Source organism: Mirounga angustirostris, unplaced genomic scaffold (genome assembly GCF_029215605.1).
Source record: "Mirounga angustirostris isolate CCGP_5_RB_7025 unplaced genomic scaffold, mMirAng1.0.hap1 SCAF_4, whole genome shotgun sequence".
Classification (NCBI taxonomy): Eukaryota; Metazoa; Chordata; class Mammalia; order Carnivora; family Phocidae; genus Mirounga; species Mirounga angustirostris.
Genome location: NW_026991712.1, coordinates 158,399,111 through 158,687,468, shown reverse-complemented (window position 1 = coordinate 158,687,468; position 288,358 = coordinate 158,399,111). Strand labels below are relative to the sequence as shown.

The 288,358-nt window shown below is 44.1% G+C and overlaps 3 protein-coding genes, 1 long non-coding RNA gene and 2 pseudogenes across 34 annotated transcripts; 4 read left to right on the top strand and 2 right to left on the bottom strand.

Annotated features, from left to right (window-relative positions):
- The first annotated feature begins 8,887 nt into the window (after window positions 1–8,887).
- On the top strand, window positions 8,888–13,779 carry LOC135364009 (uncharacterized). The gene is made up of 3 exons (XR_010410436.1): window positions 8,888–9,087; window positions 10,061–10,104; window positions 11,653–13,779. It is a non-coding gene; the product is annotated as an uncharacterized LOC135364009 (long non-coding RNA).
- Window positions 13,780–63,141: 49,362 nt separating this feature from the next.
- Window positions 63,142–94,605, top strand: CTPS1 (CTP synthase 1). Of its 3 annotated transcripts, none has more exons than XM_045897960.2 (19): window positions 63,142–63,290; window positions 67,583–67,761; window positions 68,633–68,803; window positions 71,548–71,648; window positions 72,415–72,531; window positions 74,913–74,996; window positions 75,847–75,927; window positions 79,474–79,625; window positions 80,690–80,822; window positions 83,550–83,638; window positions 85,069–85,163; window positions 86,562–86,624; window positions 88,545–88,588; window positions 89,844–89,940; window positions 90,980–91,035; window positions 91,139–91,235; window positions 91,730–91,874; window positions 92,341–92,432; window positions 93,702–94,605. In XM_045897960.2, exons 2-18 carry the CDS (start codon window positions 67,596–67,598, stop codon window positions 92,423–92,425), a joined length of 1,776 nt encoding a protein of 591 aa, XP_045753916.1. In that variant the 5' UTR covers window positions 63,142–63,290; window positions 67,583–67,595; the 3' UTR covers window positions 92,426–92,432; window positions 93,702–94,605. The 3 variants fall into 3 exon arrangements, with proteins under 3 accessions (XP_045753916.1, XP_064445426.1, XP_045753915.1); XM_045897959.2 differs by having other exon boundaries at window positions 63,162–63,411; XM_064589356.1 differs by lacking the exons at window positions 90,980–91,035; window positions 91,139–91,235; window positions 91,730–91,874; window positions 92,341–92,432; window positions 93,702–94,605 and adding an exon at window positions 90,448–90,956 and having other exon boundaries at window positions 63,161–63,411.
- LOC135364194 (large ribosomal subunit protein uL22-like) lies at window positions 63,497–67,574 on the top strand (annotated as a pseudogene).
- On the bottom strand, window positions 86,561–106,655 carry SLFNL1 (schlafen like 1). Of its 5 annotated transcripts, XR_010410964.1 has the most exons (6): window positions 103,553–106,655; window positions 100,972–103,049; window positions 98,900–99,370; window positions 98,500–98,643; window positions 87,953–88,219; window positions 86,561–87,618 (listed from the first exon to the last, which is right to left on the bottom strand). XR_010410964.1 is itself a non-coding variant. In XM_064589357.1 (5 exons), exons 2-5 carry the CDS (start codon window positions 101,356–101,358, stop codon window positions 88,061–88,063), a joined length of 1,161 nt encoding a protein of 386 aa, XP_064445427.1. In that variant the 5' UTR covers window positions 101,359–103,049; window positions 103,553–106,655; the 3' UTR covers window positions 86,561–88,060. The 5 variants fall into 5 exon arrangements, 4 of the variants coding, with proteins under 4 accessions (XP_064445427.1, XP_064445429.1, XP_064445430.1 ...); XM_064589357.1 differs by having other exon boundaries at window positions 86,561–88,219; XM_064589359.1 differs by having other exon boundaries at window positions 86,561–88,219; window positions 98,500–98,614.
- A 141-nt stretch (window positions 106,656–106,796) lies between these two features.
- SCMH1 (Scm polycomb group protein homolog 1) lies at window positions 106,797–283,182 on the bottom strand. Of its 25 annotated transcripts, XM_064589337.1 has the most exons (19): window positions 282,984–283,181; window positions 263,705–263,775; window positions 245,926–246,006; window positions 239,322–239,432; window positions 237,730–237,859; window positions 228,684–228,752; window positions 228,189–228,212; window positions 218,321–218,391; window positions 209,411–209,645; window positions 193,905–193,919; window positions 191,559–191,647; window positions 186,909–187,152; window positions 150,149–150,381; window positions 146,267–146,393; window positions 128,778–128,978; window positions 126,813–127,004; window positions 115,923–116,117; window positions 108,981–109,123; window positions 106,797–107,980 (listed from the first exon to the last, which is right to left on the bottom strand). In XM_064589337.1, the coding sequence occupies exons 5-19, from the start codon at window positions 237,740–237,742 to the stop codon at window positions 107,855–107,857; spliced, it is 1,977 nt and encodes a 658-aa protein (XP_064445407.1). In that variant the 5' UTR covers window positions 237,743–237,859; window positions 239,322–239,432; window positions 245,926–246,006; window positions 263,705–263,775; window positions 282,984–283,181; the 3' UTR covers window positions 106,797–107,854. The 25 variants fall into 25 exon arrangements, with proteins under 25 accessions (XP_064445407.1, XP_064445412.1, XP_064445410.1 ...); XM_064589342.1 differs by lacking the exons at window positions 237,730–237,859; window positions 239,322–239,432 and adding an exon at window positions 219,273–219,415 and having other exon boundaries at window positions 282,984–283,182; XM_064589340.1 differs by lacking the exons at window positions 239,322–239,432; window positions 263,705–263,775 and adding an exon at window positions 219,273–219,415 and having other exon boundaries at window positions 282,984–283,182.
- On the top strand, window positions 132,961–145,229 carry LOC135363946 (protein-associating with the carboxyl-terminal domain of ezrin-like; annotated as a pseudogene).
- Window positions 283,183–288,358: the final 5,176 nt, after the last annotated feature.

Genomic DNA, 288,358 nt, shown 5'->3' with positions numbered 1-288,358 from the left:
CAGAATCCAGAATTTCAGAATTTAAAGACCTACACCCTTGGGAGGGATAAAGCGTTTTTCTGAATGCTCCCCCACCCCAACTTCCTTTTTTATGTTAAGACCTGGAGTCTGGCCACATGGAGCGGGGACTTTTCACTCCGAGCCCCGGAAGAAGGGACGGTATGAGATGTGGCTGTGATTCTCAAATTTGAGTGTGCATCAGAATCACCTATGGGCTTAGTCCAACGTGGACGGATGGTCCCAACCCCAGAGTTTCTGATTCAGTAACTCCCACATTGGTCAGGCCTGAGAATCTGCATTTCTTCTTTTTTTTTTTTTTTTAAGATTTTTTATTTATTCGGGGCGCCTGTGTGGCTCAGTCGTTAAGCGTCTGCCTTCGGCTCAGGTCATGATCCCAGGGTGCTGGGATCGAGTTCCACATCGGGCTCCCTGCTCAGCGGGAAGCCTGCTTCTCCCTCTCCCACTCCCCCTGCTTGTGTTCCCTCTCTCACTGTCTCTCTCTGTCAAATAAATAAATAAAATCTTAAAAAAAAAAGATTTTTTATTTATTCATGAGAGACAGAGAGAAAGAGAGAGAGGCAGAGGGAAAAGCAGGCTCCCCGCAGAGCAGGGAGCCCGATGCGGGACTCGATCCCGGGATCCTGGGATCATGAGCTGAGCAGAAGGCAGATACTTAACCAACTGAGCCCCCCAGGCGCCCTGAGAATCTGCATTTCTAACAAGTTCCAGGTGACGTTGACCACACTTTTTTAAAAAAAGATTTTATATATTTGAGAGAGAGAGAGAGAGAACGAGCAGTGGGGAGGGACAGGGGGAGAGGGAGAAGCAGACTCCCCGCTGAGCAGGGAGCCCAATGTAGGACTTGATCCCAGGACCCTGAGATCATGACCTGAGCCGAAGGCAGACGCTTAACCGACTGAGCCACCCAGCCGCCCCAACCACACTTTGAATAGCCCTGACGTCAGGGCTACTCTTAGTCACCTCACACAGCAGCCTTGTGGAGCCCATCCCCTCCAGGATGGAGGTATGGAGAGGGGAGGACAACATAGGGTCTCTAGGACCCCAGGAGAAAAGGGTGTAGAAATGCTCAGGAGAACTGTGGGCCAGAGAGAGCTGGGGTCAAAGGGGAGGGTGTGGGAGCTGTGGCCAGGAGCAGTTATGGGGCAATGGGTGCCTGGGGACCTGCCCAGAAGACAGGTGGGTTGTATACCTCAGCACGGCTGTAGAGGGGGGACACCCAAGGGAAGAGATGAGACTGGAGGCAACACTGGGACCACAGACCCACAGACCCTTCCCCACCCTGAGGTTCCTCAGGCCCTCCCCCTCCATATCCCTTCTCTGATGTTACCCAAGGGAAGGAAAAAAGGGGATGAAAAATCCTGAAAAATGGAGCATTTTACCCTATAGAACCCAAATGAACCCAGAATAGCACAGTTAGAATTTCTTGCCAAAACTCTATTGATTAATCTTTCTGCTCCTACGAGAGCACAGGGACGTGGCCCCACAGTGGCAGCGTGGAGATTAAGAACACAGATTGTGGAGTCATTTACTGGCGACGCAACCCTGGGCGGAAGACCCTCTCCAAATGCAAATTGAAGATGAATCTTTCCCCTACTTCATGGGATTGAGAGGTTTCAGAGAAATCGTGATTGCGGTTAGAATGTGCAGAGCCAGTGCCTGGCACCGAGGAAACATGCAATAAACGGTACTTATTTTTATTATGGGTTTAAGCAATTCTTTCCCTCCAGTTTTTCCTTCTTTCTTCCTCCTTCCTCAAACGCTTACTGGCAGCTACTCTGCTCTGAGGTGGCTAGATTTTGCCCTCCGGGGAGGAACTGGACAGCTCAGGCAGTCACTAACAGTGGGCTGGTGCTGTGTGGGAGTACTCCCAGGGGATGGGGGGGTGGGAATCAGAGAGGGCTTCCTGGAGGGTGGGATGGATTGCTTATTTAGCTGGCTTTGTAGAAGCTGGTGACAAATCGAAAGAAGGTATTTTAAAGAATAATAATACTTGGGAAGGAAGAGTAAAAATGGTAAAATTCCTCCCTTGGTCAGGGTTCAGAACCATCATTCTAATGTACAACAGTTTATAATGGGAGGCAGGAGAGCACGGTCGCCTTTGGAATCAGACAGAAATGACTCGGAATCCAGATTCTGAGGTTTAACAAAGTGTGTGACCTTGGGCTAGTTACTTAACCTCTCTGATCCTCAGTTTTCCTTATCTGTAAAATGAGACTAAAAATACCTACTGGATGTATGGGTCTGTTGTCAGAGTTACGGGAAGCGGTCTAAGCAAGGCACCTGGGATGTATTCATTTGCTCATTAACTCCAAGTTTCCAGGCAGGAAGTTGGATCGGGGCTGTTTCCTCTTTGCCCTGCACCCAAAGCAAGGCTGTCACCTGGCACTCTGGATCTTGATGGACTGACGATCATCTGTCTTCCCCACCAGCCTGGGTGCTGCTGGGGGACAAGGTCTGATTCCAGCTGTTGGGTGCATCCACCTTGGAAAACAGTTTGGCATCCTAAGTAGAGCTGAAGACCGCCTGCCTTTTAACACAGGTGCTCCCTTCCTCGATGTTTAGAGAAACCCTCACAGTGGGAGGTATGTACGGAAATGTTCATAGCAGCGTGTTCGTCATAGCAAAAAACTGGAGCATCCCAAATATCCACCAAGAGCAGAATGTATAAGCGATTGTGGTATGTTCTCCAATGGAATGGTACACAGCAATGAAAACAAAAGCCTGGCAGTTCCTGATGTCCAGGAACCTCAGGATGATAATGTTGAACACATAAAGCAAGTCACGGCAGAGCACATTCTCTATGATTTCTATACACGGTTCACAAATATGCAAAACTAAGTGGTATTTTTTTAGCGATAGAAACACATATGGGAAAATAATTTTTAGAATAAGGGAATGGTGGACACACAATTCAGAAGAGTGGTTTCCTCTGTCCTGAAGGCGGGAAGGCCCCAGGGCAGGAAGGACACATGGGTGGCACAAAGGGGTCACTTCTGCTCCCTCACCTTTATAACCTACATGTGTATTCTAAAAAAATTTTCTGTACTGACCCAATACTTAACAGGGCAAAATCTCAACTAAGAAGCTTTCTAGGGAGGGGCCCGTGGGGGCAGGGTGTATACAGATGGCTCAGGAGGGAAGGAGCCCCTGGGGCTGCCGGGTTGTGGCCCTGTTGCACCTGCCTCATGAGGAAGAGTGGAGCGTATCTCCCTCGCGATGACCCTTCCCATCGCTGTGATCCCGTGATCCGTTATCCTCACAGGACTCTCAGATTTCCCTTCCCCAGTCCCTCCATCCAGGAAACAAAGGGCCCCAGGTTAGGGAGAGAAGAAAACAGGTGTTCACCCTGATGAGTTGGCTTCTGAGTTTTACAGAAGGGTCCTGTGGATTTTCCTGCTTTCTGGGCATCACAGAACCATTGGGAAGAGTTAATGAGAGGAGGCCTGGAGAGCCCCAGATGGAGCTCCGGAGCACAATGAGCGCTCGGTACATTTCAGTTCAGAAAAAGGAAATGTGCCTTTAGCACAATTCCCTGCTCCGCACAGCAGGACCTCAGGGGCAGGGTCAGAAGAAGCCTTGCGGCTTCTGCCTCCTCCTCTCTTGGAGTGCTGGCTCCTCTGGATGTGAAACCCAAGTTTCCCACAAGTTCAAGTCCCCAGATTTCATTTACAAAGCTTTTCAAGAGCTTGGTAGCTTGGCAAACTTAACATAGGGGCATATTCTATAGGGGAGTGCCCTTGTGGTTGAGGAACTTCTCTGGTGGGAGGTTTCCAGTGGCACCCAGCCTTGGCATTCCCGGGACAGCTCCCCTCTGGGAGCTGTAGCCTTTCTGAAGCCAGGATCCTGGTTCTGGATTCTGGACAGGGTGGGAGGGTGGAATCAGGGAGCAGCTGGAAGCACTGGGGGCTGTCACAGAGGAAACCCCCACTCTCCCCAGCCGTGGGACCTAGGCAGGTCTCCTTCCTTCTGCGAGCCTCAGATTCCTCAATGGTAAAATGGGAGAGCCATCCCTGCTCCTCAGGGGCAGCTGTGGGGGATGAGAATGTCCACAAAGTGCTGAGGACAGTGGCCCCCAATCCCTGGGCTGGAGGGGAGGGAGCCCAGAGGTTTCTTAATCAGAGCCAATGAGGGGGCTCAAACACTGGCCCTTGAACCTCCCTCCCTCCCCGTCCTCCATTATCTGTCCTGCTCCCCCCTACCACCCCCCCGCCCCCAGCCCTCATCTTCTGTCTCTCCTTCCCTCATTCTATTGCTTCTCTCTCTCTTTCCTCCATTTTCTCCAGTTTGGTGGCCTTCAGGGACATACCTTTGTCCTCCTAGGGGCCCCACCCTGCCACCAGGAGGTTTTGGGACTGAATGTTCCTGGAGCTGGGTGCAGTGAGATGAGGCTTCGCTACCACTGGCTTGATGCCCATGCCCTGCCCATGCCACTCCTGGTCAAGGTTACCTTCACTCCACTTAACAGTGGCTTGGCCAAGGCCTGTACCTGGGCAGACTTTGAAGCGTATAGACTTGAGCTATTTCTAATGGGTGCCAGCCAATTCTATTCTGCAAATTGCTTCTGCTGCGGCCCAGTCCATGCCTCTCTGTGCCAATCCATTCCGTTTCCTCATCCCTAGGAAAACATCAGGATATAAGCACTCCTACATCGAGGCGTGTGAGGCCCAAATGAACTAATGCACGTGAAGGGCTTAGAACCAAGCAGGTGCCGTGTACGTGAAGGCTGTGAAGCAGATTCCACCATGTTCTGTTTATCAAGCTGTATGTAATTCTGAGTCACCTGAATAAGCATCAAAGCTCCTCAGTCCATTTCGGGAATTGAATCAATCACAGATGGAGAATTCCTTAGATTCAAAGGAGGCCCGATGCCAAGATTGGACCCTCCAAGCACATCACAAACACCTACTACATGTCTTTTTCCCCCAAGGAAACTGTGACAATTTACCAGGGTGAACGTACCTGGGGGGGGAGGGAAAAATCCAGATCTTTGGGATATCTGAACCCTGAGTTTAATATAGTCCCTAGAGACACAGTGCCACTGAGGTCTACGACTCCGTGGGGGGGAGCCTGGTCTTCTCACCACCCCACCATCTTGCTGGTCCACTACCTTGATGACATCATGCTGATGAGACTTGATGAGCAGGAAGTAGCTGGCACCCTAAGTCCCCTGGTAAGATACATGCATCTCCTGGTAGGAGATCCAGACCATAGGAATTCAGGGACTGGTACCTTGTGATGCCTCTGGAGGTCTAGAGGTCTGGGCATGTCATGTTTGCTCCTCCAAAGTGAAAGGCAAGTTTGCTGCGTTGTGACCACCCCACCTCCCCTGCCAAAAAAGCAGCATTGCATTTGGTGGGCCTGTAGAATGTGGGGGCATGGTGTTCAATACGTGGGTAAATTATTCCTACCCATTTGCCAAGTTATCCACAAGCCTCCCCCTTGGAAGAGAGCCCAGAGGAAGAGAAGTTTCCAGGTGGTGTAGGCTGCGGTGCAGGCAGCTGAGGCAGATGGGCCAACTGACTCAGCACACACAATGGTGCTCAATGAGGATGAGCGTGTCAGGATGTTGTACGGACCCTATGGCAAGCCCTGGATGGAAGAATCACAGGGAAGGCCCTTGTTTGTTGTGTTGTTGTTTTGAACAGTGTTATTGGGGTATTATATCCACATTGACGAAACTGCGTGTATTTAATGTGTGGAATTAGTTAAGTTTTGGCTCATGTATATACTGTGAAACCATCACCATAATCAAGGTAATGAACAAATTCATTACCCCCCAAAGATCCCTCGTGCCCTTCTCTAATCCGTCCCTCCAGCCTTTTCCCCTGTCCCCAGGCAACCACCAATCCATTTTCCAATTTTGAGACTTTCATAAAAACGGGATCACACAGTAAAGAAAGAGTCCTCTTTCTTTATGTCTGGCTTTTTTCACTCAGCACAATTATGTGTAGATTTCTCCATCTTGTGGCACCTATCACTAGTTCATTCTTTTTTTTTTTTTTCTGCGTAGTATCCTTTGTATGGATATACCACCGTTTCTTTACCCACTCATCTATCGATGGACAGTTGGGTTTCCAGCTTTTGGCTATTGCATATAAGGCCGCTTGTGAACATTCATGTATAAGTCCCATATGGACATATTCCTTAGAACTGGAATGACCAGGTCATAGGGTAGGTATATATTTATGTTTTTAAGAAACTGCCGAACTGTTTTCCAAAGTGGTTATACCATTTTATATCCCCACCAGCAGTGTAGGAGAGTTCCAGGCCCTCCTCATCCTTACTAACACTTGCTATAGGTCAGTCTCTTTAGCTTTACCCTCTCTGATTAACATGTCCTGGCATCTCATTGTGGCTTTAATTTGCATTTCCCTAATGACTAGTAATGTTGGGTATCTTTTATGTGCTTGTTTGTGATCCATATATCTTATTTGGTGAAGTGTCTGCTCAAATAGTTTGCCCATTTTTTTTTTTTAAATAGGCTGTATGCCCAGTGTGAAGCCCAACACAGGGATTGAACTCACGACCCTGAGATCAACACCTGAACTGAGATCAGGAGTCGGATGCTTGACTGACTGAGCCACCCAGGCGTCCCCAGCTTGCCTATTTTTAAATTGAGTTATGTGCTTTCTAATAAGTTTTGAATCCTTTATATATTTTGAATATGAGTTCCTTATTGACTGTTATCATTAGCAAATATTTTTCTCCCAGGCTGTAGACTGTCTTTTTCATTCTCCTAACAGTGTATTTCAAAGAGCAGACACTTTTATTGTTTATGAAGTCCAATTTATTGATTTTTTTCTTTCATGGATTATGCTTTTTGTGTTGTAGCTATGAAATCTTTGCCTAAGCCAGGACCACAGAAATTTTCTCCTATGTTTCTTCTATACGTTTTATATACATTTATACATTTATATACTTATATACATTTATATAATTTAGGTGTATGAATCTACTCTGAGTTACTTCTTACTTATGATGCAAATAGTAGATTGGAGGATGTGTGTGTGTGTGTGTGAGTGTGTGTGTGTGTGTTTTAACATATGGAAGAGCGCTTGTTCTAGCACCATTTGTGGAGATGACTATCTTTTCTCCGTGGGTGTGCTTGTGAACCTTTCTCAAAAATCAGTTGTATTTGTATGTGTATTTTTTGGACTCTAAGTTCTGCTCTAATAGTGTATTTGTCTGGCTTTATACCAATACCACACTATCTTGATTACTGTGGCTTACTCCAAAACAAAGACATAATTGATAAGGGGGAAAAAGGGGAAATTTTTGTGTGTGTGTGCGCATGTGTGTGCGTGTGTGTGTGTGTATATATATTTAACTCATTTTTTCAAATAGGCACACTTGCCAAGAAAAAACTTTTATTTTCCTTGGAAAGTGAGAGCTTCTAAGACCCTTTCCCAGGCTCCACCCCCTTCCCATCTCTAGGTGCTGTCTGATCAGGGCAAGGGAGATAGAACTAATACTTCCCACCTCCTAGGGACATATATACTTTTTAAAATATGACTCAAGATCACATTTAGCTTTGTAGTGAGATTATTGTTGATTCACTTAGAGCTTACTATCAACTAAGACTTCTTTTTCTGTTAAAAGTGATCCTGCTAAGCCAGGTCAAGTCAAACCCTCTGTACTGAGCAATGTGCACTTGATAATACATGATTTTTGATGAATAATTATATGTCAAGCCTCATGCTAGGTATTTTACATAGTAAATTATTGTTATGGCTACCACATACTGAACATTTTTAGTATGTGCCAGATATTGTGCCAGACATTTGTTTTTAATGCTATGGGAATTTATTGGCCGATGTAACTCAAGGGTCTAGGGATTGTAAGGCTTCAGACACAGTGTGATCAGGCTTCATGTGCTAAGCATTTGCATACTTCGTTCAAGCCTTACAACACCACTTTATTACTTTTTTGTTGAAGACACTGAGGCTTTGAGAAATGACATCACTGGGGTGCCTGGGTGGCTCAGTTGGTTGAGCATCCGACTCTTGATTTCAGCTCAGGTCATGATCCCAGGGTTGTGAGATCAAGCCACACGTCAAGCTCTGTACTCAGCATGGAGTCTGCTTATCTCTCTCCCTCTGCTCCTCCCTGCTGCTCTCTGTCTCTCTTTATCTTCTCCCTCTCTCTCTCAAATAAATAAATAAAATCTAAAAAAAAAAAAAAGAAATGACATCACTTTCTCAAGGTCATCAGCCAATAGATGCAGAGCCAGGAGGAGGTGACTCCGGGGTCCACACTGTTCTGCTTTCCAGTTTGTAGAAATGAGGAAGTGAGGCTCAGAGAGGTTCAATAGGTCATATAGGTAGTAAGTGGATGGATAAGTGAGGACTGGGACCTAGGTCTGCCTGGCTCCAAAGCTGGGCTATTCTGAACCCTGTGCTCTTGGGAGAAAAGTCTTGTGCATGAGTAGTCTGGGGCCAGTCCTCCCAGGCTGGAAGGGATGAACCCTATGTTAGAGACTTTTAAAGTTATAGTGTAACAATCAAATGTAAGGGCGGGCATCATCAAGATCATGATTGCTAGTGCCTGTCTTGCCGAGTCTAATTTGGGAGGCTGAAAGACTGGCTTCACTGTATCCGTGATTGATTTGGTTACATGAAACAGAAGCCCACTCCAGCTCTCTTAAGCACACAGTGTAATTCAATCTGAGGAGTCAGGGCTATATCACAGATCTCAAGGGCAGGCGAGTCACACAAGGACCTCGCTCCCGGACTGGCAAGCCATCAGGACGGAAGGCTCTCTGGGAGTGCCCAGCTTCCCCCTCCCACCCCATGCTTCTCTCAGAACACTGGTTTCCTTCCTTTCTCTCAGTGAACATTCTAAGCAGGTCTCCTCTGCACCTAACTGTCTGGGCTCTCCTCGTCCTAATTCTGAAGTCTGGGAATCTGATTGGCCCAGCCTGGCCTCTGCAGTGGTTCCCTCCAAGGCAGGTGCCCACCTCTGGCCAGTCAGCTGGACGAGGAGGGGCTGGATGTATACAACAAAGATGGGCCTCGTTCTCCTTCACTGCCCACGTTGGGGTCAAATCGACACTAATGGACTAAGCAGGTACCCAAAAAGACATTTACTTCCCTTTGGCCTGTCCTGGGGACTAGGAGGAGGCCAGAGCTGGTTCATTTTTCTGCCTAGTCATTTCTCAGCGCCAAGCATCTTCAGGGGTAAGGTTTCTCTATCAGGGATCCCAGTGCCTCCAGAAACTCCAGAAGATTCTGGGAGAGTCTAGTGAAGTGTGTGTAGCTTGTGCTTTTGGGGCTGTTTAAGGCTCCTGGGGACCTGCCTACTTGTTTTTCTTAGTCCCTGAAGGATGGTTTACAGACCAATCCTGAGGGATTTCCTGTCTGGCCTCCTGAGTCATGTTCAGAAACATGACAGATAAACCTGTGGCTTTTGACCAGTTACTTCTCCCACAGATTCCATCTGGTGTCCGTGTTTTTCTTTACTGGGTGTGACTCCTTGAACCATAGACTTCTAGAAGTTCAGAACTGGAAGATCACTGCATCCAAATGCCATCCACCTCTCAAATGGGGAAACTGAGACACAGAGAGGAGAGATGGATGAATGCAGAGACGCCCAAAGGTGGTCCGGAAGGGGATTTTGGGGCATATGTGGACAAACAGGATGTTCTCACAGTTGTGCTTAGATAAACTACACTATTGCCCAGACTGTGGCTAAATTCACTGAAGCAAAATAATCAAAGACAAACATCAAGTAAAAATAAGTGTATTTACTTTATACTGGAGAAGGCAAAGTGATGACAGGAATATGGCATGGGTGAAGTTTAGGAAACACGACACTGATGAAAAGTGAGTGAATGAACAGATGAATGAATGAATGCATAGATAATGGGCAACAGTGGAATCTTTGGGTTTCATTTCCTTATAGACTCAGAATTACTTCCCAGTTCTTGCCTTTCAAGTCAGAGGATCACCATGGCCCACAAGACACCAGCCTAGCCTCACAGGCACTCTGCCTCTTACTCTGTGAAACAGAAACTGTTTACCATGCTGTTCTTCTTTTTCAGGTCAGCAAATTTGAACTTCAGGGGCAACTGGTCTCCCTTCCAAGGTGGGTGTCTTAGGGTCTGGTTGCCCAGCTCCCTTTGGGACTTGTCCCTAATCTTATAGCAGGGAGGGTCTTGAGGAACCAGGTGGGGTCTTTCGCTTCCCTTGGGGATCCCTAAATGCCAGCTCTCTTTCTTGGCAAAACCCTGAGCCTGAGCCAGGACTGAGTAATAGAGGGGAAACCACCCTGGATAGAAGGGGGACAGGCCTTAGTGACCTTGGGCAAGTCCCTGCCAGCCTGCACTGGTCTCAGATGCTTCCTCTGATAAACAGAGAGTTTAAACTCCACCTCTGTGCACCCAATAAACATTTACTGAACTCCTACTTCATTCCTGGCATTTGCTTGGCACATGGGCAGATAAATAGAGGAATTAGACTCAGTGCCTGGAATAACCCAGTCAGGTGGGGTGGGGGAGAAGGCACATATGACATGTAATTACAGATACTTTCGGCCAGTGCTAGGTGACACAGACAGTCCCCACCAGATCTGGGATTCCCAGAATGTGTCGGTCCAGGGAAAAGGACTATGTGATTGACTTGGCAAGATTACAGGGCTGCACCCAGAAAGGTGTTGGCCCTTGAAGGTAAGGGCAGCCCTGGCCCAGCTCCAGATTGCAAACCTGGGGAACATGGGCTTTGGAATCAACCAGATCCAGGTTTCAATCCCGAGCAGGGCCAGTAGTTTCATTCTCTAGGCCTCAAGTCTCTCCTGTTATCAAAGGAGGAAGATGCCCCCAAGCTCCTTAGGACTTAGGAGGCTCCATAAGATGATAGAAGTATAAGGTCAAGAAGTGTGGCACATAAGGCTGGTATGTGGCCTGTGGTTTCACCATCGAGGCAGTTGGTGGGGGAGCTGGACCCCTGCCCCTTCTCTGGGACAGGACACCCTTAGCTGGCTTCCCCAGGGGCAAGGTTTCTTGCTAAAGGCCTCCAACCGCAAGAGGACTTGCCCAGCTCTTTCTGGAACCCATAAATGCTAGGGTGGGCTTTCCTCCTCCCAGGCTAGAGTCCTTTCCACAATGCCTCTCTGCTTTCCTGATCTGACTGTGAACTTGATATGTGCCTGAGCCAGGGAGGAGACCGGCAGGGCTGGAGCCATGGGTGGGACTCCTCTGGGGGAAGCCTAGCAGGCTGCAGATTCCTTCGTCTCTCCCCAGCAGTGGGGGATGCCTCTGGAGCTGCCTTCTGTTGCCCAACAATTTGCCGAGGACAGGGTGACATCCTTCCTCCCTTCTCGGAGGCAGGGCTGGCTGGCTTCCTAGAAGCAGGCTCCAGGACGCGTCAGATGCACCCAGGGGAGTCAGGAGGAACCTGCTGGTGGGGGGAGCATGGGGCGTCCTAGAGCCCCAGGGCAGCAGTGGAAGGACAGGTTTGCCCACATTCTTGGCAGGCCCCAGGATTGCAAAGCACTTTCTGTTTTTGTCACCATCTGCCAGTCACTTACTCGGCCAAGGCCACAGTGCATCAGGCTTTTCAGAGCACTAAGCCCTTCCAACAGCAATTTTCGTTCTTCACAGCACAAGAGATGGGCATCCCTGGCTCTGTTTTACAGATGCGGATATTGAGGTCCCCAGAGGAAGAATCACATGTCCAAACTCAGATGGGCTGATGGAAGGGAATTAATGTTTCCCCGAGAACCTGCTACGAGCCAGGCCCGTTCCATACAAGAACCTCCTTTCCACAGCCCAGCAAGACGCCTTGTTCATGTTTTCCCCATTTTACAGAGGAGCCGACCAAAACCCAAACCGGTGAAGGCACATGCCTGGCGTCCCAGGACTAGTAAGCCCCGAACCAAGATGTGAGCGTGGATTTGCCGGGCTCCAGGTCCTGCTATGCCCCCCTCCCCTCCGTGGTAAAGGCAAGGAAGCAGAGACTCAGAAAGGTTCAAGCTGGGCCAGGGTCAAGTGGCAACGCTTGCTTTCCACCTGGGCCTAACTCCAGAAGTCTTGCCTTTCCTGTGAAACTACATCATCTCAATAAGTTTTGTCGTGAGTAACTGACTGATACCAAATGACCACAAATATGACTCAAAGACATACAGACCCAGGACCGAAAGGGACATGAATTTTATTACTGCCACTGTTGACCCTCTTCTTCATCGCGAATGTAGGACGGCCGGCATGGACATTGTATGGCTCAGACATGCCGAAATAAGACTTGATTGCTTCTACAACTGAGCCCGACTTGATCACAGCAACCTTCCCCCCAGTTTTCTTTTTGGGTGAAAGTGGATTCTCTGCACAACAATACAATGCATGATCCTGCATTTTCTTTTGTTACAAAGGACGTTTGCGGGCAACCAGTAAAATCGGAAGTCAGCCTGTAGCTTAGATAATAGTACTGTAGAATAGTGATTCCCCAATTTTAGTAATTGTTCTGTGGGCATGTAAGAGGCTGTCCTTGTTTTTAAGAAATACACGTTGAAGTAGTTAGGAGTAAAGAGGTATCGTGTCTGTAACTTTTAAATATTTCAGAAAAAAACTATATATGCACCCCAGAAAAATACGCAGAAGGGTAAAACAAATGTGGTAACATGTTATCATTTGGGGAATTGGGGTGAAGAAGGGTATCTTGGAATTCTTTGCACTATTTTTGTAACTTTTCTATAAACCTGAAATGGTGTCAAAAGCAAAAAATTTAAATAAAAAAATGTATTCTTGTTCAGTGCGGGGGCCGGGGAGGGGGAGTTGAATTAGGATCCAAACTCTGTATTAGAATTGCTCCATCTCTTGGTGGTGCCCACTCCCCACCCCTCAGGATGACATCTGGTAGCAGAGCCTTCTGTGACATCGGGGGCCTGGGCTTCTGGGCTTGCTGGCCCTGCTGGCTGCCTTGCCCTTTTGGGTCTCTGGGGTCAGCCTCACTCCCCATCACTTCTCTGCTGGCATAGCTGGTCCAGCCTGGCTCTGGGCCCTGAGCGTGACTTTGCAGTCATGACCTCTTGGTGTCAAGGCTGTGCCCTCTGAGCCCTTCTCATCCTGACCCCAAGGCTCTCACAATCCATGTCTTATCAGTGTTCGGATACGCCCCACTGGAAACTTCTGATGCTTACCATGACCCACAAAGGGCTTAGGGGAGTCAGGCCCCCTGTGAGTCAGTCCCATCAGGAAAACGGAAATCACATTGGCTGTTTTCTTAATATAAGGAATTGGCTAAACGGTATTGGACAAGTGGAAAACCAAACAGTGAGATATCAGAGGTATAACTGCAGGAAACAGATACCGCCCCTCAGGATGGGAAGACAGAAGAAGAAGCTGAGATTATTAGAACGTAGAAACTGGAGCCCCGACCCCTGACGAGGGCACGCCTCTGGACGGTGCTGATACTTCCAACAGGCCTCAGTGAGGCTGGTTCTGGGAATGTGTAAACCAGTTGTTACTGGAACCAGTTGCCACTGCCAGGGTGAAGGGCTGCTGGGAGGTGACGCTGCCACAAGGAAGAGCGAGCAAAAAGCCTCCAATCCTCTGCCCTGCATCCAGTCTTGAGCTCTCTAGTGCCCCCTATGGACACAGTCTGCCATGGCAACAAATGTCTCGGGACAGAAGAGAGATGTGGGTTTGGGGTTAAGAGCTCACAGTTTATGGGACGCCTGGGTGGCTCAGTGGGTTAAGCGTCTGCCTTCGGCTCAGGTCATGATCCCAGGGTCTTCGGATGGAGCCCCGCTTCAGGCTCTCTGCAGCTTGTGCTTTCAAATAAATAAATAAAATCTTAAGAAAAGAAGAGCTCACAGCTTAATAATCAGCATTGACTGGGAAGGGGTGGGACGTGGGGTGGAGCTTGGCAGAGTGAATGTGAGGTCCTCTCCCTATATAAGATTTACTGCCATTGCACAAGCATGACTTCCATGGGGGCCCAGGGCCCTCTGTGAGGCCATGTGCTCTTCAGCACCAGGGGAAGCCTCTGGGCTCTGGGCTCTTCTATCTGCAGCAGATTCGAGAGGCAGGCTCCAGGCTCGAATCCCATGCTCTTGCTCTCCTTCGTCTCAGTTTCTCCACCCAGATAGGAAGAGCTCCCTGTCTGACTCGAGAAACTGCCTGCTCTCTGACTTCAGCAAAACTTGTATTCTCTGGGTCGTCCGAGTTTGATTGAAAGTTTTCTATGAACGTTTATTTAAAGAGAAGATTCTAGAATTCTGGAAAAAAAAATTTTTTTTTCCTCTCCTATATATGTTGACTCTTACAATTGAATGCCTGGCTTTCAAAGCAATTTTCCTTCGGCCTCTTTCAAAAGTCCAATTTGACATTCAGCAGCGAACAATGACTTCTTTCTCCAAGGCTGTTCTCTGCCGCCCCCTCAGACAATGAGTGAAGGACCATTAAACAGCAAGAACATTTGGGCGAAGAAAAAAACTCAATTTAAAAATTCCCAATATTATCCTACTCAAATAACGCGGATTGAGTACTAACTCTGCACTTGGCGCCACGGCAGACGGCATCCTGCTTGTCCTCTCAACAGCCCTGGGAGCAAAGTACAAAGGTTTCTGTGACTTCACAGCCTGAGCTTCCCCGCCCCCCCCCCCCCCCCCCCCCCCCCCCCCGTGCTACACTGCCCTTTGGGGCCAGTTCTATCCTCTCACCTTATGGAAAATGGAGACTCAGAGACTCAGAGGGGGCTGAGCAGACCAGGAAAGAACACAAGTTCTGGAGCAGCCTAGCCTTGGGCAAGTCACAGAACGTCTCTTTATATAAAGTGGGGATGTTGTCAGGATTTAAGATAATGCACGGCAAGTTTTGGGCACAGGGTTTACAAAACAACAGGTATTTGATGAATGGTAATACCATTACAACTGCTACTAATAAAAACAATAATAAACAGAGTTGACTGACACAGGGCTGAGCACTTTACATGTGTTAATTATTTCAATGCCCATGATCTCCCTCCATTCATGCTGGGAGACTCTCCCACCTCCCACCCAGCCCTATTGGGAAACCTCCCAGTTTCCGTGCTGTTCGTGCTAGGCTGCACGCTGAGGTCACCGCTCGGAGCAGGGAATGAGACCAGCCACAAGGAGGACATCGTCCATTGCCCTGGACTGTGCATCCATTGGGATGACTGGAAACATCGATGCAGCCCATGGTGTTTCGTTAGTGGTTTTTCTTTCATTCAGCGCTCTGAGTGTTGCATAACTGCAGTTCCCAATCTTCGTGAGGATGAACACTTTTGTGTGTAATTGTGATTTTTGTTATTCTTTATACTATTATTTTAGATTTACCCAAGAGTTACAAAAATGGTACAGAGAGTTCACCAGCTTCCCTTAATGTGACATCATGTTTCATAACCATGGCACATTCATCAAAACTAAGAAATTGACGTTGGACAACACTATTAACTACAGCTTTTATTCGGATTTCACCAGTTTTTCCACTCATGTCCCTTCTGGGTTCCAGGACCCCATTGAGGGTCCCACACTACATTTGGTCATCATGTCTCCTTAGGCTCTTTCAGTCTGTGACTGTTTCTCAGTCTTTCCTTGTTTTTTTATGATGTTGGCTTTTGAAGAGCACTGGTCAGGTCTGCTGTGGGATGGCCCTGACGCTTTGTTCCAGGTTTCTCATGATTAGACCAGGGTTGTGGACTGGGGTGGGGAGAATATCACGGAGGAGAGGTGGCCTTCTCCTTGCATGCTCTCTGCGGCTCTGTCATAGCAATGTGTCTTGTTATTGGTGATGTTAACCTTAATCACTTGGCTAATGTAATGTCTGCCAGGTTTCTCCCCTGTAAAACTTTCTATTTTTTTTTCTTTTCCATACTTTAGAAGTGAGTCACTAAGTCCAGTCCTAGGGGGAGGGAATTAAGCTCTGCTTCCCAGAGGGAGAAGTATCAAAGAACCTGTGGACATCTTTTAAAGCCATGATGGAAATTAATATTTTGAAGAAGATACTTTGAGGCTAAGCAGATGTTTTATTTCTCCTTAAAATTTCCCTTCCTGTTTCGCATGCATCAGTAATCTTGCCTGCAGCAGTTAGTAACGTGCTCTGAAGAATACTTTTAACATAAAAAAAAAAATACCATGGTATCCATTGTTTGTGAAAATTTATAATGTCAATAAGCTATTGTGAAATCAGTTTTTATATTGTATAAACCACAAGAAAATCTACACGGTCTAGCTGGATTTAAAACATATTGCATTCAGGGCTGACTCAGAGCTGGGACCCACCACTGAGGGCACATAGGCTTGGGATTATTGAAATACTTCTGCCCTCATTGGTAACTAGTGACTGCCTCCACCCCACTCCAAGTCCCACCCTCCCCAAGTCTTTGGAAATTTCTCCTCATGTCTCCGCAGTTAAAAGGAAAAAAAATAAAATAAAACACCAAACTCTAGGCATTTCAGTTATGATGAGAACATATCGAAGTCTGTTATAATCTCACTCTGCAAGGGGAAAAGTCTCCAGCAGGGCGATTCAAAGATTCACCCTTGGGAGAGACATTTTATGGGAAAAGAGAAGGACTAGAATAATTTTTGTTAGATTAGCAAGAAAAAGAGAATATTGTCTGATTGTCAGTAAAGCAGGAGCATGGGATTTGCCAATGGGTTTGGGGAGGATTTTGCAGATTTGACATCATTCAGCAAATAAAGCATTCATTTTTGCCACAGGACTGGAGCCCTCCTCATCCTTCATGCCCAGCTCGGGGCTCGGGACCTTCCACTCTGTGCTGGGCTGGCTATGAAATCCTTTGAAGAGAATGCCAGTTTTGCATATATACACAAGACATGTTAAATAATCAGCCTGCAGTTCGCTTCATGTACAGTTTGATCCAACTCAGAGAAAGCAGGCTTTTGAGCCAAAAAGAGCTAGTTTTGGAAACTGGTATAAAATAAAAGTCTTGGAACAGTCTAGCATCGGGCAGCTTATCACTTTTTATAAATGAGGGGTGTTTTGAGGATTTGAGATAATGGACGGGAAGTTTTTAGCGCTGTGCCTGGGAAATAGTTTGATAAATGGGAAGGCTATTCTTAAAACGATAAACATTTATTGACCAGTCAGTTACTATGTCAGGCACAGGGCTCAACACTTTACATGTATTATTTGTTTTAATCCCCATAATAACTCTATGAGTTATGTGCTTTTAGTATCACTCCCACTTCACAGATGAGGAAATCCTGCCTCAGAGAATTCAAGTAACACATCTTAAGTTCACACAGGACGTTGGTAGAGCTGATTCAAGCCCAGGCAGCCTGACATCAATGCCTCTGTGATAAACACACAGCACGCATGGGTGCTCACTAATCCCTGGCAATAACCTGAAAGCCTTCCAGAATTCTATAGCCCTCAGGTTGGGAGCTCCTGCTATAGGCTACACAGAGGCCTTTGGCTTCTTACGAAATATTTCTGACATCAGCGGGCTTTGGTACTTATTTTTATAACTTTATAGCAAGAGCAAGACAGATTAAAAAGGCACAGAAATTCACGCAGTTACCCAGAAACAAACATGAAATAAGATACTTAGCTGGCAGAGTGTAACTGTCTAGAAACGCGGTCTCTGGGTGTCCATTGGAGAATAACTGTCCAGTCATCCATTTCTTAGATCTTACAAACCTTCCTAAAAGTCTGAAGGTAACAAACCATGTGCAAACCGCCCCCCCCCCCCAAAAAAACCACCACCACCACCACCAACAACAACAACAAACACAGGGCTTCTCTTTAATAAAAATAAAAGTGGGAGTGATCGGCTGAAAACCTTTTTTCTGCTTTAGCATAAAAGATGCCAAAGTTTCCTTCTTCTCTCTACTCCAAAGGGTAAGGAGGGATGGAAGGGGTTTCCTCCAGGATCCACCCCTTGTCTACCTCCACAGGTGAACTGTTCTGAGTTTCTAAGTTTGGTTAGGGGCAATTCAAAATCTCTTTTAAAATTAGTTCCCCGAATATTTGGAGGCTGGGACTGAGAACAAAGTGTCGGCTCCGACGCGGATGACCTGGGACACTAACAGGCAAGCCCAACAGGCGACCGGGCCCTGCCTGGTGTAGGGGGCGTTGTGCCCACAGACTCTCACTGCCTGGAGCAGGGGCAGGAGAGCCCCCTCGGGGAGGGAGCTCAGCTGGAGTGCAACATCCCTCCCGCGGGGACAGAGCCCTCACGTGACTGCCTCTGGACTTCGAGACTCTTGTCCCCATCTTGGGAGTGAAAGTCAACTAGTTTCACTTCTCTTGGATTTTAGAATCCTTGGCTATTCTTGAATGACCCAAAGTGGTCAGAGTGGCAGGGGAAGGAAGGCACTGACCAGAAAAGGTGATCCTGGACTCCCTGCTAATCCGGCAGCAGGTGCTCAAGACCATTTTAATTCAATTTGGATAGAAAATGGTAACACCCTGCAAGGTTTTTCCCAGTTACAGAAGTATAAAAATGGCCTCTTGCCACATCCCCCCCCTCCAGGGGAGGATGACTGCTGGAAGGGGGACTTGGCAAGACTCAGCACTCCTGGTCACCAACTTTGTTTCGTCCCCATCACCCATCCGTGCTTAATTCACGGGAACCCACAAAGCCCCTTTGTGTGTGGCCAGCCGGAGCCTGGGCAGTTGGAAGGGCCTGGGCTGGCACTGTCCTTGGAGTTAGCAGAAAGAAGTACCTATACTGATGAGGCTGAAGCCAGGAAAAACAGGTCTAGGAGGAAAAATAACCTGCCACCAAAAAGCTCCAGTCTTATGGAAGAGGAGTATCACATTTGACGATCACTCATGCAACACAATGTGACTTTCATTATTCATTGTGTGTCAAGACAAAAGATCATTCTGTTCTGCTTTGTACTGAACCATTTTTAAATTACCTGGAGATGGAAATTAGTTTTGAGAGCCCTAGAAACAATCTCTGTTGGCAGCTTGCGCCCACCCGTAATGAGGGCCTGGCTCTTTAGCCAAGACCCCCAAAGCCAATCCAAGTGCCTCATAAAGGTGGAGCGGGTAAAGCCAATTTTACTGAAGATTTCATCAGAAGACAGAAGACAGGATGATGTTGCATACCCTAGAGCACAATTTATACAAATGCTGATCAGACGCCTCCATTCTCTCTTTCTACCCCAGAAATTTCCTTCTTGGCCGCTGGCTTCCCATTTCCAGTTGCCCCCTCGTCCCTGCCTGCACCCAACTCCCTGGTCCTTGTCTTCCCAGCGCCCCCCTCTCCTGAGCAGAGCCATGTGGAGACAGCCTGGCCCCTCCCACTGTGCCAACCTCACCCCTCCCAGCAAACAGAAGCTCCTCTTTCAGAGCTTGAGCATCTACTCTCCCTGGTTTTGGTTGTGGGGGATGTAGAGAAATAATTTTCCCCCCTTCATGGAGATTTTTTTTTATTCCCTTGCCATCAGTAAACACAAATGCCATTTTCCCCTTCCCCAAATCCTCGAACATGAACTCAGTCTCTAGAATGCCAAGGCAGAAGACAACGGTGAGAGAGGCCAGGCTGGAGAATTAAGCAACAATCTGCTTCTGTGGGGTGGGCTCCCGGCTTTGTTCTGGTTCAGCCTCGGCCTGGGTCTCATTCAGCTGTGCCCCAGGACTGGCACCTGGTCCGGTGTCAACAAATGTTTGACGGACAAGTGCTCGGGGGCAGGCCACCTCACTTCTGGGCCTCAGCTTCGTCATTTGTGAAAGGAGAGCACTAATCCCTTTCCTGTCTACTTCTCAAGGTAGCGAGGAGCAGACAGGAATTAAAGTGGGGCGTGTTGGCCTGGGTGACTCCAGCCTCTCGTCGTCCTTCTGTCCCCTTTTTGGCTTCCTCAGGAGGGCGCCATCCTCCGGCGAGGCAGAACTGGAAACCACTTGGGCAGGTGCATTGTAGCAAGTAGGGGGTCTGGGTAAAGGTCACCCTGGGCCACCTTCAGCTCACCCTCCCTGCACCTTCCCTGGGCCTTGCTGGCTTGTGCCAAAGACCTCCCCCCTCTTCCTGTCACCTCATCCATCCCGTGTCACACCCCAAGTCTGAGCCAAGTCTACTCTCCAGGGGTGGATTTGGGTGCCCCAACAGTGAAACAGATTGCTGCAGGGAGGTAGCCTGCCCCCCCTCCCTGGAAGTGGCAGCTGGGAGGCGGACAAATTTTGGATGAGGGGGAGGGAGCTGCATTAGTTGGCCTTGGACTCTGAAGATGTGTGTTTTGCTCCAGGTTTGCACGCTCTCTAGCTGGATGTCAGCCAAGTCTGTTCACGACTCTGAGCCTCAGTTTCCTCCTCTGTATAATGGGGACGGTCACTGGATCCAGCTCATGAGGCTGCCATGGGGATTCTGTGAGCTCTGCCTCTTGGCCCTTGCAAGAGTCTGCTCTCCGTGGCGGTAGCTGCTGCTTTTCTTTCCGATCCCGTGAAATTTCAGGCTGATATAAACGGCCGGTGTAAGAGAGAAGGAATACTTAGGAGAGATGGGACGCGTGCTGGGGGCACAAGGAGAGAAGACAGGGCCAGAGAGGTGGGTTGTCTGCGGCTGCCTTTCCCCGAAGCAGCGAGCTTCGGCCGGACAGGTCCGCGTCGACCCCTCTCTGCGACTCCGCTGCGGCTCACGCCCTCTCTGCCGAGTCCTCCACCGGCCACCACCCTCCCAGCATCCTCACGCGCGCAGACACCATGCAGTTTCAAAGCACTCTGAACACGCTGTCTCTTTGGATCCACCCAGTAATTCCTACCTGTGATGCGGGTATCATTAGTCCCATCTTTCAGATAAGGAAACTGAGGCTGGGAGAGATCACAGAGCTGGGAGTTGGGCTCCGGCCTTCCGCTTCATGAAGCCCAGTGGCTGCTGCTCTGGGTAAACGAGACCCTTGGGCAAATTGGACCCACGACCGTGGGAAAGTCGCAATCTCGGAGCCCAAGGCCTCCCCCTGCAGGTGAAGATGGGCCTGGGTGTTCTCTGGAAGCACCCTCCCCCACTCCCCCACACCCGTGTGTTTTTTTTTTGTTTTTGTTTTTTGGAAGCTCTGGAAGACAAGGGTGTGGCTACTCTGGGGCCAGAACAATGCTCCAGGCGCAGCCCAGAACTCGGTGTTCCCACCCTGCTGTCCAGGTCCCCTAGCCAGCATGCCGGGCTACTCCCCAGGCAGCAGGGCAAACAAGCCTCCATTGATTCTGGGTCGTGGCTAGAAGAATGCCCCTTTGTTGAGCACTTTCCCCTCCTCCTCTGTGTCCTTGCCCACAGGAGAGGCATTCAGGTAGGAAGCAGCCCCACCATGGCTCCTCTTGCAGGGACCCCAAAGGGAAGTAAGGGAAAGAATACCACCCCAGCTCCCAGAGGAAGCCTCCATGTCCTGCCGTCTCTTCTCTCTCCTCTCTGTCATTTCCTGGTCTCTCTCCACCCTTCCCTGTCACCCTGTCACCCTGTCGTGGCTCGGTGCTGCTGGGGGTGGGGGTGGGCGGGGTCCAGTTCCAGATCTCTCAGTGTTCAAATCCTCCCTACCTTTCAAGGTCCTGCTCAGATGCTTGCTGGTCATGAATCCCTCCTAGAATAGGAAGCTTGCTGAGAGGAGGAAGCATGGCTTGTTCCTATCCGTACCCCTGTGCCCACCCCAGAGCTGGGTCCAGACGAGACACATCAGAGTCTCAAGGAACACGGGAACTGATTCCTGTCGGTGGCACTGGCCGCCTCCCAGCCACCCAGGCTGGAAACCTGACCAACCCCATATCTGGTTCGTCACAAGCTCTGCTGATTCTCCTTGAAGAGTTACCCTGACTTCTTAGCCTGGGCTTCCCAACCCTCCCCAGGTTGGCATCAACCTACCCACCTGCGTCGTGGTCCCTTTCCTTCTGCTGGCCTGGACTCTCCTCTGCTTATTCATCCCCCGACCTCAGCTCTGTTTTTCTGAGCCTGTCCTGACTGAGCAGTGGCTCTAGGGGCTGGGGGTGCTCCAGGGAACAGGCAGACTGAGTCATCTCCCTCAAAACTCCTACAGTCTCTTTGGGGACGACAGACAGTAAATATGTTGGCAAATTATACCGCATGGGAGAGTGGGGTCCGTGCTCTGAGGAAGAGCATGCAGGCTAAGAGGATGGGGAGCGAGGACAGACTGTGTGCAGCCAGCAGGCAGCTGCTGAGGTGGGGCAGGGTGGGGACCGAGGGAGGGTGGCCACAGGGAAGAGTTTAAATCTTCCTCCGAGTGCCATGGGGAGCTGTTGTTCTGTCATCGGGTCCTGTCCATGCCTACCTCCGGGCTTCGTCCCACTGGTCTTCGGCCTGACATGCCCTCTCCAAGCCTCTCCATCTGCCTCTATCCTGCTTGGATTCCAGGACCCAGTGTGAGACTAGCCATCATCCGGAAGCCTTCCTCATTTCCTCCAGAGTGCAACCATCTCTCCTTCCAAAATCCTAGGATGGTACCTCTGGTCTTGGGACTTAATTACCTAGACTTGTAAGTTCAGATTCTCGAACTTGTGGGTGACTCATCCAATCCTTGCCGCCTCCCCATCCCTGTGAGGTTCATAGAATGCCCAATTTTTACAGATGGGTAAAATGAGGCTTGGAGAGGTTCAGCAACTCATCTGTGGCCTCCCATTTAAGGAGCGGGGGGAGGATTTGAAGGGACAGCATCTGACCCCACAACCCAGCTCCAGTCCTATAGCCGCTTCTCCTCTGAGGTAATTTGGTTAGGTATTCAGGGCCCTTCAGGCCTGCCCCTGATCTCCTTCCCCAGCTTCTCTGCCCCAGGGACCCTGTGTTCCCGGGACCACTGGGGCACGCACCCTGCCCTTCTCTGCGTGCCTTGCTGGGGTGAGGGGCAGAGTAGCGAGCACACACGCAGGTGGCTGCCTGGGATGGGGGTATCCAAGGAGGGGCCCCCCCCACCACTTCTCTCTCCCCTCCTTCGGTGGGTTTCTACCATGAGAGTCCGGGACAGACCTCACTCTAACCAACACCCTTGCCCAAGGGCCACTCAAGTCGTCCGGAGAGCCAGGGCCCAAGGCTTTGGAAAAGTTGCCATATCCTAGGGTCGTATTATTGGAAATACAAATGTTTCTCCCAGGCCTGAGGCAGGAGGGCTTGGGAAAAGCCATAAAGTCCTTCACTATAGTAACTCTTCACTGGCACTAACCAATCTTCAACTTTTCCTTTTTCGGTTAAATTCAAGATGTCAGGGGTAATAGAGAGTAACAAGAATAGCTTCTTTATCAAGACCATGCAGAATACAAGGAGCCTGCTGGGCACTTTACATAGACTATCTCACTGAATCTTTGTAACAATCCCAGCATGCAGGCGTGATATTTGTTCCCATCTTACAGATTGAGAAGCTGAGTCTCAGAGAGGTAAAGCAACTTGCCTGAGGTTACAGTGCTGCTAAATTCTGAAATGCCACCCCCGGCCCCACCCCTGGTCTGGTGGACCTCCGAGTCTTTGGTCTCAACTGCTGCAGCCCACTCTGCCACAGGTGTTCGGAGACCCATCCCAGGAGGCAGCTGGGGTGGGGGGCAGGTGCAGTTACCAGGGCTCCTCAGAGAGGAGACTGCAACCGGGGACGCTCAGGATACTGCAAGAACACTGGTCTTGGTGTCAGGCAGATCCTGGCTTTGCCTCCTCCCAGCTGTGTGTCCTTGCTCATGTTATCTTCTCTGTGCCTTCATTTCCTCCCCCGTGACATGGGATGATAATAAGTCCCCCCTCTCTGTCTGCTATGCAAAGGAAGCATGATGATGTTTGTGAACATGTTTTGAGGCCTCGCAGCCCCATGCCCTGTGTATTATTACGCACTCCCAGACTTCCAGGATGGGGAGGGGGAGAGGCGCGGAGCAGCCCTGGGGGGAAGGGGGAGAGGAAAGTGCTGGGTTGGGCCTTCTCCGTGTCGAGAGAGGCAGGTGAATGTCTCACTCAGCCAGCCTCACGTGACAAGAGGCGCCTGCTAACTAGGTCACCTTGCAGTAGGAAAGAGCTATTCCGGGAGCTGCCTGCCGCCTCCCAGACCAGGAGCTGCAGAGCTGGGCTATTTCAGGGCTGGCGCCCAAAGCTCGTCCAACAACTCTGTCTTGGATCCCGTCCCTGCTTTGTGCCTCAGGCCTTGAGAGGCCAGGGGCGCCCCGGTGGGCACTGGGCTACCGCCCTCTGCATGGCTGCTCTGGGGTAGGCAGTGACAACACGGGATCATCGCACCTTCCCCGTCCCATGGAAACCACTGTCCCAGGCGAGGCTGGTGCGTGAGGACAGCAAGATGCCAGGTTCACATTTCCCTGCCTGGCTGCGACCCTCAGCTCTTAAATGCAATAGCCCTGGGACACCAGGCAATTTGCTTTACCAGCCTGGGCCTGGGTGATAAAGTAGGGATGACAGCGCCTATGTCCTAGGATTGTTTTGAGGATTAAATGAGATAATGGCATAAAGCACCAAGCACAGGGGCTGGCCAGAGGGAGGGCTTGATAAGCAGTTACAGCTCCTAACTGAGCCTCTGGGGCATCCCGTGCTTCAACGGCAACTGTGGGAAGGACAATGGATGGCTCAGCAGGTCTGAGAAGAAGGCTGTGTGTTGTGGGATGCGGTGGGGAAAGGTGGAGGACTGTGCTGCAGAAGTCGGGCTTTGGGGGGCTTTGGCTCTGGCTCCATGGGCACAGGAAAGAGAAGAATCCTTTCAGAAAGAACTCGGGGCTTTGAGGCCAAAGACTGACCATGTGAGTCGCTCAGCTCCGTGCGGTGTGTCTGCGCTCTGAGCTTCAGGTGCCTCGTCTGCAAAATGGGGGTGGAGACATGTCCCTCCTGCACTCTGGCAAGGAACTGATGGGGTCATCCCCGCAAAGCCTTTAGCACCGCGCTGTCACCTAGGAAGCACTCAAGAAACGCTGGCTGTTACTGTTCGCTCACCTGATGGTCGCAGCAACCCCCGGTTGCTATGTCTATTTTATAGATGAGGAGATGGAGGCACAGAGAGGTTAGGTGGTTTCCCTGAGGTCTCACAGGAAGCAGTGTTGTCGAGATTTGAATCCAGTCTAACTCTGGGATTTGTGCTTTTTGCCACCTTGCCTGGCAGGTGGCAAGTACGAGATAAAGTCTATACGGACATGCGGATACAGACACAGGACCGGGGGCCGGCATGGCGCAGTTACGTAATCCGGGGGTCAGCAATGCACCTGTTGCTATTACAGTTATTAGCCTCATGGTGACCATCATTCAGAAGTGAACTGGAAATTATAAAGCTCGAGAGTGGCTGGTGAAGGTCGAGGGTGTCCTAAGATATTAGAAAAGGCAACAAGAAATCTGTCGAAAATAATGGGCAAAAACGAGAGTCATAAGCAACTTCCTTGCAGCATTATCAGTTATTACAAAAAAAAGAAATGAAAAAATGTATGTATCAAGCAATAAGGGAGTGATTTAGTTAATTATGGTTGATCTCTTTAAAACGACGATAATCTGACAGTTACTGTTGAGGGGAAAAGGCTGGGTATAAAATTCTATTTCTGCTCTAAGTATACCTCTATTAAAACTATCACCTATGTGTAGAGAAGAGTTGAAAGAGAACATGCAAACAGTTGATGTGTTAAATACTGGAATCAAGGGTTTCTTATCTTTTGCAATGGATTTAATGAATCAACCATAGTTTATTGAGCACTTGCTAAATGTCAGTCGCCGTGTTAAGCATGGCTATGTGGATGATATTAGGATTATGTCAGCAGGAAGGCCTACAGAGAAAAGAAGTTATTGCCTTTCAGAATATTCTTGGAGCAAGCAGTTTAAAGCTGATATGGTCCCTGATGTCCCCGGATCTCTCTGTCTGATAACGCTGTCATTCCTAGGAAGTAGTCCCTTTCCAGGTGGTCCCATAGGACACGCCACCCCGTTCACCTGCCGCCCGCAGGATGAGGATGGGCAGGGGAGAGCAAGAAAGGGATGCCTGGCAGTTGCTCATACAACCTCCATCCTTATGCATTGGTCAAAACTTTGTCACGTGGTCACCCCAAGCTGCAAAGCAGACTGGGACATGGCATTACTTTGGGAGACCATGAGCCTAGCTAAAAATTCAAGATAATGTAGAAGCAGGGAGGATGGCAAAGGAGGGACCTCTGTTGCAGCATGCCAAGCTAAGTTGAGGCCACGTCCTTGAAGAGCCCACTGTCCAGTGAAAGGGAGACGCATGTCAAGAAATTGTGGAAAGAGAGAAGTGCTGTGATTGAGTTATGGGATTACTGGGGACAGATGGCCAATACTACCCGGCAGGGCATCAGCACCTCCCAAGAAATCCATCAACCCCCCTTCCTCCACTTTTTAAAAAATTTTTTTGGACTTAAGGTAGCTACTTGAAACTAAAATAAGCTGAAGTAATTCAGGGGTCAGGATAAGTTAACAAGCAGTTTTGCTGAGATTCAATTCCAAGTGGGTATTTTCCCCCCAGGTGCAATGAGAAGCCAAGAGGGTTTTAAGGAGGGCCAAGGGGAAGGTTTTCCAGGCAGGGACTCAGCAGTGTATAAATCTGGAAGCCTTTTACTTCTGTTAGCGGTTTATCGATTATGTAACAAAACGACCACCAGAGAAGAGCAAATACTTAATGAAGGCACTAGAGGGACCGGGAGCTGGCAGCCGGCAGCCGATGGCGGAGCTCTGGAGGAAGAGGCTGGAGGGCTGCCATCCACGGGAGACCTGCTTTCGTGTGATCCTAAGCACACCCGGAGAGCTCTCTGGACCTGCTTCTTCAATTCTAAGAGAAAAATCCTTATTTACTTATGTAAATAAAAACCCCACAGCTGTATCTACGAAAACTTTTTTACCACCGCTGTCTCTCGGACCCTGTCTAACCCTGCGGTGGAGCCATCCGCCTGTTCTCCCCCGACCTCCCTCTGCAGCCAGTCTGCCTGCAGATCCGACAGCACAGGACAGGTGTCTGAGGCCGTCCACTTCGCCCCACCAGCCTGGGCACCCGCTCTTCTGAGCCCCGACAACTGCTTTGTCTCCTGACCAGCCTGCTTGCTGTTCTTTTGTCCCCTTCCAATCTGTTCTCTACAAACCAGCCAATGGGATCTTTTAAATAAAAGTCAGACCAATGGGCGCCTGGGTGGCTCAGTTGGTTAAGCCTCTGGCTCTTGATTTTGGCTGAGGGAGTATCTCAGGGTTGTGAGATTGAGCCCTGCGTGGGGCTCTGCGCTGGCCAGGAGTCTGCTTAAGATTCTCTCTCTCCCTCTGCCCCCTCCCCTGACCCACTTGGGTGCGCACGTGCTTTCTCTCTCTCTCTCTCTCAAAAAAGGAAAAAAGTAAAAAGTCAGATCAAGCAAAAGAAACCAGAGACTGCATACTGTATGATTCCAACTACATGATGTTCTGGAAAAGGCAGAACTATGGAGACAATAAGAAGCTCAGTGGTTTCCAGGGATTTCACGGGGAGGGAAGGAGGAATGTGGAGAGTGCAGGTGATTTTTCGGGCAGTGAAATTATTCTATAGAATACTGTAATGGTGGATACATGTTGTTCATCACACATTTGTGCCACACAGAGCGAGCCTTAATGTAAACTGTGGATTTACGGCTTAATATTGGCTCACTAATTGCATCAAATGTATCACACCAATGCATGATGTTAATAATAGGGGAAATTGTGTGTGTGTGTGTGTGTGTGTGTGTGTGTGTGTTGGGGGCGAGAGGGTATATGGGAATTCTCTGTACTTTCCCCTTAATTTTTCTAAAACTACTCTAAACCTAAAACCTAGAACTACTTTAAAAAATAAAGCCTATTGGGGTGCCTAGGTGGCTCAGTGGTTAAGCGTCTGCCTTCAACTCAGGTCATGATCCCAGGGTCCTGGGATCGAGCCCCACGTTGGAGGCCCTGCTCAGCAGGAGACCTGCTTCTCCCTCTCCCTCTGTCTGCCCCTCCCCCTGCTTGTGCTTGTGCTCTCTCTCTCTCTGTCATATAAATAAATAAATAAAATCTTAAAAAAAATAAAGCCTATTAATTTTAAAAAGTCAGAATGTGTCATTTTCCTGTTTAAAACTCCCCAGCTGCTTTTACCCCATTTTGAAAAAACAATAAATTATAAAAAATAATAAACCCTCTCCCTCCAGCTGAGGAAGCTTCCATGATGTGGTCTGGTCTCCCTTCACCGACTCCAGCTACAGCAGGTCCCCTCTGTCCCCCAAACACGCCCAGCTTGTTCCCACACCAGGGCCTCTGTCTGGATGCTCTTCCCCTGATGTTCAGGTGGCTGGTTTCCTCTTAGGATTCCGGTCTTAGTTCATAGGTCAACTCCTTACAGAGGTCTTGCCTGATCACCCAGCAAAGCAGTCACCCTGTCACTGGGCGCCATGTAACCCGAGTCACTGGCTGATATTCTTCCTGTGTGTGCATTTGTTTCTTTCTTTAGTGCCTGGATCCCCACTAGGATGTCGTTGCCATGGGAACAGGGGGCTTTTCTACCTTCTTCATTGCTTTATTCCCAGCTCCTAGAACAGCGCCTGGCCTATCAAAGGTGCTCAATAGATACTTGTTGAATGAATGAATATGTGAGTCAATGAATGAATTTATTGAAACTCACGCAGGGCTGGGCCTGAGCTGGCTCCTGGATCCTGCAGAAGCCAGGTTCGTGACCCCTGGAGGCTCACAGTCTAATCCACAAAGATTTATACCGAACAAAATATGGAGTGGTTGGCCTGGCCTCGGAGTCAGATAGTCTGGGTTCAAGTCCTGGCTCTGGTCCATAATAGCTGTGGTCTATAAACCACTCAGAAATGTTCCTAGAGCGTATGATATACTTAACAAATGCTAGTCATTGCCATTATCACGAAGCCCATATAAAGACACACGAAACATCACACTGCTAACACCAGAGTTCAGGGACTGTAGGAAATCACTCCATTCCTTGTTTCTGGATTGGGAGTGAGCATAAGTGAGCATGAGAAGGGGCAGGTTTTGAGGGGAATGTTCATGCTCCCAGCAGCTCCACGGGATGAATGCTACTAGGGCAGGTGACAGGGCCGAGGTTCAGGGTGGTGTAACACGGCCAGCAGGTGGCAGAACCAGGAATGCCACCATCCCCCACCCCCCACTGTCCCCGCTCTGGAGGCCCCGGGCCCAGCCCCGAGCCTGTGGGCTTATATGGGTGGCAGCAAAACCAGAGTGGGCAGGTGCTGGGCTGTGGGTGGAGATGGACCTTCACATCCCAGCCAGGGCGGGACCTGGGGCAAGGCTCCATACTGGAAACATGGGCCCACGGTAGATTCTGCCTCGCAGAGAACACGTGGCAACTCTAAGGACAGCGCTTGGTAACAGTGTGGAGTTGTTGTGAGGCTGGTTCATCGGGTATATGATAGCCGGTTCCCAAATTCCGTGACCGAGGGCCAGAGCCGGGGTCCTGCAAGGCAGCACCCTGGGAGGGCATTCAGGGCTGAGGGGAAGGGCAGCAATCATTGTGCTGACGCCTGAGGTAAGGGAGGCCCAGAGAGGGGCTGTGAGCTGGCCTGGCCACCCGCAGGTTGGTGGCACATAGCTCCGGTGTGGGTCCTGGGAGAGGCCGTAGTGCTGGAGGCCTCAGCCGCACCCCAGGGATTCCCGCCGCAGCTCAGGCTCCCCCTTGTGCTCCCTGGCTCACTAGGTGTGGGCAGAGGGTTCGATGACCTCTCTGAGACTCAGTTCCCTCAATTTCAAAGTAGGGCAAACAGCACGTAGCTTCGCAGAGTTGGAAAGATTAGATGCACGTGTATGTGGCAAGCGTGAGCACAGGGGCTGGAATGTGGTGAGTGGACAAGGAATGTTCGTTTCCCTCTTTCCTTAGATCCATTCCCCACGCGAGCATCAGAGACAGCCTCCCACCCCTCAGCCATGGTTGGAGGACAGCCCTGATACACAATCTTCCACTCTTCTCATGGCCTCTCATTTAGGGTCAAAACTCCCCAGCTTGGCATCTGGGATACCCCAGGCTATTCTACCTGCCCCCTTTTCTGCCATCTCTTTATTTTATTTTTTTAAATTTTATTTTAATTCAATTAATTAACATACAGTGTATTATTAGTTTCAGAGGTAGAGGTCAGTGATTCATCGGTTGCATAGAACACCCAGTGCCCATCCCATCACGTGCCCTCTTTAATGCCCATCCCCCAGTTACCCCATCCCCCCACCCACCTCTGCCATCTCTTTATAACTAATGTGGTGTCAAGTTCATAAGCGAGTCTACAGCCATTTTCAGAGCTGTTGCACGTGCATCCCTGTCTTGCAGACCCGATTCACTTTAATATATTAAGGGTTCTGAGAAAGCTTTCAGGAAAAAAATCTGTTTAACCTTGTTCAATCCAGAATTTTCCAAGTGAGTTTGACTGTGAAACCCTATTAATATCTCACAGAACATGCTTGTATTTCCTGAACACCCTTTGCGATTTCCTGCCTGCATGCTCTGCGTAGGTGGGTCTCTCTTCCCACAAAGGCTTCCTCCCCAGCACACAGTTACTAATCCTTGGAGGCCCAGATTGGAGACCTCTCCTTGGTCTGGTAGGGTAAGCCCCTCCTTGGGGCGCCCGTAGCTCTGTGCACAGGCCCCTTCCCTTGCCCTCCTACCCCAGCACGTGGGTGCCCCTACCAGGCTGCTCGCTCCCACCCCCAACTCCCCAGTGTCTGCCTGCCTGCTCCCCCTTCCCCTGCCCACCAGCCTGCTTGCATCCTGTTATCTGTCCTCTGTTCTCTGAGGAACTCAAAAACATCTCCTCTAAGAACTTCTTCTACATGCTCCTGTCGAGAAAAATCTCTCTTTTCCTTACACTTTTAGAGCTAAAGCTCAGCGAGGGTGGGATCCATATTTTTAATTTCTCCACAGTGTTTTGCACTTAGTAGGTGCTCGGCGAATGCATGTTTATTCATAAATTTGGCCAATATTTACGAAACTTCTATTATGTGTCCCATGCTGAGTGCTGGGGATATAATGGGAAACAAAGCAGATGTGGAAGGCAGCAAGGGAAGTGGGAAAAAGCATACAGCTTGGGTTTAAATCCTGATTCCACCATTTACTAATGGTGCATCTCTGAGCCGGTTTCATTCCTAAACCCGGGAAAGATATAGATCTATGTTAAGGGGTTACTGTGAGGATTAAATGAGATGATAAATGCAAAATACTTAGAATATCACCCAGCATAGAGTAAGGCCTGTATATATGTTAGCTATTGTTATCGTAATACATGTTTTTTGCCTCACAGAGCTTGCTGAATATAGGGAAGACAGACATTGAAAAACGAATTGTACAAATAACTGTTTTTGAGATTTATCGAGAAAGAAAAGAACAGTGCACAATGGGGGTATAAAACAGATGGCCCGGACTTGTCCAGAGGGTCAGGGAAGGCTTCCAGAGGACATGACATTTAAGCCAAGACTGGGGATGGGCAGGAGATGTCAGGCCAAGTGGGAACTAATGGGCGTTCCATGCAGAGGGAACAGCATGTGCAGAGACGCAGAGTCAGGAGGAAGCTTAGCATTTTGGTGGGACTCCGAGAAGGCCAGGGAAATGGAAGCACAGAGAGCAGGGGGCAGAGATAGAGATGAGTTTGCGGAGTTGGGGGTGGGTCACGTCTGGCCCTGGGGCTCCATCCCAGGAGCTTTGGGAAATCTTTGGAGGCTTTGATTAGGGCAGTGATGGCACTGACATCTCAACAGACCATTCCAGAGTGTGGTGGAGGACCTCAGCGGGACACTTGTCTCTGGCACTTAGACTGGGGTGCAGGCTGTGGGGAAGGAGAGGTGCATGCGTCAGGGAGCGGCTCAGAGATCAAAGAGTGGACAGGAAGGGGCGCCTAAGTGGGAGCAAGGGGAAGAGACAAGGGGCAGAGATGCCTCTAGATTCTCGGTCTGACCAACCGGGGAACGGAAGACCAACCTGCTCACACACAGATGGACATGATGAGCCCAGACTGAGTTTGATGGTGCAAAGGGGTTAGCAGTTTAAGGGGAGTAAAATTAATACATTATGCCAAATCAAAGAATATAAAGGCAGGTAATTATTAGTCGAACAGAGACTTTGGGTTGAGGGGACCTTTTTTTTTTTTTTATGGAAAAGAGGCTGCAGATGGAGATGTTTGAGTACAGAGATGTGCATGGGGAGGGGTTTAGACGAAAGCAGGCTCCCAGCGGGTGGGGGCTTTGACCAACCCTGGAAGTGAGTGAAGTATCTAGACAGAAGCCACAGGGCAGACACGCTCTGGCGTCACTTAGGAGATTCACTCACTCACTCAATCATTCAACAAATATTTACTTGTTTATTTATTTACCAATGTTCTAGAGATTAGGGGTATAATGAATCTAAAAATCCCTTAGCTTCTGTCGGGGGGGGACACAGAAAACAAACATCAGCATATAAGTAATCTCAGGTCAACAGCTATAAAGACAAGGGAGGATCGCAGACTGGAAAGGGACAAGGAAAGCTCTCTGAGCTGAGTGGAGATGCATTTGAGTCTGTCTGAGGGAGAGGCAATTGGGTGTCAATAAAACCATTGAGAAATCACAGATTTCTGATTTGAAAATATATGGAAGGCTACCTTCATATTTTTTGTCATCTTTAAATGTATATTATTAAGTAACTGACATAAATATTTAAAATGTATGAAATTAAAGCCATAAAGATGAACCACGAAATCAATGAAGAAAACTGTAACCAAAAAATTTCCTTAGGTGCCTGGGTGGCTCAGTTGGTTAAGCGTCTGCCTTGGGCTCAGGTCATGATCCTGGGGTCCTGAGATTGAGCCCAGCTCAGGGGGGAGTCTGCTTCTCCCTCCCTCTCTGCCCCTCCCCCCCAAATGAATAAATAAAATCTTTAAAAAAATTTTAAAAAATTTCCAATCATTCCAAAAGCAGTACCTCCCTAGGAAGGGTGGGTAAATGTGAAAAGCAGGTGCACAGAGGCTCATGGAGTCTTTCATGATCCACTTCATACAAAGGAGTGGATCACGTGGACGCATTAGAAAAAATATTGACATTTTTTTGTGGACTCGACACAAATTACTGAACTGACTAGGAGAACGTAAAAGGTATAATGCACCCTGATAAGAGGACGTGGATGACAAACTGACTGATGAGTTTCATCAATTAATGGAAGATTTAGGATTAGTCATTGCACAAGAAGACGTAAGGGGTTCTGAAAGAAACCTGACAGAGGTTTTCCTGAGTTTGAGAACAATCCTGAAAATGTACACAATGTGACTAATAGCAAGTTGTGAAATGGGAAGAAAGTTTTCTGAATTATCAATAGATTTTTTTCCATGCTGGAAAAGAAACCATGCTGGAGGGAAAGCTGAATTGTCCCTTTCTTCCCTGTATAGAAACACAAACTTACAAAATTGTTGTCCTGAGCCTGAAGAGGCAACCAAAGAAAATGTGGCCCCAGAAGTAGAAAACCAGAAAGGGATGTCAGATGGGCAATTAAAAAAAATGTTATGTACTTTTCTGGATTCTGTGACTTTTGAGCTATTTGTCAGCTGCTAAAATCTTATAATCTGTTGTGGTTTATTCTCTCATTACAAATAAATCTTCTTGCACCTAAAGTCATTAGCTATGGTTGTGATACTGTTAATAGTACCCCCAAACTCAGTGGCTTACAATAGTAATTATTAATTTGCATAGTTCTGCAGATCCGTTGGGGCCCCCCACCTTTAGGCTAGAGCAGCTGGGAGTCAGATGATCTGGGACAGGCTCAGGGGGATGGCTCTGCTCCAAGGGTCTCCTATTCCACCTGGGACTAGTGTGCTAATCAGGGAATATCCTTTTTTTTTTTTTTTAGAGATTTTATTTATTTCAGAGAGAGAGAAAAAGAGAGTGAGAGAAAGAGCATGAGCTGGGGAAGGGGTAGAGGGAGAAGCAGACTCCCTGCTGAGCGGGGAGCCCGAACCCTGGACCCAGGGATCATGACCTGAGCCAAAGGCAGATGCTTAACCAGCTGAGCCACCCAGGTGCCCCAGGGAATGTCCTTGTGATGGCAAGCAAGGCAGCAAGCCCCAGCCTCAGAAATGGCATACTGTCATTTCCACTCCATTGGTTAAAACAGGTCATGTGACCAAGCCCAACCTCAAGAACCCTGGAAATACACTCTGCTCTTTGGTGACCAGACCTGCAAGGTCTCATGGCAGAAATGTATACACAAGGAGGGGTGAAGAATTGGGCCCAATCACGCAATCCCCTGTTCAGACCTAATTTTACACCTCTAATTTCATAATCTTTACCTTAAAGAGCTCCTCTCCCCAAATTGTGTAGAGCTCAGGCTTCCGCACTATCTGGATCTATCCCCGGTGGCTGAGTTCTCCGGATGGTGTCCAGGGAAGCTTCAGGGTGGGGGCTCTAACGAGGAACATTCTGCAGATGAGAGCCTCATTAGTAGTTTGAAATGCTTGATACTGCAAAATCCTGTTGAATGCAAAGCCCATTTACACCATTTCAAGCCATTTTGTTCATCAATGACGGAAAAGAAGGGCTGTTAAATCCTTTAAATAAAATTTCAGTTATGGTTGCAAAAAAGCAGTGCTAGTAATTTGTAGAGGTAATTATTTGAAAGTGTTGATCGGGAATTTTGTGTAGTTGTTGCAAATACAAAATCTGATCTAAAAATTCATGGTCACAGAAGCAAGCTCAAATCTCTAAGTAAAAATTTTGAAAAAAATTGTGTGTGAAAGTGTTTACAAATTCAACATTTAGTGTCTTTGCTGTTTTTCGAAGGGGTCCTAGGTGTACAGAAATAAATGATCATAATCTTTGGTTTATGTTACACTCTTTTCAAAAATTTTTAAATTTTTATTTATTTATGTATTTATTTATTTTTAAAGATTTTATTTATTTATTTGAGAAAGAGAGAGAGGGAACAAGCAGGGGGGAGCAGTGGAGGGGGAAGCAGACCCCCCACTGAGCAGGGAGCCCGATGCGGGGCTTGATCCCAGGACCCTGAGATCATAACCTGAGCCGAAGGCAGACGCCTAACCGAATGAGCCACCCAGGCGCCTCTATGGTACACTCTTAATATTGGTCCATGTATATTACATGTGGTTTAGTTATTTATAATAACGTAACATGTTACCCAAAACCAAAGCTAGCACATTGGCTATCATCTACAAGTAACTTAAATTTCCCCATCCCATCCTTTGTCTGACCCAGTATCACATTTTGACTTTCATGGATCTGGATGTTTCTGCCTTTGTGCACATCTTCTTACACACACACACACGCAAATACTTATGTTTATAATATATTGCATTGATATAAAGAACATATTAATATTATACTTTAAAACATTTCCTTTGACCTCTGCTTCTGATTTAAAAGAAATTAAAACATTCTGATGGGCCCTACAAATACTATGGACCTAAGGCACTGAGTCTGCTCTGCTGGGATAAGCTAGCTCTACCCCCCACAGTGAGGGACCAATCTCCCTGGATCCTGTGCTCATCAATCCCATTTTCCTTTTTTTATATAATTGATTGCACCTGTATGTATTCCTTTAAAGAATCCTTTTAATGTTAGTCATTTTTAACTTTATGAAAGGATATCATCTTGTATGTAATCCTTGGAGATTTACTTTTCCTGCTTAGTGTTAGATTGGTAAAATTAATTGATATTTGAGGCATGTCCCTGGAGCTGATTCACTTTGCCTGCTGCCTTTTGTAGACCACGTGTGAGCATATCACAGTCTATTCATCACTCTCCCGTTGATGGGCATTTGAAATGGACATTTTTCATCATTTCCTGCAGGAACAAATAACTCCACTATTTCAATGGTTTCTAGCACCCAGTTATTTCTAGTCCTCATTCTGGGAGGCTGAGGGTCGGCTGCAGCTCTGCTGGGAAAGAATCTGCCAACAGGGAGACTTGGCAAGGGTGAAAAGGAATGAACAATTATGAATAAGGAATGCAATGGATCCCAGCTGGTTTCCAGCTTTTACTACATGGGCAGCCCTGCTATTACAGGGGTAACGGCGCAGCTGCCGGGTCAGAAGCTACGTGGATGCTCGGCTTCAGAAGATAATGCCAGACTTTCCCCGGAGTGGTTTCGCCCATATACACGCCTGCCAATGATGTACCAAAGATCCTAGGGATCCACACCCTTTCTGACACTTGGTATTATCAGACTCTTTTTTTTTTAAGAATTTATTTATTTATTTGACAGAGAGATAGACAGAAAAGCACAAGCAGAGGGAATGCCAGAGGGAGAGGGAGAAGCAGGCTCTGCACTGAGCAGGGAGCCTGATGTGGGACTCGATCCCAGGACCCTGGGATCATGACCTGAGCTGAAGGCAGACGCTTAACCATCTGAGCCACGCAGGCGCCCTGTCAGACTATTTTTTTAAAAGATTTATTTTTATTTATTTGAGAGAGAGAGAGCGAGACAGCATGAGTAGGGGGAGGGGGAGAGGAACAAGCTGACTCCCTGCTGAGCAAGGAGCCTGATGCGGGACTCGATCCCAGGACTCCGGGGATCATGACCTGAGCCGAAGACAGACGCTTAACCAACTGAGCCACCCAGGTGCCCTTGGTATTATTGGACTCTTAACTATTGCAAACTGAATGGATGTAGAATGGTGTTTTGCTGAGGCTTCGATTTGCATTTTCCTGATCACTAACAACATTTGTCCCTTCATACTGTCTCTCTGTGTTTCTTCCTCTCTGAAATATTGTGCTCAGAGTCTTTTTCTGTTTTTCTGCTTTGTTGTTGTTTTTGTTCTTACTTATTTGTAGTTCTTTATATATTCTTCATATTATTCCCTTGTTGCTTCTGTGTATTGAGATTTTCTCCTCCTGCCTCATCATTTGTTTTTCCACTTCCTGTAAGGTGGCTTTTGTTGAACACAAATTCTTCATTTTATTTTTTTATTTTTTTATTTTTAAGATTTTATTTATTTATTTGAGAGAGAGAATGAGAGAGAGAGAGCACATGAGAAGGGGGGAGGGTCAGAGGGAGAAGCAGACTCCCCGCTGAGCAGGGAGCCCGATGTGGGACTCGATCCTGGGACTCCAGGATCATGACCTGAGCCGAAGGCAGTCGCTCAACCAACTGAGCCACCCAGGTGCCCACAAATTCTTCATTTTAATACAGTCAAGTTTATCACTCTCTTATTTTGTGGTAAATGCATTTGGGGCCTTATTTAAGAAATCTTTCTCTACCCCAAACTCTAGAAGATATTTACGTCTATTTCCTACTAGGAGTTTTAAAGTCTTCTTTGTGAAATGCAAGCCCCTAATCCATGGAGAGCTGACCTTTTTCTATGCGTGAAGTCATTTTTTCCCAGCTCTGTTTATTGTGCCCTCTTCCTTTTGTTCACCGTGGACCAGACCGAAGTCCGCACACCAAAGTCCCGTACTTGTGCAGGTCTGGTTCTGCTTCTCTCTGTTCCTTCTTACCGGCCCATCTGTCCCGATGGCTTTCAGAGTCCAGCTTCATAGTAAGTCCTGACTTCCGATGGGGCCAGTCCCTCCTCCCTGCCCTCCTTAGAAGTGCCCGTGGCACCGCAGGGCACCCTGAGCCAGGGTGGGAGGGGAGTTGGACAATCTCCTCAAACAGAAAGGGTGAGGGCTTCAGAATCAAATCCCTTTGCATCCCAACTCTGCTCCTTCTAAATGAGTGGTTTCAGGCACCTCAGTTTCCCTTTTGAGCCTTGGGTTTCTGGGCATAAACTGAGTGTAAGGATGCTACCCAACAAAGATGTTCTGAGGGTCAGAAAAACCATCTGAGCAAAGATCTCGGCCCAGCACCTGTCCATTGACCTTGAGAGTTTGTGAGATGGAGCCCGGAGATGCTAAATGACATGTTCAAGGTCACACGGCTAGATTGACCCCATGCTGCCTTCTCATTGCCAGGAGTCAAAGATAATTTCTAGCTAAGTCAGTCTTTTCAGTTTCTTCTGTTTCCCAACAACCCCCACCACCCAAAAATCCATTTCGGAAAGCTCATGGCCACACCATAGTTCCCCACAACACCATCTGCTTTGTCTCTTTCTTATCTGATGGGAACAAAGTGAACTGGATAAGGATCCCTCTAACAATGCTAGAGAGGAAGCCAGGTTTATTTAAAATCCAACTTTTATGGCCCTGTTACCACAGGCCTTGGCTGAGCCATGGGTCCGGGGCATCCAAAAGCAACCAGGTCTGGGCCTGGCTTCTGGGAGGATCCCTGGGTTGACCATGAAGCACCCCCTGGAACTCAGGAATCAGAAATCATTGAAGTCATGGTGGCCTTGAGGGTTAACGGCTAAAATGAGTCCATGAGGCAGGGCCCACGCCTGTGTTCTTCCCTCTGTCTCTCTTAATCCCACCGCGGCCCCTGGCAGGCCGGTGCTCATGAATGAATGAATGAACATCATCAGAGAGATGCAGAGTCACCTGGAAGGGACAGTTTGACCTCATCCTAAAGACGCTAATACAGCCAGGGAAAACATGTGCAAGCTTACCAGCGATTTGGTAAAGTCTTAGAGAAAGGGCTCAGAAAAGAGTATGAGTGTATTAAAAGTTGCAAGAATTAAAGTGTGTAACTGGCTCAGAAACTGATGGAGAGATAAATGGAGGGGGATAGAAGCCACAGCCAGACCTAAACATATAAGGAAATTTGGTATACGATAAAGGTGGCATTTCACACATGTGACAGGATATTACATTTAAGGGCAATGGATGGGTCATTTGGAAAAAATCTAGCTGTGCCCCTAACTCATTGCATACACCATAATAAATTCCAGATGAATCCAAAATGTAAAATGACAACCCAAACCATAGAAATAATAGAAGAAACTATCAGAGAATATTTGCTTTTGTAATCATGGAGTAGAGAACATCTTTCTAAAATGTGACACAAATCCCGGGAATTATCAAGAAAAAGATGGGCAGCTCTGACTACATAAGTATTTTTAAACTTCTATAAGGGGAAAAAGGCATACACAAAGCAAATGACACACTAAACTGAAGAAAATATTTATTTCCTTTCCACATGACAGAGGTGGACTGAGAAGGTGATTTGCAACAAACTCTCACAACGCAGCATTTTAAAAAAGTACAAAGGAAGAAAAGTAAGAAAGAAAAAGATGAGTAAGAAAAATAAGCAAATAACATAGGAAAATACATTTTATAGAAAATTATATTCAAACAGCCAAAACGCACAGGAAGAGAGGCTTGACTCCACAAAAAACTGATCTGAGAGAAAACAACAAGGTGATGATATTTTTCATACATCAGATTGGCAAAAATTAAAAGGCATCCAGTGTTGGGGCAGAGTGTCCGTGGGCCCTCTCATGATCGCTGGGCAAATGTAAATTGGCACATTAGTTTTGGAGAGAAATTCATCAATTTCTCTCAAGACTTTATATTAGGACTTTCATCTAGTTAACTCTGGCTTTGAGAGTTTATTTTATAGAAATATTGGCACGAGGGACCAAAGAGAAATATACAGGAAGTTCTTTGCAGCATTGTTTGTAATAACAAAAGACTGGAAATGCATGTGTATCAGCAGAGGATTGAGGAATTTATGGTATGTCCATATTATACAGCTGATAAAGAATGAGAACAATCTATCTATACATGCCAATATGGAAAGATGCCCACAATTTAGTTTTCTATTTTGAGAGAAAAGCAAGTTGATGGGTGCCTGGCTGGCTTGGTCAGTGGAGCGTGCGACTCTTGATCTTGGGGTTGTGGGTTCGAGCTCCATGTTGGGTGTAGAGATCACTTAAAAATAAAATCTTAAAAAAAACAACTGAATAGTGTATATATTATCTACATATGTAATATTATTATATCACTAATATATATTGTAACATATATATTCAAGTTCCATTAATTTTTTGATTTATATTTTTAAATTGATCTCTCTCCATATATATTTGTATAACACACACACACATATAATTATATGTGACTTTATATACCTGAAAATTTACACACTAAAGTGTTAGCAGTGATTTAGATTGAAGGCAAAGATTGAAATACACATTTTCTGTATCACTTAAAATGTTTTCAGTGAGCACATAATACTTTTATAGCAATGTTAGAAAACAGTTTTATTAAAAATATTTTGACGGACATTTTGGCTTAATATATCAGTGTTTGTGAATTGATTACTAAAAGTCTGCTTCTGAGAATAGACTCCCAACCTGCTAACAGGTAGGGCTTTCTGCTGGATCATGTTTCCCTCTCCTGGCTTTAGAGACTCCTCCCCAGAACCCTGGCTTCCTTTTGGAGCTAGAATATGCAAGGACTGCCCTTTTTCCTGAGAGAGCCAGAGAAGCCACCTGTGTTTGCCCAGACTCGCTGGGGCATAATAATTGTGGCCCAAGTGCATACCCTTAGCATTAAGGTAAACCCTGAAAAAGTAAGTGACTTTGTTGGGTTGGCCTTTCACAGCGTGGTCATGACATCCACCCCAGACTGTGAGCTCCCCCAGGGCAGACCCCACAACCCACTGTTGTCTGTATTCCCAAGGCCAGCACAGAAAAGGTAACTGGACCTAATTTATCAATACAAACATAGACAAAGAGGACTTGCCCACCAGGCAGGTGGTGATGTCTGGCTATCAAATGGACCTAAAGAAGAGAGAAAAGACATTAGCAGTGAGCCATCAATGGCAGGAGGGCCAGAGGGAGAAAGGGCAGATACAGAAAGTCAATTTATCAAAGGGAAAAAGGGAGGAGGCAGCCAGCAGCCCCCAAACATCTCAGGCAGAACTCATGGGGCATGGAGCTTGCCCATCGTAGGAACAGAGGGCAGAGCGGTGAGTGGGGATGGAGTTGGGAGGTGGGACAGGCTATACTGTATTCTGTCCTGCAAAGCCAGTGGGCGAGGAGAGAGCTGGTGTTGCTGCTCAAGACATCTGCCCCCAAACCCTCTTTGTGATGGACACAGCTCGGGAAAAGCAGGTAACACCAACATGCCATAGACCACGTGAGATTGAGAGGCTGGCATGAAGTACCTATTTGTGTTGGCATCCCCCGTGCCCAGGGCCTGGCACGGAGCAGGGACTAAGAGGATGCTGGAGGAGGAAGGAAGCAAGGGAGGGCGGCAGAGCTGGGGGGCTGAGACAGGCAGCAGAGATGGGGGACAATGGCCCATGAACCAGTGAGCTCTTTTCTAGTGTCATGTTACCAGAGAATGCTTTGAGGAGGTCCTGGAAGGCTGCCTCCACTTCACTGCCCCTCCTTGGGTTCCATATTCTTATCTCTACCTCGGGTGTTGGGAGAGAACAAGAACGTTGGACTAGCTCAGTGATTCTGACCTGGACTCCCAGAACCTTAGGGAGCTCTCAAGATAGAAATGGGTACCATGAGCTATTTTAGCACTTCTAAATGCATAACAGAAATTGTGCCTTTGCTCGGGAGAAGACTGTATGCGCTGATGGGCCAGGTATCTTTCTTTGAGGCTGGAACTGCATTCCTCCCAAGGAACAGGAAAGCATTTGGATCCAGCCCGCTCTGCAGGAGGGCTGACCCAGGTTAGATCATATCCTGGTGGGCCTTTGGCCAAGTTAGCCTCTCTCACATGTTAGTTTCCTCTTCACTGAAATGGGAGTGATAACAGTCCCCCACTCAGAGGATGATGGTGGCCGTGGAATGAGTTAGCACAGGTAAAGCACTTGGCACTGAGCCTGGCCTGGAGTGAGCCCTCGGCAAATGGTAGTTACTATCATTATTAATTCAGGGTAGGAAGTCTGGACATCTCATGCTAATCAGAAACTCTGATTGGAGCTATATATATTGATTAATAAATAGTAGGAAATGAATGAATGATTAATTATTTAGAGCAGCTTTTTGGAAGAGAACATCTTTCAAAACATGAGACCCCTGGAGAGAAATCAGGAGCATACATGGGGGGACAAAGATTGAGCCCCTTTGTGTAAATCCCCTTCCTGCCAGAGTCTAATAAGAGCCTAGGCCTTCCCTCGTAGGAGCCTTGGTACAATTGTTCTCTCTGCTTGGAATGCCTTTCTCTCCCCTTCTCTGCCTGCCTGACTCCTCCTAGGACACCTCCTCCAGGAAGCCTCTCGTGGCCCTTCCGCAGCACGCTGGGCTCACTCCTCTGAGGTCACCCACCACAGTGTGCAGTGCTTTCTTAGACCAGTGATTCTCAACCTTGATCATGCATCAGAACCGAATGAAAGGCTGTTTAAAACAGAGATTCAAGGATCTCACCTGTTTATACCATGGCACCTGCAGCAGCTCCTCCGCGTCAGATAACAAGATGTAATACAGAAGATTTCCCAAGGTTTTGTGTGCAGACAGCCACACAGCCATGGTGACCCGGCTGGAAGGGTCACGGGTCTGAAGGCTCAAGGGATCAGGGAACGCAGGAGGCCTGTGTCCTAGGTCATAGCGCCCTCTGGTGGCAACAGCTCAGCTCTGCGCCTCGAGCTGTGAGGGGTCGGGTGACAGAAGGGATGGGGTTTACCTCTCCACCCCGTCCATGCCACTACCAGAGGTAACTTGCTGAAACCTGGCTCTGACTGTTCTCCCTTTTGTTCTTCCTCCAGGTTAAACCTTACCCACAGCTGTCTACTGCCTTCTGGACAAAGCTAAACGTTCAAGGTCCTTTGCTGCCTGGCCCCTCTTCTCCAACCTCGTGCCCCTCAGTACCCTATGGCTCTCCCCAGGAACCCTCTGTTTTATCCACACAGACAGGCGTGGGTCTTATGCCTTCCCATATGCTATTCCTCCTAATGGAACTGCAACCCACCTTCTCCTCCTAGAAACGGACTCTTTCTTTAATGTCAAATGTGGCCTCTTCCAAGAAGGAAGTTGTCCTGGACGCCCCCAGACAGAAGAGATTGTTCGTATAGCCCTGTGCATAGGCCACTATAGAGACCCCATGGTGCATATAAATACCAGTTTGTGGGGGGTTGCTGGGCCCTCTTTGAGACCAGGAGCTTCTTTGGGGCTCCTGACTTAGCTTTAGAGTCTCAATAAATGTTTATGGAATCTGAAAGGCTGTTTTTCTACCCCCCCCCACACACACAGCTCCAATGCTCTCTCAAATCCCCCTTTCAAAGCTGAAAATCACTTTCTAATTCCTAAGGCTGCATAGATCCTTCCTTATAATTCATTCATTAATTCAATCAGCAAATATATTGGAGGCATGCCTTCTGGCAGGCATTAATCCTAGTGCAGGGTATATAGAGGAGAATAAAGACAAAGTTCATAGCCCTGGAACTTACATTCTACTGGAGGAGAAAAATAATAAACAAAATGTATTATATATTGTTAAGTAGTGATAAGTATTATAAAGAAAAGTAGGGTAAGAGATAGAAATTGATGGAGGGGGGTCTATTTTAGGTAGTGTGGTTAAGGAAAGTCATCACTGATGAGATGATATTTGAGCAAAGACCTGACCAAAGCGAAGCTTTGAACCATGCATATATCTGGGAGAAGGCATTCCTGATGGCATGCAAGGGTCCTGTGGTAGGAGCAGGCTTGGCATATTCTACGAACAGCAAGAAGGCCAGTGTTTTAAGTCGGGAAATCCAGGAGCAGACTCTTGGATGAGGATTCTGGTGCAAGTGACTTATTAAGTGCTCCCTTAGGGGTGAGCAGCAAGGGCATGGGGGAGGCAAGGCAGGGAAGAGGATTCCAAGCAAAGATGTGACTTCAGGCAGAATGTTGCAGAGGGCGGGCTCAGCCTGATCCTACAGGGAGCTCTGGTGCATGAGTTATGCCTTAGAGTTTGTCCCCACCTAAGGTAAGGTTGCCAAGACTTTCATACTCCCATCAATCCTTGGTTTAGGGCCACCCCTAAACCAGGGAGATGTAAATGCTCAGACACTTCATGCAGGCAGGTGGACTCCAGTAGCTTGAGGGCAGCCCTGCCCTCCAAAAAGAGCCATGGGTACTGGGTGTTGAAAGCAAAAGCATACCAAAGCCAGAAAACACAAGCAATGAAGGAAAAGGGGGTATCTGAAACAATCTAACATAATCGAACATTATTAGCGGAGCACTAACACTGTCTGTTGTAATCAATGAGGTTGAAGAACAGAAGCCAAGGGGAAGAATTATGAAATGAGATCCAAGAGTTGGCTAAAGCCAGATTAGGTAAACCAATATCTGATTTTGTTCAAAGAGGCAAAGTGCTAAGCTTAAAATCTATACTTCCCAGCCTTTCTTGCATCTAAGGGTGGCCAGTTCGAGACACAGATCTAAGTAGAAGCCTACAGGAGGCTTCTGAGAAAGCACTCATTTCCCGATGGAAGCACCACTTCTTCCACCTTGCTGCTCCCTTCTTCTTACCTGGAATGTGAACCTGAGACTGGAGGTCAAGCAGCCATCTGGTAACCATGAGGTCATAATGAGGCGAACATGATAATAAAAGTTTCACGCTAAGGCTGGCAGAGCAGAAAGACAGACGGGGTCTGAATTACTGGGGCTGTGGAAGTGTGGATACACAGCCTGGGATGCCCATCTCCAAACTTTTCTGGGGGGAGGATAATGAGCATCATCCCTAAGTGACACTGTCTCTAAACAGTTTGTGAGTCTACACCGCCTACCTTCTGGGAGATCACCTGTTCCCACCCAAGTATGGTGGATGTTGTAAAGCTTTTTCAGGCTTGCTGATCTTCTATGTGACTAATCCTATCCTGTTTTATTGTGCATTTATTTAGTTATGAGTGGGGCTGAGTGTTTTTTTATGTTTACCGAATATTTATGTTTACATGAACTGCATGACTTTGTGCTTTGCCTGCTTTCGTTTGGGGACCCCAAAGAACTCACGCTGGGCATTGGCATCTTAAAGGTTCTGCGAATTCCCATAGTATAAAATCTGCAGCTTAATGTTAGCATAGAATCCTCCAAAATTATTTGACTACAGAACATGTTTAGTCTTGGAATCCCTTTTGCTATTAGCTAGGACAGAGCATTCCCACTGGTGTGCCACAGATGGGCTGTGGGCATGTCGATCTGTTCGACCCCTCAGAAGGTGACTGCAGCTGAAAATGTATCTGAACACTATCAGATGGCTCCCTCTGGGATTAGCAATCATTATTTTTGTGGCCAAGATTTTATGCCAGGTACCTGCTACCAGCAAGGCTCTGTCGGGGCCACGTTATGCCACACACCCCCCCCCCGAGGTGCACAGCGAAATCATCTCAGATCAGCTGATTATCACCCTAGTCCTGGTTTGCTTAGCATCTGCAACATTATTTTACGAGGACCTAGAAAATATTGACGTATCTTTAATTTTCTTATTTTTCATATTTTGCTACTGTGGAAGCATGGATATTATTAGTAGTAATGGTGTTTCTGTAAAAAAATAATATATCATGTTAATTTTCTCACTTGTCATTTCTTGACTGAGTGAATGACTATTGATTTTTAATGCTAATGTTTAACACAGTCTGATACTTGGTGGAATTTCAGAATGAATTGTTGTTAGCTTTCGAAGACGAGAAAATGCTTCTCAAGTTAAACATACCTGCTCGGCCCCTGAGCTTCTGGTCCTTGGGATTGATTGATCCAATGGCAGGGAGAGCACACGTCCAGGAAAACACCTGCTCAAGCATGTTCATAGCAGCTGTGTTCAGAATAGCCGCAAACTGGAAACAACCCAAATGTTCATCAACAGATGAATGAAGAAATTGTGATATATCCACACAACAAGGATGAATTTCTCAAACATGATGCCGAGTGGAAAAGCCAGATAAAAGAGCACCCACCGTATGATTCCATTTACGTAAAGTTCTTGAACAGGCAAATGTAACCTATGGTGATAGAAATCAGATCCGGGGTTACCTGGGAAGGGAGGAAGCTGCTTCCTGGGAGGATGGGAATTATCTCTATCTGGATCTGGCACACAGAAATGGAAAGATACACCAGATGTACCCTGTAGGTGCATACATTTCACACACCTCTCTCTATGCATTGTAGCTCGATAAAAATAATGTAAAAGAAACAATAAAAATTTTATGTCTAGAAATGAAAGTAATTGAAAATAATCAAATCAATTATTTAAGAGACCAAGACTTTATGGCAGCAGAAAATTGATTTTTGAAATATTTTCATTATACTTGAATAGGAGTAATATCTTTATGTTATGAATTTCCAGAAATTTAATTACTAAGTTAAATGAAAATTAACACTTTAGTATTTCCCAGTTTGCCTGCTGAATTCTTTTTTAAAAATTTAATGCAATGTGTATTAAACATTCTTAGAGATGCAGGAGATATATAGGTATAGAGGCCTATAGTAACCTTAACTACCTTTTATTTAAATAGATATAATTCAAAAAATTATTTAAATTCAGTTTAATTAACATATACTGTATTATTAGTTTCAGAAGTAGAATTTAGTGATTCATCAGTTGCATACAATACCCAGTGCTCATTATTTCAAGTGCCCTCCTTAATGCCCGTTACCCAATTACCCCATTCCCCCACCCACCTCCCCTCCAGCAACCGTGTTTGTTTCCTAGAGTTATGAGTCTCTTATGGTTTGCTTCCCTCTCTGTTTTCATCTTATTTTATTTTTCCTTCCCTTCCCCTATGTTCATCTGTTTTGTTTCTTAAATTCCACACATGAGTTAGATCATATGATAATTGTCTTTCTCTGACTGACATTTCATTTAGCATAATACCCTCTAGCTCCATCCACATTGTTGCAAATGACAAGATTTCATTCTTTGTGATGGCTGAATAATATTCCATTGTATATATAAATACCACATCTTCTTTATCCATTCATGTTGATGGACATCTGGGCTCTTTCCATAGTTTGGCTATTGTGGACATTGCTACTATGAACATTGTGGTGCAGGTGCCCCTTCGAATCACTATGTTTGTATCTTTCAGATAAATACCTAGTAGTGCAATTACTGGGTCATAGGGTAGCTCTATTTTCAACATTTTGAGGAACATCCACACTGTTTTCCAGAGTGGCTGCACCAGTTTGCATTCCTACCAATAGTATAAGAGGATTCCCCTTTCTCCACATCCTCACCAACACCTGTTGTTTCCTGAGTTGTTAATTTTAGCCATTCTGATGGGTGTGAAGTGGTATCTCATTGTGTAATTTTTACAGATAATTATTTTCCCATTATAATGAAAAACTTTTAATTAAAACTGGGATGTCATCAGAGCGCCTGGGTGGCTCAGTCGGTTGAGCATCTGACTCTTGGTTTTGGCTCAGGTCATGATCTCATGGTTGTGGGATCAAGCCCCTGCGTAGGGCTCCACTGAGAGTCTGCTTGAGACTCTCTCTCTCCCTCTCCCTCCCCCTCTGCTCCTCCTCACCCCCCACCCCCGCTCTCACGCTCTGTCTCTCTCTAAAATAAATAGATGAATCTTTGAAAAAAAACTGGGATGCCATCAGAATCACTCAACACGGTAGTACAGAAAACGTTTGTCATTCAACAGTCAATAAATACACCAAGATAATCTCCCATTTGGACTCTGGGACCCTCCAGTTTTATCTGTTGGCCCAGAAGTCTAATGTCCTGGAAAAGTCATCATGTGATGCAAGGTGGCCCAGCCATGCCTGCCTACACCTGACTGCAAACCTTTCAGCTACTATAGGAAAATAATTGATTTTGGTAAATGTCTGTCATTCCAAAGCAAGAAACAAAGTCCTTTAATAAGCTCTGTTACAACACTTTCAGGCAGAGCTCAAGAAACTGGTTGCAAGGTCCTGCACTTAATAGCCAAAGTCAAAATATCTCACCCATGTGCAGAATCGCTCATCTCACCAGTCCACATGAAAACTATCAGTACTGAATTTGGGGCTGAAGAAGCAAATAGAGGTTTTGGTTCGGTCACTGAAGCCCCCAGCTTTGGGGGAGGAACCAATGCTCACAGAGGACACCATTGGAAATGTTGTTTATATTGCCACGGTTTTGACTAGAATGACATATTTGAGAGAAACACACATTGAATCAGATATGACCAGACAACTTTAAGGAAATAAGGTTGACTTTATGGAGCCAAGGAAGGCCCTTGGAAATGTCGGCCTGATACCTTGCTTACAGAGTTCCCAACAGCCTTACCAGACCCCACTCACACACTCACCAGCTGTCTCTGCAAAAGCTTGAACTCAAGATCAACTGATATGGTTCCAGCCGATGAACAAACAAGGGCCTGCATTCCTTACCTGAGACAACAAGCCTAAGACCCTGTCCACGTTATACCAGCTCTTATAGCATGCCCATAGGCCCTTCTCCTTGTCCTAAAATAATCTCCTGACATCAGGGACTACATTTCACCTCATTCTGATGTTAAGTCTCCACCCCAAAGTGAATATGGGAATATACATTACGCATATGTTTGCTCAATGTGCATGCTACATCTTATCTCATGAATAATCATAAATTTCCCTGCCCTTTTATCAAGATGTAGGTAAAGGATTATTTGGATTTTTTTTCTCCTGTCAATTCAAGTTTATTCCAATGTCACATTGGTTCCTTCAAATTGTACTTTTTAAAATTCTTTTACTTTCCAAAAAAAAAAAGAAGAAGAAGAAGAAGTGTATAGAAAAATTGCCTCTTCCAAACAATCCTCTGGATTCATTGAAACCATCTCAGGGGATGTGGAACCAGAGCTAATTCAGAAGTCCAAAAAACCTTTCATTGCAGAATGCTGAAGCTCCAGTCATCAGTAACGGTGGTCAGCTAGAAGCGGCAGTGAGCGGAATTCTCAGAACCCAGTGAGGAGCGAGTAGTAGGTGTAAACGAGTGCCTCGGATTGTGGTCTCCTGGGGTGGCCGCAGTAACAGGATGTAGAACCTCGACTTCACAAATTTGTCCCCCAAATCCTGAGACTTGAGAAGCACATTCTTTCATTCACAGAAAGCTATTATATGTAAAGATCCGAATTCCACAATACATGATGTGATCAAAATGATAAACTAAAACCCAAGCCATGCGGCACCTGGGTGGCTTAGTCAGTTGAGCGTCTGATCTCGGCTCAGGTCTTGAACTCATGGTTGTGAGTTTGAGCCCTGCATTGGGCTCCATGCTGGGCATTGAGCCTACTTAAAAAAAACAAAAACCAAAATACCAAAAAAGACCCCAAGCCTGTCAGCCCTGTGTGTTTCCAGCTTCATGTGAAGAAATAGGACAACAAAACGACTCTCTGCTGTTTCATACAGAAATGCACTGACTCGCCTAAAGAAGAGTTCTGTCAGGAGTTTGTGGGCTTAAAAAACAGTAAAAATAAAATGCAAAAATTGTGAACCAGTCTCACTTTGCGATTCTTTTTTTTGAAAGATTGTAAGTGCCTTCAAAATCTGACTTACTTAGTTGACATTTTTGAGTCTCTGAATGAACTTGATCAAAAGTTGTGAGAATTATGCAAAAGTACATTTGTGCAGTCATGGGTTAACTCAGCGGGTCTGGGTTGCCCAGACTCTGCACATTCCAAAGATATTCAGGACTAGCCCTTGACCAGCTCTTGGAAGATGACCTCTGAGCTCTTGGGCCATGGACCATGATGCGTTAGTTTAATATTTGGGGACCTGGGGATGGAGTAGTTAAGGCCAGTCATGTGGGTGCTGTATCCCTAGTGACTTAACCCAAATGAAAAACCCTGGACAACAAAGCTAGCTGAGCTTCCCTGATTGTCAACACTCTGCCTGTGTGTTCACATATCATTGCTGGGAGAATTAGGGCCTTTCTGGGCGACTCCATCACAGAAGGACAATCAGAAGCTTGTGCCTAGTTTCTCCTAGACTTCTTCACCCAAGCATCTTTTCCCTGCACTGATTTTCTGCTCTGAATCCACTAGCAAATCAGAGCCTAGGGGAGGTCTTGGGATTCCCCCGCCCAGTATTAATACATGTTACCAACACTTAGGGACAAAGAAAAAAATTTCCCTTTGGAGAAGTGAAATTACCAGTGAACTAACTTGGAGTTATGATTTGAATCCTAAAAAGAAACTGCTAAGACTGATAGGGCAATGACTGTGTATGTTGGAAGAAAGTTTCATCATAACTTTAAAATACTTGACTTGAGAAAAGTACAATTGCATTCTAAAGCCCTTTATATCACTACTGGAAATTTTAATCTTACATATTGTCAATGAAAGAAAAAACAGAACTGTTAGTGTTGGAGAACAATTGCCTCATTAAAGTAAAATTCAAAGGATCCTAATTCTATTAAGAATAAAAAAAGGTGTTTTTGACAGTTGGAGGGGGAAAATGGTAGATATTGCTGCCATTCACAGTATCTACTTTGTGAAATATTTCTTGTCAATGGTGATGATCATGAATTTGAATGGAGCATGATTGGAAAAACATAATCGGAAATACTGTGTCCATTTCCGAGATAGAATCTAATATAAAATGTTCATGAGAGCAAGCTGATTTCCTATCAGACATTTGAAAAGAGGTTATTTGGAAGTTTTATTCTAATTCAATATTTACTATTTGCCTAAAAACTTTGTATGTTATTTCCTTTCATAATTATGTACCATAAAGAAAATATAATTAGTATTTTCACTGAGTTCTATAGAGACAGTCCCAAATCTTTTTTTTTAAATTCTTATGTTAATCCCCATACATTACATCATTAGTTTTAGATGTAGTGTTCCATGATTCATTGTTTGTGCATAACACCCAGTGCTCCATGCAGAATGTGCCCTCCTCAATACCCACCACCAGGCTAACCCATCCTCCCACCCCCCTCCCCTCTAGAACCCTCAGTTTGTTTTTCAGAGTCCATCATCTCTCATGGTTTGTCTACCCCTCTGATTTCCCCTGCTTCATTCTTCCCCTCCTGCTACCTTCTTCTTCTTTTTTTTTCTTAACGTATATTACATTATTTGTTTCAGAGGTACAGATCTGAGATTCAACAGTCTTGCACAATTCACAGCGCTTACCAGAGCACATACCCTCCCCAGTGTCTATCACCCAGTCACCTCATCCCTCCCACCCCACCCCCCACTCCAGCAACCCTCAGTTTGTTTCCTGCAATTAAGAATTCCTCATATCATGGGGCGCCTGGGTGGCTCAGTTGGTTAAAGTGACTGCCTTCGGCTCAGGTCATGATCCTGGAGTCCCGGGATTGAGTCCCACGTCGGGCTCCCTGCTTGGCGGGGAGTCTGCTTCTCCCTCTGACCCTCCTCCCTCTCATGCTCTCTGTCTCTCATTCTCTCTCTCTCAAATAAATAAATAAAAATCTTAAAAAAAAAAAAAAGAATTCCTCATATCAGTGAGGTCATATGATACATGTCTTTCTCTTTTTGACTTATTTCGCTCAACATAATACCCTCCAGTTCCAACCACATCGTTGCAAATGGCAACATCTCATTCCTTTTGATGGCTGCATAATATTCCATTGTGTATATATACCACATCTTCTTTATCCATTCATCGAAACAGTCCCAAATCTTGAGTGTATTCTAATACACCATATAAATCCTGCCATTTCCTGCATGGGAAATTTCCTATATCTCATGATGGGGAACATGTTTGGGAAGCACTGAGTTAAAAGAGTTTGCTGTAAAAAGATTCAAATTATGGGGGCTTAAAAATACAGAATTGTAGGGGTGCCTGGGTGGCTCTGTGGGTTCAGCGACTGACTCTTGGCTTCGGCTCAGGTCGATTTTGGTGATCTTAGGGTCCTGGGATCAACCCCCCATCGGGCTCCAAGCTCAGCTCAGAGTCTGCTTGGGATTCTCTCTTCCTCTGCACACCCCCATGCTCATTCTAGCTCTCTAATAAGTAAATAAATCTAAAAAAAAAAAATACAGAGTTGCATTGCCCTGTCAGGTGACAGTCCAAACGTAAGCAGTCCTGGGATGCTCTATTGGCTCCTTGGGTTATCACTTGAACACATGCCAGCCAGTAAGAAGTTGTAAGTTTTACCTTTGTCATTGCTGCATTCAGCAGGGGATGTTAGTGATCTTCGTACCTGCCCTGTTCTCCTCCTGACCACAGGCTTTTGGGGCAGGGAACATCTCTCATTAGATGAAGCATCTTAGAGCCAGACAGACATGGGTTCAAACCTCATCTCTGCTGATTACAAGCTGGGAACTTGGGCAGGTACTTAGCCTTTCTTTCTTTTTTTTTTTTTAAAGATTTTATTTATTTTTTAGAGAGCGAGCGAGCGAGAAACAGCATGAGAGGGGAGAGGGTCAGAGGGAGAAGCAGGCTCCCCGCTGAGCCGGGAGCCCGATGTGGGACTTGATCCCAGGACTCTGGGATCATGACCTGAGCCGAAGGCAGATGCTTAACCATCTGAGCCACCCAGGCGCCCAGTACTTAGCCTTTCTTAGGCTCAGTTTCCTCATCCATAAAATGGAGAGAAGAGAATGAACCTCAAAGGGCTGCCAGGAGAATTAAATGAGGAAGGCGGGTCAAGCACTCCGTGTTGCATCCGGTGGAGAGCGTGAGCCAATGGGGCTCAGGATTTGTCTGTACCCCGGGTATCCGGCACGGAGCCTCGAAGAGGTGGGTCTGCATCAGTGTTGGTTGAGATGAACAGGATTTAACTGAGTTCAGGGAAGCTCAGGGAACGTTAATTCTCCAGCACCTCAGGTCCTCCCTGTGTGCATAGAAGCTCTGGAAGCCACAGGAAGCCCTAAGTGAAGATTTTTGGGAGGAGACAGTGGGAAGTCAGGGTAACGTGCCCAGGAGGGCTAAGCACACAGGCAGGGTGATGACAATATCCACTACACTGGATGTTGCCTTTTTTTATGTTTTTAGAGAAAAATGTCTGCATAGACCCTACATTTTGCCTGGAAAGGGGAAGAAATGTTATAAGAAGTGGGCAATGATTATCCTCTATGCCTTAGGGGGCAGCCTGGCCGTGGTGGACTTGTGGTCATCTACCTCCCCCTGAGATCTATTCTCTGCTTCTTCCTTAGTAATAAGAGCTTCTCTGTGCAGATGGTCACCTGCTCAAGACTACATTCCCCAGCCTCCTCTGCAGCCCACATGTGGCTCTCTGGCTCCATTCTGACGGTGAGGGCAACGTCTACATTATTGCCTCAAAGGAAATTGTTTTCCTTCACTTCCTTTCTCTCTCTACTCCTGTGAATACAGACATGGCAGGAAGCCAGGCTTGGCCATGCAGATGAGGACAACACTGTTGGGAAGGCAGAGCAAATAGATAGAAGGAACCTGGGTCCAGGCTGGCCAGCCTGTCAGCCAGGACCACTCACCCTAAGGCTGTTACATGGTGAGAGATAAACATGAATCTTACGGAAGCCACACATTTTGGGGTTTCTGCCCTGGGGGATTAGCTTGCCCTGGGCTCCGGGGCAAGGCAGCCTCTGATTAAGACAGGAGAGCCCACGAAGGGTCTGCAGGAGCTGATGGAGCCCAGGAAACCATTCACATGACTGGCCGGCCGGCTGTGAAGGAGACTTCTAAGGAAAAGCAGGTGTCCTCTGCGGTGAGTGAGCTCTGCCAGAGCTGGGCTGCAGGGCAAAGTGCAGACTGAGACCAGGTGTGGGAAGAGGCAAGAAAAGCAGGCTGGCTCCCCTAGAAGAAAGAGGACCTCTACAGGGGGAGGGGGCAGTTTCTCTTCTGCCTGGAGGAAAGGCCCTGGCGGGGGGGGTGACAGTGAGCAGGGGGCAAGGCTCAGCTTGGACCACGAGTGGCTGGAGTGGCTGCAGGCATGGAGGCTGCCAACCAGGGTCTGGGAGAGACGGTGAGGCAGCTAGCAGATCCACAACCTGGAGGGAGACGACATTTAAGGTGATGATTACAAGTGGAGAAGCAGAGGGTGTTTTCTCTGGGCTACCCATTCGGCTGAAGGGACAGAGCCCAGGGCTGCATGAGCCGGCACAAGGTAGAACTTCTCTCACTCAGTCGTGCAGGCCTGAGCAGTCGGGCTCCGGAACGGTGCTCCCCGGCGCCAGAGTCTGGCCTTTGTCTGACTCGTTGCTTCCCGGCACTCAGAGCTCCAAGTTTTACTTTCCACTTGGTCCAACTGGAACGGCATTTCCCAGCACCCCTTTTCCTGTAGGGTCCCGCAAGGGTGGCTGGCAGAGGAGCTGCTTTGAAGACCGGGCAGCAGAAGCAAAGAGATGGCCACTATTCTTTGAAGGGAGTTCTGGTGACAGAGGGACGCGTAAGTGCTGGGTGGGTTCCGGCTTGTCCTCACTGCTTAGCCAGCACCTCTGCTCCAGGGCTGGCCCTGCTGACCACGGTGGCCCCTGGGTGCACCACCAGAGGCCTGGGCCCTGGAGGGGGGCGCCAGCCACCCAGACCTCCCACAGACCTTCCCCGTGGCTGGGCATGGCCGGCTTCTCCACGCCCCAGCCACTCCCTGGCGTCCACTTTGATGGTTTTTCACAAGGATTTGTTAATGACCCTTCTCTGATCCCCATCTCCCCACCCTGACCTTCACTTCCTCAGCAACTCCTTCACTTGTACACAGTTTAATTCTCATGATAAATCCCTCGTGCCTCAGCAAGTCAAGGCGGCTCTGGGTGCTCCCCATGCTGGCTGGGCTTCCGGCTTCTTTGAGTCTCTCAGTTCTCACTCAGTCGTCTAATTTGTTGCTGTCAAAGTCTTTACTCCTGTCATCTCTCCTGTTCTCCTGACTTTATGTGGATTAGCATGTTTTTATTTTTATATTTTAAGGATTTATGTATTTATCTGAGAGAGAGGGAGAGCACGTGCGAGCGTGGAGGCAGGGGCAGAGGGACAGAATTTTCGAGAAGACTCCCTGCTGAGCGCAGAACCCCATGCCAGGGGCTGAGATGACCCTGAGATCATGACCTGAGCTGAAATCAAGAGTCAGCCACCCAGGTGCCCCTGGACTAACATGTTTTTAAAAACATTTCTTTATTGTAGTTTTAATGAGGTTTCAGTGGGGTGGGAAAGTTTGGCGTGTTTGGTCAATCTAGCGTTGTAATCCGGAGGTCTTCTCACTACTGAGGTCTTCGCAGGGACCGTTCACAGCTTCCTACCAGGATCTGTGCCTCAGCACATGAACCCCTCCTCCAAACCCTCTCCAACCCACTTTGCCAGCCTGCCCTTCTTAGAGGCACTGCTCTGGGAAGTTTTTTGGACATCTGGCTGCGTTAGGTGCCCCTCCTGGGGGTTCCAAGGTGCCCCTCCACTTTCCCCCAATCCTATACTGACCTCAGTATGGTAATTGTCTTTGTGACCCAGACGCCTGGGACAGTGCCTGGCACATGGGGGAGGCCAGTACAAGCTTTGTCAGTGAATGAATGAAATAGATACCCATTTTGCTGACCCTTTTGCTTTGTTTGCATAAAAGGAAACAGGGGAAGATGACTTACTTACCTAAAAAGGAAGAGGATCTGGCATGGAGGTGGGAGAGAGGAGACAGCTACAATTTAAAGGAGCCAAATAAAATGTTGTTCTTGAAAGAAAGAAGAGCTTTGGTAGATGACCATACTATTCCCAGTTTCGCTTTAAAAAGAGCCCTGAGAAAACGAATCTACCTTGCCAAAAGTCAGGGTGGTGGTTATGCGGAGGGGTGGTGGGGTGGTGGGGTGGTGGAGTGTATAGGCGGTAACTGGAGGGGAACGAGGGGACCTTTTGGGGTGCTGGTAATGTTCTGTTTCCTAGTCTGGGTGCTACTTTCATGGGTGTGGTCAATAGGTAAAAATACATTAAGTTGTACACTTATAATTTTTACAATTTTTTGCAGTATGTTACATTTCAAAAAAGGTTTACAAATATAATTTTTAAAAGATTTTTTAAAGGTTTTATTTATTTAAGTAATCTTTACACCCAATGTAGGGCTTGAACTCATGACCCCAAGATCAAGAGTCACATGATCTTCTGACCGAGCCAGTCAGGTGCCCCAAAATATAATTTTTTAAAAAACAGACAACAACCCAGCCCTCAACTTCTTCCTCCAGAATAACATCACCTCTACCATATCATCCTCTTCCATCTTTCCAGTTATTTAAACCCACAAACAGATGGGTGTTTTTCCCATAGCTCCTTGAGATCAGATTAATTAAATATGTGTTGAATGCAGGTATTTTAAAAGGTTGAATCATTTTTAAAACTCTCAGCATGTGCAACAGGAATCGAAGTGCTAATTATGCAAACGTGGGAGTTGTTGGAGAGCATATAGGAGTTGTCCCTATTTCCCCCCAGGTTTAAAAGGTGCCTTTCAAGTGGTCATGGTAATAATGGCAGGAGTATGAATAGTTCTTGGAGACTGAAATAGATCTCTTGGAGAGATCCAGGATACAGATGTCTGGAGCCTGGCCCCAGAATTTGAAATTATAACTATGGAATTTTATACACATACATAGCTCCACTGAGTGCTTCCCGGATGCAAATCTTTCTAAATCTCTCAATCTCCTGACTGTCCATCTTCTTTGTGCCAGTTGGTTAGGTCACTCAACTCTGTGGCAGCTGGGAGAATGCTAGATGCCTAGTGGGGGTCCGGAGAATATTGACATACCAACCCCCTAGTGATCCTCAGTCCACAAATCACCCTGAGGAAACACTGCCTGGAATCATTTGAGTCCCTTGGATTTCTGAGTTGGGCTGAAGTAAGGGTTGCTTTCGTGGTGTCTTCCCAACTGAAATAGAATTGGTTTTCTTGCAACAATACTCGTTTGTCTTGGACAGATAGGTAGAAAAAAGCCACACCATGAGAAAGTTGAACATCACAAGGTTAATTTCATAGTCTTAATCCAGTTCATCAAATATCTACTGAGGGCTTGCTGTATGCCAAGCACTGTGCTAAGGACTGTGGACAGAACGCTCTGCCTCTAGAGTTTCCATACTAGAAGGGTGTAGGGGCCACCATTTGGTTGGAAGCCAGTGGCGGGAGCTTGTCCAATGAGCACAGAGTTTTTAGGGAGATTAGATGTTTGAGGTGGTTCTGGGGGGCTTGTGAAGCTTAAGGGAGGATTTGCCACCCCCTTCCTGCAGCTATTGGAGCTGAAAAGAGGCAGTTCTTTCTCTCAGTCTAGAGAGAAGCAAATCCAGATAATCTCAATATAATATGGTAAATGCTGGAAAAGATGAACAAGAGAGTGCTCTGTAGATCAGAAGAGTAATAGTCAACTAGCATGGGAAGTGGGGAGGAGTTCTTAATGCTGAGGATACTGAAATAAGTCCTGTTTGCCAGGTTTTCTGAACCCAAAAGTCAAAATATATGATCTGAAAAGTAGTCACTTTCTCATCTGCCTATTTATTTGCATTAAAAATCTTATACGAGTATAATAACAAAATGACATTTAGTTATACGTGTAATACATTACTTTTATTAAAAAGAGTAAAATTCCAAGAAATCAGAACTGTCCCCCTGAATCTGGGATAGGTGTTGATGTTTTATATATATATATATGTCAACTAAGGATTCATTATTATGCTTGCATAAAAACATGTTTTTATAAAGTGTTTTCTTCTTTGTCTTTTATTATATTTTTTCCCTAAATGTATTATTGAGGTACTAGTGTATGATTATACCATAGGATTATATATAACACTAATGCATATTATTATATGCCCTACATGAGACAGATGTCTCCATCAGATTATTCCAACATTTCATCATGTTCTCTTGAAGGACATCAATTAATTCTGAGGTAGATACGAATTTTACCCCAAGCTCAAATAACTGTTGAAAGCCTTTGAATGTAATGTGAATAGCTTTATTCCATGCCTCTCTCAGAGTGTAATAATCACTGCCCCTCACAATCTACCCAGCACTCAGGTTAGTGAACTTTCTTTATAAAGATTTATTTATTTATTTATTTGACAGAGAGACAGAGAGAGAGAGAGAGAGCACAAGCAGGGGGAGCGTCAGGCACAGGCAGAGGGAGAAGCAGCCTCTACAGGGAACATGGTGCGGGGCTTGATCCCAGGACCTTGAGATTATGACCTGAGTTAAAGGCAGATGCTTAACCCACTGAGCTACCCAGGCGCCCCTAGAGAACTTTCTTTATAGACGAGTACAAGAAGATGTTTCATAATTTACTTCTGAATAAGCCAGGCCTTCTGGTGGCTTCTTCCGCACACTGCATACTCTTGGCCTCCTGTTGGCTCTCAGCAGAATTGCTTTGCCTGATTTGCACTTTGAGGCACTGCCATCAGCCTTTATTGAGAATCATTCCAGGGAGGAGCCCTGTGAGCATAGGTCTGCTCTACGGGTGTTACTGAGACCATTCTTCCGTGTGTTCCATATCCTGCGTCCTCTCCATGAAGACTCTCAGAAGGAATTTCTGATCTCAGTTACAGGAATAAAGGTCCTTTTAATTCATTCAGTAAAGCACCCGGCTAGCTCAGTCGGTAGAGCATGAGACTCTTAATTCATTAGTAAACATTAACTGCAGGCCACGTGAGAGGTGCTGGGGTATACTCATAAATGAAATACAGTCTGGTAGAGAAGACAGGCATCAAATAACGAATTACGCCATCAATTGTTACAGTTTTGCTAAATGCAACCAAGGAAAAATAGTGTGTGTGTGTGGGGGGGGGCACTTAGGGGTGCCAATAAGGGGCTTTAGGGGGTCAGCGAAAGGTTATTTGAGGAAGTGATATTTCTCCTGAACAACTACTGTACGGTTTTCTGTGAATCATATTGACCCTTCTCACTTTGGCTGCTGGGAAGTTAAAATTTGTGACTAACCTCTAGAAAGCTTATAGAATTAGGGATCTACTTGAATTTCTAGACTTATTTATTTGCAGGGGAAAACTATTTTCCAAATGTGCACTATGTGCCGGGACCGGCTAGGCACTGAGCACACATCAGTAAATCAGATAAACAGGTCCCACACCTCACGAGCTTAGAGATAAGGGGGAGATCTGGACAAGGAAGTGAGCCATCAAAACACAACTTGTGAGTGCTGTGCTTGGAAAAGTCCAGGCAGCAATAGAAGAATGGAGGAGAGGTGCTAGCCCCGGAAGGCTGTCCAGGACAGTTACTTGGGGCAAGTGAAGGCCAAGCTGAAATGGGACATTAGGAGGACAAAGGGAAGGGGGTTTTCCAACAGAGGTCTGTGCAAAGATCCAGATGTGGGATAGAGAACAAATGGCATGTTTAGACAACTGGAAGAGTCCAGTGTGGCCAGAGCATGGGGTGGGTCATATGGCTAGAGGAGTAAACTGAGGCCAGTTTGTGCATAGCCCCATTAAATCAAATTGTGGCTTTGACTTTATCCTGAAGGCAGTGGAGTGTCATTGAGGAGAAAAAGTTCCTACCCTAATTTTCGCTTTGACTCATTTTTTCTCTCATATTTTACACACACATGCACACACACACACAGCTTTAAATCCTCTCTTGTCCAAGTGAGGGTAACCAATTAATTCACTAAAGAAAGCTGGCTCAAGTGAGGCAAATCCAGTACAACACATTTGTACTAAAATAATATATAGTCAATAAGAGAGGATACAGACTGTGCACAGAGTATCTCTTGAAAGACAAACAAGAAACTGGTAATACTGGTTGCTTCTGGGAGGAAAACTAGGTGGCTGGGGAATAGACACGTGAGGGAGGTTTTTACTGTGTATTCCTTTTTTTTTTTTTTTAAGATTTTATTTATTTATTTGATAGAGAGAGCAAGAGAGCACAAGCAGGGGGAGTGGGAGAAGGAGAAGCAGGCTCCCCGCAGCAGGGAACCCAACATAGGGCTCGATCCCAGGACCCTGGGATCATGACTTGAGCTGAAGGCAGATGCTCAACCGACTGAGCCACCCAGGCGCCCCTGTGTATTCCCTTTTACCTTCTGAATTTTGTACCATTTACATATTTGTTAAAAACTAAAAAAAAATTTAATTTTAGTATAAGTAGCCCCCATCTGGGCAAAACATACTAATTTAAATCAGTAGTTGTGGGCTCCATGGCTCAGCCAGATAACCTATTAGCACAGCTGGCCAGGGGTGCGAAAGTGGAGAAAGCCACTCAAAGGAGCCTCAGTGAGGAAACAATTAGCAAGGTCTGGTGGGGGCAGAACAGAAAGGATTCAAAGTGAAACTTCACATGCGCTCTCAGAAGGGCATTCTTTTCACTCCCGGCTTCATCATATGGAATATAGTAATAAGCATGGCATTCCCATCACAGGGTGGTAGTGGGAATTAAAGTTATTAAAAGGTGAGGGAGAATTATACCTGATAAGGGATCTGAGACATAGAAACGTGAAGTAATCTCAAAGAGATTACGATCGGGTGGGGAGGAGACGCACAAGCAGGCCTGCAATGTCAGCATCCTGTGATAAATGTCTTAGGGAACGCAGGGAGCGCCCCACGGGGGGGACATATAGGAGAGGCACAGTCCTGGGTCACGTTCCCTGGGAACAAGGACAGAGATGGGGTTCTTGTGTAAGTGAATAATTGAGAGATGCTCTCAAGTGAAACCTGAAAGGGGAAAGCAGCATAGGGCAGGGAAGGAGCTAGACCAGAGAAGAGGTGTGTAAACCTCTTCGGATCAAATCCGTATTTCTAGTTCTGTGACGCGTATTTTGTTCAGGTATTACACTTCTTGTGCTATGAAGACAGAATTGAGGAGCTGTGACCCTATGGCCCCCAAAGGCTAAAATACTATCAGGCCCTTTTCAGAAAAGTTTGCTGCCCCCTAGTGTAGGCCTCGGCCTGATCTCGGGGTGGGAGTGGGGGTGGGGGTGGGGGGGGGTTGTGGAGCTCCAGAGCAGGCCCAGCATTGCAGAATTGTCCTACCCGGAGACGAGGTGCCTGTTTGTTCCTGCCGGGACTTTTATGCTTAGAAGAGCCCCAAACCTGGAGTTCAGGAGACAGGTCCGGGCTGGAAATATCAATTTGGGAGTCGTCAGAATATAGATGGTACTCAAAGTCTGGATGAGATCATGTAGAGAATGATTATAGATGCACAAGGGATCTTTTGAGCCCTGGGGCATACCAATGTTTACAGGTCACGAACAGGAACGGCTCCAGAAAAGGGCACCCAGAAGGAGAGGCCTGGGAAAGAGGAGAAAAAGAGAGAAAATGGTTTCCTAGAAACCCGGGAAAGAACACGCTTTAAGGAGGGAGTGACTAGCTGTGACAAATGCTGTTAGGAAAATGCTGTAGTCAGTTTAGGAGCAGGACCTGGGGCCAGCATGGCTGCCCTCACAAGCCCACAGGGAGTCCGTGAGCTCAGGGTTGGGGAGAGGGGCAGTGCAAACAATGCAAATACGCACACGCGCACTCACATCACGCACGTATGGCCACACTGGCATCTTTATTTGGGCCGTGTGAGACTAGGCTGGGATACAGAGGTCTGGGAACAGAGGCTAATTTTCGACAAGCACAGGTTCAGTGCAATTACGTGAGCAATAGCCTGGTCAGAATGAGTTCCAGAGAGAGGGAGGGAATTGGAGACAAGTGCAAACAGCACTTTCTAGGAGATGTGTTGAAAAGGGCACAGAGAAATGAGGGGTAGCCAGAGAATCATGTACAGTCAAGAGAGATCAAGAAATGATCTGGTAGAGAGGGGGAGAACTGCTGGTGCACGAGGGGAGAATTACCAGAGTGACATTCTTGAGTTGATGAGAAGATACGGCGCTTGAATCAATGAGGATAGTTTGTCCACAGCACAGGGGAGAAGGCAGAGCTTGTGTGAGAGATAGAAACAGGCTGATGGATACGACACTGGGAGCTCAAGGAAGTTCTCCTGATGGCTTCTATTTTCTCAGTGAAATAGGAAGCAAGACCACTGCTGAGAAAGAGTATGGGGGAGGAGAAGGCAGAGGTTCGAAGAAAGAGAGGAAAGGGTAAAGTGATCATCCAGAATACTGAATGGCTCATTCTTGTGTCTCCTACAACATCTCTATTACTTCAGCAAGTATGTTCTCAGTGTCTATCATGTCCCAGCACTAAGATAAACACCAAATGCTTCTTGAAAGAATGTGTGGCCATAGCACATCTTCAAATACATCCCAAGCCATGTTTTAGATTTGGAGCTGAGTGCAGCTTGGGTAGCTTGGCAGGGTAGGAGCAGTGGTGATCCAGATTTGGAAGCCAGAAGCTCTCTTTGGGCCACTGAAGAAGTCTCCTAACTGGTTTCTTGGAAACCATTTGTTTGAGTCTTTTTCCTGAAAAACAAACTTGATCATGTCACAGCTTCCCTTTAAATCTTTCAATGAAGACTACAAGAGCTTGTGACAAATTGCTTCTAGGGAAGAAAACAGGAACATTGGGGTACAGAGGTGAGAAATTTTTCAAGTGTATCCCGTGTAGTGTTTGGAGGAAAAAAAATTAACCATATGCATGTATTCACTATTCGAAAGAAAAACAAAACCCCCTTCTCAAAAAAATTTCTATGGCTTTCCACTGCCTGTAGGAGAAAGAAAATCCTGCACTAAGTCTATAATGCTCTGCATGGTATGGCCATGCCCACCTCTCCGGCCTGATCTCATAACCTCTCTTCCTCTGGCTTTTTCCAAAGGGGCTACGTTGGCCTTCCCATTCAGCTGTGCTAGACTCTTCTAGGCCTCAGAGCCTTTACACAGGCTTTCCTTTCTGCCTCACTCATTCTTATTCCCAACCTCTCCCTTCCCTTTCTTTGCCGGTGTATTTCGGTTGTCAGCTTTAAACTACTTTTTCAGGGGAGACTTTCTTGCCTGCATCCCCGATCTACACCAGACTTGGTCAGTTCCCACACTGACACTCCAGCAGCAAAAATTTATGAGAATCACGACGAAGTGTAATTTTGCCCCACTACGCCCCACTACACCAGGACAGGGTCCTCTGGAGCCCAGCACAGCGCGTGGCACACAGGGGGTGCTCAATGACATAGCTGGACGAAACCATGTCTCTGGCGCCTTCTCCATCCAAAGCAGCCGCCCTCACGGCAGATGAGGGGCAAGGAAGCCAGAGGAGGAAGGAGTCGGTGCCCAGCCATCCTTCTAGGCTTTCCCATTTAGAGGCCGGCCGGGGGTGACACTGCCGCTGTCCCTCGGTCCAGAGGGCGTGGCGGGAGAGCTGGGGTGGGGTCGCACCACCAGTAGCCGTGAACGTGGTGCTCACAAGGTCGGACGGTTCAGAGGCATGGTGTGATGGATCTAGCCTCCTCTAGAAGGCTGCTGGAGCCAGACGACAGATTTGCCCGGTGTGAGCCCAAAAAACGGCCTCTTCTGCAAGAGAGGAAGCCTGGACCACCGACTGCGGACAAAGGCTGCGAGGCAGAAAGGCCGCCACCAGCCTGGTCTCGAACTGCTGCGCGTCCACGGCGTCAGCTGCGCGGGGACAACCCCGCAGCGCCGCCCACCCGGACGAGACAACGCGTCCCCCCACGCCTGCGCACTCGGGGCCCTGTGCCCCGCGCACCCAGACCCCGCCCCGGGGAGGGTCCGCGCGCCCGCCCCGCCCCCCGCCTCTGCGTGCGCACCGCCTGGAGCCCGCCTCCGTGAAAGACTGCCGGGCGCATGCGGCCGGGCTGGTTCACTAGCGGCCGGGGGCCCAGCGCGCGCGTCGTACCCCTAGCTTCTTAGCCGACGGCAGGCCTGGAGGCCGGCCTCAGGTAGGCTGACTCCAGGGATCCCGGGGGAACTGTTCTCCCGTGCAGGAATCGGCGGCGCGAGCTGAGCCCGGCGCGGGACAGCCACACCGCCGGTTGACAGACACCGTTTCCACCAATCAGGGTGAGGTGGCTCGCAGGCCTGACCAATGGGCTGCATGCCTAGCGGGAGTGGGGCGGGCGGGCGGCCAGGCCGGCGAGGAGCCGGCTCCCGCGCGCGGGGCCGCGTGGCCGGGCGCCGCTGGGAAGCCGGGCCGCAAGGGGCGCGGGGCGGCGGGAAAGGCCGCGGGGCCGGGGCCGTGGGGGCCGGCAGTGCCCATTTCAGCGCGGCCTGGCTCGGCTGATCCGGGGGCCGGGGATGACGCGTGGGACCGGGAGGGCCCTAGAGACGCGGGAGCCCCTCTGCTCAGCCCTCCCGGAGCAGCCCCGGCGGCCGCCGCTCGGTGGGGACTACCCCGGCGCTCGCCCCCCCGGCCCTGGCGCACGGCCTCAGCCTGGCTGGGGGGCGGTTCAAGGTCCGAGACGCGCCGCCGCGTGGGGGATGGATTCGGCGGCCTGGCCACGGCCCCTCCGGCGCGCCCCGACTCCCGGGGGCGGAAGGGGCCTTGCAGCTCGCCCGCCCGCCGGGCTCCGGGTGCGGCCCCTCCGGCCCCACAGCCGGCCCGCTCCCCTCCCGGCCGCTCGGAGTGAGCATGCTGCGGTTTAAAGAAGTTCACTACGTTTGCGTGGCACACTTAGGTCCACACTCATTATAATGTCCAGTCCTCAACAGTCCTGGTGACAGGCGATGCGGGAGATTCTCGCCCCATTTTACACATGTAAGGACCCGGGCTTTGGGCAGCTTGAGTGACCTGACAGGTCTCAGTACACAAGTGGTAGGCTGGAGGTGGATCTCAAAACATTTTTCACAACAAAAAAGCTTTTTTTCCTTTCCATCTTTGTTGAATTCTTCTGATGCACTTTTTTTTAAGATTTTTTATTTTTAAGTAATCTCTACACCCAGCGTGGGGTTTCAACTCAACAACCCCCAGATCAAGAGTCACATGCTACACCGACTGAGCCAGCTGGGCACCTTCTTTTTTGTTTTTTTTTTTTAGAATTCTTTTTTGTTGTTGTTGTTTTATAAAGATTGTATTTTTTAGTAATCTCTACATCCAAGGTGGGGCTCGAACTCAGAACCCTGACATCAAGAGTCACTTGCTCTACCTACATAGCCAGCCAGGGCGTCTGATGCATCTTAATTTGTTTCTTCTGTGCTCGAAAGCCTTCTGATGTGTCCATCGCCTTCAGAATAAAGTTCAGATAGGACACTCAAGTTTCCCCATGATTTGGTCCCTTGCTTACATTTCCAACTTCTTTCCCACTGTCTTCCCCCCATGTTTCCCTATCTCTTTTCTTGGCCCTACCTCTGTTTTCTATAGATGGCCTTCACCTTCCTGTTCACTCTGTTCCCTTCCCCATGCTTTATGTCTTACAGTGAGTCCACTGCAAGTCTCTGGTCAACAAAGCAGGAGCAATCTGGATCTTCTCCCTGCCTCAATTTCTCACACCTTCTTCTGCTGGGCCATGATCTATACCTTGGTCTTGTCACTGAAAGCTTTCAGCTCTCTCTTCTCCAAGTACGCCTTTCATATGTTGTCCCTGTTTCCCACCATCACTGGATTACTCATTTATTTGTAAATGTTTTTTTCTCTAACTGGACTGCCAGCAGCTTGAGTTACGAGCCCAGATCTGATTAAGTTTTGTGGTCTCCGCTCTTCCCATAAGCAGCCTGAGGTGATCTCTGAAAATGGTTCACTCTTCGCTTGACCCAGAAAATCATGCAAATCAGGAGGTTCAAATCTTTGTGTTTACCTTAACACACATGAAACCGCTCAGGCCATCAAGGGTATGCATATCCAAAAAGCCACCAAGTGTCTGAAGGATGTCACTTTGTAGACGTGATGTGTGCCATTCTGTTGCTACAATGGTGGTTGGTAGCTGTGCCCGGGCCAAACAGTGGGGCTGCACGCCGCGTCGCTGGCCCAAAAAGAGTGCTGAATTTTCACTGCACATGAACTTAGGGGTTTAGAGGTGACAGAGTAGTGTCCCCCCTCAGGGTCGTCATTGAGCACATCCAGGTGAACAAAGTCCCCAAGATGTGGTGTCACATGGCTTACGGTTGGATTAACCCATACATGAACTCACCCTGCCACATTGAGATGGTCCTTCCTGAGAAAGAGCAGATTGTCCCTAATCCAGAAGAGGAGGTTGCACAGAAGAAAAAGATCCCAGAAGAAATGGAAGAAACAGAAACTTACAGCCTGGTAGTAAATTCTGCATAAAATAAATGCAAAGAAAAGTAAAAAAAAAAAAGAAAAAAAATTTTGTGGTCCCAGAAACTTATAGCCTGGTAGTAAATTCTGCATAAAATAAATGCAAAGAAAAGTAAAAAAAAAAAGAAAAAAAATTTTGTGGTCCCCAAAGTTTGTAGCACAGTAGCACCTACATGGGGGGGGGTGTCGGTCACTCATCAGTGTGTGTCCTGTCAGCCTCTCCCACCTGGTCCTTGAGCACAGTGGAATCTTCACTGTCATGCACTGGGGGAGACTGCAGGAATCTCCCCTCAAGAGAGCTGTTACCCTCTTACGTTAAATTGGGGCAAGTCAAATGCAAATGGATGAGATGAGTCTTCTGGAAAAGTAACCTGCTCCATAACCCGCTCGGACTTTCTGGGAACATTTAAATTGAGTCTGAGACCGGTCATAGTGTCAGGGATAGACCTGATTAGAACACATCTAAAATGTAGCCACGTCTAATATTCATGTGTCACTAAGCCATTTGACTGTGAGGTGATGAAAGTAGTATCCGCCCCCCCCTCAATATTAGGGAGTTGGGGTCAAATTAGTTTGGGAAAACTGTATACTGTGTACACATTTGGGGAGCTCACAGTGTGCATTAACTTATTAAAGGCTACTGGAGGTCTGGCATTAAACCAACTGACTGTTTAACAGCATTTCTCTGATTTATCTGTCTGTAAAAGGCTTTATGGGAACCCCATATACATTTTGCAGAAACCAGGGAGCACGCTTTTGAACATGCTGTAACAGGATAGAAAGAGCAAGTCATGGTCTGGGTGTTTTCCTTGCTATCCAGGGGGGAAGTCCTTTTGAGCATTCTTACTTTGCCAAGTGTATTCATTCCTGCCTTGGGGAGGAGTGGGGCAGGGGAATGCTTGAAGCAGAACTCCCCAGTTTCCTTGTTCCTTTCTTAGCTTATTTTTATTATAATTTGGCTTCACATGAAGTGTTCCCGGAGGAGGAAAATGTCCTGACCATGCCAAAGCAAGCATTCTCTTCTACTTGGAGATTGTGTTTCTCAGTTTGGTCACATTTGGATTTACCGACCAAGTGATGTGTCTGGGCCTCTGAAGCTAGGGGCCAGTGATGAATTCTCCCTGGCAAGCCTGTTGCGGTCGCCTCATGTCATGCCTCTGTCATTCCTGCCTCCATCCACTTCTTTATCTCTCACCACATCTGTTTCCTCCCTCCCCGGCCAAAGCTGCACTGCTCGTTGGATTTAATCGAATCTGTACTCTCTTTGAGTCCTCTGCCCATTATGTGCTTCAGGCTGGTTTGGTATCTGATGTTCTTTTCCTCCAGTATATACAGTTTCTCCTCATGGCACATCTGAGTGAGATTGCTGACAAGGAGTAAGTTGTTAACAGGAGACAACGACCTCTAATTAAAGGATTTTTAGGCTTCATTGCAACTCCTTTTAAATGTTTAAGTTCTTTTATTCTGTCTTCCAAAACCTGGAGAAGCTGTGTTTTCTTGGTGATACACTGTAGGTTAGCCAGAGACATTCTGTCTTTCGTGGGCAATCGGAATGCTCATCCAAGATTGAAATCTTTTTTTCTTCCAGTTCAGGGAAAATAATGAGGTGCCTGCTTCCGTACCCCAGGGTCCGGTGGTTATGTCAGCCAGCATTTGGAGCATAATGTTTTATCAACAGAGCTGTTTTTAAATTTTTACATTTTATTTTTTATTAGGTTGTCTCTCAAGGTTGTTAGTTGTCAAAGCTTTAAACAAAAGCTGCATTATTAGATTAGCAAGTTGTTTTTCAACTCCTGTTTGACTAAAGCCATTCAGTGATCCCAAGAAGTATTTGTTAGGGTCCCACAGAACAACCTTCTGGAGTCGTGTGGCGGATAGGGAAACAGGCTCCTGGAGGATACAGAGCTAGCCTTTGAACTGAGATATGTGTGCTTTGTGGAGATCTGGCTTACTTGTAATTTTTCCTTCTCCCACTCCCAGGTCAAAAAGTAAAATGAAGTACATTCTAGTTACTGGTGGTGTTATATCAGGAATCGGAAAAGGAATCATTGCCAGCAGCGTGGGCACAATACTGAAGTCATGTGGTTTACATGTAACTTCAATTAAGATTGACCCATACATTAACATTGATGCAGGAACATTCTCTCCCTATGAACATGGTAAGCACAATGCATTTCTTTCTTTTATTAAAATAATAATTGTGGAGTAGGTGGAAGAACAGGGTCAGTACTTGGAAATTGTGTGCATTTTGCATAACGTAACTTGCATTTCCTGCCTTCCAGAAAGGTCCTTGGTGTAGCAGAATTTGCTTTTCTCACCTAGACAGAGAGGAAGCAGAAATCTAAACAGGCAATGTAGCCGTGAGAGTCTAGAGGTTTCTGTAATAGAAACCTCTGTCTGAGGGGGAAAAGAAGACCTTTCTTCCTTTCCCATTTTTGAGCTCGTCTCCTGTTGTGATGGTAAGAACGAACCATCATGGGCAAAACTTCTAGAATGACGTTTCAAGGAATGAACACTAAACAAAGGAATGGGGGAAACTTTGAGTTTCACAACTTTGTTTGGGACTAAAGTGTAGCCCACACGTTGGTTTTTTCTAATCACCAGGACCTTAATATCCGGTGTGAGTTCTGAAGGAATTCATGCTTTTTATTCCGTCTGAAACCTTTTTCTGCTCAAGTAGGAGGCTTTGTTGAAAGTTCTTTTTCTTTGGGCAGCAGACCCCACACTCCTGTAAAGCTCCCTATATCTGTGGCCCTGGAGGCTATGTTTTCCTTCCGCCCCATGCTCTCTCGTTACTTCCTGATTCAGACGGAGCTTGTTGGTAGGCTGGAAGTATGCTATTACCTTTTGGAGAATGGTTGGTGATTTTTCTTTCTTTTGTGTCATATTTAGTTTTCTAGAAATAAATTTCTCTGCTTCACATCAAGGTAAAGCAGATGTTGTTCTATCCGCGTGTTTACATTTTGAGACTCACGTTTACCCTGACGTATGTTTTTCACTTCCCCTGACCACGTGTGCTGTTCATCACAGGTGAAGTTTTTGTGCTGGATGATGGTGGGGAAGTCGACCTTGACCTGGGGAACTATGAGCGCTTCCTTGACATCCGCCTCACCAAGGACAATAATCTGACCACTGGAAAGATCTACCAGTATGTCATTAACAAGGAACGCAAAGGAGATTACTTGGGGAAAACCGTCCAAGGTAAAACTGTATTTGCCTTCAAGGTGTAAAAAAATCTTAACCAGTTTGCTTTCTCTTGTGTGCAGAAATTTACTTTCTGTGCAATTTCAGCCTGAAGGTGTCAAGGTATTGTTACTGACATATGCCTTTGGTTGAAAATTCAGAGCTGTACGGCTGTCTACTCAAAAAAAATCACGTGAAGAAACCCCCTGCCGCTCTGTGAATGGCACTGGAGCTGTGAGCCCCTCGAAGGATGTGAGTCCAGAGGGCTGCTGTTTTTATGCGTGAGGAGTATGAGTTGTTGAAGGCAGCTAGGTCAGGGCAGCGAGCCCGGTGGTGTGTATGTGTCATGCATCTGGGGCTGATTTCAGCAGTGGTAGGAAGAGAACGTTCTTTGTGCATAGTGGTCTGCAGGCCGGTCATGGGCGCACATGGGCCTGGGGGAGTCAGAGAGGCGGGGCTCCAGTCCTCCTGCATCCTCACCAGCCAGCTTCACTTGTGTCTGTCTGTCTGTGCCCTGGGGTTCTCCACCACGTTCATTTGGGAAAATTGCCACTCTTGAAAGGGGTTGGAAAACCACTGGTCTACTGTAATGGCGGAAGTCCAAATTGGTGGTGGGGGGGGAGGTGCTGAAAAGTGTCTTTTCTTTGAGTTATGAGAGTGACTCTGCTCTTGGCTTAAGACTTCGCTGAACTGAAAGCCGAGGGTCACGCTGACAGCCAGCTCTAGTCTGGGGCCACCCTGGTCCGATTCGGGGTGCACGGGGTCATGTTTAGGTCGTAGCCCTGCCACTTACCAGCTTTGTGAACACAGGCAGATTGCTGAACCTCTTTGGGATCTGGTTCCGTTTTCTGTCAAACGGAGATAACACCTGCCCTTCCTGATTGTTGGGAGGGCAAGAAAGTCTCTCTGAGTTCCTGACACATAGAAAGGGGATCAGTTAGGAATTAGGATGATCTCGATCAGTTTGTTGTTCTAGGCCTCCAGTGTATTCATTCGTGTATGCATTCGTTCGTCACATATTTCTTGAATACTCAGCTGTGGTCACACCCTCCCTGGCACTGGGGCTACGTGATGAGCAAGACCAGTGAGACTGTCGCCCCCACGGAGGCCAGCGTGTGGGTGACACCAAAACAAACCGATGAAACAAGATGTCTGATGAGAGCTGTGAAGGAAGTAAATAGTGAGGAGAGAGAGTGCGTGGGGACAGCTTGTTTGGACAGGTGGTGAGGGGGAGTCTCCACGAGGGGGCAATTGCGCGGAGAGGCCGCCCGGGGGCCTGTGGAGGAGGGGGCACAGTCAGCACAGGGGCCCAGACTGCGGGCACTCCGTCAGGGAGGTTGGGGGGCTGCGGCCAGTTTACCCAGGACCTTCTGGGCCATGGCCCCGGAGTTTGGATTTTACTCAGAGCATTGGGAAGCCACTGAAGAGTTTAAAACGGGGGTGGGGGGGTTGGGGGGTGCTCTGTTTCGCATTTTTAAAAGATCCTGTTGGCTGCTGAGTGTGGAATAGATAAGGAATAGCCTTGTGCCTGAGGCCCTGCTGGTTAAACAGGCAGCAAGTTAAACAGTAATCCCTGCCCCTGAGGGGCTTGCCTCCTGAGTCCTAGGACGAGGATTTTAACAAGTGTTGAGCCAAGTGTTGAGCCGTAGCCGGCTTTACCCCGGGGGCACGGCCCGGGAGGCACTCTGCCCAGCATTTTACCAGTGGTGTCGCATAAAATTCCCACAACTTTGAAGTAGAAACTGTTATTTGCACTGAGCGGATAGGGAAATCGAGCTTAAGAATAGTTAAGTGATCACTCAAGGATCCGGACCTGATGAGTGGTGGAACTGAGGTATGAATCCAGACATTCTGGCCCCAGAGGCTGCGCTCCTGACCACCCTGCCCTCCCGTACTGTCTCTTATCCGGGGGCTGTTTATCCTTTGGTAAGCTGGAACATCCCGGAATAGGGGCCTGGAAAGCACCCCGTGTGAAGTGGCTGCCTTCAGCAGTAAGTGGTGCGGGTGGCCAGCGGGTCTGATGAGTGGGGTGCAGCCGGGGTGGCCTCTACACAGGGTACAAGGGCTCTGATGTGGGTTCTGGACACACTCTTGGCCTTACCTTCTTGTGCGTCCAGCCACAACTTGGAAACCTGGAAAGGAGGCCACAGGGAGTGTGAGCTCAGAGGTTTTTAAATGCCGTTTAAGAGTGGTCTCAACAGGGGCGCCTGGGTGGCTCAGCCGGTTAAATCATCTCCCTTCGGCTTATGTCATGATCCCAGGGTCCTGGGATCGAGCCCTGCATCGGGCTCCCCTGCTCGGCGGGGAATCTGCTTCTCCCTCTCCCTCTGTTCCTTCCCCCCTACTCGTGCACTTGCTCTCTCTCTCTCTCAAATAAGTAAATAAACACATCTTTAAAAAAAAAAAAGAGCTTTGATCAAAAAAAAAAAAGTGGTCTCAATAATATTTTTATGACCCCATCACTACTCTAGGCCAAGGCTGCGGCACGTAAGTGTGTCTGCCTCGCACGTAAGTTGTGTCTGCCTCCGGGGCGCCTGGGTGGCTCAGTCGCTAAGCGTCTGCCTTCAGCCCAGGTCGTGATCCCAGGGTCCTGGGATCAAGCCCCGCATCGGGCTCCCTGCTCAGCAGGAAGCCTGCTTCTCTCCCCCTGCTTGTGTTCCCTCTCTCACTGTCTCTCTCTGTCAAATAAATAAATAAAATTGTCTGCCTCCACCAGTGCTGACAGAAAAGTGTAAGGTATGTATTTCTTTTCTCTTTTCCAGTTGTTCCTCACATCACAGATGCAATCCAGGAGTGGGTCATGAGACAGGCATTAATACCTGTGGATGAAGATGGCCTGGAACCTCAAGTGTGTGTTATTGAGGTTTGTATGAGTCTTTTCTAACCAAATGTACACATTCACCTCCTTAGTCTGCCATCAGCACCTGATAAGACAGTGCCCTGTGAGGCCCTTGACCCTCCTCACCGCAGTGGGGCAGGGCTGGGCACAGAACTAGTCATGGGAATGGCCACGCCATTGACAACAGTCCCCTGTGCGAGCGGTTCTCCTCTTCAGCCTGTGTTCATTCGCTCACTGTGGGCTGTACCAGTAAGAGTGGCAGGACACGTTTTCCTCTGTCCCTTGAGAACGTCAGCTGACCTTCAGCTCTCCTCTGGTAGGAACGTTCATCTCTCTGAATGAGCCCCACTGCTTTCAGTTTCTTTATACTTGTTCTGCTGGTCCTAGCTGTTGGATCTGTGTTCCTACAGAAATAGCGGACTCAGAAATTCCAGCAGTTTGTTTATAACGGATACTTTTTCATACAAAAGTTATTATGGCTAACTAAGTAGATAAGATTTAGGCTTCTTTGCCTCGTGACTTTGTACAAATAAAATTTCTAGTGTCTCTTTCACCTGAACTTTTTCTTGGCCAGATCTATAACCTTGGGGAATGGAGAGCCTGTCCAGAAAAGTAACCTTTCAGCATAAGGAAATGTCAGTTACTGCTAAGTGACATTAGCCGGGCTCGGAGAGTCCACATTATGCTGTTGCTGATCACCGGGCTGAGATGATGAGGTGCATTTGTTAGAAAACTAAAGCACGAGAGGGACCTTTAGTGCTTGACCTCTACAATAACTTTGTTCTTGTAGCTCGGTGGAACAGTGGGAGATATAGAAAGCATGCCCTTTATTGAGGCCTTCCGTCAGTTCCAGTTCAAGGTCAAGAGAGAGAACTTTTGTAATATTCATGTCAGTCTTGTTCCTCAGGTAAGGCACTGGAGTTTTACTTTGGGGGGATGGAGAAGAAAGAGAAGAGGATGGCTTTCATCCCTTACCTATTTTAGATACGTGAGGTGCAGGGAATAAAGATCTTCTTTGTGAATTTAAAATTATTCTAATCATACTTTGTGAAAAGATCAGATGGAAAACATTTAGAAGAATAGCCAGGGAAGTTGCATTTGAAGGTGGTGGGTTGAAAATGTCCATTTGTCTCTACTACCTGGTGAAACCCTGCTATAATTAGAGTAAAGGGAATTTTTTTTCTTTTAAAGAGAAACACTCACAAAGATAGATAATATGAAGGAGTCAATGGGAATGAAACATGGGAAGCCAGAAAGCAGATAACGTGTAGAAAGTGAAATAGCTGCTGCTTTAGTCGTGGGAGAGCAGAATTGTGAGCCTGCAGCAGGGCCGGCTGAGAAGCAGCCCTCTTTGCCCTGCACAACCCCCAAAGGCTCAGGAAGGGGCAGTGCCGCGTGCACTAGGGGGCTGGGGGCATCTCGTGATAACTGCTATTTGAGAAGCAGCTAGAACCCAGCATCTCCTTCCCTAATGTGCACACTTGGACATCAGTCCCTTTCCCACCTCGGCAGAAGACTGAAGCTTTTTCTCTGGAGAGGGATTCTAGATGTGCAGATACTAGCAATAGTTAAGAGGGGTAATACTGAAGTAAAACCATGGGGGTAAGCGCACTTTAATGCTGTTGGGACACCCTGCTTTCTTCTGCCATTGGGTTCTAGAATCATCACAGCCAGGCGTGGACTGTCCACGTGAGGTTCACGATGGGGTCTATGACTAGCCCAGGAGAAAACACACTGCCCTCAGAGGCTCCCTAGTGAAATAGTGAGGACCCCAGGGTCCTCCCACCCACTCACTCAGAACTTCCAGTTAGCTTTTAAATGTCAGCTGGTGGCCAGTGATCACCAGACATTTGGAGAAAGCACCTAGATGCACAAGAAATCAAAACAATAGGACAAAGGGGAACTCACAGAAAATTTTGGCTCTGGAGGAAGTGGAAACTTAGAAACCAGAACAATCTGTCATTAATGTCCTCAGAGAGTCAAAGGGGAGATAAACTGGAGATAAGAAGGGGGCATTCAGAGAACAGAAAAGAATTCTTGGAAATTAAAAATGGGATAGCGGGAATAAAAAACTTGAGAGAAAGAAGGTGGAGGAACTACCCCAGGAAGTACCCAGGGAGATCAAGAGAGAGGAAATGGGAGAGCAGGGGTAAGAGAATGAGAGGACTGGGCTAGGATTTCCAGAAAATACTAGGGAAACAGGGAGGGACGAGTCATTGGAACCAGGGGTCAGCATACTGTGCCCACAAGGCCAGATCAGCCCACCCCCTGTTTTTGCAGATAAAGTTGTATGGAAATACAGCCGTGCCCACCTGTTCATGTGTTGTCTATGGCGATTCTGTATTCAGACAGCAGAGTTCGAGTCCTTGTGACAGACTGCATGGCCCGTAAAACCTAAAAGTACTCATTACCTGGCCTTCTACAGGAAAAGTTTTCTGATCCTTTGATCTAAATAATTCAAGGAGATTTCAGGATGTTAGTTTCTAGATTGAAAGGACCCGCCGAATGCCCAGCATACTGAATGGGAGATGACCCAGAGCAAGAGCACATCACTGTGAAATTTCATAACCATGGGGCAGATACTCTAAAAGGCTGTAAAGAGAAAAACCAAGAATTAGTAAGGCATTACACTTTCTAAGCAGCAATACTAGAAGCTAGAAGACAGTGAAGCTATTTCTTTACAAGTGCTCAGGGAAAAATGCTTTCCAGCCTAGAATTCTGTACCCAGCAAATCTGGGAAGCGTGAGAAGAGAATAGAGATAATTTAGTACTTAACAAAGCTCAGCATGCCAAGAAAACAAAACAAAACAGAAACACCAACCCAAGAAAAACAAACCAAATTTGGACAGAAAGGTGCATGGTTTACGATGGGCAGGATTTAAATACTGAAACGCATGTAACACTGGAGGGAGATCATGAGATGGGCTGTAGGCACAGGACAGGTGCCTATGTAGTAGGGAGAGAGGGTTCCTCCTCTATCTAACAGGGGGATCAATAGGAAATGTCTCAAACTGCATGTCAAGAAGTAGCATGAAGCATACCAGAAGGATCATTTAAGAGTGGGAGGGTGGCTGCCCTGGGGTTTGGGGAAGGGGAGGGACTCGGTGGGCACCAGTACCACTGTCGTTAGGACGGACCTTGTGGAACTGTCCGACTCTAAAATACGTGTACGTGCGCCTTTGACAAAAATGAAAACAGACACTGATCAATAAAAGGGGTTCAGAGAAAATTCATCCTGAAAATTCTTTATCCTAGAGAAATGAACTTTTTTTCCCTTTTGTAAAATAGCCAAGTTCAACAGGGGAGCAGAAGACCAAACCCACCCAGAATAGCGTTCGGGAGCTCAGAGGGCTCGGGCTTTCTCCGGATTTGGTAAGATTTTATGATGCCCTGGTTTCAGCGTGATCTTGCATGCCTAATTAAATCTCTCCTCTGCGTACCATGCGACTTCACTTATATGGAATCGAAAAAACAAACAAAAAGCAGAAACAGACCGATAAAGACAGAGAACAAACTGGTGGTTGGCGGCGGGAGGAGGAATGGGAGCCACAGACTTCCGGTTAGGGAGTGACTAAGGCCCGGGGTTGAGAGGCACTGCCGGCTGCGCTCGTGGTGAGCACGGCATAGGGTAGGGGGTCCAATCACTGTGTTTTGCTCCTGAGACCCATGTAACATCGTGTGTCAGCTATACTGCAGTTAAAAAAAAAAAAAGAGCGAAAGAAAGAAGGACAAAGATAAGATGGAGGAAGGAGGGAAGGAAGGGAATGAATGAATGAATGAATGAATGTATGTATGTCTGCTCCCCAGCAGATAAGACCTTTGTTTTGTTGGCATGCTTTTCGATGATGGTGGGGAAACGGTTAGTGCTTTGAGCCTCACGGGCCTGCCTGAGGTCGTGCCTTGTCGCTCCTCTGCGTCCATCATTCACTGTCCCCTCTCTCCTACCCAAGCCTTTACCTGAGGAAGACCCCAGCTGGTTCCTGTAGTTCGTGATCTGCGTGTTCATCTGCACCGCCACCCTGTTAACGTTTCTCCAGCGTGGGATTTTAGGAATTTCAGTTTTGAAAACAGGTCCTGTTTTCATAGTTGGCCTGCATTGTGCTGGAGTTAACATTTTCATCCGGCTTCATGGGGTGATGTCTGTTTTCATTTCAGTCAGGAAAAAACCCCAGCTCCGTAATCCCTTTCTTCTGTCTGAATGTCTTACTTTGTTTACTGCTAGGTTGTGTGCAGGTGCTCAAATCCTCTCGACACGTCAGTGAAAGAGAAAATCTCGATGTTCTGCCACGTCGAACCTGAACAAGTAAGTCGAAATTCCATCTTCGCGTCAGTCGTGGTTTGCTTCTGGTTCTCCTGAGGTCTCTTAGCCACTTTGACGAGGCTTGCTGCTTATCTCACAGTTCGAGACAGTAGACTGTTCATGGGAACTGATGCTGTTGGTCTGTGGTTTTCTGGACATACTTGACCTCTCCGGCCTCTTCTCTCCCTGCTCCTTGTACTCTTCGCTCCAGCCACACTGCATGGTGTCGCCCTCCCCGTTGGCCTGGCTGTCTCCTAATCATTTTCATCCTCCAGGGCTCAGCTGGGACCCAGTATTGTCCGAGAAGCTTTACCTGTCAAACCGCCTCCCCCTCAGACCTCACGGTTGATCCTTCTTGGGCGACCTGTGTGAGTCACAGGTGCTGGTGGTGGGCCTGTTACACTGCCCCTCGGAGTGTGTGTGTGTGTGTGTGTGTGTGTGTGTGTGTGTGTGTCCCCGTTACCTTCTTGAAGGCAGGGACCACTTCACTCAGCTTTATATCCCTGGTGCCTAGTGTCTAAGGTGGCGTGGGCTCTAAACCTCTTTTAGTCTTTTCCGTTATATGTCCTCATGGAGGGTACCTATTAAATAGGAAATTCAGAATTTGGGGACCTGTTCTATGTCCAGTGTGGGGCACGGTCGGGAAGGCCTGGTGGTGGTAAGTTGAGACTGTGGCTGCGGGTCAGTCGGCTTGGCTGAAGGAGAGGAGCAGGGAGGTTGAGGTCCAGGAATTTGTGATTAGGCTGTGAGTGGTTTGCTTTGCTGCTGGGTTACTGAGGATCAGGAGATGAAACAGGAGAGCCCGGCTGGCCTGAGGGGGAGAGAAGGAACCAGCAGTGTTCAAATAAGAGCAGTTCATTTACGAGACTACAGGGGATTAGGAAGCAAGGGTCAGAAAGTTAAAGTCGCTGGCATTGAAGTGAAGAGAGCAGGACAGCCTCTGACCCCCCATCTCCGCGAGCACTCAGGTGTCTGGGTGTGAGCGTGGCCCGGGGCCCGAGATCAGTGTTCCCAGTGTGCTTCCCAGGCTGGGAGCTCTGTCTCAGGAATTCTGCTTCCTGCCAGATACAGATCTTGGACTTAACGGTGGACTAAGTCCTAGGAAACCTGTGGTAAGCTGAAAATATCCTGAGTCGAAACTGCATTAACACCCCTCGCCTACTTTAAATGTGCTCAGAAGACTTATAATAGCCTACAGGTGGGCAGAGTCGTCTAACACAAAGCCTGTTTTACAATAAAGTATTGACTATCTTGTGTAATTCATCGAACACGGTACTGAAAGCGGAGAACAGAGTGGTCGTGTGGGTACAGAACAAAGCATGTCGGTTGTTTGCCCTGGTGACGGCGGGGCCGCCTGCAGGCTTCGGCTTGGTGCTGCGGCCCCACATCGTGAGAGAGTGAACGGCCTGTTGCTAGCCTGGGAAAAGAGCAAAATTCAAAATGCAGAGTACCCCTTCTACCGAATGTGTGTTGTTGTCACACCATCCTAAAGCAGACCTTGTAAGTCGGGAGCTGTCTGTATGTAGAGCATCAGAATAATTTCATTGTTAAGAACAACCTTCTTAGGCATTTCATTTATCTGAGGTATTTCTATCCTAGCAAGCGAAGGTAATTCCATTCCGTGATAGGATAGGTTATTAAAAAATACTATTAAAAATGTGACAGGTGTGTCTAGATTTAAGTTTGAATTGCAAATCTTTCGCCTATTTTTTGTTACTTATCTTACTGAGTTCTAGGAATTCTCTGTATATTCTGAATAATAGTCTTTTATCAGATAAATGATTTGCACATTTTTCTCCAAGTCCATGGCTGTCTTACTTCTTTAATGGTATCTCTTGGAACACAAAAGCTTTTACGTTCTGATGAACTTCAGTTTATCCATTTTTCTCTTTATAGGTTGTGCTTTTGGTATCCTGTCCAAGAACTCCATTTAACAAAAAGATTTCGTGTTTTCTTCTAAGTTTTATAATTTTAGGTCTTATATTTAGGCCTGGGATCCATTGTGAGTTAACTTTTATGGATAGCAACTTTCTAATAAAAGTTGAAATTCGTCTTTTTGCCGGTGGATAGCCAGTTGCTCCAACTCCTTTTGTTGGAAGGACTGTCCTTCAATAGTAATCTGTAATGTTTTTCTTATTAAAGGTGCTTTTTTTTTTAAGATTTCTTTATCTTTGTAAAGTTTTTTTTCTAGGATTATTTATAGGTATTCATAATTTTTGCAACTATATGAATGGCATATTTTTAAGAATGACAGTTTCTAGGAGCCCCTGGGTGGCTCAGTCAGTTGAGCATCCGACTCTTGATCTCAGCTCAGGTCTTGATTTCAGGGTCATGAGTTCAAGCCCCATGTTGGGCTCCACACTGGGCATGGAGCCTACTTAAAAAAAAAAAAATTACATTTTCTAATTAGATATGACCCATGTATAGGAACCCTGCCTTGCTGAAATTCTGCTAGTTCTGTTTGTTTACATGTAAATTCTAAGGGTTTTTGTGGATAAGGAATAATACTGTATGCAGTTCTTGGCAGTTGTTTATTTTCCAGTTCATATATATATAGTGTGTGTGTGTGTGTGTGTGTGTTTCTTACTTAATTGTAGTGGGTAATATCTTCAGTACGTTACTGAATAGAAGTAGCGATAGTGGCCAGTTTTGCCTTGTTTCAGACTTTAAAGATTAAGCATTAATATTAAATATTGAGAACCAAATGATGTTTGCTATGGGCTTTTTTTTTCTTTATGTTTTTCACATTTTCCCTGATAGTTCTAATTCACCAAGAATTTTTACTATGGCTTGGTTTTGAATTTTTATTAGCTCTTTATCCACTGAGGTGACTTTTTTCCCCCTTTTTAATCTGTTCATGTAGTGAATTCCACTGTTAAATATCCTAATGCAGCGGTTTTCAGACTCAGCCTGAAAAACTACTTATGCCTGCTTCCCCCCTGCCCTCCTGAGGTTCTAGTTTATGTGGCGTGGGGTGCACTATGGGCTTGTGAATTTTTAAAAGCTCACCCAACTCCAATGTACAGCCAAGTTTGACAGCCACTGTTCTTGGGACAAATCCTACTTGGACATGAATTTTTTCTTTTTTTAAACTACATTTATGGTTTGGTTTGTGATTTTTTTTTTTTTTTTTTTTAAGATTTTATTTTGAAGAATGAGGGTGGGCGGGGGAGGGGCAGAGGGGGAGAATCTCTAGCAGACTGTGTGCTGAGTGCGAGCATGGAGCCCGACGTGGGGATCAGTCCTGTGACCCTGAGATCATGACCTGAGCTGAAATCAAGAGTCAATGCTTAACCGACTCAACCCCCTAGGCGCCCCTGATTTATTTTTTTTGAAGGATTTTTGCAGTCATGTTCATAAGAGACTAGCCTCTAATTTTTTATTCTGTACTTGAGTCAGTTTTGGTAATGTATGTTTTTCTAGAAAATTGGCCATGCCATTTTCAGATTTAGAAGTTATTTTCTGAAGGTGATATAGCCAGTAGGAGGCTGCCAGCCCAGTTCATTTTTGTTTGTTTTTATTAAATAACCTTTGCCCGTTTTTATGCAGGTGATCTGTGTCCATGATGTCTCATCCATCTACCGAGTCCCCCTGTTGTTAGAGGAGCAGGGAGTAGTGGACTATTTTCTCCGGAGACTTGACCTTCCGATCGAGAGGCAGCCACGAAAAATGCTGATGAAGTGGAAAGAGATGGCAGACAGGTTTGCCTCGTGATAAGTTGCTGGGAGTTCGGGCCTTATTTCTCTTTTCCGGAGGGTCTCCGGGAATTTGCTTGTGCTGTCAACTCTTGCTGGGAAAGGACTCAGTGGTAAGAGAGGCAGAGACAGGCGCTCAGCCCTCAGGTTGCTGCACCAGGGATGAGGAAGTCCTGGCAGAGCTGAGCTCAGATCACACACCTGTGGCCTTGAGTCCCGTCAACTAGGAAATCCGGGCGAACAGGTGTCTAGTGGCCATGGGCGAGCTCTCGTACCTGAGGCCTGCCCCGCTGGCTGACCGTGGCTGGGCGCTCCTGGGCCCCCCCCAGATAGCTGAGCTGGGTTTGGGAATGTGCCGCTCACCGCCCACCAGAAGAGGATGAGCGGGGGTGTCCAGTCGTGTTACTGCTGATGCCAAAGCTCCTCGCTTTGAGAACCGTCCCCATTCCTCTGAAAGTTCAGCGATGCTCCGCATCGCTTCAGAGGTGTGGCCGCAGCCTCAGAGCGCGGGCCCAGGGGCGCTCCTGCCTTGCTCTGTGATAGGGGTTTTCCTTTGGACATTCTCCCTTTCAGGCTTTGTGCATTTCCACGTGTATCCATAGGCAGCCCCAAAAATGGCACACGGCTCTGGGATCTTGTTTTCATACAACATTACAGACGTTTTTGCTCTGTTATTAATTACACTTTATGATGAAGATTTTTGGTGACTATAGACTACTGTGTTAATGTCCTAAGATTTATTTGACTCTTCTCTTCATCACATTAACTCCTATGAATTGTCTGTTAATTTTTTTTGCTCTTTGGGATTTTAATTTTTAAGAAAAACTTTGTGTGAGATTTGGAAGCCATTTCTTCATGCCCACTTCTTAAATCCTACTTTTTTTACAAAGCCTGCCCCGTGGATTTGAAAGTTGCTTCCTCTTTACTGTTCTGTATGTAGAACTCAGATCATACCTGTTCCCATTATATGGTTCCCAGAGATGTTTTTCTTTTTAAAGAAAGCAATTTTGATCTCATGGTGGTATATACGTTGTGTTCTAAATACTTTGGTGTTTCTTGGCCTTTGATAGATATGATCGCTTGCTGGAGACCTGCTCTATCGCCCTTGTGGGCAAATACACCAAGTTCTCAGACTCGTATGCCTCTGTCATTAAAGCTCTGGAGCATTCTGCACTGGCTATCAACCACAAGTTAGAAATCAAGGTAAGGAGGGGCGGCCCGCGTATGGCTGAGGCATGGACAGGGAGGGTTTCTGGATTCTCGTAGATGGCTATAGGCCTATCTGCTTTGTATTCTTGGAACTCAGCATTTCTTTTTAGGAATAGAAAGGATTCATGGTTGGCTCCTGGCTTTGAGAGAGAATAGTAGAACATTTTCAGGAAACAGTGAAGGGGAGAGATGGTCAGGGTAGTAGTTGCGAAAGAGCGAATGGTTGAATCTGAGTATCAGGTGACCACGTAAAATTGCGCCAGGGGAACGGGGAGCCCTGGTGGACCAGAGGCACATTGCTATTCCACCTACCGGGTCTGTGAAGTACAAGTGCTAAAACCCACCTCCGAGAGCGGGGAGGTTTCTCTGAAACGGGGGTCCGGTTGCCTGGCCAGTGCCTGGAACACGGCCGGCACCCATGAGTGGTCCTGCTTGTGTTCTGCTCCATGATGTGATGGGCAGAAGCCGAGCTGACGGACTGTCAGGGCTTGGCCCCTGCTTGTCTTCTTCAGGCGCTGGAGTCTTGAGGTTCAGGGCTCAGATTCTGGCTGTCTTCACCACTGGCGTTGGGGTTGGCCGCCTCCTCCTCCACGTGTTTCTCAGCATTGTGATTTAGTTTGCTTTGTCCTGGGGAACGGGTTCCTGTAGAATGACCTACTGTATACGTTTTAAGAATTATGGGATCTTATTATGCTTCCCTGACTTACTTTTGCTCGTTCTTTGGCTCATTCATCTGTCGTATGCACTTGGACATAGTCTGTGCCTATCGTGGTAGATGGTGGGGGCCGAGAGGTGAATGAGTCCGTGAAGTCTCAAAGGTGTGAGGGGAGCACACAGGAAAGCGGGGGGAACCTCTCTGGGTAGACATGTGAGGAGGGCGGATGTCCTCCAAGAGGGACTCTGGGAGACTTCGGGAAGGTGGAGGAGGCAGAAGGGAAGGGCATTCGGACAGAAGGTAGAGTGTATCCAAGGGCTTGGAGATGGGGAATAGTTGTTACTCAGTGGATGGAAAAGTGAACTGGGGGATGTCTGGAGACAGGCCTGTGAGGTCATGAACCCTGTTGCCTGGCCCACAGCTGGGTCTTCCCTGAGGTTCGGGGAGGTCATTGCAGGGTATTGGGCAGGAAGGAGTAAGAAAAAGATGAACAACATAATAAGGGGGGCAGAAGGTCTGAGTGGACACTTCCATGAAAGCTGCACCTGATGTATGTGAAAAGGCAGTCAAGGGCAGTGCCTTCCGTTGTCCGGGGAATACATGCACCTTAAATCACTGGGAGACACACCCAGGGAGAGGAGAGGAGAGGCCGAGCGTGCTGGTGAGGACGGGGAGCTCCGTGCCTTGCTGGTGGGCCGGTGAAATGGCAGGACTGCTGAGAACACGACCTGGCACTTTCCCACAAAGGGAAACGTACACTTACTCCGGGACCCAGCACTTCCACTCCCTGCTATCTTCTCTGAAAACACATGTCCACAAAAAGTATTTTTTATACAAGAGGACTATTATTTTCATAGCCACAATCTGGGACCAATCCAAATGTCCAGCGTGAGTTAGTATGCACGTTGTGGTGTATTTCCACAGTGGGAAACAGCTCAGGGATAAAAAGGAATAAACTCGTGACACGCAGAGCAACAGGGATGAATTCCAGAAACATACCGAGCCAAAAAAGCCAGACACAGAAGGCTGTGTGGTGTGTGTTTTTATTTTCTATGAAGTTCTAAAAGAGGCATCTGTGGTGATAACAGAGCCGGGGGTGTCCGGGGCAGGAGGTGGAGAGGGGGTTGTTTGGCGGGGGGGAGGGCAGAGGGGACTTTCTGGGGTGACAGTCATTTTCTTTATCTTTGATTGAGGTGGTCGTGACACCTTTGTGTGTATGTTTGACAAAACTCATCAGAGTGTACACTTAAAATGCTTGGATTTTATTGTCTGTAAGTTACACTTCAGTGAAGGTGGAAGATGGAAAGCAGTCTAGGTGGCGGGCTGGGGAAAAATGCATTCTGAACAGAGAGAACGCTTTATTTAACTTATTTTTTTCATCTTACCTTATTTTTAAAGATTTCATTTATTTATTTGTCAGCACGAGCACAAGCAGGGGGAGGGTCAGAAGGAGAGGGAGAAGCAGGCTCCCCGCTGAGCAGGGAGTCCGGATGTGGGGCTTCTAGGACCCTGGGATCGTGACCTGAGCCGAAGGCAGACACTTAACCGACTGAGCCACCCAGGCACCCCCAGAGAGAACACTTTCGACTCACTCTAGCGGGCTGAGGATAGAGCCAGTGGAGAGCCGGATTGGGGAGGCAGATGATTTGGCAACATTTGTATTTTAAAATATAAGAAAGAATTTAAAGTTTATTTAAAAATTACTAAGTTTAAATATATGAAGATCATAATTTTGAAACTTTTATTTTTTATTTTTTTATTTTTCTAAAGATTTTATTTATTTGAGTAAGAGAGAGAGCACAAGCATGAGCAGGGGGAGGAGGGTCAGAGGGAGAAGCAGGCTTCCCGCTGAGCAGGGAGCCCGATGCGGGACTCGATCCCAGGACCCTGGGATCATGACCCGAGCCGAAGGCAGATGCTTAACGACTGAGCCACCCAGGCGCCCCTAAAACTTTATTTTAAAGTGAAGAAAGACAGGGCATTGACAGTATCATTTGGGAATTAGGGAAAATGCGGCTCTGGAGTCATGGCCTGCTTCTTTCCTCCCCTGCCCGAATGACCCGCAGTACATAGACTCTACCGACTTGGAGCCGAGCACGTTGCAGGAGGAGCCCGTGCGCTATCACGAAGCCTGGCAGAAGCTCTGTAGCGCTCAGTGAGTAGTACCCTCTGCCTTCGGTTTCCAGAGGTCTGGGGGGGCAGGGGGCTTTAATGAGCAGAGCCTTGTGCTTTCATGTGCTAGTAGTAGGTAATCTGCTTTTTAAAGATCTTTTGATTTTTTTTTTAAGATTTTATTCATTTATTTGATAGAGACACAGCGAGAGAGGGAACACAAGCAGGGGGAGTGGGAGAGGGAGAAGCAGGCTTCCCGCCAAGCAGGGAGCCCGATGTGGGGCTCGATCCCAGGACCCTGGGATCAGGAACTGAGCCGAAGGCAGCCGCTTAACGACCGAGCCACCCAGGCGCCCCTAAAGATCTTTTAATTATTGAAAAGGCTACAATCTGTGTGATTTTTTTTTTTTAAAGATTTTATTTATTTATTTGACAGAGAGAGAGAGAGACAGCGAGAGAGGGAACACAAGAAGGGGGAGTGGGAGAGGGAGAAACAGGCCTCCCGCTGAGCAGGGAGCCCAATGCGGGGCTCGATCCCAGGACCCTGGGATCATGACCTAAGCCGAAGGCAGACGCTTAACGACCGAGCCACCCAGGTGCCCCTAAAGATCTTTTAATTATTGAAAAGGCTACAATCTGTGATTTTTTTTTTTTTAAAGATTTTATTTATTTATTTGAGAGCAAGTGGGAGAGTGAGAGAGAGAGCGAGAGCGAGAGAGCATGAGCAGGTGGGAGCAGCAGAGGGAGAGGGAGAAGCAGGTTCCCCAGTGAGCAAGGAGCCTAGTGCAGGGCTCGATCCTAGCATCCTGCGATCATGACCTGAGCTAAAGGCAGACGCTTAACCAGCTGAGCCACCCAGGCGCCCTACATTCTGTGTGATTTAAGCCTTACAAAAATATAGCTTATCAATATAGTTGAATCTGAAGGAAACGTGTTCTGATTTTATGGACGTTTGCTGTCTGTGTCTACTGATGAAGCTTATTTAAAGATTTTCATCTGGAACATTTGATGAGGACCCATCAGCAGTCTCATAGTTTGTTTTTGGCAGCTGTTATTTATAATAGTAAACCATCAGCAGGAAACTCTAGCTCTCTGGAACAGTGGCATGTTCTAGAGCCCTACAACTATGACTCAGGCCCCCGCTCGGCAGACACTCTCAGTTGATAGGGAAAGCACTCCCTTCCCATGCAAGGGAGCGCTTTAAGCCAAGAAGTAAACAGTTGCATATGTATTAACATATATTGAAAATTATGAAAGAATCCGTGTGCCACCTTTTTTTTTACTGGTAAGCACTTAGTGCACATTTTCTAAGCTCACAGTGTTTGCGTTCAGCTCACTGGCTGTCTCAAAATCACCGTCATAGCCCCAGTAGGAAAATACACGGAGCGACTTCGTGGCACCAGTGTCTTGGGCATGTGGCTCCTTGGGCTGGTGGTAAGGGCCAATTGCCATGTGCTGTGCTCTCTTGTACAGTGGAGTGCTGGTTCCAGGGGGATTTGGTGTTCGGGGCACAGAAGGAAAAATCCAAGCCATCGCCTGGGCTCGGAAACAGAAGAAGCCTTTTTTGGGTAAGGAGTAGGAAAGATCAAGAAAAAGTGCCACATGGGAGCCTGTGAGTAAAACAGGGAGGTTACCGGAACCAAGCACGGATGCCGTCTTTCTAGATAGCAACTCAAGCAGAAGCCGTTTTGGTCCTGTTTGGGAGAAATTCAGACTCTCTCAGCGTGAAAAGTTTAAGGCTTGTACACCCATGTGTAGATGTTGTGGAATTTGGGGAGGATGAAATAGCAATCAGGAAATCTTGTCTGTTTGTGGAATCCAGCTGTTTGGCAGGACACGTGACGCTGAGTTTCACGTCCTCACTTGGAATTGGCCAAAGTGATTGTGGATGCTTCCCGGTGCCACAAACTCTAGTAATTTTCAACTTGATCAGTTGTAAATGGGAACTTAATGAGAGAGAATAGGAAAACTTGAATTGTTAAGGATGAATGGAATATTGTGTATTTCTAAAATTGAATAGCTTCTAAAACCTGGGATCTTCACATGAGAAGTTTTTGAAAGCTTAGACCCAGTTTTTTTTTTTTTTTTAAAGATTTTATTTATTTATTTGAGAGAGAATGAGAGAGAGCACATGAGAGGGGGGAGGGTCAGAGGGAGAAGCAGACCCCCCGCCAAGCAGGGAGCCCGATGCGGGACTCGATCCAGGGACTCCAGGATCATGACCTGAGCCAAAGGCAGTCGCCTAACCAATTGAGCCACCCAGGCGCCCGACCCAGTTTTTTTTTTTAATAGAAAATTTTTTAGATTTTATCATGTTATGTTAATCACCATACATTACATCATTAGTTTTTGACGTAGTGTTCCATGATTCATTGTTTGCGTATAACACCCAGTGCTCCATTCAGTACGTGCCCTCTTTAATACCCATCACCAGGCTAACCCATTCCCCCACCCCCCTCCCCTCTAGAACCCTCAGTTTGTTTCTCAGAGTCCATCGTCTCTCATGGTTCGTCTCCCCCTCCAATTTCCCCCTCTTCATTGTTCCCTTCCGACTATATATATATTTTTAACATATAATGTATTATTTGTTTCAGAGGTACAGGTCTGTGATTCAACAGTCTTACACAATTCACAGCGCTCACCATAGCACATACCCTCCCCAATGTCCATCACTCAGTCACCCCATCCCTCCCACCCCCCACCACTCTAGCAACCCTCAGTTTGTTTCCTGAGATTAAGAATTCCTCATACCAGTGAGATCATATGATACATTAGACCCAGGTTTTGAAAGCTGGTAACAGATGAAACACAGCAGGGGGTGCTTGTGGGGGGAGGGGGAAAGTGTGAGAGTTTGTGGTGGTCATTCTGTGAGCACGCGGTACGTGGGGTCCACTGCAGGCTGGTGGGAAATGTAGGAGCTGCCTTTTCCGTGGAGCTTCATCTGTGTTTTCTCTTCCGCCTGCAAGGTGTGTGCTTAGGGATGCAGTTGGCAGTGGTTGAATTTTCAAGAAATGTGCTGGGATGGCAAGGTAAGTGTTCATTAAAAACCTTGTTAAATCCTTGCTGAAGTGTTTCCTGGAGGGAGTGAAGCCTGGCGCCCACTGGGTGACCGGGGGCCCTGGAGAAGGCCAGGCCTGGCTTTGAGGTACCTTGTGGGGCACGGCAGAGGGGAAGTGCCGTGTGTACAGAGGGAAAGTTCCACTCCTCTGCGCAGACCTCAGGAAGGAGGGGTCACAGCCGAGCACGCAGCCTGGCTCTCTGCCCCTGCATTTCCAGCTCCGGAGCTGCCCGCCCGCCCATCACCATGGCCACCATCCCTGAGCTGGCTGAGCGAGGAAACTCTGGCCTGCGTGAGGCTGTGCAGTTCTATGAACTTGGGCCCCGGAGCTGGTCAGACCTGGGCCCAGCTTCTGACCCTCCCTTATGGGGGGTGATTTTAGATAAGTTACTTAGCCTTTCTGGCTTCTGTGTCTTCTGTAAAATGGGGTGATAGCGGTACCTCCTTCTCGTGGTCGTAAGAACCGAATGAAATAATGCATGTAAATAGTCCCAGCACGGTGCCTGGCAGATAGGAAATTCTCTGTGCCTCGCCAACTCTCCAGGCCACCCGAAGGCCCTGTGGCTTCCATCAGCGTTTCATCATGTCTCAGAGTGCCGTGGGGTGAGTGGACTTGGCTGGCTGGGGTTCTGCTCCCTGTGGTGCATCAGATCATCCTGCCGTGCATTCAGTTCTGCCCAGCAGGGACCTCCAGATGGTTCTCTCCACGGAGCAAGACTCATCATTCACTCATTCAGCCGAGGCATGTCACAGCGAGGCGACCTACTGGCTTCCAAAATGACAGGCCCGGTGTGCAGGCACTTACCAAGCTTGCTCGTGTCCCAAGGCCCAGCGCAGCTGGTGGGAGAGGGGACCACACAGTGCGACTGCGGGGGCGAGGCTCACTGGGGCCACCGACGGAAGAGCCCACACAGCCCCTCTCGTCTCTGTAGCCCAGCTGACAAACACGAGGTTTTCAGAAAGACCTTAGACGTTGTAAGAAAAAGAAACCAAGCATCCTGAGGAACGTGAAAGCAGTCTGGCTCCACAAGGGACGAGTGGCTCTCCCGCGGCCAGCTTACTGTTGGGATTGGGCTCCTTGTAGACGTTTCCGAGAGGCCGCCTCCCACTTACCGGAGGGCGTGGTGGCCAGTCCAGGCTGCATGCCCTTTAGTTCTGGCTCCTGAGCCCCTGGCAGGTGCTGTCCTAGCCACCCGCCGCCCTAGAGCTGGCCCTTTGGGCACCCTGAACCCTCTCCCGGCCACAATCCGTCGCCCACTCGGGTCCCCAGGTGGGTGGGTGACCTGGTGACGAACTTACCTTCAGCTGGGACCTGGCCCTGGTAAGGCCTAGGAGGGAAGGATACCGGGCCTGTCACACACAGGGAGCCGGGCTGTACCAGGAACTGGGTTCTTTTCCTTTTAGTCTTTAGTGGTTTTGCTTATGGCTAGACCATAAATTCAGTAAGGGAGAGGAAGGAAGATCAGTGAATTCCTGACTGAGCTGCTGCGCGAGGCGGTTGGGCAGGGCGACATGGAAGATGCCGAAGAGGAGAGAAATGTGTTGTCCGTCCTGGAGAGAGACACTCTGAAACGAGAAGGGGAGAACTAAGAACAGTGTACAAACGGTCATAAGGAGGCAGTATTTAAATAAAGATGATGGGGTTGTGCCACTGGGTTCAATTTCCCCATTTTGTGCGGCTTGACTTCCAGAGAGCTCACAGATGGCAAACATTCACCCGTGTGCACTGAGTACTTCGTGTCTTAATGTTATGCCTGGTTTTTGTTTGAATCACTGAACGGTCACTTGGAATTGGGGAGGGAAATTGTAGTTTAGAGCTTAGGAATGATACTCGAAAATAATCACTGTTGTTTATAACTATTTTCATAACATAAGTACTTCGATTTTTCAGATGCCAATTCTACAGAGTTTGACCCTAAGACCAATCATCCTGTGGTGAGTCCAGTGTTTGAACCTCATGAGGGCTTAGAAGGGCGTGGAGGGGGCGTTCATGAGAGCACTTAGTGCTCAGACACAGGAAGGAGACCCCTGGGTCCGTCCATGGAACCCTCAGACCAGATGGGAAGAACTTTTATTTTTCGTAGTGTAAGTTCTCGCTTCTCTTCCCAGTTTGCAACAGAAAATGTTTAAGACAGGTATCACGCCAGCCAACCAGGGTGGTTCCTGGTTAGAATAATTCTCCATCCCCGCTCCCCCTGGCCCCCAGGAGAGCATAACACTGCTGGGAAGAAACACATGGGCCCTACTGTGCACCAGGCGCTGTCCTCACCACTTCACAGATACTCGTTCATTTCCTCCCCGACAAGCTGGGGAGACGGGCATGTTATTCAAGACCCGAGGAACGTGGTTGTTGAACGAACATGTTTAATGGTAACTAAAGCTTCTGGAGGCCCGCATCCCTCATGTGAGGTCTCCGGTCAGAGGAATGTGGCTCCTGGGGAGGGACAGCGCCTTTATTCATCTTCACATCTCCCACCCGGGGGTGACAGGTCTGTTCTTGATACCAAAGATGCTGTGATAAACAAGGTGGACAGAGCTCTTGATCTCAGGGCATTTAAACAGCATCAGTATATGCTTGTTGACTTCAAACTGAACTTTGCTCAGACGAAGAGCTCAGGAGAGAAGAGCGAAGGGTTTGAAGGGTGCAGCCTCACGGTGGTGGGAAGGCAAGGCCCAGAGACGGTCCTCGAGGCCAGGAGGTGCTCAGAGGAGCCTGGGACTGAGCCGTGCGCTGGGCTGTCGTGGCTCGGAGGCCTCGCACTCTGTGCTGCCCACACGTTCACCAAGCTCTGGCTGAGACACGGCAAACCCTGAGAAGCATTCCTTTCCTTTGAGCAGCTCATCAGTCCGGTGGAGGAGACATGTGTTATAACCTATCCAGTCTCACATCCGTGCTGCTGGGTTAAGTCTCCAGAACGTGCTGAGGCCCAGCAGCCCTCATGATCCAAAGCGCTGGGGGCAGGAATGGCCAAGGGTGGGGGCAGCTCAGGATAACAGGCTGAAGGCTTAAGTCCCTACCCGACACAGGTTATGAACGATGAGAGGAAGGCCTCTCCTCCAGCGGCAAGCGTCTCTGAGCAGGGGCTGGGGGTTAGGGCTGCTCACAGGCCCTTGTCACTCAGTGCAGGCAGTCTGTCTGCTAACGGAAGCAGAGTGTGGTAGTGCGTGTTTGTGTTTTGAACACCCCCAGGTCATAGACATGCCAGAACACAATCCTGGGCAGATGGGCGGAACCATGAGGCTGGGCAAGAGGAGAACCCTGTTCCAGACCAAGAACTCGGTCATGAGTAAGAGCTGCCTACCCCCTCCCCCACCCCCCGCCTCCGCCTCCTGCACGTCCAGGACACACGCCTTGGGCTGCTGCTGGGGCTCCGAAGAGCCAGGCTGGCTTTTTGGGTTTTGTTCTTGCTTTCGCGTTTTTTTCCCCTTCCTACTCCCGTCCTTTTAGGATGCGCTGTAATAGCCGAAGAAGCAGTGTGGCTCTTAGAGAGCGCACGGGCAGTGCGCTCAGGGGCCCGGGGGTCTCGGGTGCGGGCGGCTCACGGGAAGGAGGCAGTGAGGTGCAGTCCCCCGCAGTCCTTCCCCTAGGCTGTTCGGGGGAACCGAATTCAACTGCCAGGGGTGGCAGGTGCTGTCCGCCAGAAAGGCAGTTTTGTGTGGGCCAACCGAAATCGTTTTTATTCTAAAAGTAATAGGCGCTAGAGATTTAGGGAAAATCGGGAAGAAAATACTTGAGAATGGCTGCAGTCAGTCTCCTTCTCTTGCTCACTAGGAAAATGCTGTCTTTATATTAGCAGGGCCCCTGTGTCTGTCACCGTTTGAGTCAGTTGAGTAGGCGACCGTGCAGTGCTCCCAGCTCCGTGCTCTGTGGACTTGGGGACCCCCCCCCACCGCGGCCCCTGAGCGCATGCAGTGCCAGTGCCACGACGCTCTGCGGACCGTGGCTTACCCACACGGCTGCCCCGCAGGCCACCTCCGCAGCTCTGGAAGTGTCTTTCTAGGTTCAGCTGTCTGGTGCATCCTGGTGTGTTTTCCAGGGCAGTTTCCAGCGGAAAGGGCTTTGAATCGCAGTAATCATGCACTTGGGGGGCGGTGTGGAAACGTTGGTCTCTGTGACAGTTTTTCCTGGCGTGGTCAGAAGAGTCAGAGCCCAAGGACAAGTCTAGGCTGCGCTGCTGCGGGCAGGTGGCCCTAGTTGGCAGGAGCGCCCAGAGCCGCCTTCAGAGGCCCGGCCGCGTCGGTGGTGGGAAGGACACTGGGAGCAGGATACGGTTGAGTAGGTTCGTGAATCAGCATTCTTTGCATCAGCCTGCTCTCTTTTGCCAGGGAAACTCTACGGAGATCCCGATTACCTGGAAGAGAGGCACCGCCACAGATTTGAGGTGAGGAGTTGAGCTTAGTGACCTTTCAACTTTTCTCCTGCTGGCGACTCTGGAAACGCAGCAAGCTGAGAGGTCAGCCGACTTACTCTTCGTGTGCCTGCAGGTGAATCCAGTCCTGAAGAAGTGTCTGGAAGAGCAGGGCCTGAAGTTCGTCGGCCAGGACGTTGGGGGAGAGAGGATGGAGATCGTGGAGCTGGAGGGTGAGTGCGGGGTGGCCGTCAGGGGTGAGGGGGGCTTAGCAGGTCCGGGTGCGGGGGCCTGGGAGCGCTGACCTGACGGCCGGAGGAGGCAGCCCCGTGCTGCTGGGGGTGCTCTTGGGGAACAGGCGCCCGGGGCCCCGGGGAGCCCATCCTCCCGCGGGCAGCGCTGCGCTTCTGGCCTTGGTCCTCATTCTCCAGAATGAGAGCTCGCCCTTGGTCCTTGAGCCCTGCTTCTGATGGGAGGAAGCCGGGGAGCAGGGCCAGCCGGGCGGGGACCTGGGAGAGGAGGGCCCGTCAGCCAGCAGGGCAACAGTGTGCGGGGCCAGGGCGTCTGCTCCCCCCAGCTTTGGGGCTGCCTTTACCTGCATTCCCATCAAGATGCTAGTTTTAGGTAATTTTAGGGTCTGTAGAAACGTGAAATATCTGACAGGGTTTGCTCATCTCCTGTGTTCTATGCACGTGACAAAAGTGCTGCTTTGGCGTTTCTGTTTCAGATCATCCCTTCTTCGTTGGGGTTCAGTACCACCCTGAGTTCCTGTCCAGGCCCATCAAGCCTTCACCTCCATACTTTGGCCTCCTGCTGGCCTCCGTGGGGAGGCTCCCGCATTACCTTCAGAAAGGCTGCAGGCTCTCGCCCAGGTGCGGTCACTCTTCTCTAGTCTGTCGGGGGGGCCCCCGGCTCGTCACAGCGGGCGTGCTGTCCTCCGGGGGGTCCCTTCGGGCTGCCTGTGTGCCGCCTGGAGCTTCCCCTGCGCGGGGTCCGGGCCGTCAGTATGGCACCTGGCCCCCGGGCTCGCGTGTGGCATCGTGGCCCTGGGTCCGTGGGCCGCTGGCTCTCACAGCCCCGGTGGATCCCTGCCTCGCCACTCCCTTCCTTCAGAACCGGTTCCTCACTCTGAGCTGGGGGTTGGAGTTCCAGGAGTGAAGTACAAACCGAACGTGTAGCTTCCCTAACTAGAAGAAAACCCCTCTGCAGCTCTGTGCTCAGTACGTGAGGCAGGAGAGCATCTCCCTGACGCCTGCTGTGTGCGGACGAAGGTCCTGTGGGTCTGTGGCTAGGGACACAGAGAGGAAAGCGTGTGAATAAACCATCCGAATTCCACAGGGACACCTACAGTGACAGGAGTGGAAGCAGCTCCCCGGACTCTGAAATCACCGAATTGAAGTTCCCATCAATAAATCATGACTGATGGTAACGTAAGTGGCATTTCTCAGCTCTAGTATCTTCGTTCGTTTGAATGGTGATTACGCTAGAATTGTAAGCTGCCGTGAAAGTCTGATGTTGAGGATTTTATCTGCCAGAGTAAGGTCGGTGTGGGTATCAGGTGGGCGAGGCCTCCCTGAGTTACAGCGTCGGTGTCCCCCGGGCCTCGGGGCTCCAGTGCAGGGCGGAAGGGACACCAGCCACTGGGCAGTTGTCTTGTTGCCAATTGTGACATTCAGGTGCCAGTCTGATCAAACCTGGGGAAACTGGGCTCTCAGACCCTGTTATCTCATGTAGCCATAAACTTGGAGAATCTTGAAGGAGGTGACCGATGTGATAGAATGGTCATGTTTGTAGAAACTCAGGCTTTCGTCAGGAAGTGCTTTAAAATTGACACAACATACAACACTTATGTTGATTGCTGCTTATTCTGGAAATCCCTTAAAATCGGAACGCTTATTGGGCAGACTTGGAATGTCAGTCTTCACAGTGACAGCGTTTGTATGTTCCTGACGTGGGTGGTTGCGAGCCCTGCCGTAAATTATGTTCAGTGTTACTGTGATGACCGAGTGAAGTGTGTTCACCTGCTGGTGGGAGTACCAGCAGGGGGCTGCGGGGGGGCAGGCGTCTGTGGGGTCTGAAAGGAGAAGCAGGGATGTGGTGTGGTCCCACAGGTGGGGGCCCCAGCCCAGCGGGGGAGAGCTCCCGGCGTGCGGCACAGGCAGGTGACCTGAGCCCTGCACACCTCGAGCTCACCACAGAGGCCTCTGGGCTGCGCGACTGTGCCCTCCGGCCCTGGATGCCGAGCCGCCTGGCCTGTGGCAGCCCCTGCGGGGCGGGAGGCATGGGTTCACCCCCCCCCGGGGGGGCAGTGGTTGTGTCCGGGCACGGATGCACTCCTCTGTCTCCGGTCTGCTGTGGGCTGCCTGCTGGTCCGGGAAACTGCCCGCAAGAGAAGCGAACGTTCCCAGCCGGGGGCCGGGTAGTCGGTTAAGTCCCGACTCTCCCTGCTGGCGGCCCTGTGGGGAGGCTGGGTGCGTGGACAAGAACGCCAGCATTGGGGTGGAGGAGGAAGCCTCGTACGATCTGGGAAGTGTAGGACTGTGCAGGAATTCCGGAGTTAGCTTCTAATGACCCATATTAGGCTCCTGTTCCTGGTCTTCACGGGGAAGCGGGCATGGTTTGCAGTAGCAGCCGACTATGACCTCTAACTTTCCTACTTGCATATATGTCATATAACTGCTCTTTTTATTTTTAAACAGGGGTGATTCTTCAAGAGCGCCTTCGGACTTTGAGAGTTTACAGCTTTGATTTTACACTCAACTTTTGACACTTCCTTTAAATTATGTTTTTATTAAGATTATTTTATTATGGGGGAAAGGTATTTGGAAGACTTTGTGACTTGCATGTCCCATCCTGTGTGCCGGCCCCTCCCCAGTGCCGCCCTGTGTCGACACCCCACGTGGTCTCCACGGCGCTCCGCCGAGGAGGGGGGGGCCTCTGGGCGGGGGTGGATGACGCACGCGCCGGGGGGGTGCCCAGCAATCACCTCGTTTCTCCAACTACCTCCCGTCATCGTGGATTCAAGCGTGCAGCCCGTTGCTTCCCCTGGAATGCCTAGACCACAAGGCGTGTGCCCCGTGGACCGAGGAGGGATCAGTTAGTGAGTGCTGACGACACTTGGTGCTGGTAACCCGAGGGCATTGCTTGCCACCAGGAGCGGTGAAACCGGAAGCAGCCTCGGCACTGCTGCTCTGCGGGGCCTCTCGCTGCCCGTGGTGGCGGGGACGCGGCGGCCAAAGGGAACGGTTGGTTTGGTGTCACGTGGAACGGCGAGTAGTCTGTCTCTCTGAAGAGTGGTTTCAGGATCCCTGTCCTCTGGCCGCGAGTCCCTCCCTGGGGCTGGGAAATACTCCTTGCATCAAGGGGTTGCTTAAAAAAAAGAACAAAGAATCTTTTGGGGAAACTGCCTCTCAGAGCCTCTCCTATATAGACAGCTTTGCTCGAGGGGAGTTTGTCCTTCCAGAATGGCGTTACTGCCATTGAACTGCAATTGGAAAAGCTATTTTCTTAACGTGGTGTAACCGTAGGCACCGCCGCGTGCCCGCTGTCCTCCGGCTAAGACTCCGTGTGTACTCTAACTTAAATAAATGACGCAGAACGAGACACGCCTTTGTGTGTCGTGCTCTTTATGTCGCGGCCGGGCGGGAAATGTCTCGGTGCGGTCCTGGACGTGCCCATGTCACCTCCGGTCCGCACCTGGCTGTCCTCGGTGGGGGCAGCCTTAAGTGGATGAGCTGATCGTCTGCTTAAAAACTGAGAGGAGCCTTTCTTTTTCGTGGGAAACCAGAATTTCCCCCAAAGGCTTCAAATTCGGGTTCCCAGCATACAGAGATGCAGAGAAGCGTGGGTGCTGCTTGGTTGTGGGAAAGAGGGGAGGCCCGTGTTACTCACGGGGGTCCCTCCCTCTGCCGGGCGTGGATGGGGCCTTCGTGCGTGTGAACCGGGAGCGGCGGGCCGACGGTTGTCAGCCAGCAGGACCGCTTTGTCCGCCACTGGTGCTCTTGTCCCCCGGCCTTCTGCGTCCAGGGCAGTGTCCCGAGTGGTTTCTCCCCAGAGTGACATCAGCGCCACTGACCCTGCGCTCCTTGGGGCCTGTTGCTGCCGTCCGCACCACCCGCCCTCTGGCCGCTGAGCCCGCCTCCTCGTGAGCTGGCTCCTCCGAACAGGCCGAGGCCGGGGCTCAGGCTGGTTTGCCGGTCCGCGGCCAACCGCCGTGCCTCGGACATTCGAGAAACCGGGCTGGGGAGAAGAATGTTCCTCCGCGGTTAGCGCAGCTCCGTGGGGAGATCGGGAGAAGCAGCGGCTTCCCTGCGTGCCTGTGCTCGCCGGCTCCAGGCCGCCGTCCCCGCTGGGGCCCCGAAGCAGGAGCTACCGCGCCACCTCCGTCTCCGTCTCTCGCGGACCGAAGTAAAGCGTGTCACTCACGGAGGTCTTCACGCCTGGCTTGGCGCTTGGGACGCGGCTGACGGGGTGGGTTCCGAGCCCCGTTCGCGCCCGGTGGGCTCGGCCTGAATCCTTCCCGACGTGCCCACGTGGCAGCGCCGCGCCGTACAACGCTGAGGGCTCGGTGGGCGAGGGACGGTTTGCACACGTTCCCGGGCCCCAGCTGGCCGTGGTTAAGTGCTGGCCGCTCGGGGAACCCTGTGGAGAAGGGACCCCGGCTGGCTGTCCGGGGCCGGTGGAGCCCCAGCAGCCCTGCGCCCCCCTCCGCCCCGCTGGCCGAGGCAGCGGGCGCCCTGGCACTTCCACCCAGCCGGGCCGGGGCTTAGCGGCCTGGAGCAGCTCACCTGGTCTTTGTCGCCACCGGCTGTGTCCCGGGAGGGGCACTTCTGAGGGTCGTGCTGCCCGGACCAGCCTCTAGCCTGTGCCCAGCATGTGGACGGGGCTCACAAATGCCCCCGACTTCCTCAGCAGCACATCCTCTGTGCGGTTCTCAGGGAGCCTCTGGAAACTTGGTTCCGGCCCTGCGTTTGGGTGACCGGGGAGCCCAGCGGACGAGCAGCAGGAGTTGGGTAGTGACGTGCCACGAGACCGGCCTCCCTTGCTGGCGCGGTTGGTAAGTGGGAAGAGCGAGTCTCCGAGCAGCCGAGCCTGGCACAGGAGGGGTCTCCTGGCCGACGACCCAGGGGCTGCAGTGCCAGAGCTGCTCCGTCTACTCCGGATGCGGCCAAGGACCTCTAGCCCAACGACGGAGAGCGGAGCAGCGCAAGTGTGTTCTGTGGCCGTCCTGTGAAATGCCCTGTTTGACCAGGTGCCACGCTCTTCTGGTGGCTTGGACCCTAAGCTGGGTATTGCTCGTTTCCCCAGCAGGTTGCTATTTGGCATCTGTGACCTGTCAGCCGTGGTTTAGGTTCTGAACGTTAGCAATGAACAAAACAGACCCAAATCCCTGTCCCCGGAAGCGTGTATTCTACTGTGGCGCAGGGAACACAAGGAAAGCTAGAGTGTGACTGACATGTGTGCGGAGGAAGGAGGCCAGAAGCAGGCAAGGGGGAGGGAGGTGTCATCTGCAGTAGGGCGGGTAGGGAATTGGCTTTCCCCTCCACTTGAAGGAGGAGCCCAGAGGAAACAGCAGCCCTGCAGCTCGGGGGAGCAGCCTTCCAGGCGGGGAAGCACCCAGTGCAAAGGCCCTGCAGCAGGTGTGTTCGGGAGACAATGGGTCTCTGTAGCGGGAACACCCGAGCAAGGGGCAGAGGGGCTGAGGTCAGATGGGCCAGGTTGTGCAGAATTGGGTAGCCCGCTGTTTGGAATTTGCCGCTGATGAAATGGGGAGCTCCTGCAGGGCTTTGGTTGCTAGCATGGCATGATCAGATGTTGGCTCGGGAGTGTCGGGCTCTGCTGGTGGAGATGAGGGGGGGATCCTCACTAGTGGCTGGAGGGTGCTTGGCCTGGAGGTCCCACCCTGTGCAGGTGCTAGTGGGTGCTGGGGAGACATAGGACGTCAGTCTGATGATGACCAAGTGCCCCTGCTCCCTGTGCATTTCACTGTCTTACAGATGAAGAAGCTGAACAAAGAGGTAGCAGTTTGTCCCCCCCTCCAGGGGACCCGGTATGTAAGGTCGAGCTGGAGTGGATTGCAACTGTCGGGGCCCCCCAGCTCTGGGTGGGAGGAGCCCCCAGGCTGGCTCGGCCTCCTGGACAGAGGTGGGCTGGCCATGGGACTCAGGACTCAGCTGTGTCCAGTGGGCTGACTGCGCGGCCGAGAAAGAACATCCTTGCCCCAGGTGCATGTAATTTATTCAAGAGCTGGGACAATCACAAGTTCCAGCCAGCCCAGGGTCGGGTGCCCGGTGACTGAGTGTGCCTTGCCATTGGCAGAAAGGCTTTCCCAAGAGGACACGTTCCTTTCTGGCCCGTCTCGCCGCTGGGGTCAGAGACCCCAGCCCGGGCAAAATGAGCGTCTGAGGGAGTAGGGCAGTCCCTCACAGCTTGGCCCTGGGATGGCTCTGGCCGAGTTTTTAGCAGTTCTTTCTGGAAGTAAGGTTCCTGGGGGCTCAGGCTAAGAGCAGTTCCTCAGCTCCAAAGCCCGGGGTCTGCTCAGGATTGAAGCCTGCCCTCGGGCTGTTGTTGAAGGAGCGTGGACGGCTGCGCCCCCATCCACCTCCGAGCAGCCCAGATGGCTTTCAGGGCGAGGACTTGGCTCACACAGGCAGTCCCGCATCTGCCAGTGGAGCTGGCCTCCCCTGCGCCACTCTGTCGCCCGCCCGCGCGCCGGGGCCCTCACAGGACGCAGCATGTGCAGGAGACGGGCGCGGGCTGCTGCAGCTGCTGCCTCAGTTCCTCCTTCTCTGCCGTCAGCACCTTGAGCCTCTGCTCCAGCTTGCTCAGCTCGGCCGCCCACTTCTGCGGGTGCCACAGAGGTAGAGGTCCATGCTGGGGCCGCCGGGGGCCGCGCCCTGCCCCCGCCTGGGGTTGAGCCGATGGAGGAGGGCGAGATCCAGGAGGGCCCTGGGGGGCCTACTCGAGGCCACCGGGAACCACATGGGCCCGGCGAGGTGCAAGCCAGGTCCCTGGCCCGGCCGCCACCCCTGACATGTCAGCCCTGGGTCTTGAGGGAAGCCGCCCGCCCGGAGGCCTGCCAGCATCCCAGACCCCGGGCTGACCCACCCTCTGGAGCCTCCTCGGGTCCCAGGGGCAGACCCGGGTGGGCCGCCGCCCCATCACGTCCTTCCCTCTCTCGCCGGCAGCCCCTTGCCCTCCACTGCTTCTCTGCCACCTGATGTGGCCCTCTTGAAAAGGCTTTTTCTTGGGACTGTGTCCAGCACTTACTGCCTCCTCATCGTAAGGGCCTCGCCCCAAATGCACTACAGTCTTTGGGGTGGTCTTCAGCCTTCTCCATATGCCACTCCCCCGGCTCGGCCAGCCACACGATGCCCCCGAGTGTGTGGGCTGCTTTCAGTGCAGCCCTCCCGTGTTCTGGCGGGTGATGGGGCACCGGGGGAACCTGATGGCATGGCCCGGACTGCGCGGTGAGGGGCCCCGACCCTGGCCGCTCACCTGCCTGCACCACTCCTGGATGGCGTGGCCGGACAGCGGGCCCTGGATGCTCCCGTCCCGCCGCAGGAACACCTCCCCCTGGTCGGTCTCGTAGAGCTGCGGCTCGGCCTGGGCCCTGGGGGCGTGCACGCTCAGGCGGATCACCTTGGTAAGGGTGACAGCGACTCTGGCAGGCACTGCGGCCCCCCCACATCCCGGGGCTCCCTCCCGGGGGCTCCCGGAGCAGCCTGGGGGCGGGACTTCCAGCCTCTCCTCCCGTCACTCTCCCCGGTCCCCTTGGCCCCCGTCCCCACCCAGCCCTGCTCGGCAGAGTGGAGGCGGGCCCTCCCTCGTTGAGTCGGGGGTGGGAGGGGTGGGGGGGGACAGGCCAGACCCCGAGAGCTTCCTGGCGGCGGCTCACCTTGAGCGGCGCGTCGGAGGCGGAGGTGCTGACCACCGGGATGAAGGAGAGCGTGTAGGCGTCGGGGAAGACCTGGGGCTGGAAGCCCTGCAGGATGGAGTCCACGAGCAGGCGCACGCGGTCCTCGTCGTGGTGGCTGCAGCGCACGCCCTGCACCAGGCCGCTGTCCTCGACGCCCACGAACAGGCTGCCGCCCTCGCTGTTGAGGAAGGCGCACACGTAGCGCCGCAGGTGGTGCTTGAAGGCCAGGCTCAGGTACTCGCCGCCGCCGCGCTTGAACTCCACGCTGCGCGTCTCGTTGCCCAGGAAGGCGCCCTGGAAGAGGCGCTCCTGGCCCGTTATCTCCTGGTGCACGATGGCGCTGTCGGAGCGCGTGCCACCCGGCTGGCCCCGGGACCTCTGCAGGGCCCGCCCTGGGGTGCTGTGGGTGGGTCTGGGGTTGGGGCGGGGGCTCGGGCGGCTGTCCTTCTCCTGCTGGGGCGAGGGCTGAGAGTCAGGAGCCCCGAGCCTGGCAGCGAGGGGGACGGGACACCCCCTTCCGCTCGGGGGGGCCCAGCCGCTCAGCCATCCTGATGCCCCCTCCCAGCGGAGGGGCCTGATTCTGCCCACCGTCCCGTAGCCAGGGCGGGAGATGCGCTGAGGCAAGGGTTTGACCCGCCACCGCTCCTTCCCGGGGCGGCGGGGTGCGTGCTGGGTACGATGCGCTCTCCTTCCCGGGGCTGGGAGCTGGAGCTGCTGTGGCCGAGCTCTGCCCACCTCGTTAGAGGCGGGCCTCTGAGGCCCAGGGCCAGATCACTCCAGGACATACCTCAGCAGCCTGAGGTCCCCTGTGACAGGTCTCTGAATTGTGAGGGGGGATCCCAGAAACCCACCCCCTTCCTGGTCTCCCTGAAACGCCTGCCTGTCGCTTTCTGGACCGCTGACCAGTCCTCCTGAATCTCAGCCCTCCTCCAGCCCTCCTGAGACCCTGTCCATGGTTTCTGCTCTGTTCCAGGCCTCTGTGCGTGAGCAGGCTCATGGCCACTGGCCGAGTCTGGGCCTCACGCGGCCTCCCTACCTCCAGGCTCCTCCCGTCCCATCCACCCTCCTCGCTGACTCTGGCTCCTTGCTGCCTCCCGATCTCCAGCAGTGGTTTCTGGGGCCGGCAGCGCAGTGGGGGCTGGGGCACGGTGGCGAGGGGCACATCCCTACCAGCCCCGTGGCTCCCGGACAAGACAGTTCATCAGAAACATGAGGAAACTGTCACACAAACATGCAGTCAGGCTCACAAAGCTGTTCACTTCCGCAACAATCGAAACACCACAGAGTTCTCATCCCCAAAGAAAAGGAAAACCAAGACCACCTGTCTCACAGAGTGTCCTACCTTAGCCACAGGGAGTTGACGCTCCCTCCCATCCCCCATAAAGACCACCCCACCCCCCACCCCCCACCCCCAGCAGCCTCCCTGCTCTGCTTTGGTCTTGCGGCCCTTGGCGGCCCGGACCCTGCGCTGTGGCCCAGCTTTCTTCCTCAGCTCCTCGGCAGCCTTCAGCCGGAGCTCCAGGGCCACCAAATGGCTTGCTCTTCTGCAAATGGGACATTGCCCCTCACCATGCCCCCTGCCTAGAACGTCCTTCCACTCCCTAAATCCCAGCTGGGATTTCCGTTCTTCTGTGAGATTGGCCCGCAGCTGGGCGACTGGCTGTGTCCGGCCCTGCTCAGCGCTGAGGGCTCCTGGCGGGCAGGGCCCAGCCCTTGCTCTCCGCCTCACCGCCTGGCCTGCAGCGGCCCCGCCGGCGGGCAACTGCAGGAATGAGGTGCGCCAGGAGAAAACACGCGTCCCCTCCGGCCAGAGGACGGAATGCAGAAGGACCCCGGGGAGGTGGGGGGTGGCCCGCACCGTGGCCTCTCTTCACAGGCTTCCAGGCTGGAGGCAGACCGCAAGTGCCGCTCCTCCTGGGAGGCTGCCAGTCTGCAGAGCTGTTCCCGGCTCCTCGAAGACACGCCGCCACCCGCCGCCCCTGCGCCCCAGCACAGCCCGGCCGCGCCCAGGCTTCCCCCGCCCCGCGAGGCTCCGGGCAAGCCTCACTTACCGCCTTGCGGCTCCAGGGCCCCGGGCCCTTGGCCAGCACCAGCTCCTTGCCACGGGCCGCCAGCTCCTCGGGGATCTGGTGCTCCTCCAGGGCTGTCTGCAGGCGCCAGGGGAGGGAGGCCAGCGTGGCCTCGTGGGCGGCCACCTGCACCAGCGCACAGGCCTTCCGTGGGCGCCTCACCACCTCGATGTGCTCGCGGGCCACCGGCAGCTCCAGCCGCTCCAGGGCGTCCCGGAGCAGGCAGGTGAGCACAGGCACCGAGAACTGGGGGTTCAGGTGGCCCACATAGAGAATGTGCGTGCTGGGTGCTGTCTGGAGGCCCGAGTCCTCAGGCGGGGACTCGTCCCCGGGGGGCTCTTGTGGGGGCTGCTTGTCTGGGGGCTCCATGAGGGGCTCCTGCACCTGGGTTTGCCGTGATCTCTTCCTGGGGTGGGGGTCTCTGGAGAGGTCTCCCTCAGAAGGGCTTCTGGGATGTTCCTCCTGGGGCCGACCTGGGTCTCGGGCTGCCGAGGCTCCTGGGAGGTTCACACATGGGCAGGGGCTGGGCAGGGCCAGAGAGAGGGAGGGACGGTAGAGGGCCCGCCGAAAGGGGCCTGCCACCCACCCAAGGCCTAGGACAGGAAAGGGGAGTCAGCGGTGAGGCAGACAACAGGGCGTGCGGGCCTGCCCCTCCATTCCACTGCAGGGAAGACCGAGGGGGTGTAGAGGGGCCCCTCAGACTCCGCTCTCAGGGCCGCGCCGCATCCCCTTCTGGGCCGCAGGCCTCCTGTCCTCCCCCCACCAGGCCACAGGCGGGAGGAAAAGCTGCGGATTTCCTGCCCATCAGAGATGACTACTCCCTCCCGGCCCCAGGGGAACCTTTTCAAGGGGCCTTTGGAGAGGAAGCCGTCACCCAGGGCTCCTCCCCGCCTGCTCCGACGACGCTGGGGTGAGCCTCGCCGAGGCTGTGAACCAGTCAGGGCTGCGCCTGAGGGATTTAGGGCAGGGGCTCCCTGACCCATGAAAGCTTCGGCCCCTCCCACAGATGGCCTCCACACATGCACAGCTAATTTGAGGGGGCTCGTGGCCTGGTCTAGACGGAGTCCAGGAAGCAGAAGAGAGGAGGGGCAGAGCCGGGGCTCCTAAGTACGCCCCCTCCCGCCAGGCCGGGGGCCTCACTCCTGAGCTGTGCACCTTTGGCACCCAGCGGCCCCCCCACTCACCCTCGCACACCTGGCCTCCGCTCTGTGGGGCGGCTGCCACCAGCCTGCATCTTTTCAGATTGGCTCCTTGAGAAGGTCAGGGCCTGGGGCCCAGCACGGCCGGGGTGGGGGCATTCGGGACAAACAGGAACAGGAGGAAGAGGGAGGCCTCTGACCCTCATGTCCTGATGGTTCCCGGGGGAGCGTGGGAGGTGCCAGCCCTCAGCTCCCACAGACCCCTGACCCCTGGCCAGCAGCTCCCCGGGGGCACCTGGGGGCCTGGCGAGGGGCAGCCAGAACCAGAGCTGCGGGGGAGGCGGGCGGGGCCTGCGCAACCCCCTCTGTGATCTCACGGGAGTTGATAATGCCAATGTCTCGGCCAGCCTCACGCCTGGGCTGGGGAAACTCCCCCATTCCCATCCCCAAGGTAGGGACACTTCGTACATCACACGCTACAGTTTGGCTGTGTGGCTCCCTCTGGGCCGCTCCCGGAGTCCCTGGGGCCCGGGGCCAAGGACATACTTCCTCCTCCTGTAATGCCTCTCCTGGCCCCGGTGCCCACGCCGGTCCTCTTCAGTCCCCACCTTCCCGTTCCGTCCCCGGCCCCAGGCTCGGCTGAGCGCCGCCAGCCCGGCCGCTCCCAGCATGAATCAGAGCGCACGGCGCCAGGGCCGGAGGTTGCCGGCCAGAAGAGCCCTGAGCACTCAGTCAAGACCTGCCATCCCTTTTCAAGGACAGGGCTGTCACCTGCTGCTCGACAGGGACCAGGACATGGGTGATACCCATGATGCCTTTATTAACGCAGCAATCTGTTCTTGGGCGGGGAGGGGGGCTTTGAGAAATGCTTTCATTATGCAGTTGCAGGTAGCTGTTCCCACCACGCAGCTTCTGGAAGTCCTGGAGGGGGGAGGGCAGAGGCAGATGCTTCAGACTGGGGAAGCTGTTGGGGCCGTGCGGGCTGCCCCCCCTTCTCTGGGCAGCCATCCTGAAGAGGCTAAGGGAGCTCTGTTTCCCTCAGGGACGAGCCAGAAGCTGGGCTGGGGCAGCTTCGAGCGGTGGTGGTGCGCGGCTCTGGGATGAGGGCTGCGAGCTCTCCACGCCGCCCCCCTTCAGGCCCGTCTAGGCCCGGCCTTGACGGGCCGCTCTCTCGGCAACCGCTCAGCCGGGGTCGTAGCTGCCCAAGAAGGAGGGTGCAGTGGGGTTGCCCTGCGTCGCGGGAACAGCCGGCCAGGAGAGGCGCCCTGACAGACCAAAGCTGTAAGCACCACCAGAGGACACGGCTCCCTTCCCGAGAGGCCTTGCTGTCAGGCCACCCGCCGCACCCGACCGCCCACACTCCCCCTGCTCCTCCTGGGGGTCTCTCCAAACCACCTCACTACCTATTTCCCGGGACCTTTTACCTCCGCGTGTGAAAAGCACAGCCGTCCTGCTTCCTTCCGCGGGGAGGGGTGAAAACGGTCACTGTGAGCACGAAGTACACTTCCACGATCCTATTTCAGATACTGACACGTATGGCAGTGTAACTGGGTTATTCAGGGCATCGCGCTTTCCAAGAGGCCGCCGGGCAGTGGCGGACACAGGCTCCGTGTTACGGGGTTAAGTAGCCCCTCAGTGGATGTCCGTGACCTTCCTGACAGACTCCACTTTGAGCCAGAGGCAAACAACTCTTGAATTCAAAGGTAAGGATGTGAGGTGGACCCAAAGATGAAGGGGGAGAGGGAGGCTACGGATATGGCTCTTCTCGTGTTATCTGGAGAGTGGCCACTTGGTGGCCCCACGTGGCCACGATCCCGGGAAGCACGTCAAGGATGGGTGTCCGGGAGGCCAGGCGAGGCGCAGAGTGCAGGGGCAGAGGTGGGGACTGAGCTCAGCCGTCGTGTGGGAGACGTCAGGACAGCAGACTCGGGAACTCAGGGGAGAAGTGCTGTGCACGCAGCCTTTGCCATCTGGGCCCCAGGGCGCTCCCGTCTTGAGCCCTCGCCTGGTGTATGGCCATCTGCCTGTTGATTCCTGACAGGGTCCAGCCCCAGCCACCCACAGTTGTCTCGGGTCCCGTGCCTTTACACTGGGACTCGTCAGCTGTGGGCTCCTGGAAGCACCCGCGGCGGCTTTGGTGTCGCAGTCCGGACATAAATGTAGTCGTGACGCTTGGCTGTCATGGCCCCTGGACTGGAGGTTTCCAGCTGTAGAGCTTCCCGGATGAATGGGGCGACTTGGGGAATTAGGGTAAGGAGGTGCAAAAAGCGGAGGGATGATGAGGGGAGGGGTGTCTGGGCTCTCCAAGGCAAGAAGGTTCTCCCAAGTTTTTAGCTTTGGTTGCAGGGAGGAGGGGGGAGCCACCTTCCAGCTCTTCCTGAGGAGGGATCGTGGCCTCCGTGTGAGGGCAGACACCGTGTCCACGTGGACCACCAGAGCCACGGCCCACAGAGATCTCAGGTTATTTCACAAGGGGGCTGTGGAGGCTCCAGCGTGACAAGGCAGAGGTGACAGGGACTACATGGCCGGCAGCAGGGAGGGCACAGGTGGTGCCTAGGTAGAGCCTGGACTCTTCTGTCACCTCAAGCACACGGGCTTCCTGATGCTCCTCAGTGCTGGAGTCAATGTCCTCTCCTTGTCACAGTATTGGGGGGGGGGGCCATGTGAAGCTGGTGCCAGGGGGCCTCTGGCCCTCAGTCCTAGATGCCTTCCCATTTTGTGGGGGGCTGAACTGTTGGGGTTCATGGAGTGGTCTCCCCTGCACCTCGGCTGGTGTGCATGGGCCTGCTGAGGCCCCTTCAGCTTCTCTGGATGACTGTGGGTCACTATTAGAAGGCTTGGCTTTGGGAAATAATTTCAAAAGTTTTTTTTTTCCTCCTGAAAAGACACTCAGTTCTGTCCCCAGGGGTTAGGGCAGTAAGAGTGAAGGGGTAACAAATCCTCTCCCCTCCTACAGAACCTGACATTTGGTTACCTTTCTAGTTCTGTTCCCTTGGAAACCAGATAAAAGTGGAATGTCAACTGTTTTAAGGCAATGTTGCTTAGGGTAAGAATGAACCCGAACTGTAAATTATCTGGACAAGAGACATCTGCGTAAAAGACACAGCTCTGGGCTTCCTTAGTGCAGAGGGTCAATGGGGCACATCCTTTGCAGGGATCTGGAAGTGATGTCCACAGAGTCATTATGCCTACAAACTAGGGAGTTACTGCTCCCCCGGGGCATGGTGCTGAGAAGCCAAGGTAAACCCCACTGCTCCCTGACACGTCCCATCCCCTTGCACCTGAGCTGTCACCTGGATGGCGGTGGGCTCTGCAGGGACTACCCTGCCGAAGGGGACTGCTTCATGCCGTCCTGCTGGCAGGTGTTTCCGTCTGACAGCCGTCAAGGTGAATGCCCCCAGGCTAGCCTGTGGAAGCTGAATGGTCAGCAGGATCTGGGACAGCGGCCCCCCGGAGGGTGTTACAGGCACCCCTGATTAGCTACGGAGTTCTGGGGCAAGTACCTCAACTCTCTCCAAGCTTTAGTTTTCCCACTTGCAAAAGGCGGGGCTGAGGTTTACATGAGAGAATGCACATAACTCCGCAAAAGTAAGCTGGGAAACCATATGCTCTTGGTGACAAGGGGGTGGGTGACAAGGGGGATGCTGACCGACTCCACAGGCACAGCCCTGCAGTGTGTCTGGCCTGCCTCCACATGGTGTTACCTTCAGTCCCTGCATCTGTCTCTTGGGTAAGGATCACATCCGGAAGTTCGCTGTCAGGGTTCCCTAAGGCCCTCTTTGGGAGTACCATGAACGATCGGCACAGCCTACCACACCCCAGTGTCCAGGAGTCTGTGGAGAACAGAGTCCTGCTCTGGTTTGGCAGCCCTGACCCAGACTGCATCACGGGAACCGTGGTGAGAACCTCACAGGGGCCAAGTGCAAAAGATGTTATCACTTAGTCACCAAGGTGGCACCAGCCAGGGTGAGAGCTGGTAGGGCCCTCAGAAGTCTCATCTGAAACCCTCATAGCCACATGGGCCCAAAGAAGGGAAACGACCCACCCAAAGCCTCACAAACAGACTGACTAGCACCTCCACGTTGGCCTTGGTGTCAGAGGACTTGGCTTCAAACGCCTGCTTTGGTGCTTCCTGGGCGGCGACCTTACATGTCCTCATCTATCAAATGGGTTTGCCGTGAAGATTTAAAGACTGACTCTAATTCCTGTGGAGTAGTTCATGGGGGCCGCAGTGACACGACAGTGTCCGTTACACCTTCTCCTGCAGCCCCAGCAGAACTGAGGCTGTGTGGCCCTGGCCTGGAGTATCTGGCCCCAGGTCGGCGCAAGCTGGGCGAGCCTGCGTCTCTCCTCACCTGACGACGGCGACAAGGAGGAACCCAGCCATGGAGGCTCTCGGAGCTGCTGACCCAACTACTGCTCTTCCTGCTTGGGCTTCGGGCAGCTTCCGCGCTCCCTGCTGTCTCGCTGCACCAGAGCGCAGCCCTCTGAGGGCAGAGAACGGACTCCACACTGCTTCCCAGTGGGCATCTGGCAGCCAGCCTACTTTTTAGGGACTGCTGGAATCAGAAGAACTCTTGGGGATCATCTTGTCTACACGCCTCCTTTAAGGATGAGGAAACTAGGGCCAAGAAAGGGGAGTGCTCTGCCGACTGATTAAAACCACACTGGCATCTATATTGGTTTTTATTTATAAACAAACTGACATAAAAGAAGTCCGGATGGCAGTGGGGGCAGCTGTGCTGCTGACTTGCTTATAAAGGAAGCATCTGGACAGTGAGAGGGTACAACCAGATTCCAGCCTGCAGACCCTTCCCTCCCATCCACCTTATGGCCTTCGTGGCCTAGAATCACGGGGCCTAACCTCCTTTGGCAGTAGTTCTGGCCAGGGCAAGGAGCTGTGGTGGGGGACAGTGTGGGGCAGGGGACTCCCCATTCCCACAGATGAGGCCCGGGCTGCAGAGGGCCCAGTGGAGTAAGAGGGGAACCCTCTCCTCCCCATGCTGAGTGATACGGTCAAGGCTTGAAGGATGTGTCCATCCCACAGAGAAAGTGCCCTCGGGTGATGTCCTTGGAAAGGGGCCACGCCTCTCTGGGACCAGGGCAGGGCAGTCTCTCTCCTGAAACCCAGTGTCTGGAGTGAGAGGAGTATGAACTGGGGGGCTTGCCCTCGTGCCAGAAACAATAAACAATAAGAAAAGGTCTTTTTTTTTTTTTTTTTTAAAAAGGTAGAGGTTTGCACCATGAGTTTGGAGTCTGGAGCTCTTGTGAGGAGGTGGCAGGAGTTGTGGGGAAGTGGGGTGCCACACCAGGCCCAGCAGGTGGCAGGGGGACTGGGCCCAAGTGTCAATTCAGGGCCCTATCCTCTGAGGCCTCAGGGGTCAGCCCCTTCCTCCATCACCTGAAAGGTGTTCAGTCTAAACGCCCAGTGGGAGGCCAACCAGGCTTGAGAAATAAATACAGAGGGACCTCAGAGCCGAGGCAGGGCTGAGGGGAAGAGCAGCGCCAGCCCTGGGCCCCACACTCTCCCCTCGTCGGTCCTTCATGGAAGGACATATCATGGCAGGAGCGGGGAGCAGTGGTGGCTCCACACGGCCTCCCGAGTCCTGAGGTGGCCCGGAATCCACTGAGGCGCCGGCAGTGGGCTGCTTGGCCCCCCCTTCCGGGGAGAAGAATGCTGAGCCCTTCCGGTGGACCCCTCAGGTGTCTAGGCTGCGTCTCCCGGCTCAGAACTTGCCCTGCTTCAGCCGGTCGATGTGGAAGGAGAGCTTGAGCGCGGGCCCCAGCTTCAGCCCCATGTACTTCATCATCATGTCACTGCGCAGCAGGAGCAGGGCCTTGCCGTCAATCTCCTGGGGGGCGGGGGGCAGGGCCGTCAGAGGCCTGGCTGCTCTGGCCACCAGGTTCTGCGCCACTGAAGCCTACCTGCTCCCTACAGCTTCTGTGGCCGCTGTCCCCCAACATCTACTACCGAGCCCAGCAGGTGCTCTTTCCAGCGCCCGTCCTGCTTTCCTTTCCCTGCTGCCTGAGGCGGTGGCCCCACCCTCCAACCACTGGGGTCTGGCTACGTTCCATCTTTTCCAATAAGCACACCACCCCCCCCGCCCCGCAATCATGTGCTCGTCCCCTCTCCCAGACTGGTTTATACTGATCCTCAACTGTTACTCCATAAGTCATCTTCCTTCCTGAGTGGCCAGGGCCCCTCTGTGTGAGCCAGGCTCAGAGCAGCTGTGAGATCTTTAGGCTTGACCCAAAAGCAACCCCAAACCCACCAGCATGAAAGACTGAAATTATCCATGAAAGGCAGCAGATCTGTTCTGAGCGCCCAAAGGGCAGAACAGCACCAAGCAATAGGGGCTGCGGGGAAATGGGTTTGCACCCCAAATCAGGAGTATGGTCACCACAGGCGGGTCAGAAACAGTGCCTGGCCACCCAGTCAAATGGTCACTTGAAGAGATGCTGGAGGTTCACAGAAGAGCAAGGACAAGATGGGGGGCTGATGCGGCTGGAGAGTAGGAGCCATCTGGCTGGGGACTCTAAGTTGGGCTGAGGCCCCCAATTCTCAGGCCAAGGCAGGCAAATGCGACAGCAAGCACATCTAGGAAAAGAGGAGAGTCCTTCCCCTGGGCCCGAGCCCACCAGCCAGGCACCCAGCAGGCATGTGACCGAGTCAGACCTACACTACAGGAGTGGGCTGAACTCGGTGCCCAACGAGGGCTGCTTGAGACCCAAGATTCTGTCTCTGTTTTCAGGGTGTCTCCTGTGCTCAGTTTCAAGGGACCTTTAAGAGTCTACAAGTTTCGGAAGCAAGACTCCCTGTGGACATGGGAGAGATCAGGCAGGGGCACCTACGTGTTTTCGAAAGAGGTCAGCGTGGGGTCCAAGCTGAGGATCAGCTTCCCGGACAAACTGCATCACGTCCTCCACTGTCCATGAGGAGGGGTCCCGGCCACTCAGTCGAGAGGCATCCCGGCTTTCCAGATATCGGTCCGACCCTGCAGGACAGGAGGAAACCTGCTATAACGGGTGGGGACTGGTCTGTCCCGCCCCACCACTCTCCTTGGTATGTCCCCATGGCCCTGCTGGTAAGGCTCACAGCAGTGCCAAAGCAGAGAACTGGAGGTGGCCGAGGGAGGGAAGGGCTCTTCCACAAAGGGATCAGGGTCTGAGACTCTTCTCAAGTCAAATCTTTGTTCTTTAAGAGTAGATCTGATTCTGGAGAGGGTCAGAAGAATTTCATAGTAAGGCTGTGGCTCTGCCTGGACTGGAGTCAGTGGTAACAATGAGTAAGGGGATGACATGGGTTCAGTGGGGGCCTGGTGGGTAAGGCTGCTTTTGCCTTGGCTCTGGGGACCATTTCTAGAGAGACTTTGGGAGATGGGCAAGAATAGAGCCAAATCCTTGGGGTCTAGGAAGAAAAAAAGTGGTGGATAATACCCTGTACCTCTTCCAAGGCCTGGAAAGAAGCTAACCTTGGGACAGCCTCATGCACAGAGGCAGAATGCAGTTTTGCTTGGGCTGCCAGGAATCTCAATGTTAATTTAGTGCTCAGCTTAGAGCTTTTATCTCAATCTTGGCTCAAATACAGTTCCTCCCATTCCCCCTGTGGGATCTGGGCTCTCTGAAATCTGAACTCCTTACCGTGCGTGGTCTAGAAGGTACTCTATCATCTGGCCCTGTCTACCTTTGACCGAATCTCAACCCCCTGCCCCCACCCCTTCCTCACCATGCTCCAGACACACTAGCTTTCTTTCTGCTTCTTGAATAGGCTATGCTTTATTCTTTGACCTTCAATCTCCTCCGTTCTTTTCCCAGGGCTTTGCCTATCTGATTCCTTCTCAATATTTATTTCAAATATCAATTCCTCAGAGACCTTCACTGACCTCCTATAAAAGTACTCCATTCCCCACAGAGCTATTCTCAATCTAATTACTCTCCCTTTTCCCAGCACATATCACTACCTAAAATAATTTCATGTATTTATGTTTATTGTCTGTATTCTCCTATTTTCTGCCCTGCTATTTCCTTGTGATATTGTGGTTTTTAATAAGAAACATACATATGTGGTCTTTGTCCTGTTTCTGGCACAGAACTCCTAAAATTCTTAGAATTTCCCAAATGGTGAGAGAAATAAAGGGGTCTTTTGTTATTTATAACAAGCCCTTTTCAACCACACCTGAGTATGGTCAGGAGGTGACTTCTGGAAAGCCCCTGAGGATGGGGGCTGGTTGCCAACCATCCTGGGAAGGAGAGTCTCCAATGACTTCATCAATCGTGCCTATATAATAAAGGTTCCATAAAAAAACAAAAGGATGGGTTTCAGAGAGCCCCCGGCTGGTGAGCACACGGAAGTGTGGGGGGCGCGGCATCCCTGAACAGGGCGTGGAAGCCCGTGCCCACCCCCCCAGGCCTTGCCCTGGGCAGCTCTTCCATCTGGCTGTTCCTGAGTTACATCCTTTCGTAAAAAGCTGGTAACCTAGTAAGTGACCATTTTCCTGAGTGAACCCGAGGAGGGGATCGTGGGAACCCTTGACTGCCAGCCAGTCAGGAGCACAGGTGACAACCCAAACCTTCGACTGTCACATCTGAAGTGGTGTGTGTGTGGGGGGGGGGGGGCAGGCTGGTGGGATGTGACGCTCTCTCCAGAGGGGGTCAGGATGGAGTTAAGTTGTCGGCCCCCCAGGGGGTGTGGCACAATGGCTTGGGGTGTGGAGAAGCCGCACATCTGATGTCCGGGTGAGGTCCTGTTGAGTAGAGTACTGGGCGTAGGGGAGACACCCCAGGAGGGGGGCAGGGTTTTCCTTTTACAGTCCCCAACACGCAAAAGATGCCTGTCTGCTACAGATGTTCCAACAGGTTTGTTCACTGAATGAAGGATCACACACTAGTTACTTGTGTATTCTTCTGTCTCGAGGCAGGGGACCTTGCCTTGCTCCTGTCTGTATGCTCACCACTCAGGAGATGCCAGGTGCACAGCCGAGGGGTGAGCTGAAACACACCTACGAAAGCAGAAGGGGGTACTCTTCAGCTATCTGTGGCAAAGGCTAAAAACCTCCTCCATTTCCCTTCACCCTGGGTCCCAGGTCTGAAAGCCGAAGCACGCTTGGCTTGGCCCAGCCCTGCTCCTGGGGAAGAGACTCCAGCGTGTTACATCTCGGACTTAGAGCTGGGCACTGACCAGATAAGGGGAGAAGTTGCTGGAGCAAGCAGGGTGCTTACAGCCACAGAAATTCCAATGGCTTTTTAGAGGCGCTGGCAGACAGGAAGTTGGAGAGGGCTCTGTGAGCCAGCCACTTTTCTGGGCTCTAACAGTCCAGCGTGACGCTGACAGAGAACAGCTGCTGGGACTACGGAGAGCAGAGAGAAGCTACACTCATGGGTGTGTCCTCGGCCCATCTCAGCCACTTCCTCGACCCAGGGGAGCTAGGAATCAAACACACGCACGATGATATTTTATATGTCTATATCTACATATCTATTATATATCTATATCTATCTATCATCTATCTATCTATCTATCTATCTATCTATCTATCTATCTATCTATCTATCATCTATCTATCTATATATTTATGAGTTTGTCAGCTTTCTTCTGTTAGAACACACACCCCAGGAGGGCAGGCGGCAGGTCGGGAGAGACACCTCTGAAATGGTGACACTTGAGCAAAGACCCTGAGGCAGAAGAGTGACTGGCACGTGTAAGGTGAGGCCAGGAGGCCAGCATGCCAGAGAGGAGTGAACGAGGAGGGAGGGGCAGGGGATAGCTTCTGAGAGGGGGGTGTGTGGCGGGGCGGGGGGCCTGGTGGGGCAGCGGACAGAGGACCTCATATACCACTGAAAAACCACTGACTTTTCTGTGCAGTAGGTCCGTTTTGAGCAGAGGAGTGACTTGAACCAGCTTCCAGCAGAAAGAATCACTCTCAGAGCCTGTGTTGATAACAGACTTAGACTCTGGACGAGGGCAGAAGGGAGACCAGTCTGCTGCTATCATGGTCCAAGCAAGAGATGGCTGTGGCACGCACCAGGTGGCAGTGAGTGTGGGGAAGGGGGCTCTGGCATGTGAACATTATAAAGGAACCCCTGCCCCCGTCAGCTTGTTTGCCCCTTAAAATAGCCCTTCTATTTTTAGCCCTTCAGCTTTTAGACCTGGGACCCAGGGTGAAGGGAAATGGAGATTTTTAGCCTTTGCCACAGATAGCTGAAGAGTACACCCTTCTGCTTTCGTAGGCATACAGACAGGAGCAACCAGCCATCTAAGGAAGTAGCATCATCTTCGGTTGAGAGATGAGGGAACTGAGGCCCAGAGAAGTGAGGTGACTTTCCCAGGATCACACAGCTAGGAAGAAGACAAGTTAGTGCCCTGAGTCTGACTTTTCCTATCTCTGTTTCTGCACACAGTCTATACCAAGACTCTCCCCGACCGTCCGATGAGGGCAGCTGGTGGTTACTCCTCAAGGAAGGCGAGGGTCTCAGTCCGAGAATGACTAAGGCAGGTGAGGCGCATCTAAGGCAGGAGGCCAGACTAACAAACTAATGCCCACTCATCCTCCATTAATGAAATAAGAGAGGACAGACTCAACAGCTGAATACTTTGAGCGAAACAATTCTAGTGCCAAACAGACAGAATCCTTCGTAGCCTTATGAGGTTCTTCAGGGTCAAAAGAGATTTAGACCAGGACCTGGCCAACAGACCCACGCATTCCAGAGGGAGAACGGAGGTGCCCCGGAGACAAGAGCGGCCCTGAGGCCAGCGCCGCACGAGGCAGCAGTCAAGAAGCACTCCTAACAGAGAGGGCCCTGGGAGACAGGACAGGGACAGTAACGCCCTCATACCTGGGGAATGACTCAGCTTCCCAAATGATCCCCTATCCTTGCTTCCATCTGAGCCTTGTCACACTCCTGTGAAAACCTCAGGCCAATATCACCACGCCCCCTGTGCACAAGGGGAGTGTGGGGGCCTGAGAGGTGAGAGGAGACTTGAGGCAGGGAATCAACTCGCAGCTCTGTCCGGACGGCAGAGCTCCCGACCGCCCCACGCTGCCTTGCTGGGGTGAGGGCCGGGGAGGGGTATCCCGGCCTCTTCCCACCCCCTCCTCCTGCTCAGTCTCCCTGAAAACCGTCTCTCCCAAGGTCTCTCTCCACTGCAGGCCTTGTCAATGGACTCTTCTTCCCCTTCCACAGCCTGGGGCTGGGGGAGGCCACGGCGGGCTGCGGAGGTGGCATTCTCCTGTCTCTCCATGGCTGCTTTTAGGCCATTCTCCTACGAGAGCTCCTGTTCTTCAGAGGCCAAATATGTCCCCAGCCATCTGCTTCTGCTGATCACCGCTGCCTACAGACCTCTGGGCTTCTACCCCTTGTTAAATGAAGACCGTTTGGTACGTCGGTCACTGCTTTGTGCTCCAGCCACGTCCTGTCATTATCCTCAGAGCCACACACCAGTCAGCCACCAGCCTCCAGCGACCTTCACCTCCACTCTACTTCAAATACCTCCTGCCAAGGCCACTGTCTGCTTCTTGCCATCACTTGGAACAAATCCACTTCAGAAATGTAAACATCCCTTTCTCTAACCCCAACCTCCCATCTCAGCAACTGCCCTGGACGTGAGTCCACTAAACCCATCACCGCAAAGAGAGATTTAGCACATCAGACTTACAATCTCCCCCATCCTTCAGCCTTGCTTCTTCCCCGCCCTGCCCAAATCCAGTGCTGATGATCTAAACGGCTGTCCCCCCAGCTCCATCGCTCCTTCGCATGCTCCCCCAGCCCTGGCCCTCTTGCCCTTTTAGCTCAACAGAAAACTTTAATTCTCAGACAGTCTTTTCTCACCCCACATCTAGGTTTCTGAGAACCACAGAAGAAAACCACATCTCTTGCAGACTGGCAAACTAGTCTCCAAGCACAGCTGGGCCTTCTCCTCGCGCCATTTCCCCACCTTCTCTTGACCAGTCCACTCTGGGAGCACCCCTACGCCCTTCCCCTACTCGGCCCTCTCTCCTTTCACTCATGGCCACCGTCAATCTTCCCTGAAGTCTCAGAGAACAAGCCTTAAGACGGATCCATCTTTCTGTGCCCCGGATCGTAACCCTTCCCACCACAGCCGCACCTTACTCTCACCTCTCCCCGACAGTCTTCATCTCTTCTTCTCGGAAGGCTCAACTTGTCTGCCGATAAACACGCCCAGTGTGCTCCTACTCTTGAAGACCTTCTTTTGAAGGTCACTAGTTTTCTTTTTCTCAAACCCTCCCTGATACCCCACCACGCAGTCTGTCCTCATCACCCTCCACCTCCACCGAAGCTGCTCTGGCTGAGGTGATCAGTTACCCACTATTCACCACATCCCACAGAGAGTCGTCAGTCCTCATTTTACCAAACCTCTGTTGTGCTGCACTCTCCTTAAAATACTCTCTGTAATCCTGGCCACCACAATATCAGATTCTGTTTTTCCTCACATTTGACTCCTGCTTTGTCTCCTTCTGGGATCCTCTTCCTGTTCCCACCTCCTGAACTTTGTTGGTCCCCAGGACTCCATCTTTGGTCAATTGTTCTTTTCCTTCTACACATACACTCCTGGTCATTCAGCCTATAGCTTCAACTACCATCTATATGCTGATGACTCCCAAATGTTTATCTTCAGCTCAGTCCTCTTCCCTGACAATCAGCCCTGCAGAGCCAGTGCCTGCTGCGTATCACCTAGATGGCCCAGGGTCTCCTTGCCCTTCTTTCTCTTCTATGGTTGGTCCCCTCTCTCAGCGAATGGTATTACCATCTCCCCTACCACTCCACCTAGAGACTGAGGAGACATTCCTGCTCCCTTCTGTCTCACAATCCTCAAATCTGATTAAATTTGCCTCATGAATAGTTTTTTAACTGATTCACTCTTCTACAAACCTCTACCACTAACCCAATCCAGGCCTTTATCTGTTCTGGTTTAGCCCACTCTACAACCTCCTAACTGGTCTCTCTGGTCTGTCCTTCCTCAGATGCATCCTCAACACAGTAGTCAATGATCTACTCAAAACACACACTTGTTTAGGTCTCACCTCTAATTAAAAGCCTTCAGCAGCTTCACAATGCCTGCAGGATCCACTCCAAACTCTACCATGGCATTTGGGTCATCTGTGAAGTAGCCCCTGACCTTTCCAGGCTATTCTGTTTGAAGTCCCAGTACGACATTTTATGTTCAGCAATAGCAAAGTCAGCAACAGCAAAGTACATGCAGTTCCATGCACACCATCTGTACTAGTTCTTATCTTTGCCCTTTTTCCAGCCGTGCTCTCTTCCTGGAGAGCTCTCCCTCCACTATGATCTCCGATATTGCCACTCATATGGTCAAGCTTTTGAATTGCAGACAGGGTGTCGCTTCCTCAAGGAAGCTTCCCCTGGACCCCAAGCTTGGGTTGGGTGTTCCTTCTTGCCGTTTTCATGCCACCCAAACCATCCAAGATGACAGTTTACAATTATGTGTTGAAGTGTTTCTCTCTCCCATAGGACTGTGAGCTCCCTGAGGGCAAGGAGTGACTGATTTTTGCCTCCGCGTGCCAAACGCAGGTGGTGTTCAAATAAATGGCTAATAAAGACTGGTGTGTCCTTCCCTGTCCCTTTGGCTCTGGGCCTTTGGCTCTCAGTTTCCACTATTCTCGAGCCGACCCCAGAGCTTCATTTGCCTCTTGGGTGCCTAGCCAGACACAAATCTAAGTCTAGACTGCAGTCCAACTCCCAGGCAGGGGGCAAGCGGAGCTGACTGAGGAGGGAAGGAGAGAGAGAGGGAGGGTGGGAGAACCTGGGTAAGCTTACCCCTGGAGCACAGCCTGCGCACAGCTGAGGAGGTACCCAGCGGGAGGCCGCAGGACGGAACCAGAGGCCGGTACCCGTGGGTTCGAAGGTTTTGGGAGCTGCTGACGAGGTTGGTGGGATTCAAGGTCGAATCCATTGAGTCTGAGGGTGGCTCCAAAGACCGGGTCAGACGGTCCCCCAGGGCAAGGCCTTCACCTGGAAAGGAGTGAAACTGCAGCTAGCGCAGGAGCTAGGCTGGAAGGACCGCCAGGGCGCTGGCCGCCCAGGTACCTGTTCGGATGGGGCACGAGGCAGCAAAGCAGAGAGCCCTGGCTGTGTCTCAGGAGGCCTGTGTACCAGTCATGGTCCTCGCTTTTACTAGGTGGCCTTGGTCAAGCCCCGTGCCCCTCCCTGGGCCTGGATCTCCCCAGAGACTCTTCCTTTTAGACTAGATAGTCTTTGAGGTTTCCTCTGGTCTGGATGTCTTTTGCTTTTTCTGGCTAAGGAGCACCTTAAAACAAAGAGCTATTTTAGGAAGAGGCTGCTTCCCTGTACACGAGGTGCCAGCCCAGGGGACGGGGGTGCTGGAGAAGAGATACACTTGCTTAGATGAGGGTCCTTTAGAGGGTGACCCCCTCAGCCAGCAGGACATTTCAGAAATTCTCTTCAGTGTCTGGCTAAAGGCCTGTCTCTGAAGGGTCTGCTCCTATGTTCCCTCCCTCCTTTCGTATTTGCCTCATTCAACAGAAATGCCCCAAGGAAGCCGGGCTTGTACAGTGGTGAGAGCGGGGCCGTGGACACCAGACTCGGAGTTAGAACTCAGCTCTGGCGCTCAGTAGGCAAGGTGCTTCTCCAGGAACCACACTGTCCTCAGTTAGAACCCGGGACACCCCTGTCTTCTGAGGCCCCACACCAGGCAGCCCCTGATAGAACACTCCAGAACCTGAGGCAGGCTCCCTCTCATGACTGGGCTCTGCCCGCACCGGGTCAGTTCCCCAGCCCTGGTCACAGCATCTCTGCCGGTGGAGGGCACCTTGGCTCCTGGGCCACACCACCGTCCTTCGTGGTTGTTCTTAGAGGTCAGCTGTTTAGGTAATGATGGGACTCACTTAGGGTCTGTGATCAACACTACAGTCAAGCACACTCTCTGGCACACAGTAAGACCTCCGTGGCCAGATGGTTTAGGATTTTAGGATTCCTTTCTTTTCTTTTTTTAAAGATTTTATTTATTTATTTGACAGAGAGAGACACAGCGAGAGAAGGAACACAAGCAGGGGGAGTGGGAGAGGGAGAAGCAGGCCTCCTGCTGAGCAGGGAGCCCGATGCAGGGACCCTGGGACCACTACCTGAGCCCAAGGCAGACGCTTATGACTGAGCCACCCAGGTGCCCCCTAAGACTCCTTTCTAATACTCACCTGAACTTGCTTGGTAACCAAGGGTGTAAAGGCAAGTCTAGTGGAGACAGCTATTGGCCCTTCTCTTAGGGAGTGGGACTGATGAAACCCTTCCCCAGAAATGGTTCTGAAGGGAGCAGCTCTGGGCACCTGAGCCACAGCCCACCCCTTTTAGCAGATGAGCTTTCAGATTCCAGTGAGCAGCGTCCCACTTTTGAGACCAGAACAGGCTCTCGAGGCAGCAGACAGGAGGCCTGCGTTCTAGGCCTGAGCTCTTGCCTTTCACTAGGTGTTTGATCCCAGGCAAGTTGTCTGTTTTCTCAGCACCAGCTCCCTCATCTGTAAAATGGGGGAAAAAATCACCCTCTGTCTTGCTGAGAACATCACATGTGAAGATGGAATGGGATGGACTTTACCAAGGTGGGGAGTTGTCATTTTATTTCTTCTTCACTCAGAGTTAGAGGGCAAACCCAAGTCCTCTGCAGTAACTCAAGAAAAAGCTGATTTCTGCATGCACTGGCAGGGCGACCTCACCTTTCTGGACCTCATTTTACCTGGCAAACACTAGGGATAGTACCGCTTGCCTCACCTGAGCTCACAGACGTGAAGAATAACTGTGACAGCACCAGGGGCTCCCTGGCTGCTGATGCAAGTCAGCGTGTCGTCCCCTCAGCGATGCTAGGAAAGGCAGCTGAGACAGGGAGTCTGAGTTGAGGGGCCTGGCAATCTGGAGGGGAGGCACCTGGACTGGCAATGGCATCCCATCTCTCCTAAAGAGATGCAGCATCATGCCCAGTGCTGCAGCAGGTCCTAGCGCCCTTACGGCCGATCAGACAAGGCCCGGGCTGCTTCGGTAAGACGAGGGCAGTGTAGGAGACTGGGGTGCTTTCCCGCTGGGCTCCATGGCGCCCCTGTGGCCTCCACAGGGAGGCCAAGTGAGTAGGGCTCGGGGCTCATCCCAGCTTTAGCAGAACAGCTCTGGTTTTCACTTCTATACCCCAGAGTTTTCATATAATCTTACCTTTGCAACAAGGAGGCCTGCTGCTAAAACTAAAGAAACTTTGCAACCACTGGCCCAGGGGTCAGAAGTTAGGGCTGAAAGATTGGAGTTCTATTTCTGATAGACCACACTGGTCAGTGATCACTGCCTTTTTTCTGGGATTCAGTTTGGCAGTCTGTAAAAAGATGTTTAACCTCACATTTAAACATCCATTTAAATGAAATTTGCTGTGGATGTGCTAGAGACACGAGAACAGTCAGCATGAGAGGGAGCTCACTCCTTCACTGAACACACATTTGTGTACTAGCTGCTATGCTAGGGTGGGGGAACGCAGAGGTAAACAGACAGGCAAGGACCTTTCCTTACGCACTGATTTTCAGGGAGAAGCAGATTTTCTCTGAGTATCACCTTGCAAGGCTACCTTAAAAACTAGAGTTCCCAGGGGAGGATGGCAAGACTGGTGGGGATAAGGCTAGAAATCCTGCAACGGAGAAAGCGCCTGGGAATGTACAGTATGGAGAAAAGTCAGGGGAGACAAATACCCTAAGGGCAGTCATGGGAAAGGAAGAGAACTGGATCGTAGATTGGGTCTTTTGAAAGGCAGAGAGTAAAAGAGAGGGCAGAAGCAATAAGAAGACAGATTTTTGGCTCAAAAGGGAGGGCATTTTAACAATCACAAGTGTCCAACAAAATCGACTGCCAAAGGTGATAGTGAGCAACCTGTCATTGGGAGTACTTAAGCAGAAGTCAGATGACCATCCTTGTCTGCTGGGCTAGACACTAGATTATCTCTAGAGTACTTTCCACTTCTGAGATTCAAGGACTCTGCGCTCACAACCATGCTTTCCCCTTCCTGGGGTGAAACGAATGAAGGAAACTAGTCTATGTAACTAAGAAAATTCTTCCGCCAACACAGAACCTAGAGACTAGCACAGTTCTTATGTATGCTTAAGTCTGTTTCATTAAAAAAAATCCTTCTCTGAACTACATGTCCCACATCCTCTACTACACTTTCATTCAACAAATATTGTCAAATACTTGCTATAGGACAGGGTGATGGATACTGAGAATGAGGAAAAAACCAGATATTGTCCCTCCTCTCATGGAATAACTAATCTAGTGGGAAGGATGACAAGTACAAGCTTATAAAAAAATGAGAAGCTACTGCAAAAATTACTAAGCAAAGGAATAGGTATTAAGACAAAAAATAACAAGGGGAGTGGATAAGGAGACCTTGAGAAGTGTCTCTGACAACTTGATGTTTAAAAGCTGTGGTCTGAAGAAGAGTCCAAGTGGAGGTGTGCTATTTAGGGTTCATTGGTGGCCCTAATGAATCCCAAGCATTATCTAAACATTCGGTCTCTAAGAAAAATTGCAAAGGATAGGAGCATGACCCAGTATGCCCCCTCACCCACAGAAAATTCTGTGGGAAGAACCAAGGAGCTGACTTGGCTTGGGTAGAACCTAATCATGGAAAGGATCTGCTGTAGGTCCCCTGGTGCAATGGCTAAGTGCTGCTGCCTGGTCGCCTGCAGAAAGATCCTGAGGTAGAAAACAGCTTGGAGTTATTTGGGGAAATGAGGAAAAACAGTGTAGCTAAAATGTACGGAAGGAAGAGATGAGTTTGGAGAGGTAGACAAGGACCAGATCATGCAGAATACTGCAAAAACACCTGGCTTTTCTAAGAAAGCCACTACAGAGTTTTAGGTGGGGGAGCGCCATAATCTCATTTATGTCCGAAGAATACCATTTGGGCTCTTAAGTAGAAAATGGAGCAGAGAAGAACAAGAGAGGTAGTAAGGAGACCAGGTAGGCCAGAAAGGACCTCTCAGGCCAGGAGAGAGAGGATAATGACAAAGGCAGTAGAGATGATTTGACGGACATGGATTCAGGATACATTTTGGATTTCCACTGCCAGCTAAGGTGGAGTAGCAAGGACTAGATACATCTGACTGCTTGAAACAACTAAAAACAAAAGACAAGATACATGAATAACAGTTTTTAGACATTGGGCATCAGGCAGTGCAGGACAGTGATTCCTGAAAAGGGAGAACAAACAAGGTGAGCCCTAGGCTTGCTCTCAGTTCACTGTCTGGAGTCCCCAGGCGACGGGGTACGGAGGGGAAGATCAGACAGAGCCCAGTGAGCTCCCGGAGCTGAGGAGATGGAGCTGAGTCTGGGTAGGTCGAGGGAGCTACAGTTCATGGACCAGAGCACTGGAGAGGTGTTTATAACTATATTTCAAAAGCTCAAGAAGGCCGAGCGAAGACTATGCAAGCTAAGCAGAAATGCTAAAGATATAAAAAGACCCAGGTCAAACTTCTAGAAATGAAAACACAATGTCTGAGATGAATACATTGAGATGGATTAAGAGTAGATCAGAAACTGTAGAAGAAAAGATTAGCTAACTTAAACATAGCAATAGAATTTATCCAAAATAAAACACAGAACAAAAGGCTAAAAATTTTTTTAAAAGCATAGTTAAACTGTGGGAAAACTTCGAGAAGATTCATATATGTCTAACTGGAGTCTCCAAAGGAGAGGTGACAGAAAATATACATGGAGAAAGAATGGTAGAGATTTTTTCGAATTTGATAAAAACTGTAAACCCACATGTCCAAGAAGCTGAGTGGACTCCAAGCACAAGAGGCATGAAGAAAACCTCACCAAAGCATAGCATAATCAAATTGCTAAAAACCAATAATAAACAGAAGACCTTAAAAGCATCCAGAAAAAAAAAAAAAGACCACGCAACCAAACAGAAGAATGACAGCAACTTCTCATCGAGAAAATGCAAACCAGAAAACAATGGAGTGACATCTTTTAAAAAGTGCTGAACGACAAGAAAGTCAATTCTAAACTCAGCAAAAGTATCTTTCAAAAGCAAAGGTTAAAAAAAGACTTTTTCAAAGATACAAAAGCTGAAAGAATTTGTGTCCAGTAGACCATAAAAAGGAGAAATGCTAAGGGTAAAGTCCTTCAGGCAGGAAGGGGATCTGAAACTCTGGCTCTACACTGAAAAAATGAAGAGTACCAGAAATGATAACTATGAAGGGTGAATAAAAAAGAATCTTTTCTTTCTTATTAAAAGAATATTTTTTATGTTAAAAAAGTCTTCAAAAGATAATTAATTACCTATTGGGGCACCTGGGTGACTTAGTCAGTTAGGTGACTGACTCTTGATTTCGGTTTGGGTTGTGGTCTTTGGGTTGTGAGACAGAGCCCCGCACTGGGATTTTCTCTCTCCCTCTCCTCCTGCCCTGCCTCCCCACCTCTCTCCCTCTCTCTCCACAAAAAAAAAAGATAATCACCTATTTAAAAATATACGGAGCAGTAAAATATACAGTGACAATAGCACAAAGGCCAGGAGGTGGGAAGTGCAAGCACGCTGGCGTAAGGTTCTTACACGGTATGTAAAGGGATATGATTATGGTTTTAAGGTAGATAGTGATATGTAAAAAATGTATAATATAAACTAAAGCAATGACTAAAATAAAGAGTTACAGCTAATAAGCCAACAAGGAAATAGAACAAAATAATAAAAAAGCTGGATTAATCCACAGGAAGGCAGGAAAAAAACACAGGAAAGATGGCACAAATCGCCCCACCAATAGCGTCGGTCTTTGTTCTCTGAGTTGTTGAAAGTGTAGATCTGGGTGGGCTACATGATTTCTTCATTTACATAATTATATTGCTATATTTATATAATTTTGGTTATGAAAGATAAGACTGGGGAAAGCTGAGACCAAAGGAAATGAAATTATTTTACATGATAAAGTAATTTGGAGTTGCCTGCTGGTAGCTGGAAAAGAAGGAGGTATGGGATAGAAGGAATAGAGAACAGAGAGGAATATCCCCCAAACTCAGCGTGGGTCCCAGAAATGGCAGCAGGCTGAGGCCTAAGGTTAAAGAGGCCAGTTAAGATATATCCTGTAACAGCTGATAAACATTAACACAAAGTTGTTTTTTTTAAGAGAGAGGGAGAAAGCGCATGCGAGCACAAATGGCGGGGGAGGAGGGGAGAGGGAGAGGGAGAGTCTCCAGCAGACTCCCTGCTGAGAGTGGAGCCTGATGCAGGGCTGGATCCCACGCACGACCTGGAGATCATGACCTGAGCCGAAATCAAGAGACGCTTAATCGACTGAGCCACCCAGGCACCCCACTGATAAACATTAAGATAAAACAAAAATGTTAAAATGCTTTCTGTTCTTTGTGGCAATTCTGCCTCCCCCTCCCCCCCCAAAAAAAACTTCATTATAAGTTTATTACATTCAACGGCTTTGCATTCGTTTTTTCCTTAGGGAAATGAGGGCTGAGGAACTGGATCAAATGTTTGGGGCAAAGCAGCTTAGGGAGAGACTGTCAGCTAGGAGAGTGGTCAGGGAAAGAGGGGATAAGAACTGAGTCAGAGCAGGAAACCTAGTCTGAATTATGTGGGGTGGAGATTCATTTTATGTTATTTAGATTTGGATACTGAAGGAAAGGATTATCCCCAAATCTAAGAGGACTCACAGAGTCCTACACAAACCTCCAGCTAGTCTCCCTGCCTACTGTGTCACTCCACACCAATCCGATCTCCCACACAGGATCCTGAGCCACCTCTCTGAAGCACAGGCCTGACTATGTTCCTTCCCTGGGTCCTCGCTGCTCAGTGACATAAAGCCACTAACGTGGTCAGTTAGCTTTTCCGACTGGGCCACTGTCTCCACAAGCCTCCCTGCCACCGCGGATCTCAGCTGTGCCAGACATCTGGTTCCTCTGATCCTCTGTCCCTCACGGTCTCAAATGCTAGTCAGTCAACTGGAGCATTCTTCATCACTCCCTTCCTCCATCATCTTGGGTCTGTGGCATCTTCACCGGGTTATCCTGCTGCTTCAGGTGGAAACTTAGATATATTTTCTGGAAAGTCTTCCCTGACATCTGGTTTGAACTTTTGAACTCTGAACTTGTCCTATGAAAGTACATATCACCACAAATGAACTGTTTGCTTATTTGTTCCTCTTCTTTACCAGGCTGTGAACTCTGGGTGTAAGGACCTGGACTCCTGTTTACTGTGGAACCCTCCGTGCCTAAACCAGAACTTGGTGTCGTGCAGCCAGTAAAATCTGGGTTGACTGACTGACTGGAGAACGGACTCAGTTCTATTAATTATGAACATTTGTGTCATCTTAGAACTCTGACAGTTCTATAAGGAAACCCTGCATGGGGATGAAGGGACATCCTAACAGATTTCACCATTATTTGGCTTTAATCCTGTGAATTTTAGGATTTTGGCAGGAGAACCTCTTTATAAGCTCAGAAGACCAGGATGGTAACTAGCAAGACAGGCACAAGGAACTTACTGCCATGGGACAAATGAACCTCTTCCTCCAGCAGAGAGGAATCTGGGCAATCCCCAAGCAGCAGACCCAGAGGTGAATGCTGGGTGGTTTCAGTTACAGCTGAGAGGAAGAGTCCCTGGGACAGCTAAATGAGCCGTCTCCTGTCTCACGCTGTCACTTCTGAGGGCCCGAAGGAGCTCGCTCTCACCGAACCCTCACAGGCCTCTCACCTGACACAGGCGCGTGGGGAGTTCTGAAGAAGCGACCCTGATCTGACACCGTCTCCCCCCAGGAACCCTGCTTGCCCTCTGCTTTCACCTTGCTCATTGCCACTCCGGCTCACCCCACACGCACGTGTCCTTGCAGCCCCCGCTCCGCGGGCACGCTTTCCCAGCGGGGATGGAGCCGGTTCACCTCTGGCTCACCAGAGGCCAGTACAGTGGCTGGTGCAGAGTGTCGGACAGCCAGCCTGCACTTTCCAAAATGCCCAGGGCATGGCATGGAAGGTAGAAAACGAAGTCTGAGAAGCCGATGCAGAAAAAGCGAAGTAAAGAGAGAGAACAACCACATGTAGTGGATGGTCCTTCACTGGATCTTGGACTAGGGGAAAAAAACAGCTAAAACGACATTATTGGGACAACTGGGGAAACTTGGTATGGACTATATATATCAGCTGGGAGATTTTATTAATGTTAAATTTCTTGAGTGCGAGAATAGTATTGTGTACCTGGAGACACATAGGGAAGTTTATTAAGGATCAAGTCTCTCATCTGCAGTTAACTCTCAAATGGTTCAGTAAATAAAAATACACAGACTTAGAAAACAGTTATAGTAAATATTGCAAAAGGTGAAGTGGTAAATCTAGATGAAGAGTGCATGCTTGCTCACTGTACTATCTGTACAACTTTTCTGTAGGTTTTAAGTTTTTCAAAATAAAACACTGGAGGAAAAAAGTCAAGTCTCATCTCAGATGAGGAAGTCTAATGGGATCTGCATTTGATGACTTATCTGCTATACCAGAAGTGCATGGTCCGTCAGGCCAAGACCCTAAGGGCTAGGGTAGTGTGGAGACAAGCTGCAGGGCAGGGGATGGGAAGGCTCCATAAGTACCTAGATAAGAGAGGTGGTAGCTTCGGATGTTGAACTAGCAGAAGTGTGTAGCCGGGCAGAAGGGTGGGAGTGAGAAACCCCAGATCCAAGGGGCAAAGCAAAAGATAGCCCTGTGCAGATCAGACTCTTTGGCAGAGGCAGGGGTAAGTAATCAGGAAAGCACAGGAAATGACAGATGATCAGAGGTGGAGCAAAGAGTCAGGAAGGCAGGCAGGCAGGTAAGCAGGAGGGAAAGATAAGCGAAGGAGCACAGAGGAGTGAGAAATGTAGGCAAAGCTCTGGCTTGTCTGGGCACAATTAGAATGCTCACTTCAGGGAAGCAAACAGAAACTGGGGTGAGAGCAGCCAAGTTGCTAAGCACCCAGGATGGGACACAGAAGTTAGAGAGTGAGCACAGGAAGGCCCAGAGGGTTGGCTGAATCCGTCTGAAAATGAGGGCAGGAAGAGGGGCAGCCAATGGTGGAATGTGATAACCTGGTCTTTGTCTCTTATTGGTGAGGCAAGAGGGCAGAGTGGCTAAAGCTTGCTTCCTCCTATCTGGCAGCTGAATCAGAGAAATGCAAACTGGAACAGAATTCCCAGGAAACCTCAGGCCTCAATTCCAAACTCCCTCCGTGACCGCAGGCCCAGTGCGCACATCCCTGCCAGTCTCGGCCCGCTGCTACTAGTTTGATTCTCTTCGTTCTTAATGCTGCCAGTCCACTGAAGAATTCTGGGTTCCTGGTTCTTGGAGAAATCTCTCTCTAGACTAGCAGCTAGCCTAAGTGTACACGACCCCCTCTCATGTATCCATTCCTGCAGAAGCTCAGGGAAGCCTCACTTTCATTACTGAGTGCAGTTCAGAGTTCCTGAAGGCCAACAGCTAGGGATATTTAACCAGCTGCCTTTGTTTGCCCCACCGCCACCGTGCCCAGCCCAGTCCCCCAGTGCAACATGCTAAGAACGCTTTTTTCTCTTCTCAGATTCTGATGATGAAAGCAAGCAAGAGAGCAGGTTAGAGAAGAAGTTCCCTCCCAAGAAATGGAGCAGTGAGGGGGCACAGACATGTCTGCAGGGACCAGGCCAGTCTGGCCCTCCCGAGGAGTATTTGAAATTCAGGTTGTCTTTCTGCCCTGCACGCAAGTCATAGGAGCAATGCTCACTGGGGTGCAGAGGTCTAGATGGAGGCAGGGCTGGGGCGCTGGGTGAGCAGTCACTTCCCTAGGCACCTTCTCGAAAAGTGGCACTTTTATCAGGAGTGAGTTAAGAGAATGATAAAAAGACGCTGGGGGAGGCAGCATGGGAACAAGACTCGGGCAGTTCAGAGGGGGCACCTTTCAGACTTCGGCTCCCTCAGCGACGGACAGCATGGCCCGCTGACCACACCAGCTCTCTGCTCCTCTGCCCAGGACGAGGCCCCTCTCTCTCCACGACCTACTTGCTACGTGTGGGGCCGAGCTCTGCTCCCCTCCCTGTCATGCTGGGTCCCGGGCTCCAGGTGAGCAACACTCAGTTCCCTTCCCTCCACAACCTCTCTCGGAAGTGCTTAGTCACTGATCCCGCCAGGCCATGCGGCCTCCACGGGTCTGCTCTGCTAACTGAGAGAGCGATTTTCCAGCTCCAATTGACTTGCTAGACGAGCCCGCTGGAGGAGCTAGGGCCACGGGCCAAAGGAAAGAGCGGATGGCCAATCACCGGGGAGCACATTTCCTAATCTGTGGCCTGAGACTAAACCTTCCTGTCACCAAGGGAGAGTTCCCTTAGGCGTTTGCTGCCGGCTTCGCCCGGGGAGGGGTGCTGTGACTTCGGGGTGGCTCCCCAGGCCGCGTGGGGCTCAGAAAGGGAATTGTGAACCACCGTTTTCTAGGGATAAAAATCCAGAGGACAGAAGGTTAACCCTAGAGAGAGGAGACAAAACGCTGGAGAGAGCAGAGTCGGGAAGGGACCAAGGAGTCCCGGGCGCCGCGGCCAAGGCGAGGGACGCAAAGCCAGGTCTCTGGAGCGTGGGTGCCGGGCTGGCAGGTGTGAGGGCCGGCCCCGGGCCCTGGCTGGCGCTGCGACTAGCCCTGTGCCCCCTTCTCAGCCCAGGCCCCATCCCAGCTCCTACCTGGTAGGTACCTGTCGTGGCTGTGGCTGTACTCGGTGGTGGTGAGGGGCGAGTGAGTCTGTGGAAAGGGCTGGTTGCCAAACAGATTGTCACTGCGAAGGTTGTGGCAGAGTTTCTCCAGGAAGCGCAGGACGTAGGTGATGCTGTTGACGGCTGGGAGGTTGAGAGTGTGCTGTTCACGGTCAAACACGGCTGTGGAATGAAGGAAACAGGGCTGAGCACGTCAGCCTGGCAGTGCAGGGCAGCGAGGGGCAGGAGGAGCCCAGCCTCCCGCTTGCCTCCCGCTTACCTGGTTACACAAAGCAATCAGTGCCCGGGTTTTTCCCTCCTCCCTTCCCCTCCCTTCCACTTCCCTCCCTCCCTCAAGGGTTTGATTTTTGCCTCCAACTCCAAAGGGCTTGCTGAAATGGGAGTGGCCAGGCCAGGTCTGGTGCACCTGGGCTCTGAAGTGATTTTACTCAACTTGTGAAAACAACTGTGAACATAACTCTATCTGCTCCATCAGTTGGCTGGGTTTTCTCCAGGAAATCTGCTCATTTCGGGTTCTCTTTCCATAAGAACTGCCCAAGAACAGAGAAACTGGGCAGACGAGGAGAATACAGCTGTTACTAGCAACAGTTTAGGTGCACGATCTGAGCTGTAGGAGGGCACTAGAGTTTCAGCAACATTTGGAACCATTCCACGCTTGGTTTTATTTTACTCCCTATCTATTTCTATTCAAGAAGTATCTGTATAATCCTTACAAAGCAGAAGGCCTTTGCATTTGTCTCAGGGCAGCAAGGAAATAGGGAGATAGGCCATTCTCAGGATCCAGTTTCAGGGCACAAGAAGAACCCTAGAAAAGTTGTGGGTGGCAGCAACTCCACAGAGGCGGCAAAGCAGGGCGGGTCCCCACAGGCTACTGCACAGAAGCCTCGGCCTCAGAAGGAAAGGAAGGCTTAATTTCCCAGCAGTCCTCAGCCTCCTAGAACAATGCCTTCCATGCCTGCCCTCATCCTCCACACAGCCAACTGCTCCCTCACCTGGGCTCTCCCACTACCCTGCATGCATTTCTCACACATTAGAACCCCTCTCCCCTGTCATCTCTCCTCCCCCTCCCCTGGCCAGGGTCTGGAAATAACCTCTGACATACAATAAAGGCTCACTAAAGGTGTGCTAACAAAATACAGTTACTTATGGGGTCTTCTACAAGAATACAGGTACTCCTGGGGTCTTCCATGTCAGCTGGCTCTCCTGAGGCTGGATATTGCAACTTGTTAGAGGGAAGGGGTGGGGGACTATGCAGTATCGTGCAGTTGAGACCGAAGGCTCCAGGTCAAGTCTTCATAGGTTTGGTAGGTAAGGAGTGGGGTTCTGGACTTGGGAACATTGAAACAGAACCATGGCACAACAGGAAAAGTGAATATTCTCAGTGAAAACAAAAAACACAGAACACAGTGCAGTTGAATCAGACAGAGCAGGAGACAGAGAGAGGGAATGGTTTTTCCCACTCTGCCCTGGGATTCAACTTCTTGTAACAGGGCTGGCTTAGGACCGGGCAGCTAAGGAGTGAGAAGAACATGACAAGAGTCCTGTGGTCCCCCGAGGCCAGAGGAGGCTGTGGCAGTCTGGAGAAGTTCCTATTGCCACAGTGTAGCCCCTCTGGATTCTTTCTTCTGGAATGCCTTTACAGCAACACCCATCTACTTCCTGTATGCAGAGGCCGAGCAGGCAGACAGGACAGGAGTCTGCCTAGAGGCTTGATTAAGCAGAGTCTGCGTGGGTATTCTACTTGGCAGAGGTGTGCATAAGGCTCAGAGGGGTTCCGGGAGTTGAAAAGGAGGACTCTCGGCGGAATGGAATCCCTTCCCATTTCTCCAGAGCCTGTAGGCGTGAAGTAGGAACCAGGAGGCCTTGCCAGAAATCAGCCAGGGGAGAAGGCCTGCCCCCCTGGCTAGGAGGCCACACCAGCCCCAGGGTGCTTACCTGAGATCACTTCACCGCCGTGGCCCTGTTTCAGGAAGCTGAAGACGGTTTTCTGATGGTACGCACAGTCGATGCAAGCCTGGACAGCCTGTTGCAGCACCACGGAGGCGCGGGCTGGCCCAAAATGGTCAGGGAGCAGCTGGACCTTCTTCTTATCTAAGTGGGGGCCCGGGCTGCCATTCTTGTTCAAGTAAATACAAACTGCAGAGACAAAGAGTCAAAGCAGCTTAAAGAGCATCCGGGGTACAGAAGTGACAGAACAGTGCTCTCTTCTGTCTCACACACTCTGGGCTCTGGTCCCTAGCAGGATTCTCAGCTGCTAGGCTGGTGAAACCCTGGGAGGGGGCAGAGGGTGGCTGTGTCCAGCTGCAACCAGCCCAAATTGCATGACCAAAGGCTCTGGGAACACAGCCTGCTGGAAGGACAGCCCAGACCAAAAGCCAAGGCACAGAACTTGTACTTTGTCTTCTGCGCACTGAAAAGGGAATCTAAACAATTCCCCAGATGTATGTCCTTTCATGTTCAGGACTCGGTCACCTCACACAGTCTTTATATCTCCTATTACGTGTGTAAGGAGTGGTAGGGGCCAAGGCAATGTCAGCTGGAGTGTGTATGTGTGTGTGTGTTTGGCCTTGCACTTAGAATGGTCACACCATGGGTCATCTGATTTCTGTTCTGGGCCTCGGAGTCCCTTTGTTATCTTCTGCATTAACACCCAGGCCCAAAGAAAGTAGTAAAATAGACAAACATGGGAATGAAGAAAACCACAGAAAGGGCCGGAGGGGCCCATCCAGAGAGTGTTGTGTGTTTCTGCAGTTTCCCCTGTCGGCCGGCTGGGCACTCTCCTACTGTAGTCCCTAGCTGGCATGCTGCTGGGTGGGGGACAGAGGGAGCACGGGAGTATGAGGCAGTCTGCAACAGAGGTGCTTCCTTGGTCTCCGGACAGGACCCACAGCAGCCTGCTCAGCTATGACATCCTCTCTTCTGATGTGCCTTCTAGGACCTACTTGAGCAGGGTACTCTGCTTTCTCACACGGCTGAAGGAGGAACAGGTGGGCAAAAGGTCTTTCTTGCTATTAAAGGCAAAAAAGCTAAGAGTGGTAGCTGTGTTGGCTGTGGACGGACTGCGTCCTCATCCAGGGGGCCTCAGCTTTAGCCTCTGTTAAGTGAGGAAGCTGTGCAACATGCTGTCTGAGGACTCCTCACCTGATTCAAAGGGAAAGCAAGATGGAGAGAAGGAAATGGAAAATAGTAAGAGAAAGGCAGGATGTGGAAGGTGACAGGTGGAAAAGAAGGAAGGGAAAAGTAAAGGGTAAGCAAGATGAACTGAAATACACATTCAATTCTGTTCTCTCCTAAAACCCTCCAAAATGAGTCACACAATAAAGGAGACAGCTTAAAATTTTGGAAGCTGGAGAGTAGATAATCCAAGTAGCAATTGACTGAGTAGACCCAAGAAAGCCGAATCCTTAACCAAGAATGGGCAAAGATGAGAACCCAGCTGTTTCATCTTATAATTCACAAAAGAGTGAAGAATGGGCAGGTACCTCTGGAGGTGGGTGTGAAGGCAGATCTAATGAAAGAAGGACTGGGTGACGTCTGTTAAGAAACAGCTAGGACTTGCATGTCATGATATGACTCATTCACTGAAAACAAAACAAGTAGAAATGTAGGAACTCCAAGAGGTAAGAAGAGTAGTTAAAATAAACAAAGACCTAGATCTACGAAAAGACACCCATAAGAATGTTCATAGCAACCTATGTTCATAACAGCCTAAAACTAGAACCAACCCAAATGTCTGTCAACAAGAGAATACATATACAAATTGTGGTATATTCATTTATTACAATAGCACTTAGCAGTACAAAATAATGAACTGTTGATAGGGTGCTTCTCAAAAACATTATTTTTAGTCAAAGAAACCAGATACAAAAGGTACATAGAGTATAATTCCATTTATATATTAAGTTCAAGCACAAGGAAGTCTAATCTACAGGAACAGAAATCAGAATAAAGGTAGGAGAGGGATGCCTGGGTGGCTCAGTCGTTAAGCGTCTGCTTTCGGCTCAGGTCATGATCCCAGGGTCCTGGGATCGAGTCCTGCATCAGGCTCCCTGCTCAGCGGGAAGCCTGCTTCTCCCTCTGCCTGCTCTGCCTGCCCCTTCTCCTGTTTGTGCGTGTGGTCTCTCTCTCTGACAAATAAATAAATAAAATCTTTAAAAAAAAAAAAAGGCAGGAGAGAAGGCTGACTGAAAGGAGGCATGATGTAACTTCTAGGGGTGGTAGAAATGATTTTTATCTTGACTGGGGTTGTGGTTACGTGGTGCTTGCACAGATTAAAACTCATGTAATTGTACATTAAGATATGTACATTTCACTGCACATAAATTTTCCTTAATTAAAACACATGAAAAGGAAAAAATATAACCAGTCCAGTGATAACTACAAAAAAGAAATTCTACATGGATTAAAGGGTGAAATATAAAAGGCAAACTATAAAACCTTTATTATTTTTTAAAGATTTACTTGTTTATTTGAGAGAGAGAGTGAGCGAGCATGAGTACGAGAGAGGGAGAGAAATCTCCAGCAGACTCCCCGCTGAGCAGGGAGCCTGATGCGGGGCTCAATCCCATGACTCTAAGATCATGACCTGAGCGGAAGGCAGATGCTTTACCAACTGAGCGACCCAGACACCCCTAAGCTATAAAACCTTTAGAAGACCGTGGCAGTTTAAAAAAGTTGTTCCCCCCCACCCCAACAACAACAAAAACTTAAAATAAATAAATAAAAAACACGGCTCCCAAACCTTTGACATCCCTTCCATCGATCTCTGTGATACTTGAACAACAGACTATGTAGAAATGACACTGTACCAGTTTCTGGGCCCAGGGCTTAACTAAGAAGCTGACAGTTTCCATGTCCTCTTTCTTGGGACATTCACTCTTAGAACCTAACTAACATGTGTGAAGAGGCAAAGCCACCCTATGGCAAGGTCTATGTGGAGAGAAATCAACAGCCAAAACCAATTTGTCAGCCATATGGTGGGAGGAGGTCCTCTGATCCTAGTCAAGACACCTCAGTTGACACTGCATGGAACGACGCAAGTGATTGCCACCTCGCCCTGCCCACATTGTTGTTTTAAGCCATGAAGTCTGGTGGTGGTTTGCTATGTAGCAAAAGATTACTGAAAGGGATTGTGGTACCAGAAAAAAGCAATAAAGGGCCCCAAAAAGGATACGGGTGAAAGCATAAAGGGGCTTGAAGAGAAGCCTTTAAAGGTTAGGGGTCAAAGGATTCTTTTCATTTTGTACCATCTCTATCCCTATTAGTCCAGCCTGACAATGCTTCCTGAGAAACTTGAGAATGGACACCTACAGGTTTTGAGGAGGCTGCCAGGGAGAGCTTAAGGCAAGTGAGGAAAATCTTACTGGAAGATGGAGGATGGGAGACACTTGCTACGTAGTGATGGAGAGTTTGACAAACTGTCACCTGCAGTAACCTGGAACCAGGAAGTAAATGTACCTGGTGGACTCAGTGAAATAGCTAGAGATTTTCAGACAAAAGTAATGAAAGTGCCAGGTGGCTTCTTACTGCCTATGACAAAAATACAAAATGAGAGAGATGAGCTTAAAAAAAAAAAAAAAACGCATAAAAAATAAGCCCAGGACTCACAGAGTCCACAAATAAAGTGCTTCTCATTTCCAGTCCTTCCAGAAGACAAACAATTCTAAATTAAGAAAGGGTCAAATCCAGAATGGGGCAATAAAATATTTTGTTAAGGGGCCAGAATGATTTAAGACTATGTATGCTTCATGCTCTTTCTGACCAAAAGGCCCTTGAAGAATCTCAAGGGCCACTTTTGCAGATTCTCTCCCTTAAATGGTAAGTTTTTTAAGAATCTCAAGGGCATTGTCTCAAAGCAGCCATACAGGAAGCCCAAAGTAGAGAAGGGCTTAGCTTCAGAAGGTTCAAGGTGTGGTTTTGTCTAATGAAGGAAATCTCAATAGCATTCATAGAAAACCCCTCAAGTTTCCAAGAGAGCCATTCTGGTGGAAGCATCGCCAGCTCAGACTCAAAGGGACAGAAATGGTACAAAATGAAAAGAATCCTTTAAGACCCAAACCTTTTATAGATGGGACGAAGACCAAGAAAGCAATCTCAGTTTTCCTATGGAAAAGGAAGGATGATTCAGGAGACAAAACCAAGACCCATGGAAAACAACCCCAGGAAAGCAGTATTGGATCTAATAATTAAGGAACTGGCAACATGTGCCCAGCTGGATTTCAGAATTTCTACAGACCAGTCACTGCTTCCTTTTGAACAGGTGTTATCTGTAAGTTATCCTATGCCTGTCCCACCACTGTATGTTGGTATGTGGGGAGCAGACAATGTTTTTCTTTAGTTCACAGATCTTCAGATTGAGAAGAACTACACTCAAGGAGCTACTACACTTGAGAATCTGCACCTGAGAGGTCTCCTTTGCACGTGGATCTGATTTAGATGATGAGATCCTAGATCCAGAGCCTGATGTTGCAAAGAGATGGGACTTTTAATGGAGAATCTTGCAAGAAGAATAAATTTCCCAAGTGGGAAAAATACAAGTAATTTATGTCCAGAGAGTAGAGTGAGGTGGTTTGTAAATATGGTCCATAATACTTTGACCCTCTTCTCATAAAGGAGTAGGGTCTATTCTTCTCTTGAATCTGAGCTCCATGACTGCTTAATCAGTAGAATATGGTGGAAATGATGCTATGCTAATTTTGGGGCTTAAGTCTTATGAAAAGGAAGCCTCCACTTCCTGTCTCTTGGGACACTTGCTCTTGGAATGCAGCCACCATGGTATGAGGAAGTCCAAGCTACCCTTTGGAGATGTCCATGTAGAGAAGAACCAAGAGCCAGCACCAATTTTGCTAGCCATGTGAATGAACCATCTTGGAATTGGATTCTCCAGCCCCAACTGAGCCACCCCAAATGATGCCATGTGGAAGAGAGATGAGCTGTCTTATTGTTAATATAGTTGAATATATTGATATCACTCTTTTCTGGTATATAAAAGGTTATATACCTTTTCTTTTATAGTTTATGCTTTTGTCTTATTTTTTAAAATCCTTCCTAATCTTAAGGTTGTGAAGATATTTATAACTGTCCTGTTTCAGTTTTGTACTGCACCCATGAAATCAGAGGTTGTTAAAAAACAAACAAACAAACAAACAACACATCAGAGAAGGGTTCAGTATATAAGGAGGTTGGAAGTGGCCACTCCAACCAAACAACAAGTGAAAAGCTGAACAAATGGAAAGATTAATAATCTTTTTTAGATCTATCAGAGAAGTGAGGTCACAGGGTAAACTGCTGCCACCCAAGTTTGGAGAGATAGGTGAATACAGAAAATCACATTTTACCAAGCAGAAAGCCATGAGCAGAAACCTCCACAGTAACTAATGCCAAGGTAGGAAAATCTAAACTGTAACTGATGAATTGCTGGAAGTTTAGCGTGGACAAGTCTGAGAGTTAAAGTCTCCAGGGGGGGACCCAGTCATGGAGGGGGATGTCCCACACTTTTGTGAGTTATCTTCAGGAGCTCTACCAATGTTCTCATAGTGAATACTGGAGAAAAATCCCCTCATGCTTCCAGCAGCGAGTGCAGAAAAGGAACCATTTAAAAACATGTCAGAGTGTTCTACTCTTCTTAACAAGGCCTGCCCTCAGGAAAAACTATTTTGCCAGAGCTATTTTATCAAATCCTGCCAGGATTTGATCAGAGTCTAACCTATCCGGAAGAAGGAAAATACCCAATTCCAGCCCCCTCCAGCCATCCTGTCCCACCTAAGGGAAGGGAGGATAAGAAATACTGGTGAAGTTCATGGTCTAGGGGCATGGGCCCCTCAAAAGGCTGAGACCTAATCATAGGACTATAGAATATTTCTTCCTCCCCCAGCACCTTACATCACATTACTAAAGGCCTGTTTACAACAACTTCTTTTACCTAGTACATCATGTCTGACTATCAAGAGAAAAATTACAAAGTATACTAAAAGGCAAAAGCTGCAGTTTTAAGAGACAGAGCACAAGATTAAAGCACACGCATAAGAAACTAGCCTTAGGCTGGAAAGCATAAGAACTAGACTCAGACATGGCAGGGATGTTGAATTATTAAACTGGGAATTTAGAACTATGATTAATATGCTAAGGGTTCTAAAGGATAAAGTAGACAGCATGCAAAACAGATATGCAATGTAAGCAAAGACGGAAATTCTAAGAAAGAATCAAAAAGAAATGCTAGAGATCAAAAACAGTGTAATAGAAAATAATGCCTTTGATGGACTCATTAGTAGACTTATTAGTGGACATGGCCGAGAAAAGAATCATTGAGTTTGACATCTCAATAGAAATTTCCCAAACTGAAAAGCAAAGAGAAAAAAAGACAGAAAAAAAAAACCCAAAAAACCAAGAAACTATCTAGGACTGTGGGAACACTACACACAGTAGGAATACCACAAGGAGAAGAAAGAAAGGAACAAAAGAAATTTTTGAAGACATAAGGACAGAGAATTTCCCCAAATTAATATCAGACACCAAACCACAGATCCAAGAAGATCAGAGAACACCAAGCATGATAAATACCAAGAAACCCTCTACAACTAGGCATATTATATAAAAATGCAGAACATCAAAAATAAAGAAAAAGTCTTGAAAGAAATCAGAGACAAAAAGCCCCCTCACCTACACAGGAGCTGCCTGCTGGATCTAAAAATTACATCCTTAGAAACCATGTGAGCAGGAAGAGACTGGAGTGAAATACTTAAAGTGTTGAAGGAAAACACCCCCAACTTAGAATTCTGTACCTTGCAAAATTATCCCTCAAAAGTGAAGAAGTAAAGGCTTTCTCAGACCAAAAAAAAAAAGGGGGGGGGGTTTGCTGCTAGTAGATTACCTTGCAAGAAAGGTTCAAGAAAGTCCTTAGAGAGAAGGAAAATAATATGGATCAGGAACTAAAATCTACATAAAGAAAGGAAGAACACTGGAGAAGGAATAGATGAAAGCAAAATAGAAACTTAATTTTCTAATTCTTAACAGCAATGTATTTGATTGTGTATGTTTATGTATATATACACATGCTTACTTACACTTCTGTACAACTGAAATGAATGACAGCAATCATAAGAGGGATGGAAAGGAGGGATTAGGATTACATGTTATTATTTCTGTGAAGTGGTACAGTGCTGTTTGAAAGTAGACTTGGATTAGTTATAAATGTAATTGTAAACTCTAGGGTAATCACTAAATAATAAAAAAGAAGTATAACATATGCTAAAAAAGGAGAAAAATTGGAATCATATAAAATGCTCAAATAAAACCACCAAAGGTAGAGAAAAAGTGGAAGACAAAAATAGGCACAAAGAATAAAGGCAACAACAAATAGAAAACTGAACAAATATGGTAGATATTTTCTAGCTGTATCAATAATCACTTTAAATATCAATGGTCTAAATAAACCAATTAAAAGACAGAGATTCTGGGGCACCTGGGTGGCTCAGTCAGTTAAGTGTCTGCCTTTGGCTCAGGTCATGATCCCAGGGTCCTGGGATCAAGCCCTGCATTGGGCTCCCTGCTAAGCTCCCTGCTTCTCCCTCTGCCCACCCCCCACTCCTATTCTTGCTCACTCTGCTCTCTCAAATAAATAAGTAAATAAATAAATAAATAAATAAATAAATAAATAAACAGACAGAGATTCTAAAAGTGGATCAAAAAACAAGACCCAACTATATGTTGCCTACAAGAAACCCACTTTAAATATAAAGAGACATATAGATTATAAGTAAAGGGGTGGAGAAAGATATACCATGCTAACACTAATTAAAAGAAAGTGGGGATAGTTATTTTAATTTGAGATGTAGCAAACTACAGAGCAAGGAAAGTTACTGTAGATAAAGAGGGGCATTACATAATGATATAGAGGTCATTTACGTAAGGAGATATATCAATTCTTACTGTATATGCACCTACCAACAGACCATCAAAATATGAGAGGTAAAAATTAATAGAATTCCAAGAATAAACAGATGGATCCACAATTGTAACTGGAGACTTCATCATCCCTCTCTCAGAAATGGACAGATCCAGCAGGCAGAAAACTAGTAAGGATGTTGCTGAACACAATAGTATCATCAATCAACTGGATATAATTGATATCTATAGGTTACATCATTCAACAACAGCAGAACACACATTCTTCTCAAGCTCATATGAAACACTCATGATGACAAACAACATACTGGGCTATAAAACATACCTCAACAAATTTATAGGGAATAGAAATCATACAATGTTTGCTCTTAGACCACAATGGAATTAAATAAAAAATCAGTAACAGAAAGAGAGGTGGAAAATCCCCCAATACTTGGAGGTTAAACAACATATTTATAAATAACACATAGGCCAAAGAATAAATCTCCAAAGAAATTTAAATATATTTTGAACTAAATGAAAATAAAAATACAACTTATCAAAATTTCTGGGATGCAGCAAAAGCTGTGGATAGAGGGAAATATATAGCATTGAGTGTGTACATTAGAAAATAAGGAAGATCTGAAATCAATAATCTAGGCTTCTACTTTAGGAAACTAGAAAAAAAGAGCAAATTAAATCTAAAGTATGCATAAAAAAAGAAATAATAAAAATTAGTGCAGAAATCGATGACACTGAAACCAGGAAGTTGATAGAAGAAAAAAAATTATCAATGAAACCAAAGCTGGTTCTTTGAAAAGATTAACATCAATAAGCCTTTAGACAGGCTAAATTTTTTAAAAAGATGACACAAATTACTAATATCAGAAATAAAAGAGGGGACACCACCATGGATCCATGGTCATTAAAAGGATAACACAGGAATAACAGGAATACTATGAATAATTCTAGGCCCACAAATTTGATAATCTAGGTGAAATGGACCAATCCATGAAATCCACAATCTGTCAAAACTCATACATGAAGAAAAAGATAATTTAATAGGCCTGTATCTATTAAAGAAGTTGAATCAATAATTCATAATCTTCCAAAATAGAAAGCACCAGACTCAGATGGATTCACTGGTGAATTCTACTAAGCATTTAAGAAATACATTTTACTAATTACAGAAAATAGAAGCAGAGAGAATACTTCTTAACTCATTCTAGGTGGCTGGCATTATTCTAATTCTAAAACCAGACAAAAACATTACAAGAAAATTACAGACCAATGTCCCTCATAAACATAGATGCAAAAATCCTCAACAAAATATTAGCAAATCAAATCCGACAATATATAAAAAGAATTATACACTACAACCAAATGAGATTTATCCCAGGTATGCAAGGCTGGTTCAAAACATTTAAAAATCAATTAATGTAATCCGTCACATGAGCAGGCTAAAGAAAAGCTATCACATGATCATATTAATAGATGCAGAAAAAACATCTGACAAAATCCAAGACCCATTCATGATAAAAACTCTCAGCAAACTAGGAACAGAGGGGAACTTCCTCAGCTTGATAACTATCCAGAAAAAAACTTCAGCTAACATCACACTTAATGGCAGGAAACTAGCAGCTTTCCCACTAAGATCAGGAACAAGGTAAGCATGTTCACTCTCACCACAACTTTTCTTCTTTTTTTTTTTTTTTTAAGATTTTATGTATTTATTTATTTTAGACAGAGTGAGCAGGGGGAGGAGCAGAGGGGGAGAGAAATTGTGGTGGGGCAGGGAAGAATCTCAAGCAGACTCTACGCTGAATGTGGAACCTGATGCAGGGCTTGATCTCACGACCCTGAGAACATGACCAGAGCTGAAACCAAGAGTTGGACGCTTAACCAACTGAGCCACCCAGGCATCCCACCACAACTTTTTATCGTGTACTGGAAGTCCTGACTAATGTAATAAGGTAAGAAAAGGAAATAAAAGATATACAGATTGGGAAGGAAGAAATAAAACTCTCTTTGTTCACAGATGACACAAATGTCTATGTTGAGAATGTGAAAGAACTGACAAAAAAAATTCCTGGAACTGATAAACAATTATAGCAAGGTTGCAGGATACAAGGTTAATACATAAAAGTCAATTGTTTTCCTATGGAACAATAAGGAATGAGTGAAATTTGAAATTAAAAACATGGTACCATTTACATTAATACTTCCAAAAATAAAATACTTAGGTATAACTCTAACAAAATATGTACAGGACTTATATAAGGAGAACTACAAACTCTGATGAATGAAATAATAATAATAAAAAACCCTCTAAACATACAGACTCTTAACTATAGAGAATAAACTGAGTTCGGTTGACAGAGGGGAGGCTGGGGGGAATGGGTGAAATAGCTGATGGGGATTAAAGAGTACACTTAGGATAAAATAAAATAAAATAAAATAAAATAAAATAAAATAAAAAGAAAGAAAACTAAATAAATGGAGAGATATCTCATGTTCATGGACAGGAAGACTCAATATTGTCAAGATGTCAGTTTTTTCCAACTTGATCTACAGATTCAGTGCAAGTTCAATCAAAATCCCAGCAGGTTATTTTGTGGCTACTGACAAACTGAGTCTAAAATTCATATGGAGAGGCAAGAAAACTCTAGTCAACCAACACAATACAAGTTTGGAGGACTGATACTACCCAACTTCAAGACTCACTATAAAGCTAATAGTATTCAAGACAGTGTGAAAGAATAGACAAAGAGATCAATGGAACAGATAGAAAGCTGAGAAATAGTCCCACATAGATATAGCTAACTGACCTGTGACAAAGGAACAAAGGCAAAACAAAAGAGAAAAACGTAGTCATTTCAACAAGTGGTGCTAAAACAACTGAACAGCTATATGCGGGAAAAAAAAAAAAAAGGGATTTAGACACAGACCCTATACCCTTCACAAAAATTAACTCAAAATAGTTCACAGACCTAAGTGTAAAATTCAAAACTGTAAAACTCCGAGAAAATAAAATCGGAGAAAAATGAGATGACCTCAGGAATGGCAACGACTTTTTAGATATGACACCAAAGGCACGATCCATGAAAGAAACAATTGACAAGCTGGACTCATTAAAAGTAAAATCTTCTGCTCTGTGAAAGACCCAATCAAGATAATGAGAAGAAAAGCCACAGAGTGGGGGAAATATCTGTAAAAGGCATACCTGATAAAGAACTGTTTTCCAAAATATACAAAGAATTTAAAAAAAACCCTCAACAATAAGAAAATGAACAACCCAATTAAAAACTGGGCCAATGCTGTTAAATAGATGCCTTGCCAAAGAAGATACACAAATAGCAAATAAGCATATGACAAGATGCTTTTCCCTGTATGTCATTAGGGATATACAGATTGAAACAATGAAATACCACTACATGCCTATTAGAATGGCCAAAATCCAGAACACTAACACCACCAAATGCTGGCAAGGATGTGGAAAAAGGAACTCTCATTCATTGCTGGTGGGAGTGCAAAATGGTACAGCCACTTTGGAAGACAGTTTGGCAGTACCTTAAAAAACTAAACATGCTCTTACCATACGATCCAGCAATCTCATTCCAAAGGATTGGTATTTACCCGAAGAAATTTAAAATTTATGTCCACAAAAAAACACCTGTACATGGATGTTTATAGCCACTTAATTCATAATTACCCAAACCTTGAAGGAACCAAGATGTCCTTCAGTAGGTGAATAGATAACTGCGGTATAGCCAGACAATGGTATATCATTCAGCCCTAAAAAGAAACGAGCATGAAAAAGATATGAAGAAAATTTAAATGCATATTACTAAGTGAAAAGGCCAATGTGAAAAGGTTACATACTGCATGGTTTCAACTACATCACATTCTGGAAAAGGCAAAATTATAGAGACAGTAAAAAGATGAGTGGTTGCCAGGAGTTAGGGGACAAGGACGGATGAATAGGCAGAGCATGGAGGATTTTTAGAGCAGTTAAACTATTTTGTATTATCCTCTAATGGTGGATACATGTCATTATATATTTGTGAAAACCCACAGAATGTACAGCCCCAAGAGAGAACCCTAATGTAAACTATGGACCTTGGGTGCTAATGATGTTTCAATGGAGGTTCAAGTGTTTCACACTTGAAACAAATGTACTTTGTACTCTGGTGGGGGATGGTGATAATGGAGAAGCCCATGCATGTGTGGAGGCAGGGGTATATGGAAAATCTCTGGACATTCTGCTTGATTTTGCTGTGAACCTAAAAAAACAGTTGAGTAAAAAATTCAGAAAACAAAAAAGAGCTCTTCATAGCAGATGCAAATATCCCAGAGTGGGAAAGTAGAGTATAAGCCTTTCCTAACTGTATGTGACAAATTTCCTAAATGTATGTAAAATTCTTTTATGCAGATCATTTTGCAGGACTGGCTTTCCACCAAACACCCTTTGGAAAATGCCACTAGAATAATGGATAATGATACTTTAAAAGTAAGATACTAAATACGAGAAGCTCAACACAAAGTTTGGAAAACAGAGTTGAGGAAAGCTTTGAAGAAAGTTGAACAAAAAGTCAATGAGAATAGGGGTAAGAATAAAGAGGGTTAAGAATATTACAGAACAAGTTCAAAAGGTTCAACCTCTGAATAACGTGTGCCAGGAGGAGTGCAGAGAGACAAAGAAGTGGGAGAAAATTACTGACGAAAGAATTTAAGAAAATCTCAAGAAACTAAAGAAAGGATGGGCACACACAGGGTCCAGTATAGCAGTGTCTCATCCTAGGTGAGACTGCAGAACACTAGGGATGAAGAGAAGTTTCAAAGAAAAAAAAATTTCATGTAAAATTAAACATGCAATCTAAGATTTACATGGGAAAACAAAGAGAAGGAACAAACTGGGAATAATATGAAAGGGAGGTGAAGAAGATGTCAAGGAACTCAGAAGGCTTCAGAAGAGACTTCTTTTTGAGAGTTTGATATGGATAGAATATATAATGTGCTTGAACATAATGAGAGATGTACGTAGTAAGAGAGTTTAGGTTGAATTAATAAGTATTAGCAAAAAAAACCACAAAGAAATCAACAAGATTTACTTTGAAAACAAAATGTGCAACAAAGGAAAAGTAATCATAGTACACTACTTGGCTCAATTGAAAACAGCATTCCACAAATTACAATGACAAAACGCTGAATTTCAATCTAATCAAAATGATAATATCACGGTATTAAGATAGGGAAGTATATGTGGGTAGGTAAGGGACAAGGAGGTTAAGAACAGTTAAATCTTCAACTTCTAAAGTGGGTTGTCAGTTAAAAATACCTGAATTATGCATAAAATATAAACATAAAAACAACATATGGAGGTAAATAAAAGAATCAGTTGAATTAAAAGTGATTGCATTTGAGGAGAAGTAAATGACGGGGGAAAAGAGGGCCAGTTTGTTTTGCTTTTGTCATAATTCTTAAAAACCTATTGTTCCTTTAAATTATGAGCATGTATTAACTCTGATAAAAATAAAACTAACTCTTGGGGCACCTGGGTGGCTCAGTCCATCAAGCATCTGCTCAGGTCATGATCCCCGGGTCCTGGGATCAAGCCCCGCCCGTATTGGGCTCCCTGCTCACTGGGGAGCCTTCTTCTCCCTCCCCTCCCTGCTCATGTTCTCTCTTGCTATCTCTGTCGCTATCTCTGTCTCTCTCTCAAAGAAATAAAAAAAATTGTTAAAAAAAAATAAATACAACTAACTCTTAAAAAGTGCTGTGCAGGTAAAAAAATGAAAGGGAGGTATAAAGGATAGTGTGGCACACACCTTTCGATCCATGATAGCTTTTACTGTTAACACTTGAAGGGTCTGTAAAAGGTAATTTCAACTAATCCTTCCACTGCATTAAGTGTGGAAACTGAGGCTCAGAGAGGGAAGTGAGGTCAAGGTCACACAGAATGAGCCGAGGCCCAGGCAGAGGATGGCCAGACAATGAAAAGTCAAAACTGCTATAGTCGGTCCAGGAGCAGGAAACAGAGATACGAAGTAAGTTCCCACTTTTCCTAAGCTCTGAGACTCAGGCTGAGAGAGGGATGCCAGCTCAGCGACTGCCAGATTTAAAAGGAATCTGCATCATTTAAATGGAATAATGTGGCACAGTCATGAAGCTCCCACTGCTGTGGGTCTTATCTAGGTACTGTTGAAAAGGCACACAGGCACCTTAGTGGTATCTAGAATGATGGAAAACCAAGCAAATATACAGGCATCTAGGGGTCATGCCATGAGGCTGGAAAACATATGTAATCAATATTTCTACCAAGGTATTTATCTGTTTTTTCTTCTTCATCCACAGAGCTTTGGGGCAAAGGCCACTGTTCATTAATCTAAAGATACTCTTGGACTAAGCAAACCCAGTAATTGGCTGGAGCTAGATGCAGATGATATATTTGGAGAAATCATGTTAATAGGACCCTGACTAGAGCTGGACATAAATACCATAAGCAGGCTATATGTGGTATTCCAGAGGTCATGTGGAGAAGAAATTAGAATTGGCTTTCCCTTCAAGCTCTAACGTTCTAGGATTTGGGTTGGAGACATACTTAACTCCTTAGAAAAAGACTATGCTAACTTCTCTGGGGACCATTCCAATTGCTTAAACTTCTTTAAAGAAGGTGGAGGATCTGCAGAGTAACTAGAGTAAGGTTTCACACACGTATCTCTACACATAAGAAATGAGTATTGTTCTTTCTAGAATTCCCATTGGGAGACTATCTATTCCAGTGGTGTAGCTCTTTTAAAGTTACCTTCACAGATGGCTGGTTTATGAAATGGAAACAGATAATCATAGCCCTGATTGACTACCTGCCCACTGCAGCCACTCAAACCACACTGTGCTTTGAATCAAATGTTCATTGGTTGGTCTCCAAAATCAAGTTTACTCTCATAGTACCAAGGTTTGCCACCACCAATGATGTTAAAAAAAATCAGCCAGGGCTTTGTTTGTTTGGGATTTTACAGGTTAGTTTTTGCTCTTGTCAGTCTCCAGCTACAGAGGTCCTGAAAAGGAGAAGGCACTCACTGGAAACTAACGGTAGCTCTGGATTTCAGTTTTGGTGGACATTCTCCCCAGCTTTCAACAGACCTTGCTGAATCCCATTCTAAAATGTCAGCCAGCACTCTGCACCTTACTGTCCCATGACTTCTTCAGGAATGATTTTCTAGAAGTTGTGAATTTCTTAAAAAGTTTAACATTGAAGACTAAAGATGAAAAAAACCTGAATTCTTCATATTTCAGCTGCTTGTGAGAGGAATTAATAGCATCATGGTTGATGCCTCTTCTGCCCTTAATCAGTTGGTGTGTGCAGGGCCAGTAGCCTTTAAGAGTCTTCCTCCTCATCTGCTTGGCCCCATGAAAACAACGCACAGAGAGAAACCCCAGAAGCCCCTTGCCTGCTCTTGCTGGCCCTGTTCCGGTCATGGGTGACCCCTGTGCCGCTCTAGCTGTTTGAGGTTCACAAGGAGCACATGTGGAAGGTGCTACTGTCTCCCCTCAAGGCATACGTGGAGCACTTCACTCAGGCGCAGCTGAAGAAAGTCCCCTTGCCACAGGCATCACCAGGCTGGCTTGATGCCAGAGATTCCATCGTGGCAGTTACTCTTCACAGCCTAGCAGTGCTGGTCTCTCTCCTTGGACCAGAGGTGATGGTGGGAGGAGAAAGACCACCAGCTTCAAACTCACTGCCGCAAGTTCTACGAAAACTACTGACCTTTCCTCAGAAGGTGATCGATTTTCTCAGCCTATTAAATTTCCCACGAATGGAATCTCAGATGTAAAAGGTACCTCAGAAGACAGTGAAAACTTCCCATCAAGGTCTAACAAGGCTGAAGAGTGACTACCCTACTCGCCAAAGGGGTATGCAACCAAAACTGTCAATGCACATATCTGTCCTACAGAACTACACTGCTGTCAAGGCCCCGCTCACTCACTACTGCAGGGGAGACGTGGGATGACTTTGAGCCTAACAGCTAAGATACCAAGATAAACCATGGAGGTAGAACCATAGCTGCAAGACCTGTTCCCTCAGGGGAGCAAAAGGCCATTCCTACTCTGCTTCTACTCATTGAAGAGTCCAAACCTACCCCAAAAGACCAGTCTTGCACAAAGTAGGGAGGAGCCAGACCAAAAGCAAGCCACCAAAAGTGTCACAAGGAAGGAGGCTTAAGTTTCTATCAGAACTGGGTTTAGAAGAGTTTACCAATTCAAGTAAAAAAGAAGCCATTACGAGATCCTGAGTTGGACTGGTTTGTTGATATGATCCCAGAAATGAAGCCTGCAGCTATTCTTCTTTTACCTGAACTGAGGGCAGAGATGATGGTTCCCAAGGATGATGTCTCACCACTGATGGAGTTTTCCTCAAAATCTGCTGCAGCAGAAATTACTGAGGGAGAGTCTGAAGGCTGGGAAGGGGCAGGGGGGCTGAGCTAGGAGGATAATAACTGGTAACAATGGGGGGCAGTTACACTATAGGAAAAAGGATTCCTTTAAGAAAAAAACCATATCAAACTAATACCTCAAAAGCAGGCTCTGCAAACAAAACCCCCCAGAGCATCCTGTTTTGCCCTAGCAGGAGCTCTTTCCCTAGTCTGCTAACTGAAGTGTGTGCCCTCGAGTGCTAGCTAAGAGCCCCAGGAGGTGAAGAGCTCTGGTTTCTCTGTGGAAGAGCTGTGTGCGTTTGACTCAGAGCTCTGTGAAACTCGAGTGGCTGTGGAAAGGTTGAATTTACTGTCTTTTTCCCCCCAGGAAAGAAAGAAAATAAATACAAAAAGCCAAGCTGATTAGCTTAATTTTGTGCCATTTCTTTAACAGTCAGAAGAGGAAGCTCTACTATGAAATAGGACTTACAGAAAAAATTTTAGCTATAAAGTATCTAAATGATTTTAAATTGCTAAGGTTTTCCTAGGCAACTTACTGGTTTATAGTTGTGCTGATTGAACAGCCCTGTGGGACCGGGGCAGTTACTGACTGTTCCACACGTATTCCATTGTACCAAAATTCTTAAGGAGAAATACCTCCCATAATGCTGTTTTCTAAATATCCAATAAAGACTATTTTCACTAGAAAAAAAAAAATCAGAGTGGTTGCACACGTATTTGAGTGGTGGCAGGATTACTGTAATGCTGGAAGGATTCTGGAAGGGATCAGTATTCTGCACAGGGAACTGGAAAGGATGCATATTAATACAAACTGGGCGGGGCGGGGGGGGGGGCTCCTGGTGCTGGCCCCACCTCCACCCCACCCCCACGCCCCAGCTCCCCAACTCTGAGTTCACAGGACATCTATCCAAGTTTCTTCTATTGTTTTGAAAGGATGAAGGTTTCTCTGAAACTATTTCAAATGCCAAAGATAAAACATTTGTTTAAAGATTTGAGTTAGGTTTACAAATGGATTGGTGGGGGGGCTAACTGCTGGTGCAAGACAAGAGAAAGGACAGATGGGGGTGGCTGGGGCTTGTGGCAGCTAATAGCATGATCTGCTCTTACCTGTGGGGGCCTGCATGGCTGAGCTGGGGATGGTGGCAGCATCTTGGGGTACAGTGCTGGTATCCGGTTCAGGGGTGCTGGTTGTTGGTGAGGTGGGTGGTGGGTTCAGCAAAGTCCGAGGCTTCCTCTGTCAAAATGGATGGGGAGAAGTTTGCTACCTGTGACAGGTAACTTGTCTTCTGATTTCTCTATTCCTAGCCCTCGATTCACCCATGAGATGGAAATATCTCTGTGGATGGGGCTGTGTTTTATCTTTGTTTTCCACACAGAATCTTGCCTAGAGCTTTACCTATAGCAGATGCTTAGTAAATATTTTCCGAATCTATGTATAAGATTCTGGGCTCCTATTGAGCTGGAGCTTAATTCACAGTCTTTTATACTAGATTCAATATTATCATTCGAAATTCCAGGTTATCAGTTGGACGGACAAAAGCAAAAAAGGGAAAAAAAATGCTGAGGCTTAAGTCTACTTTGACATTATTTTGTACTTTGCTTCTCTCTTCAAAAAATGGAAACATCCCTTCCCCTAACTGCAAACTCGTTCCTCTGCCTACCTCCTCAGCTCATCAACTCCATTTCTTATCTTAAACTTCATACTCTAAGGTTTAGATCTCTAACTAAAATACTACTCTAAAAACCCTGCCGTTTTACCTGGGCCATGCCTTTACTGTAATAAACTGTCCCTTCTGCTTGGAATGCTCCTTCTTTCTTTTTTTACTTTATAAAAATCTGTTTATCCAGGAAACTTTTCTAGATTTCCCCTAATTACTGTATCTTTTGTGCTATCTCTGTACTTTGTGCTGCATCTGTCACCATGTATTGTCATATATATTTACATACTGGTGTCCTCTATTAGCCTGGAGCTCCTTGAGGGTCTGATTCTGGGTTCCTACGCTCCTAGCATGGCTACTGCCATATATTAAGTCTCAATAAATACTTTCAATGAAGCACACGGTATAGCATACAAATAATGGGGGAAGTAATAAAAATGATTTGAGAAAAATCTACTTCAGGTCAGTCTCTAGGGGAGAAAGATCTCAGAAGCTTCTTTTCAAGAAAATAGTTTTCTAAAAGCCTTTCTGAACGCAAGGAAAATGTAATCAACCACTGAGATCCAGAAATCCCTTTTTTACTAAATGTGCCATGTAGGGTCCACTGCTGGGAGCGATATAAACCTGCCTGCCTTCCAGGAGTGTATGCTCTAAAGCAGCAGCACCAGTGACAGGGGGCATATATAAGATGGCCTTGTCTGTGGAAGTTATCACGCAAACACGAAACGTTCAAAGCATACATGGGGCATGGACATTTCCTCATTTTTTTTTTTAAAGATTTATTTATTTATTTTGAGAGAGCGAGAATGAGAGAGAGAGAGAGAGAGTACATGAGTGGGGGAGGGTCAGAGGGAGAAGCAGGCTCTTCGCTGAGCAGGGAGCCCGATGCGGGACTCGATCCCGGGACTCTGGGATCATGACCTGAGCCGAAGGCAGTCGCTTAACCGACTGAGCCACCCAGGCGCCCCTCCTCATTTTTTTTTTGATACTGCTAAAAGTCAAAGTCTAAATAAGCAAGGAGTCAGGGAAGAAAGGAAATAGCAGTTCAACTTCATGGAGTTGGTGCTAGGATTTCATGGGGTCCCTGAAGGAACAAGCCTGGTGTTTGGTGCCCAAATATTGTGGAAGAAAGCAGAGAGATGGAAGCCATTTCTGTTTGAGATAGGTGCATTTACATGTATAATATCTCTTCATATTTTACCTCATCTCTATTTTATTGGTGAGAAAACTAGGGCTCAGAGCCTTATTCAAAGTTTCCCACAGTCACACAAGTGGTAACAAATGGAGAGAAGATATAAACCTATTTGTCTGGCTTTGAAGCCTCTGCTCTCGTCATGAGACCACTTTACTTCAGAAAGGAACAGAAGGGTCATGGGTTAAGTGGAAGGCATATACACATTTATAGAAGCAGGCAAAAGGACAGGAGGGGGAATTAGCGAGTCAAATGCCAGCCCATAAAATACAGGATAAGATGAGAATTATTGTTTTCAAGAGGGTTGGAAAGAATGGGGACTTTGGTTATTACTATGTTTAGGACTGCCTGAGGAAGCAGAACAGAGGCAATCATAGAATCATAGTGTTTAGGTTTTGAAGGATCTTAAAGGCCACTTAATCCAACCATCCCTTTCCTACTTCCTTCTTCCTGAAAACATCCATCCCATATGATTCATCCAGTCCCTGACAAAATGCCTCTAGTGATGGCAGATCACTATTCCTTCCTTCCATCCTTCCTTCTTCCCTCCCTCCTTTCCTTCCTTTTTATCTTTCTTTTGGCACATTACTACATCTGTTTTGGGATAGATTTAACTGTTCCTTTTATGTTGAGACAATGCCTGAGTTTCTACTTTTTGGTTCTGGTTCTGTCTTTGAAAGCTTACAAGTTTTTTCCCTCTTTAATCAGATGTCCTCAAAATGTCTTCACATCATCGAAAGCATGGCTTCTCTGGCCTTGGAATCTTTAGAGCCTTCAGTCTCTCTCCACAGCAGAAGAATAAGAAGAGAGCAGTGGAGATAAAAAAGAATCAGGACCTGGGTTAGGAGTTAGTAGTAGATAGATCAGGAGCATATGTGTTACACAGAAAGATCAGGATGTGACATCAAGAATTCAAAGCCAATAAACAGGAGATAATCTCAAGTAGAACATCATAACTAAAATCATCCATCCATCTTGCATATATTGAACATCTCTGAAGAGACTGAGATATAAGGCACTACAGGAGAAAGAGAAGAACAAGATTAGGTTCTTGACCTTGAGGAGCTTATATTCTAGAACAACTGAAGTCAGCTGAAGTTAATAAAGAGAACAAAACCAATCAACCAACCAACCAACTAACCAAACAACCAAACTTAGGGAAGAACTCATGAGATTAGAATGGGGTGCTCAGGAAGAACTACGTATCATTTCCACATCGAAACTCAGCTTCTAGTTCAGGAAGGAGCTGCAAAGAAAACCCTTGACAAAAATTTGAGTGGAGAAGGTGATGCTAAAGGAAGCCGTAGAGAAGCAGCCGAGGAACTTTCTTATCAATGGTTTCCCTAGGGAAGATATGCATGAAGAATTGGTCATGACTAAAAGGTGGCACCTGCAGTTAACAGTGCTCAGTGACACTTGACTCAGCAGTGTCCTGCAGGAAATATGGGACAGTGCCCACGATACCCTATCTCCTTCAGGAAATGTGGGAGAGTACCCATGGTACCCATGGTAGGGCAGCAGTGACCTTGGAACTAGAACATCTGGAGCCCCATCTCTGGAGCCTTTGCCATTTATTAGCTATGTGACCTTAGGGAAGTCATTTCACATCTCTAAGTCTTAAATTACTTAACTATTAGATAACATTAAATCTACTCATCTCCCAGGGTTTTGTGATCATCATGTGATATGTATGTAATGGTGTCTGATACAGAGCCTGATTCTTACTAGGTATTCAATAATTTTCTTTCTTTTTAAAAGAAGGGACAGGGATAGAAAAAGAAATACATTTATAGAGTCAATTTTCTCTTTCTGATCATGTGCCTGGGCATCTGCTCTGGGTAGGTTAACAATTAGGAGCAGGGTCTTCCATCTAGGGAAGACATTAGACCAGAATTCCCTCAAATGTGAGTAGCTTTCAAAGTCAAAATTTGTTTTTTTATCCACACCATCCTATTTCTAATATTACCAACTCCCAGTTAAGTAGCTAAGCAGGGATGACAATCTAGGAGATTCCTGTTAAAAGCATACACAAAGTGGAAAATAGGGCCACACATGCCCCTTTCCAAGATGGATGGATATGAGTGAGTTACCCCTTTATAACCCTTTATCCCTTCCTAGGAAACCCACATTTTTACCTACCTTACTGCCAGGTTTGGGACCCCTCTTCTTTGGGAATTTCAAAGGTTCAGCTGACTTGGATGGGGTAGAGATGGGGTGGGGAATTAGGGGCTTGGGTGTCCGGCCCCGCTTCTTTCCTGGTTTACGCCCCCTCTGCCCTGGTTGATGGTCCAAGACAGTTTTGGTGCTGCTGTGGATGCTGGACTTCTCAGTGTTCACATCAGATGCAGGATAGGGATTCTTTGGAATCACAACTGCAAGAAAAAGACTCATTCTATCACCCCCTCCTCCCACCTGCATTCCCATCCCAGAGGGGGAAAAAAAGGACTTGCTACTTCTGCTTGGGTAGTTTTATCCCAAGAAGCTGGTTTCCTGGCATCTGACCTAAATGTTAGAAAATCTCAGAGGAGAACTGAATTTAGATTGGTTAGAATTGGAAGTTTTAATTATTTCTGGCAGATGCAGAGAAAATATTAAAATTTTCTCCCCAAGGCATTTAGTTAAAGCATATAAACAGAATCATAGGCTCAGAGATGGAATGACTTTAGAAGCCTACAATCCCTTCCTGCTAAGAATGAAGATCCAAGGCTCAGCAGAGGAAATGATGCCTTCCCCGGGTTACACAGTAAACTGGGATAAGGACCTATGTTTTGAAACTGGGCCCTGACAACCAAGTTAGGCATTTTCTACACCAATCTACTTAAAGCTTTAGTGCGATTATTGCAATGAGGAGTAGGGAAACACATGGAAATACATACATCTGACAGCATCTCTCCTTACTTAAAAAATCTCTGCTCCATATTACCTTTAATGTAAAGTCCAAATTCTTTATCCTGATATCCAAGGACTTTTGTGACTTTATCCCTGCCTTGTTCTCCAGTTATGTCTGATGTCATTTCCTGACACACATCCCCGCTATGTTCTAGCCCACTTGTTTTCTGAACACCAATTCATTCATGTATGTTGAGTTCCGTATTCTTCCTAGTCAAGTAAACATCAATACTCAGATTCCAATACTCAGCTCCAGGGCCACCTCCTTATTGAGGCCTTGTCTGACCATTCCCCAACTAAGTTAGTACCACTCCACCCCCAAAGCATTCTGGAGACATCTATGTTAGGGTACTTTCAATTTTACTCCAACCATTCACCTTCTCCTTAAATTGAGAATGCTTCAAGGTAAGCACATCTAATTCATTCCACAAATAGTTACTGAGCACTTACTAGAGGTTAACAAAACAATTTCCACTCTCATGGAGCTTACCTCCTAGTTGGGGAGACAGAAAACAGACAAATAAATATACAGTATAATGCCAGGGAAGTGCTATGATGGAAACTAAAGAAGGGTAAGGAGAGAGAGGGGTGAGGAAAGTTCTCTTTGAGGAGGTGACATTTACACAGAGCTCCCAAATGAAATAAAGGCAAAGCCTTATGAAAATCCGAGAAAAGCACCTCCCAAGTAGAGGGTGCATAACAAGCACAAAGATTCTGAGATGGGAACGTGTCAGGGTGTTTGAGAAATGGTAAGGAGGTGAGTATAGCTAGAATTGAGTGAGCAAAGAGGAGTGGCGGGGGATCAGGTTAGAAAGGGAGTAGAAATAAGATTGTGTAGGACTTTGCAGATGGTGAAAATGAATCTGAACTTATTCTAAGCATGAAGAGAAGCTGCATGAGTAGAACTAGGGAGACTAGTTCATAAACTAATCACAGTGGGCACGGAGAGGGTAATGTTGTTAATGTGTCTAGGTAGGATGTAATAGATTATGGCAATGTGGTGTTGCTAATGCAACAATTAGGAAAAGTCAGATACATTCTTTGAAGAGACACTGCAGTGTTGTAGAAATCACAAGGGCTAGATGAACTGGAATTCCAGACATGAGTGGGGAGGGCTTCTGAGGTAGTTGACACTGTTTTCTTTCCTGAGGACATTTGCCAATTTGGGGCATGAGCTGAGGATCAGGTGTGGCCCGTGCAGAGGACCTCTACTGGAGGAAAGAGAAATCCAATAGGTTGCTGTGACAGATTGGAACTTGAGTTCCATGCATGTGGCCAATTTTCCCCATGGGACATTTGCTGAGTTCTGAGCCTGCACACTGGACATGTGAAGCTAGGCTGAGAGCTTCTACAAGGAAGAATGAAATCTCCTATAATCTTGTGGCTTTAGGGGATAAATAAGGTCCCACTAGAAGGAGGAGGTCTACCTCAAACACATATCTCCTCTTCAAGATAAATGCCATATTTTGAAATTGTAAGGAGTGGGAGGTTAAAGAACTAAAACCCTAACCTCTAAAGGGAGGACAGTCTCTTGCAATTTTTCGGGGCTGAGAAGATAGAGAGACCTATTAGGTTCTCAATCAAGAGCCCAGGAGGGCCCATATCTAAGAAATAGGAATAAACTATAGGTATAATCCAGACCTGGACTAGCTCAATCCATGATTAGATTGAGAGGATCAGGCCCTTATCCTATTAGTGTAACAGAGGAAAAGAAGAATTCTTTCTAATGTAAGATACTAGCTGGAGCCTCAACAGTTCTTTTATATAAAACATCCAGTATATCACAAAAAATATGAGATGTAAAAAGAGGCAGAAAAAAGTGACTGGTAATCAAGAGAAAATACAGACAACAGAAGGAGATTCATATATGATCCAGATAATGGAACAGAGACTTTATAATAATCATAATTAATATGTTAAAGAAAGAGAAAAAGATAAGCAAAATGTAAGAGAAGATAACACCCACAGAAAACTGGAATCTATATAAAAAATTAAATGAACATCCTGGAATTAAAAATGTAACATGAGAAATTAAGAACTCTTTGGATGGATTTAAGGGAAGACAAGATCTGGCAGAAGAAAGGATTAATGAACTTGAAGAAAAATCAATAGAAAACATCCAAAGTGAAGCAAAAATATGGGGAAAAAAACCAGATTAGAGCATTAGAGACATGTGGGCATGGTCAATGGATCCAAAATATGAGTAACTATAATCCCAGGGGAAGAAGACAGAGAGAATTAGGCAAACATAGTATTTAGAAACTAATGAAAGAATAGCTCAGTAATCTACAAGCAGTAAAAATCCTCCCTCCAAAAAAGTCCCCCATACTAAACCAAAGCACATAACTGTTAAACTGCTGAAAATAAAAGATAAAATATAAATGAAATGAAAAACATAAATTTTTAAGAGGAGTCAGAAAAGAAACATTACTCTTATAGGAGCATCAATAAGACTGATGGCCGATGTTTTAACAGAAACTGTAGAAATTGGAAGCAGCAGAATGATATATTTAAAGGGCTAAGATATACCAACTGCCAACCTAGAGTTCTATACCCAGCGAAAATATCCTTCAAAAATCAAGGTGAAATAGTATTTTCAGACAAACAAAGCTGAGAGAATTTGTCACCAGCAGACCTAAACTACAGGAAATAAAAAGGAAGTTCTTCAGGCTGAAGGAAAGTAATCCCAGATAGGAAGATGGAACTGTAGAAAGAAATGAAGAGCATAAGAAAGGGCAAATATGTTCTCAATACAAAAGAATTTAGAATAAGAACTACTTAGAACAAAAACTTATAAAATGGTTTGTAGAGTTTATAATGTATGTATTAGTAAATTATATGAAAGCAACAGCACAACGGATGGAAGAAGGGGATAAATGGAGCCAAACTTTGTTAAGAATTTTGCATTATTTGGGGAGTGGTTACAAAGCACTTATTTAAAGGATACTTTGATAAGTCCAGCATACATATTTGCACAGGATAACCAATTAAAGAATTATATAAGAATGTAACACTAAAAGCTAAGGAGAGAGGAATGGAGTAATAAAATATACCTGATTAATCCAAAAGGCAAAAAAGGAAGAATAAAGAAATGAGGAAGAACGCAGACAAAGAGAAAACTAAAAGCAAAATGGTAAACCTAAATCCAAATTAATCATATTAAATACAAGTGGATTAAGTAAAACAATTAATAGGAAAAAATTAACATACTGCACACACCCCTGCTGCCCCCAGGTTTCAATTGTATCTGTTTATAGGTGGGTCTTGAAATATAAGGACACTTGAAATATGACACAGATAAAAAGATAAAAACAAACAGATGGAAAAACATATACCCTGAAAACATTAACCAAAATAAAGCTCATGTGGCTATATTAATATCAGACAAGTCAATCTTTAAGGCAAGAAGTATGACTAGACTAAAAAGGACTATTTCATCAAGATTAAATAGTCAGTTAAATTTATATATACCTAATAACACAAAACATGTAAAGTAAAAGTTTAGAGAACAAAAAGGACAAACAGATGAATCCAAATTACGAGTTGGAGATTTTAACATCTCTCTCAGGAACTGATAGGTTAAGAAGTTGAAAAAAATCAGGAAGGGTAGGAAAGATTTGAATAACTCAATTAACTGACTAATAACATAAATAACCAATTAACCAACCAACTTAACTGACATCTATAGGACACTACACCCAATATGTATAGAATGCATTTTCTTTTCAAATGCTTATGCAATATGCTGGGTGAAAAAGCAATTTTGAATAAAGTTCAAAGAACTGAAATCATACAGAACATTTTCTCTAACCACAGTGGAATTAATTAATTAATTAATTCATTCATTCATTCTCAGCCACAATCTTCAACAACATTTATTTTTAGAAAACACTGTTGCCTTGGTGTTTTAGGAAAACTTTTTTTTTTTTTTAAAGATTTTATTTATTTATTTGACAGAGAGAGAGATAGCGAGAGCAGGAACACAAGCAGGGGGAGTGGGAGAGGGAGAAGCAGGCTTCCCGCCGAGCAGGGAGCCCGATGTGGGACTCGATCCCAGGACCCTGGGATCATGACCTGAGCCGAAGGCAGACGCTTAATGACTGAGCCACCCAGGCGCCCTAGGAAAACTTTTATAAACCACTCTATATTAATAAATTCTAATGCAGCAGGAAGATAAACAGGTTACTGTGTTCAGCTCCACTATCAGTAACACAGAAATATTTATAGCTCTAAAAACAAAGACCTGCAGGCAGGAACTTAAGAATTTGCAGATTCTTTTGTGCCAGCTGATTCAATTTATACATTTGCAATCATTTGCTTATTCTAATCACTGTTTAATAGCTTTATGTTAATATAGTTAAGCATAAACTATGTGTCTGTCTTAGAAATGCAAAGTGTCAAAAGGAAGAATCTTAATATTATTTTGCTTTGATATCTTGAGCTTTTTCCTTTTTTTTAATTTTAATTTTTATTTGAGTATAGATGGAACACAGTGTTACATTGGTTTCAGATTTACAACACAGTGATTCAACATCTCTATATGTTATGCTATACTCCCAAAAAGTGTAGCTAACATCTGTCACCATACAACACGATTATACTATCATTGACTATATTCCCTATGCAGTAGCTTTTATTCTCATGACTTATTCATTCCATAACTGGAAGCCTGCACCTCCCACTCCCATTTACCCAACCAAGGTGGAATTTAAATAGGAATCAGTACAGAAAATTAATTAGAAAAACCACAAATTCTGAGAAATTGAGTAACATATACTTGTAAATAACTCAAATACCAGAGAAATAAAAATAGAAATAAGAAAATTCTTGGAACTTAAAATTCATGAAAATATGACAGATTCAAATATGTGAGGTTTAGTTAAAGCAGTGCTCAGAGGAAAATGTATAGCTTTAAATGTTTGTATTAGAAGAGGAGAAAGGTTAAATATCAATGATCTAAGCTTCTATTTCAAAAAACTAGGAAAAGAGCAAATTAAATTCAAAAAAAGTAGAAGTAAGGAAATTATAGAGATGAGTGGATAAGCCAATGGAAAAAAGAAAGCGGATATACTACAGAGAAAATGAAGTCAAAGATTGGTTCTCCGAAAAGATAACCCTTTAACAAGCCTGATTAAGAAATATAAAAAGAAAAGACAAATATCAAGAATGGAAGAGTGGATTTCATTATAGATAATTCAGGCATTAAAAAGATAATAACAGAACATCATATATAACTTTATGCAACTACATTTGAAAATTTAGATGGAATGGGCAACTTCCTTGAAAAAATGGCTTATTAAAATGGACAGAAGACCAAACAGAATATGAAGAGCTGTATACATAATAAAGAAACTGCAATTGCAATGAAAAACTCTTCTGCAAAGAAAATTCCAGCCCCAGATGCCTTCATGGGTGAATTCTAGCGAACACTTAAAGAAGAAATAAAAATAATAATAGATTGTACAAAACCCGTTCAGATAAATGGAAGAGGGAACACTCCCCAACTCATTTTATGAGGCCAACATAATCCTTATGCCAAAACACGACAAAGATATTACAAGAAAGCAAAACTATAGACTAATATCCCTCATGAGCATAGATGCACAATCTTTAACAAAATATCAGCAAACTGAATCTGGCAATATTATATAAAAAGGATAACATATCATGACTAAGTGGAATCTATCCCAGAAATACAAGGATTGTTTAACAATAGAAAAAAAAATCAGCTGAACTTACCACATAAACAAAATAAAGAAGAAAACCCATATATCGTCTCAACAGATGCAGAAAAAAAAGCATTTGACAAGGTTTAATACTCATTCATCATAAAAAATATCAGCACATTTGAAATTTCCTTATAGAAAAGATCATTTATAAAAAAATCAATAGAGGCCAGCATACTTAAACACTTTCTTACTGAATTATGGAACAAAATAAAAATATTCACCATCACCACTTCTATTCAACATTGTATTGAAGGCCAATGTAACAAGGAAAGAAAAAGAAAGAAAAGCTATAAATAGAGGTTGTAAAAAAGAAGCATTATTTGCATATGACATGATTTTTTACATAAACTGTATCCCCTCCCATCTACGAAATCTATTAAAATAAAAAAATGAATTTGGGAAGGTCACTAGATGTAATTCAATATACAAAAATTTATTCTATTTCTCTATATAACAACCATTAGAAAATGAAATTTAAAAACCCCAAATCTAATATTCAGTGAAAGACATGCAATACATCCACACTAAAAACTGTAAGACATTCTAAGAGAAATTAAAGAAGATCTAGATACCACATGGCCATGAAGAGATATATCGCATTCATGGATCAGAAGACTCAAGTTGTACTCTCAATTCTCATCAAACTGACTTAAAGAGTCAATGCAATTCCAGTCAAAATCCCAGCAGTTTTTCTTTAATGTGCATGTGTCCAAATTGACAAGTTAATTCTAAATTTTATTAGGAAATGCAAAGGATCTAGAATAGCCAAGTCGTTCTTGATAAATAACAGCAAAACTGGAGGAGTATTTACATCATTAGGTATCAAGACTCATTATAAAGTTAGAGTACTTAAGACATGTGATATTGGTGTTAAGGATAGTCAAATGGATCAAGGGAGTAAAACAGAGCCCAGAGATAGACCTACATATACACAGTCATTTTATTTATAATAAAGGTGCCCCTGTAATTCTGTGGTGGTGGTGGAGGAGGGGAACACTTCTTTAATAAAACTGTGGTGAGTCAAACTGATAGGAATGTAAATCACTTTGAAAAATCACTTAGCTTTATACTCTCACCCAGCAATTCCACACCTTGGCATATACCCAAGAGGAATGAAGGGCATGACCACCAAAAGACATGTACTAGAATGTTCACAGCAGCATTTTCAGAAGACTCCCTGGGAGGCATTGCAAGCATTATCTAAAAGTCTGAAGATGTACATTCTCTATGATTCAGCAATTCCAACCTTAGGTATAAACTCCAGAGAAATTCTTGAACATGTACGCTTCAGATACATGTAAATGTATGCTTATAGCAGTGTTATTTGTAGTAACTGAAAACCTGAAATGATCCAATGTTCATTATTAGTAAAATGCACTTAAAAAACATAGTGTTCAAAGTATGGTCTGGGAATCCCTTTGGGACCTTGAAATCCTTTTGGGGGTCTGTAAGATGAAAATTATTTTCATGATACTAAAACATTATCTCCCCTTTTCACTCTCATTCACTCACAGTGGAGTTTTCCAGAGGCTATATATGTGATATCATCATTCTGATAGCTAATGGAATGTGTACTTGTATATTCTTGTGTTTTTACAAATTCTAAGTTTTAATTTCTAATACAGTTATGATATGGATAACCCTCATAAATAAAAGCTCTTTGTCTTTAAGGATACCAAAGTTTCCTGATACCGAAGGGTTTGACAACCACTGACCTATAATTATAATCACTTCCTTACTCTTTTTTTCCCAACACGCTTGCCTAGAAAAAAACCTAGTCTAATTCTCTACCTATTCCACACCCAAACCTGAGTAACTGAACATGACAAATATTTACACTGATTACTCTAAACCCTAAGATTGCCCCCTGTATCTCTAGTAAGACCAGGAATCTGAGCTGGGCAGGGAGGTAAGGGATATACTTTGGAGTTCCTGCCATCACATGACAAGGTGCCAAGTTCTTAGCAGGGACCCAGCATGTGTTTGTAGAATAAAAAAAGAAAACAGATGTAAGAGATGAACTGAACAGGTCTTTACATGGCCTTCTAACAGAAAATAGTTTTTCCTCTTTCTTCTCTTTTCCTTTAACGCTAGACATAAATGTCTATGTTGCCAACTGCCAAAGAGGTTGCCCTCTCTGGCCTGAAAGAACTGGGCAGAAGAAACTAACCATTTACATTTAATAGTTCAGAAAAATCAGAGCATGCAGGTCATCTGTGAGAAGCTAGCACTGAGATTAAGCTTCATACTAATTTAAAAGCTTCTTAATAATGGATTTCTTAAGCTATCCTGAGGGATTCCAGGATTTGGAAGTTCTTCCCACCAGGAAGCCCTATTCTGCCACATTCTAACTTAATTATCCTAGTTGGGGGGAAAAAAATTGGAGTGATGTCAGGGGACTGGGGATCTAATTCTAGTTCTGTCCCTTATGGTGTGACCTTGAGTTTGTCATTTAAATATAGTCTCTTATTTTTCCAAATGTAAATAATTAATTTAATGACTGTCCTACTTCAGAGAGAAATGAAATATCAGAATATTCTCCAACACATTTGGACGCTAAGTTTGACAGAATTACACTCTTAATCAACAATACTTTGACAAAATTCTTGCACATTCATGTGGCCTCCATAACAATCCTGTGAAGGCGACATATCATCCTCCTTTGACAAATAAGGAAAACAAACCTCAGAGAAGTGAAGGTGGCAGAGCCAGGCCACATTCTAGTCTTCGTTGTCTTCAGGGCACACATTCTGTCATGTCGCCTAGGAGGAAGGCAGCAATCTCTCTTCCTTCAGTAGCCCAGGAAGGGGCAATTCTTATGTTAATTTGACCACATCAGTTGAAATTTCAGTAAATGCTAAGTATCAAAGTTTGCCAGTTATCTAAGGTGAAAACCCAACATGACTGTTGTCCTAGAAAAGCACAATGTTGAGAAGGTAATTGTGTAATCTTTACACAATTAATCACAATTCAGTGGGTGTGGCCTGGGGTAGGGAAGGTATAAGACGAACTGGAACATATTGGTCAGAAAGTAATGGGGATGCTCAAAGGGTGATGGGGACATGTCAAGAGGACACAGGAGCCAACTTCAAGGGGCTTCCACTGGTCAAGTCTGGGACAGTTTGAGCATCAAAACAAATAATGATAATAAGAAATTATTATTGAATCAAAAAAGTGTGGGACCCTACTGATGTAACTAATGCATAAATAAAAAAACATAGGGAAGGGAAAGCTGTTGCTTATAGTAGAACCCCAACAAATAAATGTGGAAGAAGTGAGGGAACTAGAAAGAAGCCATTTGGGTAACAACTGATTCAGGCGAGACTCATCAATAGATGCTAAAACTACTGGGTGGAAATTTGGTGAGACGCAGGATATTTATAGTCTCAAAATATTTCTCCACAAGATGATTAATTACAAAAGAATGAAGTGAAGAAATTGGTAAATACCGCCTGGACCGAGTAATCAAAGTTACTGCAGTAATGGGACAAAGAGATATCATGTGTCTCCAAATGTGAGGCTTTGAGAAGAAAGTCACTTCTAGAACATTCATGTAAAAAATGTATGACCTGAATCCAATCATGAGGTAACATCAGACAAACCCATTTGAGACCCAGTCCATAAGATAACTGAACACATATTTATAAAGAAATATTAAGGTTATGAGAGATAAGGAAGAATGATGGAAAAACTGTTCCAGATAAATGGAGACTAAAAAGACATGACAATTAAGTACAACTCATGAACCTGAATTTTCTTATCCCAAAAGGACATTAATGGGACAAGTGGCAAAATTTGAGTAAGGTTTATAGATTAGCTACTGGTATTGTATTGATACTAATTTTCTGGTTTTAATAACATTAGAACATCTACAGATTAGCTCTAAATAATATATCAATATTAATTTTCTGATTTTTAAAAAGATTTTATCTTTAAGTAATCCCTACATCCAATGCAGGGCTGGAACTCACAACCTGGAGATCGAGAGTCCCACGTTCTACCAACTGAGCCAGCCAGGTGCCCCTAATTTTCTGATTTTAGTAATAGTACTATGCTTACAGAAGAGCATGCCTGTGTTGGAAAATATACACTAAGGTCTTTAATAGTAAAGGGATATTATGTATACAAGTCATGTGTCAAATGGTTCAGAAAAAATACGTATTATTTATTGAGAGAGACTACTAATGTAAATGTGATAAATGTTAATATTTAGAGAATTCTTTGTACTCCTGTTGTAATTTTTCTGTAAGGCTGCAATTATGTGAAAATAAAGTTTTAAAAGAGATTCATGAGAGTGGTACTAAAATGTATACATACACAGGGGTTACAAGAACCTGGAGGAAGGTGTGACTAACTCTGCAAGGGAAGGGAGAGGGTGCAAGGGAGACAGGCAGGTGAGACTTATCAGGCAAGATTTCAAAGTGACATTTTAACAAATCTTTGAAGAGTGAATAGATCTTGCATTAGGAAAAGGGCAAAGGTGGAGGGTGAGCAAGGGTACTTCAAACAGAGGAGACAGTACATAGAAAGGCACAGAATTGTAAAAAAGCATGGTTACACGAACACCCATGGGTAGTTTAGTTCTGTGTGGCTTAAGTCCAGAAGGAGAAACAGATAAGGTTAGAGAGAGATGCTGAAGCCAGCTTGGGAAGAGTCCATATGACATTTAAGGAGCTCTGACATACAAAGACTCTGCCAAAAGATGAAGGGTGGGTCCTATGGCCCTACATAGGGAAAAGGTATTGGTGAGGTTCATTGTAAAGGCAAAAGCACATCTAAGGCAGGATAGCAGCACATCAAGTTATGCAGAACTGGTCTCCCCTCCTTGATAAACTTCTTCTGATCTGTGCATGTATGTGTGTATCTAATCCTTATTCCCTTGGCCATAATCATGACTAATAATGTTGCTAAAAGGCAGACAAATTGTTAAGACCAAGAATGGAGAAAAGAAGTAGTTTACAAATGGGTGTCCCCTAATGATGGAGTTAAATTTGCTTAAGAGGAACTGGCATTTATTTATTGGACACTTACTATGAAAGGCAGTATGGCAATGTGGACAACCATCATCATCCATCAAATTTACTAGGGTGCATAGATCTAGTATATACTGGCAGTTAAAACAATGGGCTTTGAAGCCTTGCCTATGAAGTAAATATTATTATTTCTATTTAATGGATGAGGCTATTGAAACTTGAGTAACTTGGCTAAGGCCACATAAGTAATGAGGCAAGGCTGGAATTCAAATCCACAATGTCTAATTCTAAAATCCTTGCTCTTTCCATCATACCATACAGCCTTCCATCATACCATTCACTCATTTGTTCATTCATTCATCCAACAAACATTCTGTATTAAGAATAGATTATGTGGTAGGCTCCACAGTATGAACCAGGAATGTAAGGGCACAAATTAACCTCAGATAAGTGGTAAGTGCTATGAAGAAAAAACAGAGCAACGTGACAGAACATGACAGAGAGGCAGTCAAGAAAAGCTCTTGAGAAGGTGACATTTGACCTGAGATTGGCACGACAAGAAGGAATCAGGCATGTGAGGATCTAGGGCAGAGTGTTCCAGCAGAGGAGACAGACAGCAGGTGTAAAGGCCCTAAGAAAATAATGAGCTTGACTTGTTTAAGAAACAAAAAGGGCCAGAGAGACTCTGGCAGGATGAACAGAGGAAATAATGGCACAAGAGGGAGTCAGAAAACAGATGGGGTCAGACCATGCAGGGCCTTTTGGGTCATGGTAAGAACATCTAATTTACTTCTGAGAAAGCTCTCCCTGGATACTCGGTGGAGAATGGATTATGAAGGCAAATATGGAAGCAGCGAGATCAGTTAGGATGCTGACTGTAGAAGTCCATGCGAGAGGTTAACAGTGGTGGAGATTAATGTGATAGCTGTGAAGATGCAAAGAAATGGATAAATACAAGATAGGTTTTGTAAGCAGACCTGACAAATAGGACAGGGGGAGGGAAAGAATGATTCAGGATAAATTTTAGGTCTTTGATCTTTTACCAAACAGGGAAGACTAAAGGAGTCAGAGGTTCGGGAGGAGGCAGATTGGGACTTGAGAATCTGTTCTGGCCGTATCATGTGCTAAACGACTTAGATAGTAGAGATAACAAGTAGGTAGTCAAATAAATGAGTCTGGAGTTCTACAGAAAGGTCAAGGGTAGAGATAATTTTGGTGCTAATTAGCATTATAGATAGTATATAAAGACGGGACTGACAAATCACTTGGGAAGAGACAGAATATAGAATATATAGAGTATATAGAATAGTACAGGAGAGGGCCTAGGATTGAGCCCTGGGGCCCTTCACCAACTAGAGACTGAAAAGTAGAAAAGGCCAACCAAAGGAGACCGACAAGGCATAATGAGTGGGACAGGAATTGAAAATCTAGAGAGTGTAACATCCCAGGAGCCTAGAGAAGGTAGTGGTTCAAGAAGGAGGGAGTCTTTTTAAAAATTTTTTGTTTTTTAAAAACATTTTTTGAAGATTTTTTAATTTATTCATTTGACAGAGAGCAAGCACGAGCAAGGGGGAGGGTCAGAGGGAGAGGGAGAAGTAGACTCCCCGCTGAGCAGGGAGCCGGACTCGGGGCTCGATCCCAGGACTGTGAGGACATGACCTGAGCCGATGGCAAACGCTTAACCGACAGAGCCAACCAGGTGCCCCCAAGAAGGAGGGAGTGATCAATTGTGCTGGAAGTTACAGAGACACTGTGCAAAATGAGGTCAGAGAAGGCTTTGTCAACATGGAGGTCAGTGAGTTCTTGGTAAGAGCAGTTCACTAGAACAGTGGGGACTGAAGAGCAATTGGAAAGGGCTGAGAAGCTAATAGAAGACAGAAATAGAGTGATTATAGATGTTTCCTTTTTTTTTTAAAGAAGTTTTACTGTGTGTAGTAGGCAGAATGGCCCTCAGATAAGTCCTTACCTTAATTTTGGAACCTGTAAATATGTTACATGGCAAAAGAAATTGTGTAGGTATAATTAAGGTCGAACTCTTAAAATAGGAAGATTATCATAAATTATTCAAGTGGGCCCAATCTAATCACATGAAGAATTCTTACAAGCTGAGGACATTCTCCAGCTAGAAGCAGGGAGATGAGGCAGAAGGGGGAGATCAGAGTGATTCAAAGTGTGCAAAGGACTCAAACCTCTGTTTTGACTTTGAAGATGAAAGGGGCCACAAGCCAGGGGAATGTAAGAAGCCTCTAGAAGCTAAGATTCCCCTCCGCACCCCCCCCCCGCCCCCCCCCCGCCAACGTCAGCCAGCAAGGAAATGGAGACCCAAGCCTACAAGTGCATGGAATGGAATCCTCTCAATTCAACCAAAATGAACCTGGAAGCAGACTCTTCCCCAGATATTCCAGATAAGAATTCAGGCTGGCTAACACCTTGACTCTGGCAGTGTGGGACTGGAGCAGAGAACCAATGATCTCACCCAGACTTCTGACCTACAGAACTCTGACATAATACATTTGTGCTTTTTTTTTTTTTTTTTTAAGATTTTATTTATTTATTTATTTGACAGAGAGAGACACAGCGAGAGAGGGAACACAGGCAGGGGGAGTGGGAGAGGGAGAAGCAGGCTTCTGGCTGAGCAGGGAGCCTGACGCGGGGCTCGATCCCAGAACCCTGGGATCATGACCTGAGCCGAAGGCAGACGCTTAACGACTAAGCCACCCAGGCGCCCCAACATTTGTGTTGTTTTAAGTCACTAAGTTTGTGGTCATTTGCGACAGCAGCCATAGGAAATTAATACACTGTGAAACTTCAGAGACACAGGGCAGATGCAGTCAAGGGAGAGTTTTGAAAGATGGGGGTCATCAGAACATGTCTGTATGCTGATGAGAATGTTTCAGAAAGGAGGGGTTGGAGGAGGAAACCAGTGAGGTAGGTGAAGGAGAGGCAGGAGAGGATGCAGCAAAAAGAACAAGTGGAGGATTGGCCTCTGATAGGGGCAGGGGCTCTTCGTCTATTGTAGTAACAAGTAGGCACCATAAACTGTGCCACGGCCTCCCTATGCTGATCTGCACAAGCCTGTCGCTAGGCAGTCAATGGTGATACTAACCCTTCTCTTCCAGTTGTTCTTTTGGCCCCTTAAATGTAATTAATTCAGATCCAAAGACCTCTTTGGAACATGGTGTGGGAGTATACCTGACATTTCTTTGGGGCTTTCTTCATAGTGAATCATTCCAATTTAACCTGGTGGAGGGCTAATGCTTATGGACTCCTAAAGACCTGGATTTAAATCTCAGCTCTACTACACAGTAGGTGTAAGACATTGGGCAAGTCACAAACTCTGGGCATTTTTTTAAAAATTGGGATTATAATATCTACTTCACGACACCGTAAGAATTAGGGATAATGTAAATTACCTTATACAGTACCTATCACAGAGCAGATACTCCTACTCAGCCTGTTCTTTTAAATGTTAGCAATACTCTTCTATGGTGCAACAATATTGGCAAACAATAAATTGACTGATAGAGCCTAGTAAGACTGGAATGATTCAAAAGTCAGACTTAGTGAAAAGTCTATGGGTTTTGGAATCAAAATGATCTAGTTTCCACCTTGAGTCTGCCATCTCCAAGTGGTATGATTTTGTACATGTCATTTCTCATTTCTGAGCTTACTATCGCCTTTGTAAAATGGGGATAATCCAACTCACAGCGTTGTCTGAAAATTATACGAGCAGTTGTAGTAAAGTGCCCAAGACATATGAGCTCCACAACCAATGTTTATTTCCTTCAGTTCTCTCAATCCTCAGGGCAACTGAATAAACATATACACATTAATTTTCTCTTGAAGTCCTGGACTTCTGATGAAATCAAGTTAGTGTTTTGTTTTCTGGTTTTTAAAATTGCTAGTACTAGGCATTTCCTCTAGGAGGAGGGAAGAAACGGCAGAAGTAGATAGATAATTCAGGTCTCTTGATTCCTTATCCAATACTCTTTTCCCACTCACACGTATGCATACACAGACACGCGCGCACATTTCTTCTTTGGTATATTGGGTCTAAATCCACTCTACTGCTTATTTTCTTTAACTTCCCAGCTCTGTCTGTTTCTTATCAATCAAACTCTTAACTTTCAAACTTTAATTTGCATGATGGCCTCATTAATCTAATAGTGTTTTGGCTAAATACTACATTAACATAACCTCACATCTTGGAGGAATAGGATGGGAGCTGTTCATTCTCTAATTACTTTCACTATTGTAAGCCTTATCTCTTCAACTAGCTGTGTAATTTAACCAGAGCATACTTTTTTAGTGCTAGGAGCACCACCACCTATTTCAAATCTGCAATACCAGGACCACTGGACCTATGGCAGAAGAACAATGTCTGGGAAATATCATCTGGACTTCGTCCATGTTTTACATATTCTTTGAAATCTGTCATTAGCCCTTGGATTCTAGGCCTTGCTGAAGCCTGATTCATGCAGCTGGCTTGCTCTCTGACCTACTCTTCAACACAGCTTTGGTGACAGCCAAGAGTTCCCAGGGTCTGATTTTGGCCTGTATTTTGTTTTCGGCCGTACCACTCTCTTGTCTATGTTGATATCCCAAAAGGACCCTATGGCTAAAGTTACATGGCATGTATCCTAGCAGCCTGAATTATGCCAAGCACATATTAATAGTTTATTAAAATGTATCAAATTGGTAGTGATGGGGAGTAAGAAAAAGTATATGTATTAAAGTGGAGGCTGCCCAGGCTCTCAGCAATAGGTCAATGTGTAAAGTCAATGTGTGAATCAGCCTAAAACTGGGAAACTAATCACAAACACTTTCCTGAGGAATAAGACACAAGGAATGAAAGCTTATTGCTGTTTCCATGGAAACATGTGATGGCTCTCTTTAGTATTATATAACCAACATATTAAATAAAGCCAAATACATTGGAGAAAAAGACCAAGAGAGCTGGGGTCTTAGGAAAACTATTATGTAAAGCCAGTATTCTGGAAGATCCCAAAACAAAAGATGAAAAGATATCAGGGAAGGAAGGAATAAAATAAACCCCCAGCATTCACGTTCCAATGAACTGTGGGACAGTAAAAAGAACAGTGGCCCAGGACATAGCAAACATAATTCTGTTTCTGAAACTAAAGTGTTCTATCACTTTGGCAAATTTCGCTGTGCTCCATTTTTATGGTCTGCTATTCCTTCAACATGAATCTCTTCGGGATAATGTAAGGGTACTATTCTACATAAGCATAATAAACTTGTCACAATGAGTTATAAATATTTCTATACCCCCACCAAAATAGTGATTACTTACAGAGGAGAAACTATAGGAAATGCAAGGAGAGACAGAGTAACACTAATAATACAATATTTTAACACACCATTTTCAGAATAAGACCGGTCGAGAGGAAAAAACATAAGTAAGGATAAAGAAGATCTAAACAACACAATCATCTGAAAATCTACTAGTCATTTGGAGCATATGTCCATAGCTAAGCTCCTGATTCTCCCATCTCTTGCCTTCAAACTTGTTGTTCTCAGTCTTTTCCACCTCATTCCATCTTCTCAAATGGTTTAGGCTAAAACCCTTGCAGTCATCCTTGACTCCTCTCTTCTTCTCATATTCCATGTCCCATCAGCAGTAAATTCCATCAGCCATAACTTCAAAATACGTCCAAATTTGGGCCATTGCTCACCACTCCCTCTCCTACTTCCTCGGTCTAAGTCACCATCACCTCTAACCTGGGTTATTGTAATAGCCGCTTAACTGGTCTGTCCCTGCCGCTCTAGTCTAATTTCAAAACAGCTACCAAAGTGAGCCTTTTAAAACATGTCTCAGGTATCAGCATTCCTGTGCTCAAAACTTCCAATAGCTTCCTGTCTTAACCAGAGTTAAAGCCAAGTCCTTATGCAGACCTACTGAACCCAACATGATCTGATTCCTCATTACTACTCTGACCTAATTTCCCACCACCCTCCCTCAATTACCCTCCTCTAAGCTAGGGATTTTCAAACTGTTTGGTCTTGGGACCTCTTTACAATCTTAAAATTTTGGGGGATTGCAAGGAGCTTTTGTTTTTGTGGGTTATATCTATCATATTAGAAATTAAAACTGAGAAATTTTAAACATATTAATTTTAACTTAACAAAACACGTTTACACAATATATTTTTATGAAAATGTGTCTTCCAAAAGAAAAGAATTTAGTGAGAATGGCATTGTTTTACATTTTTGAAAATCTCTTTAATGTCTGACCTAATATAGAAGACAGGTGGATGGGTTCCTTGGTGGCCCAGTGGGTTAAGCGTCTGCCTTTGGCTCAGGTCATGATCCCAGGGTCCTGGGATCGAGTCCCACATCGGGCTCCCTGCTTAGCATGGAGCCTGCTTCTCCTTCTGCCTCTCCTGCTACCCCCTGTTTGTTCTCTCTCTCTTGAAAAATAAATAAATAAAATCTAAAAAAAAAAAAAAAAAGACAGCTGGATTCTCTACTTCTGCATTAATTTATTGCTATGTATCCTTTTGGCTGAAGTATGTGAAGTATATAAAGAAAATATAGATTCATGGAGATATGTAGTTGGAAAAGGGAGGTGTGTTTAAATAGGATTTTCATATAATTGTGGATATTCTCCTTTAATACTATACCAAAACTCAACAAGTGGTACTTTTTTTTTTTTAAAGATTTTATTTATTTATTTGAGAGAGAGAGAGAATGAGAGAGAGAGCATGAGGGGGGGAGGGTCAGAGGGAGAAGGAGACTCCCCGCCGAGCAGGGAGCCCGATGTGGGACTCGATCCCGGGACTCCAGGATCATGACCTGAGCCGAAGGCAGTCGCTTAACCAACTGAGCCACCCAGGCACCCACAAGTGGTAGTTTCTTAAATGTTAGTTAAAACATGGAATTTTTTTTTTTTTTAAGATTTTATTTATTTGACAGAGAGAGACAGTGAGAGAGGGAACACAAGCAGGGGGAGTGGGAGAGGGAGAAGCAGGCTTCCAGCTGAGCAGGGAGCCGATGCAGGGCTCGATCCCAGGACTCTGGGATCATGACCTGAGCCGAAGGCAGACGCTTAACGACTGAGCCACCCAGGCGCCTGAAACATGGAATTTGAAACCTTACTGATGAACTTTTCATATTCTGTTAATCTTAAAAGCCATTGGTCAACCTAATGCTTTGAATGGGTCTTCCATCCAAAGTATGCATGCATGATTTTGTAACATCATGCATTGGTCATTTGGAAAACATTGTTTCACTGAGTTATGCAGATTTCCCAGAGTTGGCACATTTATTATGCAGTATCAAAAATTCACAATACTTGACGTCATCATAATTCTATCAGAAAAGTCTGTATTAAGTACTGGGAAGCTGTCAAGATCATGGTGGCGGACACACATTTTCCAAAATTCAAATTTACATTTGAAAGCTTGAGTTTTATCACTGTCAACAAATGCTACTAATCGTTTCCCTTGAAATGGCAGGCTCCCTTAGTTCATTTTTGAGAAAATGTCTGGCCAAATACCGAATCTGAATAACCACAGTTTGCCTGTTAGTCATTCTTTCAAGGAAAAAAGGTGATCAATAAAAACAGTAAATAATTCAGCTGACAGCTCAACTATACAAGTGCTTTTTCTACAGGCAACCAAGTGCTTTGGTGTGCAACATAGCTGCTTTCTTCATTCTTCCCATTTCCCCATACAGAATATTAAAAAGACATGTACTCACAGACTGGAATTTGGTAAAATTAACAGATTTTACTGCTTCATTGAGAACACGCTTAGTGAGTCTGGCTTCTCCCCCTTGCCCCCATGAGTGGCCATTGCCTTAATTTGTGCCAAGGTGCCAGCAGTTTTACTTTTACTCACCGTTGTGTTTGCATCGTCAATGCAAATATCAACCCAGTGAAAAAGGCAAATAGTGTCAGTATTACTATGAAAATACTTTTGACCTCAGATACCGTGGAAGCATCTTGGGGATGCTAAGGATCCAAGGACCACAGCTTGAGAACTGTGGCACTGAACTCTCTATTGCTTTTGTGCACTTAAATTTGGCCTGGAAAGAATTTCTTTTGCCCAGTTATCCATAAGGCACCTTTCAGTGAGGTTTTGCCTGATCATCCTATATAACATAATACCTCCACTCACCCCCTGCCTCCCCCGCCCCCTGGCACACTCCATTTCCCTCCTTCCCTTTTCTCAATCTTTCTACAGAGAAATTATCACTTGCTATTTATTTTCTGTCTCCCCCCACCAGCTAGCACAGAAATTTCTAAGGGCAATGCTGTATTGCCACCTCCTAGAATCACCCTTTATACCTGGTAGGCACTCAATAAATCTTAGTTGAGGAATTATAATGTAGCTCATAATCCAGCATTCGATTCTAGGGTTTTGGTTTGCTTAGATTGCTTTTTCAGTGATTCATATCTTATTTCCCTAGCAGAATACAAACTCCAAGAACAGAGCATTCCATGTAGTCCCCAAAGCTTATGGCACTTGTCTTCGACATACTATGTATATTATCTTCCCTAGGGAATATTTGTAGTCCCATAGTCAACTCTGGGTATAGCCAGTATACATGTGGAATGGCAGAAAATTGGCAAAAATTTTACCTACTTCTTTCTGATTTGCAACAATTTCTATTGTGGAAACACTGTAATTGGTATATAGCAATGATGACCTCAGCTCAGTGGCTCTGTGTTTCCTACCCCAAAACATGAGGGAAGCAGAAAAAAATTGCCATTAGGATCCTGTTTTCTGGTTGCTGTTAAGCAGAAGGTTCTTGGTTTAACACGCAAAGGTTTATTTTTAAAATGAGCACACTTGACTCTGTGCAGCCAAGAACCTTAAACATATTCTAACTCTTTGATTTAATCTTGCATTTCTGGGAAGCTGACTTAAGGATATGTTCTGTAGCACCGAAAAAAAATGCTTGCATGTTTATCAAAGCATTATTATAAAAGAAAATTTGGACCATCAAACTAGGGGAATAATTAAGTAAACAGCCACATATCCATTCAATCAAATTATGTAATCACTAAAAATGTTGGCTATAAAGACTGTGCAATAACACAGAACCAGGCAATGACATGTTAAGTGAAAAACTATAAAATTTAATATTCAATGTGACTGAACTGTATTTCAAAAAAATTATTTATAAAGAATACAAATCAGAATAAAATATACAAGTTGTTAACAACGGCAAAAGAGAGGAGGGAGATGGGAAGCTCAGATGAGCAGACCAGGTCCAATAACAAACACAACTATATGAACAAATAGACACTAATGCCTTATTCCAATTACTAACTGGATGATTTACCCAAAACGGAGTCTTAGAGTATTTAGAGTTGGCAGGGACTTTGCATATCATGTAGTTTAATCTCTCTCTTTTTTTTTAAGATTTTATTTATTTGACAGAGAGACACAGTGAGAGAGGGAACACGAGCAGGGGGAGTGGGAGAGGGAGAAGCAGGCTTCCCGCCAAGCAGGGAGCCCGATGCTGGGCTTGATCCCAGGACCCTGGGATCATGACCTGAGCCGAAGGCAGACATTTAACCAACTGAGCCACCAGGCGCCCCTAATCTTCTTTTTAAAAGAAGGAGAAACTAAAGATTATAGAGAAAAAAATACTTGCTTAAAATCTCCCAGGAAGTTAATGGCAACGCTGGAGTGGAACCAGCGACATGTGAACACGATGTGTGATTTTGAGGAAGTCACTTCTTCACTTCTTTGCACTGTGGTTTCCTCATTTGTAAAACAGATAGTAGTACTCGCCTAAGGGGCTACTGTCAAGGTAACACGAAATAACATAGGATGGGACCACTACAGCGCTGGCTACATGGTATTCAATAAACATTAGCCTCTTTCCCTTCTGATTCTAGTGAACCGTTTATTACTATGCTGCTACACAGGGGGTAGAGGGGCAGAGCAGGTTGGGGAGAGCTGAAAAGAGAAAGGAAGAGAGGAAAGCAGCAAAGGGGCACCCATGGCAGAATGGTACTTGTGATCCTGATGGTTCTGGGACCCTGCATCACTGTGATAGCAGAAGATACAGCCAATGGGAGTCCTGTCCTGAGACTGAAGTGGGCCCACTCAAGGCTGAAGAGTACAAGACAGGCCAGTGTCCTGTCTCCCTCTCCCCTGCTTTTTTTGTGCTCAATCCCCTCATGCTGATAATTAGTATGAACCCATTCTAATGCTTTCTACTTCACAGAGAGTAATTTGGGCAGTATCTGGGACCAGCTGCTTTAGGGGATGCACACATTAGCAGCAATTTCTAGCCTTTTAACCTAGTTCAGAGAAATGCCATTTCTTCACATGTTAGTTTTTAATCGCTCTGGGAACCTTCAATTCTGCTCCAAATCTGGCAATGTACATTATGTCTAAGTATAGGAAAGGGCAAGGATACCTTACCTAAAACAACGGATGTACAGTCATTATTTTAGTGTCTTTGAAATAAAAAGTATGTCTAGAAATCAAGTTAGCCTGTCAGGCACTGGCTCAGAGTGCTGTGCCTTTAAGGTTAGGAGAAACTGTATCTTTCAGCACAAATTCATCTGAACAACTGGTCTTCTTGATTTGCAACTGTTGACTGATTTCAGATTTAGTTTTCTAGTTTTTCTATCCGCCTACGCTTAGATCTGGCATATTCTGCTGATAACATGGTCTAACTTAGCATTTATTCTATTTACTTAGTTTGACATCAAGTCCATGATTTCCCAGCATCTTATCTTAGACTGCTTCCAGTTCTAAGATTCTGTAGCACTGAGAGAGTAAAGGAATTTGGCTCAAGAAGAGCATGGCTTTTCCCAGAGAAATTGTCCCCTGAATGTTTCAAATTCATTTCTCTCACTCCAATCCCACCTGCCACTACCTTAAATCAGATTCTCATCATCTCTTGCCTTAATCACTGAAATGGCCAACTCGCTGGTTTCCCTGCTTCTAACTCACTTGCATCCATCATTATCTCTACCCCTTACATGACAGGTCATAGAGAGCCGCCTACAGTACAAATATGATCACGTCACTCCTTTGATTAAAATCCTTCAATGGTCTCTTACTTTCTGGGTCAAGTCCCTTTGAACAGGCCCTGCTTATTATCTTACCTCATCTGATTTTAGTTTTCTGACATATTACCTTCTTAGCTTGTGCCTTGTACATGTGAGTTCCCCTCAAATGCGCCTCCCAAGCGCTTCTTCAGGTGGCTGTCAATTCTAGGTGTCTTTCAGCAAACGACACAAATCCCAAGAGGTCCTCCCCAACTTCCCTCTTTTCACTGATTCAATCTGAATGATATTATTTTGAACTTCATTTATTTCTGGGTAACTCTTAAATATTTCGTTCTATTTTTGACAACTATTTTACAAGTGCTTATGTAACATGTAACTTACAAGCATTTATGTAAGACATACAAATTGAACATTTTTAATATGACCCATGAAAGACTCACCTTATTTATCATCATAGGGAAAACACATATCATCTAGTAGCTAACCCAAATAAAATCCAACGAAGTGACTTACTAGGCCTCAATGTCCTTGTTTATAAAATAACAGCATCAGACTAGAATGACTAATAACTCACATTTTTTGGAGAGCTTAGTATGTGCCAGTCATTGTTCTAATATATGAACTCATCTAACACCTTACAACTCTGTGAGTAGGAACTATTACACCTCCAATTTAGAGATGAGGAAACTCAGTCTAAGAGATGTCAAATAACTTGTTCAAAGTCACACACCAAGTACATCTCTAAAAAGGCCCTTCCATTTTGAAAGTCTGAGGGGATTCTATGGTTCTAAAAAATACTCAAATCTAAACTGAATGCAGGGGCGCCTGGGTGGCTCAGTGAGTTAAGCGTCTGCCTTCAGCTCAGGTCATGATCTCAGGGTCCTGGGATCAAGTCCTACATCAGGCTCCCTGCCCAGCAGGGAGCCTGCTTCTCCCTCTGTCCCTCCTCCCTGCTTGTGCTCGCTCTCTCTGACAAATAAAATCTTTAAAAAAAAAAAAGAAAAAGAGAAAAAAGAAACTGAATGCAGAAGAAAGTCAAATCAGCAACAATTGTTTCTACTTCATATTCTATTTATCTATATCTGATCTCCCCTAATGAAATTATATTCCCTGTTATACCTAGCACACTGGCCAAAACACAGTAGGAACTCAATAAATATTTTTGAATTACTGCATTTTCAATTTTTAGCATCACGTATTACACTAAAAGCCAGGTACAGGTCAACAGGCATTACTGGGAAAGATAAGATAAAGAAAATCCAGGGCACCTGGGTTGCTCAGTTGGTTAGGCGTCTGCCTTTGGCTCGGGTCATGGTCCCGGGGTCCTGGGATTGAGCCCTGCATGGGGCTCCCTGCTTGGCCGGGAGCCTGCTTCTCCCTCTCCCTCTGCCCCCCACCCCCGCTTGTGATTTCTCTCTCTCTCTGTGTCAAATAAATAAATAAAATCTTAAAAAAAAAAGAAAGAAAGAAAATCTGATTACTCCTCAATGTTAATGTGGAAAATAAAATTAACACTTTTTAAATATTTCGATGGGGTTGGGGGTTAGCGCCTGCTAAGTTAATCGAGAATATTATTTTATTTGAGATATGTTAACATAATTCTGAAAACAAAAACACGCATAAACAAATGAAAGCAAAAAGAAGATAAGTGTGGTGATACACTGTCACTGAAAAGTACAAGTAACTAAACAGGCGCTGTCAGCCCCTATCCAAACAGGCTTCCAGGTGGTATAAAGCAGAAACAGGCTAGTGACAGCTACAGCAAGAGTAGGAAAAAGAAACAGAGAAACTTGCATGTACTCAAAATATCCTTGGGGGATCCTACCCAGTGTCCCTAGATGGCTTTCTCCTTCCTTTTACTTCCATGAACGTTAAATTTCCTCAGAGTATCTCAATTGGCATAGTTGAATGCCCAACTATATAATATCTACAGGTGGCTCTACTCAATTATGAATGACTTCCCCTGTGACAGCTACTATATTTCGTTTTCTACGGCTGAACAGCTGGTCGTGACTGGCCTGGAAAACGGACTTCTCTTGTCCAGATGTACAGTAACTAGCTATTGGTGCTTTGAAGGATCTATCTCCCACTCTTGATCCCTCTCATTCTGTCCCCACACACATTTCAAACTCATCCCCACCCCAGTTGCCAGGGGTGAAAAAGGGCCCTGGAGTTTCTGGTTGATTTCACCATGCATTTCCAAAATCACTGATGGAAACCTCTCACATGAGAATCACACTTCACAAGTCTCAAATACTTTAACATTCATTAACTCAATCCTATTCACAATCTTCTCAGACTCATTTACCTAATGGGTATCTCTAAACCTTGTTTGAGGCATAGAGAAGTGTGGTACAGTAAACAGAACGTGGATTTTGAAGTTAGAAACCCATGGAGCTAGGTCCAGGTCCTTGCAAATCATGTAACCCCTTTGAGCTATGGGTTATTATGAAGTTTAACTGAGATAAAGCTTGAGGACGTGGATATGATAAGCACTGTGTCTGAGATGACCTAGGGACTTAACAAATTTCACTTCTTATTCCTGCTGGTAAACTTCCTGAGGCTCAGTTTCTTCATATGTAAACAAGGTTAAATACAGTAGTTCCCCTTTATCCATTTGCTTTAAGAGCCACCCATGCAGTCTGGAAGCAAATGATCTTCCTGATGTACTGTCAGAAAGTCAACTGCCTAACGCTACATCACAATGCCCACCTTGTTCCCCTCACTTCATCTCATCGTGTAGGCCTTTTACCATCTCACCTCATCACAAGAAGGGTGAGCGCAGAACAATAACATACTTAGAGAGAGGCACCACATCCACAGAGCTTTTATTACAGTATAGTGTTGTAACTGTTCTATTTCATTAGTAGTGACTATTACTTTCTTACTGTGTCTAACTCATAAATTAATCTTTACTACAGATATGTATGTACAGAAAAAAGCATTATATATAGGGTTCAGTATCACCTGAGGTTTTAGGCATCCACTGGGAGTCTTGGAACATATTCCTTACGGATAAGGAGGGGACTATTGTACTATATAAACCCTGCAAGGGTGGGGGTGGGAGATTTACTGAGATAATGTATGGAAGTGCTGGCTGTATTGGGGACCTTGTATGGGGCATTGCAAAGGTTAATTTCCTTTCTTACTAAAATGGTGCTCAGTAAACATTCTTCCAAACAACATTATAAAGGTGGTTAGTTTAAGGTAGTATTAAAATAGCAAATACACAAAAAGTTAAGCATTTTTGTGATACATTCTTTTCTGTGGAAAGTTACAAATAAGAGCACTTTAAAGCACACTCTATTGGCCATGCGTACATGGGCAAATTCAGCTCTAAGGGCGACTTCCATGTTTCTACACAGCTGGTACTATATGATCCCTACTGGTTTGACTGAAGAAAAGCTATCCTTGGAAAAGAAGTGGAATCCTTTTATCTGATGAAAACTTTTCCTGAGGAAAATACTCAGGTGTATCATAACCTGGATAGTGTGATAAGAAAGAACTGTAAAAGCATGTTCCAAATCTTGTATTTACCATCCTTACCCTTTAGTGGCAAAGAAAAAAACCCAAACTACCAGAAAATCCTCTTCTCCAAGATGGCCATTGTGTCCTGAAGTTTGCTTCAACTTGTGCTGAGACTAGATAAGGGGTAACATTAAGCATCAACTATAGCCGTTTTAAGTATATAAAAAGAGAGACAATGCAATCCCTTATCTTCAAGAAGGTAGACAGTATGGTCCCCCTTTAAGGGAAGTGAGAGTGCCACTCCATTCTGCACTAGTCAGACCATCCCTGATGTGTGGGGTTGGCTCTGGGCACAACAGTGTATGCTGAAATGGGTCCAGAAGGAAGTCCAAGCTGATGACGGGCACAGAAACTATCCAATTTCAGAGATATCTGGAGAAAAAAGGTCTGAAGGAACAAGAGTATCAAGAGCTACCTGAAAAGGGCTTCAGGTGAAATAAGAAACAAAATGAGAGCCAATAGAAAGATACGGGGGGAAAGCAGATTTCAGTTCAAAATTTAAAAAGAATGTTTGTAGTCATGAGAACTATCACAAACGGAAAAGGTTCACCTCCGGGAGGTTACAATCTCCGTCTCTGGAAGAACTGAAGTAAGGGTTAGCCATGTAGTTACAGGGGACGCTCTCAAGGAGCGTCATGAATCAGGCAGAAGTTGAATTTGATGACTTCTGAACTCCCTCTAACCCTGAGATCCTAGGCTTCTATGCCTTTTTACTTCCCTGACACCTCATATTTAATATTAAGGCAAATAACTGAATCTTAACTAAAGCAACTTCTAGATGGAAGAGAACATGGCAAAGAGTGACTCTGAAGTCTTCACATATTGGGAAGATAAGCTCATGTTGGTGGGTAGAAGTTTCCTCCAAATCTGATTTTCACTTCAAAGTTTAAATTTCTCATTTATAGCAAATGCTTATAGGTTGTCTTCCTTGAAGTGACCAGCTCACTTAATTTTGGAGAAAGAGTCTGCCAAATACCCAAGTCAGTTGTTCTTTTAATTAATGATGATGTTCCATGGAAAAGTGGCTACTTGAGCTTGCAACTCAAACAATCCCACAAGTGCCTTTTCCTGAGACAACCATTATACTTAGGATATCTTAAAGATGCAGATACTGAATTCACAGAAGTTGCCAGAGCGCACACAGCTAAAGCTAGGATTTGAATCTAGATCTTTTGGTTTTTGAAGTTCATGCTCTTTCCAGTATTTTACCCTGAAACCAATGAACAACACAAGAGTGTATCCCCAAATAAAGGACGGAGGATAATGAACTAAACATGCCTACTTATAATAAAGAAGGGCATCAGGGTATTGCTGATTTCTAGGTTTCTCCAATGATCCTTAGTTAGGAGTCTTAGCTGCCCAAAAGAATTATCAGATCTCTCCTCTCTCCAGCAACAATGCACTACATGGAATTGGAAACTGATTTGTAAAATGTAAGTAAGTCCAGCTTGTGTGTGTGTGTGTGGGGGGGGGTGGTATGTGTGTGTCTGCATGACTAGAACATGAACAATGGAAAAGAAAAAAAGAACAGGGGGAAACCCATTTGGTTTATCAGTTTCCTGGACTGGGATCTTGTTTTCATTCATGGCAGTGTATCATTGGCCTTGGCACAGTTTCTTAGAGGATGTGTTCTTTATTAGCTTTGCTCAACTTGGCTGGGTTCAGCTGTGTGCTGCCAGCTGGGTTGATGCCAAGGCTGAAACTCCACTCCTCTAAATTCAAGTTCACTTAATAAAGCATGGGTTGTCTCTTGCTCTGATCTAGCTCAGTTAACACTTTCAGTTCTCCAGATCTAGCTCCTTCTCTCCCTCCTCACTCTAATTCCTACAGCATGGAGAGAAGACCTCTGCAACTATAAAGACTTTTCATGTTTTCCTGGGGACACTTTGGGCTGATAAATCTATAGAGTGGGGAAAAGAGAGGATAACAGAATCATGCATGATGGGACCACAAGCCAAATTTAAGAACCTTCTACTACTGACATTCAAAGGAGTGACGGACCTTAGCTGTGTAGGGCAATAGGTAAGAGGATTTGGGAGCAGTTTCTGCAAGTGGAGGGCTATGTGTTTTCAGAAGATCTGCGAACGGGTCTGGTGAAACCCAGGACCCTCCGAGAGGCAGCATGGAGCACACTGTGATGAAGCACACACTCCTCAGCCACACCGTCCATCGCATGAGCACGTTCCAGCTGTCCTTAGCGTGAGACAATGAATCCCGAGAGCTTATCATCAAACCCCTGCCTTCCTGCCGTTGCACCCTCAAAATCTTGTTTGTTCTTTGCTCTGTTTAAGAGTTTGCCAAGTTTTCCTCATCTTCCTGATATACTCGAATGCTTATGTCTTTCCTACTTAGTAAGTCATTATTGAGATTAGAACTGTGATATGTCCTCAAAAAAAAAAAATCATCTCTTTAATTAAAGGAGAGAATGTAATTATAGAGGGTTTATATTACTGGTATCCAGTACGGCTTTCTTAAAAACCACATACACTTATTTAAAATAGGGGATTCTGCAAGTTGACATTGGCACACAGTGGGTGCTGTAATAAAAGCTTGCCAAAGAAAACTACACGGGTCTAAGAATTCTGAAGACAACAGCAGGTGCGGTCAAATCTATGAGGTGCTTAAGTCACATCTAACTATTTGCAGGAGTCTGAGAGATACCAGCTGTTTCATCACATGTGCCAAAAATTTGCTACCATTCTCAGGCATCTGTGGCTGGTGAAGGCCAGGAAAGTGGGCAGAGCCAAGGAGCAGCTCCAGGAAGCTGGAGGAGGGGCACGAGGCAGGACTTTTCTGCCCCTTAGGCAGATATAATTAGAATCAGAGGGAGAATCCCGATCCCTGCTTCCTAATCTAGTGTCACACATGTCATTTCCCCCTTTTCCTATTTCTTTTTGTGTACCATAAGCATATAATCACAAGAAAGCCAGTTACGGGAGTACTGGTTCACTGCACAAACCTCATCTCCTAAGTATGTGTATTTTTTCTGACCAAAATAGAGCATTTAAATGCTTCTGTGCATAGCTCCCTTTTCTTGGGACGTCCAGGCATCTCAATGCAGACAGAACTAGCACACGGTGGGCATCTGCCATGTGCTACTTGGTGCCGGGCACGTGCACGCCCAGTCTCTCATTTCAATTACTCGATCAACCTGGGAAGTGGGCACTTCTCCCTAGCCTCCACTGAGTCCAGCATTACTGAAAGACTGTTCTATAACTGCCGGACACACGGACGAATAAAGGCCAGAGCTTGGTGTGAGTCGAGTACAAGGCCAAAGCTGGAATAATGACAGGGATTGTGTGTGCATGCATGCAAGCGTGTGCGGGTAGGAAATGGTATATTAAAGAAAGGCAAGGCCTGGAACCAGAATATCTGAGAGGGTAAAAAGGAAAACAGCCAAAGAGCCCAGAGGCTGTCCTCATTAAAGGTACCAAAGAATTTGTTTTGTTTATTAATCCGTGTGCCTGCACCTTTTCTGACATGGTTAGTGAACACACCTGACTAGCAGGACATATCAACTGCCAGAAGTTTCCTAGAGAGAGGACATTCTCCTGTTTGCCGTGGCTTAGTAGCAAAAGAAGTTGGGTGGAAAGGCAGGTGTAGAGCCATACAAATGTTTCTGGAGATGAGTGCCCTTTGCCACTCTTACCCTTTTTTTTTTTTAAGAGAGAGAGAGTGAGCAAGTGGGGCAGGGGAGGGAGAGAGGGAGAGAGAGAATCTTAAGAAGGCTCCACGCCCAGCACAGAGCCTGACATGGGGCTCCATCCCATGACCCCAAGATCATGACCTGAGCTGAACTCAAGAGCCGGTCACTTAACTGACTGAGCCACCCAGGCGCCCCTTGCCACTCTTACTTTTGGTCATAAGATTTCCCAAATTTAAAAAAACAGAACATTAAATAGATTTTAATCTGCTGTTAAAATGAGAGTAGTACTCTCACTTTTGTAATTAAGTGAATAATGGCTTTAGATGTTGAATAGAAATGGAATCAGAATACATAGCATGATCTATTTCACTCAACAGATTATTATTGAGCGAAGTGCTGGGGTAGGATATAAAGATGAAATTAATAAATTAGTCCATATAACAAGGACTCCAAGCAGTAATGAATCCTAACTTCCTAGACAAAACAAAAAGAGGAATTTTAGCTCTCTCACTAATGCTTATACTGAAAAACTAGCAGTATTTTACGTGTTGTAGGGGTAACTATTTGTTATATAAAGAAAATAGTTGCAACAGGAGTTGAACTGTAAGAACTCACATTTTGGCTTTTTATTCAAGAATATGCCCCCCAATCTTTTTGTCCTTTTCACCACAATGTCACTGCTTCAATTCTTTCACTGGAATATTGTAACAGCTTGTTAACGGACATCTCTGCCTCCAGCTTCTGGAAGCCACCTGTCCTCTCATTGCTACCAGAATGGCTCTTCTAGAACACAAATCTGACCTGTGACTCTACTAATGAAAGTCCATTCAATGGCTCTCATTGCTTTTAGGACAAAGACCCCGATCTTTAGAACAGTCTAAAAGGGGAGATGTGCACTTCCTGTGTTACTTGCCCAGCCTTTCCTCTTTCTATTCCTCTCTTTACACTCTGCAATCTAGTTGTTTAAACATTTTTTTAGGTCCTCAACACATTTTTTTTTTTTAAATCTTGGGCCTCCACTCCTCTGTTTCCACTGCTAGCTAGAATTTTTCCTCTATCTCCCCATTCTTCCGGTTTCAGCTTAGATGTCACTTCCTTTGGAAGCCTCTTCTGACCTCCACCTTCCATCCTCCAAACTAGATTATGGTCCCTTCTGTATTTTATACCTTCAAAGCTAAAATTCTCTATTTGTCTATATGCTCCCCAAACTAAACTCTAAAGGGAGAAGCTCCATCAATTATGCCAGTGACTAGAATTCAGCTGTGACTTGACAGAACTTGAATGAATGGATGGATGGCTGAAGAAAATCAGCTTATCAGCTGACTTACATGCTGTGACCTACAGTGTAGCCTGGGTTGTGTTATTCTTGCCTCTACCCTACCTGTTATTCTTGCCTTTCCCTGCATAGTTTAGGATTACAATTTAACCAACCATTGTTCTGACCCAGAGTTCCAAAGTGACTATAGTATAGTTACCTATGTAGTTTTACAAGATGAAGAGGCCATCCGTAAAGTATGGGAAATACTTTTTAAATGCTTCACAGAAACAACTGGAAGAGACATTCTGAAAGTTTTGTTTTTAAGCATCAAATTCTTATTCTCTAGACCAGAGTAATTCCTGTACCTCAACCACAGCACTGAGTCAGCTTTTGAAGTGTTCTCTTTATATGATGTCACAGGGTGGAATGAAAGGACAGAGGAGGCCTGGCTGACCTTTCACCCCAACAGGTGTGCTCAAGGGCAGCACCTCTCCTGGATTCCCATATTTGTATCAGCAATATAGAGAACAGCCAGACCCAGTTTACACTTTGTGAAGTCACAAGAGACTGAAGTATAATCCAGATAGCAATATACTAATTTATAATAAAAATGTAAAGATGAAATAGCTTGTATCTCATGTTCTCTTCCTATTGTAAAACTGCATAGGAAGCTAAGCTATAATCTAAAATGGGCTCGCCAAGCTTGAAATCAGTGGGAGGGGGAGTTAGGTGGGTGGTTATGATGGTGAAAAGCCTAATTAAGCATTATAGTCATGCCAAGTAGACTGAACTCTTTGTTTTTAAAAATTTTTTTTAAAGATTTTATTTATTGGGGCGCCTGGGTGGCTCAGTTGGTTAAGCAACTGCCTTCGGCTCAGGTCATGATCCTGGAGTCCCGGGATCGAGTCCCGCATCGGGCTCCCTGCTCAGCGAGGAGCCTGCTTCTCCCTCTGACCCTCCCCCCTCTCATGTACTCTCTCTCATTCTCACTCTCTCAAATAAATAAATAAATCTTTAAAAAAAAAAAGATTTTATTTATTTATTTGACAGGGAGAGAAAGATAGCAAGAGAGAGCACAAGCAGGGGGAGCAGCAGTGGGAGAGGGAGAAACAGGCTCCCCGCTGAGCAAGGAGCCCGATGTGGGGCTCCATCCCAGGACCCTGGGATCATGACCTGAGCTGAAGGCAGATGCTTAACCAGCTGAGCCCCCCAGGTGCCCCTGTTTTTTAAAATTTAAAAAGTAAAGCTTGCTTCTGTTTCAGTTTTATGTTAAGTCACACACAAAAAAAGCGAGGCGTTTACAAAAAAAAAAAAAAAAAAAGTTTCTGCCTTTTATAACCAAGTACCCTGGATTAGTTGCAAGCTTGGTATTTGCTGCTTATGAGAGCTGGCTGGGCCCCAGGAGTTCAGAAGCTCTAAAAAGGATACTACTTCTTAGCTAAGGAGAAACAGCCGGCATGCAGGAGTCAGAAAGAGGCAGAGCCCTAGGCAGGTGGGGGGCAGAGCAAGGTGGTAGGTGAGCTGGACCTGGAATCAAGCCAGAGATAGTCACAGGAGTCACTTGTTACCCATCCCCAAGAGCAGAAACGGACAGGATCACAGGGCGGGAGGGCCCTCAAGGGTCACCTAGTTCAACCTCTCACATTAGGAATCACCTGCTCAAAGACATAACACAAGTTTGTGGCCCAGTTGGAATGAGACCCCATTTCAAAGCTCACATCATATACAGCACGGCTTCTTTCCTATTTCCTATCAGGATCCGGAAGCCAAAGTCCAGGGTCTCAAATGAAGCTTTGAAGAAAGCCTGAAGGAGAATGGGAGAGTACAGGGGAGACGTGTGAAGGCAATATGGCTCTAAATGGCCGTAACAGCTGTCCCTACTGGAAGAGCTCCATGACTTCTCCCTCTAGACTCAGATATCAAGAGAACTAAGTCACTTAATCCTCTGGACTTCACTTTTCTCATGAATAAAATGTATCTGAGAATAATTATAGCTGGTTCAAAGTTACCAGGAATATAAAATGAAATAATGCATGTAAAAGAACATTAAATAAAATTGGTTATTTTTTCCTACTCATTGCCAGCAAGAAACTATCTCATGTTACTCTGAGTTTTTTAACACTTGCCCACTACTGACCAGAAGGTAGGAAGGGAGGAGGAGACGTATGATTAGAAAGAGAACAGGCTTACACAGACAGAACATCTTGTTTTGAGAAATGAATTGAGTAACCGCATTTTTTCCACATTGGATCACTTGCTCCCTAGCCAGGACACTGAGGTGGCTCAAGTTCTGCTGTTACTGAAGGCTACACTACAGAACCTACTGAGGGTATGGGGTGGGGGAGGGCGAGGGGGTCATCGGAGGAGCCCTGGCTGCTGGAATGATGACCCAACGACCCACTCTGGAAATGCCAACTGGAAGAAGGTCTCTCTTCACCTTCTGAGCCTGGTCCTTCTGGTCACCTTCTGTTACCAATCGGAGCTATCCACGGACACGCAGAAGAGAATGAAAAACAGTCAGCAAACACCTCTGGAAGCGTCAACCACAGAGTGAGCCGTATTTCTCATCAGCAGGGTGCAGAGTCAGAAAGGAATGCCCGCCCACGAAGACTCCCAGCTCTTCTGGCTCTCAAGATGGCCTAACGGCTCAAAGAGATTTACCAATCAAAATAACACAATTCTCTAGGCAAGAAAGTGAGAAAATCAACCTACTCACTGACCACAGCCTGGAGCACTGAGGGTTATCCAGTTTGCCTCCAGGAAACAACAACGACTCCGCCACTACGTCCGAGGCACGAGGCACATCTCTTCCTGCGGCTTCCCCAGAGACACTGCCTCACAGGCTCGCGGAGGGACGGCCATGGAGTTCTCCCAGCAACCCCAGGCACTTGTTTCTTGCAGCACAGAGAGGAGGAGCACTTTGCTGAGGCCAGAAGTGTGTCTCCCCGCCGCCCTGCCCCCACCTCAAGGGCTCTCCACCTCAGTGCTGCACACTTCATCCCAGCAACCCTCAGCTCTTCCTTGTCCAGTTTCCACGGCGCCACCCATTCTCCATAAGCAGCCCGAGTGATTTTTTAAACAACAGCTTTATTGATAGATACTTCACATACCATAAGATTCACCCTCTTAAAGCGTACAATTCAGTGTTTTTAGTAGATATACAGAATGGCAGACACCATCCCTATCTAATTTTAGAAGATATTTACCATGCCTGCACTCATCAAAGTCACTTCCCATTTCCCCTCTCCCCCAAGTCACCGGCAACCACTAATTGACTTTTGTCTCTGTGTTTCTGCCTCTTCTGGACATCCCATACAAATGCAGTCATGCCGTGTGGGGTCTTTTGTAATTGGCTTTTTTTCTCTTAGAATAAGGTTTTTCAAGGTATATCTGTGGTACAGCATTATTTTGGGACTTCATTCCTTTTTAATGCCAAACAGTATTTCATATGGAGATACCACATTTTATTTGTCTGTTGGTCACATGGTGCATACTTGGGCTACTTGGACTTCTTGGCTACTATGAATAATGCTGCCATGAACATTCATGATACAGTTTTCTGTGGAAAGGTTTTCTATTCTCTTAGGTGTATACCCATGAGTGGTATTGCTAGGTCACAGGTAACTCCATGTTTAACATTTTGAGTAACTTCCAAACTGTTTCCAAAGTGGCTACACCATTTCACCATCTCACTAGCAATGTCTGAGAGCTCCAATTCCTCCACATTCTCGCCAATACTTGTTACTGCCTTTTGATGATACCATACCCACGGGTGTGAAGTGGGTATCTCCTTGTGGCTTTGACTTGCACTTCCCTGATGGCTAATGATGTAGAGGAGCTTTTCCAGTGCTTATTGGCCTTTTATAGATCTTCTTTGGAGAAATGTCTATTCAAACTCTTTGCCCATTTTTTAACTGGGTTGTCTTTTTCATTGTTGAGTTGAATTCTGGATACAAGTGCAAGTGACTTTTTAAAAGTAAACCAGATCTTGTCACTCCCCTACAGAGTGCCCTCTAACGATTCCCCACTATGTTTAGAATAACATCCAAAGTCTCACTCTGGCTTTTGGGGTCCTACCGGGTTTTGCCACTTTCCTCCTCGCACAGTGCATTCCAGTAGGAGCAGGCTTCTCTCTGCCCCTGAAACACATTCGTTCATTCATGTCTCAGCACCACGGTATGTGTGTCCCCTCCCTGCTTGAAATTCTCTTTCTTGTCATTCAATTCAAATGTCACCCTTTCAGACAAATTTTCCTGAAAAGAAACTGTATCTAAAGAATCTCCCCCTTCCACCAAGAGGAACAAGGAAACTTTTGGGCATGATGGATATGCTCATTAGCTTGACTATGGTTATGGCTTCATGGATGTACATATATATTGAAACTTTTCAAATGGCATACTTTAAATATGTGCCATTTGTTTCACTTCAATTACACTTCAATAAAGCTATTAAACAAAAACTCCCTTCACGATCACTCCTCCACTGCCACTGCTTCATCATACTTGATTCCTGAGGAGAAACTGACGATCGGAAATCACCTTGTTTATTTCTTGATTTCAGTGCTTATCAACCATCTCATCCCACTAGAACAAAAGTTCCAGGAGGGCTGAAATGTTTTTCATCTTTGTAACTGCTGTATTCTCAGCTTGGCTCACAATTAAGTGCTCAATAAATATTGGGCGCCCTGAACGGGTGAAATTGACAGAGGTTTAGAAAAGAGACTGACAGGGCGCCTGGGTGGCTCAGTTGGTTAAGCGACTGCCTTCAGCTCGGGTCATGATCCCAGGGTCCTGGGATCGAGTCCCGCATCGGGCTCCCTGCTCTGCGGGGAGCCTGCTTCTCCCTCTCCCACTCCCCCTGCTTGTGTTCCCTCTCTCGCTGTGTCTCTCTCTGACAAATAAATAAATAAAATCTTTAAAAAAAAAGAAAAGAGACTGACAGACAATACAAAGGGTGGCTTTCTAGCTCCTCAGATTAACTAGTACTTTTAGACATCAGGGATGAGATGCAGCTATCTCAAACTCTATCCTGGATGATGTCCAACATCATCATCATTAGAAATACAATTTACTGTTCAGCTACTCTGTGGTACTCTTCCAGTATTTTATATATACTCTTCCACTGGGAGTGGTTATTTTTATAATGATAGCATAATAATAATAATGTGGCATAATATAATATACATTATATAGTAATTGTAATAAATATAATATAGCATATAATAACCATAATAATAGCAGCAATATAATAAAAACATTTGTTTAGCACTGGCTATTTGCCAGATTTTATGTAAGCATTTTACCCATGTCATGTCACTTATTCCTCACAATAACTTTATGAAGCAGGTGTTCGCTTGCGGACGAGGAATTTGGGGTTTAGAGAGGTGAACTAACTGCCCAAAGCCACGCGGCTGGTAAAAAAAGGAAGAGCTGGGACTCAAACCTACGTCTGTCTTGATGCCGAGCTCATGCTTTTCCCGTTGTGCTACAGTGCTTCTCAAGTGTTCTGATGACATGGTGCTACTCCAGCTCATATACAAAGCCCCTGAGTCCTGACACAGAGGTGCACCCCAAGATGATACTACTCAAACTCCGAACCAGGTCAGGAACCAAAGTGACAGAGAGGAGAGGCTAGGTGCCTGAGAATAAACCAGGATATTGAGAGCGAGGAACTTTTACTTTATCCCAAACTCCACATCTAGCTTCCTTTGACATTTAACTCTTATTGTTTCTGATTACTCTCAGGTAGACTTTGGTTTTTACCTCAGTTGCCTACTAGTGAGGTTTATCGAAGAGACACCGCCCGTGGCAGATCCAGGCAATCCCCCTTCCCAACTTGGGTCCTGATTTCAAGAGCTCACAGATGAGCCTTTACCTTTCGTGCCAGGCGGCTGTAGGTTGTCTCCGGTCAAGGAGCACCAGCCCACAGGGAAGATGTCCCGGGAGTCGAAGCGGCACCAGTAGTCAAAGGCCCCTCGCCACCCGTCAAAGGTGACAAGCACCTCTGAGCCCCGCACCTCCCCAATAGTGGCTGGGCAAATGAAATGAGGGTTCTTCCTGTCCACAGCTTCTAGCTTCATTCCCATTTTGAAGAAGTTGTGGGAAGGTGATGGTGGTTCCTAGATGAGAAACAGAAATATGCAGACCTCCATGCAAAGACAGAGGATGCTGTGGGCCAAAAGACCGCTACCAAATTTGGATGGTGACTAAGTGACCAGCTGCTCTATAAGATTTATAACGAAGGTTAGTCTTTGTTTTAAACGAATTTCAAAGGGTACCAAAGTATTACTTCTTAAGTCCTAACATTTTACCATTTTTGATTCAGACTTTTTTTTTAAGAAATAAAAGGTAACAAAGTTAAATCCCTTTTGTGCCCATTCCTCATGCACATTTTCATATTTTACTATATATATTCATATCCATTTGCATACTTTAAAATTTTATATAAATGGTATTATACCGTACGTATTCTACAACTTTTTTGTCGTTAACATTGTGTTCTTGAAATTTACCTACATTGGTAAATCCAGCTCCAATCCATTTCAAGTGCTAACAGTATTCCAGTATATGTGTATATCACTACTTATTCATTCTCTTAATTTTTTTTTAAATTTTATTTTATTATGTTATGCTAATCACCATACAATACATCATTAGTTTTTGATGTGGTGATCCACGATTCATTGTATTCATTCTTTTTTGACAGACATTTAAGGTCATTTCTAATTGTTCACTATTTCAAGAGTTTTAATGACCATTCTTGCACCTGTTCCTTTGCGCACACGTGGGAGGGTTACTTTAGGGTACATATGCAAGAGTAGAATTTCTGGGTTATAGGAGAGGTATATACATCTTATGCTTTATTAATATTGTCAAATTGCCCTCCTAAGTGGTTGTAGCATTGCACACTCTCTCCAGCAGTGTGGATTTGCAATGTAGTTGCAAAGATAAAGTTCCCAAAAAGTGTTGTACAGTCTGTTCTTTCCCTGGTCTTACACTCTGATCCTGCACCAGTAACACCATCCTATTAAATGGGTATCTGGTAGAAAAAGTCCCCTACTTTGTCATTTTTTAGTATGGCTTTGGCTATTCTTTCTCCTTGATCTTTCACATGAATTTCATATGATCTTTCATATGAAAGCTGGTTTCATAGAATCAGCTTTTCAAGTCCACACAAAACCCTTATTTGGATTTTGACTGGAATCCCAGGGAATTTATAGATTAATTTAGGAAGAAATAACCTTTGTATAAACGATATTTAGCCTTCTCATCCATGAACATGATAGTATTTTCCATTTATTAAGCATTCTTTAATGCAGATTCCTTCTTTAATATGAATTTTTAAATTTTCTCTATAAATATCTCATGCTTTTTACTAACATTTTTCTAGGCATATTATAATTTTATTGCTATCCTAAGTGCTATCTTTTAAAATTTTATTTTTCAAGCCACTTGTTGCTATTAAATAGAAATGCAACTGATTTTTTAAAACTGATCAGCTGATTTAATACTAAGTAGCTTATGCTGATTCGTATGTCAATTTCCTTGTCTGCTTGATTTATCAATTACTGAGAGACATGTACTAAAATATCCCGTAGCAATTGTAGATTTTCCAATTTGTCCAAATTCTATCAAATTCTGCTTTCATATTTGAGGCAATGTTTTTCAGGAGCATGTACTCTTTTATCATTAGATAGTGGCCTCTTTAGAATGTCTTTCAGCAACAAAGTCTCCTTGCCTAATGTCAGTATGGTTAGCACTGGCTTTATTTTGATGAAGATTTGCCTAGTGTTATCTTTGCTTTTCCTTCCAACATTTTAGTGTCATATTGCAGCAGTGTCTCTTGTAAACAGCACGTAGTTAGATTTAAAAACAATCTAATTGTATGTCTGAACTGATGAGTTTAAGCTCATTTTTGTGATAACCGACATATTTAAATTTATTACAGTTATCATATTGCTTACTTTCTATGTAACTTGATTTTTCCAGGTTCCTTTTTCCCCTTTACAATCAATTGAATTTTCTTCCCTTCCCACTGTTCCATTGATTCAGACGTTAACCATTCTATTTATAGTCTTTCAGTGGATCATCCCCTTAAGATTTGTAACTGGATAGTTGACATAATTAAATCTAAACTCGTCTTTATGTATAGTCCCAAGCAATATAAGGACCTTAGACTATTTTACCTACTCCTGAGTTAATAAGTGTTTGATAATTCAGTTCCACATTGTTATTATACTTAGTTTATATGGTTATAGGCACTGCTTGATTAGCTTTACCCACATGTTAAGCAATCTTTCCTCACCATTACTTCTTCATTCTTACTTTCTGGGTTCAATTATCTTCTTCCTGAAAATGTATTTTCAGTTGTTTTTTCAGCGTCTATGTTAGTAACTACTTATATAGTTTGTTTGGAAATGTCTTGATTTTACATTCATTCTGAAATAATAATATGGCTAGATATAAAATTGTAGGTAGACAACAATTTTTTCTCAGTACTTGGAAGATACTGTTCTATTATCTTTTGGTTGGTACTGCTTCTGTCTGGAAATGTGCTGCCAGCCTACCTGTAATCCTTTGGAAGGTGTTCTGTGTGATTACTTGTTCAGATCTTTCCTTTGGACTTCAATCATACCGTGATGTTTTAAGGTATGTATTTGTCTTTATTACACAACTCCGGAAAATTCTGCTAATATCTTCTTGAATACCCTTATTCTCTATTCTTTCTAATTAATCTTTCTGAAGTTCATATTCAGCATATATTGGACCTTCTAATGTTACTCTCCTGTCTCTTCTCTTTAATATTTTCCAGTTCTTTATCTCTCTGCACTGCGCTCTGGGGAAAGTCCTTATACCTGTCTTTCAGTTAATTCTTTAAGTCCTAGTTTCTTATATACCTACTCATTAATTTGTTCTTTTAATCATTAAGTTTCATTTCTAGATGTTCAATTTGTTTTTTTCAATATTTTCAGAAATAGGGTTTTGTACTTCTCTCAAGTTTTAAAGTCCTTCTTTTCGTTCTTTAATCATTTTTAAATACTTAATTTATAATCTCTATCTGGTGTTTCTATTATCTGAAAGCCATTGGGTTATAGCCTTACTGTTTGTTGGGTCTACCGATGTCCCATCATGTTGGATTTGTTTTGAGAGTTTTTGAGGGCTCTGAAATTCTGAAATGAACACTCATCTTCAGTGGTGCTTCACTTTTGGGACGTCTATGACATTCGGTTGAAAGCAACCAAACCATCTGGAGAGGCTCTGGGTTTGCCTCTGCAGGCACTCAGAAATATCTCCATATAGCTCTGAAGTTCCCAGACAACACAGGCACTATATCTGAATCATGGACCTACATGGGCGAAGACCGCTTTATTGGAGAAAGTGACTCCATTTTCACCCCTCCCTAGAACCCAGAGACTTTCCTCACCGGTGTTAACAGTCTTTCTAAGAAGGAGTAACCAGTTGAGGGACCTGATCTGGTTGTCTACGTGGCAGTCTCAGGCCCGTTTCCCTGCCTTGCATGGGCCCAAGTGCTCATCTATCCTACTGTGGCTGTTAAAAGACAAGATCCCTAGAAAGTAAGACTGGCAATGTCCCTTAAGGCATTTACAGGTGCACCATATACACTTAACACTGGATGTCCTTCTTCATTCTGGCCTCTGGAGAGTTTTCTAACTTTCTGGTAGCTTGGCAAAGCATGTAAAAGAGTATTTGTTGGTCTCCCTCCCCCACCAGCCCACCATTTTGATATATTCTGTAGTGAAAGGGTTTTTAAGATGCCCAGTACACTATATTCTGGGAACCATGTAGTGCTCTTAGGGTTTAGACTTAACTAGCAGCATAGGCAACTCTAATTCAGTCTCCTTTACCTCATTAAAGAATTCAGCTGACAGCAGACTGATTGCTTCATGCCTTAAGAAACAAGGAAGAATGGATACAGGTTTTACATCCCTCTTCCACCACTTACTAGCCATGTGATCTTGGGCAAGTTCTTTATTCAAAAGTATTTGTTTCCTCAACTATTAAATGGAAATTGTAATTGTTGCTTCAGAAAGTTAACTGTGGATATTAAATGAGATGGTGTATATCAACTCTAAACATACTGTAGACATTCAAAAAATAGTCTCCTTCCTTTCTCTTTGTTTAGCATATGGACCTTAGGGAATTCAAAGATCTAGGATGAGAACAGCTCCTTTAGATTTATGTTATATTTTATGTGTTTTTCTGATAAATACATTTTAACTTCTTGACAACCCTGTGAGACAGAATCCCACTTACAGGTGAGGACAAAAGGACACTGCTTATTATTGGCAGAGCTGGGACCCAAAACCCAGGAATCCTGACTTATAGTGAAATTTCCTCCAGAGACAGTTGCTGCTTCCTAAGATACTAAAAATCCTCCCTCTGAACTAGTTTCTGAGAAGGCATCCTCAGGCCATAAATATAAAGTAGACATCAGGGGCTTAGTAAATCAAAGAATGTAAGCATTTGAACTTAAGCAAGTGGTGATATCTGAAGGACACCATACCTTGTGGAAAATCCTGATGGGAGCCATCTCTGCTCCATTTAGTGTCTTCAAAAGGAACATGGGCCAAGAGGAGGCATTCAGCCGAAATCCTGCAGCAAACATAATGGGCAACAGATAAAAAATATGTTTCAAAAGGGAGTGGTGATATCAAGTTTTCCCTTGGGAATCCAGCTACTCCTGCCACAACCTATGCTGTGATAGTTACAGAATCACAGACTGTTAGGAAAGGACTTAAAGGTTAAATAGAAGAAATGCCTCATTAGACAGCCGAGGAAATGAGGCACAGGAGAGGGAACATAACGTGCCCAATGTAATGTTGCAGAGTAAGCAGTGGGACGAAGTCCCCAACCAACTTTTCTGACTCTATGACAAGTATTATAAAATATATATTATAAGGTCTAAAAAGCTTTCCTTGAAAAGTCCAAGATAGATGTGAGGTAGGATTAACCAATACTTAGAAATGATCTAGACAGCAGAGTGTGAAAGGGAATAGGATAATCTCTTAAGAAGAAACCAAATATGTCAACTGATACATCCAATATACAAGTAAATCTTTTTGGTTTATTTCAATATAAACTAACTCACTATTTCTCTCTGTCTCACTTTCTCTTCCTTTCTCTCTCTCTCTCTCTCACACACATACAGTACAAAACACTTTCTGATACTCATTTTTACTTAAACAATTAAGGATCAGACAATGATGAAGATGGAAGGGATAATCCTCTCCCAAAATACACATTTTCCAAAAGAGTAAAAAGAAGCCTAGAGAGATTGTCCACTGTCGTTCAGCAAGTAGAAGCAGTAAGAATGTACCATTTAATAAATAAATTGTAAAAATAAGATTGTTATTGTAGTTCAGTCTTCCAAATAGAACTTTGAATGCTTCCTTCTATTTGGCTTCAACTATCCTGAGATACTCAAAACTAGTGCTTTTTAATAGTCTCCCCATCAACCTCAGCTTCCCATTCCTGACAAAACAACAGACAGGCTGCATCAAAGCTGCAGAGCTGGAAGTAACAACAACTATTATTCCTGAGGACTTTACTGTGTATGTGACACTGTGCCGATCACTTTCCACAGACCATCTACTACTCCTCAAGACAAACCAGGGAGGTAGATATCATCTCCATTTTATAGATGAGAAGAGAGGTATAAAGTAAACTTAAGATTTCGAAGTGAGCAAATGAGAAAGAATTGAAACCCAGGCAATCGGACCCTTCAGTCCACACTGTGGATTATGCTAAACTATCAGTGTGAAGGTAAAATGAAAAAGGAAGAATCAGCTTTGGGGGTTAAGTATTAATTAATAACTATAATTAAGGGGGAGGACATGAAGAGAGAAGAAAATGGAAATAAGAGAGTTACCACCCCATATGATGGAAACTTTGTGTCTCAAAGCTGGCTAGGCTAAGCTGAGCTCCCCAAGGTCAGGAGAGGTCCTGGGACAGCTCATTTATATCAACAATGGTGACAGCGATGTGGATGTTCCCATTACTTCACCTAAAACTGCTATTGTTTTACTTTTTTGCTTGCCTCGTCTTTTTTCCTTCTGGAAAAATTCTATGTGCTTCAGTGGGGGTGTCTATCGTGTGACTGTACCAACCTGGCCATGGAACAGAATATGATGCCATTTGCAGGCATCAGACTCCCCCCACCAAGACTGTGTATGTATGTCCCAAGTTGGGGCAACTGTTTAATGACATGATAGGCATGTTGGAGGAGAGTCTTTCTTTTCCTGAGATCATGCCTAGAAGGATGTTTGTAGGTTTGGCACTGCTATATGGAGAACATAACTGAGAATAAAGCCAAGGTAGAGCAAGGGATGGGGAGCCATGAGAGTGTTTAAAACCCTGTGTCCAAATACACTCAGCAGCAGGCCTTAACTTCTTGGCCATACGGAGTCAGTAATTCCTGCTTCCTCCATTCCCCTCTTTAACCTGGTTTGAGTTGAGTTTTTGTACTCACAGCCAAAGGAGTCTTGACTACCACTTTCCTTTGATCAGGGTAAAAAAAAAAAAAAAAAAAGAATTAATTAAATTTCTTCAGAAATTCAGGCCTGGTCTGTGTGTGAGGAAAAAACTCTCCTGAGGTCAGACAAGGGCTGATGCAAGTCAGACCTAGAGCAGATGTGCCGTGAATTGTCCACTAAACCTCCGGGCAAGGCGAGGCAAGGCACAACTGTTCTAGGGAAATGCTTGCTATACCTTGATAAAAGGGAGGAGTACGAGGAATGACTGCAGGATCAGAGCACTCAGATTCATGTCCTTAGTTCCCAACAAGTGCCTTGCCATGTAATTACCAATTCCATTTTTTTAGGAATGGGTTACTCCGGAGCTTCTATCTCACCTGGAACTTGAAGAGCTAAAAAAAAAAAAAAAGTCCTCTCAGCTCTAGGAACACTTATAATATTATAATAGCTAATTCATATTGACTGCTTATTATGTATTAAATTCTTCACATGCAGTTTCTTTCTGGATATCTGAAATAACACCACGAGGTATGTACTATTATTATCCTTTGTTTGCAGAAGATGAAATGGAAACTCAAGATAAATACCTTGTTCAGGGTAGTAAGTGATGAAGATTGCAATATATGATGGTCTCAAGCCAGACCTCATGGTTCTTAACTATTCTGTTTCACTACCTCCTAGCAAGTTCCTTCAAGAGTAGCAGGGCAACACAGAAATGTTACCAACCCAAGGAATTACTGAGGGACATTATTCCCCAACCCCTAAGGTGATGTGGGACTCCCCTCCAAATTCAAATGTATCCATAATCTGTCTTGGGCAGTCACAGATAGCACTTCAACATGGAAAGGGCCCTCAGAGACCATATAGTACAAAGATTTTATGTTGCAGATTACACAACTGAAGTCGAGAGAGGCTAAGACACTTATGTGTGGTCACATAAGTTGCTCTTGTAGAATCAGGCTGGAGCCCTAGGACTCTTCATCTGGTTCTCTTTCACTATACTATCTATACTATGCTGCCTTCCAAACATATGCTGTGCCAGGCTCTATATGCTATATGCACTCTAAGTGGGTTACCTCATTTAATCATTATTACAACTCTGTGAATTAGATACGAGAAAAGGAGCACTGGTTCAGGAACCAGGCTGCCTCGATTCAAATCTAGCTCTGCCACTTACCTGATGTGTAACTTATGGCAAATTACAAAAACTCTCTCTGGCTTTAGTTTCTTTAACAATAAAGTGGGATAAAAATGGTAACTATGTCAATGGATTGTTCTAAGGATTAAAATAGGTTAAGACATGTGAAAGACTTAAAACGCAGCCTCGTATATAACAAGCATTAGATAAATGCTAGCCATTACAGACGGAAAGGCTGAGCTCAGAGAAATGAAGTAAAATATCCAACTACGCTAGTAAACAGCAGAGGCAGGATTTAAGCCCAATTCCTCTGTCTCCAGAACCTTCATTATCAGTCAGCACATTAACGTCTTCAAATATTTCATCACTCAGCCCTACCATACTGTTTTTACCGGTAAAAGGAGCTTGGGTCATAAATTTGTGTAAGAGGGAAGAGAAGAAGAATAAAAAGAGTAATCTGAGGATCTCCTCGAATTAAACAATGGCCTGGGGTGCTTGGGAGGAAAAGAACAGGTGGGTCAGAAATCCTAACCTCTGAAAATGGGAGCACCTGCGTGCTCGGCCCTCGTTCTCTTCTTCTTGGTCTCCAGTCTCTTGGAAAATAGGACTGACGATTTATATCCCCAGCTCAAACCTCTGCCCGAGTTTCATGCTCGTATTTCCAACTGCCTTGTTCTGCAAGTCTACTTGGATGCTAAGAGGTCTCAAAATGAGTACATTTCAAGCAGAACTCTGGATTTGCTGCCCACCCCAACTTGCTCTTTTCTCCAGTCATTTCAGCTCACTAAATGGTACCATTTATTTAAACCCAGGTGACTCAGACCAAAAGGCCTAAAAGTCACCTCTGATTCCTTCCTTTCTAGCACCCCTCAAATACAATTAGTCAGCAAGGCTTGACAGCATGTGGATCTTCAAACCATCTCTCGCCACTCAAGATTTCTCACCCACCAAGGACCACCCCTGATCTAAGGCCCAGTCACACTCTGCCTAGAATATTCCAACAGCCTTCTAGCTACACTCTCTGCCTCTACTTTTGCCTCCCTACTGTCTATTCTCCACATAACAGCCAGAATATGTTTGTGTGTGTGTGTGTTTTTAAATATAAATCAGATCACATCACTGTTATGCTTACATCCCACAACACAAAAGAAGTCTATGGTCTTCAGGTATATTAACAAGGCTTACATGGTATGGAACTTGCTTACTTCTTATAACTCATCTCCTGTCACTCCTCTGCCCCCCATTCACTGATCTTTCTGTTTCTCAAACACATCAAGCTGTGTCCTTCTGCCTCAAACACCCTTCCCTTTCTCAAATCTTTGTTAGTTCTTTGCTGAAATATCATCTCCTCAGAGAGGCATTCCTAGACCATCTTACCTAAATCCTGCTCCCTTTCATTTGTCCTTAGCCCTTATCATTGTCTGGATTTTCTTTCTTTTTTCTTTGTAGTGTGTATGTCTTTTCCAACTAAAATATAAACTCCATGAGAGTTTTTATTGAACAAAGGAAAAATCCCCACTTAGTAAACAGGTACCAAGAATCGATGCGTACTTTACCATGTTATTCCATTTAATACCCACAAAAACCAGGTGTGGCAGAGTTTATGAATGATCTGGCAGGTGAGGCAATTGAAATTCAAGGTTAAAAGTCAAGGAAGAGCAACTCACCAGTGGCCACATAACTAAACTTGTAAGTGGCTGAGCTAATATGACAAAGCCAGATCTCTTTAATTCTAAACCCAGGCATGCTGCAAATGTTCTGTGCTTACTTAGGATTTCTTTTAAAAAATATTTATAAAGAACCAGTTATAAGGAGCTTCCAGATATTCCCAAGACAATGGGACTACTGAATAAGTTAGGATCCAGCTGTTTAAACCAACCTTGACCTGAAGAAGCTCTGGACTTAGATGCAGATCAGCCAGGTCTAGGATTTAATCAAAGTTCATGCCCTCTGGTGGCGAGTAACAGAACAGCACTCACCCCAGGAACCACGTGGCTGGGGGCTCCACTCCCTACTCTGCCATTGTCGCATCTAATAATTCCAAGCCTTGTGAAGTTATTAGACTCTATGGCTGTCAAGATGATTCCCAACTCATTCTCTTCTCCCAGAGGAGCTTCACATATATGTACATCTACAAATTCATGTGCAGAAATATGCCACGAACTCACTGTACAACACTGGACAACTTACTTCCCTTTCCTTATTTCTGTATTTGTCAGATGGTGACACTGACCTAAAGCCATGCTTCCAGACTGGGGTTAAGTGGACGATCACAATTTTACCCCACACATGAAAGAAAGGAGAAGTGAAACGGGCAGAGAGGTGCCGACCACACTGTCTTCCCTGAGGAAGGAGTATCTGCCCTGACTATCTGGGAAGTCTGGATTCCGTTTAGTTCTGATAGGTCTCTATCCCCATATCGGTGGTACATTCCCATATACACTCGCAAACACAAGTTAATTCAGATTGATTTAACTGGGGGTGGGGGTTGTGACTCATCTTGAGATAGGTATATGTGTACATAGGTCTGGCAGGGTCCTTGCTGTAGAGAAGAGGGGGGTTTGGTTAAAGTAACTTCCAAATTTTTGGGTTGACCACCCCAGAGGTTTTAATAGAGTTCAAGTTCTGTGATCACAAAATGAGATGTGTATCTTTTTAAAACCCCCTTTCTATTGACAGGCCCTGGAGGCTACTTAGCAAGTGGAAAGACTGATCAGTGACAGGAATATACAAACAGTTCCTTTCAAGTCAAGGTACCACATAGACCCCAGAGCATGTGACCACGTTTGCTGACTAGGCACTGTGTCCTGGGATCCTGACACACTTGACTAGGGCCCTCACCAGAAGCCAGCTTCTGTTTTAGACCAGGGACTCTCAAACGTGGACATTGGAATCCCCTGAGGGAGCATTAAAGACTACACTGGTCCCACCCAGAATCATAAATTCTGATTTAACTGAACTGAGGTAAGGCCTAGGCACTGAAATTTTTAAGAGGTCTCTGGGTGATTCTAACTGGCAGCCAAGTTTGAGAACTAGTGATCCAAATAGTCTTGTTTAGAAGAAATAATCAGTCTTGAGTAGAATAGGTCAGTAAAACAAGGGAGTGTGAGGAAAAGGTTGGCAGCATTGAGTTAATAATGTCATCTGAGGATCATTCTACCTTTCCACCTTTTCCCCCGGAGGACTCTGCAAGGGAATATGAATGTTCCCTTTGTGAACAGCACACACACACACGCACACGCGCACACACACACACATCATACAAGATTTTACAGAAGAATGCTCTTCTAGGGCAATGTTTCCCAAATATAGACCAATTTTGTTAGAGTCTCGGGAGAGTCATTTTACCATGCAGAATCCCAAGCCCCATTACCTAGAGATTCTGATTCAGCAACTCTGGGGAGAGGTCCAGAGGAGGCCTGGGGAACATGAACACACACACATATATATGTATAATTATATACATAATTTATTTAAACTTTTTATTTTGAAAAATCTTAAACCTAGAGAAAAGTAGCAAAAACAGTACATGAACAACTATGTACCCTTCACCTAAATTCAACAACTAGTAACATTTCACCGTATTTGCTTTCCATCTATCTACACACAGTTTTTCCTCTGAACTATGAGGAAGTCAGAGACACAGTGACACTTCACCCCTAAATACATCAGTACATTTGTCCTCAGAACAAGGACATTCTCTTTTAAAACAGTAATACTGTCATACCCAAGAAATTTAATTCAAAATATCCTCAATTGTCCCCAAAGTGTCCTTTATAGCTGTTTAATTTTTTAAATACAGGAGCTGATCGAGAATTACATATTGCATTTGGTTGTCATGTTCCTTTAGGCTCCTTTAATCTAGAACAGTCCTGTTGCCTTTTGTTTTTTTTTTCATGAAGCTGGTATTTTTGAAGAAGAGTGTGGGCTAGCTGTTTAATAGAATATCCCACAACTTCGATTTCTTTCTGATTGTTTCCTTATGATTACATTCATACTAAACAGTTTTGACAAAAATACAAGTGATTTGAATACTTCTCACTTCATTACTTTAAGAAGCACGTAATGTCAGTTTACCTAATTATTGATGATACTAAATTTGATCACTTGTTAAGGAGTGACTGACGGATATCTTCATTATAATTTCCCTTTGTAATTAATAGGTAATCAGTGGGGAAAAACACTGAGATTATGTGAATATCCTATTCTCCGATAAGCTTTTTTACCCAATGGTTTTAGCATTCATTGATTATCCTATCCCTGCCTGAACCAACTGAAATGGTGGTTGCAAAACGGTAATTTTCTATCATTCTTTCTATATTTATTAGCTGGCATTCTGTAATTAGACCTTTCCCTGCAACTCTAAATTTTTTTTGTTTTTGTACACTAGGGACCCATGGATGCCAATACCATTGTTCTTTTGTTTTCATTATTTTTCTGATATTTATATTGTTCCAATTTTGGCTGGTCAGAGCCCCTTCGAGCTGGCTCCTATGTCCTTCTGATGTGTCCCCATCATTCTTTGAGAATTCTTTTCTTTCTGGCATAATATAATGTTCCAAATTCATCTTATATTTTCTCTTCTGCTCAGTCTTGAAATCAGCCATTTCTCCAAGGAGCCATGATTCCTTCTAGTGAAGAGTGGGATTTAGAAACCACATTGGTACTGAGGTGTCATTACTTCTAGACCTTTTCAACGAATAGGGCTTATATAATTATAGTACAAGTATATATAAAATTATATATATTTTTTAAGTTAAGAGTTCATATAGATACCTCCCATTCAAATTCTGTATTACAAGGTTCTTCATCTTCCCCCATCCCATATTTGTACCTTATTTACTCATTTGCTCTATCTTCAATGTATGCAAAATAGCTTCAGATGATTAAGGTAAAATCACTAAGATTAAGAAAACATCAGAATTTATTTGAAGTTCCATTTTTTTCTTTGGAATATGTCCCATTAAGGGTATACTCTGAAGGTTCTGTGTCGAAGTTATTTGAATTAATTCTTTTTTTCAATGTTGTTATGATATCCATTTGATAAACAGTTCAGTTTGTTGCTGTTTGTAATCAATTTTGTGTTATGATTTGTTTTTCTGGTTTCATTTTATTTTTTGAGTAAAATAGTTACATAACACAGAAGTTAAGAGAATATAAAAGAGTATTCTCAGAGAAGTCTCACTCTCATTGCTATACTTTCTACCCTACTCCCAGACACTCCCAATAGGTGACCTTTTCATTATTTTCTGGTTTAACACTCCTGTGTTTCTTCTTATAAAACTAAGTATATAAAATATGTAATTTCATGTATAAAATGTGCATGTGTGTGTACACATATTTCCCCTTCTCTTTCTCAAAAGTAAGTGGCATTAAGTACATTCACACTGTTGTGCAACCATCACCACCATCCATCTCCAGAACTTCTTCATCTTCCCCAAGTGAACTCTGTACCTGTTAAACAATAATTTGCCATTCCTCCCTCCCCACCAGCTCCTAGCAACCACCATTCTATTTTCTGTCTCTATGAATTTACCTAAATTAGGTATCTCGTTTAAGTGGGATCATACAGTTTGTCCTTTTGTGACTGGCTTATTTCACTTAGCATAATGTCTTCAAGATTCATCTACACTGTAGCATGGGTCAGAATCTCTTTCCTTTTTAAAAAGGTTCAATAATACTCCATTGTATGCATATGCTACATTTTGTTTAGCCATTCTTCCACTGATAGACATTTGGGTTTCTTCAATCTTCTTGCTATTGTGAATAATGCTTCTGAACATAGGTATACAAATATCTGCTTGAGTCCCTGCTTTTAATTGTTTTGTCTATATACTCAAAAGCGGAAATGCTGTATCATATGGTAATTCTATTTTTCAGTTTTTGAAGAAACGCCATATTGTTTTCCATAGTGGCTGCACCATTTTATATCCTCATCAATAGTGCACAAAGATTCCAATTTCTCCACATCCTCACCAATACTTCTTATTTTCTATTTGATAACAGCCACCTTAATGGGTGTGAAATAGTATCTCAGTGTGGTTTTGATTTGTATTTTCCTAATGATTAGTGATGTTGTGCATCTTTTCATGTGTTTATTGGCCATTTAGAGAAATGTCTATTCAAGTCCTTTGCTCATTTTTAAATCTGGTTGTTTTTTATTGTTGAGTTGAAGGAATTTTTAAAAAATATTCTAGGTATTAACCTCTTATCAGATACATGATTTGCAAATATTTTCTCCCATCCCGTGAGTTCTCTTTTCACTGTTAATATTGTCCATTGATGAGCAAGTTTTTCACGTGATGTAGTCCAAGTTAACTATTTTTTTTTTCTTTTTGTTGCCTGTGCTTTTGGTGTCATTTCCAAGAAATCATTGCCAATTCCAGTATCATGAAGCTTTTCCCCTATATTTCCCCCCAGTAGTTTTATAGTTGTAGCTCCAACATTTAGGACTATCATCCAGTTGGAGTGAATTTTTTTAATCTAGTGTGGAGGTAAGGTCCAGCTTCATTCTCTTGTATGTGCATATCCAGGTGATTTTTCTAAAGTTAAATCTTCTTTTCATTCACAGAAAAAAACCCACTACTTTGCTTTGACAAATTATTGTTATAAATATGTTGAATTCTAATTCCTAATATTTTAAGATTTTTAATAGCAATATTCATACATGAAATTGTATGTATGTGTGTGTAACTTAAATCAGACTTAGGTATCAAAATTCTACCTGCTTCATAAAAAGAACCTGCATGTTTTCCTACTTTTCTATGATCTAGAACTGAACTGTCCAGCACAGTAGCCACCAGCCACACAAGCTTTTTAACTTTGATTATAATTAAGCAAAATTAAAAATTTAGGTCTTCAGTTGCAGTAGCCACATTTCAACTGCTCCGTAGCCACATGTGGCTAGTGACTACTACACTGGACAGCACAGATGCAAAACATTTCCATCATCACAGAAAGTTCTTTCGGGTATTACTGACTTTGACAACAAGTAGAAGGAGAAAATCTGGTCTTTAAGGTTTTGTAGGATTCCCCTGTTAAATAACCTGCACATAGTGCTTTGCTGTAGGTGCAATTTTTTTGAAAACTTTTATATGTTTCTTATCTGTTTAAATATTATAACACTATTGGGGTCAATTTTGACAAACAGTATTTTACTATTTCATCTCGCTTTTCTATTTTATTTACATAGAGTTATTTCCTCCCTTTGTCATCTCTACGTTTGTGTATCTGTGCTTATTCCTTTTTTTTTCTTTCATAGACTAACTAGTGGGTTGTGTATTTTGTGTATTTTTTCTCCAAAAGACCAGTATTTTGATTTATTGCTTTTTTATTTTCTACCTCATTAACCTGTTTTATCTTTATTTTTCTTCTTTCTTTTTATTTTCTTTGTATTGTGAGACTCTTTTTCTAGTCTTTTGAATTGGGAATTTACATCCTTAATTTTTATCCTTTCAGTTTTATTGATGTCAAGTGGTTAAAGCTATCAGTTTTCTTCCAACCACTGCTTCAATTAATCTCAAAATTCTGATATATGTTTATTATCATTACTTTTTAGGAATTTTGCAATTTTGGTTTATATTTCCCTTTCCAAACAAGAGTTGCTTAGAGTTTTAGATTTCAATGTAGAAGGGCATTTAGCAGGGTATAAAGTTTGATATGTATACACATATATGATCTACCTTATTCATTAATTATTATTATTTTTTTTTGGTACCAAATTATTTGAAGGAATGGTACAAGTCAAAGAAGTTAAGTAGATGTTTTGGTACAACTTATAGAAAAGAAAGTCTTTAATACCTTTACGTTTTGTTCTCTTCACCTGCCTTGACTTGAGAGGTGTGTTAAATTTATTAGTGTGTTCGTCTCTTATCTCCCTGCACCTACCATAATTTCTGTTTTGTGAAGACAGATGCTTTGTAATTTGGTTCTGAAATATTTTTAACTATTACATAATTTTCATTATGAATTGTGTCACCATTAAACATTTTAAAATACAGTGGCTTCTTTGTCTTGTTTGATAAATCTTGGTCTGAATTCTATCTTGTCTAATACCAGAACTGCAATCTCCGCTATTATATTGTTTGACTTTCCTTTGTATATCCTTGATCATCCTTTCATTTTTAGTCTTTCTCATTCACTTGATTTTAGGTATGTCTCCTGTACACAGTATAAAGCTGGGTTTGACTCTGAGCACCATTCTGAAAATTTTTTTAACAGGTGAGTTAAAACCATTTACATTTATTAATGTAAATTACATATTTGGTCTCAACTCTCTCACGTTATGTTTTATTTACTGTGCTTTCCATATTTAGTTTATCTCTTTCTCTGGATGGTCTGTTCCTTGATGTTTTTGTTCCTTTGTTATTTAGGACATTTTGGAACTTTGTTTTAGTGGTTACCTTTATACTAACATATTTTCTAATGTCCTTAATTTACCTTTTCCTCATTTAGGCTTCTACTATTTGGTTTATCAGTTTCAGGTGATATCCTTTGATCCCAACTAAGGATATTACAGGAGGAAGGGGGTTTGCTTCCTGGTTCCAGTGTTTGCGTGGCGGGCACCTGCAGCACCCCAACCTTCTGCATTGTCCATATCCTGCGGTGCGGGACAGCCAGCAGCATCAGTAGCCAGTGCTGTCGCCACCCTCCTCCACCGAGGTGGTTTTGTAGCACTCCAGAGAGACAGCTCTCCATGAACAGCTTTCCTTAGAGGTACCCTTGAAGGCAAATTTCTAGCAAGTTCCACTGCTGTGGCACACCACAGTGACTTCTCTCGTCCAGCAAGCCACAGCTGTGCCCGCTCCAACATCTCCGCCCTGAGGATGGGCGCGGAGGGGAGGTCCTTCCTGGGGTTCTCCATCTCTGCTCCAGTCTAGTGGCTTCTCCTTATGTCTGCTCTTATATTCTTTAGAGTTCTCTTTCCTTTTGACTAGCCAATCCCTCAATACCTCAATCCTGTGTTACAGTTAACAACTGTATTACACTTTCTGTGTTCAAATTACTGTGTGGGTTCTCTCTCTTCACTGGATCCAGACTGATACCATACTATTCTACTCTTGTCTCCACCTTTGTTTTTGTCTTAGCTTGATCATTCCTTATTTGGATGAAGGTCTTTCTGTAACTGTTTTCTCAGGTAGGGCCTGGGGTTATAGTATTTCCTGAGTTCTTGCATGCTGAACACTGTTTCAGTATAATCTCAATACCTGAAAAACAGCTTGTACAGATAGAAAACCCCGTTATTATTTTCTTTCTTTGTATTTTGTGGTAGAGACGTATGATCCAAACTTCACTTTCTTTCCCTTGTAAATAACTTGGCCTTTTTCCTGGAGGCTTGGGGAGATTTTTCTTTATTCTTAGAGTGTAAGAGTTTTACTAGAATACATTTTAGAGTAACCAATCTGAATCAATTTTTCCAGGAAAAAGGTAGGCCCTTTCAATGTGTAGGTTCAGGTCTTCTTTAATTTTTGGAAAACTTTCTTATATTACAATTTTAAGTATTAATTGTTTCATTATTTTGTTCATCTTCTTCAGAGACTTCAATTATACATCCAATTATACAATCTTTATTGACTATGTTCTATATCTAAGAGTTCCTTTCTGATACTTTTTAACCTTTCCTAATATTTATTTTTATTCTCTTGGATGTTTCTATTTCTCTTCTCAATGTCCCTTATTATATTTTCAGTTAAACCTAGTATGCACTGGGCACCCTGGAATTGAGTCTGCAATTGAGATTATTTTGTTCTTCTTCAATTTTTTTCTTGAGTTTGGACAATTCTGTTTTCACGTCTTCCTGTCTATTGTGCATTTCTAGTCTGACTTTTAAAATTTATGATTCATGGGATTTTTTTCATTATCTGTCAACATCTGTTTAATTCAAGTTGGGTTGTTGTGCAATAGTTTTCTTCTGGTTAGTAACTGATTTGGGCAGAATTTTCAGTAGTTAAAATGGTTTTATTCTCACCTTTGGTTTTTCATCATATAGAAGCTTTTTATACATATTGACTACTGTTTCGTAATCATTTGAAATATATTATATTTTCCCGGACCAGCAAAAACGGGAGGTTCTATTTTGGCAGGAATCTTGGGTTATGAATTTTCTGTTGACCTAGTGAAACACAGTTTCTTCAGTAGATGAGCCTGTTGGAATGGGATGGGAAGACTGGTGTGTCTCTTGACTGATTCTCTTCTGTTTCTGTATAATTCTGAATTATAACCCCTGACTTCTTTCTTTTCCTTCAACATATGTCCCCCAAAGGTAGTCATCTTCTTAAGAGTGCTATCTCTAGTCCCTCACACTTTCAATCCACTCTCTTCCTTTGGATTCCCCAGTAGCCAATGTTCTAATCAAGTAGGTCTTAGCTCTGTTCTCAGTATTTCCCACTCTAAACTGAACTATCTTTTCCTGGAGGTAATTTTGACTGTGTTAGGCTCCCATTGCCCTCCCCTTTCTAAATGCAATTTCTACCTACATAAAACTATTCATTCTGGTATGGGTCAGGTACTAGCTCTAATGATTTCAGATCTTTATATCTGAACACATAGACAACATGTAATTGAAACCTTGACTCCCAGTTACATTTAAACATGAATTATGGGTGGCTTGGTTTCCTTTTTGATCTGTACGTTTCTAGAGAATTTACTGGAAGACTGTGATTTAAATCATCACTATTATCCTTGGGGGCTTATATAGTTGACCCCTGAACGATGCAGAGGTTAGGGGTACTGACCCCCACTCACCCCATGCACTCAAAAATCATGTGTAACTTTTGATTCCCCCAAAACTTAACTAATAGCCTACCGTTGACCTGAAGCCTTAATGATAATGTAAAGAGCTGATTAACACATATTTTGTATGTTGTATGTATTATATAGAGTATTCTTATAATAAAATAGGCTAGAGAAAAAAAATGTTATTAAGAAAATAAGGAAGGGAAAATACATTTATAGTAGTGTACTGTATTTATTGAAATAAATCTGTGTATAATGGAGCTGTGCAGTTCAAACCTGTGTTGTTCAAGGGTCAATTGTATTTTTTAATAGCCTATCAAGATGTTTCTAAATAGTGATTCATAAAGCAGGTTGAGAATTATACAGTACTATGCAGCTATAAAAAGGATTAAGAAATATCTCCATACTACTAAGAAATCAACTTTAGGATATTTCATTAAATGGAAAAAAGCAAGGTTAAGACAAATATGTATAGTATGCTGCATTTATATAAGAAAGTGGGAAATACATATGTATGAATGTACACACAGACACAGACACACAAACAAATATATTTGTATTTTTAAAAAATGAAGTACAGGGGCACCTGGGTGGCTCAGTCGTTAAGCATCTGCCTTCGGCTCAGGTCATGATTGGTCCTGGGATTGAGCCCTGCATCGGGCTCCTTGCTTCCCGGGAAGCCTGCTTCTCCCTCTCCCACTCCCCCTACTTGTGTTCCCTCTCTCGCTGTCTCTCTGTCAAATAAATAAATAAAATCTTAAAAAAAAAAAAAAAAAAGAACCACTTAAAAAAAAATGAAGTAGAACCACGAGAGACGATGGACTCTGAAAAACAAACTGAGGGTTCTAGAGGGGAGGGGGGTGGGAGGATGGGTTAGCCTGGTGGTGGGTATTGAGGAGGGCACATTCTGCATGGAGCACTGGGTGTTATGCACAAACAATGAATCATGGAACACTACATCTAAAACTGATGATGTAATGTATGGGGATTAACATAAGAATAAAAAAAATGAAGTACAAGCTATAAAATTAAAAGAAAGTGGTGGCCTATGGCAGAAGAAAGGAATGAAGTGAAGGGGATTTCTCTGAATATACTTTGTTTTATAGATTTGACTTTAAGAATGATGTATGTCACATATATATTTATAAAGGAACATTTCTAAAAAGTAAACTCTAAAAATAAAGAAAAAAATAGAGGGGTGCCTGGGTGGCTCAGATGGTTGAGCATCTGACTCCTGATTTTGGCTCAGGTTGTGATCTCAGGGTCTGGGATTGAGCCCCACATCGGGCTCCGTGCTCAGGAGGGAGTCTGCTTGAGGACTCTCTCCCTCTCCTCTGCGCCTCCCCCATTCACGTGCGTGCATGCGCTCTCTCTCTAAAATAAATAAATCTTTTAAAAAAATATAACAAATGAACCTATGTTTATTCTTGGTGGCACTGCCACTCAGAGAGAAACCAATCCAAACAACCTTATAACATATTATTGACTACACTTGAGGGTAAGAAAAAAAGAAATGCAAGTAACTCAAACACTGTCAGTAATGATAATGATAGTGTTACTGTTATTCTGAGACTGCTGTATGTGTACTATATGATAAAAAAAATGAGTTATTTTGTTAGTCATATGGAGAACTAGGGTTTTGTTGTGGTGCAAAGGAGATACAGATTTAAGACAGCAAAGATAAAGTAAATAAAAACACCATTTATCCTGCATTTTAGTAGGAAGTATCAATATGAACTAATGATTTTACCTTTAATAAAGATAAAAATCTATGCCAAAAAGACATAGAAAGAACCACCAACCCATTAGCACTGAGCACTCTAGTGTTCAGATTACAGTCTCTAAATATCATTTCCCACTAAAAGGAACCCAGGCACCTAAAAGAAGTAGCTGATTCCATATTTGGGGCAGATAGTATGTAAGATGAGCCTGGAACATTTTGAAATTTCAAAAATCCAAGAGAGCTATCAAGCAATAAAGTCAGGAGACCATTTGATGAGGCTCCTACACAGCCAATGATGGGACAAATCAAGAATCAATAAGGACAATTAATGCAATGAAATGAAACATGTCAAATATGTATGAATTCTTGGGTTTATGATACTAAACAACAGTAACAAAAAAACTGTCCTTAAATATTTTTGGAGGATGGTAGTAAACCAATTCATCATTTTGAAAATTGGTAAGTAAAGAATCAAGTATTTAAGCTTTCTTCCATAAATGATATCCTTACAATAGCCAAATAACTGATGGAAGTTTATTTTAATAGAAATATTCCATTTAATTTATGTGGATGGAATTTTAAGATTAAAATTTCCCATTTTGTAAACATAATGAATTGATTGATCTAAATCAGGGGTCAGCAAATTATAGCCAGCAGACTGGTCATCTGTTTTTGTAAATATAAGATTTTACTGGAACACAGCCTTGCTCATTTGTTTATTTATTGTCTCTGGCTGCTTTTGTATTACAATGACAAAGCTGACTAGTTGCAATAGAGAATGTATGGCCAATAAGCCTGGAAGTTTTGCTGTCTAACCCTTTAAGAAAATCTGTCAACCCTTGATGTAGACCACGAGCAGTAATGGCTGCTACATTATAAAATGAGAGACAACAAGACCATATATGCTTCCTAATAGAAGTAAACACCATCACCTATGAAATATTCTTATGAGAAAATTGAACCTGAACCTGATCAAGCCTCTAGACCTAGCTGCCAATTTCTAGGAAAGAGAGAACAGAGAAACATGTCAAATGATACCATAGAGATACAATTGGCAAAAATCTAATTGTGGGGGATATTAAAGACAAATTATTTAGGTTTTTCAACAAATAAATTGTGAGAAAAAAATAAGAGAGAAGGAGAATCCATAGATTAAAAGAGACTTAAAGGACATATCAACCAACTGCAATATGTGGATCTTATTTGAATCCTGATTCAGAGAAACTAACAGAGAGAGAGAGAAAGAGACAGACAGACAGACAACAGGGAAAATTTAAACACTGAGTAAATATTTGTTGATATTAATGAATTATCATTAGCTTATTTACATATGATAATGTTACTATGATTATGTTTTTAAAAATATTATCTATGAGACACGGATACTAAATATTTAATGATAGCATGATAATGATGTTTGGGCAATTGGGCAGGAGAGGGCAGGGAATATGTGCAGGTACAAATAAAACAAGAATGACTATGTGTTGGTAGTTACCAAGGATAAAGAATATACGGACATTCACTGTGCTATTCCTTCTACTTTTGTATATGTTTGGAATTTTACAATACAAATAAATTTTTTAAATGGGGGCTAATATTCAGTAACCACCCTTGGATCTCTTGCAAATGATACCTGTCCTCTAAAGCTCAATTAATTTAGTACAGTCTTCTGAGGGGCCATAGCTCATAACCCATCTCTCTCTCTTCTCTGTTGAGACTCACTGCAATAGTGATTGATAGTGACTGATGAGATGGGCTAAATCACTGAGGTATACCGAGGGGAAGAAAAGATAAGTCTGATCTTGAGAAGAAAGATATAGTGGGGTTATTAGTTTAAATAAAAAACGCAAATTAATTCAAATTGAGAAAACTACAAGGACCAAGTGAGAATTTAGGGGAAAGGAAAGAAGGAACCCCTATAATAGTCACCTTTTACTGGGAAATTATCTCTCACCTTTTGTTATCATTGTAGGATTTGGTAAAAGTTCTGTGGTTTTTTGAGGCAGGTTAAATGGTAAGATCTCCTTCCATTCTCTCTCTCAGGGTAAATGAGAACTGACAAAGAAGGATGAAAGGTATGGGTTCTAGTTAGAAAAAGGAGAGCTTAAGAGAAGCTTGGATATTATAAGTTAATGTAGAGATGGATCTGTTCATTTCATTTTGGGTGGGCCTTTTCTTTTGGCCATATGAAAAAGAAGGAATAGGCAGGGGACCTAGGCTTTCCCATAATATGATGTACAATTTTGGAAAGATAACTAATTGGCTAAGGAGAGCTTAGGTCTACTCACCCAGAGGGGGCTGCAGCATACCCCCATTCTTCTCACAGTTCCCAATAGGCTGGATTTCAGCTGAGTCAACCAGCCGCCAGAAGTCATTCTTGTTGTCACTGCCATCAAGGCGAAGGCGGAGGCGGGCACCTGTCAGTCCAACTACTGTGGCAATACATGTGGATGTGGTGTTCCTGGGGTCCTGTGCTTCCAATTTCATGCTGATCTTGAACTCGTTGCTTGGAGGTGTGTAGGACTGAGAAAAACAAGCCATGGGGATTAGGAAGACTAAGAGTAAATGGCATTTTCAGTAAGGATGTTAAGAGATGGAACCTGACAATTTATGCTTTGGACTGAAATGGGTTATAGCTGGGCCTGAGACAACTGCCTTGAACTATTCCCTAGTTCTGAGGAAGGGTTTCATGTAAAAGAAACACTGGAAGGTGAGATAAAGGGGAAAAAAATTACTTTCCAGAGAAGCATCAAATATTGACTCACACCAGTAAGAAAGGCATAGCAGTGTCTCAAATGGTCCTGATTTAAATGCTTTCTCATCCTATCTTCTCCAACATCCTAAATCTCCAGGTATTCATAATATTATCTTCTCAGAAATCATCCTATTAAGCCTACATATCATTAGTGTCTCTTCATGGAGCATTTCAGTGTATTGGTTTGTATATTCACCATACACACTATTGGGGGTTAATATTCTTCTTACCCTGACATTAACTTATAAATCAATTCATATTTAAAAACAGTTTTAAGTTAAATTGACATACCATAAACGATACACTTTATTAAATCTTGACATATGTATACACCCATGATACCACATACATCACATACGCCCTTGAAGCCATCACCACAATCAAGGTAATGAACATGGACACACTCCCAAGTTTTCTCATGTCCTTTTATAATCCCTCTGTCTAGCCCTACCCAGACCCCTGTCCCCAGGTAAACACTTTCTATCACTGTAGATTGACTGGTTTGCATTTTCTAGTCTTAAGTGGAATCATAGAGAATATACTCTTTTTGTGTGTGTCTAGCTTCTTTCACTCAGCATAATTATTCTGATATTCATCCATATTGTTGAATGTATCAATAATTCATTTCTTTTTTTAAAAGATCTTTTTAAGAGCAGTTTTAGGTTCAGAAGAAAACTGACAGGAAGGTGAAGAGATTTCTCATATACAAACTGCCCCAACACATGCATAGTCTCCCCTATTATCAACAACCCCTACCACAGCAATACATTTGTTACAACTGATGAACCTATACTGACACATGATGATTACCCGAAGTCTACACTTTACGTTAGGGTTCTCTCTTGGTGTTGTACATTCTGTGGGTTTGGTCAAATGTATGACGACAGGTATTCATGATTATAGGATCATAAGAATAGTTTAACTGCCTTAAAAATCCTCTGTGCTCTGCCTATTCATCCCTCACCCACTCAACCACTGGCAATCACTGATCCTCTTTAGGGTCTCCATAGTTTTGCCTTTTCCAGATTGTCATATAGGTGGAATCATACAGTATGCAGCCTTTTCAGACTGGCTTCTCTCCCTTAGTAATATGCAGTTAAGTTTCCTCCATGTCTGTTCATGGCTTGATAGCTCATTTCTTTTTAGGGCTGAATTATATCCCATTTATTGGCTATACCAGTTTTTTCATTCACCTACTGAAGGTAGGTTGGTTGCTTCCAAGTTTTGGCAGTTACAAATAAAAGTGCAATAAACATCTATGCACAAGTTTTTGTGCAGATGTAAGTTTTAAAATCTTTTGGGTAAATACCAAGGAATACGATTGCTAGATGGTATAGAAAGAGTATGTTCAGTTTTGTAAGAAATCACCAAACCATCTTACAAAATGGCTGTACAGTTTTGCACTCCCAACAGCAATGAATGAGAGTTCCTTTTGTTCCACATCCTTGTCAGTTTTTGGTGGTGTTACTGTTCTGGATTTCGGCCATTCTAATAGGTGTGTTGTGGTATCTCACTACTGTTAATTTGTATTTCTCTGATGATATATGATGTGGAACATCTTTTCACATGCTTTTTTGTCATCTGCAGGTCTTTGGTGAGGTGTTTATTAAGATGTTTGGCCCGTTTTTTAATCAAGTTGTTTTCTTTCTTATTTTTGAGACTTTAAGTGTTCTTTGTATATTTTGGATAACATTCCTTTATCAGATATACCTTTTGCAAATATTTTCTCCCAGTCTGTGGCTTGTCTCACAGTGTCATTCACAGAGCAGAAGGTTTTAATTTTAATGAAGTCCAGCTTATCAATTATTTCTTTCATGGATCAGGCCTGTGGTTGTATCTAAACAGTCATCACCACACCCAAAGTCATCTTGTTTTTCTCCTGTTATCTTCTAGGAGTTTATAGTTTTGAGTTAATACATTTAGTCTGTGGTCTGCTTTGAGTTAATTTTTGTGAAGGGTGTTAAGATTTCTGTCTAGATTCCTTTTTTTTTTTTTTTTTGCATGTGACTGTCCAGTTGTTGAAGCACTATTCATTGAAAAAACTATCTCAGCTCCATTGTATGGCTTTTGCTCCTTTGTCAAAAGATCAGTTGCCTTTACTTATGTGGGACTATTTCTTGGCTCTCTATTTTTTAAAAAATTTTTTATTGTTATGTTAATCACCATACATTACATCATTAGTTTTAGATGTAGTGTTCCATGATTCATTGTTTGTGCACAACACCCAGTGCTCCATGCAGAACGTTCTTGGCTCTCTATTCTGTTCCATTGATCCATCTGGCTCTTCCTTTGCAAATATCACACTGTCTTGACTCCTGTTTCTTTAGAGCAAGGCTTTAAGTTGGGTTGTGTCAGTCTTCCAACTTTGTTCTCCTTCAATATTATGTTGGCTATTCTAGATCTTTTGTCTCACCATATAAACTTTAGAATCAAATTTCTACAAAAGAACGTCCTGTAATTTTGATTAGGTTTGCATTTAATCTATAGATCACATTGAGAAGAACTGACATCTTGACAATATTGAGTCCTCCTATCCTTTTTTTTAAAGATTTTATTTATTTATTTATTTATTTATTTATTTATTTATTTATTTATTTATTTGAGAGAGCGAGCATGTGCAAGCAGGAGGATGGGCAGGAGAGAGAGAATCTCAAGCAGACTCCACACTGGGCCACGGAGCCTAATGTAGGGCTCCATCACACAACCCTGAGATCATGATCTGAGCCAAAATCAAGAGTCAGATGCTTAACCGACTGAGCCACCCAGGTACCCCGAGTCTTCCTATTCTTGAACATCACTCTTCATTTTATTTAGTTCTTTGATTTCATTCGCCAGAGTTTTGTAGTTTTCCTCACATAAATCTAACATATATTCTATTAGATATATATCTAAGTATTTCATTTTTGGACGTGCTAAATGGAATTGTGTTTTTAATTGCAAATTCTACTTGTTCATTACAGTATGAAGGAAAGTGATTGACTTTTATATATTAACCTGTACCTTGCAAACTTGTATAACTGCTTACTAGTTCTAGGAGGGTTTTTTTGGGGGCGGGGGCATTTCAGGTTTTCTACAGAGACAATTATGTCATCTGCAAACAAAGTTTTATTTTTTTTTCCTTCCCAATCTGTATATCTTTTATTTTTGTCTTATTACAGTCTAAAACTTCCACTATGATATTGAAAAGGAGTGGTGAGAGATGTCCTTGCCTTGTTCCTGATCTTAGTGGGAAAGTTTCTAGTTTCTCACCATTAAGTATGATGTTGGCTATAGGATTTTTGTAGATATTATCACTCTGCATAACTATTCTGATATCAATCTATTGCTGAATGCATTAATAATTCATTTCTTTTTATTGCTGAGTTCATGTTGATAAACATTTGGTGTGTTTCCAGTTTTTGATTATTACAAATAAATCTATGAACATCCATGTATGAATCTTTGTATGGAAAAAATTATATATATTGCTGCTATTGTAAATGAGACTTTCTCTTCCATTATGTCTCCTATTGAGTTATTTTTAACCATAGTACTGAGGTATAAAATTTTTTTCAAGTTAAAGATGTATTATTTAATTCCTAGTTTAGTGATTTTTTTTTTTTTTGGCTCAGTAGTTTGCTGAAGCTTTTCACCAAACTATATTTTAAAGTGATTGAATCATTTTTATGTTTTCACCAGTATTTTATGAAAGTTCCATTTACTCCACATCCTTGCCACTATTAGGAATGGTCAGTCTTTTTTATCAGAGACATTTAAATAAATGTACAGAGATATCTCATTATGGTTTTACTTTGTATTTCCCTAATGATAAAATGTTAGCCATCAATTCATGTATATTTTCTTTGGTGGTTGCTCTAAATTTTTCAATCTGAATCCCTTTCCTTCATCCCACCCTTCCAGCTTCCTTTCCTCCTTTCCTTTTCTTTTGGCCTGGTCACATTGGTAGTACAATGTTGAATGGAAGTGGCAAGAGCAAACATCCTTGTCTTGTTCCTGACGTTAAGGGAAAAGCATTTAAACTTTTACCATTAAGTATGATAGATTTAAGTTTTACATAGATGCCCTTTAGGACTTAGATTTAGGAAATGCCCTTCTATATCTTGTTTATTGAGAGTTTTTATTAGTAATGGACACTGGATTTTGTCAATGCTTTTTTTGCATCTACTGAGATGATCACACTTCTTCTTCATTAGTGTGTTCATATGGTGAAACACTGATTGACTTTTGAATGTTTAATCAACCTAGCATTCTTGGAATTAAGCTCCACCTGGTCATGATGAATTATTATTACATATTGTTAAAATCAGTTTCCTAGAATTTTCTTTAGAACTTTTACATGTATTTTCATGTGAGATGCTGCTTTGTAGTTCTTTTCTTTCAGTATCTTTACCTGATTTTGGTATCAGAATAATACTTGCCTCACAGAATGAGCTGGAATGTATTCCCTTTTCTTAAACTTTCTGGAAAAGTCTGAAGAATTTGCATTACCTTTTCCTTAAATGTTTGCAACAATTCACCAGTGAAGTCATCTAGACCTGAAATTTTCTTTGTGGGAAATTTCTTAACTACGAATTCAACTTTTGTAACAGAGTGTTATTCAGTGAACTTTGGTAATTTGTGTTATTCATGAAAATTATCCATTTCAACTAACTTGTCAAATTTAAAGGCATAAATTTGTTCATAATATTCCTTTATTATCCTTTTAATATTTGTACAATCAATAGTGAGGGTACCCCTTCCAAATCTGACATTAGTAATCTCTGTTTTCTCTCTTTTATTATTGATTAATCTGGCTAGAGGTTTATCGTTTGTATTGTTATTTGCAAAGAATCAGCTTTTGGCTTCAATGATTTTCTCTATTATTTTTCTCTTTCTTCTATTACTGGTTTATGCTCTGATCTTTATTATTTCCTTTCCTCTGCATACTTTGGGGTTAACTTGCTCTTTTTCTCCCCCTCATTATTTAAAATGGAAGTTGAGGTGACTAAATGAAACTCTTCTTCTTTTTAGTATCAGTGTTTAGTGCTATAAGTTCCTTGTAAAGACTGCTTTAGCGGCAATCCACAATTCTGAAATTTTCATTTCCATTTAGTTGAAAATATTTTCTAATGTCCCTTTTTATTTCTCCATACCCAAGGGGTATTTAGAAATATGTTACTTTGTTTCCAAATATTTGGAGGTATTATTTTCCACATAACTTTTTGCTATTAATTTTTAATTCATTGTAACCTGAGAACAAACTTTATATTACTTATGTCCTTTTAAGTTTATCAAAACTTACTTTATGGTCCCGAATATGGTCTAAGGTGGTAAATATTCTGTGTGCACTTGAAAAGAATGTACATTCTGCTGTTGCTGGGGGTGCTCTATACCTGTCAGTTAGGTCCTGCTGGTTGACAGTGTTGCTAATGTCTACTATTCATTTGCTGATTTCCTACTACGTGTTCTTTAGTCATAGAGGGGAGTATTAGAACTCCATCTATAAATAAATTTAGATTTATTCATTTCTCCTTACATTTCTATCATTTTTTGCTTCATGTAAAAATGTCTGACCCTTTTTCATGATGAAATTACCTTTTTTATCTCTGGTAGTATTCTCTACTCTGAAATATACTTTGATATTAACATAGTCATTTTAGTTTTATTGTGGCTAATGTCAGCAAGGTATATTATTTTCTATCCTTTTACTTTTAACTTGTTTGTGTCTTTATATTTAAAGTATAATTTCTTGCAAGCAGTATAAAATTGGATCTTGTTTTTTTATTCAATGTGACAATCTCAACCTTTTAACTAGGGCATTTAGACCATTTATAATTAATTTGATTACTGATATGGTTGGATTTAAGTCTACCATCTGCTATTTATTTTCTATTATTTTCGTGGTTGCTCTGCTGTTCATAGTAAACACGTTTAACTTATCAGTCTATCTTCAGGTAATATTATCCTACTTCATTATAAGAATATACTATTCTTATAAGAATATACTATTTACAAGAATCTACTAATCATATACATTATACCTCATGTATAAGAATCTTACAAGAGTATATTTAAGATTTCTCCTCTCCTGGGCATTTATGTTATACATTTTACTTATACATCTGTTATCACCTCTACAATACAATATGATTATTATTGTTTACATGATTATCTTTTGTAGAGATTTAAATAATAAGGAAAAACATCTTATGTATTTGCCCTTATAATTACAATTACCAGGGACTTTCATTCCTTTTTATAGATCCGTAATTCCACCTGGTATTGTTTTTGGAAGATCTTTTTAGTGGGTATAGAATTCTAGGTTGACAGTTTTTCCTTTTGTTACTTTCAACATGTTACTCTACTTTCTTGTTCGCATTGTTTCTGACAAGTAAATATAATGTAACTAAATATATGAAAATATAATGTTAACTAAGTTAGTTAACCTTTCTGTAAAGTGTCTTTTTTCTCTGGCTGCTTTTAAGATGTTCTCTATTGATAACTTTGAGCCTTTATGATATGCGTTAATTAGTTTTCTTCTTGTCTTTTATTTGGGGGGGGATTCACACAGCTTCTTCAATCTGTGGATTTACAGTTTTCCTCAATTTTGGAAATTTTTTAGCCATTGTATCTTCAAATATTTTTTCCATCCCTCATCTCTTCTCCTTTGGGGACTCTAATTACATGGTCTGTGAAGTTATCCCATGGAAACTGAAGTTATCCTTTGACTCACTAATGTTCTTTTTCATCTTTTTAAGATTCTTTTCTCTCTTCTGTTTCATTTTTGGATGGTTTCTACTGCTATGTCTTCAGGTTTACTGATCTCTTCTGCCATTAATCCCATCCAGTGTATTTTTCATTTTGCACATAGTAGTTCAGTATGAGTTTTTCATTATCTTTCGTGTCTCTGCTTAACTTTCAAATGGAATACAATTAAAATACATGTTTTAATGTTTTTGTCTGTTATTCTAAGATCTATATAGGTTCTGAGTCTGTTTCAATTGGTTGATTATTCCACTCATGACTGATGATGTTTTCCTGCCTCCTTACATGCTTGGTAATCTTTGATAGACATTTGTCTTTTACCTGTTGGTTGCTGATTATTTTCGCATTCCTTCTTGTGCTGTGTTCTTAGATGCCCTTAAGTTACCTGAAAACAGTTTGATCATTTTGAGTCTTACTTTTATGATTTGTTAGGCAGGTCCAGAGCCTCATTCTAAGGCTAATTATTTCCCACTGCTGAGTAAAATCTTCCCAAGTTTTCCACTGTATGCCACATGAATGATGACATTTTCCAGTCTAGCTGGTGGAATCAGGCATTATTCTCAGCCCTGTGGGAGTGTGAGGCTCTGATCCTTCCAATCCTGTCAGATGGCTTTTCTCTTGGCTTTGGGTAGTTTCCTCAACTGCATACATGAAACAGCATCACTTTGCTGAAGACTTGAAGAGGGCTTTCTGCAGATCTCTGTGGTTTTCTTTCTGTGCAGCTCTTTCCTCTTAGGCACTCTGTCCTCTAAATTCTAGCCACCTTGGTTTCCCCTCTCAGCTCCATCTCTTCAAATTAGGGAGCCACTGGCTCACCCTGGGCTCCTCTTCTATGGGCCATGGTCTCAAAACTCTCTTAAGGCAGTAAGCTGGAAATCATAAGGGGCTCAACTCATTGTTTTTCATCTCTCAGAGATCACTGTGCTTGGCTGCCTGATCTTCAGTAACTTGAAAACTACTGTTTAATATACTGTCTTTTATTATTATTACTTTGGGTGGGAGTATGAATTTAGTCCCTCTTGTTTCAAATAAGCAGAAGTCCTGGATTTGCATTTTTATTTAGAACACAGACAAATTTTAAAGTGAAATGTTGACAATTTGAGGAAATAAATACTTGAATAATAAAGGAAGGTATAAATAGCTTCCTGATGTTTAGCTCTATTTAACAGCAGTACACTTCTTTGTTTACCAGCCTTATCATGTGCTGATATAGTCAACATTATCTGTGCGTTGTGTGGGACACTTAATCCTATATGGGAAGCTCGGAGCAACCTCTAATAAAGTCCTAACATACTCTCCAGTGGAACTTGGTGCCAGTATTCTTACGGAAAGGCAGGACTGTGGCCGGGGTGTTGCATAAAGAGAAATGAATACTGCTCCCCTTTCAAGCACTATCTACGGGCTACAACTCTGTTTCCTATCTGTCTGAATTAAGAGCTATCATAAAAATTGGGTATTGTTCCCAGTAACAAAATATAGCCTCAAAGAGGTTAAGAAAGGAAAAGGTGTTACTTGGGATGAAGGTGGAGAGACTGTCTGCCGCCAAAATTCATCACTTTTGAGCCTTGAGCTGTATTCTTCCCACAGAAGTTTATTCTGGGGCCTTCAGGTGAGAAGTCCAAGGGCTTGTTTTGCTTGTCTCAGGACCAAAACAAACCTACTTGCCTCCCACCTACTAAAGATGTCGAGAATCAATTACCTGCTTGAAGCAATGGACAGGCGCTGGGACTGAACATGTTTCTTTTAGGTATTTGTCCCAGGTAAAATGACCTGTAAAGGAAATAGAAATCTCTATCACAGTCAACTTCCTAAAAAGTGCTTTTAGGATGTAATCTACACTAAACATTAGCCCTTTTTTGGACTCATTCTGAGTGTAAGAAAAAAGATTGGGCTCAAAAGAGTATTTATTAGGGGTAGAAATCTAGGTGACCTGAGTGGATCATTTTGGATCAATGTTTTAAAATCATGGTCTGAAGATGACCTTTACATGGTTTTCATGTTAGTCCCTAAAGTGATCCAAAATGCCAGAGCAAGATATACCAATATCTCACAGAAGTGTCCAGGAAGTTTTGGACAGCAGAACAGAAGACACAGAGAGTGGGTGAGGAGAATCCTTCTGAACACCCTGACTCCTGAAGAGATCCCTTAATACCATCAAATGACAGCTTTTAACACCCAATATGGTTGGATCCCGCCATCTCAGCTCAGAAAGAATGAAGGAGAGACATAGGGTAATATGGTTTGATGGCAGGAAAAACCAGAATGAGTGAGATTATACTTGAATCCTTGCTCTCTCTCACCCACCCCTAACCCACTCCCAATCCTGTCACAGCTGCCTTGCTCTGAGGTGCAAAATGACAAAGATCTGGTAATTTACAGAAAAGTAGGTTCTTGGTAGCATTTCTGATGAGAGTTAACTAAGAATAAGTTAGGGAGTCTACAGGATCTTTTAGCCTTAAGTGGCCTTTGGAGCCTCTCAAAGTTTGAGGAACACTGTGCTAGAGAAGCAGTCTTCAAGGTGATGCTGCTGGGGTCATGGAAAACATTTTAAGGAACAAGCTGTTAAATATATGTATCTTATTAAATCACAAAAGATGACTAAGTTCTTTATTAAAGGTTAAATCAATTACCAATCTCTCCCTAATACCCACCTAGAGGTGACCCCATGATGGTGCAGGGAAGATCCCAGAGACTCTCACAAGCTAAAACACTGTAGCAAACCAGCATTTCTTGAAGTTTCCTCTGCAGTGGAGCAGCACAGGGCCGCTTTGGACCATGTAAAAAGCACTAGATGCTGGGAATAAAAATGATTCACTGAATGATGAAATCTAAATCACTTCAAAGATGATGCCAAGACTTTATACTTTACTGACTTTATAGCTTCTGTTTTAAAACTGCTCCCTTTCCCACCATCCTTAAGCAAGCCAAATAGATTTGGCCAGAAATCACAGTCAGTTCTGAACCACTTCATGAACTGGCCAATGATTAACTATCTTGAATACAGAGTCCATAGGGTAAATGAGATGGATATTTCCTGGAATCAAGACTTAGGAGCTTATCGGAATGTAATAAAGAGTTTGCTCTTAGCTAAGACATCCCTAAAGCAAGGAATGAATACATTTCATCACTATTTGCTGTTAGAAAAAGAAAACATTACAAATTACTATTCCATTCTTACAAATAAAGGATTAAGTCAAATAGCAAGTCTGGGATTTGAGCGAACTGCAACTCTTGAAAGTCCAGCATCTATGACAGCACCGTCCACTAAAACTTCTGTAATGATAGAAATGTTTTGTGTCTCTATTGTCCAGTAAGGCAGCCACTGGCCACATGTAACTACTGAACACTTGAAATGTGTGAGTGAGGGATTTAAATTGAAGTTTAAATTAATTTGATTTAATTTAAATTCCTACATCTGGGTAACAGCTACTGTATCACACAGCACAGGTCTAGAGAGTTTGGTCAGTCCTGGGTAATTAATTGCTTGGAGTAGCTTGAGCTTTGACCACAAGCACCCAAGAGACTTTGGTTTTAAAAATTATGGCAGCATCAGGGGTACCAAAATAATTAGGAATTAATTACAGTTCTCTATTACACATCAATTGTGGTCATCAATCCCTGTTATATAGGCAAGAAATCTCGTATCTTTCTCCATTTAGAGAACACCCTATTACCTACTGAATGAAAAGGAATCTTTTTTTTTTTTTAAAGATTTTATTTATTTATTTGAGAGAGAGAGAATGAGATAAGAGCATGAGAGGGGGGAGGGTCAGAGGGAGAAGCAGATTCCCTGCCGAGCAGGGAGCCCGATGCGGGACTCGATCCAGGGACTCCAGGATCATGACCTGAGCTGAAGGCAGTCGCTTAACCAACTGAGCCACCCAGGCGCCCGAAAAGGAATCTTTGTTAAAAGCAGTTCACCCACTGTGATTGAACCATACCTAGATTAGTATTTTTCTTAAATTTCACTGCTTAGACTTCCTAAGGCTTAGTCTCTTAATTTCAGGTAAACTGCAGATAAATTAATTTTTATTGACTCAGTAAGAATGTCTGAGCACCTGCTGCAATGCCCATGATGGAACCAACGTCATGTCTACTACATCTCCAACTACACACACACAAATAGGACAGGCAGCAAGGTATAGATCAGGGAGGAGTTGGCAAACTTTCTGTAAAGGACCAGATAGTAAAAATTTTACCCTTTGTGGGCCACACAGTCTCTGTCACAAATACTCAACTGTGCACTGTAGCCTGAAAACGGCCACAGACAATATGTATATGAATGAACGTGGCTATGTTCCACGAAAACTTTATTTATAAATAAACAATAGGCAGTGGGCTGGATTTGCCAACCCCTGGCATTTATCATTGATTCCCAAATGTTACTTATCATCAGAATCTCCTGAATAATTTTTCTCATTTCTTTAGCGTTTTGGGCCCCAGCTTCAGAGGTTCTCATTCAGTAGGTTTTGAGTGTGGTCTGAAAAATCTGTATTTTTTTTTTTTTAAGATTTTATTTATTTATTTGAGAGAGAGAATGAGATAGAGAGCATGAGGGGGGGAGGGTCAGAGGGAGAAGGAGACCCCCCTGCTGAGCAGGGAGCCCGATGTGGGACTCGATCCCGGGACTCCAGGATCATGACCTGAGCCGAAGGCAGTTGCTTAACCAACTGAGCCACCCAGGCGCCCTGAAAAATCTGTATTTTCAAAGGTTCCCTAAGTAATTCTGATTCACATCTGTGTCTAGAAATTACCAGTGTAGTTAAAAAAATGTAATGTTGAGAGTCAGAAGATGCTGGATAAAGTCTTGTTTCTTTTTTTTTTTTTTAAGATTTTATTTATTTACAAGTGAGAGAGAGAGAAAGAGAGAGAGAGAACATAAGCAGGGAGGAGGGGCAGAGGGAGAGGGAGAAGCAGACCCCCCCCCCCGCCCCTGAGCAGGGAGCCCAATGCAGAGCTCTGGGGTCATGACCTGAGCTGAAGGCAGACGCTCAGCCAAGTGAGCCACCAGGTGCCCCTAAAGTCTTGTTTCTATAACTATCTTGGATAAGTTATTTAATCCTTCCACATATCAGTTTACTCATCAGAAGGATGGAGATAATATCTATCATGCAAAATTGTACACACACACACTCATTCATTTAATAAATATTAAACTCCTTCCAAGTACAAAAGCACTGGGTTAAATGTAAGAGGAACAAGACAGACATGGCTCCTAAATTCATGAAGCTTGCAGTTTAGAAATAAGCAGCAGTGTTAAATAAATCATAACACAAATAATTTGGTACAATTATGACCAATTTAAGTTAATGAGGTAGTACGGGTTGCCTTAAGAATGCAGAATGGGAAAATCTAATCTGTTACTGGGGTCAAGGATTACCGTGAAGATTAATATTATTAACTCATATAAGTATAATGTTTTATAATTTACAGAGTGATTTCAATTATTAATTCAACAGATGTTTGAATATTCCTCTATGTGCCAGCCAGTATTCTCATTGCTGGAATAAGACAGGAAGTCCCTGCCCTCATGGCAGTTTACATTTTGGTGCATGATGAGGCACAATTAACATATAACCAAATAAATAAGGTAATAAGTGATAAATATTTGAAGGAAATAAAATAATGTGATAGACAGAGGCTGGGAACTATCTTAGACGGTGAAGTTACAGACAGATGCTCTACAGAGGAAACACTGGAGCTGAGATTTTACACATAAGAAAAAGCCAGTCATCTCATTTATATTTCTGAATAATGCTTATGAAAGTATTTTATAAACTCTAAGGCACACCACTTGATAGTTACACTTATTATTAGGAAGTAAGATCTCTGCCCTGAAGAGACTTGTACACTACATAGAAGTACCTTTAAAAAATTAAAATTCCCAAAAATGTAAAGCACAAGGATCCACCAAGTCGAATGCATGAATCGCTTTCTCTAATACTTGTTCATTCAACAAATACTTATTGCACACCTACCATGCACCAACCCCAGTTCGAGGCACTGGTGATATAAAGCAAAGAATAAAATAGCCAAAGTCTCTGTTCACATGGAGCTTACTTTCTAAGGGGGAAGAAAAACAATAAATAAACAGATAAATATATGTCAGTTGGTTTAGAGGGCAACAGAAATACTTTTTATCTGGCCTTTTTCAAATAAAGAAAGAAAGTGGTAAGAGAGACAGAGTGCCCATGGTATGTGTGTGCTATTTTAGGCAGATGGTCAAGAAAAGCATCTTGATGGGGTGATACAAAAATTGAGACCTGAAGCTCCCTCCAGCCTTTGCTTGAATACTTCCAATGCTGAAAAACTCCTTATTCAGTTATTATTCAATAGTACAAATGGACAGACTTTCCTGGTTATAGTCAGCCAAAGTCTGTCTTCTTTTAACCTCTACCCATTGGTCCTGGGCATAATATGTACAATCTCTCTTTCTAAGTATGTCCCAAATCCCTCAAATGCCTGCTAATTTTGACCTAGTCACATAAGGCACCCTCACTCATGTGGGCTACTATTTGGCCACATTTCTCTACAAGAACTCCACCCCATTCCACCTTAAGTGAGGAACCCAAATTCCTAAGAGAAATAAAGATAGTCATAGTTTTTAGATCAGAAATTCTACTCCAAGATTACTGTCTGAAAACTGTTCCATTGTTTATATGTGCCATAACTTACATTAGTTAACAAAAGTATTTGTTAAATACTCTTGACGGTTGTTTAAGTTGTTTTCTAATTTTTGGTAAGTATTTTTGTACACACATCTTTTAACACTTTTAAGATGATCACTTTAGGGTAAATTAAGGGGGGATTAACATATTTTATATTTTGATACAATATAATTCCTACCAGTAGCGCATAAGAATATGTTTCTTATATTTTCTTGCTAAAACTGCTTTAACAATCTCTACACTTGTGTTAAATCTTACCTGAGAAAAAACAAAATACTGTTATACTTTTATATGCAATTCTTTGATTACTAATAAAGCTGAAGATCTTTTTAGGCTTACCAGTCTGTTTGTATTTTATTTTTATTGTTTTTCACTGAGGTATTCTTTTGCTTTCTCAGATTCTAAGAGTTCCATGTATTTTAAAGATATTAGTCCTCTGCCTGTCATGTATGTTGCAGACTTGTCTCAGTTTGCTAGGATTTGCCCTTCAATTTCTCGGTCTTGTTCTTTATGACTTCTGGCTTTCACATCATGCTTTCTTCACTTCAATATTCTAAGAAATATTAACCCATGTTTTCTCCTAGGATTTCTCAGGTTTCATTTTTTTACATTTAAATGTTTGATGATCTATTTTGAATTTATCTTGTGAGACAGATAAGGTAAAGATGTTGCTTTCCTTTTCACCTTTATTCAATAATTGTGCTCACCACTATTTATTGAATAAATTACCTTCTCCCCATTGACTTGAAATGTCACCTTGATCACATATTAATTTATTACATATATTTAGACCTATCTCTGGACTCTGTGTTGTTTCTCTCATCAGTCTATTCCAGCATGAGGAGCACTTTGTTTCATGTAATTTCAAAACCAACCTAAATAGAGCAAGTACTTTTCATAAGGCATACCCTCAACCATGTTTTCTTGGCACTTTCAAATTAAGTTATGGCATATCCAGGACTAATAAAACCCAGTTATTTTAAAATGTCCAGAGCTTAAGTTTATGAGATACACAGTGTGGTTCATTCTCAAAACAGTGTCCATAGGCCTTTTAGATCAGTAACTTGATAATTTTTAATGAATCAAGTAAAGATAAAACACCAAGCCAAGAAAAAAAAAAAAAAAGGTCTGACTCTCCATTTCTCAGAACAAATCCCACCATTTCCCAGCTCCTGTGACATCCTGTTCACACCTTTATTTTCATACTCTTCACATCATATCATCATCATTATTTATTTAAGCTCATCACAGATAGCAGCTATCTTTATTATTCTTTTTTTAATCTTCACTGTTTAACACAGTGCCTGAAACTTAACACAGGCTTCATAAAAGTATAGTGAATGAAAAGTGAGTGAAAAGAAGAAGCAAGCATGCAACAGTGCTACTCTTTGCTGAGTAGTGAAATCACACCTGGGATATTAAATGTAGTTCTGGCAGCTATACTTTGAGAGGGACAAAACAAACCAAAGTCTAAATGGTGACCTAAGTGGTGAAGGGACACAAAACCACATCACCTGAGGAGCAGCTGAAAGAACAATGAACATTCAGCATGAAGAAGAAAGCAAAGTCTTGGAGCCATTTTTCCATCCATCCATCCAACAAATATATTTATGGTGTGTATCAAAGCATTGTGCCGGGTGCTAGAGATACAACTGTGATCAAAATATTGTTCTTGCCCTCAAAGAGCTTCAGTGAGGGCCAGAAACTAAACAGCCAACTATAATAAACTATGATAAGTGCTATGCTTGGCTACAGAGGGTGCTATAGGAGGACTTGTGGAAGGATTCCCAGAGGAAGTAACCTCTACACTTCTAAGTTAAAGTGTAAAAGGATAAGCAGGAAGTCAGCCAAGAAGAGAGAAAATTCTTTTTTTTTTAAAGATTTATTCATTTATTTATTTATTTGAGAGAGAGAGAGAAAGAGAGAGAACGAGCAGAGGGGAGGGGCAGAAGGAGAAAGAGAAGCAGACTCCCCACTGAGCAAGGAGCCTGCTGTGGGACTCAATCCCAGGACCCTGTCATCATGACCTGAGCCGAAGGCAGACGCTTACAACTGAGCGACCCAGGCGCCCCAAGAGAAAATTCTTTTAAGAATCTTTTTTTTTTCCAGACTGAAAGAAAAGCATGTATAAAGGCCCAGAAGTGAGAAAAGGAACTTTTTTTTAAAAAGATTATTTATTTATTTATTTGAGAGAGAGAGAATGAGAGACAGAGAGCATGAGAGGGAGGAGGGTCAGAGGGAGAAGCAGACTCCCTGCCGAGCAGGGAGCCCGATGCGGGACTCGATCCCGGGACTCCAGGATCATGACCTGAGCCGAAGGCAGTCGCTTAACCAACTGAGCCACCCAGGCGCCCCGAAAAGGAACTTTTCTAAAAACTGAATATTTTGGTATGACTAATGGGTAGAGTTTTAAAAAAACAGTAGTTTAGAAAAGAGGTTTTAGATCAAAGTGGGGTTCAGGTATCAGAGAACCTCCCACACCACGTTAATGAGAAGAGGAAGCACTGAAGGCTCTGGGGGAGGAGGCATTCTGTCTGCAGTGTGAAGGATGGATTAGAGGGGGACAAGGCTGGAGGCAGGAAGACTAGTTAGGAAGCTATTCTAATAATCTAGGTACGAGATGATGGTGCTGCAACTAGGAAGGTAAGAGCAGCAGTGAGAAGGCAGTCCCTAGCACTACTTTCTAATAACTAGAGGCCGGTGAGTGAAAAACTGGCTCAACTATCCTATATTGCCCTAAAAGTTGTAAGTATGACAGATAGAATTTACAAAGAAACAGATTTTGGCCCAGTAAATATTTGTCTGAATATGAAGCGAGTTCCTGGGGAGGCTGTAAGTCCCCAACAACTTTGAGGAGTTCAGGGCGCCTGGGTGGCTCAGTCATTAAGCGTCTGCCTCTGGCTCAGGTCACGATCCTGGGGTCCTGGGATCGAGGCCTGCATCGGGTTCCCTGCTCAGCGGGAGGCCGGCTTCTCCCTCTTCCTCTCCCACTCCCCATGCTTGTGTTCCCTCTCTCGCTGTGTCTCTCTCTGTCAAATAAATAAATAAAATCTTAAAAACAAAACAAAACTTTGAGGAGTTCAAGACAAGGCATTTTATAAGATACTCACAATGTCAACTTTTGAAATGCTGAGCCAAGTTGGATTATTTTAAGGCCTCTTCCAAACTCTGAGATTCTAGAAATCTACTGAATTTCACTTCAGTTTGATACTTGGGGCTGCTCTCTATGCTTGATGGGCAAAGTAAAATGTGCAGGATTAACTCCTCAGAGGCTATGCCTGGCTCTGCTTGTGCCTCGTTAGCACAGCCTCTACTCCTTGCACAAGGAAAACTATACTTTCAAATTTTAACACCACTTTATGTACTTCTTGCTAAATTGAGAATATTTTTTACAATCCCTATCAACAAAGTGGACTGTTAGCAGCATGGCTCGTCACTGAACCGTATGTAATTGTTACCATTCATACTAGCGGCAAAACCCAAACCAGCAGCAGCTCTCCCTGAGCACCTTCCATTTGCCTAAACCATGCTACACGGTGTTCGCTATCTCCCAAGTTCATTATAACCTGAAAAGTAGGTTTTAGTCCCAGTTTAAAGATGAAGAAATAGGCTCAGAAAGATTAAGTAATTTTCCCAAAGTCACAAAACTGCTAAGTAGGGAAAAGGAATTTGAACCAAGGCCTATCTGATTCTTGTGTCCATGCTTTTTCTATCATATACCAGTGCCTCAGAAAGCTTGAGGCAAGTTTTAAGCCATTAAAAAGTGACTCTCATTTATTGTTTATCAAGTGCTAGGCCCTTTACCTGCATTATTTCATTTCATTCATTTCTTCATCTCACATTCATAGAATGCTTCACTTCAAAGAATGTTCCAAGATTTGACTTAGAGTAATGCCTGAGGATAGTCCCTTAACAGAATGAAAATAACAATCCTCCAAAGCTGAAAAGTATTTGAGTGATTTTAAGATGCTTTCACATCCATTAGCTCATGTAATCTTCTTAAAAACCCTGTGAACTAGGGAGAATGGGATTATTATCCCCATTTTCCAAGTTAGAAAACTAAGGATCAGCATCACAGAGTTCCTAAGTGCAGCTGGCTTTCAAAGGACCCAGGAGTTCTGACTCCTAGTCTAGTATTCTACGCTATCTTCTGTCAGTGGGCAATAAAAGTAATGTTTTTGGAAGAAAAGGCAAGAGGAGCAAAAAGACAGTGATAATAATAGAGCTGAACCGTGAAGTTGCAGTAACAACTTTAACTAATTAACAACTAATTAGGATATTAATACTTATGTAACATATAGAAAGATTTTAAAGGACTAAGAAGACAGACATTTGTGTAGAAATCCTGAAGGCTGATTAAGAATGATTAACATTAACATTACTTTTCAAATCCTAGGCCTGAGGTACACTCTGTCAGGATGAAAACTAAACGTATTAGCAGTTTGACTCTTGTTATTTCAATTGTTAATATTTCTGATTGTATTTAGTTAAAAAATTTAGAAAATCTTTAGGTTAAACTTCAGTTCAATATATCTCATGAATAATTTCTTTTGGGAAAATCCCACCAAATTCTGATTTATGGACAGTCGGGGTTTGTTTTAGTTCTGGATTCGGTGAATGAAGAGTAGCTTCCAGTTTGGGTCGGCCCCTGGTCCTCCTTGGACTCTGTGGAATTAACTACTCTCCCCTCCCCATCTTTGTTAGCTTGGTCTGCACCTCCTGGTAAGAAGGGTTTGGCCTGACAGCTGAGAGGACTGGCTGCACGGGCTCCTCAGGCAGCCGAGCACAGGACTCACTAGTCCATGAGACAGACAGCGTGGCATTCTTTTCCTAGTCACACTCTAATTTCCGGTTTGGTTAGGACCCATATTTAACAGAAATACAAGAAAGAAATCTTACCTAGTTCCAGGATGTCAGTAGCTTCTATTAAAGAAAAAAATGTTACAGCATAAGTCATTGTGACAAACATACCAAAATGATAGAAAGGTGACATTCTGGGGTAAAATGAAGACTTGAGAGTTTGTGTAATCCAACCTTCTCATTTTAAAAGATACTGAGTGTATTATTAGTGTGTTACTAGTAGTTGTGGAATATACCACCTAATTCTGCCTCACTCCCAAGGCTAAAGTCTTAAAAACTGGAAATGCAGAGAGGCCAAGCAATCAGGCCTAAAGCTGTGAAGCTAATTTGGAATTATCTGACTCAGATCTGATTCCTGATTTCTGGTTCAAACAAAGCAAACTGCTTTTGATAGATACCTCTACAAACTATAATATTTGCTTGTGCTTTAGCCAATGAGTTCTTTCTACCACAGACCTCTAAGAACAAAGGTTTCATGGTAAGAGATGTCAAATTAAATTTTTCCATGCTACATAGAGGTTTTTGTTTCCTTACCTTGATATTGGGATGCAGACTCTGAAAGGTGACCATATTTGTGTTTTCTAACATCATTCCAGTCTATTACTGCAGGAAGAGAGAAGGCAGTCATGTGAAAAGGAAATGCAAGATTCAATACTTCTCTAAGTTAACCGTATGTATTCACAGTTTTTGATAAAGTAATTTCATTTCATTTCATTCATTTCTTCATTCATTCATCTCAGAATCATTTCATTGAGATTGTATTCTAAGGAAATGCTCCAAAATACAGAAAAAAGGTTTTATTTAAAAAGCATTAGTTTTTTTTAATAATAAAAAAGGGGGGCACCTAAATATTCAGAAGACTGATTAAGATATCACAGTACATCGATCACATGACAAAGTATTTTGCAGCTGTTAAATTTTTACAAAGGCTACACAACAAAACAGGAAAATGTTTAAGGTATAATGTTATCTGGTAAAATATCAGATCAAAAATTATATTCAAGGAATAATCACAATTATGAAAACAAAGAACACCCCTGTTATGGACTGAATTGTGTCCACCTCCCCTCCCCGACATTCTAATGTGATTGTATTTGGAGATAGGCCCTATGAAGAAGTAATTACATTAAAATGAGATCCTTAGGGTGAGCCCTAATCTGATAAGACTGGTGTCCTTATAAGAAGAGGACATTTGGACACACACAGGGACAAAGAATAGACCATGTGAAGACAGGGAGAAGATGGACATCTACAAGCCAAGGACACAGGCCTCAGAAAAAACCAATCCTGCCTATACCTTGATCTCTGACTTCCAGTCTCCAAAATCATGAGAAAATAAATTTCTGTTTAAATCACCAGGTCTATAATCTTTGCAGCCCTAGCAAACTAATACAACCCTATAAAGTTATCACTAGGGAAAAAAAAAAAGAAGCAAACATAGCAAATATGAACATCTGGTTATCGTTAGGTGGTGGTCCTATTCCCCCATTTTCTAATCTCATATATTTTCAGATTTTCTATAAAGAGGATAAGTTACATATATAATGGAAATACATTTTCCCTGTTTGAAAATTTAGATTAATCTACTGACCCTACCACTTTCTCACCATCAATTAATTACCCCCCATGTTTTTATTTCCCTTCTTACCCAACACAGATTCCATCATCTCTCATTAAAAACGCTCCTGGGCAAACACTCTTAACTCCCTTCCACTTCTTTTTTGTCAAATTTGCCTAGCAAAGCCTCAGTCTTAACTCTGATTAAATCCACTTATCCACCTATACACCATGCCTACCCCAAATGCTCACAAGTGCTAAAGAAAAACAGTGCAAACTTACTGGTCTCACTTTAAACTCATGGCCATAATTCTCAAATGCCACTTAACACCATCGAGAAATCATACCACATTTCCCTACTGTGTTTGCTTTTCCACCTTCAAAAAAAAAAATTCATGTATTTTTCTCTATCCTCATACTCCAAATATTCCCTCCCTCACCTTCACTCTTAGGGATGATGTTAATTCAGTGTTCACTGAGAAAACAGAAATAAGGGTTAGGAACCTTCTATATGCCCCTCATTTCAGGAAGGTACAGACCTGACCATGTTTAGTGGTATATCCCCCGGGCACAGTATAGTAGCAGGTGCTCAGTTAGTGTTTGGTGAATGACTCAATCCACTCATCATTGTCTGACTGCTCTCCCTCTCCCACTGCTGTGGATGAAGTGTCTGTTTTTATCAAAAGGTAACCCTCCAGTTTTGCTCCAGATCCCATTTCCTCTCATCCTCTTAAGGACTTTGCAAGTATTCCTTTTCTAATGGACCATTTGCATCCGCATCCTTACTGCTCCATCATCTCCTATCAAAACAGACAACCTGGAGGGTATTATGCTAAGTGAAATGAGTTAAGCAGAGAAAGACAAGTGTCATATGGTTTCACTCATATGCGGAATATAAGGAATAGCGCAGAGGACCATAGGGGGAAGGGAGGGAAGGGTGAATGGGAAGGATTCAGAGAAGGAGACAACCATGAGAGACTCAACTCGGGAAACTGAGGGTTACAGAAGGGAGGGGGGTGGGGGGGATGGGGTAACCAGGTGATGGGCATTAAGGAGGGCACGTGATGTGATGAGCACTGGGTGTTATACGCAACTAATGAATCGCTGAACACTACATCAAAAACTAATAATGTACTATATGTTGGCTAGTTGAACATAATAAAAAAATAAAACAAAAAAACCCAGATAAAACACAAACACCTCCCCTCTCTTAATCCCACATATATCCCTCCTGCTATATCCTTCTATTTCTAATGGAAATTTAAGAGTTGTCTACAGTCATTGCCTCCTCACTTCTTCACATTACCTTCTCATTCAAACAGGGTTTTTCTATTTACTACTCCACTGAGATCACTCCCGAATTCATATTTCTAGTACTGGCCTCCTCTTGGAATTCCATGCTTACATATATGACTACCTATAGGCCATCTCTACAAGATTATCAAATCAGACATTTCAAATTTAACATGGCTAAAACAGAATGCCACCTCTTGCCAATCTGTTCCTTTTTTTTTTTTTTAGGTTTTTATTTAAATTCTAGTTAGTTAACATACAGTGTAATATTAATTTCAGGTGTGCAGTATAGTGATTCAACACTTCCATACATCACCCAGTGCTCATCACAAGTGCCCTCCCTAATCCCCATCATCTATTTCACCCATCCCCCACCCGCCTCCCCTCTGGTAACCATCACCCTGTTCTCTATAGTTAAAAGAGTCTGTTTCTTGGTTTGTCTCTCTCTCTTTTTTTCCCCTTTGCTTATTTGTTTTGTTTCTTAAATTCCACATATAAGTGAAATCATATGTGATGGAAGATGCCATTTACTGGTTTGGGGAAGACATTCTGTTCCTCTTTTGGCCTTCTCCAAACCAGTAAATAGCATCTCCATCACCGAGTTACTCAAGCCAAAAATCCCTGAAGTTATCCTTGATGCCTCTATTTCCTTCACACTCACAATCACTCAGTAAGCTCTGTTGGACCATGTCCCCAACCCATCCACCACTCTCACCCCATGGCTCACACCCTGGTTCTAGCCACTGTCCTTCTTACCTGGACCATTATGACAGCCCGCTAACTGGAATCCCTGCTTCCATTCTTGGCCTACTCCAACCTACTCACCATACAGGGCTCAGAGTGAGCATTTTATTTATTTATTTTTAAAGATTTATTTATTTATTTTAGAGAGAGAGCAAGAGAGAGAGAGAGTGAGGGGAGGGGAAGAAGGAGTGGGACAGAATCTCAAGCAGCTCCCCGCTGAGCATGGAGTCTGACTGGCAGGGGGAGGGAAGGCTCAATCTCAGGACCCTGAGATCATGACAAGCCAAAATCACGAGTCAGATGCTTAACCGAGCTACCCAGGCACCCCCAGAGTGAGCATTTTAAAACATAAAACAGATAATGTCATTCATCTGCCTCACGATGGCTTCCCAATAGCTTCCCACTGAGTTAAGGGTGCTTTGCCCAGCTACGCAGGATTTGGCTGATCTCGCCCCATATGACTTTTCCCTTTTCCACTACAGTCCAGTCACACTGGCCGGTGTCCCATCCTAAGGGTTTGCCTTCTCTCCTGGTTGGATGTCCCCTGTCTTTCTAGTACCTGCCATGTTTGTTCTCTAAATCATCAATAAAGATTACAAACTTGATCAAGCTAAAAAACTGCTGACAGAGACAAAAGATATTAGGGTATAACTGAATTTATATTTAAAAGTTTTCACAATTTTTTAAAAATTATTTTTATAATTAGGGGCACCTGGGTGGCTCAGTCGTTAAGCATCTGCCTCTGGCTCAGGTCATGATCCCAGGGTCCTGGGATCGAGCCCCACATCGGGCTCCCTGCTCCGAGGGAAGCCTGCTTCTCCCTCTCCCACTCCGTCTGCTTGTGTTCCCTCTCTCACTGTGTCTCTGTCTGTCAAATAAATAAATAAATAAATAAAATCTTTAAAAAAAATTATTTTTATAATTAGAATGTATTCTTAAAAATTAAATATACAATATATATTCCACTTCTGTACAAGTTTTCACTCTTCTATTGCTTATGTAAAGATGAGCTACCAGTATACACAAAACAGATTCAGGAAGCCACAATAAATAGAAAGCAGGCTATAAGATCACTAATAAAACTAATAAAACAATTCAAAAGCAACCAATACAATTTAGGAAAAAAATATTCCAGTAAAGAGAAAAAACAAAAGCCAGACTCAACGATGAAGCAAAATGAACAAAATAATTAACAAACTTAACTGGGCAGAAAGGCATCAAATAAGGCCCCACAAGACAATGAAAAATGAACTTCTGAGAAGAAATATTTGAAACTCCCGGCACAAACAAGTGGAACCTGGAAAGCAGTCCCCAAAGAAGAAAAGGAGACAACAACTACATTCATTACAAACTGCTTAATTCTTAAGCATCACCATAAATTACTCAGTAGATTAGGGAATCAGTCATTCCTGTATCAATTCTTAAATGAACAGCATGCAGCCTCTGATAGAATTCCACACATACAAAAAAAAGGAGCTAGTTATTTTTCAAGCATTCTAAGATTAATGGCCATGTTTCAAAATACATTATGATGTGTAGCTACTATTTTTAAATAACCAGTTTTATTTTATTCTCTCTCCTCAGGCAGTATATTTCTTCTCCCGTCATTCCTCTCCCAGTTAAAAGTGTCAAATCAGAAACCTGGAGTCCTCCTTAATTGTCCTCTCTTGTCCTCCAGAGCCAACCAGTTATCAAAATCTGTCAGTTCTCTCTCTGAAAGGACCGTTTCCTCTGCTCCCATTCTGAGTTTAAGATTTCATTCTCTCTCACCTGCCTGACAGAAACAATTACTTCAGTCCTGTGTGGGACCCCATCCCTCTCCAATCCATACTCGAGCACTCATTTTCGAAAATACAGATTAAACTTGTCATTATTCCTTTAAAAGTCTTCAAAGATCAAAACCTAAACTGTATCCCTAATAAACATGTCATACTGTTTTCCATGTCTAGACTTTCCCCCCACTTCTCTACTACTTATTCACCAAGGTCCAGGATAAATGTTACTTCATAATAGCTTTCTGGCAACATCCCTAAGCAGAGCACGATCTCTACCTCCCACTTCTATACCTGCTCCACAGTGTCAGAGCTAAATGCTACTAATCTAGTCGGTATTCGTGGGGTTTGGCACACAGCAAGCACTCAAAAAAAGAAAAAGAAAAAAAAAAAAAACAGGAAAAAAAAAGTTTATCTTTTTACCAAACTCAGAAACAGTTATGCAATGTGAGAAAATCACACATATTAAGAAGTCAATGTTTAAATGCAAGCTTTCATCAAAACAATTTTGACATGTAAATGGATACTTAGATACAGAATCCACTATAATTAGATATCAATTATTCATGTTAAGTAAGGAATAATTAAAAACAGTTCATCTAAAACTGCAGATAGAGAAGTCATTTATATATTGATTTTGGAATTTTTTTCCATACAGATTTACTATTTCAGTACTTAGGCTAATATTAAAAATGTGCTTACTATCATTTAATGAGTACAGAGTTTCAGTTTCAGTTTTGCAAGATGAAAAAAGTTCTGCAGATGGATGGTGGAAATGGTTGCACAACTATGTGAATGTACTCAATGCTACTAAACTGTATACTTAAAAATGGTTAAAATGGTAAATTTCAAGTTTATGCCTTTTATCACAATTTTTTAAAAGATTTTATTTATTTGAGAGAGACAGAAAGAGAGCAAGAGAGAGAGCATGAGTGGGAGGGGCAGAGGGAGAGGGAGAAGCAGACCCCCTGCCGAACAGGGAGCCCCAAAGTGAAGCGGGGCTCGATCCCGGGACCCCGGGGTCATGACCTGAGCCAAAGGCAGACACTTAACCTACTGTGCCACCTAGGTGCCCCTTTTATCACAATTTTAAAAATTCAATTAATAAAAAATGGACTCATATTTCTGGGATGTCAGGAGGCTCAGAGGTTGCCATACTGATTCCATTTCAGACTCAAATAACACCTATCATTACCATATACCAGGCCCAGCACCAGGCATTTTCATATAGATCATCTCAGGTATTACCAATATCTATTTGCAGGTGAAGAATAAGAATCTGGGGCTCAGAAAGTTTAACAGTGCCATGGAGGGGAAGGCTTGGTCAGGCAACAGTAATGAAAGATATGCAATAATAGTTCACAAATAAAAAACTGAATTGAATTAATGCCTGAATCCTGTTTCTACAAACTTATTAATTCAACAAACATTTATTATTTGCTATTTGTCCAGCACTGAAGACAGATCACTGAACAGATAAAAACTCCTGCTTCTCATGACGTTGACATTCTAAACCAAAGGTTCCACAAAATGTGATCTTTTGACCGGAGGCACTTGAAATAGTGCTCACTGCAGGGAAGCAGATGTCAGAATGAGACTTCATGGCAGGGAGAGCTATCCTGCAGAGGATGGGTTAGTCATTCCCTATAGAGTACAACCAGAAAGGCTGGATGACCAGTTATTGCCAAAGATGCTGAAGCTTTTCCAAGAGGAGAAGGAATTTATGCGTTGGAAAGGGATCAATTACATAAACTTCTAAGATCCTCTTCAACCTTGGAGTTCTATTTCCCTAAGCAACAAACAATATTATGAGACAGCAATGCATCTGTATCTTGTGTGCTTGAGCACATGCACACATCCCAGCTATGAACTATTTAGCAGTTTAAATTATGTCTTATTCTCCTTTATATCTCATGTGTTTGAGTCCATGAAATGAATGAATGAATGCAATGTCATAGGCTTAAAAGACAGTGGACTGCTTCCTATTAAATCTTATTCAGTTTGACATTTAAATTCTATTTCTAATTTTCTATTTTCTTTTTTTAATATTTTACTTATTTATTAGAGAGAAAGAGAGCACAAGCAGGGGAGAGGGAGAAGCAGGCTCCCTAGGGAGCCTGACAATGCAGGGCTCGATCCCAGGACCCTGGGATCATGACTTGAGTCAAAGGCAGATGCTTAACTGACTGAGCCACCCAGGTGCCCCTCCAATTTGCTATTTTCAAAATAACCCTTTAAACCTTTCCTATTTCCAGATTGAAATTATATTCATTCAATCTTTAAACAAAATTTTTTTAACTATACATAGGTTCCAGCCCTGTGCCAGGTAATGGGGGATTCAAAAAATAACAAGGTACTCTCCCTTCAGTCTAGAAGAGGGAGAAAGATACCTAAGTAAGTGTGGTAAAGTATTATAGGTCCTACATCAAAAGTATACATGGGCTCAGAAGGTAGAGGAGAGGGGAGGAGCCAGTTCTATTTGGGGAGAGGGTAGGAGGAGAAATCAAGACCATGGAAAAGGAACTGTGTCTTGGGGATGGAGTAATAAGAAAAGTGTATCACAGAGAGGGAATAATGTAAAGAAAGAAATGGTGCTATGAAGCATTCTGTTAGACTTGCTCTGCCCAGTATGGTATACCCACTAACATATGCAGCACCTGCAATGTGCCTAGTATGACTAAGGAAGTAAATATTTAATTTTGTTTTAATTTTTTGTTAATTTAAATTCATAACTGACATTCCATATGGTTATGGGGAAAACCTTTTATTAGTTTCATAGGTAGAGTTTAGTGATTCATCAGTTAACACCCAGTGTTCATTACATCATGTGCCGTCCTTAATGCCCATCACCCAGCTACCCCATCCCCCTATCTTGTTTGGAATAAAACTGGGTATGAGAATCTACTTTTTCAATTGAAAATTGTTGAAATCTAAATGCAGATCAAGTATTTCTGACAAAACTTGGTGTCCAAATTGAGATGTGCCATAACTGTAAAACATACACCAGATTCTGAGGACTGAGTACGGAAAAAAGGAATGTAGAACAGCTCATTATGTATTTTTATATTGGTTATGTGTCAAAATAGTATTTTAGATACACTAAGTTAAAGAAAATAATTATTAAAATTAATTCCTCTGTTTCTTCTTTACCTTTTTTAATGTGGCTACTAGAACTTTAAAATCACATATGCGACTTGCATTCTGTTTCTGCTGGACAGTGCCATGCTGGGCAACTGTAGTTCAGTGTGCAGGAGGCATGTTAGGGGGTATGCTCAGAGAAGTAAAATGTGGCCAACGTCAGTGGCTGTATTTTTTACTATAATAGAGGAAATAGATCTACAATGAGCAAAAAGAAGCCAATGGGCAGAGAAGTAGAGGTGAGGGACAGAGGAGAGAATACACTAACGGCCTATGGGGCCTTGGCTCTGAAGGCTCATTACACTCTCGCTTTGCACATGGCTTAGCTGTTCAACCTCCCTAGTAATTAAAGGAATCCTAACTATTTAGATGTAGAGATAGAAGAAAAGGCTTTAGAGAAACTCTCATGATTTTAGTGTCAAGTGGAAGAGCAAGCTTACTTAATCTCAGATAAGACAAATCATCCCACTTCAGAAAATCCCAAGCAAAGGATAAAAAAAAGGGATAAGACATAATAAACCAGAAACCTATGCTTAAAATAGAGATTTTACGTTTAAAGATTCTTGACAAGGTTCTTAGTTTCTACAAAGCTAAAATTTTCTTTAGCATCTGAACTCTGAAACTTATGAGATGTTTTATTAAGTCCAACTAACACTGTTAAAACTATCGCTATAAAAATGGCAAGACTACATACCTTCCTGAAATGGCTATAAGTTTTAGCGACATTTAAATAATATTTAAATGCTAGACGAAGTGTCTAACATGGTGCCTAACGTAGAGAACAAATTCCTTAAATAATTCATTAAATTCATTAAAATAATACTAATATTTCTTTCTTAACAATAATCTCAAGTGTGGCTGAACTGTTACAGAAATATCTTTAGGAACTTAAAAAGTAAAACTTCCAATTCCTTCCACGACCTGAAAAATTGATGACAAAAATGACAAAAAAGACATCATGGCTAAAAGAAATGGATAATGAATGATATAATTAGTAATGAGGAATTCCTTAGAGTCAGTCCTTGCTAAATCTCTTAATCCTTCTTACCTCCAAAATAGGGTAAAAAGATACTTACCACTAGGCTGCATAGTCAATGGACTTAAAACTGGTCAAGGAATTAAGATGTTTGGGATTTATCCCTGGATCCACCAATACCTTACTCTGACCTCTGACAAGTCAGTTTCTCTGTATGTTAATTTCTCCATCTGTAAAATGGGGGTGGGAGGAAGGAGGACACTTATTACCCCTTAAAGTACCGAGACTTAAGTCTTAACAAACTGGCTATATTATTTAAAAAGTAGGACATTTAGATAAATCTTTTTTGCTTATTAGAATATCTCAGGGTTGGGTAGTACCTTATAACAAGCACCACAGGTTTAATTTAACTAAGGCCCAATATTCACAGAAATCAAGAATACAGGTATTTGCTACATTTGGTCCCAGGCAAATACTGCATATATATATAATTTCCAACTAACCAGGTTAAACCAAAAACTCAAAAGATACTAAAAATCCATTAACACGGTGTTAAGGACTGAATGTGCTCCCCCACAATTCCTATGTTAAAATCCTAACCCCAATGAGACTGTATTTGGAGATAGGACTTTCAAGGAGATAACTAAGGTTAAATGAGGTCATAAGGGTGGGGCCCTAATTTATCCTTATAAGATGGGAAAGAGACATCAGAGGTCTCTCCCTCTCCCTCTCTCTCCACAAACACAGAGAAAAAGGCCAGGTGAGGACGTGGCCAAAAAAGTGCTTGTCTATAAGCTGAGAAGAGGCCTGACCAGAAACAAACCCTGCTAGCATCTTGACCTTGGACTTCCAGACTAGAAACATGAGAAAATTAATTTGTTGGTTAAGCCACCCAGCCAGTCACATTTTTTTATGAAAGTCTGAGCAGACTGGGGCGCCTGGGTGGCTCAGTCGTTGAGCGTCTGCCTTCGGCTCAGGTCATGATCCTGGGGTCCTGGGATGGAGCCCCACATCGGGCTCCCGCTCAGCAGGGAGCCTGCTTCTCCTTCTCCCACTCCCCCTGTTTGTGTTGCCTCTGTTGCGGTCTCTGTCTGTCAAATAAATAAATTAAAAAAAAAAAAATCTTAAAAAAAAAAGAAGTCTGAGCAGACTAACACACATGGTCATAGGAAAAATGAGGCTGTAATTCTTTTAGAGCACCTGCCTCATGCAACACTATTCAGTTTCCAAGTTGCCCTAAAGAATCTTCACTCTTTCTTTTACCATAGTCTGACTGGTAGTAAAATAAAGCAAAACAAAATAAAAACAAAACAAATACCATATTGGAAGTTAAAATTATATCCTGTTTTCAGTGTCAACTGTGTTTTCCCTTAAAGAGTTTAGGCAACTAATTTAGGCACCGAGCCTCAGTTTTCTTGTCAGTAAAATAGGGATGATAATCCCAATGCTACTTGCATTACTAGGTTGTTGGGAAGAACAAATGAAAAAAATGCCTTTAAAAGCACATAATATAGTTAAAAGGGATTATTAAGGAAAAACTTGCTGTTTGCTACCTTTCTCAGAGGGAAAAGTAAGATCCTGCAATCACACAATGTACTTACAAAGAGGACACAGGACATTAGCGCCTCCTATTACTAGTTAGCCCCTAAGGATTCAAATGTTTAGTTTTTGAGTAACGACTCTAAGAAGTACCTGCCAGAATTACTTCTACTTTGCCTCTTCTCCCACTGGCTTCCTCTTACTGCGGACTGGAACCTTTAGAAAATTCTCATAATGCAATCTTCTTGGGGGAAGTAGAAGTGCCTGTATTTATTCCAAAAGACTGTAATGACACTAAGAAGCTGGAATAAGAAGAGTAACCTGAAACCTCAAAATGCATGTTTGGAACCCTGAAACATTAAGAGAGAAATCTGTGGAACATCCTAGCAAATACAGCCTCTTTGATTTCTGAGAAAAGAGCACAAGAGCACAGACCAGTGCTGTCCTGTAGAACTTTCTTTGATGTCAGAGATGTTCTGTATCATATAATGGGCAGCCATTAGCCACGTGTGGCTCTCCAGCACTTCAAATGTGTGACTGAAGAGTTCCATTTTTGTTTGTATTCAATTTTTATTAAATTTAAATACACACATGTGGCCGGCGGTGACTGTATTGGATAGTGCAAGATCTAGAGGATGTAAAGATTCTGGTATTTCTGGAAACCCTTGAGAGAAAAATCACATGTAGCAGAAAAATTTACAAGGCTATGGAAGCATCCTTTCAACACGTGGCAAAACAATCATAATAGGCCATCATCCCCTGAAGCAAGGAAAAGTAGAAGAAATTCCTCATATATTAAGAAAACAATTTAGTTATAAAGTATCATTTATATCTTAAAAATAATAATTATTAACATTATATAGCTATTATTAAGTGTTTACTATGTACCAGATATTGTGCTAATTATTTCAATAAAACCATCTTGTTAAATCTTCACCAGTGTGATACCAGTTAGTATGCTATCATTATCCCTTTTTACCTAATGAGGAAATAATACCCAGAGAGGTTGAATAACTTTCTAAAAGGTTATAGTCACTAGAAAAGCCAGTATCTGAACCCAAACTATGCTCTTAACTACACTGCCTCTCTCCAAAAAAAAAAAAAAAAAAAAGACAAAAAGATAAGAAAGAAACCTTATAAATGCTTCTAACATAAAATAGCCCAACTTATATATTCTACCCACTTTACTACAGTAAAAATTGAAGCACTGATGCTTATTAGCTTGATCTGGACACTGAATTAATATTAAGCACAGTCTGGGATTTAATGAGGCAAAACTAGATTAAATGGAGGATGTCCAAAGGTACCATGTTTTAAATATTCATAGAGCTTGGAAAACACAAAAGAAGTAAGCAGGCTTACATGCACATATCAATGAGAGAGGGAGAGAGAGGGTGGGGAGGAAGGGAAGAAGCGACAGAGGAGAAGGGATGTTTTTCTCAGAAACAGAAACTGGAAAACAGAAAAAAGACACATCAAATGTACTTCTGAAAACCCATTAAGACAGAACTCTTTAAACGCTAGATAGCAGTTGTGATTTTAATAAACCATAATCCTATGCCGATAAGCATAGAGCTCAAAAAGGAAAAGCTGGGAGAACACCTACCCCACTGTGGCCATGGAGGACAAGCTACAGAGGAGGCGGGAGACAGACAAGGGACTAGTTTGGGATGTACCACTGATTAGCCACTCTCTCTTATTAGCAACTATTCCTAGTGCCTTTTAGCTGATTCTCTGCCTCCAGTTCTCCTTCATTTACTTTTACTCTGTTCAGAGAGAAGTGTGATGAGATGGTAATATTCCTCTGGGATGATCTGCCAGAAGAGGGGGAAGGGGAAGCAAGCTAGGCAATCCCTTCCTCGTGGAGAGCAATAAATTCCTGTCTTGTGCATGCAGCAGATGTGAACAAAGAAGATGGAACAGATCTCTCCTTGGCAATCATCCCTGCCCCCACTCCCTCTGTAGCAATTATACATCTCTGCACGTGCACACAGAGAAGAACCCCAGAGAACATCAGTATTTCCTTTAACAAGCAAAGCAGTTAGCAATGAATGGCTAATGAAAATGCAGAGAGGCCATAACTCCCTTTGTCTTGCAGGCAGTCCTAGCAGACTTCAACTATGTATAAGTGTACCCTTCCCAGAGGCTTACAGAAGTGTGATCCAGAGCATAAGAGAAGCTAATGCTTTCTACAAATTTTCTGGCTCATATTTCCTGAACAGGGAAGAAGTTTCGTGGACCAGTGGTGCCACATCATACTTCTTGGCAGACATATATGGATCTGATGTCATGAACTAAGTAACGCACAACCACCACCATCATCATTCCTGTCAGTATCCAGAAAAAAGGAGATAACAGTATTGGATGACCTATTCTGCCAGTCAGAACACTGTGGAGGTGGAGTTTTATGTTCAAATCTAGACCCTATACTCTGAATGAGATATAGGCACACAATCCTATTCAAAGGAAAGCAACAAAAAGAGCCTGCTCTATGAAACTGTGGAGGTTTAACCAAGAGAAGAGAAGACTCGGGAAACAGGAGAGCTGTTTGCAAATACCTGGCATGTTCTCATGTAGAGGAGAGATGAGATTCGCTCTGCTTGTTCAATAGTACCCCAAGGGACAGAACTAGGACTAGTGGGTGGAAGCTATAGGTAGACAGGCTTCAGCTCATTACTAGGAAGAACTTTCTGGCAGTCAGAGGTATCCAACCATCAGATAAACTCTGGGAAGAAAAGGTATGCATCTGCCATCATGGAGGGTATGGAAGCAAAGGTAAGGTAACTTCTTGGTTTAAGTATTAAATCATGAAAAGGAAGAGGGAGGTTGGACTAAGTAACCTTAAAAGGCCTTTCCAAATTTGAGATCCTACAATTTTATGGGGGTATGGACCTCCTGCTTTCATCATTTCAACACTGTACAACTTTAGGTTTGCAGCATGGACAATATCTATTTCTACAGTACCAACTTTTCCTCTGAAGAAGGCTCACAGAAGCGTGATGTGGGGGCAGAAGAAGTAACAGCATCATCATTATCTTCTTCTTTCCCTTTTGCTTCTGCATCTACTGTGTACTGACACCATGGCAGGCACTTTACATACCTTCTCTCTCTTTGAGAGTCAAGTTCCAGCTAGGCTACCATGAGAATGAGCCAGGAACACATCATCTTTGGTTTTTACTTTCCTCATTTGTAAAATAAAGGGGCTGAACTTCATTCATGATCTGTAAGATCCCTTTTAAGTTCTATCATATTCTGAGTCTATAGGCAGCAGCATCAAGGTACCAGCCCAATTATTTCCTCCGTATCTGTTACAACTTAAAACGAGGCGGTAACCTGAAATATCTTCTTTCTTTGAAATAATGAACAATGTGTGCTGCATTTATTTTACACAATACAAAATTTAGTGTAAATGGAATTTTTAATAAAAATTGAAGTCTATTTTCAGCACACCAAGATGCTTAGTTTAACTTTTAAAGAAACCTTTATTAAAATAAGCTAAATGTTTTACTACAAAGTAACTTGTTCTATAAATTTGGATTTTATACACTGGATTTTCTCTTATACTATTTTGTTGTCCACTCAAGTTATCCATGCCGTCACACTGGCGTCTTTTCCTTTGTGCTTGGTAATCGGTCAGATGGTATAACACAGAACTACAGGTTTGGAAGGAACAGTAAAAGCCATTTAGTTCAATGCCTCCTCCTTCCCTGACTCCAATTCCACCAACCCCAGCCAGTGTCTGAAACTTCTTTCTAGCACCCCTACCGAGTGTCTTCTTATACCTCCACTGATGAAGATCCCGCATCTCCCCAGGAAGTTCCTTCCATTCTTGGCTGTGGATCTTGGCCTGAGGAAAATGACTCTCAGTATTTTTTCTATCTCAATAACCATGAGGGAATCCCAGCATACTTCCATTAGTAACAGTAGTTTCATCTACAACTGAACTTTTAAAAGAGGTCTCTCAAGACAGCAAGATAGTAATGGGAGGGAAACTTTCCCTTTTCGTTCGGTATACTTCTGTTGTCAAATTTTTCACAGTGCGTATACATAATTTTAACACATACATACATTAAAAAGAAAGTGGTCCAAGGGGGTAAATGTTTATCACAGCAGTGGTAGGGAGTTAGACAGGAACAAGGCCCCTTAGGGAAACAAAACAGAAAGGGAGAGAATGGCATGTGTTTGATGTGACACCTCCACTAACTCTAATATATGGGGGGGCGGGTGTTGAACATCGTCTACCTCCTTGAAAGTCACTGCTCATCTCTATCTCAATTGAGTATGCCTGCTTTTTAGGCATTTTGGGGCAGCTTTCATGTGTGCAGGGAAAGTGAACTGCTTTCTGGTCTTATCAAAGTGAAACTCAATGACTAACTATATAATATGTCTCACTGTCTAATGTATCTGCTTCTTGTTCCCTCCCATTCACCTAGTCCATAGTATACTATTCTGATTGGACACTCTGCCTTCCAACATTACACCTCTATGGTCTGTTTATTTTCTCTTTACCGTAATGGGTTAGCACTGTTCCTAACTATTGAGACTAATTAACTGAGTCCAAGCTCAAGGGTATTTTTACCAAATTTCCCTAGATTTCCCTCCTTTATTATGAAGATCCTGCAGCAATACTGCCAGGGTTCGGATCTGGTTCTATCACTTACTAGTTGTATAACCTTGGCCAAGTAATTTAACCCCCTGTGCCTTGGTTTTCTCATCTTCAAAATAAAGACAATAACAGCAATTAGCTCATTTAGGTGCTAGGAGAATTAAATAGGATACACAGAAAGCACTTAGACCAGTACCTGGCCATTGTAGGCAATCACTGTTTGTGTACACTGTTGCTTCCTTCTTCTCGGTCGTTATCAACCGCATGCCCTGCTATTAATTAGGAAACTGTTTTACTACAGACCCAAAGCGTTTACTTGGTAATTTCTTTCTATTGAATTTCTATGTTCTTTCTTTATCAATCCAAAGCATTCTTGACACGTCAGCATAGCTCTCTCTGACAAATCCGATTAAAGTGAAACTTTCTCACTTAGCATACCTACTACTCCAGCCTGTTTTCATTACATTATGATACACACTCATGCTTCACCAATTCACCTTCCTTTTCTTTCATACCTCTATTCAAAACCCATCTCCTGAAGCAGGGTTTGGAAAACTTCTGTAAAGAGCCAGAGAGTAAATAATTTCAGTTTTATGGGACATGTAGTTTCTCAACTCCACCACCGCAGCATGAAAGCAGCCACAGGTAACACATTAACAACACACATGGCTATGCTCCAAAAACCCCTTATTTATAAAACAGGCGGCCAAAGGGTTGACTTATGAGCCACGGTTTGTTAATCCCTGACCTAGAGGACTTCTTCCCTAAATCATTCTGCTTGGCTATGATCATCCCTCTGTTCTACATCAAGCATGTACCGCATTTATTTACAAGCTTCTAAGTATTTGCATGTGGTCAGTCTCCACTAAGACTGGTGTACATAACCTTTAAGGAGAGCTAGTCTTTAATTCTTTAAACAAAATGTATCTGAGCCTAGGAGTAATGAGGGCCATTAAGGACACAAAGACAAAGTCCTAGCCTATGCTCACAAAGAACTCACAGATTAGCAGGACAGATAGCAATTCAAATACACAGTCATAGCATAATGTGATTTTTGCTCTCATAGAGATTTGCTATACAAAGTGCTCTGGGAAAACAGAAAGGAATGATTAACTTTGCTTGGGGAAGTGAGGAAAGCTTCACAGAGATGAAGTTGAGCTAGGATTGTCAGAAGAAAGATGAATAGGCATTTTAGGCAAAGGGAATATAGTACAAAGGTACTAAGGCATGAAAATGGACAGTGTGTTTGGACAACAGCCAACAGTTCATTATAGATAGAAAAGGGTACGGTAAGCTACAGAAATAAAGGGAGATGAGAATAGAAAAGCAGGTAGGCAGCAAACGAAGAGCCTCATGCACCATACTAAGACAAAGGTATATTACATACTGAGGCATCTGGTGTCATCTCAAAGAGTGTTAGACACTCAATATCAAGATCTGACTTATTAATGATATTTTACATCCATAAAGGGATTTTAACTTCTTTCACAGACTTGTACATACATTATTTCCAATGTTCATACAGCTGCCATATTTAATACTTACATGCCTTCTAAATTCTGATACTGATCATCAACTTGTGATGCAGTGAGAAGAAAAAGATTTAAAGGCAAAGAATCTAGAACTAAATCGTACAGCACATAACATGATTTTTTTTTTTAAGATTTTATTTATTTATTTGAGAGAGAGAGAGAATGAGAGAGAGCACATGAGACGGGGGAGGGTCAGAGGGAGAAGCAGACTCCCCGCCGAGCCGGGAGCCCGATGCGGGACTCGATTCCAGGGCTCCAGGATCATGACCTGAGCCGAAGGCAGTCGCTTAACCAACTGAGCCACCCGGGCGCCCTAATAACATGATTTTGAGTAAGTCTCTTTACCCCTCATTGTTTCCATAAAACAGGAATAGCAACTATACCTACTTCACAAGATTACTGTAAAGACTATGTAAAACAATTATGTGAAGAGTACTTTGCAAACTATAAAGAGCTGTATAAACGACATGCAGGATTTTTTAAAATTGCAGGATTAAGTTGGCAGAAAAGGGTGAGAGTCTTTTATTCGCTCTAATCGCTTTTTGTGACACATACATTCATATACAACCTAATAGAGGAAAACTCTCTATTTCTAATGCATATAAATCCGGGTTCTGACCTTTTCGAGGATCCGATTTTTGCATGGTACCATCAGCTATATCACACAGGAAAGCATTCCTCCTTAGCAAGGTGGAGAAATCTGGAAGCAAAAGACAGAAAAAAATTAGAAATGTGAACTACTGTAGATCAAAGAAGACACACAGTGAAATTAGGTTTTTATCAGAGGAAACCAACAGACTGGACATCCAGATAGGGCTTCCCAAAAGCAAATTAGATAGGTTTTCAATTTCCAGGATCCTTCCCTAAGCTTTGTGGGTTCAGAACACCGATTCTGTTAAAAATAGAATATATTCTTGAGGGCAGTTCTACAGATCGTTAAACAATGATGGGTAAATAAGAATGTTAACTTATCAATTTACTGTGAGAAATATAACAGCCACATGAAGTAAAATTCTATATGCCGAAAGAAATTTAAAAAAACATAAATGGAAAAGACATTCTGTATTCATGAATTATAAGACTAACATTGTTAAGGTGACAGTACTAACCAAAGTGATTTATAGACTCAATGCAATCCCTCTCAAAATCCCAATGATGTCTTTTGGAGAAATATAACAAGTCATCCTAAAATTCATGCGGAATTTCAAAGGACTCCAAATAGCTTCGACAATCTTGAAAATGAAGAATAAAGTTGGAAGAGTCACACTTCCTGATTTCAAAACTTACTACAAAGCTTGAGTAATCAGAACAGTGTGGTACTGGCATAAGGACAGACACACAGATCAATGGAATAGAACTGAGGGCCCAGAAACGAACCCTAATATATACGGTCAAATGATTTTCGAGAAAGGTGCCGAGACCATTCATGGGAAAAGGATATTCTTTTCAACAAGTGATGTTGGGAAAACTGGATACCCATATGCAAAATAATGAAGTTGAACTTTTACCTTATACTGTATTCAAAAATTAACTCAAAATGCGTCAAAGACCTAAACACAAGAGCTAAGATTATAAAACTCTTACAAGAAAACACAGGGGAAAATCTTCATGACATTGGATTTGACAATGATTCTTGCATATAACATCTAAACCACAGGCCATGAAAGAAAAACAGTAAATGAGATTTCATCAAAATGAAAAACATTTGTCCATCAGAGGACACTGAGTGTAAAAGACAACCTGTACAGAATAGGAGAATATACTGGCAAATTATATATCCAATAAGGGATTAATATCTAGAATATATAAAGAACTCCTGCAATTCAACAACAAAAAAACCCTCAAACAACCTAATTAAAAAACGGGCAAGGGACTTGAATAGACATTTCTCTGTTTATATATACAGATAGCCAGTAAGCACATGAAAAGATACTCAGCATCATTAATCAATAACAGAAATGCAAATCAACATCCGAATGAGATACCACTTCACACCCATTCAAATGGCTATCATAAAAAAAGAAAAGAAAACAAAAATAACAAGTGTTGCCAGAGTGTGGAGAAATTAGAATTCTTTCGAATAGCTAGTAGGAATGAAAAGTGATGCAGCTGCTGTGGAAAATCTCAAAAAGATAAACATGAAATTACCATATGATCCAGCATTCTACTCCTGGGTATATATCCAAAAGAACTGAAAGCAGGGACTAAAACAGATACTTGTACACTAATGTTCATAGCAACATCATTCCCAATAGCCAAAGGAAAGGAACAATCCAAATGCCCATCAGTAAATGAATGGATAAATAAATGTCCTTTATACACACAATGGAATCTTTATTCCATAAAAAGGAATACAATTCTGATACTTGCTACAACAGAAACACATCTTGAAAACATTATTCTAAATGAAATAAGCCAAACACAAAAGGACAAATATTGTTATGACTCCACTCATACGTGGTAACTAGAATAAGCCAATTCACAGAGATGGAAAGTAGAAGTACTAGGGGCAGGGCAGAGGAGGGAATGGAGAGTTATGATTTAATAGGTACAGAGTTTCTGCTTGGGATGATGAAAAAGTTCTGGAGATAGTAGTAAAGCCTATGCAACACTGTAAATGTACTTAATGCCTTTAAGTGGTTAAAATGGTAAATTTTATGTTATATATATTTTACCACACACAAAAAAAGGAAAACAAACAGGTAACAGGTGGATCTGCATCACAGTCCCAATCAACCATGTCACAAGAGAAATATAAAAAGCTTCACAGGGATTTAAAAGAAACTAAGTTCTGGAATCACAGCATTCTCTTTCCTGGGTAATCCTAGATGCAACCAGCCATCAATTTTCTTTATGACCTCCCATTCTGCAGGTTTCCAAGCTATCTTACTAAATGTCTAAATGCCACAATTTCTGCATCTTTTTTTTTTTTTAAAGATTTCATTTATTTGTCAGAGAAAGAGAGCACAAGCAGGGGGAGCAGCAGGCAGAGGGAGAAGCAGGCTCCTCACTGAGTAGGGAGCCCAATGTGGGACTTGATCCCAGGACCCTGGGATCATGACCTGAGCCGAAGGCAGACGCTTAACTGACTGAGCCACCCAGGCATCCCCAATTTCTGCATCTTTAATGTGGAAATAATAGTGTCTACTCCAAAGGGTTTGTGAGGGTTGAATAGCACTATCTATTTTAGTGAATGGATATAAATAAGTATGTGATAGGTAGGGGGTCCTTCTCCACCTCCCCAGCTTTTTGTCACATTACTAATCCCTAATGAAGTCTTGGCTCCATTGGCATTCACACAATCATCACCACAGCTCTCTGTGGATTGAAGGGCCTTGCTAGTATCTCTGTCAGAAAACTTCTCTTAGAAAGTCCAAGTCTTCTCTCCAAGACTAACAACATCCAAAAGAACAAAAGTAAATGTAGACAAATTCATTTTCTTCCTATCTCACAAATCTCTCCTATAGGAATCTACCCTCCCTGAGGGCAGAGACTGTCATAGATTTATTTTATATCCTACACATTACCTATATTAGAAAAAATAACTGTTTTTTTAATTGACTTTTCGACAATTCTAAGTTTTCTGTAACAAGACCTTGCATAAATTTCCAAGTATCTAAGTTCTGTTTCTATACTTGTAGTACAAAGCAATAAGGTAAAAACAATACCTATGGTTCTCTTTCAGTGATGAGAACTGAAGCAAAATATATGAGGTGTTACAGGGTGTGACAGTGACTATTTCAAAGTCTGCTACACTATAATTGTCTTGTACTAAAAGTGCCAGAAATAAGAGAATAAGTCCAATGTCCCACCTTGAAAAAACTCAATAATGAAGTTGATCTGATATCAGCAAAATTTAAAAAATCCATTTAATCTCCACTTAAAAACATCAAATCAAGTAATCACCAGAGAATAACATCAAATCAGAATTCATGTTGCTGATTTACTCCTAAATCACCATGGTAAGACATTCAATTTCACCTTATCTGACTGATCTAAACTCCTTCAGCTACACCAATTGGGATTACCACTGTATATATTTATTAAACATGCCTAGGTGTAAGACTGGAATCAGGAGGCAGAGAACCATAACAGAACAAAGAAACTGAGAGGTTACAAGGAAAAGAGGCTAGGATCATTCTGTTAAATAGACTTTCATATTGTTAACTTACAGAACCATCACAGGAGAAGGGAATCAACTATGTGCTAGTTTCTGTGCTAAGCACTTTAAAAATGACTTTTTAATAAAGTATAACATACATACTGAAAAGTACACAAATCATTAAGTATAAAGCTCAATGAACTTTTACAATGTGTCTCCAAACCAAGAAAGAGATTGTTATTAGCATCCAAAGAAGTACTCCTTTGTGTCCACCCAAGAGTAAACACTGTCTTGACTTCTGTCATTGTAGAATAGTTTTGCTTGTTTTGAACTTTATATAAACAAAATATACCACATGTACTCTTTCATGTCTACTTCCTTCCACTCAGCATTTTGTTTGTGAGGTTCATCCATGTTGTCCCTAGCAGGCATTTTTACCTTTATTACTTGATTTAAAGAACCCAACAATTCTAGTATTTTCCATTTAGTTGGGGGAAAAAAAAAAGCTGAGATTCTGAAGTTAACTGAGTGAGATTAATTAAGGCATCCAAGGTCACATAGCTACTAAATGGAAAGGCTAAAATTAAAGACTGTCTAATTTGAAAGTCCATGCTCTTTCTGGATCCATTATGCTTGCTTACTGTATTTAAAAACAACAAAAAATTAATACCTTTCCTGGTTTACTTATCATACGCCATATATATGTATAGAGGCTTGGCAAACAGTCAAGCACTATGCATATATAAGTATTGTTATCAGGAGGAAGGAGTTACCTAGTGCAACCTTTTATGACTGTGACCCAGAGACTTAACTCCAGGCATTTATATACAATGATTTTCATTCCTGAAAACCCTGCACTTTGTAAAAATTATGCACTAAAAACGGTCTTATGGGAAAAATGGAGTTAGGAATAGACTAAAAAGCCCATGGAACTTTGTATCCTTTATACACACACAGACACACACACACACCGTAAGGATCTCAGTCATTGAGAAAAGGTTAAATTAGGCTCAACAAACTAAATTAAAAAGAAGGGCACAATTCATATTAGAATAATTTCCAACTAAAATGATTTTTAAAAATAAAGATTTAATGTATAATCGAACAAACCTGTAGCTATCCAGAACATTAAGCTTCTAAGAGTGACTTATTTCCCCAAGGTTTCCTGGAGTGAAGATTTGAATGCATGTCACCATCTGCAGACAGGAACCACTTAATAAGAGCTTTTCATGGTGACAAAATTAAAATCTGAGGTCAGACTCATATGGCTTTGGGGACCAGTAAGAGACTATTAACCCATTTACCACTTTTTATCTGTTCATACTGCCCAAGCAGACCTTTGAAAAATGTCTATGCTACCAGGTATCAGAGATCTCAAGATCAACATAAAGTAATTTGGGCTCATCGACAGAGTGGCATCTATAAACCCCCAAAGTCTCAGGTTCTTAGCCTAAAAGAAGTGAATTATGACTCCCTGGCATTATCCAGAGTCTTGCATGAATCTTACAGAATAACAAACCTGGGGCAATTATGGTTTCTCTGTAAGCAGAAACTGAGCTGCAACTTAGGCCTAAACTTGGCCTGGTTCATTCCAGGTCACCGAGGAGTCACTTCCTCAGGGCTTCAAATTCTTCCCCAGAAAACTAGGAGGTGAGAACTCTCTAAGGCATTCCCACGCAGGTCTCATATTTACTACAAACAAGCAGCACGCCTGTTTCCTCATCATCCACCTCCACAAGTGTCTGATTTTATGGCTTCATAGAAAATCTTATTGTTACTGAAATAAGGGAACTTTATCAAATGATATCGGTGATCTTCCGCAAGCTACTCAGGCAATTGCCCTGACACCCATTTCTGGTTGGGAGTCTTTGAGACTACCTCTTTCTTCTCTGCATCAAAAAAACCAGAGACTACAAAGGGGCTTCCAGTGAAACATGTCCTGTGTAAGTCTGAAACAGTACACCAACCTCAGGAAAGGGCTCTCTTCTCTAGAAGACGACTTGACTGAGAGGGCATGGATAATCTTTGAGATGTGGTATTAGGCTAAGGCATATCACAGATTTTTTTTTAATTATTTGGGAATGATAAAGAATATAAACATTCCAAACAGTGAAGGTAGAAGAGTGATGCCTTTTGCTAACAGTCATTCCGTATTTACTAGGAACCTTCTTCACGCTAACAAGTCAGAAAACCTTTCTATAGAACCACAGAGCCGGCAGGAACCAAGAGACATTAGAAGAAAAAAAACGTATGTCCAGTTTCCCTTCAGAGATAAGTTACTGCTTGCTTAGCTTTTTGAGTGTTTTTTTTTTTCTTTAATCCTGAAAATTTAGCTTTTAGGACACAAGACGCTTTTCTCAACTTCCTCAGCTTTTGACCCAGCAATTCATTTCTTCATTAAAATCTACTTTAATTTTTCCTCATTTTAAGTCTCTGGGGTTCACTGGGCCAGGATTAGTGGTGGATTTTATTTCGGAGAACAATCTTATATGGTGATACTAGTTCAGAGGACCCCAGAAATTTGTTTCATCAAAATCACTGATAGGTGTAAAACCTGTGCAATACTCTTTAATACAGAGCAGTGAGCAGTGGTTCATAACTATTTTTCCCACTCTGACACACCTGAAGAATACAAAACACTATCAGTGATGGCAGGCTCATTAAACGCACTGACTTTCCAGAAGAGGGTAGGAGGGAGGACTTCTTTGATAGGGAGAGAGGCTCCACTGGATGAAGGTGTTTTGGAATCTCCAGGGTATTTGTGTAATTAGGAAAAGCACCTCCCTCAGTCCATATGCTTCTTCCACCACCCTCCCCTCTGACCCAGAGTCTAGAACAGTGCTGCCCAACAGAAAAATAACTCAAGGGGTGCCTGGGTGGCTCAGTCGGCTAAGTGTCAGACTCTGGATTTCGGCTCAGGTCATGATTGTCAGAGCTGTGAGATCAAGCCCCACGTCGGGCCCCACGTCGGGCTCCACGGGGGCGCCTGGGTGGCTCAGTGGTTAAGCAGCTGCCTTTGGCTTGGGTCATGATCCCAGGATCCTGGGATCGAGCCCCACATTGGGCTCCCTGCTCAGCGGGGAGCCTGCTTCTCCATCTCCCTCTGCCTGTCGCTCTGCCTGCTTGTGCTATTTCTCTGTCAAATAAATAAAATCTTAAAAAAAAAAAATTAAAAAAAAAAAGATTCTCTTTCTCCCTCTCCCTCTCCTCCCCCCCACCTTTCTCTCTCTCTCTCAAAAAAAAAAAAAATCACACGTAATTAAAATTAAGTAAAATTGGGGCACCTGGGTGGCTCAGATGGTTAAGCATCTGCCTTCGGCTCAGGTCATGATTCCAGGGTCCTGGGATTGAGGCCCACATCGGGCTCCTGGCTCAGCGGGGAGCCTGCTTCTCCTTCTCCCTCTGCCTCTCTCCCTGTTCATGCTCTCTCTCTCTGTATCTCTGTGTTTCAAATGAATAAATAAAATCTTAAAAAAAAAAAATTAAGTAAAATTTACAATTCAGTACTTCAGTCCCACTAACCACATGGCTATCGTGTTAGACCATCCATATCTAGAGGAAATAAATGATAAACTTAAATATTAAGTACTTAATATGTTCTAACCACTTTACCTGCATTAAGTTGTTCAATTCTCACAGCCCAGTAAGGTAGGTACTATTATTTTATTTAGTATTTTATTTATTTATATATTGAGAGAGAGAGAGCGAGCACGTGAGCGGGAGGGAGGGGGAGAGAGAGAAGCTCAAACAGGCTGTACGCTCAGCTCATGCTGGGTTTGATCCCACGACCCTGAGATTATGACCTGAGTTGAAATCAAGAGTCAGATGCTTAACCAACTGAGCTACCCAGGCACCCCAAGTGGGAACTATTATTATCTTCATACAGAGGAGAAAATCCATACAGGGAGATGTCTTAGAATTTGCCCCAAATTACACAGTTAGTAAATGGTGGAGCTGGGATTCAGAGCAAGGTAAACTGGCCAATCTCTTGTCTCTGAGGCTGAGGAAAACTAGGCTATTTAGTATGCCATAGTAGGAAATGCAATCTTCTGCCTCTGGCTAGAGGCTCTCAGCACTGGATGATTTTCTCCATCATATGGCCCTATCCCGGTTATTTGTTCATGTAAGTTAGATCATATCCCTCCCCTGCTTAAAATCTCCCAAAAGCTCCTCACAGCTCTTAAAATTAAATCCAAGTCCTTTATTACCCTGACCCACATCATCCTACATGATGTGACCCCTCCCTCTACACCTCCTCTCCTACAGCTCTCATCATTCCCATTGCTCCAACCATGCTGTCCTCTTTTGCTCCCTATGCAGGCCAAACTCCTCACTACCTGAGGGCCTCTGCACTACCTGAAATGTTCCACCCCATAGTCATATGGCTCGTTTCTTATCTTTTGGGTCTCAGCTTAAATATTGCCTCCCCAGAGAACCCTTTCCTGACCACTCTATCTAAAGTAGTCATCCAGAGTCCCTCTATGATACCACTCTTAGTTCTCCCCAACAGTTAGCTTCATGTACTATTTTCCTTGTCTATTTATTTGTCTGTTCCACTGGGACTTTGTCTGTGTTGTTCATTCAGCACTGTATCCCAGCACTTGGAATAGTGCCTGGTATGGAAGAGGCACTCAAGTATTTCTGAATGAAATGAATGAATGCTAATCATTAAGGAAAAAAAGCATAAAATTTTAAAATTACATAACCAGAACACGGTGACTAGTTTCTGAATTTTAAAAATATTTGGGTGGTAAGTAGAACTTATATGTGATTTATGAGAGACAACCAGTTTAAGGCAAATCTCTCAAAATGGAACAAAACAAGCTGGGTCCTTTAGTATCTGTAAGTCAGTCTCAAATCTGACAGGATCATGCCAAACAGGTAATGAGAGAATGAAAGGAGTTGAGAGACACAATTATGAATACACCTTAGCTTTTCAAAGACTTTTCCGAATACAGTCCTCATAGCTCATTAAGGAAATCCATCTAACACTTGGCAGCACTGGAAAATAGGGAAGAGTACCATCAGAGAATCAGAAACTTTGAGGAATTTCTGTCATATATAATCTAAATATAGCTATATAATGGAGAAAATCAATCAATGCTGAGAGACTATAACCAAATATAGGTAAAGGGTTGTATCTCCTGGTAGGGCATACTAAATAGACCAGCTGTGCTGGGAAAAAGCCCACACTCAGAAAAAAAATGTGGGAGTTGATGGGAAGTGCTGAGATACCTGAGCTCTGAAGACCTGCGCAGGCAGCCCACTCCACGCAAACAAAGCTTCTAGCTGCAGTGGTCGCCACCAGGCACAGAATGCACACTATTGTTTCCTACTAATTTTTAAAGATACTTTCAAAGGAGAAAGAGACAACAAGGAGGACTATAAAGAGCCTTCTCTAAATGTGACATTGAAAAAAAGACTGAAGGCATTCTCAGGAAAATGCAATGGGACGATTTAAGGTTGGAAACAATAACGTAGGTGCAAAAATAGTAGAGATAGATTCAAATAATGAATAACTCAGGAAGTAAAATTCTTCACAGAGGCAAACAATGTAAATAAGAAAACTGTAATTTAATTACAAACATCTGAAATGTATTTGCACTTCTGGCTTCCAAATTAGTTGAAATACCTCCTTTAGAAAACCTCCTTCAGAAAAGTCCTAAAGAATCACCAGAGAAATTTCAATATAGCTGGGTGGGTGGAAGGACAGATAAATAGATATGTGACATTTACAAGTAATGGTAAAATATAGGTGGTGGACATGAGGTTTTTCATAGCAAAACCTTTTTGATTTTGTTGTATGTTTGAAATTTTTCATAAGTAAAAATCAACTTGAAAATATCTCAAAGAAGCTGCTGACTCAAAGCTTAACATCAGGCAATAGAGAAAAAGTGGGTAGTGTAACGGAAGGAATGAACATTGTTTTCTAAGCACTTTTACATATAATGACTATTCCTCACAACAAACCTGAGAGGTACGTGACATTATCTCCATTATACACACTATACACTATACACTACACACACACACACACATCCACACACACACACACCCCGCGGCTCAAAGAGTACTTTAACAAAGTCACTTGGATATTAGTGAATATTAAGCCTGGTATCAAAATATACATATACGCTTAAAAATCTACCTAGAATCTTAATCCATCCTTATCATTTATTTTCCACAGGTTTCCAAGAAAGTGACTCTATTTCACCTTTGCTTAGAGAAGCACTTTACAAATAGTGAGAACATGTAAAATGCACTTTATAAGACATTATTTTTTACAATGTATTATACGAAATATAAATGACTTCCAGTTTCAAAGTCCTTTACAATGTTCGATGCTGACTCATATATTAGCTTCTTTGTATTACAGTTATTTGTATATATCTTTTACAGTTTTCTAATGCTGTAATTCCCTTGAAATTAGGATCCATATCTGATTCATTTCTACATTCTTTGTAATAGTATCTTGAATAGTAGTTAGTGAATGTTTACTTAAGGAAAGGAAGTAAACATGATCCTCACAATAGATGTACACGGTAGGTAGGACACCTGTTCACATTATTCTTATTAAACACTTGAAGAAACAGAGGCAGAGTAAACTCTGGTGCTGTTTCTTAGCTAAAAAGCTCACTTGTTGAACTAGGGCTCCAGTCTTTTCCTATTGCACTACTAACTTAAAAAGGACATTAAGCCTGATTCTTCAACTCAAAGTCTGGCAGGGTGTCCAAAGGAAAAAGCTTTAGTTATGTTATTTTTTAGATGTTTGAGAAATCCTGAAAGATCGATCCTAATGTAAATAAAAAGGTTTGTAAACCTCTTGATTTCTTTGTTTTATTAGGAGAGTGATAGAAAGAAAATGGAAGTGTTTCTTGAAAATCCTAAACTTGGTTAGAGATTACCTAAAACTCAACAAAACCAGAAGTTGATATATAACAGCTAACATTTACACTCAGCTCTTTGGACCATTTCTATGTATACATGTTATTTCATATGATTTTCCATAATACCCAGTGAGAGATTTCTATTATTCTCATTTCACTGATGAGGAACTTTCAGAGTTGGGAGAGTTAGTAGGTGGCTGAACTGGGATTTAAAACAATCTCAGTCATGCCCTTTGCAGCATATTATGTTGTTATTTGCTTGCACAAAACCAGTCAATAGCCTTCTTTCTTTCTACTTCCACTCTGTCATGTGTATGGAATAATCCTTCTAAAATAAAAATTCCATCATGTTGCTTCTCTGCTTAAAATCCTTTAATGGACCCATGTAGCCTGTGGCATGAAATCCACTAAAGTCTTTGACATTGCATACACAGCCCCCCAAAACCAAAATTCTTTAAGATTTAGGCCCCTGACTACTTCTCTAGCCTCATCTACCCATCTTCTCCTCTTTTACCCTCTTTCCTTAACTTATTCTAAATGACCTGCAGTCCCTTAACTCATCTGCAAGTCCCTCTTCCCATTATGCACTCAACTTGTCAACAACTCATCCTTCAAAATTTAACTCAGAAATCAATGAATCTCCTCTTCCTCAGCCCCCTTAGCTCTGTTCCCTAGATAATCATTTCCTTTTCTATTCTATGTTTATATTTGGTTCATACGTACAGCGTTTAAATACTGTATTACAATTATTTGTTTACATACCTCTCCTGCCTATTTGACAGCAAAGCCCTAAGGGATGTCTTAGTCTTCTTTACATCCCTAGGGTCTAATACAGTGCCTGACAGTAGCAGGCATCAGATACATACATATTTGTTAAGCTGAATTCAAATAAACTCACTGAGAAAGTACAAAAATGTTAAAACAGGATTTGGATTTTGCAAAATATAAATGTTTCAAAGGAAAAAAAGAGCCTGAAACTCTTTAACAGAACTGTGTATAACAATGGCAATTGCCTTGAAGGTCCCTGCTAGCACTCTGTGCCCCAGCTGGGCCTCCAGAAGGTTCATTACTTTCATATTATCACTGGGGCAATTTATTAATGAGCTCAACACTAGCAAGACAAATTGAAATGACAGCCCTGGCAACTAACATCTCTTATTTATCACGACAGCTAGTCTCTCACTAGCAGTGCCATGGACAAGCCTTCTTCAATGCAAAACAATATTTACAGAGTATCTTCTAAGAGACCTACAAACACTGTGATTGCCACTAAGGGGAATCCAAAAAAAGTATCGGTCCTCATTATGACAGGCAAAGAATGTGTTCTTGAAAAATAACTCAAAACTGAAAAACACAGACGTCCATTAGAAGTGATGGTAAAGGACTCATTATGTAATTCATCTCTCATGAGTCAATTACCTATCCAAGGGCGAATTGAAGCACCACTGGAGTTCCTCTTGCCTCACCCTGATGGAGGCAGTATGCATGAGAGCCAAGGACCAGTACTAGGCATTCTGGCAGAAGGAAGGTCTGGAAAACTAAAGCCACCACTCCTCCAAAAGTTTGAAGGCTTCAGGCACCTGGGTGGCTTGGTCGGTCAAGTGTCTGCCTTCGGCTCAGGTCATGATCCTAGAGTCCCAGGATCCAGTCCCACGTCGGGCTTCCTGCTCAGCAGGTGTCTGCTTCTCCCTCTGACCCTCTCCCCTCTCATGCTCACTCTCTCTCTCTTTCTCTCTCTCAAATAAATAAAATCTTCAAAAAAAAAAAAAAAGTTTGAAGTCTTCTTGGTACCACAGCATTCCTACCAATGATTTAAAGTTGCCCTCCTGAGATAAAACAGAGGTAAATCATAAGTCATTAACATACAAAAGTAAACTTTAAGTGCAACTAGACATAAATATGGTTTAAAAAAGAGAGAAAAAGCAAGAAACCCTGTGGATATAGGCGGATACTACATACTCACTGTTTTTACTAATGACTATAGTACCTCCAAGTAACGCCCGTTTTGGCTTCTTAGCCTGCAATAACAAAGTACTACCAACTGGGTGTAATAAACAAAGGAAATTTATTCTCTCACAGTTCTAGAGGCTAGATGTCTGAAATCGGGGTTTTGGGAGATTCAATGCTCTCTCTGAACCCTGCAGGGGAAGATACCTTCCTGCCTCTTTCAGCTTCTGGTAGCCTCAGAAACCCAATAGATTTGGGTATGATGAGAGTAGGGTGCTGCTCTAATAGTTAAAAATGGGAAAGTGCCTTTGGAATTGGATAATGGGTAGAGGCTTAATCAGAAAACCTAGATTGCTTTGAAGAGATGTTTGGTACAAATATGAACCTTAAAGATGCTTCTGGTGAGGTATTAGAAGGAAACAATGAACACATTATTGGACACTGGAGGAAAAGCAATTCTTGTTATAAAATGGCAGAAAACTTGTCTGAATTGTATTCGGTCATTAGGTGAACTTGTGATAAACTTGGATATTTAGCTGAAAAAATTTCCAAAACAACTATTGAAGTCTAGCCTAGTTTCTCTTTGGTGCTTACAGTAAATATGGGCAGAGATAAACTGAGGAATGGACTGTTAAGCAAGAAGGAATCAGCACTTGATGATATGGAAAATTCTCTGCCTAACCAGACCACATGCTCTGGAAATAGGGCCAAGGGTGTGGCTAGACAACCGTCTGCCTGTGACTCATGGATATAATCAATCATCTCAGAAGCTAGGAATAGAGATATGGTTATCCAGGAAAGATTTGGACCCTCTTGTCAGATGGTTTGGATCCCCATGAGCTACATGAAAGACTGATGAGGTTTTTGAGAATTTTATACCAGCAGAAGTGCTGCTGGTCTGGACTGAAGGGAACAAAGATGGAATAAAATGAAGGAAGAATAACACAAAGGGCAAAGCCACACATGTAGAGGCCTGGGCCAATGGGACCCTCTAGGTTTAAAAGGGTGGAGGTGTCCTATCAGGCCAGAGGACAGAGCATCAAGTCACAGAGAATTACTCTCAGGCCCTGAGATCTAATGGAACTTGCCATGATTGTGAATTTGCTTTAGACTGGTGACCTTTTTATTCCCTCCATTTTCCCTTTGTAATGGAAATGTCTTTCCTATGCCTGTCCTACCTTGTATTTTGGAAGCAGATAGCTTGTTTTCTAGGTTTCACAGGTCCACAGATGGAGAATTTTATACCAGGATGGACCATATCAGAGTCCCACCCATATTGATTTAGAAAATGAGATTTGGGACTTTTTGAGCTGATTATATTTAGATGAGATTCTGGACTTATAGTTGATGCAGGAATGGGTTAGGACATAGGGGGGATGTTGGAAAGGGGTGAATGTATTATGCACAATGGGGGCCAGAGGGTGGACTGTTATGTGTTGAATTCACTATTCATCATGTTATGGGTCGTGTTCACCAAAATTACGTACTCCTGGTACCTCTGAATGTGACCTTATTTGAAAACTGGGTCATTGTAGATATAATCAAGCTAAATGAGGTCATAGGGTGAGCCCTCATCGATTCTGTCTGCTGTCCTTAGAAGAAGAGGAAAACATGTGAAGATAAACACAAACAGGGAGAACACCACATGATGACAGGCAGAGATTGGAGTGATGCAGCTGCAAGCCAAAGAATGTCAAGGCTTGACAGCCACCGCAAGCTAGGAAGAGATTCTATTCAGTCTCAGAGGGTGCATGGCCCAGATGACACCTTGATTTTAGAGTTCTGCCCTCCACACTGTGAGAGAATAAATTTCCATTGTTCTAAACCACCCAGCTGTGGTACTTTGTTACAGCAGTCCTAGGAAACTAAAATACTCCTTAATATTAATATATATTTAAGATTTACTGAGTACCGGGTATGTGTAAAGTGCTTTACACCTCGTGAGGAAAAGAAGTAAAATAACTTTCCACTACACTACTCCAAACCACTATACTAAACTTTCTCCCATGTACCATATGCTGTATAATAATTTGTCTGGTCTTTGTCCCAGGTTCCTAGCATAGAGCTTCTAAAACCCTTGGAATTTTCCAAGTGACAGGAATATCTTAGTTATTCATAAGCCCCTTGGATCACACATGAGTTTGTGCTAATAAGATGGCTCAGGATGGGGGCCAGTTGCCAGAAAGACCCATCATGGGATTAGAGGATTGGGGCTTTGGGTCAGCCCACCTTCAGGGCCAATATAATAAAGCCCCAATCAATACTCTGGACACAGAAGCTCAGTAGAGCTTCTTAATTGGTAAACATATCAATATGCCAGGAGGATGCCCTGATTCCATGGAGAGAGGACATGGAAGCTCTGTGTTTGGGACTCATCCGGACCTCACCCTATATGTCTCTCTGTTTGGCTGTACCTGATTTGTATCTTTTATAATAAACCTGTAATCATAAGTATGGAGCTTTCCTGAGTTCTGAGTTGTTCTACTGAATTACTGAACCTGAGAGGGAGGTCCTAGGAACCATCAGATTTGCAGCCAGTTGATTAGAAGTTTAGATGGTCTGAGGACCTCACTTGAGGCTGGCATCTGAAGTGGGGGCAGTCTTGTTGGGAACCCTGTTCCCTTAAACCTATGCAATCTGACACTAACTCCGGGTGGCTAGTGTCAGAATTGAACTGGATTATACCAGGTGATGTCAGAAGAATTGGGTTAAAACAGAATATCATAATTGAGTCCTATGGTGGCCTGGTATACCCAACAGGAACCAGTGACAGAATATAGAAAATATGCTACATGAGAAAAAAGTCACTTGGTCTCTTAGCTATTTCACTTTCATATATCATTCCTTCATACATTATACATTAATCAATACTCTTAAACTTTTTCTCATATGCAGAATCAGGCTTTTCATTATTTCTCTTAAGAAATAATGGTATCCAAAATCTATAAAGAACTTATCAAACTCAATATCCAAAGAACAAATAATCCAATCAAGAAATGGGCAGAAGACATGAACAGACACTTTTCCAAAGAAGACATCCAAATGGCCAACAGACACATGAAAAGGTGCTCAATATCACTCGGTATCAGGGAAATCCAAATCAAAGCCTCAATGAGATACCACCTCACACCTGTCAGAATGGCTAAAATTAACAAGTCAGGAAAACGACAGATGTTGGCAAGGATGCGGAGAAAGGGGAACCCTCCTACACTGTTGGTGGGAAAGCAAGCTGGTGCAGCCACTCTGGAAAACAGTATGGAGGTTCCTCAAAAAGTTGAAAATAGAGCTACCGTACAACCCAGCAATTGCACTACTGGGTATGTACCCCAAAGATACAAATGTAGTGATCCAAAGGGGTACATGCACCCCAATGTTTATAGCAGCAATGTCCACAATAACCAAACTATGGAAAGAGCCAAGATGTCCATCAAGAGATGAATGGATAAAGAAGATGTGGTATATATATATACAATGGACTATTATGCAGCCATCCAAAAAACCGAAATCTTGGACATGGATGGAACTAGAGGGTATTATGCTAAGCGAAATAAGTCAATCAGAGAAAGACATGTATCATATGATCTCACTGATACGAGGAATTCTTAATCTTAGGAAACAAACTGAGGGTTGCTGGAGTGGTGGTGGGGGTGAGGGATGGGGTAGCTGGGTGATGGACATTGGGGAGGGTATGTGCTATGGTGAGAGCTGTGAATTGTGTAAGACTGATGAATCACAGACCTGTACCTCTGAAACAAATAATACATTATATGTTTAGAAAAAAAAATAGTAGGAAGGGAAAAATGAAGAGGGGGAAATTGGAGGGGGAGATGAACCATGAGAGACTATGGACTCTGAGAAACAAACTGAGGGTTCTAGAGGGGAGGGGGTTGGGGGGATGGGTTAGCCTGGTGATGGGTATTAAAGAGGGCACGTATTGAATGGAGCACTGGGTGTTATATGCAAACAATGAATCATGGAACACTACATCAAAAACTAATGATGTAATGTATGGTGATTAACATAATAAAATAAAATTTAAAAAAAAAGAAATAATGGTTTTGAGTGAATGCGTAGTGGAATGTCCACCAGGGAAAAGAGTTGGGGCATTTGCTAGGTATATGGGGATTGTAGCTCATGTGCTCATGCAACACAAGGACATAATCCTCAGATGGAGGACCCCTTGCCTGACTCAATAACTCTTCACTGACCCCACAGAGTGGCAAGCATCACTTGGTTGTGGGCAGGGAATTTCACCAGGGGATATGTACATGTGTTCGGAGGGACTGCTTCCAACTCCTTGACTCATGAAGGAACGATTGTTAATTTCCCCAAAAATGTTTTTTATACGAACTAAGCCTTATAAGTAACTGAAATACAACATGACTTTTTTTTTTAATGAGCCACTTAAAGTCAGCATGTATAATAACTGATTTTAATAAGAATCTATTTTGGTGATGGTAATTTTTTATACGTGTCATTTCCAACTAGACTCTAAGCTCCTTGAAAGCAGGAACTATATTTATAGCTGTCTCTATCTCAGAGACCAACTTACTTGAGTAGGAAAGGAGGGTCAGGATGAGAGCATACAATTTGTTAACATACGTTTTTGTGACTTCTAAATGCCAAGCCTATGTTAGATGCTAGGAATATAAGAAAAGATATGGCTCTTTTGGATAAGAGCTCATAATCTAAAGGAGTCCACTATTTTTTAGAAATCTGAACAAGGTAAACTGGTATGCAGGAAGAAAAGGAGGCCATGAAACATAGTTATGCCCCTTCCGATGCTGTCTCAATGTGGGCTGGAGTCAGGCCTACTTCAACTTTTGGTGTAGTAGGCATAGTAGGAGCCTTAGTCAGGGAAACACAGAATAAATTCTGCATCTGATGCTTCACATACCTGTGACCTTAGATAAATGATTTAATCTCCCTAGCCTCAGCTTCTTCAACTGTCAAACGAGGACGGATAGGTCATTTGTTGGCCAACACTGCAAAGATGAAGTAAACAATGTGCCTGCCCACCCCCAAAAGTAAATAGTAATCATTAAAATTATCATTACGATTAGCATCATTATTACTACTGTACTTTAAAATTCAAAAGGGCATGCAGTTACAAGAGGACAAATATTGCATGATTCCTCTTATCTGAGGTTCCCAAAGGTTAAATTCATAGAGTAGAACGGTAGTTGCCGGGGTTGGGAAGGGAGGTGTGGGGAGTTTTTGTTTCCAGGGACAGAGTTTCAGCCGGGGAAGATGAAACAGTTCGGCTGTTGGTGACGGCTGCACAACAAAAGAATGTACCTAATGCCACAGAACCGCACACTACATACTTGTTACTCTCACAATAGCCTAATGAAACAGGTATTATTATTCCCATTTAATAGGGGAATAAGCTGAGGTACAAAGATTTTAACTTCTCTCAAGTCAAGAAGCTGGTAACAAACAGCACATTTTCTGGGGTTTACCTGCACTTTCACATCGTCTGCTTCATTTGGTCCTCACAAGCTTTCGAGGTACAAACGGCAAATACTAGTATCTGTGCATTAGAAATGAAACCCAGACTCAGAGAGTTTAAATAACTGGTAACAGTTACACAGCTAGTAATTGCAAAATCCAGGATTAGACTATCTAGGTCACGTGACTTCAAATCTTGTACTTTTTCCATAGGCCAGTCTTTCTTGCCAGTAAGAGATCACTTAAAGGTCACTCATAAAACTGCAGGAACAGACAAATGCAATTAAGATAAAACAAAACAAGAGTGCTATTTAAAAAGTCAGATTCCAAACTTTTCAATTAAACCAATTTCAAGGCTAATTCGGTTTTAACCTTCTCTGTACACCTCCCACCCTCTGTCCTGGGGCTTTCAGGCATATCCATACAAGATAACGGGCCAGGAGGTTTTTATTTGTATCCTTTTTTTTTTTTTACTAGGCTCCCTGGTGGAGCCCAACGCAGAGCTTCAACTCACCACCCTGAGATTAAGACCTGAGCTGAGATCAAGAGTAGGACACTTAACTGACTGAGCCACCCAGGTGCCCCTGTATTTTCTAAGACACGTATTTCAACCCTTATTATATATGCCATACTCAACATACAGGAATAGGTTCCCTAGTGAGGAGAAAATCATCCAGCTTGTCCAAGACCAAATAAAAAGCTTCTCTGATATATGTACCAAATATTGATGACTTCCCCAATTTATCCAATCAATACTTACTGAATACTCTATGTATCAGTCCCTGGGCTAGGGATAAAAGGATGGGTAAGACTTGAACCATGTTAATTTAGAAGTGGACAGAGATAAGCAAAATACATTATAAAGGAATGTAGCATATAGTTAGTATGGGTATGTGAAAAGTGGAGACCAATTTTGCCTAAAGGAATTGAAAAAGCCTTCATAGAGGAGGTGACTTCTCCCTGAGAATTTGGAGCATGCATCTTATTCCAAGCAGAGAAGAAAGTTTAGGAAATTCTAACTAAGCAAAGGGAAGTAGAAAAGTAATAAGTAGTGAAAGGGCTTGTATGATGTCCTGTGGAAAATGATAGGTAGCTCAAGCATAGGATGGATATATGACAGAAGGCAGTGACTGAATTAGAAAACCAGCTTAGAATCAGATAAAGATCCAGGACTATATTCTGCAGCCTAGAGGTTTTCAGACCCTTGTTAGTCAAAGAACTAGCGTCAAACACACTTTTATGCAAAATATAACAATATATAATAACTACAGAGCTTATCAGATAGAAGGGAAGCAAGGAATCAGTCTATACATTCTGCCTCACCTTGATACCCCTCACTAGTGTTCTCTTCACAGAGACCTAAAGTGATGCTAGTTAGTATTCAGTGTGTAGTCCTTATCAACAAAAGGTTACCAGTTTGTAGTAAGTAAAGAAATTGAGAGTAAGCACTCTGAAACTTTGTACTGCAATTTAACAAAATAATTTTGTTATTCAATCTAATAAAATTTTGAAGTTTATACTTGGACTTCAAAAAATTTCATCTAATACTTTATTTAATTTTTGAAGATTTTATTTATTTATTTGACAGAGAGAGACACAGCAAGAGAGGGAACACAAGCAGGGGGAGTGGGAATAGGAGATGGAGAAGCAGGCTTCCCGTGGAGCAAGGAGCCCAATGCGGGGCTCGATCCCAGGACCCTGGGATCATGACCTGAGCCGAAGGCAGACGCTTAATGACTGAGCCACCCAAGCACCCCAATTTATTTTTATTTTATTTATAAAATTATTAGTCTAAGATGAAAGAAAAATACTGCTCCTTCACATCAGGTGTTGTACGTAAACGATGAATCACTAAATTCTACACCTGAAACTAATATTATCCTGTATGTTAACTAACTGGAATTTATTTATTTTTAATTTATTTTTTAAAAGATTTACTTATTTGAGAGAGAATGTGTGCACATGACTGTGCAAGCTGGGGGAGGGGCAGAGGGAGAGGGAGGGAAGCAGACTCCCCACTGAGTGCAGAGCCCCAAGGTGAGGGGGGCTCCATGCTAGGGCTCCATCTCACAAACCTGAGATCATGACCTGAGCTGAAATCAAGAGTCCGACGCTTAACTGACTGAGCCACCCAGGCATCCCAACTAACTGGAATTTAAATAAAAACTTGAAAAAAAAAATATGGCTCCTTCAACACATGTAGTTTAAGAAGCACTGCCCTAGAGGTTCCACAACTGATCAGCTCTGTAATTTAGAAAGAAAAATAACTCCAGTGGCTATTTAGAAGAAGATCAACTGGTAAATACAAAGCATAAATAATATAAAAAAATAGGACATTCCAGATGATATAAGGATTACCTGTGTAAATGTTAAGCATCTGGCAAATGAATAAGGACATTTAAGTTCACAGAAAAGGAAGATCTCTGCAAACTAAAGTAGTCAAGGAAGGCTTAGACATGGTAGTAGATTTTTAGAGGAAGAAAGACCTTAAGCCATCAATTTCCAGACCTAAATTCATTAAGTCAACAGATTTTAATATTCTTTATTACATATATATATATCTACTGAAACACCTATTAGATACTAGGTGCTGGGGATACAATACTGAACATTAGGTATGATCCCTGCCATCGTGACAGATATTAGTCCACCAAAACATTCAAATAGATGTGTCAGGAACTCTTAAAACTACTATAAGTACAACAGAGTCGTCTGGGTGGCTCAGTCGGTTGGTCAAGCAACTAACTCTTGATTTTGGCTCAGGTCATGATCTCACAGTTGTGAGATTGAGCCCCATGTGGCTCGGTGCTGAGTGTGGAGCCTACTTGGGATTCTCTCTCTCCTTCTCCCTTTGCCCTTCATCCCCACCCCCACTTGCATGCTCTCTCTCGCTCGCTCGCTCTCTCTCAAAAATAAAAAAAAAATAGAAAACTATTCTAAGTAGTACAAAGAAAAGTCACATGGCACTAGGAAATCTTGTAACACAGAGATTAAAGAGATTCTGGGAAATGAAGGCAATATACCCTAAAGAAGTGATATCTTAGTTGAACTCTGAAGAATGAGTGGAAATTAACCAGTCAAGGAAGGGGCGAGAGCATTCTTGGCAGAGGGAACAGGCATGAGAAAAAACTGTGAGGTGAGATGGGGCATTGACAGCCCACAGAATAGAAAGAAAGGACGTATCACTAATGCACAGAAAGCAAGGAGCAAAGTGAAAAGAGATCACAAAGACAGATGGGCTAGGTCATTAAAAGTTCGACAAGCAACAACACAGATGAATCTTAAAGACATCATGCTAAGTGAAATAAGCCAGTCACTAAAGGACTATATGATTTCACTCATACGAGGTATGTAGAAGAGTCAAGTATGTGCTCTCACAAAGAGACAGAAAGTAGAATGGTAGTTGGAGGGGCAGGAGAGAGGGAGAAGCGGGCAGTTATTGTTTAATGGGTACCGGGTTTCATTTCTGCCAGATGACAAAAGTTCTGGAGATGGATGGCAGTGAAGGTCACACGGTGTGAATATATTTATTGCCAATGAACTGTACACTTAAAAATGGTTAAAATGATAAATTTTGTCATGAATATTTAACCATAATTTTCAAAATAATTATTTTTTAAAGTTCTATAAGCTACATTAATTATCAATAGGAAGCATGTGAAGAATTTTAGTATATTTGCTAGACTTGGAGATTTTTTTCCCCAGACTTCAAGTCTTTAAAAAATTAACATGGAAAATGGATTAAAGGGAGCTAGCACAGTTGTAGGCAGAGTAGTTAGGATGCAACTGTAGTAATTCAGGGAAAAAAGCACAGAAGCTTGGACCAGGATTGTGGCAATGAAGAGTCACTCATTCATTCAACAAATAGTTAATGAATGCTATCATATGCCAAGCACTGTGATAGATGTTAAATATAAGAAGACTGGCAAGATCCCACCCCCATGGAACTTATAAACAAATAAATAATTACCTTTTGTGACTCAGTGCTAAAACAGAAAGAAACAGTGACTGTGGAAGGGCAGTCAGGGAGGCCTCTACGGGGATGTGATTTCAAGCTGAGAAAGAACTAACAGAGCATCAGGGGAAGACTCCCCAGGCAGAGAGAACAGCATGTGCAAAGTCTCAGAGACAGGAAAGAGCTTCATATATTTAAGGAACAAAAAGGGTGCCAGTGTGACTGGAATGTAGGCAGGGGATGGTGGCACCATGTGAGATGGGCTAAGAGAATGGGCTCCGTATCATGTAGACCGCAGGGCAAATATTGTTTGTATTTCCAGCGCAATGGGAAGCCACTGAAAGATTTTAGGCAAAGAGGTGGCAGGATCCGTGGTGACTACACTGACGGCGGGGAGGGGGGTAACATGGAAAAGCAGAAGCAGGAAAACCATTTAGGGGTTTAATATGATGGTCCAAAAGGAATTATGACACCTTAGGCTACAACAAAAGATACAGGTGGAAAGACTCATTAGATAGGATACAGACCTAATGGGTATTAGTAATGAGCTGAAAATGGAGAAAAAGTCAAGTTTTTAGGCCAAGGCAAATAGATGAATTTGAGGTTGTTCACTCAAATAGGTAACAGTGGGCAAGCATCATAGTCACCTAGAGGGCTTTTTAAAAATACTAATTTCTGCGTTCCATTCCCCTGGAAATCCTAATTTAATTTTTTTTGAGGGGGGGTGGTATCCATTGGATTTTTAATTTAAAAATCTCTCCAGGTGTTTCTGATAATCAGCAAGATTTGGGAGTCACTGCCATAGACAAAGTTAACTAGAGTTGGTTTCTATTGCTTGCAACCCCAAGTATCCATATGATACCAAAACTGGTATTTGGAAGAGGGTTCCCTAAAATTTAGAACTGACTGGATTAAGGTTAAGAACACAACAGTGTAGAGCTCTAGCTCATGCTGAGAGGCTGGCCATCCGTATGTGGTATGAGAAAGCTGATCATACTGTGGTCTGTTTTGTACCAGGACTCACCACTACTGAGGTACATTGCAAAGAGACATGGTAGGGAAAATGCAGGATGTGATGTGTATTGGCTATATAGGTGACCTTCAATCAGTTCCTATAAAAACATGCTTAATATGAAACAAGTGAGATATTCAAAATATTGAATAACCTGTAAGGCCATACCACTGCATAATGGGGAATATCAATCCTGAGTTAAGCTGGTCAATCTGAAAACACTGGGTAGCAAACAGGGCTTTTCTAAAAAATTTTCATTTTGCCTAGAGCCTGAACAGGAGGCCTCCTAAACTGGAAAATTACCCAGGGCTAAAAATGGTACAAGTAAAGGCAGAAAGGCAGGACCTACAACTATGGATAAGACTGAGACATAACAGAGTCTTGATTCTCCTAGGGTCCTTTCAAGCACCTCTGTTATGCACTCCTTGCTTGATAAAGTTGGGATATAATCTAGAAGCAAGGAGCAGTTTATTAATAACTCCCTTCACCAGGCCCTATTTCAAATTAAGTGAGCCAATAAATTCCTTTTTTGCTTCAATCCATTTATGCTGGGTTTCTGTTCTTTACAACCAAAAAGTGTTAATATACTACCAACATTTAAAAAAACTAGAGTGCTGCTTCTTTTCCAAAAGGATCACCAGAGGCACTACCTCAAATCTACTAAAATAGAATCTTCAAGTCAAGGTATCTGTTATTCTTAATGTGTGTTCCAGATGATCAAGCAAATTGGAAAAACAAAAGTCTGATTGTCTCCTCCCATACTGATGAAACAGTAATTGTTATTTCCCAGCAATACAGAGGAAGAACACTGTAACAATACTTATTTAAAATATACCAAGAGCCCACCACCATATCAGAATCCACCACAGTATGCATATAGCGGGGCATGGAAAATCTAAGACATTGCCTTGCCTACCAGGATATTGTAAGGCCTACAAATACATCAGGGATTGCTAAACGTGTCTGATCAATGGAATAAACTCAGTATCATTTTGGTAGATTAGGGGTGAAAGACCTAAGATTTAAACCCCTTTCCATCAGGCAACAAATCTATTTCCAAAATATGGTCAGTGTAAAATACATTTCCCTCTTAATATAGAGGGAAAGAGCACAAAAAAGAAAAATATGTATCATGAAAACAGTCCATTAATTCAAATTTGGGTTTAACCAACATGTATTTGAGCACTTACTATGTAAACATTTACTGTATTAGGCACCTAAATATAGGTTTTCATTGGTAACTAATATTCAGAAACACCAGCAAAATGGTAAATTGTCTGAATTGACATTTCTTTTCAGCCTAATGGTTTATTTAAATACCATCATTAAGGAATTTAACATATCAAAAGAAAATTGTTAGTGTTGAGAATAAAGAAGTCAACAAAAACATTACTTAACATTTTACCAAATTCAAATAGCAGTTCTCAAAAGGACAACTTTGACACCTAAATATCCAGGTCAGCATAAAAAAAAAATCTACTCATTGTTAAGGCAGTTAACAGCATTCAGCCCAAACAACCAATCCTTGTTTATTCACTAGGTAAAGTTGCATTAAGTAATTAAGTCAAAGGGACAACAACTGGATCATTTGGAGAGTAAGTTCTGGAGCAAGAAAGAAGCAAAATTGCTGGCTCTGCTGGTATTTGTTTAGTAATATTTTCAAAGCTTTCTATATATAGAGAGAGGATATCTAGGGTCACTAGTAATTATTTACAGAATATGTCTTTGAAGATAGATTTCTATGATGGTTTCCTTTAAATGCAGGTACAACTACAACTGATGATGAAAATATACTTAGAAGAACTATAAACTCTGTGATTAAGAGACTTCTCAAAAAATTTTTTCTTAAAAACTCAATCCAGGACTTCTAAATTAGTATCACTCCAAGAATCTTATCAACCTTATAAAGCATTTGCAGAAAAAATAACTATGTAACTCATATGTGATGGCAATAGGCATTAGCACTATTTTAGTGTCACACAAATAGCTCAAATAAAGTAACATTCCTGTAGGAACGGCATCACTCTTGTTCAGAAGCAAGTATGGGAACTTAGCTACAAAAATCCTACCAAATAATGGCATGTTGCTTTCAAATAACAGGCAATATTATGTGGTAAGAATCTTTTACATTTGTCTGAGTCCTCTCTGTTGAGTAGCATTTGGCATATTTTTGTCGTCACACGACACGTATGAGGCCCTGAGGTGAAAAAAGTTTATATGGATAGTGGGCATCTCTGAATGGGAAGGTGGGGGAGAAAAGACTGGAAATAATGCTGGGAAGCACACATAGGGGGCTTAAATTATATACAGTAGTCCTCCATTAACCGTGGTTTCAGTTAAAAAAAAAAAAGTCAATTCTTACAAGTCAAGCTTGCCTCCTGGACAGAGTATCAGAACTATGTAACACTGCTTGTGGGGAGTGCACAAGGTGACATGCGAAGGGGTCTAGGGTTGAAGTCAGGTTGGTCTGGGTTTGAAACGGAGTCCTATCACTTATAAATTGTATGATTTTGGCCAGGTATCTTTCAGTCTCCATTTGCTTATGCATAAAGTGGAGCTAGTAATACCTTTTTGCAGGTGGGTGAGAACAACATACATCTGCATGTTGCAATGTGTCTCAAAGATACTCAAAAAAAAGTTATTCCCTTTATTTGTATGGTATGTTACACAGGGTTGGTATGCTTTAAATACATTCTGGAAAAAAGCGGGATACGTATAAACAAACACAGAAGATGCAGGTTGTTACTTTTATATTGGATAAATAAATTCTGAAATAATTTCACATGCCTTCATGTTTTTTCAGGTACCTATTATGTGCCTGATATAGAGAAGCCACTCAAACGTCTGGTGATTCTTCCATTAGACTTCTTGGGCCAAGACACAAGAGAATGAGATTCCAGTTTTATGACCCTGGACCTAGAATTGTTGGACTATAGGTTATATGTACTTTAGTTTTAATAGATATTGCCAAATTGTTCTTCGCCATGATTGTACAATTTCTATTCCCATCAATAGTGTCCAAGAGTTCCCTTAACTCTACATCCTATTTGATATTATCAGACTTCTTAATTTTTGCCAATCTAATAGGTTTGAAATGACATCTCATTAGAGCTTTAATTTGCCCTTAATTATTGGTCAACGACTAATAAATATTTAGGGTGCCACCTTTATGCCTTGTTATATTTCTATGAATTTGTCTTTTTTGAATCTATTTGTAGGAATCCTTTATAATTACAGATAGGTACATGTACTACATATATGTTCTTTAATTCTGTGGCTTGTCTTTGCATTTTAAAAATTATGGTATTCAAAAAAAATTGTGGCATTCATCTTTGCCACTGTACGTAGCAGTGTCTGGCAGTCAGTAGACATTAATAAATATTTGTTGAATCAATGAATGAGAAACTGAACAAACACACAAAGAAATGAGATGTTTTAACTATATTCCCTTAATTTGGAATTATGATTCCCTATGCCTATTAGGCCTTATAAACTTTTATACTCCCAGAGCACTTGGGTGGCTCAGTCAGTTAAGTGTCTGCCTTCGGCTCAGGTGGTAATCTTGGGGCCCTGAGACTGAGCCCCGAGTAGGGTTCCCTGCTCAGAGGGAAGTCTGTTTCTCCCTCTCCCTCTGCCCCTTCCCACCCCCGCTCATGCTCTCTCACTCTCTCAAACAATAAAATCTTTTAAAAAAATAAACTTTTACACTCCCAAATTCATCTTGAAAATTCATTTATTTTTAAAGAAAAAAATTTACTCTCGTTTGAAGACTTTCTGATAGTCCTCGGTAACTGAAGGATATTGGAGATAAGATAGAACACCAAAATATCAAGGTTGGAAGTCTAAAATTCTAAATAATCTAAGACAAATGGTTGTCTGCTCTCTTTTTAAATCTCTCCAAGAACAAGTATACTGGCTCTCATGTTTTCTATTATACTTTCCAGGACATAATGACTAAAATAGCCTTTATTTCCATCATGTTTGTATGCCCCAGAGGAAAGTCTACATAGCATGAGTGTAAAACAATTATAATAAATAAGAGAACACTTGGAAATATACTATAATATGCCAATGAGTAGAAGACATAGTGATTAAAATGAATATACAATATGCATATGCTTTAATTTTTAAAGCTAACAATTATAACATTTACAGTAAATGTAAAGGGAAAAAACAATGCAGCAGCCTTTATATGTTTCAAAATAAACAGAAATTAATACATGATGACTTGCAATAGAAACAGTAAGAAGCTCAGACAGCACAGGGTCTTAAAAAGGAGGTCACAGGAGGCAATGGATCATTCTGGACAAAGTACAAAATCTGTAGTGAGCTGTTCTGACACTGACTGTTTGATATTGGGCACATCATTTACTCCACCTGCACCTCAGTTTCTTATCAGTATATAGAGTTTATAATGATCTGGAATCCTACCTAACAGCGTTATTATGTATTTCAAATTAAATAAGAAAATGTGTGTGACATCCTTCAATAACATGCAACAGTAATTATCTATCCTTCCTCACCTTCCAACATCATCCCAGTGTCATCTATATCATCCCTGAAACTCCCAGGCAGAAGGAGATCTAAAGTCCTCTGGAATGGATATTGTAAATTTGTGTGCTCAGGCTGCCATAACAAAGACCACAGACTGGATAGCTGAAACAACAGAAATGTATTTCCTCACAGTTTCACAGGCTAGAAGTTCAAGATCAAGGTGTCAGCAGGGTTGATTTCTTCTGAGGCCTCTCACCTAGGCTTATATAGATGGCTGTTTTCTCCCTCTCTCTTGACATGGTCTTTCCTTTGTGTGTATCTGTGTCCTAACCTCTTCTTCTACTATGACACAAGTCATAATGGATGAGGGCCCATCCATATGACCCCATTTTATCTTAATTACTACTTTAAAGGCCCTATCTCCAAATACAGTCACATTCCGAAATATTGGGGGTTAGGACTTCAACATACAAATTTTGAGGGGGAGGGGAACAAGAGACATAATTCAGCCCATAACAGATACATAGAAATCCTACCATGCCGCACCTACCACTGCTTTAGCACTTACTATACTGTAATATAATTATCATTTTTGTCTCTTCTAGTAGACCAAATGCCTGCACAGCACCAAATATTTTCTTTAATTTTTTAAAAGATTTTGTTTATTTATTTGAGGGGGGGAGAAGCAGAGGAAGAGAGACAAGCAGACTTCCTTCTGAGTGCAGAGCCCAACACAGGACTTGATTTCATGACCCTGAGATCATGACCTGAGCCAAAATCAAGAGTCAGATGCTCAACCAAATGAGCCACCCAGGTGCCCTTGAATATTTCTTATTAATCTCTCTTTCAAGTGTCTAACACGGAGTGCATGTTCAACAGAATGCTCCAATAAACTGCTGATAACTGAACCTATGACACTTTCTGTCAAGGCACAATTAGAACTAATCTATCCTATGAGAATTTTTTTAAGTGGAGTTTGTAATATGTCAAGGATTTAAGAGAAAGGACAAATTTTTCACTTTTATCTTTCCAAAAGCAACTCTGTTCCCAAATTCTCATCCTTTCCATCTCAGGTTCTATTCTCGGATTATGTATGTTGAGCCTTCCTTAAGCAATGAACCTGGAGACTTTACAAGACCACCACAGAAGTCAGTGACCTCTCTTCCACTCCACTGAATTTCTGGAGTGTTTATAGAGTTACATATTAGAGTTAGTTAAGTATGTGTCTTACCTTCCCCTCATAAACAGTGAGCTCCCTGACAGAACGGACTATGCCTTAAATATCTCTGAGTGATCAACAATAATTATTTACCGAATAAACATAAATTTCTCTAAACCAGAATCACCCTTGAGGAAGAGAAATTTTCTTAAACAAAGGCGGGGCAAGAAAAGTTGCAAGGATGTTGTGTTCAGTTTGGGACATACTGACTTTGTTTTAAGAAATCTCTCTCTTGGGCGCCTGGGTGGCTCAGTCGGTTAAGCGACTGCCTTCGGCTCAGGTCATGATCCTGGAGTCCCTGGATCGAGTCCCGCATCGGGCTCCCTGCTCGGCAGGGAGTCTGCTTCTCCCTCTGACTCTAACCCCTCTCATGTGCTTTCTCTCATTCTCTCTCTCTCTCAAATAAATAAATAAAATCTTTAAAAAAAAAAAAAAAGAAATCTCTCTTTTTTTTTTTTAAAGATTTTATTTATTTATTTGACAGAGAGAGACACAGCGAGAGAGGGAACACAAGCAGGGAGAGTGGGAGAAGAAGAAGCAGGCTTCACGCGGAGCAGGGAGCCCGATGTGGGGCTAGATCCCAGGACCCTGGGATCATGACCTGAGCCGAAGGCAGACGCTTAACGACTGAGCCACCCAGGCGCCCCTTAAGAAATATCTCTTAAGGAATGTCTTTTTATTAGGTCCATTTCAATTTCAGAAGGTTTTCACATAGTATATTGGGACCTGTAGTGATGGGACATATTGATTTTAAAGTAGGTATGATACCTAGCTACTTGTAAAGCTGACTACAGGTAGCTAAATATATAGTTCTAACACTCAGAAGAGATTATCTTGACTATAGATAGAAATCTGAGTCGTGAGCATATAGATGTTACTGTAAGCCAAGTGAGTAGATGAGATTGCTAAGGGCATGTACAGAAGGTGGCTTAGGACCAAAGACAGGCAAGAGAAGGGAAGCTCTCATCCAAAAAACACTTGGGATGAAGTGGCCAGGGAGGACCCAACATGCTGAAGTGCACCAAAGCCAAAGGAAAAAGAATGCTTTGAGGAAGAGGGAATTATGAATCTGAAATGCTGCTGCAAAGGCCTGAAAATTGCCTGCCTCCCCCTGGCGTTACCAACAAGGAGAAGGTTGATGATCCTGATCACAGCAGTTCGGAGACTGTATGATTTGGGCAAGTTTCTAAAACTTTACATCTCAGCTTTCTTTCTTTGCAAAATAAGGAGACTTATCTCCTCATGAGTGTTTTGAAGATTAAATAAAAAGCAATAACAAAAGTAACATATATGAATGTAACATACACAGCATTGCTACAATGTGCTGGACACTGTGCAGAGCTCTTTCATACAGGTTCCCTCACTTAAAAAAATCACATACACACACAAAATCACAAAAAATCTTAAGGTACTATAGTACTTAATAGGTACTATTATTATTCTCATCTTCAGATAAGGAAACTGAAACTTATTAAGTGATGGAGACTAAAACCAGAATGCAATGGAGAGGTAAGAATGAGAAAGTTTATATATTAAATGTATATAACTCAAGAAGTTTGAGTAAAGGGTAGGAGACTCGATGGTACCTGGAAGGAAACATGGACTTAAGATTTTATTTACAAGATTTACTTGAAGACAGGAGACTCCTAAGCAGATTTAAATAAAAAAAAAAGAAAAGGAGTCGGAAGAGAGAAAGAGGTTGAAGGCAATGAAAAGATGGGGGTCAGAGATGTAGCCCTGGGAAAGAAGAATAAACAAGAAAATATAGGTATAGTTTTAAGAAACAGGTGTGACATAGGACCTCATAGAGACTAGGGCAAAGAAATGACTTGGTATTGAAGGCCCCATCACAGTAATGTATAAGCATGTGATTTTTCTCCAGCAGGGCTCAGAGCTACTACTGCCAAGAAGAAACAGGTTTGATTCAGCAAGGTTTGAGATTCTGCCCAGACAAGGACAGAAGAACAGTGGAACAAGGGGATAGAGGATTAATGGCAAGAGAGTGAATGAAATAAATTTTTGACTAAGGAAATTAAGCTGGATAGGGAAGGAAGTGAAGATAGGCCTCACTGAGATCAAACAACTGATGGAGATAGTCAAAGGTGAGGTGGAAGACATTCTGAACAATGCTGCATGTCCTCATTTATAATTTCAGAGGCGGGCCATCTCTGGGTGATAAGGCCCATGGTGTGACTCTGATGATCACTTGAGTTGAAGATGCTACTGTGCTGGAGAAACAATCATCTGTGTGAATACTGAAGTGACTAAGGGTGAGGATGGAAACTGAGGTAGAAAGGAAGACTGCACAAGCTAGGTCCTAAGTGATGGAGAAGATCTATATACAAGAAGACAAGAGTGGTATAGCCCCTGCACTACAGAACACAGCTATCTTAAGATGGACAAGTAATGGTCTGGAAATCGTGGTGCACAGAAAACTGCGGTCATCCTCATCTCTCTCATTTGGCACACAGTGTGGGAGAATGTGCTGCCCCCATTTAAAAGAACTACAGAGCAAGTGATAGTGCTGCTCTCCATGACTCCCCAGGTGAGAGCCTGACTTCCATTTAAGGCCAAAACACACACACAAAATCTAGTAAGATGGTTAATAGGGTAGGAAATAGGGGTTTCAGAGAGGAAATGGAAAGGTATGAGAGGGAACGAATAAGCAGGGTTGGGAGAGAGGAGGAAGAAGCCAAGTCAGCACGGGAAAAGCAGTATAGAAAGAAGACAGGTGAGTAGAGGGGATAGGACAAAGACAAAAAATGATAAGACTTGATGGCTTTATATGGCCATAAGGTTATCAAAATAATTCTAGCAGTGCCCTGGTGGCTAGGGAGTTAGCACTAAGGCCTTGGCAATGGTTTGAGGGGAGGGGCAACATCTGAGTGCCTATTATGTAACTGACATTATGTAAAGTGCTTTACACTTCCTATCTTAGTTAAACCTTACACCTAACAAAAATGAGGGAACTGAGGACCAGAGAGGCAAAGTGACCAGCCCAGGGTTGTACAATTAACAGTGACATTTAGTATAAAAAAGACAAATTTTGAAATCAAAGCATCTTTAGTCACTTTCTACCAGTAAGATCTTATATGTTTCTTAACTCCAGTAAGCCTACCTACCAAGCAAGGTTATCTCAGAGATTAAATTACAACTATAAAACAAATCTTAAGTTATTTTTTTTAACCTACAACTGGCCTTGTTTTCAAATGTGGAATTTCTTACTTGGTTTACTTCAAACAAAAATCCCAAGTCCTGAAACTATAAATTTTAGATAGGAAACTGAGGTAGGGAGAGAGGATATACAATCTATGGTTCCCTAGTCTATCTAGCATCAAGTCCAAACTACATAGTTCCAGGTCTTTAATACTATGGCCCCAGCCCATCTCTCCTGCCATATCGCTCACTGTTGACTTACACAATACTCAGACCTGTAGCAACTATCCATTTTTTTTTTTTTAAGATTTTATTTATTTATTTATTTTGAGAGAGAGAATGAGAGACAGAGAGCATGAGAGGGAGGAGGGTCAGAGGGAGAAGCAGACTCCCTGCCGAGCAGGGAGCCTGATGCGGGACTTGATCCCGGGACTCCAGGATCATGACCTGAGCCGCTCAAGGCAGTCGCTTAACCAACTGAGCCACCCAGGCGCCCAGCAACTATCCATTTTTAACAAACATACCCTATACTTTTCTCCCTTTGTATCTCCACCTAAATTATTTAATGTACTGAAATTTGTTATCCAATGCCCAAATGAAATTTGAGTGTGAAACCTAACCTTGCTTCCAATATTGAGAAATGATGGCTCCCTCCTCTGAACTCTGCATCCCTTTGCTTTTCCTCTCTTTGAGTATTTATTGCCTTATAATTTAAGTAAGCGTGAGAAAAGTTCAGCCAGCAGAGCTTAAGTCCCTTAAAGGTAGCTGAAAGAGAACTAACATTTCCTTTGAATTGCTTTTCTAGTGATTTGATACACATAATTTCATGTAATCTTTGTGACACCGTATGAAATAGGAATTTATTTTTTATAGGTAAGGACACTGAAAGTCACACAGGTTAGACAATTTGCTTATAGTCCTAAGGTTAGTAGGTGACAGAGGCCAGATTTGAATCTTGCTCTTTCTAACTCAAAATGTAACTCTCAAAGAGTTTCTAACTCTTCCCAGAAACCGTGAGTATAACCTCACTGCTTTATCTGATTGTTTCCTATCCACCTACTAATCATCAATGGGGAAACCTCCATTGACTTTTTTGTCATTAAGCATCAGCAGAAAGGAAGTGATATAGGGTACTTGCCCTCCTACTTTTCAAGACTAAGAACAGACTCTTCAGAGCCAAAAGTGATTAATATGAGTCCTGAATAAAGACGAAGAGATCAGAACCCTGCTCCCAAGAAGGAAAAGTAAAAAAAACCACTACTTTTCCACTCTTCCGTTTAAAAATTCCTCCTCCTTTGAGGTGTCCACCATCTGGCTGTATCACTCTCTACCCCTCCTCTTCATCTGTCATCTGCCACCCTCTTGATTAATCCCCTCCACTCACCGCACCTGGGTCACAATCATCCTCTTCCCCACACCCTAGCATCCTAAATCACTTCCCTATCCACACAGATGACCCATTCAATACAACAACCTCGCAGTTCCTGTCATACTCAGCTTCACGGACCTTCACCTCTGCTGTACCTCAGCTACCCACACACAGAGACCTAGCTGTCACCTAGAAGAGCTCCATACCACACAAGTTAACTCCAATATTCCACTTTCTGACCACAACCTCCCTTTTTTCTAGCTTACTTCCACTACATTTGTTCACTGATTTAACTCAAGCTACTGAAAAATCTTCAAGTCCAAAACTGAATTCGTCATCTAGTGTTTCCTGTCTCAGTTAATGTCACCACCATCCCCCTAGTCACCCAAACCAAAACTCTGAGCATCATGCTGGACTCCTGGCCCCTCTCATCTACACATCCAATCAATCATAAAGCCTCACAGATTCTCGAAACTTCATCCCTTTCTTCTCATCCCTATGACCACATTTTAAAAATGTATTCTACCAGGGCACCTGAGTGGCTCAGTTGGTTAAGCGACTGCCTTCGGCTCAGGTCATGATCCTGGAGTCCCTGGATCGAGTCCCGCATCGGGCTCCCTGCTTGGCGAGGAGCCTGCTTCTCCTTCTAACCCTCCCCCCTCTCATGTACTCTCTCTCTCTCTCATTCTCGCTCTCTCAAATAAATAAATAAATCTTTAAAAAAAAATGTATTCTACCCACGTCTGATAAAAACTTTTCAGTGATTAAAAAAATCACCCACTGAATTAATTTCAAGATACCTATGCATACAAGGACAAGGTCTACTATGATATGGTCTCTGCCTGTATTTGCAGCCTTACAGCTTACCATTTATGTCTTTTTAAAAAAAGATTTTATTTATTTGACAGAGAGAGAGAGAGGGAGGGAGAAGACAGAGGGAGAGTGAGAAGGAGAAGCAGACTCCCCACTGAGCAGAGAGCCCAATGTGGGACTTGATTCCAAGACCCTGGGATCATGACCTGAGCCAAAAGTAGATGCTTAACCGACTGAGCCACCCAGGTGCCCACCCAGGTCTTTCTTGTTATATTCTTAGCAGTTTCAAACCGCTTGTGGTTTTCTTTTCTTTTCTTTTTTTTTTTTTTAAGACTTTATTTATTGTCAGGGAGAAAGAGAGACAGCAGCAGGCAGAGGGAGAAGCAGGCTCCTGGCTGAGCAGGGAGCCCGATGTGGGACTCGATCCCAGGACCCTGGAATCATGACCTGAGCTGAAGGCAGACACTTAACCAACTGAGCCACCCAGGTGTCCCCCACTTGTGGTTTTTTATGCAAGCCATTCCTTCTCTCACACTGATGCCTTTCCTTGAGCTGTTTTCTCTGTTGGAAGCACACTTTTTACTCTTCTCTGCATGACTGTCTTCTTACCATTTATTATATGAGTCAGGTGTCACCTCTTCCCAAAGCCTTCCCTCAAGGCCCACGCTAGTCTAAACGCCCCGACCTTGGGGCAACCACAGCATCAAATGCATCCCTCTCACCTTTTATTCTGAGATGACCTATTTGGGCATTTAATTTTTTTTTTTAAAGATTTTATTTATTTATCTGACAGAGACAGAGATAGCGAAAGCAGGAACAAGCAGCAGGAGTGGGAGAGGGAGAAGCAGGCTTCCCCTGGAGGAGGGAGCCCGATGTGGGACTCGATCCCAGCACCCTGGGATCATGACCGGAGCCGAAGGCAGACGCTTAACGCCTGAGCCACCCAGGTGCCCCTGGGCATTTAATTTACCAGCTCCACAAGGATTGAAAATATATCTTATTCATCTTTGTATACCCAGCTAAACACAGTACATAAGCATAGTTCCTGACACAAAGTAGATGGATAGGAGTAAAGTTTAGGACATGTTGAGTTTAAAATTGTAGTGGTATATTCACACCAGTTCTTTCTCACAGAGTTTTCAGTATTTCCAACCACTAACTTCAAGTTCTTTGAAGGGAAGGAACCAGAGCCTTTCCTGAGCCTGTATAGTTCTGTACAGAATGGTTCTATACAAATTTTTACCCAACTTAACGTAAAAGGGAAATAGCATTTGCACAAACAAACCAGAAATCAAAACTTGACATGTGTGCTGCAAACTTCAAAACCACCGACCAATTTAAAAAATAAAGACACAAGAACAAAGATAAAGAACCAATTCTGACTGCTGGTATGTGCTTGCCTATGTTACAAAGACAGTGAAACTTTGCTTAGAATTTGAACAGGGTCCCAGATACAAGAGTTTGGCATTTTATCTACAAGGCCATCACATCTCTGCTGGGCTTAAAAATTACTAACCTGCAGGGTTGCTTAGGATAGTTTAGGATATTGGTAAAAGACACTTTTTAAAAACTTAACCCTCACATACCAAGGCTAAATGATGAAAAAGCAAAAAATAAAAAAGAATGCTAGTAAGTGAGCAACAGAAACTGTTCTTTTTCATAGTAATTTTGGGCCTTCTGCTGGCAGTTAGAAACAGAGCAAAGAGTTCAATGTAATAAGCATGTCCCTCTCCAACTAAATATTAAATTGCAGTCTGGCCCCAAACTGAGTCTCAATCCTTTTTCAGAGTAAAAATAATCTCTCCTATTCTCATGGTGCATTGCTATCCTTTGATATACATCAGCTCATCTGATAAAGTGTTTATAGACATTTATTTAAAAACGAGGGAAACCCAAACATCTTCACAAAACAGGATCTCTTTCAGTTCGTTTTAACATATTGGATTTAAAAAAAAAAAAGTTCAAAATACAGCACAGAAATTAGGAAGGGGATACTTTTTATTTAAGCAGGTCAATCTTTCAAAGGACCAAGGAACTTCTTGGAGAAACTTAATAGGTTCTGTCTCCTCACACACATTAAGTAGCTCTCCTTTAAATAGGATACGGTCAAGCTCATTCAGAGAAGGGATCGGAGAACCTCGGCATGTAAGAAACAACTGAAGGAACTGGAATTAGTGAAGAGAAGACAAGACTCTGGGGACATGATTACTATCTTCAGATACCTCAACAGCTGTCCACACGGGAAAGGAACTAGAAAGAATGGGAGGCAGCGGTTTCTTTGAACCAAACGATATTTCTCAAAACCAAAGCCGTCAGGAACAGAACGGGTTTCCTTGGGGAGAAATGGGTTTCCCATGACTGGAGGAGGTGTTCAAACAGGTTAGTTCAAATGATTAGGGTGGATTTGGGGATTTTCAAAGGGACTTTGGTATGCGATGGGAGAAAGGAGCCCTAGATGACTTTAAATTCCCTTCCAGTCTGGAGATGTTCTGGGGTTCGCCCGTCTCCCGGAAACCCCTTTCATTCCTCTCCGGCTGGCGCTCAGCTGTACCCCGGGTCCAGCCCGCTTGGCCGCTTGCCCTCCGCGGTGCCCCGCGGCCCCGAGGTTTGAAACCTGCTCTCCCCGCCCGTTTCCGGCGGCCCACGTGAGTGTCCCCGCGCAGCTCCCGCCGCCGGAGCCAGACCGAGGACCGCGGCTGACAGCTCCGGGCCCTCCGCACGCCCGCCGACCTCGGTCCGAGCCGCCCGGACCCCCAGGCATCCCTCAGTTGTCGCGTCCGAGCGGAGCGACGGACCCGCCGCAGACTGATAGCCGCTCCGGCTCCCGGCCCTCGGCGCCAAGCCCACCGTCCCGGCCGCCCCCAGCCCCGCCTGCCCGGACAGAGCGGCGGCCGCTCGGACCCGCCGCGACGCCGACCCTCCAGACGCGCCCCCGCCCTCGAGTTTGCGCCGCCGGGCCCCCCGGGCGCCCCTACCGCGTCAGGGCCGCGGGCGGGTCACCGGGCCTCGCCCGCCCGGCCGCGGAGGCACAGCAGGCCGCCGGGGCTGGGGGCCAGGCTGACACGGCCGCGAAGAGCCGCGGCCGCGCTCGCACCACAGACAGGCCCCCGGCCCGACAGCCGGCAGACGGCCCGCCGGCGGGCCCCGAGGGGCGGGGGCGGCGGCCGGGCAGGTCCCGCCACCGCCTCCTCGCCCGGGGCGGCCCCCGCCGGCCCAGAGCCCTCAGGGCGCGGGCTTGCCCGGGGAGCGGAGGCGGCGGCGGAGGCGCTTACCTGCGGGCGCAGAGGCGGCGCGGGGCGGCTCACTCCCTTCCCGCCGCCATGTTTCCGCTGCGCAGGGACCCGGAGCGGACGCGCGAAGGGGGCGGGCGGGGGCGGCTCCGGAGGGCGGCGGGCGGGCTGTCCGGCGGGCTGGCGGCGGTGGGCTCGACCGCGGCGGTGGCGGCGGCGGCGGCGGCGGCGGCGGGTCCTCGGCCCCGCCCCCTTCTCCTCCCCCTCCCCCCCCACCTCCCCCACCTCCCCCTCCCCCTCCCGCCGCAGGGTGGCGCGCGCCTTGGCCGTTGGGCCCGCGCGCGGGGGGCGGGGCGGGGCTGCGTGGGGAGGGCGCCACCGAGCGGCCCGGCCCCGTTAGCCCCGTCGCCTCCCACCCGGAGTCCGGATCCGCGCCCGGCCCGGTTCTCCGCGCCGCGTCTCCCGGACGGGTAAACTGAGGCCTGGAGAGGGCTCGGAGCTCGGGTTCGAGTCCCGCCGCCGGTCGCCCACTCCGAGGCGGCGCGGGGGCCCGTGGGCGAGACGGCGGAGCCAAGAGCGGTCAGGTCTCGGCCCCACAGCCCGGCTGACGCAGAGCGGGCGCTCTGGGGCTCGAGTCCCCGCCCCTTTGCTGACCAGCTGTGTGATGGATGACCTTGAGCAAGTGACTTCGCTCCTCTCCTTGAGGGCCCTCAACTCTCACGTGATAGTCCTTGATCCGAGGGGCTGCTGTGAGGTTAAGTTAATGCTTGTAAAGCCCATGGGACCGTGCAGGGACCTGCTAAGTAAATGCTAAGTTAAGTACAAGCTCCCGCGGTCCTTCATGGCTCCACCCGATTCGTCAAGTACGCGGTGAGCCCTCTGTGCCAGGCACTGTACAAAAGGTCATTCTTTCAGTGCCCGCTAGCACTCCGATATACTCCTCTGGATTAACCGCCACGTCCACCGCGGGTAATCCTTAGCAGAGGGGTGAAACCACTTGTCCAAGGTCACCCAGCCAGGAAATGACTGAGTGGAGAAGATTGATCTCCAGCCTGTTTGACTTCAAAGCCTGTACTCTGCCTGCAGGGAGTGGTCAGCTCTGTTAGGGTGGGTCAAAGGAGGCACCCGAGAGTCCAACACGTTCAAATTGACTCTTGAAAGAGCCTGCAAGGGGGAAGCTAATTTCAGGCAGAGGGAAGGATGGATGCAAAGGCGTAAAGGCATGACACCGTATGGCTGGCTGGTGTGAGTGGTGTGGCGGGAGTATGGGAGACATATGGATATGGTGATGATGCAGCTTGAAGCTAGACAGGGAAAGGAAGCCAGAACCTGGGAGGAGGTATTATAGGGTCTAGAATGACACTGAATGTCCTTGTATGTCTACCTTAGAATTCACCTTGTAGGCCAGTGGTTTTCATCAAGTGGTTCTGGGACCCGTGAATGTCCCTCGGATCCTTTCAGGGGTCAGTGAGCTCTGAATTATTTTCAGAATAATGCTACATGTGGTTTGCTTTTTTCCACCCATTCTCTCATGAGTGTACAGTGACGTATTCCATAGAATATAGGACATATGATATTGCAACAGCTTAAATGCAGAAACAGATTTTAGGATCCAGCTGTCTTCTTTTAAGCCAGGCGTTAAAGAGATTTGCACAAATGTAAGACGCTGCTCTTTAACATTTTGTTGTAGAAAATATATTTTTCATTGAAAATGTGCTTATGTTAACTGTAATGAGTTTATTATTGTAATTTTTAAATGAATAAAAATTTAGAACTTTCTCAGTTTTAATTTCTAATATGGTAAATATTGACAGAAGGAACAAACTGCATTTAAAAAAGCCCTTCAAGATCCTCAATGATTTTTCAGAGTGGAAAGGGATCTTGAGACCAAAGCGTTTATGAATGGCCCTGCTTGGGCACTGAGAACCTACTGAGTGTTAAATGGGGGAGTAACTTAATCAGATTTGTGTTTCAGAAAGAGCTCTCAAGACCCAAGCCAGGACTTGAGGGATATGTTCATAAGGCACTGGCATTCCAGGCAGAGGGATAGAAACAGGAAAGTGCAGAGCAGGTAAGCAACAGAGCTAGGACACAGATGTTGGTCTTTTGATTCCTAATTTGGTATGGCCTCACCACCTGACAGGTCAGCACCAGGGCAAGCGTTTTATTCCTTTATTTCCACTGGGCCCTGTGTACTGAGGATTGTGCTCATGTTTGCTGTGGATGCTATTTCTCCTTCTGACCCCAGCACGCTGTTACCTCTTATTGCCTGTTTTCTGAGAAGCAAGTCAGGGAGGCAGATGAGAGGAAGGGAAGAAGTTACCCATGACAAGAAGTTACCAAGAAGTTACCTGAGTAGGACTGGGAATCTTGGCAGAGGGTCCCCTAAAGCTACACAGCCCAGGCTATCCTCCACATACCTCTAGGGCTCTTTAGGCAGTGGGGGGGGGGGGGGGGGAAACAACTGAATCAAAATCTCTGCCATCTGGAAAGCTGCTTTTGAAGAGAAGTTCCCCCAGAGTGCTGAGAGTCTGCTCCTATAACATTAAAATAAGAAATTATTACCAGGTGAAAATCTTTTAAAGATGTATTAGCGGGATGCCTGGGTGGCTCAGTCGATTAAGCGGCTGCCTTTGGCCCGGGTCATGATCCCGGGGTCCTGGGATTGAGTCCCACATTGGGCTCCTTGCTCAGCGGGGAGCCTGCTTCGCTCTCTCTCTCCCTCTCTGTCAAATAAATAAAATCTTAAAAAAAAAAAAAAAAGATGTATTAGGAACTTCCTAGCTATCTGGAACTTCCAGAAATAGACTTATTATTTTCTTGATTCGTTATGAATACAAACTGGTAGCAATATCGGGCTTTATTATGAAGAAATCCTCTTGGGCTGTTGAAGAGTGAAGGACTATATTCCACCTTAACAAATGTCCCCAGAATGCTATGATTTGGGGTTCTCATGATGGTTTCTTCAAGTTTCTGGTTGTTAGCTGCCACTTATCATGCTGTCATTATGCCCACCCCCTTCACATCTGCTTCCAAATTGCTAAAGCCAAGAAGGTAAATAGTCCAAGCTCCCCAGAGCATCAAATAGTCTGAGCAGGGTCTGAGGGACTGTCCTAGGGTGAAGCCCTGAGAAAGTCAGCTGCAGTCAGTTGAGTGGGGTGGTTGATTGTGAGCTGTGGGGTTAGCCTTAACTTCTCTAGTTTCAGTTTCTTCCTTTCTACAATAGAGGGAGGGTAATCACATACTTATTTCATCAAGTTGTTGGAAGGATTAACTCGAACCATGTAGTCTAGGTCACCAGCCCGTTCCCAACCATATTTGTTCCTAGCTCCAGTTCCATTAGACAATTCCATACAGAGTCCTTAAACTTCATGGCTTACAAACCAAAATCATGACTCTCCCTCCTAAACCTTCTCTTTCTAGCTGTGTTCCCCATTTCAGACAATGGCATTGCCATCCTCCCAGTCACCCAGTCTTAAAGCCATGGTGGTGCTTTTTAAAATGCCTCCCTGTCTTCCACATCCAGTCCATTTCCAAAGCATCCTGCCTTTTCCCCAGTGAAGGCCCCATTCCCTGGACTGTTGGAGTTGTAACCTAATTCTGACTCCTCTCAAACTTGCCTCCCACAGCTGCCAAGAGCTAGAAGCATCATGTCAAACCCCAGTTCCTAAAACTTAAGCAGTCCTCAGTACCTACAGGACAAAATCCAATGTCTTAGCCTTGAACTCAAGGCTCTCCATGGTCGGGCCATAACTTTCCTTTCTAAATTCACTTCTCTTGGTTCTCCTTTACTTGGTTCACTTGTACTTTTCTACATTTGTCCTTTGCCACTCTGGGCTTTTCCAGGTACTGCTCTGTCTTCTAGAATTCCTTCCTCTCCATTTCTGTATGTCCTAATCCTTCCCCTCTTTTAAAAACTCTGATTTCATACTGCCTCCACAAAGCCTTCCATGATCTTCCAGCTTGAATAATAAAAACCAACGTTTATGTAATGCTTACTTTGAACCAGCACTTTCTACATGCTTTGCATGTACTAAATTAATTCTTGTGACAATTGCATTTTCATAACAAACCTATGCAGTAAGCATGACTGTGATCTGCATTTTACAGATGAGGAAACCAAGGCACAAGAAGATAAAGTAACTTGTCCAAGGTCACACGGTCAGTAAATGGTGGAGTCAGAATAGGAACCCAGGCATCCCGGCTCTATAGCCCATTTTCTCAAACACTGGGCCAAAATGAAACGAGCTCTCCTGCCTCCACTCCTGTTAGCTCTCATGGCAGGCCATTCAAACGTCTATTAGGGTCTTTATCACTTTCTACCTTATTATTGGTTAACATGTTTTATCTTGCCTATGTACACAGTAAATTTCTTAAGAGCAGGACCAGTGTCTGATCTAAAACGGTGCCTCCTAAATTTCTTGAGCCTGTAAATATTTGGGAATGTGTTTAAAGGATGTAAAATGAACAGAATATTCTATAGCAATAAGAATGAATGATCTAAAGCAAGATTGACAAATCCTGGGTCCTTGGGCCAAATCTAGCCCACTCCTGTTTGTGTATGGCTCAGAAGCTAAGAATGGCTTTTACATTTTAAATGGTTGAAAAAAATCAAAAGAAGAATATTTCATGACAGATGAAACTTATATGAAAATAAAGGTCTTTTGGAACCCAGTCAGGTTATGTATGGCTGCTTTTGTGTTACAATGGGCCTTGTGACCTACAGAGCCTAAAGTATTGACTGTCTGGCCATTTATAGAAAGATTTGCCAAACCCTGATCTAGAGCCACATGTAATAACATGAAAATATCTTAGAAGTAGCACTGAACCAAAAAGGATAAGCAGCATGTTGCCACTTATGTAAAGTTTAAGAATAAGCAAAGCATTATCAGCTTTGTTGAGGGACACACATACACACGTAGGAAAACATAAAGACCAACATGGAAACAATAAGTTCAGGGGAGTGGTTATCTCTAGGGGGCTGGGGGTGAGAATGCCATCAGGGAGACACACAGGGAATTTTAACTATTTGCAAGCAAGGTGGAGGGTACACAAGTGTTCATTGTGTTGTGTGGTTTTTTTTTTTATTTCATATTAAAAACAACAATGTTTCACAAGAAATGAATAGCTGAGATTCAAGGACTTGTTTACTTTTACTTTGACTGGTTGAAAATATATTCAGCTTTCACCTATAGCTAAGATCTTCTGTGAACTATAAATCCCAAGAGCCCTACTGAGATGGATGTGGGTATTATTTAGAACATGGTAACTCTCAGGTCACACAGGGACTCTTGATTAATGATGCTTCTGTGAGCAGTGCTCCTTGAAAGCTAGTCCACCTAAGCCAAGTTTGGGGCTGTAGCTGGGACAGCTAAGGCCGGGAAACTTGCTTTGTCTGTGGACTATATTGGCCTTGG

Bases quoted from the DNA above. Each gene is read 5' to 3' on its own strand.
- CTPS1 (XM_045897960.2), top strand. From the start codon at position 67,596: ATGAAGTACATTCTAGTTACTGGTGGTGTTATATCAGGAATCGGAAAA. The intron at 75,928-79,473 runs GTAAGTCGAAAT...GTTTTTATGCAG, and splicing joins GCCACGTCGAACCTGAACAA to GTGATCTGTGTCCATGATGT. The intron at 91,875-92,340 runs GTGCGGTCACTC...CGAATTCCACAG, and splicing joins GGCTGCAGGCTCTCGCCCAG to GGACACCTACAGTGACAGGA.
- SLFNL1 (XM_064589357.1), bottom strand. From the start codon at position 101,358: ATGGAGCCCCCAGACAAGCAGCCCCCACAAGAGCCCCCCGGGGACGAG. The intron at 98,644-98,899 runs GTGAGCCGCCGC...ACCCTTACCAAG, and splicing joins CCTCCGACGCGCCGCTCAAG to GTGATCCGCCTGAGCGTGCA. The intron at 88,220-98,499 runs GTGAGCGGCCAG...TTCTCGTTTCAG, and splicing joins TCCAGGAGTGGTGCAGGCAG to AGTGTCTCTCTCCAGGACGG.
- SCMH1 (XM_064589334.1), bottom strand. From the start codon at position 245,950: ATGCAAAAATCGGATCCTCGAAAAG. The intron at 128,979-146,266 runs GTAAGAGCAGAT...TTGTCTCTGCAG, and splicing joins AGCCATGCAGGCCCCCACAG to TTTGTATTTACTTGAACAAG. The intron at 116,118-126,812 runs GTAGGAGCTGGG...ACTCCTTTCCAG, and splicing joins CCACGACAGGTACCTACCAG to GTGAAGGCCTTGCCCTGGGG.